The 251,566-nt window shown below is 33.9% G+C and overlaps 19 protein-coding genes and 2 long non-coding RNA genes across 30 annotated transcripts; 14 read left to right on the top strand and 7 right to left on the bottom strand.

Annotated features, from left to right (window-relative positions):
* Positions 1–285: 285 nt before the first annotated feature.
* LOC140043359 (uncharacterized) lies at positions 286–12,412 on the bottom strand. The gene is made up of 20 exons (XM_072087864.1): positions 12,289–12,412; positions 11,475–11,717; positions 10,861–11,043; positions 10,479–10,618; positions 9,997–10,225; positions 8,470–8,643; positions 8,064–8,270; positions 7,801–7,956; positions 6,868–7,038; positions 6,476–6,643; positions 6,170–6,343; positions 5,369–5,616; positions 4,985–5,171; positions 4,286–4,423; positions 3,952–4,193; positions 3,483–3,777; positions 3,136–3,284; positions 2,881–3,022; positions 2,263–2,380; positions 286–1,983 (listed from the first exon to the last, which is right to left on the bottom strand). Exons 1-20 carry the CDS (start codon positions 12,350–12,352, stop codon positions 381–383), a joined length of 5,031 nt encoding a protein of 1,676 aa, XP_071943965.1. The 5' UTR covers positions 12,353–12,412; the 3' UTR covers positions 286–380.
* Positions 12,413–12,840: 428 nt separating this feature from the next.
* LOC140063536 (exocyst complex component 7-like) lies at positions 12,841–22,864 on the top strand. The gene is made up of 19 exons (XM_072109908.1): positions 12,841–13,390; positions 13,621–13,686; positions 13,798–13,897; positions 14,387–14,471; positions 14,737–14,842; positions 14,940–15,090; positions 15,441–15,631; positions 16,140–16,192; positions 16,301–16,350; positions 16,529–16,644; positions 17,530–17,634; positions 18,039–18,158; positions 18,820–19,048; positions 19,516–19,578; positions 19,935–20,055; positions 20,336–20,431; positions 20,567–20,681; positions 20,839–20,972; positions 21,333–22,864. The coding sequence occupies exons 1-19, from the start codon at positions 13,289–13,291 to the stop codon at positions 21,433–21,435; spliced, it is 2,106 nt and encodes a 701-aa protein (XP_071966009.1). The 5' UTR covers positions 12,841–13,288; the 3' UTR covers positions 21,436–22,864.
* A 1,175-nt stretch (positions 22,865–24,039) lies between these two features.
* Positions 24,040–29,460, top strand: LOC140063545 (heparan sulfate glucosamine 3-O-sulfotransferase 1-like). Of its 3 annotated transcripts, none has more exons than XM_072109916.1 (2): positions 24,040–24,128; positions 25,968–29,460. In XM_072109916.1, the coding sequence occupies exons 1-2, from the start codon at positions 24,126–24,128 to the stop codon at positions 27,378–27,380; spliced, it is 1,416 nt and encodes a 471-aa protein (XP_071966017.1). In that variant the 5' UTR covers positions 24,040–24,125; the 3' UTR covers positions 27,381–29,460. The 3 variants fall into 3 exon arrangements, with proteins under 3 accessions (XP_071966017.1, XP_071966016.1, XP_071966019.1); XM_072109915.1 differs by lacking the exon at positions 24,040–24,128 and adding an exon at positions 24,911–25,036; XM_072109918.1 differs by lacking the exon at positions 24,040–24,128 and adding an exon at positions 25,515–25,787.
* A 221-nt stretch (positions 29,461–29,681) lies between these two features.
* On the top strand, positions 29,682–40,382 carry LOC140063548 (BUB3-interacting and GLEBS motif-containing protein ZNF207-like). 2 transcript variants are annotated; one of them, XM_072109922.1, is made up of 11 exons: positions 29,682–29,832; positions 31,661–31,787; positions 32,106–32,232; positions 33,087–33,306; positions 33,584–33,794; positions 34,159–34,377; positions 34,649–34,781; positions 35,075–35,134; positions 35,237–35,380; positions 38,009–38,057; positions 39,255–40,382. In XM_072109922.1, the coding sequence occupies exons 1-10, from the start codon at positions 29,792–29,794 to the stop codon at positions 38,029–38,031; spliced, it is 1,305 nt and encodes a 434-aa protein (XP_071966023.1). In that variant the 5' UTR covers positions 29,682–29,791; the 3' UTR covers positions 38,032–38,057; positions 39,255–40,382. The 2 variants fall into 2 exon arrangements, with proteins under 2 accessions (XP_071966023.1, XP_071966022.1); XM_072109921.1 differs by having other exon boundaries at positions 38,009–40,327.
* A 44-nt stretch (positions 40,383–40,426) lies between these two features.
* Positions 40,427–57,882, bottom strand: LOC140063546 (retinoid-inducible serine carboxypeptidase-like). The gene is made up of 14 exons (XM_072109919.1): positions 57,744–57,882; positions 56,193–56,359; positions 52,257–52,346; positions 50,178–50,333; positions 45,214–45,288; positions 44,983–45,055; positions 43,455–43,492; positions 43,146–43,274; positions 42,895–42,991; positions 42,658–42,768; positions 42,424–42,486; positions 41,904–41,981; positions 41,552–41,709; positions 40,427–40,847 (listed from the first exon to the last, which is right to left on the bottom strand). Exons 1-14 carry the CDS (start codon positions 57,823–57,825, stop codon positions 40,785–40,787), a joined length of 1,380 nt encoding a protein of 459 aa, XP_071966020.1. The 5' UTR covers positions 57,826–57,882; the 3' UTR covers positions 40,427–40,784.
* LOC140050532 (galactose-3-O-sulfotransferase 2-like) lies at positions 48,423–49,737 on the top strand. Its single transcript, XM_072095774.1, has one exon. The coding sequence runs from the start codon at positions 48,565–48,567 to the stop codon at positions 49,735–49,737; it is 1,173 nt and encodes a 390-aa protein (XP_071951875.1). The 5' UTR covers positions 48,423–48,564.
* A 2,609-nt stretch (positions 57,883–60,491) lies between the features above and the next one.
* Positions 60,492–66,372, top strand: LOC140043371 (uncharacterized). Its single transcript, XM_072087874.1, has 8 exons — positions 60,492–60,655; positions 62,283–62,540; positions 62,707–62,776; positions 62,996–63,148; positions 64,130–64,207; positions 65,221–65,295; positions 65,527–65,769; positions 66,101–66,372. Exons 1-8 carry the CDS (start codon positions 60,536–60,538, stop codon positions 66,145–66,147), a joined length of 1,044 nt encoding a protein of 347 aa, XP_071943975.1. The 5' UTR covers positions 60,492–60,535; the 3' UTR covers positions 66,148–66,372.
* Positions 66,373–71,252: 4,880 nt separating this feature from the next.
* On the top strand, positions 71,253–77,948 carry LOC140063534 (adhesion G-protein coupled receptor G6-like). 2 transcript variants are annotated; one of them, XM_072109905.1, is made up of 12 exons: positions 71,253–71,472; positions 72,376–72,403; positions 72,789–72,827; positions 73,032–73,232; positions 73,480–73,700; positions 74,025–74,174; positions 74,278–74,790; positions 75,164–75,328; positions 76,115–76,260; positions 76,568–76,830; positions 77,006–77,072; positions 77,453–77,948. In XM_072109905.1, exons 1-12 carry the CDS (start codon positions 71,425–71,427, stop codon positions 77,940–77,942), a joined length of 2,331 nt encoding a protein of 776 aa, XP_071966006.1. In that variant the 5' UTR covers positions 71,253–71,424; the 3' UTR covers positions 77,943–77,948. The 2 variants fall into 2 exon arrangements, with proteins under 2 accessions (XP_071966006.1, XP_071966005.1); XM_072109904.1 differs by having other exon boundaries at positions 72,789–73,232.
* Positions 77,949–79,025: 1,077 nt separating this feature from the next.
* Positions 79,026–118,247, top strand: LOC140063531 (unconventional myosin-VIIb-like). Of its 2 annotated transcripts, none has more exons than XM_072109901.1 (24): positions 79,026–79,150; positions 86,985–87,119; positions 98,353–98,609; positions 98,885–99,057; positions 99,360–99,456; positions 99,704–99,781; positions 100,212–100,371; positions 101,488–101,588; positions 101,879–102,005; positions 102,180–102,298; positions 102,478–102,619; positions 102,993–103,129; positions 103,542–103,639; positions 103,807–103,882; positions 104,111–104,214; positions 104,530–104,729; positions 105,069–105,132; positions 105,256–105,367; positions 105,774–105,873; positions 107,299–107,405; positions 109,266–109,360; positions 109,646–109,840; positions 110,189–110,287; positions 117,432–118,247. In XM_072109901.1, coding segments are annotated over exons 1-24 (2,853 nt in total). In that variant the 5' UTR covers positions 79,026–79,074; the 3' UTR covers positions 117,433–118,247. The 2 variants fall into 2 exon arrangements, with proteins under 2 accessions (XP_071966002.1, XP_071966003.1); XM_072109902.1 differs by lacking the exon at positions 79,026–79,150 and adding an exon at positions 82,219–82,327.
* LOC140063549 (uncharacterized) lies at positions 118,173–122,347 on the bottom strand. 2 transcript variants are annotated; one of them, XM_072109923.1, is made up of 9 exons: positions 122,224–122,347; positions 121,240–121,815; positions 120,713–120,857; positions 120,566–120,595; positions 120,345–120,433; positions 120,180–120,250; positions 119,651–119,747; positions 119,212–119,260; positions 118,173–118,987 (listed from the first exon to the last, which is right to left on the bottom strand). In XM_072109923.1, exons 2-9 carry the CDS (start codon positions 121,788–121,790, stop codon positions 118,835–118,837), a joined length of 1,185 nt encoding a protein of 394 aa, XP_071966024.1. In that variant the 5' UTR covers positions 121,791–121,815; positions 122,224–122,347; the 3' UTR covers positions 118,173–118,834. The 2 variants fall into 2 exon arrangements, with proteins under 2 accessions (XP_071966024.1, XP_071966025.1); XM_072109924.1 differs by having other exon boundaries at positions 121,240–121,796; positions 122,242–122,344.
* Positions 122,348–122,417: 70 nt separating this feature from the next.
* Positions 122,418–135,412, top strand: LOC140063560 (nuclear protein localization protein 4 homolog). The gene is made up of 16 exons (XM_072109937.1): positions 122,418–122,521; positions 122,843–122,923; positions 123,538–123,650; positions 123,781–124,002; positions 124,462–124,510; positions 124,838–124,932; positions 125,355–125,481; positions 125,624–125,803; positions 126,016–126,102; positions 129,389–129,460; positions 129,715–129,841; positions 130,657–130,817; positions 131,112–131,183; positions 131,335–131,553; positions 133,173–133,284; positions 133,772–135,412. The coding sequence occupies exons 1-16, from the start codon at positions 122,507–122,509 to the stop codon at positions 133,921–133,923; spliced, it is 1,884 nt and encodes a 627-aa protein (XP_071966038.1). The 5' UTR covers positions 122,418–122,506; the 3' UTR covers positions 133,924–135,412.
* A 2,816-nt stretch (positions 135,413–138,228) lies between these two features.
* On the top strand, positions 138,229–168,514 carry LOC140063561 (uncharacterized). The gene is made up of 52 exons (XM_072109938.1): positions 138,229–138,402; positions 140,276–140,305; positions 140,408–140,460; positions 142,024–142,116; positions 142,288–142,387; positions 142,692–142,888; positions 143,176–143,223; positions 143,464–143,551; positions 149,585–149,649; positions 149,904–149,982; positions 150,101–150,253; positions 150,363–150,509; positions 150,659–150,796; positions 150,986–151,044; positions 151,248–151,363; positions 152,048–152,144; positions 152,568–152,768; positions 152,959–153,168; positions 154,162–154,182; positions 154,401–154,613; positions 154,805–154,888; positions 155,390–155,596; positions 155,954–156,091; positions 156,492–156,704; positions 156,816–157,352; positions 157,582–157,782; positions 157,875–158,009; positions 158,303–158,378; positions 158,513–158,574; positions 158,811–158,889; positions 158,995–159,144; positions 159,297–159,428; positions 159,811–159,948; positions 160,112–160,170; positions 160,350–160,453; positions 160,614–160,716; positions 161,295–161,372; positions 161,593–161,799; positions 162,016–162,048; positions 162,236–162,457; positions 162,569–162,646; positions 162,866–163,078; positions 163,376–163,522; positions 163,760–163,966; positions 164,180–164,398; positions 164,583–164,792; positions 166,231–166,377; positions 166,826–166,951; positions 167,090–167,171; positions 167,287–167,511; positions 168,033–168,197; positions 168,453–168,514. The coding sequence occupies exons 1-52, from the start codon at positions 138,296–138,298 to the stop codon at positions 168,499–168,501; spliced, it is 7,041 nt and encodes a 2,346-aa protein (XP_071966039.1). The 5' UTR covers positions 138,229–138,295; the 3' UTR covers positions 168,502–168,514.
* A 2,856-nt stretch (positions 168,515–171,370) lies between these two features.
* Positions 171,371–179,567, bottom strand: LOC140063562 (calcium-regulated heat-stable protein 1-like). 2 transcript variants are annotated; one of them, XR_011847636.1, is made up of 5 exons: positions 179,481–179,567; positions 178,545–178,658; positions 177,811–177,936; positions 171,468–174,320; positions 171,379–171,430 (listed from the first exon to the last, which is right to left on the bottom strand). XR_011847636.1 is itself a non-coding variant. In XM_072109940.1 (4 exons), exons 2-4 carry the CDS (start codon positions 178,646–178,648, stop codon positions 174,161–174,163), a joined length of 390 nt encoding a protein of 129 aa, XP_071966041.1. In that variant the 5' UTR covers positions 178,649–178,658; positions 179,481–179,567; the 3' UTR covers positions 171,371–174,160. The 2 variants fall into 2 exon arrangements, 1 of the variants encoding a protein (XP_071966041.1); XM_072109940.1 differs by having other exon boundaries at positions 171,371–174,320.
* A 4,260-nt stretch (positions 179,568–183,827) lies between these two features.
* On the top strand, positions 183,828–189,537 carry LOC140048508 (active regulator of SIRT1-like). The gene is made up of 4 exons (XM_072093241.1): positions 183,828–183,974; positions 187,630–187,725; positions 187,868–187,962; positions 188,353–189,537. The coding sequence occupies exons 1-4, from the start codon at positions 183,899–183,901 to the stop codon at positions 188,473–188,475; spliced, it is 390 nt and encodes a 129-aa protein (XP_071949342.1). The 5' UTR covers positions 183,828–183,898; the 3' UTR covers positions 188,476–189,537.
* A 5,296-nt stretch (positions 189,538–194,833) lies between these two features.
* LOC140063563 (uncharacterized) lies at positions 194,834–218,020 on the bottom strand. Of its 2 annotated transcripts, XM_072109941.1 has the most exons (21): positions 217,978–218,020; positions 217,851–217,897; positions 215,910–216,006; positions 214,881–214,949; positions 213,015–213,086; positions 212,675–212,782; positions 212,320–212,572; positions 211,623–211,793; positions 211,311–211,410; positions 210,741–210,855; positions 208,181–208,315; positions 207,831–207,989; positions 202,536–202,640; positions 199,144–199,362; positions 198,758–198,884; positions 198,038–198,209; positions 197,374–197,509; positions 196,945–197,055; positions 196,592–196,704; positions 196,388–196,496; positions 194,834–195,929 (listed from the first exon to the last, which is right to left on the bottom strand). In XM_072109941.1, exons 1-21 carry the CDS (start codon positions 218,017–218,019, stop codon positions 195,732–195,734), a joined length of 2,658 nt encoding a protein of 885 aa, XP_071966042.1. In that variant the 5' UTR covers position 218,020; the 3' UTR covers positions 194,834–195,731. The 2 variants fall into 2 exon arrangements, with proteins under 2 accessions (XP_071966042.1, XP_071966043.1); XM_072109942.1 differs by lacking the exons at positions 194,834–195,929; positions 196,388–196,496 and having other exon boundaries at positions 196,597–196,704; positions 197,034–197,055.
* A 4,908-nt stretch (positions 218,021–222,928) lies between these two features.
* Positions 222,929–227,232, top strand: LOC140048514 (medium-chain acyl-CoA ligase ACSF2, mitochondrial-like). Its single transcript, XM_072093254.1, has 13 exons — positions 222,929–223,003; positions 223,132–223,179; positions 223,313–223,421; positions 223,584–223,676; positions 224,138–224,286; positions 224,451–224,542; positions 224,715–224,788; positions 224,877–224,978; positions 225,588–225,674; positions 225,859–225,911; positions 226,711–226,768; positions 226,927–226,995; positions 227,107–227,232. Exons 1-13 carry the CDS (start codon positions 222,942–222,944, stop codon positions 227,176–227,178), a joined length of 1,068 nt encoding a protein of 355 aa, XP_071949355.1. The 5' UTR covers positions 222,929–222,941; the 3' UTR covers positions 227,179–227,232.
* A 938-nt stretch (positions 227,233–228,170) lies between these two features.
* LOC140043380 (medium-chain acyl-CoA ligase ACSF2, mitochondrial-like) lies at positions 228,171–231,368 on the top strand. Its single transcript, XM_072087885.1, has 6 exons — positions 228,171–228,341; positions 230,065–230,196; positions 230,336–230,389; positions 230,583–230,695; positions 230,814–230,861; positions 230,969–231,368. Exons 1-6 carry the CDS (start codon positions 228,171–228,173, stop codon positions 231,102–231,104), a joined length of 654 nt encoding a protein of 217 aa, XP_071943986.1. The 3' UTR covers positions 231,105–231,368.
* Positions 231,369–232,627: 1,259 nt separating this feature from the next.
* On the top strand, positions 232,628–233,552 carry LOC140043391 (uncharacterized). Its single transcript, XM_072087896.1, has 5 exons — positions 232,628–232,664; positions 232,781–232,854; positions 232,970–233,071; positions 233,170–233,318; positions 233,462–233,552. The coding sequence occupies exons 2-5, from the start codon at positions 232,825–232,827 to the stop codon at positions 233,550–233,552; spliced, it is 372 nt and encodes a 123-aa protein (XP_071943997.1). The 5' UTR covers positions 232,628–232,664; positions 232,781–232,824.
* Positions 233,553–233,873: 321 nt separating this feature from the next.
* LOC140048523 (uncharacterized) lies at positions 233,874–234,551 on the top strand. Its single transcript, XR_011845081.1, has 3 exons — positions 233,874–233,887; positions 234,214–234,266; positions 234,494–234,551. It is a non-coding gene; the product is annotated as an uncharacterized lncRNA (long non-coding RNA).
* A 1,761-nt stretch (positions 234,552–236,312) lies between these two features.
* On the bottom strand, positions 236,313–237,020 carry LOC140043400 (uncharacterized). Its single transcript, XM_072087904.1, has one exon. It carries the CDS (start codon positions 237,018–237,020, stop codon positions 236,313–236,315), a length of 708 nt encoding a protein of 235 aa, XP_071944005.1.
* Positions 237,021–249,005: 11,985 nt separating this feature from the next.
* Positions 249,006–251,366, bottom strand: LOC140048530 (uncharacterized). 2 transcript variants are annotated; one of them, XR_011845084.1, is made up of 4 exons: positions 251,028–251,366; positions 250,207–250,308; positions 249,831–249,879; positions 249,006–249,559 (listed from the first exon to the last, which is right to left on the bottom strand). It is a non-coding gene; the product is annotated as an uncharacterized lncRNA (long non-coding RNA). The 2 variants fall into 2 exon arrangements; XR_011845086.1 differs by having other exon boundaries at positions 249,831–249,940.
* Between the last annotated feature and the right edge of the window lie 200 nt (positions 251,367–251,566).

The raw sequence follows: 251,566 nt of genomic DNA on the forward strand, positions 1-251,566 counted from the left end.
CAGCACGCGCTGAAATATCATAATAAATCAGAACATGTCATGCGCAGTGGAATTTTTTAGTGAGCAGGAAGCTCACGTTCGGCGCACACTTGAGGAAAATGGCACGCGTGCCAAAAAATATTAAACACGATAGATATTTTCCTCAGCGGCATGCGTGGCCGATTCCTCACGAAATCCCCGGCGCACACTGTGAGGCAAGTCTTTATGGAAACCAGGCTACAGAAGAAAAGAAGCACTTTCATAATTTATGTAAAGGTACGAATAAAAAAAGAACATGAATGCCGTTTCTAAAATTTAATACAATAGCAGTAATACATATTGCAATATTGGATACATTCATGTATACATGTAAAAATTCCTAAGCATTCCGAAATGACAGATTATTCGTGCGTATCAACGTATTCTTCCTCGGTATCTCCGTCGTCATCAGAATCTACAGCATGGGTAGTCAGTTGAGATTCTGTAATAGGTGGGGTTACGCCATTCGCAGACAGAAGATACGCCAATTGCAATGCCCTGCTTTTGAAATGGAATTCAGTGTCGTTTTTAGTGTCACTGCTTCTAGTATTATTTCTTATTTGTATATTTTCTGTACTATTACGTGTTTGGGAAACGTCTGCAATAGGTGGAACTTGGTTGATTTCTTCTGTACTATTTTGTGTATGTCGAGAAACGTCTGCAGTAAGCGGAACTTGATTCATTTCTTCATTACTGTTTTGTGTATGTCGGGAAACGTCTGCAGGAAGCGGAACTTGGTTGACTTCTTCTGTACTATTTTGTGTATGTCGGGAAACGTCTGCAGTAAGCGGAACTTGAGCCATTTCTTCTGTACTGTTGTTTTGTGTATGTCGAGAAACGTCTGCAATAAGTGGAACTTGAGCCATTTCTTCTGTACTGTTTTGTGTATGCCGGGAAACGTCTGCAGTAAGCGGAACTTGAGACATTTCTTCTGTATTGTTTTTTGTATGTCGGGAAACGTCTTCAGTAAATGGAACTTGAGCCATTTCTTCTGTACTGTGTTGTGTTTGTCGGAAAAAGTCTGCAGTAAGTGGAACTTGAGCTATTTCTTCTGTACTGTTTTGTGTATGTCGGGAAACGTCTGCAGTAAGTGGAACTTGACACATTCCTTCTGTATGAGATTGTTTAGTGTTATTCTCGCATGTTTCTTCAGTTGACAACGCGTTACCAAGTTCCTCACCATGGCATGCAAACGCGTTACCAGTGTCCCTATAACCTGACAACGTTTCAGATATTTTAAAATGATCATGTATGCTTTGTTGAGATATATTTTTTGAAATCTCTTCCAAGAGACTGTCCGTGCTCACTGGATAAGATAGTTGAAATGTAACATCATCGGCATCTTGATTTACACTTTCGGCATAAACATTTTCATACGTCATATACCTGCTGCTTGTGTGATGTATCTGATGATCTTCTTCGCCTGATGAATCGTTTACTATGACATCTTCGACACCTTCGTAATTTATTGGTGATATTTCCTGATGGTGTATCCTACCTGATGCTCCGGAATTGTTACCATTTTCTATCAGGTCGACTGATTCTTCTGGTTCAGAGTTCCCATCTGGTGTTGTGTCCAGATCACCATTATACACATTGGCATAAATCGGCACCATGTATCCTTCCATATCTTCTTCGGTTTCCGAATATGTTACAGTGGTGTACCGTGTACCAGATTGGGACACACGACAATCATCAACACGTTTCCTACCCGTCAGTTGTTTCAACATGAGCTCTTTCTTTTCTCTCAGCTTTCGTCTAAAATTCTTTTGAGATGGTTGTCTTTCATCTTGGTGGGACAATTCAAGCTCTTCATCCAATCGCATCTTCTCGTTTTTTATATCAACTTGTCCATCAAAGTACGTTCTGTCAATTTGTCGAAAATCAGCAAGAGTCATTCGAAGTGGACTGCCAAAACCAAGGTAATCCAGAATAGTGTGTATTACGTTTTTAACGTAGTAGGGTCTAATAATAAAAATAAAAAAAATACATCTTGCCTAAAATAATAAGGTAAATACACCATCGTAGTTTGAAAGAATTACGTCAGGCTCTTTGAAAATATGGTAAGCTTCAGTCTGTGTCAATATTCGTCGATGCGTGTAATTATGAGTTATTAGTTGGGGTGGAGTTTAAGAGTAAACTACTACTGAGTAAGACTACTCTAAGCAACAAACGGCAATGAAGCGTGTGGAAGTGTGGAGGAAGTTATTTAGTTGCATGTATACGTATACGTCTAATAAATACCTTCGACAAAGATACATAATGCAGGATATACTACTCGTCATCACTATGGCGATGACGACAGCGGCGAAAAATACTTCGACGGATATCTTCCATTCCGTCAATGTACGTGCTAGTACGTCTACAAAAAAATATTTCTAGTGATATTATTATTATTATTATTATTATTATTATTATTATTATTGTTAGTGTTATTATTATTATTATAACTGACTATGCCCTAAAAAATATACCAAAACACCATTTAGGTTAAATTGCTAACGATCTTAACAAGATTATGGAATCTCCATAACATTATCCAGTAAAATATATGATACACATTTGCATGTAGTAGCTATTCTTTGACAAATTCAAATTTCGTACACTTGCAAACTTTCCCATTTTATTGTTTGCTTGAGTTTAGTTTTTAGTTTTAGTTTCGACTTCTGCAAACTTGTTTTTCGATAGTTTGCCGAAGTCAACTGTTCTACACTACCAAACTTTGGGAAATTATTTCTTGACAAACTAGGAGTTTGCTCTAGTTTCCAAATTAAAATAGAAACAAACAGTACCTTTTAAATTTGCTATACAAACTTTGACCAAACGTGTGTCAACTAAAGTTGTATTGTAGGCCCTACTCACCATAGGGTTCAGCTATCGATACGGCAAACGCTTGATGGATCTCAGCCCTATTGGAAAACCGAAACTGACAGGCATACAAACCCTGCGCCTCTTCGTCGATGTGATGAAGATGAAGAATGGTTGTGTTTGGTAATATTGGGTTCTACATCAACACAATGCCAAACAAAGCAAAAGATTATTATTTACAGATACGATGTAATAAAACTGGTTAATACTTTAGCACGAAGAAAAAACAAGTACGATAATCTTTCTTACATCATTTTCAAGTCGAATGTGTTCAGCCGCTGGATCGACGAACTGGTTTTCCTTCAGCCAAACTATTTCAACACCGTGTTCGTGTTCTGTATTTCTACACCTTAGTTGAACACTTGCCCCATGGATTACATAATGTTCTTGAAAGTTTGCTGCAAAAAATTACAATGTATTCCCAATTTAACACCAATGTTTCAATACAGTTTTCAGAAAGTGTTTTTTTTTAGTCTCGCTGATGACGGCAACGCATCATGCCATGCGGGGAGACATTTGGAATGTGTTTCTTCACTCGATTCTTCGTTGTATATTCTAGGTCTCTCGCAAATCGATTGAAAACAAGAAATACTCACCAGCTAGTGTGGCCGATGACGAATCAACACTTTTATCGTAAGACTGCTTTAGCATATCTGTCATCAAGTACACTACATCGTTCAGTTTAATTTGATAAATGTGGCCAGTAAATCCTACAATATCGCCTTGTTTTGGATCCGAACTTTCCCATGGTGGTAAGCCCCCGATGTAGATTTTGTTTGACGGAGTAAACCGCAGGTCTTGCCCGGATAGTTGAGACGCAGGCTCTTTGTTGACTCGTAGAGAAACCTGGTTTGGCTCAATTTGTATATCAACGATCATCCATGTTTTAGTCTAAAGAAAGTAAGTGTTAGGATGGCAAGTTGAATATAGATTGTAACATGAAGTGAACAAATGTGAAAAGAGGAATAAAATTTTATACACTTATGAATCAAAGAATAATAAAGAATTATGTTGTTATTCCAAATTTAAAAGCATTGTTACAAATATAATACCAGCGGTCCCTACCTCTTCAAGATCTCTCTCAATTTCCAAATTTCTTTCACCCAGGTTCAAAGAAAGAACGATTTTATTTTTGTTCAATTTCACTGACATAAAAGAGCCGGAAACGGACCCGTTACAATGTATTAGAAGACCATCTGAACCTGGAGCGCTGACGATCGCTTGTATGTTCCGTAAATGTCCGTCATCATTTTGTGTAATTGTTGAAAATTGTTCTCCATTGAATTCAATAGGTGTTGCCATAATGTCTGTGACAAACAATACGTCATCAAATAAGTTAGTTATTGAAGTTAACTATGATTGGTTTGGGAACGATAACTTGGAAGTAATGTGTTCTTACCTATTAGATCTCTGTCACTGTTCAAGCTCGTGTACGGTATGTCTGATGTTCCATGCCAATATATCTTATCCTCAAACAAAGTCATCAACTTATAGTTCATTGTAAATTTGGCGATCTTTCCTACGAACCCCGACCACACTAAACACAATACAAGAAATAAGTGTCATTACTATAACTAACTGCGTAATATTTTTCTCTAATCTATGCTGCTAATACAAATCGAATACAATGTTTCGTTAACACTGTGTGTGTTGAATCAATGTACTTTGCATTTGTTTAAATCTATCTTACAGCTTCTGTTTCAAATTGTGATTGGATGCATCAGTCATCAACTTGTCTAACTTGGTACTTAATAATAATAATAATAATAATAATAATAGGCCCAATAATAATATCCTGGATTTATATAGCGCCTAATGTTGTGAAACCTCTACGCGCTGAACATTATTACCCCAGTCATTTTTTGGGATCAAACACGTATGGAAACATACTCCCATAATGCAGCTAGTAATCAGCGCAAAGTTGTGTCTTGATCTAACCGGGTACCCATTTATACACCTAGGTGGAGAGAGGTAAACGTAAGTAAAGTATCTTGCCTAAGGATACAAGCAATGCAGCGAGAGTTGGATTCGAACCTCGATCTCACGAAACGCTTCAGTTTAAATCTTTGCTGGCTCGTCGTACAAGTTTAAAGTTTACCTGTTGCTTTGCTATCTACATGTGGGTACAGATGAGGCATACAGCCACCAAGGTATACAGGAAGATCGTAGTCAACAAACTCTGTTATCTTTTCAGTAAAATTGTTTGTCTTTGTATATTTGTCATTTAGTCGCACATGTCCCAGGTTCCCGGTAATAGAAACTTGTATTGTGTTCCATTTAAAAAGCTGTATGGTATACGAAATCGATTAAAATATATTTGGAACTTATGTAATTATACAAGTATAGCTTGATGCTGTGATACGATATAAATTAATTATATACTGATAACTTAGTTTAGTGTAAAGGCTGCTTTCTACTACTAGTTTTTAATTATTAAAAAATGGAACACCACGCAGCACTCAATTTTATTTACAGAACTAACCTCCACTGGATGACCAACCACTTTGAGTTCTGCTGATCCAACTTTAGCGTAGAGATAGACACACCCACCCACCAAGCTGACGTAAACCAACTGACGGTTATAGTAATCATGACGTTTCATTACAATCAAACCGTCTGCAGATTCTGGCAGAAGTCGCAGATACATAAGAACTTGTTTTGTTGGATACCCGTACTTTGTGTACATTATGAACGATTTGCCATTAAACAGTCTCATTTCCTCTTGGTGCTCTAAGAAATTCAGACAAAATTGATGCTGAGGTATTAGGCCTACTGACCGTAGTAATAGTTTAGTTTTGTACTAACCAATATCTGTTTGTTCATAATTGTGATAATTGGTTGCGTTGCGCATCACAAATTCATTCATTTCATTTATTCTTTATGTTGTATTCAAAATGTACATATACAGCATTACAGATACCAAGCTCTTAAATTAATATACCTAATTAAATAATAAAACAATAAAATAAAAATACAAAAGCCCATGGACCACAAACTGGTAATACGTGTACATTGAATCTCTCTGAGTAAAAATCGCCAGTATGCATCTATTGCTGAGCCGTAAAAGGCATTTCTCATAATGCACATAACCAGGATTATTAGAGTGGTTGACTCTAAGTACTAAAAAAACATAGATGGAAGTACATACTGTAAGTACGCATGCGCGGTTCACGTGAATGAATTGAACCAGTATCTAATGCTTTAGTCTACAACTAAAGTTGTTCACGGTAAGTTCTGAATACTGTGATTATGATTGAGTTCTTAGCAAATGTTTGACAATTACCTTGTGTGCATGGCTGTTTGTAGCAGTGTCTGGATTCTGTTCCATAACCATCGCATAGGTTTCCATTACCAGTAGGTGCTGGATTCGTACAAGTACGATCTCTTGATGTAATACCTTCACCACACGAGGATTTACATGGTCGCCATGCATTCCAATTTGCCCAATTTCCATCAACTGATTGAATATGTCAAAATCATTGAGAGTTATATAAGAACACCCGTTATATTGATGATGGTGTAACAATCATCAAAGGAACTGGGATTAAATGTGGCTTGCCGAACACAAAAGCAAAGCTCCTTTACTTACCTGGACAAGGGTCAAGACTGCAGACACTAAGTTGTTTATACTCTCCACCACATCTCGCCACACTCACTACATCATCTTGAGCCAAGCACACTCGTCTACGATTGGTAGTTCCACCACCACATGATTTCGTACACTGTGTCCAATTTCCCCATTCAGCCCAAGATATTTCTTTAAAAAATGATTGTAACAATAGTAAACAAAGAGGTTGTAGAAATAATTCGCTAATTAATTGGGTGAGTTATGTTTTAATTTCTTAATTTAAAATCTATAAATAAATCTGAACGTCTTGAAATTTACTGTGAACTAACGTAGGCCTATTTGAAGTCGGATATGAATACTGGGGCTTGTTCGAAATAGCAGGTTATATTGAATTGGTAAGATCTGATATTTACCTGGACAAGGAGAATCTTGGCATTCAATACGTTGTGTACTATTGCCGCTACAAATCGCTCCTCCAAAGGCAGGTCTCGGATTGGTGCACATTCTGTATCTTTCGGCAAAACCAGATTTACACGTTTTCGAACAAACTGTCCACTTCGTCCACTCAGACCAACCCCCGTTAACTGTCAACAAAATAGATCAAATGAATACTACGGTTTTTAACACTGTTATACTACACATTAGAAAACGACAAAATTAATATCGCCACCTTAATAAACAAAATTCTATTTATCAATACATTCTAGTCAATCAACAACAACAAACAAACAACTACAAAGTAAGTGGCAGGAAACACAAAGGGGAACTAAATCCCTATGACAAGAGCCTGTGAATCCTCTTACCAAGTAGCACATAAAGATAAAATATAGCATTTCAATAACAATATCCACACAAGAAATGGCAAAAAACCATTCATAAAAATACAAAAACAAGCAGAAAAGTAAAAACACTTTACTCAGAGTAGAAATTCATTTTAAGTTTGAACAATAATGTAGGAAAATTATCCATTAAAAATGAGTTCTTGACTTCGTCTTGGATTTCTTCCAACAATCACGGGAAAATATGAATTACTGATTGATGCAGGCCGTTAATTCCGTGCATAAAAGTGTCTGAAACTTAATACCTAGACGACGTGTATTGACGCAAATATTTTACGGATACTTTCACAGTCTATGTACCCCATTAGAGTTTTTCGACATTTACCCAAATAGTTGGCCTACACTAAAGCTCGGTTCTCTCTAGAGATGCAACGCAAGGACTTGACGCAAGCACGAGAGTAGACCAATTACAGTTCGAAAATCGCTTGTGATTGGTCAAATCACCTACGTTGCGTTACGTACTTGTGTTGCGTCTCTAGTGTGGGAACTAAGTTTAAGCTTACATACCGACGCATGGAATGTGGCTATTGCACACTGCAACATCGTAAAGCGGACCACTACACGTGGTATTTGTTCCATCGTCAACGCAAGTCCGATGGCGTAACATGGTTCCACCGGCACAAGTTGTTCTGCAAGAGGTCCATCGGCTCCACTTGCTATATTCTAACAATTACACAATGTATACACAAATGTGTGTTTAGAAATTTGTCTTTTATTCTGTAATAAACTGACAACCTAAAATATTTCAAGCAATATAAAAAAACGCTTACCTTGCTGTTTGACTGCATGGGTTTCATTTATAGGACACGATGCTTCCATATGATTACACCTCTCTTTTCCAAACGGTTCCCCTTCACATAAACTGTTTGAACCAACCGGTGTCGGATTTGTACAAGTCCGCACGCGAACTCGTTCACCCCATCCACATATTGATGTACACATACTCCATCGAGACCATTCGCTCCACCCTCCTTGTCCTAGCAATTTAAAAAAATAGAGTTTGGGTCAACACATTCTTGCTTCATAATTCATATGTAACTGTGATAACTGTGAACTGCATTTTACTTACACAGTTTATCAATGACAAGTGTTATAACATAACATTTAGATAATCACATTATCATCTGATTATAGTAAATGACGAAGACGATAATGAAAAGAAAGATAGTGCCTTACGTTGACAACTTGCTATCTGACATGGTACTTCTTTGATGATATTATCTTTTGTCGTGCCATCGCCTAATACGCACGCCCCGTCACCAATGCAACGTCGTATCGATTGTCGGACACCTTCACCACAAGTCATAGAGCAATGGGACCAATGAGACCAAGGTGAAAAGTGTACTCCCACTGTGAAGTCAACAAAACGGTAAAAGAACGTTTTCATAAGTTATAAAACCTAGTCCACACTACGTTTGTAATCTACTCGACTACACTGGCACTGGCACAATTTGCCGAAATTTATCAACAGGTCGACTACACTAGCAAACTTTGCCGAAGTTTGTCAACAGGTCGACTACACTAGCAAACCTTGCCGAAGTTTGTCAACAGGTCGACTACACTAGCAAACCTTGCCAAAGTTTGTCAACAGGTCGACTACACTAGCAAACCTTGCCGAAGTTTGTCAACAGGTCGACTACACTAGCAAACCTTGCCAAAGTTTGTCAACTGGTCGACTACACTAGTCAACCTTGCCGAAGTTTGTCAACAGGTCGACTACACTAGCAAACCTTGCCGAAGTTTATCAACTGGTCGACTACACTATCAGACTTTGCCAAAGTTTATCAACTGGTCGACTACACTAGCAGACTTTGCCCAAGTGTGTAAACTGGTCGACTACACTAGCAGACTTTGCCGAAGTTTATCAACTGGTCGACTACACTAGCAAACTTTGCCAAAGTGTGTAAACTGGTCGACTACACTAGCAAACTTTGCTGAAGTTTATCAACTGGTCGACTACACTAGCAGACTTTTCCGAAATGTCAACTGGTCGATTACAATAGCAAACCTTGCCGAAGTTTGTCAACTGGTCGACTACACTAGCAAACTTTGCCGAAGTTTATCAACTGGTCGACTACACTAGCAAACTTTGCCGAAGTTTATCAACTGGTCGACTACACTAGCAAACTTTGTCAAGGTGTGTAAACTGGTCGACTACACTAGAAAACTTTGCCGAAGTTTATCAACTGGTCGACTACACTAGCAAACCTTGCCGAAGTTTGTCAACTGGTCGACTACACTAGCAAACCTTGCCGAACTTTATCAACTGGTCGACTACACAAGCAAACCTTGCCGAATTTTATCAACTGGTCGACTACATTAGCAAACTTTGCCAAAGTGTGTAAACTGGTCGACTACACTAGCAAACTTTGCCAAAGTGTGTAAACTGGTCGACTACACTAGCAAACTTTGCCGAAGTTTATCAACTGGTCGTATACAGTAGCAGACTTTGCCGAAGTTTGTCAACTGGTCGATTACAATAGCAAACTTTGCCGAAGTTTGTCAACTGGTCGGCTATACTAGCAAACTATTTAATGTTTTTCCATTGTTCATGGTAGAGGAGAAACTCCACGGTTCTCTCTAGCTAATTCGGTCTGACTTTATCTGCAAATCAGCATTTAAACTGAATCCACACACATTATGTCTCTAATCGTTTTAGTTCGTGATTGATAGTGTCGAAATAAAGTTCAATGGTAACATTACCTGTCTCCGTACAGTTGTTTTCAAAACAACGCGATTTTTCAAGTGAGCTTCCTGGACACATTTCTCCAGCATTGAGTGGACGCGGTGAATCACATGAGCGTATATGATACCGATGACCATTACCACAGTTGGATGAACATCTACTCCATTCACTCCATTCTGACCATTTTCCGTCAACCGGACATCCTTCTGAGTGTTTGTAGCAGTTAATGTATGACCAATATTTGTCCTGAAAAGAAAAACGTGACAAAAGAATTGCTTGGAATTTAACCTATTAGACCATTAGATTATTCTGACCATTTCTAGAAATGGTCAGAAATATTCTAATATAAAGTCATACATAACTGATAGAACATACTCCAATGTTTTGATTTCAATACCGTTTTTTTTTACTATGATGAATGGGATACTTCACAAACAATGGCATATTTCAATATCAAATTTGGTAATATTTCAGAAATATGTCCTAATACGTTACGTACCGCTTCTTCCTTTTCTATTATAATGTCTTCAACTTCTTGATAACTGCAATGAGATAACAAACACTTGTTCTTTAGTTGTGGGTTACTTCTGTGTAGCATCTTTAGATAATTTACACTGACTTTCGAGAGAATTGCTGAATCTATAAAATACAATTTCATTAATAAAGATAAGAAACTAGATCTATATTGTCAACGGGTATTCTCGATGAGTGCTCGAGCGGAATACTGTATTAAGACATTTTTATTTGAGAATGCAGTAATAAAAAAATATTAGTGAGCTGGTTTGTAAAACTATAATTGTTCTTCTACAAACTGGAAAGAAGAAAGAATTGTCAACAGATGATAATAGTTATTTTGCAAAGAAAGTTAAATGATACAGTACCATTTTGATGACAAGCGATTTTGATATTGCATTTAGTGATTTGTGTTGTTTGACCACTACACTGTCTGCCTCCATTACTTGGTCGTGGAGAGTCACAAGTCCGAAATCGTGATTTCATACCATCCGGACCACATGTAATGTCACAATGTGCCCATTTACTCCAAATACTCCATCCACCGTCAACTAAAAATATGAATACCAATACTTGTTTATTTAACGTAACTGATTAAATGAGCCAATTGAATCGAAATGACCGCGCAATACAAGTCAAGGCGTAGACGTATACATACGTACGTATGCCTATCATTTGAAACCCGAACGCTTTTTAAAATGGAACTTAGGCCTATAACATTTGCGGTATAGACTTACTACTATTGACACTGCTGCACTAACATGACACTAGTCCGATATAATTCTCTATTTAGTAGGCCTACACCGAAATGTTTATTTTCTGTAATACTAAATAGGCCCTGCCACTACGTAGTATTATCAATGATACCCCTTTCACACCAAAACACCTGGGCGTCAACTCCGGAGAACACCGGGGCGTCAACTCCGGAGAAGTGTCTCCGGAGTTTTGCTTTTGGTGTGAAAAAGGGGTATGAGAAGCGTACCTGGACAGTCATCTTTACGTCCTGTCTTTGTACATCGGTACCAGTTCCAAAAGTTACTAAATTGAAACTGATCTGACTCTTCTAATCCCCACACATAGTGTCTAGCCTCTTGCTGGGAGCACATGTAATGTTTGAGATGTAGGCAGTGTGTGATGAAGCGCGTTCTGTCAGGTGGGTTCAGCAACTGCAACGCATTACTCAATTCTGCGGGAATGCGAAAAGTAGCAGCGCCCGATTGCGGTTCTACACACAAAAGGAAACAAAACAACACTATAGCCTAAATATAAGTTTATTTGGATCAAATGGATAGATAGACTAGGGCGTACTTCAATTTTTATATAGGGCCTAGCCTAGCGTAGGTCTAATAACAAACATTTAATACTGCGGTATGCCAAATTAAATAAGCTAGGCCTACGAGGAACCTGCAAAGAAAGGTAACATTTGTTTCACAGTTTTTTAAAAACAGTAGGAAATAAATTATTATCATCCTTTTAATCAAGTTTCAAGTTTCGGTTTTAATAAACCTCTTATTAGCAGAGCATAATTATTTGTATGATTCGTGTCATAAACATTTGGAACATCGATTCACACATATAACAATTGTGAGAGGGGGCATGCCTTAACGACGTACGATGGTTATAGCAATTAATAGTTAATACTGTAGCCTACCTAGCCTATAGGCGCGGCATGGTCTGCCTACCTCTTAGTTAGTCTTAGGCAGGCCTAGGCCTAGCCTAGGCTACCTAATTCTCTAGTTATTTGCTTAAGTAAACGTAAGTATCATTAAGGCCTTACTAAAAATGACTTTACTTACCACACCAAACTGTATAATTTATGGCCAATATTAATATAAAGAGTTGAAAGAAAATTCGTGGCATTGTAAAATTATGATTTATTTCTCTTTCAACAAACACATGCTGTTAGAGAGTAGACATGGCGGCGACTTTTAAAAAAACAAAACAAAAACTGTAACTGGGCCGACGCACAGTGCGTATATATTCTTCATGGCAACAACAATTACTCTTAAAAGTGCGCACGTATTCTGCGGTTGCTGGGCAGTGGTGCGCGTTGACTCTGGACGAGCAGCAGCTGATTGGTTGAAAGTTTTTCACTTTTATCGACCAAGTGGTCCAACTATTATGATGATTGTACGTGACGCGGAGGCCAAAATAAATATAATTATATGAGACAAAAAATGGATAAATATCATTATAAACGCTTGGTACAAATTGTTATTTATTATTATTTATGTCATATTTAATAATCGTTTGAGATACATTTTAACAAACGCGTTGAACGATGAGTTGACGAGTTGACAAAAAGTAGAAAACAGGAAGTGGATAGGAGCTCTAAAGGATTGAAGCAAGAAAGGAAAGCTGGCCTATTATAGGGCCTAGGCAAGAAGAACTTCCAATTTTCTGTGCTATAATATATTTAATTTGTTTCCTGTTTAAATTATAAAACTATCAGAAGTTTCAATATTATTGAAGTATCGAAGTGAATTAAATATCCTTAAACAGCAATTTTAGTTTCTAGGCTTGCTAACGGGAAGTGCATAGGCCTGGCCCTAGCCAGGAATAGGCCTAGATAGAGACCTACCAAGGCCCGCCTAGTAGTCGATCGTAGAGGCCTAGCCTATTATATAGTGTGTGTGGCGGAAGGGCGATGAGACGCACTTGACAGCCACAACAAATATACTGTGAATGCTGTGATTTTAGAGGCTATTAATTAACCTTGCCCTTGTCTACTACTACTAGACAAATCAGTTAAATAATTAATAAAATAGAATAAAAACTGTACAAAAATATTTCAAGATGAGTGGCAGACAACAAAATTCTACTCCAAATTATCTTATGATTGCGAAGATGGAAGACTCAACACAAAAGATTGTAGAATTAGATGAAAAACTGGAACAAGTAAGGAAAACATGTTATTGTTTTGTATTTATTTTATAGGGAATTTATTAAACTTCATTAATTTGTCTCACATGCTTAGTACAATGGTTTTATTAAAATGATATGCACAAAATTACAAAGTACAGTATAGTATATATAGTACAGTAGGCCTAATATACTGTATGTTTAATTTATACTGTAGTCTGTATCATATTTCATTTAATATCCAGGCATTTTAATTATTGAAATAGGAACAGAAGGATTTGGCATTCATTCGTGAAAACCTTGATAAAAGCAATCACCTTACTAGAAGTATGGTAAGTTTTGTTTAACTTAACATAACTAATTATTTGTTACCTTAGTTACTTAAATTATACATAACATTTACAACAGAAAAAAGTTTACACTTTTTGTGTCTATTTTTGCAGGTTAGTATCTTGTCCTCATTTGAGAGCAGACTTAAGAAACTTGAAGAAACCATCCTCCCTGTTCACATGGAAACGGTTGCCCTCCAACATCTGCAAGCAAGTATGTTAATAATATTTATTAGTATAAAAAAAAAAAACTATATGAAAAGTAAATTTATTCATTATGTATACACCATAATTGTGTTAAGATGATCCAATAGTATGTCCTTTTTAGGGTTTGGATTTAACATTGTTGATGATGTCAAAATGTTGAATCTTAACATCTGGATTATTATGTGTATTGACCTACCTTTTTATCACTTTTCGGGATATATTACTATCAATAATAAGCTAAGCCATGTGGTCATATTATCTCGATTTTGCCTTACGCATTACCTTTTTGTTGTTTGTCCAGGATCCTCACGAGACAAAGGTCCGCCTTCTAGTTTGTTGCCCTATCAACAGTTTATTTTCTTGATTATTCAATTTATGTTAAAGTTATTGATTATTGAAATTTTTGATAAATAAATGTATAGATGAATGAATAAATAACGATGAAAAAAAATATATAAGGCAAGAATAAATATACTGTTCTTAACTAACCTTTTAGATGTAGAGAAGTCTTTAAAGGCGTTTGATGAAGTTCTTACTTATCACAACGTTGTTCGTGATGCTGAACAATTCATTAAAGAGGGGTAGGTATTGTTGACTGTAGTTAATAAGTGTTATTTGTCATAAAAAAGAGTATATGAAGAAGAAAAAAAATGTAATATTAGTATTACTGTAGTTGAATGTTCAATAATATTGGCCTTGTCTTTTGGAATTGCAGGGGTGCAACCAAAACACATCCATGGATGCTGTAGTAGTAATAAAATAAATGTAATATCTCACGCCTGATACTACTGTACTCTACATCCAGCTAGGTTGCATTATCATGTCATTTTTGTTGTTTTAAATTAGGTCAAGTGGAAGAATTGAAGATTACTTGCGTAAAATGGGTGAAATTCAAGAAGCTAGGGATTATTTTAAGGAGAACAATCCAGGGAGTCCTGAACTTGCTAAAGCTGTAAGTTATTTAGTAGTTTATAGCGAAAAAAAAGCATCAAATTTTACTTACTGTTTTAAAAATCTTATTAATGTATATGCTTGATGTTTTATGTTAGGACTCGCAATTTACAATGGGCAAAGAAAGTCTTGAGAATGAATTTCGTGGTCTGTTAAATCGTCATAGTAAGCCAGTACCAGCTATCATGATTCTAGACTTGATTGAAGAAGATGAAGATGAAGGACTACATGCTTTTGAACATCTTCCAGGTCAGCAGCTTCTAAGGTCCCTTTCACACACAAGAATTAATTTAGCTCAGATTTAGCTTTTCTGTATGTACTGTACTATAATGTACTGTAATGTAAACTAGAGGTTGATGTACATAAACCCAAGTCAACAAATGTTCTATCCTGCAATTGACCTTAGAGTATATAATATGAACACCTCGTAAGGTGACCTGGTAGAACCTCTGATTTGATAATTGAGTGAAAGATGTTTTAGGTACACTTCACTCAGGTGTGTGTGTGTGTGCGCACTGAATTTGTTTGTGTGTGCCAAGTTAAACATTGTTTTTTGGTAAAACACAAAATATTTACTCTTAAAAATATTTCTGTTACAGAGAAGACCGTGGATGAGCTGTCATTGATTGCCAAGTGGTTACAAGGTCCAGGAGAATCGTTTGACTTCATTGATGTATACCATTCTATCCGTGCTAGCGCCCTCAAGAGGTCAATTGAAGGCATTAAGGACCATTTAATGAAAAAATCTGGAGGATCAGCTTCATCAGGTCATGCTATGTCATCGCCAATGGTAACAAGCTGATAAAGTCAATAATTATTTTTAATATTCATTTTGTTGAAAATTTCTTAAAATACCAAATGTTGAAAATTATCTTGAAGATTGACATATTATTAACTTATCGTCAATGTTGGTTTAAGAATTCATTAAAGATGTATTGTCCCCCTGAAAAAATAATTCTTAAACAATTTTTGTTGAATATTCCATTTTAATTTAACATAATAGTTATCCACTTTGACCAAAAATTGGATCGAAGAAAAATGTATTTACCTGACAAAAAATGTAATTTAAAGGAAAAATGGTCAAATTGGCTGCCAGTCAATGGATTTTCAGTTGAATTTAACCATTTATTTTGTCATATTATAAGTGAAAACATAATTTTTTTCGTTTTTTTTTCTATGGAAGTGATTAACTTTATTAAAACTACAAAATAACATATTCAAATTCTGATTTAATTAATCTTCATTTTTCATGTTTTTGGGGGACAATACATCTTTAACAATTTTTATTTATTTTACAGAATTTAAAAGGAAAATCAAAAGATCCAACTAAACGTTCATCACTCATTAAGCCGTAAGTTAATTTTCTGTCTATTGTTATCTTTTCTACATTTCTAGATGACAAATTAACCAAAAGTTATATTTTAATTCAATTTTCTTGCTTTCTGTTTTATATTTGCAGGATAATGAAAAAGAGTTCAGCATATTTACTTATTGCCAGTTTTGAATCAGGTTTGTCAATGTTTCACTTTCTAACTAAGTTTACTGCAGTATTTTACTTATTCACTGGGATGTGTACACACAACAACTATTTTGGTATGCATAATAATCTTATTCATGATCGCTGATACAGCAGTTTTCCATTAATATGTACAGAACCCCTTAATGTTGAATGTTGTTAACATTGTAGCAAAGCGGCCAGGTTCGTTGGGTAGTCCTTCAGTGGATATGAGAGAAGAGGCCAGCATGGATATTGAAACTGAACAATTTATAGTCGGTCTTCTAGCTCTTCTGAAACTTATACAAGTAAGTTGCCTTATTTAAATTATCTTTGAAAGATTTAGATTTAAAAGAAAGAAATAAAACAGAGTAGTAAATTCATAAATTTACTTTCCCTAACTAGATTCATTGTGTTGTCTAGTTGTTTACCTTGATTTACCTTGATCTTGGACATCTAAAGCAATGCTTGTGTGTCCCTCCGGTATATTTTATTACATGTTCTATCATATGGGGAAAACTTTAGTGGGTGGTGATTCCAAAATTTTTCTAGTCGGTTTTTAAATTGATTAACATTTGCAGCTTCTATTACATCCTGAGGCAAGTTGTTCCATGTGTCGATAATAGAGTTTGTAAAAAGTTTCTGCCGTATCCTTAAGTGAGTACGAGGTTTGCTAATTTTCAAAAAGTGTCCTCTGGTTCTAGATTCAGTGGTTAACTTAAAAAAAATCCTCATTGTTACATTTAGTGAAACCGTAGAACATTTTGAATACTTGAATCATTGCGGATCTCAATCTTCTGTATTCTAGAGTAGGAAGGTGCATTATGGAAAGTCGTTGACTGTATTTATACTGACGTAAATCTGCTATCATTCTAGTTGTCCTCTAGTTTATTATAAAACTACTATTAAAACCAATTTTAAAGTATTTGGGGTATCTTTGATACCAATCTTCCTTTTTCCTTTTCTTTCATAATTTTTATTTCTAAACAATTGTACATTACCATTATTTTCACATTATGATTTGTGTTGTATGTTATCTCTATAGGTTAAAATAATTAACAAATGTTATTGGTTTGATTTTACAATGTTTTTTTTTTTTAATTTAAACATTTTTATTTAAATGTACTATTAATGATAATGGAAGTCAGTTTGTTTTTACGCATAAATAAAAATTGACATGGTTGTTTATTTAGAGTGAAGCATCTTTAATGAGCTCAATAATACCATATGAACACCATCGTAAGACGTTTGACAAGATCATTGATAGATCAATGGACATGGTTGCACAAGATGGACAAGTAAGGTTATTCTACAAATACAAATATATGCACAGTCAACTCTCTCAATACTGGCCGAAAATGTCTGATGTGTTTTTAATGCTGACGAAAAATTTGAGAAATTTGGACCAACCTCAATAAGTCTGATTTTGGCAATGTTTTTGGTTAATCTGCCATCGTTGCATTGCATTGTAAACTGTATTATTCAGGGTCTCGGAGCCAGTATATTTATTTTGGCAGAGTTTTTGGTTTTCAGAGAATCCAACATTGGTGGAGTATCTGTGCTATTTAAGGTTTATTTTCCAAAGATAGTAAAAACACAGATTGTGAAGGTTTATTTTCTACTTACTACTAAATATTTGATATGTAATTGAAGTATAAATTATACAAAATATTATGAATTCAACAATGTTTTTCTTTACCAGAATATAAATGCAAATGCAAAGCGTGCAATTGGAAAACATGAATTTTCAGCATTGTTGTCAATATTTCCTGTCTTGAAACATCTTAACGCTTGCAAAGCAGAGTTTGATGAACAGCTAACGGTAAGCTGCTATGTTATATGAATTTTATGTTTTAGATATTTCAACATATGTACTTACTGATTTTACATTTTATATATTAGAAAACAGCTGTTTAAGAAACATTTTAAACTTTTTATCTAATCATAATTAATATCATAGGGATTATTGTTTTTGAGAAAAATACTTTTTTCTTTCTTCAATAACGTCAAACTTTATAACTTAAAATTATTAATATTATATTGTATATGTACCTACGTCATTTTGAACTTCTAATTATGATCCCAACCGATAGAATATATGATCAATTTTATACTCATTCATTATTATTATCAATTTTTGTTTATTATATCCTTTATATATCATCTTCAAATGTACATCACATTATTCAAATTGTTTTATTTACTATTGGCTAAATAAATGTTACCAAATCGTAAAATATATGCAACAATGTACAAGGTACAATTTTAATGATTTCTTCCTTATTATGAATGGCAACCACTGTCTTTCCAACAATTTGTTGAGTGAACTTATTTCATTATCACTTATTGAAGAAGAAAAAAACAGCAAACGAATTGTAGCCAAGGGCTAGATTGCAAGTTTCTACATAAGAACAGATTTAACATGCATGCACATTTTGTTGTTCTTTCTATTTACAGTTAGTATACATTTATATTTTTTACAGGGTACAGCGCCATCTACTAGACACAAGTTACCTGATTTGATGCGAACCTTACAACAAACGGGATCCAATGCCCTTGATGAGTTCTTTGAGATTGTGAAGAATGATCCAGACAAGTCTAATATGCCCAAAGATGGTACAGTTCATGAACTTACCAGCAATGCTGTTATATTCCTTGAGAACTTACAGGAGTTTATTGATACAACCTCATCAATGCTATCAACTCAAAAAGGTATTACTCTCAAATTATTGGAAAAATTTGATTAAGTTGATATTATTATATTATTATATGTCATTGTTTGTAACTACTGTGGAGTAGCTTTGCGTCAGATGTTTTACCCTACTCTGACGTAATTTGTACTTTATACTAAGTGCATTGAGAACACACACAAAAAATTAATTAAATTTAGTAAAAATTAAAATTAAGTAATTCTCGGATGGGATTCGAACCCACGGCCTCCAGATCACTAGTGTGCATTCATACCTCTAGACCACCGAGCTTGCGCTGATGGCTAGGGGTTAGATTGAAGCCCAATTACATCAGAGTAGAGCAAAACATTTGATATATGAGATAATAACACTTTTCGTTCGTTTTTATTACTTTTTGCTACCATGTCATCAAGCTTTTATTCCATTTTTTAAATATTTATTAAACCATGGTAATATTATTATACTGTTGATTTTTAATATTTACTTCAGATGCAATATTATCCAGAGGAAATGAAGACACAGCAAAAAAGAAGCTAGTTGCTGCTTACATAGGTGGGTAACAGGGATATGTTGTCAAGGTGGTAAAGATATATTTAAAAAAAATAGATAGTAATTTTTAATATTGAATAATTGAATAAGTGAATTGGTTAGATAGTAACCGCTTCATTTGGGACATACTTTTGCTTATCCAAAATGTTTGATTTTCAAGATGAATAGAATATAGAGAATTTATGACTGTTTATATAATAATCATACAGCTACACTACAATATAAGACTATCTAATATAAGATACAATATACAATATAAGACTATCTAATATAAGATACAATATACAATATAAGACTATCTAATATAAGATACAATATACAATATAAGACTATCTAATTAATATTGTTTTTATCTTCAGCAAAAGTTTTAGGAGCTCTTGGGCTAAACTTGGACCAGAAAGCGAAGACATACAACGACCAGTATCTCGGTGCCATCTTTCTGCTCAACAACTACCATTATCTACTTAAATCATTACAAAGGTATGATCCTATCAAATTAAAAAGGCAGTCTGGTGAAATAAAAATATGTTGATAAACTAGCTTCATATATTCAAGTGAACGTTCATATGGGCTAGTATATAACTAAATTAAATGGTTTAAACATAGGATTCTTTTGATTGTGTTACATGCCGAAAATTGAGGTATGTTGAATTTACTGTGCTGTAAACTTGTTTAAACCATTTAATTTAGCTTCATATAATAATTATGTGATTACGTATGATTAACATTATAATACTATAAATTATGTATTTTCTGCTAGGTCTGGTTTAATTCAACTTGTAATGTGTTCAAATCCAGATGTAGAAAGTCACTATGAACAGATTATCAAAGATCAGAAAGTGGAGTACACAAAAAGGTACGTAAATTACATAATAAGCCGATGAGGGCGCTATCATTATAATTAATGGCGACAAAAAGCTTGCTTAAAATTATATGAATGTGATTGGTTGATTCCACAAATATGAAAATTTATTTATTTGTTTTTCTTTAGTTGGAGTCGAGTGATAACTCAAATACATGAAGCCAATCGGCCGTATGTGCTAGAACGAGACGCCGGAGGGAAACTGAAAGACCGTGAAAGGCAACATATTAAGGATAAATTTAAGGTATGTTATTTATGTTTCTGCCTTGTAGGTAAGTCCCACCAAAGGTGCTCATTAAACTAACTTACCCTAGTAAATAATTAAACCTAAACCAAACCTAAAACAATTGCCTACTAATGTAATATATTATTTAATTTAAATAAACAAATATTTTTTCCAGGGTTTTAATACAGAGTTAGAAGATTTATTTAAAGTACAGAAATGTTATGCTGTACCAGATGAGCAGCTAAGAGCAATGCTGAGAGAGGAAAATAAAGTGACCGTTATCAATGCCTATAGAACGTTTATGGAAAGGCAAGTCAATCAGTTTCAATGTGTTTTTAATAGTCTTATTTTTAGTTAGAAATAGTATTCGGATCCATTGAAAATGTATATTTAATATTGATCTATATCTACTAAAAATGTATTTTTTTTATTCAAGTAAAATTAATTTCACTTTTTTTCCATTTAGTACATATAAATATTAAATAAATAATTGAGAAAACAATAGTATAATAAAATTATTGTATTACGTGAAAAAGGAAATCTCCCTGTTAACAGCGTTAATAAAATAGACAAGGCCTTGTGTTCTACTGTATAAACTCTCTTTTCTTTTTATTGAATATAAATATAATGTAACATATTTTTGGTAAAAAAATATTGTTTTTTTAACAGGTATTCAGGAACAAACTTTACCAAAAATCCAGAAAAATATATAAAATATCAGCCAGAACAAGTTGGTGGTATGATTGATAGATTCTTTGATGTCACTGCATAACAGGTAACCTGTGATTAATTCATAACCAATCTCACAACCATCATGGTATATCAACTGGTTTTCAGGATTTAACACTATCTTTAAACTCAATTGTTATTTTTTATTATGGCGAATCATAATATTAATGGTCTTATATAGCGCCTAATATAATGTTTCTAAGCGCTTTACAATACACATAAAAATAACTAATAAAATATACTAAGATAACCAAAAAAGCCAGATGAAGAAGCAGAGGAAACATTTCACTAAGAGAGCATATGAAAATGTACAGTTATGTGGTGATAAGGCACTTAATTGTGTACAAAATGTCTATAGAGTATCACGGTGCTGACGTCACGACGGTAGGTGGCGCTGCGTTGTTGCTAGCTAGCGCAACCAAAAATGTGGCCAGTCTGCCTGATTGACTCCAAGATCACCAATGATTTGGAATAGGCTTATTGAAGTAGTTATTTTAAAATATAACAATTTTCAATAAAAACTAACTAAAATTTCAAAAGATCACTAAATATTTTTTTTTAATAATCTATTTATTCTTGAACTACAGTTTAAGTTAAAAAAAATCAAGCTAAGATACATAATTTGATAGAAATACAGATCTTTACTGTCTATCGTTGTGACGTCACACCGTGATACTCTATACAATATTGTATTGAACATTTAAAGATTATAAATGTATTTACTTACTAATAATACTGTAATAATTTAAGCTTACTGTACATACAAGATGATTTGAAAAAAAATGTACTAAACTTGTATAGCAGATTATGCTAAAAAATCAATGCATATTTTCTGATCTTTCACATACACATTCATTTTTATTTATCGCCGGTCGGTTACATATAAGTAATAAGCAAGAAACTAGCAAGATGTATTGTCCCTTGAAACACAAAAAATGAAAAAAAAAATATTCTAAATTTAAATTGGCCATATCAAAGTAATATTAGTAATATAAGTCGAAAATTCGAGCCAAAAACAACAGTTCACGTGATTAACAGGTAAATAATTTAGATTACATTTCGTCTGAGAAATCGTCGCAAGCAAAAGTAAACAAAGATTTCAAACCATGCGTATGCATTATGCAAGATGCTAATTAGGATTGTTTACAACTCATCACGGTTGAGAAGGTGTTTTCACACAGGTCGCGAGGAAGTTTTATGATTATGCATACAGAGTAGCCAAACAAGCGCATTGCATTATGGGATATGTTTTGATTGAAAACTTTGACTGGAAGTCAAAGTTATTTTTTGAACAAAAAAACATCTGTATTTCGGTTAAATTATTTTTTTTGGACTAATTTTTGGTGAAAGTTAATAACTATTATGATACTTAAAAATGACCCACTTTTTTTCGAAATTTAAAAAAAAAATTTTGTTAAGAATTAGTCAAAGGGACAATACATCTTTAATTATAATGAAATACATATGAAACAGTGTGCATGTAATGCTCTGTAATAAACTAGATTTTATCAAATTTTAGATGTCAATGTTTGTTTTATCCAGTTTATTGTGTTTGCTTTTCATGATAATGCATTGTTGTAGTATGTATATTGTTCATGTGCTGATTTATCCTGTTTTGACTGTATCAGAAAAAAGATACACTTGAACACACTACACTTCAGTTAAGTTTGTAATTTTAAACTTCAGCCGTCTACAAATCTACAACATTGACTGGTAGTGCGCTAGATATATAACACAAACATTATTTTTCATACTTTTTTGGGGTGGTCAAACAAAAACTACAAATAAAATCTCACAAATGCGTCCTCACAATTCCATCTTAGCCAAACATCTGGGCCTGTTTCTATTTAAAAATCCCAAAACAATGGTTTTCTTCAAATCAGTTTTTTTTTTAAAGTTGCATGGATTTATTGCTCCACATAAACCGTTTTTGAAACCGTTTTTAAAGTTCTTAAAAGTTAGTTGTTTTTATGTGAACCCGTTTCTGTTGGCGAGAAAATACCATTCTTTCAAAATACGGTATTTTAATCCGTATTCTCTTGTTAAGTAGAAGCAGAACAATATTTTTAAAGAAATTCTTACAGTAGTAGACATTGGTTTATATGTAAACAGTTGCATTAGAAGAAATATAAATGTGTGTCTCCTGGTAATCTTGGCACCACAATTATTTGAATAGACCAAGGGGTTACAGATATATGGCCCATTTATACATTTGACCTCTCTAATTTGCATGTTTTGATTTTAAAAAGTAACAACACCCGAAATTAGAAATATTATAAACTAAGGAACACTTTGAGCATAGCCACTAGAGTACAAGACAATACAGTAGATATATACAAATGATGAATGTTTATGAGTGCAATAGTACAGATAATTTCATGAGGTAAAAGGTTATATTTTCACGAGGACGTGACTGATCCCATGCAAAACATTACCAACCCATAAACTATTATTTCTCTATGACAATGTATACATTATGTTTGCCATTTTGAGGTTTAGTGCATCATTGAACTTCCATTAACAGCTTGATGGAATAATTAACTAAATAAATCCTGCAGTTGCTTATCACCAATCCCTTATGACTCTAAATGGTTTTATGATAATCATGTAGCACTTTCTACTAATGCATGTCATGTATATTTAACCGCCGTTTGTATTAATACATAACATCTATTGTTATAAGATTATTTTGCCGAAGTCTTCAAGAACACTATATTCATCGTAATATTGATCATGGTATGTATATAATGACAGTACTTTAGACATAATGAACGTTGGGTGTGAAGAATACGATTATAATAGTAGGCCTAAGCTAGTAATGTAGGCCATATGGAGACGTAAGCTACAAGAGTTTACTATATTGAAGAACAAAACGGGCCACATGCGTTTTAACTAGTAAACTCTGTCTACACTATCAAACTTTATGCGACAAATACAAATTGAGGTGCCCTTATTGACATAAAGATGTCATATCACTACCATATTTGGGCATATCACTACCATATTTGGGCACATCACTACCATATTTGGGCACATCATATTTTTTTGGTCGAACTAGTTTGATAGTGTAGACAGAGCTTGAAATGTCGTGACGTACGGTACAGTAGTCTAATTTCACTTAGAATGTTACGAGAATCGTTTGGTTAAAAATGATATACAAATATAGGACGTAATTATTAGTATAGGCCTAGGCCTAATAGGAATAAGAGAGCCGAGAATCGCAATTTTACAAAAATAAATATTTGATTTAAATTTGAAAAATATCCTGTTTTTTAACAAATTCAGAAAAAAACAAAAAATAAATCAAAAACCATTGTGTTTTGAGCGCGTTGCGGTGATAACAACTATACGATAAAACAATATTTTAGTCGTGTTTTTTAATATTACCTTTTATACAAATGGAACTTTTTAAACTAGTAGGCCTAGATAATAATTGTAAGGAGTAAAATTACATGCTCGGTGTTCCATGACGATAGACACAAACAAACTGAAAATAATAGCTTTACAATTTCAGAAAAGCCATTCCACAATAATAATATTTTCTGTCGGTTGTTCAATCTGTTGTTGCGTTCTTGTTTCTCGTTGACTGTCCATGTCGATTTCCAACCTCTGCCTGTATTTCGTGTCATAAAGTGACTAAGATGGTATGTAGTAGTGCTTGTATATAATATTACCTTTCGTTTGTTTAAAAGGAAAGTTTTTCTTTAATAATATAGGGATATTCCCTGAATAGGCGAACATGTCTCCTAAAAACTAAATAGAGGTTCCCCCGCCCCCGAAAATAATTAAGTTCTACTCTAAATAGTAGGTTTGCGATACACCGTATACTTTTTTTTAAACTTATACTGGTATTTCAAATTTAAATTACATTTAAGGAGAACAAAATGTTGTTATAAGTAGTACCAGTACCACCAGTCATGCCTGCTTGGCGTTTTTCAAGTGAGTAATTCAGTAGTGGAGAGTTCTGAATACAATCGTGTGTATACAATTTGCATTGCTTTTGTTGTTATTGTGTTACGATTGTTGGTGTAACTTTTGTTGAGGCAATTGTATTGAGGTTGATGCCTTTAGCAGATTTATGTATTTTTTAAATAAATAAAGGTCAAAATACGGTAAGTACCTCATATCGTATTGGTAGGCCGCATTTACTACAATGTCGAGCTATTTGAACAAAATAGTGTGAAATACGGCATGAAGACTGAGATCTGATCAGTCTTGTGTGCTCATGCTTATGTTCACACGGAGCACCGTTAATAAATAAGAGATATTATTAGTACGTTTGAAGTATTATTAAGCGATATGTGGTGTCCATCCTTTGTGAACTTAGGCCTTCTTCCAAAGCAGAATTGAATCGCACTGGTGTGTAGATTGTTATTGACCTGCCGAACAAGACAGGTAATTAATTAGGAAAATGTGTTAGACCTACTTTGCTATTTTTCCAAGAAAAAAATCCCTATAAGTTGTAAAATTCAAGAATTAAACAGTTAATTTACAATATGCATCCGAGAATTGATCTACAAGTGGTATTCGTATATTTAATATCTACAGCTTAAAACACGTATTTTTCCATTTCAGATAACTCTAGACTACAACTGCGGCTGGCCAACAATTAAATCGTGTACAATGTCGTTTATTTCAACATTAAAGACAGTAATCGCCTTTTTAATGTTGACAGTATTAACATTTTCAGCTTTTGTGCTTTTATCAAGTACACGTTTTTCATCTATGTCTTCAAAATCTGCAGCGCTAACAAATATTCGTCGGTTAGGCCTACATTCATCAAATTTACATCGAGGTAATGTAAGCCTACAGGAAGATGATATAGTTGAATTTCACTCGAATTTTGCAGGAATTCCTAATTATACATCAACTGTTAATATCCAGACTAATAAATATGTGAATTTGCGCAAAGAAGAAACAAAAGTTGTGGAAAATGTTCAGAACTCATTTTTTAAAAACATTACAACTAAATATCGACGGTTTTCCCCGGGTAAAATGCGAATATCGACTTATATTAAAAATATGAAGGGGGAACTTAAAAGAAAAGTCGATATTATGATTGCAAATTATGACCTGTATAATGACACCCCGTTTTCGTCACTCTCAAGTGGACAGATGTGGTATGTTTTTACACACATTATGAAAAACATTGGTTACAAGCAGAGGCTACCAAAGGTGATTAATATTGGAGTCAAAAAGAGTGGTACGACGGCGTTGGGCTTCTTTATTGGTCAACATCCACAGATATCTCATTCATTCGGAAATGAAGTCCATTTTTTTGACAAACATGACAGGTTTAAATTCGGTTTGAGTTATTACTATGCTAGAATGGGGTTTTCAACCGAATATCAAATACCATTTGAGAAGACACCTAAATATTTCATAACCAAAAATGCTCCAAAAATGATTTTTAATAATCTTCCAAAAGATATTAAATTTTTATTATGCGTACGAGATCCGGTGAAGCGAGCGGTATCTGAATATCATCATGATACGGAGTTAATGCTAAGACATAAAAAACAAGACTTACAAGAAGCAAAGAAACGCACACCCGAAGAACAAGGAAAACTCTTCAAAGAAAACTACATCAGCCCAGAAGGTACTGTTTATAAAAACAAAACTGTCATTTCTACAAGTATATATTCAGTACATTTCAAAAATTGGTTGAAGAAATTCCCGCGTGATCGGTTTTTGATAGTTGACCTGGATAATCTGGCAGTAAACACATTCACAGAATTGAAACGAATTGAAAAGTTTCTTGGACTTGAAACATTTTTCACACGAAGTATGATGTATAAGTCGCGCATGCGTGGATCATGTTTAAAGATAAATGGTGCGATAAAATGTCCAGCTAGAAGTACTCCAGGTTTTACCAACAAGGCTAACTTAGATAGCAATGCAAGCAAGATATTGTATGACTTTTATCGACCGTACAATAAAGAATTTTCTAAATTGATAGACGAACAGTTCGATTGGATGGATCTTTGATGATATAATAATAAAAAATAAATACTGAAGAACAAACTGTAGTATCTTGTCTTTTTACGTGACAGTGGCCATGAAGGGTAAATCAAAACTCTACATTCGTCTTTGGACGTCAAAGAAAATATAACCCTACAATCAATAATCGGCCTTGGTCCCCGAGAGCGAAAACATCATGGCAGATTCAAGAGCCCCGTTCAAAACTTTCAGAGTACTATTCACTTCAATCACATCAACGTTCACCTAACTGATTCCCTAGAACAGTAAATCTCGTCAAGTTATTAACATTCTCAATGACTATGATCTGGTCCAACATACTAATAATCCTACTCATAGGTCTGGGAACCTACTTGATATAATAATTTCTGATTGTAATACTCGCATATTTGATGTTAATAATCTTGGTTTTTTGTTTAGTGATCACTGTGTCGTTGAGTGTAAAGTTAATGTAGACCGAATTATCAAAGAAAAAATGGTCCACCTTCACAGCGCATTAGGCGTCGTGAAATTAGGTCCAGTGATCAGTTATTACATTTCTGTGAACGAGTTAAGGATTTTGAAAATGCTATAGAACAAAACACATCGTTATTATCAGTTAGTCAGCTTAACTCATAATTAATAGCAACGTTATCTGTATTCTTGATTTGTTTGTTCCGGAAAAAGAAATTCGTATCCGAGAAAGAAGTAAAAACAAATCTTGGTATAACAACAATCTCAGAGCATGTAAACAATTATTACGCAAACGTGAACGTCAGTAGCGAAAAACAAAATCTATTTCTGAAAAGGATAAGTTTGCTAATCAACAAAGAATGTTCAATGCTAAATTACGCAATTCTAAATATAAATTCATCTCTTCTCAAATTGATAACTGTAATAGTGATATTAGGAAATTATTTAATATTATTGATAAATTCTTTAAAGGTAGTATTAAACAAGTCTTTCTGAGTAATTCCAATATTTTCCTTCTGGCCGAACAATTTTCTGATTTTTTCCATAACAAGATTGCTACTATTCGCACTAATCTATTCCAAAACCCCACTGACCATGCTGTCGTTAATAGCATAACAACTGCTACTCTCTGCTCATTTGACTGGGTTGACCCTATTCTGGTTGCTAAGCTAATGTCCTCCATCTTTGGCGTCTTGTTCTCTTGACCCCATTCCCACTACACTTTCAAAAAACTTGTAAAGAAGCTTTTGCCACCATACTTACTTCCCTTATTAATTTGTCCTTGTCCACTGGCATTTTTTCCGACCAGCTTAAATCGGCTGTCGTCATCCCCATTTCTACCTTCGCAATATTGCACAAATTCGACGCTTTCTTTCTATACGCTCCACATCCTCTATCATTCATGGTTTTATCTCTTTTCGTCTTGATTATTGTAATTCTCTGTTCTATTGCCTTCCGAATGTTTAAATTAATCGTCTTCAACGACTACAGAACTCGGCTGCTCGAATCACTAACTTCACTAACCGTCGCTCTCACTTTAAACCTGCTCTTCGAGAGAACTTCACTGGCTCCCCATTAACAATCGGATCAAATTAAAAATCTTGCTCCTTACATTTAAAACACTTCTTTTTAACCAACCTGCTTACATCTGTCAATTAATCTCCATTTATGTTCCTGGACGAACTCTTAGATCATCTGATGATTTCTTACTCTCTGATCTACGCACAAATTAAAAACTGCTCTTCTGTTGCCTTATTTAAAACTTATTTTTTCGACCACTAACATACATACCTCGGTCTTTGAATTGACGCTTTATCAATTTTTGATATAATAATAATAATTTCAAAATTCTGAAGGCACCACTAAAAAACTTCATACATTTTGAATTTTGCCAAGAGGCCCAAATTAGTACTTGTTCCAATGCGAACGCTACCTATCCATATCTATGAAAACAGTTGGCGAGAAAATCAAAAGAAATTTGATTAAAATTAAAAAGTCCACAATAATGATTTTTTTTATACAAATAAGATTTCTCTGATGTGAGGGAAAATCTCACCAACAAATTATTTTCTTTTGGTCATAAAGTGGATTTATACCATTTGAGCATTCTTATAGGAACGAGTTCTCATTTGCATATTTCTCATTCGGGTCCTACGCTACCTTATCCAACACATTTTTATTTGTAGTAATGATCTTTATATTTTTTCTACTTTATATAAATAGAGTCAACATGGCTAAAGATTAAACAATCATTGTTTTTCGAAAATTAGATTTCATTTGTTCTATAATTGGGTATAAAATAAATATAATTAACCTGGCAATTTATTATGAATGGCGCCACCATACGTACCACGCTCTCGTTTTTTTTAACGAAGAAAAGACGACGGCAGAGAAAGAAACGGAAAACTAGGGCTAGCTTCTAGCCTTATTTTATCGTATTTTAATAGCTACATGTAATTTTTTTTAATATGGGAAGGAAGAAAAAGAAAATCGTAAAACCATGGTGCTGGTATCCTTTATAAATAGTTCGTAAATATATAGAGGCTAACACTCTTTTTATCTAAATTGCTGGCGTAGCCTAGGCCTAGCAATTTAGGACACGACCCCCGCTCGGCTACTACAGTAGGCCTAGTAAGTTCTAGCTAGCCGCTAGTTATCGTTAGGCCTAGACATATCAGATGAGTCTACTTACCTACGCCCAGCAGCAATAGGAATTTATCAAATAGGCCTTCCTATGTTATTGTTTTTATTAGCTAGGCTAGTAATTACTACTATACTAGCCTAGTAGTAGATCGTACTAGCTAGCTAGGCCTATAACTATATAGTAGGCTTACTATAACTAGCCTAACTACTGTGCCAGCCAACCTTTTCACATTCACAACATAATATTATTGTATTATTTTATGTACAGTAACATGTTTATACGATTCGACCACTTACGAAGTAATTAAAAAAAAAAAAATACCTTTCAAAACATTTTTTACGATACTGAACTCGCTGTCAACACACTGCGAAATGTTCGCCATCGTATATTTAACAAGTTGCCAGAATGTATTCTTCATTTTCCCAAAAAATGTAGAAACTATAGAGGGCAGTGTTAAAAAATCCGATTACACATGTATTTAGTTTTGAAGGGCAAGAAATGTTTTCAGCTGGCGTAATAGAGGTTAAATTAATATTTCATTATTATTATTCATATTAATATCTCTGTCACTAATCAATGCATTAACTAAAACAAAAACAAATCATTTTCTATTTTTCAATACAGTGAGATAACAATATTTGCTATGATGATGACGATTTTAGATTTGTGTTTTACATATTGAAATTGAAACATGGTTTATGATTTTTAAAACTGTGAATTGTTTAAAAAAAAATAAAATGTTATATGTACGGACTCATATCGTCGCCGTTTTGATATGTACAGCAGGTTCTTTATAAAACCACACTCTGCAGTTAAAAAATAAAAACATAAAATAAAACATTTATATTGATTTCTGGCACTTTTCTGATTCTAAAATGGCCACAGTTCGATCTATTTTGAAAGGCATTTTTTTATTGTGATAAATGTAAGTTAACGGTGGCTAAATCATGGGAACTACATAAGTGCCAAAAATTGTATGATGTGGGTGTGAGAAAAAATGTAGGTGAGAAATCGAAGATATAACAATGTGGTGTGAAACTGCAGTAGCGCTAGCTAGCTAGGACTACTAACTTACTAGTTAGGCCTACTTTTAGTTTTAGTAGTAAGTAGGCCTATGCCTATTAATTATTGTTTAATACAATTTCATTATATAATTATGCCAATTTTTTCAATTAATATTTAATAAATGTTAATAAATAAATTTATGCAATTTTAAGGAATCAGACTTTATGTTATAAATTATAAAATGTTTTATTTATTTATGCTCTTATAATGTTAAATTTAATTTATATATTTTTCTACCAGAAAAAAATCTAAAATCTGTCATTTATTATCAATAACGTGTTACAAATAGCATCAGTTGACATGGACAGTCTTACATTTTAAAATGAACCTAACCGCTCTTCAGCATTTTTTTTCATAAAATGAACAATTAAATATATAAAAAAGGAAATACTGATAAAACTGATTGTGCAAGTAGAGAGGAATTAAATAAAGGAAGTTTAATTGTCAAATTCTGATGTTAAATTAAACTTATTTACGCCCAGATTCAAACATTTTAATACCAAAAATATACTGTACATACCATTTTTGTATTAGGTCAAAGAAGATCACATTTTCATCATTTTACTGTAAAATATTTATAGTGTCTTGGATAAAAACAGTGTTTGAACTTTAACCTTCGTAATACCAGGTATTGTAACAGAGACTTTGATGATGAGAAGATTCTTATACAGCACCAAAAAGCCAAACATTTTAAATGTCATATATGTCATAAAAAACTATACACAGGCCCCGGTTTACAAATCCATTGTATGCAGGTAAGATAAACACTTCATGTTCGCCATATTTAGCTTTGCTTTCAGCTTGCTATAAAAAGGAATCCTATGAAAACCAGTTATTGATTCACTTTAACCATTTTTTTGGTGCAACAAAATACAATAGACAGTGCAATAGATGCAAAATGCAATTGAATACTGTAAGACTCATTTAAGCATAAATATTTCATTTTTGTAATTTCAAAACCTACATGTGCTATTTATTCTTATGCATAATACAAACATAAATGATAAAGGCATATTGTTTGGTTTCCTCGTTATATGGGACACTTACCTTGATAAATTTGTGGTCTTTGATAGGTTCATAAAGAGAATATTGATAAAGTTCCAAATGCAGTACCAGGAAGACATGATATTGAAATTGAAATCTATGGAATGGAAGGAATACCTGAGGCAGATTTAAAAAGTCATCAGGAAAAAGTTGCAGGTACAGTAGCATGGCATCATGAGCATGGCATCATGGGCATAATAGAATTAAATCTGTCTGTCTCCAAACGGCAGTGTCCAGTTTAAAAGCACATGCTTGCCTGACTATAGTTGCTATACTACAAAAGATATTACAGTATACTTAAATTTGTTTTTAGGCTATCGCTCTCTGTATATTTTTCTGCTAATTTTTGTGCCCTGCAGACGAAACGGCGAAAGCAGTTCAGCTGTAACTCGGCCACTATGTGCACGTATATGTAGTTGTGCACCTTGAATTGACTATATAAATTCATTTTAAATTCTTTTTAAATGAAACTTGGGACACATGTATGCTTCATGTCAAGGGTCATCTTCCTGTATCATCAGCAACATTTTGAAGATTAGGTTTTTTTCGCATACAGTACGCGTTTTTTGAAAGTTAAAAATGCCCAAAATCAATTTCTACACGTTTCAGGACATTTTAAGCATTTCACATTTGTCAAAAAATTGTGCACTGCGAGCACGCTTTTGTAAAATAAAAACTAACCGTCTACTAAACCGGTTACAATGCCAATACCGTCAACTGAACGGTTTTGATCAATACTATGCTGTTCGTACTAAATCTAATAAATACAATAGCATGTGTATGTTACGATGCGTTGTGCGATAGCCAACTCATCAAAGTGACGAGTTCAAATCTAGTTTTGTTCCCTTTTGTTTGTTTTGGCTACCAACATTTTGCTTTCTTGGCGATGCCACCATTATTTGGAACTAAATATTATATGATAAACGTTCGACCACCCTATCTAAATTTCTTGTGTCTTCTCCCTACACATGCCTATAAATCAGACTGTTATATCTATTATATTTTGTTAGCTGGAGGGGATGATAAGAAAAAGGATGACGATAAGAAGAATGCTCAAGATGCTGGTACCTCACAAATGGGCATGCCAGTGTCGAGCATGCCAGGAATGATGCCAGGAATGATGCCAGGAGCACCAATGATGGGTGGCATGATGCCTGGACAGATGCCAATGCCGCCTATGCCTCCTATTCCTGGATTACCTGGAATGCCTCCGTTCGGAATGATGCCTGGGTAAATTGTGTTTCTTTAAAAATGTATACATACTCAACAGTTATAGGATGGATAAACTATATTGTTATTCACCCACTAGGTCAAGATTAGCCTTTGGATTGGAAGGCAAGTTACCCACTAATCTAAAGCTCTACAATTTTGTTGAAGAAAATTACTTTTTTTTTTCCAAAATGTCAAGTATAATATAAAGAAACCTTCTATGGCTTGGATTGTAGTTAGTTATTAGAAAACAGAGATTGCCATATTGTATTAAGTGGAACCCTTGATACAATTGCAGAATGAGCATGCCAATGCTTGGACCAATGCCTCCAATGATGCGTAACATGGGACCAGGAATGATGCCCGACATGATGAGACCACCCATTATGAGACCACCAGTACCAACAACATCATCAGTTAATATATCGGCTCCTAACAATGTCAATTTACCTTCAACTGTACCATCTCCATCCAGTCAGGCTAAACCACTGTTTCCAAGTGCGGCAGCTGTAAGTTTACTCGTTTTAAGTTAGCATCATCTGTGACTAAAGGAGGCTAAACACATTAGTCTGTAACTTTCTCAATTGCCAATCATCGAAAGTTACAGAATTTTGTTACAATTTTGGTCCTGTCATTGTGAATAATTAATTTCCATAATGTTGCAAGAAAATTCCTGTCATATTTTTAGATTTAAGCTTGTTTAATCAATACAGTAGATTAAGTTAAGTTACAACACCCACCAAAGAGCCCCCCTTGCTAATGTTATCCCCTGTATATTGTTCCTCGTTCGTTTTATGGCACAATGTTTGTTGTAATAGGGAGGTTTATGTATTTCAGATTCCCTCCATAATAATTGTGGAATTTCTATTTCAGACTACTACTAGTGACCCTTCCATGATAGGTCCTAAGATAACCCAGTCAAGTGGACCAGTAATGAAGGCACCACCACAAGTCAGTACTCCTCAGCAGCAGTCATCTAGTGCTGCTATCACATCGGCTCCCACTACCGTCAAAGCGGCTCCAACCATTGGCAAAGTGTCAAGCTCAAGTGCTACCAGTAAAATTATGCATCCTGACGAAGACATCTCATTAGTGCGTTTATGTCTCTCTTGTTACATACGTTAAGCTCTGTCTAGGCTATCAAACTTTATGCGAAAAAAATGTGATGACGTTACATCATCCTATTTTCATCCAAATTTTTTGGTCATATAAAGTTTGAAAGTGTAGATAGAGCTTTATAACTGTAATTGACACCTCATAATTTTATTCATCATCAAAATTATAATACATAATCCAAAAAATGGAATCGTCTTAGAATATAATTTTTTATTTATTTTACTTATATAATGATTCTTGTATGTAGGAAGAAATAAGGTCAAACTTATCGAAGTATGCCAGGCTTAAATCAGACTCACAGTTAATGATGGGGCAACGAACACCACAAGGAATGGCAGGTTTGATGGGGCATTCCCCAATCACTAGACCATCACCACCAGGTAATGCTGACTTAGTTTATTATTTAAAAACAAAAAAAAACTGAGAAGAGATTAAGGTAAAGCTTTATAAATATATGTGGCACTTCTGACGTTAATAACTCAATTAATTACTTTCCCAAAACCAGACATCATTGGACCTGATGAAAGCAGACATCATTGGATTTGCCCAAAATGGCTGGTTTTATGCAAAGTTTACTTTTCAGAATATATTTCAAATAGTCTGGAGCCAGTTTGAGAACTTAGGAAAAGCTGGAATCAACTTTGCATCTAATTATAAATGTGTTTTGTTTTAGGGAATGCACCTGTTAGTATGGGTATGGGAGTACATCAGATGTCAATGCAGTCCCCAACAGGTAAGACTGTGTACAGTTTATTTAAGTTTAATGAAATATTTACTTTATTACAACTGGGGATTCTGTAATAATTCTGTAATGCAATGTCTCGTACACCTTTAGGCATGCCAAGAGGAGTTCAGATGGGCCAGTCAAGGCCTATGTACCAATCACCAGGCATGATGCAACAACCACAGCAGAGGATGCAATCTGGGCCTAGACCAGCACATATTCAACAACTACCACACATGATGCGGCCTGGCAATGGTAGGTTCTGAATTACAGAACATTCTAAAATCCCATAAACTCAACAATATTGTTCAAACAACATCTGTGAAACTTCTATTCAGTGTCAAATATACTGGAATTATTGTGCAGAAAAATTTCCACTAGTATTGAAAAAGATTTTAATACAGGTGTCCCCTTTATTCCTTTATGAACTGAATATATGTTTTATACACCTGTATGTAAATATGTCATGTGCCATTATTGACCTTCTATGTTGATTTCTTGTATCGTTTTAAAGTTTGATGATTGGTCAGTTATCATTTCAGGGTAAGTTACCGACCATAGAGACTGGCTATTTTAAACTTTTATAGGAAAATAAATATTTTGAAAATTTACTTGATTGATAACTACATGATTTAATAAAGTGCTTATTTATTAAAATGTTTACAAATCTCATGAATGGATATAATCTTAACATATTTCTGAGGTTTGAGAGTTCCAAGTTCTTTCGAAAAATTTCTGAAAAAGGTATGTTTAAAACGTTTAAAAATAAACTGAATTCAATTAATGCTTGAATTGTCATGCATAATCATCTTTCTACTATAATTGCAAGATAAGTTTTGTTAGTCAGTTGTGCTGTAAAGGTTAGTAAAATCATAATATGTTGGGTATCATCACAAACTATATGGTTAATGACATGTCGCTCTTGTCATTGGATGCCCAAAATGAGGCTGTTGCAACTGTATACAATTGTTACTTTTACATTATAATAAATATCAAATCAGATGTGATTTAAAATACAAACTCAACAATTATAATTTGCTCTGGGATATGTTTTGGTCTTACTCTACAATAGAACCCCTACTTTTGGACACCATTCAAAGTACACTGTGAGAGGCAATATATGGTGAACCCCTATTTAGGGGATACTTTGTTGGTCATCACAGTGTCCCCTTAAAAGGGGTTTCTGCTGTAGTCATTTTGTGATGAGACCTCTCATTATGCCTCACATTCTTAATTATCATAATATATTATGTAACTGTAATGTAATTTACATTATTTTATTTGAATGTGGATTTGGCGATTATGTACTACTAATTTTATTGTATGGTAGGTGTATAATAGTAAGTGAGGTTTAGCATTCAACAATTTCTTTTATTATAAGGTAAGGCAAAATTAATGTGCCAGTCTATTGTATTCTTGTAAAAGAAAAAAAAACATTAAAATCAATTTTGTAATTCCAAGTATTCTTTTATTACATCTTGGTTGAATTGGATTGAAATGGCTTTTTGACATTTTAATGTTCAATTAACAATCAAAAATAAACAACTGTTAACAGCATTCTGACTGATAGAATAATAAAATTATATATTTTCAACAAATTTTCATTTCTGAAAAACATTATTAAACATTTAATATATTAACACACAGAAAAAGTAAAAAAATTGTTAAACTTTACAGATTTTTCACACTGCCCTTAATGTAAACACAACACTAAACAATATGTTCTGGTTTTTCAGTCATATGTTACAGAACTGTTTATTTAATATTCAATTGGCATATTAATTTGTGTGTATAAGCCCTTTGTGTTTATGATGTATATTTGAAATTTATTTGAGAACCAATATTGAAAGGTAGGTTTAATTACTAGCTCATCTGCATCAATATGTTGTATCTATTAATTAATAGACCTAAAATTAATCTATTATGTACATTTGTCAAGCAGGTATGCGATTCAATTAGCATAGAACTTTTAGAAATTTAGTAGTGAAATAACTTTCAATCTTTCTTGTTTTGGAATTGTTGTTTACTTTTTTAGATTCGTCTTCAGGAATTGATAAGGTACGATGTATTACAATGTTAGATGATAAGAATGTACAATAAACCAATTAAGATCACTTGTTTTTGTCTCTTATATTCAATTCACAGCTTCTGCTGTTGGGCTTCTTTTAAACTATGACTCTACATTTATTTCTAGTCAGGAATTTGAATTTAACATGCTATAAGCATTTACTAATTTATATTCGTTATCTTCTGGGCCTCAAGTCCAGAGGTAGGAGTGTGGTGGGTGCAGTTGGCCTATCAGAGGCAGGAGAGTGGGATGGATTGCAGTTAACAACTTATTCAGATTACTTTATAATTAAGTTTGGAGTCATAGTTTAATTTCAAGTCCCCAACAAATTGTTGGTGAATTGATTGTGTCATAATCTGCATTCAACATTACAATATAACTAATCCTTGGGGACACTTCCCATGATATGTACAAGGGCAATATATCTTCACACTACAGCCAAGCCATTCAAGGTACACTTCCCGTGAAACAAACATTTGAAATAAAATTAAGGAGAAACTTGTGGGTCCTGAAAGTGGCTATTTGTGTATTACTTTATTTGCATACATTACAAATGGTTATTAAGTAACAATGTGAAACACAATTAATAGGAACTGTTTTCTGACAAAACAGGTGTATAATTCCATCCCCCATCAACTTTGAGAAACTGACTTCTCCACCTGTGTTCTGTTAATACAAATTTTAATCTGCGTTTCTTTAGGAAATTTTGTTAGTAACATGTGAAGTAAAGCAAAAATATCAAGACATCTGCCAACACATTTGAAGTATTAGTATAAAATGTAAAACAAAGTATTCTTTCTGCACTTTTTCCTTAGAATCTGAAGCCATACTCAGCTGATTTTAAGTTGAACTCTTCCCTCAAAGGCAAGTTTAAACTATTTAACTCATCTTCACAGCAAATTTTAAATGCTGTTGGACTTTACGTCCCCAACTTAGGTTGGCGAAGATTTCAAATTGGCTGTTTTTTTAGTATTAGTGTATTGTGTACAATAATCTAACCACGATCTCTGCAAAATGCTTTTTGTTTCATTTTTTTTTGTTTCGGTTTCCAATCGGTTTACTTTCACAGCAAAACAATTTGTTGTTGAACTCTTTTGTTGAGTTGGTAAAAATGATGTCCTTAACATACAGTACACACACAAACAATTGTTTTCATTTATATTGACATTACAAAATAACTTCATTGACATTAAACAACTATTCAATTGACAGCAGTGTTTTAGGGAGGGACTTGTACATTGCAATATTCATATTTGGTCATTTAGATGATGAATGGTAGAACCCGTCCTTTAAAGCATAGGCTTTCTAATCATACTTAGAGGCACCCATAGTATGGCAAACCTTGGTGGGTCATGAAGGTATTGTAGTGTGGGCTTCTATGGTATCATACACTTAAATCCGCACATTATCTATGTGGTTTGGGAGTTGTAGTCATACCTTGGTGATTTCCTGCCATTTTATCTTTTTTTTCAGCATGTTTTACCAAACCAAAGCACTGTACAATACTAATGCAAATGATAAAACCATAAACACCTAGTTAATTATTTGCCCATGCTTTTAATATAACCTGTAATTTTAACAACTGAGCACAAAGCAAGTTAGTGCTTCAGAGACAATCCCATTAAACATTGTGAAAAGGGAAATTTTAAGATGCATTTTAGATAGTGAGAGTTAAAGATCAAAAACTTTGAGCACTGACTATGTTTTGTTCTAAAATAAACATTTGGTTTGTCAAAATTCCATACATTTAAAAAAAAAACCAAAACAAGTGTCAGCTTGGTAAATAAATGACCCTATGTATATATTTTATATCTTGATTATTAAAAAATGAAATACTACTAAATAGGAAATAAACAATGTTTGTCTTTGGTGCTCAAAGAGTTGCTGCATGTGGCCTGGTACCATATAGTAAGTACTGCTCAACATTAGAACCAGAAAGGTTTAGTTTTGCATAAAAAAACAACCAAAATGCTACAACAAACTTAAAACTATAAAGTCAATCTGTATTGGATTTGATCTTAAAGTAAGCATGAATTACCTTCTTTCAAACATTTTAAACAGTAACATTGGCTGCTGACATGACTAGGAGGTTTACGTGTTGGGGGAACTGAAATGATAAATACTGTGTCTTGCTATGAATGGACCTCTTTGCATGGATTATACCCGCCGCGTTCAGTAGTGCTTGTTCATGTGAGTGCCCAGTTAACTGATAACCATCATAGTCTGTTTTTCAGATACAATGACCGGTTGATTTGTAATTGTATAAAGCAGGCAAGTGAATTAGTAATTGTCTTGTTATTGTTATTCACAGTACATTTTTTGGTTAGTACTGTTGGACTGTTTGTCCCCAACATGATCACATCGACATGTTCGGCGAATTTTTATGTCATTGAAATGTATGCATGTTGACAGTATTTTCCAAATATACTATCATTCGTGATGGACTGTTAATGTTAAACTATCTTTTGCATTGTCAAGAACACAACTACTGTAGTGTCAACTACCAAAATGTTGTGTAAAAGTATAACAAGTTTATTTTTCTTCTGATGCTCAACAACTGATGAACTGTGGCATGTGTGTTCAGGTCAGTTAAAATTTACATAACAATTGCATTTGTTTTTCCCTGAATGCAAATGGATGTTGACAAAGAAAAATGTGGTCTTTTACCACAGAATATAAGGAAGTGCATCGTTGTAGACTTTGGAATTATTAATTGCAAAAAACAATACTTGCCTAGCAACTTGAATAAAGGAAGTGATAAATAAAAACTGAATTATGAACAATCTGGGATCATGTGTGTAGGTATACACTGTATAAAAGAGGTAGCACTCTGATGCAGAAATGTTGAACAAAGTGTATTCATTTACGCCAGTATGACCAAGAGTGCCACACGTGATGGTTTTTATACATCTAAGTTTAAACGTAATAATGAATCTATTTGACCAAAGTTCACCTTGTGGTATACCAAAATAATTTGTGGTTTTTGTTGCATAAAAGGCCAATTTACATAGCGGAAAACAAAAATATAGAATGTATGTTATTTCTTATGACCATTTACACAAAACGCAGAACAGACGGGCTGTTAAGTGGAAACCTGCTCATGATAGATACAGGCTCTACATGGGACAAGCTACGCGGTTACTGTTACCACTCGTCTTTGTAAATTAGCCTTTAAATTGTTGGAAATGACTAGGCAAAATAAATGGAAATACGGTACAAGTAATTGCTTGTTTTGTACTTTATTGAGTGCAGTGTGTGTCTATATAACATTCTACCATTTAGAAGAGGTTCTTTGGTTTAAAATGGCTCATCAGTCATTATTTGCTAAAAATAGTACTGTACATTTTTCAATTATTAACAAAAATAAAGATTAAAATTCAAATATTGCTTTAGAGTAACAAATGGAAGAATTAAAAGCTATAAAAATAATATATATTAATATCTTTATGCTGATACCAGTGCAAGGTGGCTAGACTCTTGCAGCTTCTAAAATGTTACATATGCTGGATGTTTCCTTGAGCTAAAGAATGCTTTAAACCAAAGAGTCTTTCCTGAATCCAACCACTGATTCTAATACTTGCACCTTTTTGTCTACTCATCTTTCACTACCATCTTCAACATCTTCAGAGCCATATCTGGGGCATCAGATGGAACCTTTTGAAATAAAAGGGATTTAATTGATCTTTAACTTTTCTTCATATATTGCAGATAAATAATAGTAATGCCCAATTTAATATTATTAAGTGCAAAATGCAGGGCGCCTGCAAGCGCTGAACAGAAAATGTAAAGCACAACATTGAATCATTTCCACTGTCAAGGGTGAAGAGAGTAGGGAGCCTTGGATTTGAGATGACTGATGACCTATTAGGTCAATCGATGTGTCATCAGTCATCATCTAGAACTAGAAACCATCTAAATTGTACCAAGGTCCCAATATCTTCACATGTGCACAATCAATGACGTAATTTCTACCTAGTTCGAGCCATGTGGTTATAGCGCTTTAGAGAACATTTAATTTGCTTTAGTGCTATACATTATTGATGAATTAACATTATTTGTTCCAAATCGAAAGCTCCCTAATAGCTGCTAAACCATACTCCAGCATCCCATGAAAGCCCATTGTTGTTTTTTGTAAAGTTCTGCAAATCAAGCATAACCTTAAGCTCTGTCTACACTATCAAACTAGTTTGAAAAAGTGTGATGTTCCCAAATATGGGGTGTTCTATGCCCAAATATGGTATTATGACTTCATCATATCCATATATGGGCACCTCACATAAAGTTTGATGTAGACAGGGCTTTAGTCTTGGCAACTCTACAATATTCTTAAAAGGTACACACACATTACAGATACCCACCATATGTCCTGCATTCATGATCCAGTAAAAACTGAAATTCTTGAATGTTTTGACAAAAGCCTTTGTTTGAGTGCCAGTTGTGTACAACGGTGTCCACTTCAATGCATCAAAGCTAGACAGGCCAGGCCACGTAAGTTTTTCCACCCATAATTCAGTACCTAGGAATAGAGTAGTTTATTAGTAGGCCCTAGTATTATCAGAGACAATTGTTGTACAGGTATTATACCACTTTCACATCGCCTAACAATATTATACTTGTGGCATGACTTTAATAAATTGATTTCATCATTTTATTACTCAGTTTCACAAGAAAGCAAAATCTATATTTACATTTTTATGTATCTATTGTTACCTGGAGTGTCGCATATAAGGTCCAGTTGTCCATTGTACACCACAACTTTAACGGTAGAGTTAGTCAGAAGGTCATCAACTATATAATGTTAATAATATTTGTTAAATAGTGCCATTAAATATAAGAAATTTTTCAATAACTATTTTATTTTAGGGGTGTGCCCTTTCTAAATCTGCCTGATGCCCCAGTACACAATTTGTAAAATTGTATGTATCTTAGCCTAGGTCAAGGGTTATATAATAAGGTGGGGTAATTCCCATGTGTATTCTGAATGTAGAGGGATGAGCTGTTAGGAGCTCATTGTACTAAGCCTCCGCATTAGGTGGTAGGTTGGCCAGTTCCTTTCCATGCTGCCTTATCCTCCACTGGTACTCGTTTTACAGATCAGTGGACTGGGAGTTGTTGGGAAATGAACCCGAGTCTCTCTGTACGACAATCGAGTGTCCTAGCCACTCGGCTACCCAAATCCATACATAATAAAGAAACCTATAAAATATGAAATCAAGAACCTATACTGTACCTATGTCAATGACTGGTTTCATGAAGTCTCCTGCTTGCTTTGCAAACACTGCATTTGCCTGAGCTGTAAACAGTAAACATTTGCATTGAAAGACCAATGGTAAGTAATTAACATATGTATACCTTAATTTGAATTTCTTAGTGATTATTTAAATATTAATAGACCTACTATAAAAGTTGCCTTGCATTTTTACCATATACTCAACACAGAATATCAATAAATTGTATAACATACCACCCCATGTGACATTGTCAGGAATGCCTAGCTTCTTTTTGATTGGTCCATTCATAAGTTCCGTTAGTGGGTCACTTTCAAACCGTGACACGTGTCTCAAATACAAATGTTCTGTAATTGGAAAGGAATATTTTAGAAATGTTTTTATTTATTATCAGTGACTTTGTGTTTTAACAAACTACAAATAGGTAAACTCAAAATGATGAACACTTTAAATGCCGCGTTTGTTGCACTTACTCAATTCTGGTGGTAAATGAGAAGCCTTCTTCATTGAAAATAGATTATTAGTGTTGTCATGTAAAAGAATGTTGTAGAAATCTACATTATCTGTGTTCTATAAAAATAATCATTCATAATTCATAAATTGTATATTTGATAAAAGTCATCTTCATAGTAAAACTGAATTGTGATCAATTTGTACATAGTCATTTCCAACAATGATTTTAAAAAGGGGTTTGGCTGAACCATAAAAATCCTAAAAAATATACCTCAGCAATGACTGTTTCTGTTGCACCCCACAGCTGGGTTGCCTTCTCATAGTCGCCATCATTGTAAGCATTTTCTGTGGCATTGGCAGATTTTTTAACCAAGGCTAGTCCTCTCTTGTCCAGAAGTGACTAAAATAGAGAAGAAACAAAGTAAGTTAAATTGACAATAATTAAAACTTATATTTTTATGCATATGTTATTTAGTTTGTTTGTTTCCCAACTACATGCCTCCCCTTTTATTATATTGAGAAATAAATTCATTTGTTTAATGAAATTGAGTCTGAAAATATGTTATTTATCAATACTTACAGTTTGATACAAGTAAGGTCCCCATGTGTTTACATAATCTGTTTAAAAAAAAAATGAAGAAAAACACTTTAATAAATTAAAATAAACATAAAAATATCAAATTAATATAATAAAGAATAATGTATTAAATCAAATTAGAAATTGTTCCAAATATTATTTAATAATTTTTAATAAAAAAAAAAGAAATATAATTAAATAAACCTTTGCAAATTATTTTTCTCAATGATGGAATAAAACTATTTATCCAAACACAAATAGTTACATTGCAATAGGAGCTGTTGACAACTACATAATACAGTAAGTACTTTAATTTAACACACTATTGTTCCCTAAGGGTATTGCTAAACACCGCAAACCCCACAAACCTCCAAAAAAACATAGCAAACCCCATCGAACCAACATAAAAGTGATTGAATCATGTAGTGTACAACCCACTGGGTATATAAATTATTAAATTTCTACTGTTAACTACTTATTTTTGGGGATAAAACATAATTTTTTGGTTAAAAATTAGCAATCATTTTTGACCAAAAAATGATGTTTTACCCCAAAAATAAGTAGTTAACAGTAGAAATTTAATTTTTTTTTTTCATGGATATACCCAGTGGGTTGTACACTACATGATTCAATCACTTTTATGTTGGTTCGATGGGGTTTGCTATATTTTTTTTTAGGTTTGCAGGGTTTAGCAATCATTTTTGACCAAAAAATGATGTTTTACCCCAAAAATAATTAGTTAACAGTAAAAATGCATTATTTTTTTTACAGGGATATACCCAGTGGGTTGTACACTACATGATTCAATCACTTTTATGTTGGTTCGATGGGGTTTGCTATGTTTTTTTGGAGGTTTGCGGGGGTTTGCGGTGTTTAGCAATACCCTTCCCTTATTCCAGGTGGTCTAATTTACATGTTACTCAACAGTTGGTGCATACAAACAACAGCTCTGGGTTTCTTTTGTTCTCCTCAGTAGAAGGCAAGCAGTCATGTAGGAAAGACCATGTTATTTTATCAGTAGTTTTACAGCTTTATTCTAGGCATACATGCTGTACAAACTCTGTGACTTATAGTTTCTGTACTGTAGGCACTATTAACTTTAATATACGTTATATAGATTTGATTTATTGTATATACTCAGCAGAAGAAAGCAGTAATGAAGAAAGGACCGTTTATATTACTGAACAAATGCAGTGTATTACCTTTATTCTACAGTAGGCATACATGTTGTACAATGTTCTATCAGTGATTATTATTTAACTATGGAATATTCACTTTGCTTAAATATTTGGAATTATAATACCAATTTGCCTATGTACCTGTATTTATGTTACGGGATTTGCCATTAAAAGAATGTAAGTATTGTACTTTTAATTTGTAAATGATAAAATGATGGTTGGTGAGAGCTTTAGGTGAGGAGATAATATTACACACCTACCATAGTTAGGTTGGTTTTTAGTCAATGAAAAGAATAAAAAATGTCTAATTTTGGAGGTCATCCCTTGGCAGAGGTATGTTTAGTGATAGTTACCTATTGGTGATATCCATGAGTCTCCTAAAGCTAAGCCTCTGAAGTCAACAGAAAGTCTTCCTTCTTTCATTTCCTACCAAAAAAAAAACAGTTGCTGTATATCAAACATTCATTTTCTTGACTTTCCTTCTCTGTACCAACTGGCTACACCCCTGTAAAGATGGATTGGAATTATCTAAGCCTATATAATTATAAGACATTCTTGAAATCCACTCTTAGTTTGTCTAATACCTTTAAAATGGCCTGGCTGAACGCAGCTGTCATTTTGCCTCCGTAAGATTCACAGAAAATATACAATGGAATAGTCTGAAAGAATGAAACAGGTTAATAAAGATTTCTTCAATACAGTGTTGAATGATTCTGCCATCCAAGACCAAAGGTGATGCCATTTTGAATGTTTAAAGGGGTCTTCCGTCAAGATGATGCCATATTGGATGTTTAAAGGGGTCTTCCATCAAAGATTATGCCATTTTGGATGTTTAAAGGGGTCTTCCATCAATGATGGTGCCATATTGGATGTTTAAAAGGGCCTTCCATCAAAGATTATGCCATATTGGATGTTTAAAGGGGCCTTCCATCAAAGATGATGCCATATTGAATGTTTTAAAGGGCCTTCCATCAAAGATGATGCCATATTGGATGTTTTAAAGGGCCTTCCATCAAAGATTATGCCATATTGGATGTTTAAAGGGGTCTTCCACCAAAGATTATGCCATTTTGGATGTTTAAAGGGGTCTTCAATCAAAGATGATGCCATATTGGATGTTTAAAGGGGCCTTCCATCAAAGATGATGCCATATTGGATGTTTTAAAGGGCCTTCCATCAAAGATGATGCCATATTGGATGTTTAAAGGGGCCTTTCAACAAAGATGATGCCATATTGGATGTTTAAAAGGGCCTTTTATCAAAGATGATGCCATTTTGGATGTTTTGAAGGGGCCTTTTATCAAAGATATGCCATATTGGATGTTTTAATGGGCCTTCCATCAATGATGATGCCATATTTGGTGTTTAAAGGGGCCTTCACTCCAAGATGATGTTATATTTAGTGTTTAAAGGGGCCTTCCATCAACGATGGTGCCATATTCGATGTTTTAAAGGGGCCTGTTGAACCCACAAATGTGAAAACGCCCAAAAATATGAAAACAACCACAAATGTGAAAACGCATCACTCACAAATGTGAAAACGCATCACCCACAAATTTAATAAACAGAACCCACAAATTTAAAAACGACCATCGCCCACAAATGTGATAACGCCCACAAATGTAAAAAAAAAGAATTTAGTGCTAGACTCGAACAATTTTGATCGAGTTAATGCATTATATCATGATTGTATTGAGTTCACGATAATTGTGTGTTCACGATACGTCTGTTAGGGTCGTCATTAACGATTATTACCATTTGCTGCTCGTACGTGCGATATTTGCATGTTAACTCGTTGGTTTAATAGTTCAAGACGATATTTGTTATTTGCTAACATGCAAATATTGCGTGCACGAGCAGCAAATGGTAATAATTCAACGCGTTAATGACGAACCTAACAGACGTATCGTGAATACACAATTATTGAAACAACTCAATACAATGTATAAAATAAATACATTAACATTAACTCGATAAAAATTGTTTGGGCCTGGTACTAAATTTGATTTGTATTTTTTTTTACATTTGTGGGCGAAAAGGTCTCTCCCTTTTTCACATTTGTGGGCGCTGTTTTCACATTTGTGGGTGATGCGTTTTTACATTTGTGGTTGTTTTCACATTTGTGGGCTTTTTCACATTTGTGGGTTCAACAGGGCCTTTTTTTTATCAAAGATGATGCCATATTGGATGTTTAAAGGGGTCTTCCGTCAAAGATGATACCATATTGGATGTTTTAAAGGGCCTTCCATCAAAGATCATGCCATATTGGATGTTTAAAGGGGCCTTCCATCAATGATGATGCCAGATTGGTTGTTGAAGGGGCCTTCGGTCAAAGATGGTGTGATATTAGATGTTTAAAAGGGCTTTCCATCAAAGATGATGTGATATTTGTTGTTTAAAGGGGCCTTCCGTCAATGATGATGCCATGTTTTAAAGGGTTATGATATATAACAGTTAATATTGAAAACCTATAATGGCCTGTTAACTGAAGTACTTTTCAGTTTATGTACTGTAATGATAATTTAAATAGCTTTTCAGCAGGGAGCTAAGTTAATTGGTCGGATGTTTTTCAGTACTCTAATGTAATTGTACTGGATACTTTGACCAATTAACTTTATAATACTGTAATCCATATTGTCTTTTTTGTCTTTCTCTCTGTCAATTGTCAATGGGATACACTGGTGTGTAAATGACCTTCACCATTTGAGACAATCTATAATGACACAAAGGTGCCAATTCAAAAAAACTATTTGATATATTGATCTATTATTATAACTTTCACCATGCTGTAGGGTTTAGCATTAACTAAATTCAGATTGTCACTAGTTTAGTGAAAATGTCAGGAATGGTCAAACAGCACATTTAATAGTATGTTAGTGCTGGAGTCTGTGTGTGTGTCTCTCTCCCAGAAATGTTACCTACAACTTGAGAACACAGTGCATAAGGTGTTATTACAGTAAATGTCAGTACGTTGAGTACAGCTACCTCCAATTTTATTTCTGAATAATGGCAATAATAAAATTTGACAAAGGTAAGCATATTTTTGTAAAACGGTTTGCAAATTTAGATTTAACAACGATTATTCTTCTTGGGCATGGAGAAATTAGTTGAATAATTTAAAAGTTGAGTATTTAAAGCCATCTACAGTATTTTAGCATCTTATCTTAACATTCGTTGTTACAGTATTTTCAAGAAGTAAATTACTTATACTTCACAAAATATGATTTGCTATAATTTTATTGTAAAAGTATACTGTAAGGCCTAACAGAGTATATATACAGTAGGACTAGCTAGACTGACACGTTAACCTCAAGTTGATAGTGTGTTTCATTTGCACATGCCAAAATCCTGCACCAAGAGAACCATATATTTTTCCCGGCCTAACTAAGAAAAACTTGCTCTTTTATGATTATTTATGTTTAGGCTTGAACACCAGGTGCATATTGGTGCTCTTAAGTATTGGAATACTGTATTTATTATATTTGTATGTATGTTACAGTAGACAAATGTGAGTATATTTTTAATTTCTTTTTGATTTTAAGAAATGTTAGGTTGAGAACTATAAAGAATGAATAGAATGGACTACACTGTATGATTGTCCCACCCCTACATTCAGTTATTTGCTCCAATACTTTACATAACAATGTTGGTATACAGAATACAGTATTACATCTTAACAATACTATGCATAGCTTACTGTGCACCTAGATTGTTTATTGTCTCTCGCTGGACTCACAATTTGGAATAATCTGCTTAACAACCACATACTCAACATTACCCAATACAGAAGTTATCTACAATCCGTTTAAAAACAAAAGACCCTTTATTTGATGTAAAGGATCAATGACTATGATGGCATTCATGCTATTTACAAGTTTTAATGTTTTCCAATTGTAATGTTTTACAGGATTGCTATAAAACATTTTCTACCAATAATGCGACACGATAATACTACGGTGAAATCTGCAGTTTCTCATCTGTTACATTTGAACAATCAGGAAACGTGTAAACCGCATAATATGTTTGTATTTTTGAAAACTCACAAGACGGGAAGTTCAACACTAACAACAACAATACAGAGATACGGGTACATTAGAAACCTAACGATTGCAATACCTAAACATGATTCGCATGTAATAAGCTCCGGTAAATTTAAACCTTCGCAGGTATATCCTGGTAAATATGACATGTTAGTCAATCATGTTCGTTTTGATAAGAAGAAAATGCAAAAAGTCATGAAAAATGGAACAAAATACTTCACAATAATCAGAGATCCCCGCACCCAAATTGAGTCCGTTTTTGGTTACTTTACGTTATTTAAACCTCTTCACCTTTCACCAATATCTGGCTTTGAAAACTTTATTTCTAAACCCCGCTTCTTTTTAAACAAATATCGCCATTTTAGAATGAGAAATTACCTAAAAAACCCAAACCTGTTTGATCTTGGATTTGCTCCTAAAAAAATGGAAAAGCAAGATCTGGTAGATGCTGCTGTTAAGAAGATTTCTAAAGAACTTGATCTTGTTTTAATATATGAATATTATAATGAATCTTTGCTACTATTAAGAAAACTTTTGTGTTTTAGTTTTGAAGATATTCTCTACGTTCCAAAAGGGATGCGAAGTGATAAACGACGCTATACCGTTTCTGATAACTTACGTGAATCAATTAACAAATGGAGTTGGGCCGACGCTAAGCTTTATGAAGAATTTAACAAAACCTTTTGGAGAAAAATAGAGGAATATGGACCAACGTTTGAGACCGATTTAAAATATTTTGAATCTTTACTTGAAGAAAAGTTAAAGAACTGTACCTTCACAGGTAAAAGCACAGATGATAACAGAACAGTTTATCTTGTTTTTAATGACAATACAAACGACACAAGCTGTGAATTAATGAAGTATTCTGATGCAGAAATGACTAGTTTAATACGAATAAAACAATATAATACTACAAGGCACACAGAATCAAAGAATCGACTGTGTATCCTCCTACTACCACCACTGCTACTACTACTACTATTATTACTGTGTTGCAAATACGCACCAAGTCAAAAGACAGCAGCGTCACAGACTCGCTTAATAATAATAGCACACAATTCAACATAATCATCGGCTGAATGTTAAGTACATCTTAATTCCAGTACAAGTGCATCAAAAGTGTCAACTGAATAGGGGTGTCCCCTTAAAGGGATGACAAATGAATAGGGGTGTCCCCTTAACGGGACAACTGAATAGGGGTGACAACTGAATAGGGGTGTCACCTTAAAGGGATGACAACTGAATAGGGGTGTCCCCTTAAATAGGGATGACAACTGAATAGGGATGTCCCCTTAAAGGGATGACAACTGAATTGGGGTGTCCCCTGAATAGAGGTGTTCCAAAGGAGGGGTTCTGCTGTATCTTTATTTACAAACTAATTAGTTAGGAATGTACAAACAATGAATGTTTTAAAAAAAAATACTGAATGAACAAAATGAGATAAATAAATGAGGATGATTTATTTCACTTGTTAGATACAAATTTGATTGTATGAATAAGCTTCTCACCTTAAACTCGGAATGTTTTACATAAAACTGTTTTAGCAGGGTAACAAGGTCTACAGCAATTTCATCAACATTTGTAGTGTAGGCATTATCATTTGTTACATAGCTATAACCAGTTCCAACCGGATTGTCAATGAATAAAATATTTGCAGCTTGTACCTAAAAATGATGGAATGAAGATGTAATGTGGTGTGAAATGCATCTGCAATGAATGCTTGTTTGACTAATAGCGTTGGAAGAATACCATGAACCATAGTACAAAATACAGGACTAGGGCTAGGCTCAGGGACATCACAATTGATTAACTGGCCGAGGGACGGAGACTACTTCTTAGTAGTCAAAAACGCCGGTATTTTTTCGTTGGTGTAGTCAAACAAGCATTCCACAGAAAATAATCATGAACTCTTTTAAACTGATTACCTTAAAGTCGCAATAATAATAAAAGAAATTTTTCAACACTTGTATAAGATCTGTTGCAATCTCAGTTACGTTAGTTGTGTAGGCCGACTCATCTGTTACGTAGCTATAACCTGTTCCAACCGGATTATCAATAAATAATAGGTTGGCTGCAGACAACTATTAAATATTAATAATTTAAGTTAAGAATCATCACTGAGTGATTAAACAAATGTCTTATACAATTTTAATATCTGTATTTTAATATTAAATCATATTTAAACCTAACACTGGATTAATATCATACTTGTATTACTCGGACATTGTTATGTCCTTTTGGTACAACACTGTATTGAATGTGTACCTTCATCACTTGGACATTGCTGTCCTTGGTGCAACACTATATTGTTAAATGTATACTTTCACAAGCTGTTGGACATTGCTATGTCCTTGGTCCAGTGTTTTTCCGGATTTAGGGTATGTTCAGACCTACGGAGTTATGCTTTCGTATCACAGCCAAGGTCATATTTTAATGAGCGTCGTAAGAGCAAAGTGTTCAGATTCATTGCAACGAAGTTGCGTTACAAACGGATATGATGTCACTCGCTGGCGATTAACCAAACTCCAACGCACGCATAGACCTACCTTTGTTGTTATTAAAAGTAATAGTGGTTGGTTTGGGAGTTACAGGCCTAGACCGAACACTTGGGCTCGGCATTATCGATTGGTTGTCAGGCATACCAACCAGCCGATCGTTTTGGGGTTTGGGTTTATATTTGGTCTATGACCTAAAATATCATTTATGGCAGAAAAATTTTTTCAAATCCCGTACTTGCACCGGCTCCAGATTTATTTAATCGGTCTTTCGCCGCTTTAATACGACGACCCCTTCAAATTTGTTTGGATATTAAATCCTTCTTTATGAGGATGGCCCGTCTGCTAACGTGTCCGCCATGTCGTTGAACACAGACAGACATCTTGTTGCCGGTGCTTTTACGCCAGTTTTTCACTTCCAACCGATCTCTGAACTCATGGCTTCCCCACAATGAAATAAGGTATTTTACTTCGGTTTCTCGCCAATGCGCACGCTTTGATGACATTTTAAATTAATTAATATAATAATAATAATACTGTATAGTGTAACAACAAAAGGTAAGATTTTTCGCACGTTCACCGATCACAACAAATGGATGCTTGGCTATACGATGAGCACATGTCACGATGTGATGTGGCGAATATGGTAATTTGATTGGCTAGATATCTAACCTAGGTCATATTCATCGATGCGTGACTTTCGTATTGTAAGCGACGTCCACTAAACTCATACCTTGAGCTTTCGTAGCGTACGAAATATCAGTGTCGTACGAGGTGGCTTCCACTAATCTTTTCCTGGTTCAGACCTATGGATTTGTACGCCGCGTACAATACGAAAGCATAACTCCGTAGGTCTGAACAGGCCCTTAATTTGATTTTACCTAGATGGATTATTATTCATAACTTTATGTAAATAAATAATATTTTTAACATGTAGCCAAGATTTTTATTGGGTTTCGTTTCTTTCACAAAAAGGGAAGTATGCTTAACTAGCCTACCTCCCTTTACCATCACTTCCATTGCTGGTTTCTAGATTCAAAGGGGAACATAAACAGGGTTTGTTCAGACCAGCAACTTATCTATCTATCTTACCCATGTGGAATTTCTTGGGTTAAGATTCACATCCAATGGTCCTATCTCTTCAAAGTTTCCAAATCCTGTAGATGATCCACCAGGTCCTCCCTAGTGCAGCAAAAGTATGAAGTGGAAATCAGAATTAATTTCAGTATCATACAGTCTGCTCGATATATAAGCAACATAGATAAATAAATAAATGATTAAAAGTGGTTTTTTTTCTCTGGCTTCAAATGTCTCTTCAATCATCATTTTAATATAAATTTAATTGAAACATGTAAGATTTTTATTGGTTTATTTATATTGAAATGAAGAGAGATTTTTTTTCCCTTCATGAAGTTGTCTGTAGTGTACAATATAATCTATATATAAATTTACGTAAGGGCAAAATTCGGTAAATCGCGCGTTATTTCTAGAATGTTTACTCGATGGTATATAAAGTTGGTTCGTACTTTTGGTACTGATTTTAACCACCTGATGTAACCATGTTTACTAATTAAATTGAGTTCGATAATTAGTTATTGACGATTAAAACGAATTTAGGTCCAACGATTTGCCCCAAATAGGGGTGTTTTTCGATGGTGGTATACACTGTCTAATGGATGTCCGTCTTGAAAAATACCCGCAGACAATAATACGAGGATGCTTCGCATTTTCCTATCTCCTCCTACGATAATTGTTTTTAATGGCTGAAAACCGGTTGAACAGCTCGAGTATAGCATCATAATGTTGAAGACTATTTTGATAGATTTAATATACGTTTATACAAATGTATTGATTTGCGATGAATGGAACATTCCAATCTCTGTTCCACAAGTGTCTATTCCCTCAGGCGTCGTAACGGCAAGTACAGGTACTGTATACTCATAACAGAAATTCGATCCATTTTTTTTTCAATCTGTGCTGCAGAGGTTGGATATAAATTTTTTTTAAACGGATAATGATCTAGCGTTTTCACTCGCCGTATATTATGTACACATCTTTATTATTGCAGTTAAACCACCCATATCATCACCCTTCCCTCACTGGCATGAGTAGCGTTGTAAAACCAGTAGAGGATAGGCCTACGGTACATCACATGCCCTAAACGCAGAACAACTTTGGTGGGTAGGGGGTGGGTAGGGTAGGAACCAACTTAAGTATGAATTTGCTCTAAGAAACAATTGAAAACCTTTAGGCCTACTAATTAAGTTGAGTTAGATAATTTAAAGACCCCTTCCCTGCAATTTTGGACGTTTTTTGGAAAATAATACATATATATCACTTTAAAAACATTAAACCATGTCATTCCTTGTCTTAAATGTACGTTTTATGGTAAATTATGATAAAAAGTGAGAAACAATGCACTACCTAAGTAGCTCGCGGCGATCGACCTCTCGTGGACGGTCTTAGGCCTAGCCTAGCTAGGCTTAGTTTTGTAGGCCTAGCTGGTAAACATCGGTAACGTACGAACATCGTACGCGAGCTATATACCTAGCCTGACGTTGTATAGTTGCTGCATTAATTGTCTTTCTATTTTTGCCAGACTCCGTTGATACAAATTGGGGAAAACCCGGTATTTTCGCTGAAAAGTTAGGAGTCTTCCATTTGTTTTGGCCTCACGATCGATCGAAAAGTGGGCGAATTACAGGTGAAAAACAAAAATATCAATCCGCGCGCAATGCGTTTTGGGATTTATAGCGGGCCGCTATAATTATTAGAATCGGCTTATTTTTCACATTTTTAACCGTTTAAAGACGAAAAAAGTTATCGCAATAGGACCATATAGTATTATTTTTACATTAAATATAGTTTGTGATCTTAAATTAGATCTAAAAAACGTAGGGAATGGGGCTTTAATATTTATTGACGATTAAATCGAATTTATGATTTTCGCCGAATAGAGGTGGTTTTCACAAATTGTTTTACATTATATAAACATATATACGTCGTAGTGATGTATCGTTACATGTACTGTACTATTTCAATCGACTATGACGGTGATAGTTTCAACAAAGTATTAAATCGCAATGTTTTACTGTGTTTAGTGGTATATTATTTGTAAAACATGAAAACAATTAATATTTCGTTAATAAATGGGTAAAGAATATATTTAAAAATTGTTCCTCTTTGCACCCATCCTCTTCCCCATCCCTCAACCCAAATGTTACATACAAAACACAATTTAAGTTTGTTTAAATTTGACTTAAACAATTGGTCTCATTTTGTGACAAGTTTCTCTTTCGGAAGTAATTCCCAGGGTACTAATTTTACAGTACATAAATCACAGTGTTTATTTATTCGTTCCTGTAAACGACATGTATTATTATCCTGCGGTACGTATACATTTGAAATCGCCAGTTTTTTTAACGCTGAAATTATTATGTATTCGAGAACCATCTGTGGGCACGACCTAGATGGTACGCGAGCGAAGCGAGCGTACCATCTAGTGTTCATAATTTAACTTGAGTCATTTATTTATTTATCTACTGTATCTATGTAAGTGAGAGAGTTTGTCTGTTTGTTTGTTTGTTCGTTATACAAATTTTTGTTACTGCACGTAACCTTATTACATATGGGTATAAAAATGACCGCAATTGTACCGGGAATGTTCTAAACTATATTTGAACATCATCCGCCATCTGGGATCCAAGTTAAGCCTGGTTTCCATTAAAATTGCTACAGCGTTTCCATTGAAATCTCTACACGCGCAGATGTCGCCGACGCAATCGGGAAGGCTCCCTGATTCATCGCAGTCAAATCGACAAAGTTCAACCATGTTCAACTTTGCCGATTTTGTCGACGATGAATCGTATACGCGTACCAAAGAATATTTAGCGCTCGCGTACTAGATCCCCGATAAATTCTAGCGTTTCCATAGAATCGCTACGCTCTGTCGTGTAGCGATTTTATGGAAACCAGGCTTTAGGGGCCAAAATGTGGTCAAAATGGCCCACTTTTCCCACTTTCGATGTTTGTTCGTTATACAAATTTCTGTTTCTGCATGTTACCATACATATGGGGTATCAATATGATTACAATTGTACCGGGAAGGTTTTAAACTACATTTCACAAATTCCGGGGATTTATTGGGAGAGAGGGGTTGGGAGATAGGGTGTGAGAGTTGGGGTTCAGGGGATAGTGGGGATTTTGCTTACGCTAGGGGTGGTAGGCTCTCAAATTGTGGTAGGAAAATTGTTAAAAGTATTTTAATTATCACTGGGAAGGGGCTGGGAGTTTGGGGTGGGGATGTAGGCCTATCACCATGACTGAAACTGTACTGGGAATGTTTTAAACTACATTTGAAAACTGCCACTGAGGGATTATGGGTTGGGAGTGATGGCTAACATTATTAGTACTCGAACACATCACCCAGTATCTGGGGTGTGTTGAGGGAGGAGGGGGGAGAAGAGGGAGCGGAAATACTGGCGTTATGAAGTATATGATTGGAATTGTACTAGGAAAAGTTATTACATTTGAACTGTCCTCTGGTAGAGTTAAGGTTAGGTAATTGTTGCTGGGATGGTTAGAGGAAGAATTCATTTACACAGTTTACAACGTACTTAAACCATAGGCCTATCATAGCTATGTATACCACTCTCATTTTGAAGCTGAAGTTGTCCTGGGAAGAATTTGTTTTTAAAAAAAGAGTGTGGTGTGTTATTGAAGAGGGGTGGAGGTTGGTGAGTATAGGTATACAGTTATGTACTGAGAAGGCTTTAAACTAATGTTGAAACCCGCCCTGGGGCGGGTATAATTGCTAGTGTGTTATAATTATGAGTTTGTCCTTTTGTTTGATATCATGATATTTTACAGTGTTCATATGCTTGGACATGACATGCTTAAACAGTATTCTCAACCTGAAGAAAAAAAATGTTAAATTATAAAAAGAATATTTCACTTTATGTTTAAAGTTGGAATACGCATGGAACGGTTACAAAGGCAAAATATTGATAAACTCTTAGCAGTATGTACCTGTAGCCATATTACTAATGGTGCTGATGAATAGTAGGGCTTGATAGTAGAGAAATACAGCCACCAAAACATGTACGCATCTGGACGTACGTTTACGTATCCCCAGTCTTGATCTGGTTCAGTCAACTTTTTGTCACCATTGGACCTGCATTTACTTCGATTTTTTCCTATAAAATAAAAATTAAATAAAACAGGCTGGGTTTGCTATGATAAACAAAGTAGGTTAAAATCAGAAAATAATGTATTTTGTAGCGCTTTGTTTTCTTTGGTTCCTGGCTCCATGTTTGTCAACTCACGAGGAACAATACGGTACCATTGAACAATGAATGCGGTTACTTAGAAACAGTAGATAAAAACAATAAGCAGAGCTGCTCCGTATAATGTTTACATCAGATTTAACCGAAGAGATACACTAGCGCATATTAACGCACGAGCGTAAGGTATTATAGTATATAAAGTATTTAACAATAATAACGTATATTGATTTTTTATATCTGGTTTATTATTTATACCTGGATCCGCCCCTGTAAAGTTCTCTGGAGCTTATTTGATTTCTCCAGATACAACACAGCATCACGTAAATTATTTGCTTCAATTTAATCATATTTTGTTATCATATTTTGAATTTTGCTTTGTGTAAATAAATGAATGCATGGTTGGCTGGGGCTAGGCTTAGACAAGGAAGGTAATTTACTAATTAATTATATTAGGACATTTGTGACTAGCTAGTTGACTAGGCCAGATGATGTAGGCTAGCTAGGTGGTACAGATACAGAGTAGTACTCTTCCTAGTAGTAGTAATGTATTATGTAATGGCTAGTAGTGTAGTGTTTTATGTAGGGGCCTCCTACTCTACCTACCTAGGGCCTAGTATAGTAGGGCCCTCTGTCTGGCGCTACTGCAGTTTCGCACCACACTTCATTTCATTTCATTTCATAATAATAACATTTATTTCCTTCATAATATACAAAATAAATAATATAATACACAAAATTCATGACGAGAAGAAAGATAGTTAAAACAATACAATTTTTTTTTTTCTCATCTTTAACATGAATAAAACAATATTATGAAGGAGGCACAATTTCAAAAAAGCAAAAGCTTGTGTTGAAAGTGCCTGAACAAAACAAAAAGTAACTAAAATCAAATTAGTAAATAATAGTAAATGGTATATAGGAATAAAGTAATTACCATAACGGAATATGAAAACAATAAAAAACTGATACCTAGAATATAACTAGGGCCTAGGCCTAGTTAATTAATTTACTTTTGTATTAGATATTGTTTAGTGTTTCGATTTCTCCCCTACATTTTTTCTCACACTCACATCATACAATTTTGGCCCATTATGTAACATGTTCCCATCCCCTCTCTCTAGGTAGTAGGCCTAGTACTAGTAGGCCTAGCCTAGGCCTAGGGCTAGGCTACCTAGGCCTAGACTAGGCCCCTACTAGCCTAGGCTAGTAGAGTAGAGGTTAGAGAGTAGATAGGCCAACAGAATTGCAATAGGCCTAGCCTAGGCCTGTTACATCAATAACTTTACCAAATTACCTTCATCCAGCACCGCTTCTGTATAATAGGAAATGTTTATTATTGAGAGCAAAAAGATAAGTTTACTCAATTTTAAAAACATGTTGTGATTTGTTTTGAAAATGTTGTATATTGACCGTGTCCGTCATGTGACTTGCTGGTGACTAGCAGAGAATACCGCCCTCTGAACTGAACTAAACTGTTATTGTATCAGAGGCACAGTCTCAATGACATGTGCAACAAGTTTACAGTGAAAAATAATACACACACAAACAAAAATTTGACATAAGAACAAATGACCAAAAAAATTAAGTAAACTGAGAAAGATTAAAAACTAAGAAAACATATAAATTAAGTTTTAGAAGGAATTGTATTATAATATATATCATTTCGTGTGTTCCATGCCATGGTCAGAAATATTTTACAAGGTTTGTCGAAAATATTACTTGCTAATTCGTATTCATCATGGGTCAATTGAGTTGGTGTAATTTTAAATTCATTATAAATGTCAAGGTCATCGAAGAATAAGTGGTATTCAAGATCTAGAGAGCTAGTAGTAATTAAACAATTCCCAGAACATGGATAGATTATTGTTGTTTAGATCATCTTTAAGGTTCTGAGTATTGGTTGTCTTACGTACTCAAGTCTTTTGCATTCAAATACGAAATGATATACAGTTTCCTTTTCATTACAATTACACAATAAACATATACCTGCATTCTGAGGTGACCATGCTTCTTTTCTACCTTCAAGTGGTAGTGAATTGGAGCGAATTTTAAATTTTAGGTTTGCCCTAATTTTAGATAATACGAACAATTATTCTTGTGGGGTAGAAGCATGAATAATGAGATTACTCATTTTCTATTTTAAAGAATTACCCCTATTTTATATATTTAACTGATCCCAACCCTCTAAATAATCTCTTAAATTATTAAAACAAAGTATGCAAGATGTCAATGGGTCATGAAAAAGTTTAAATTGAAACCTATTATCGTCTTATCAACGGTGATCCGATTCAACCACTTATATTGTTCATGTTATTCCATTGGATCTAGGTGACGAGTTAGAATATAAAGCGGCAATATACATATCTTTGTGTATCAGAGCCAACACACTGGTCAGAAAATTTAGCATGTGTTCTGTCGATGTAAAATGTGTTTCATTTAGAACATGGGTATTGTGCTACATGCAACTATAATATTTATAAACGACATCTCTGATTCAGTAAAACATTCGAAAATTAAAATGTTCGCAGATGACACAAAAATGTATTGTAGCATCAGTAATATAGAAGATAAGATTAAATTTCAGAATTAATATTGATTTATTGTATAAAAGGTCCACTATATGGCAGGTGCTCTTAACTGGAAGCAGTAAGTGAGATGAAAGACTTAGGTGTTATAATTGACGATAAGCTGTGTTTCAGATCTCATGTGTCCATGTAATTTCTTCTGCTAACAGGAAGTTAGGCATTATTTACCGAGCGTTTACATTTTTGGACCCTGAGAGTTTTTTTGTTGTTATACAAGTCACTTATACGTCCAACCCTGGAATACTGTAATAATGTCTGGGTTCCTAAGTTTTTAGTGGATGTGGATAGGTTGGAGAAGCTACAACGAAGGCCACCCGATTCATTCAGGAACTAAGGGGTACAGAGTATGTAATGTTAGGCTAAAAATACTTGATCTTCCTACGTTAACTTATAGAAGAAGAGAGAGCGTCTCTGATTCAAGTATTTAAAATACTAAAGGATTTTTGATAAACTGGACATTGAAACCTTTTTTAATATGTCAAATATTCATTACAATTTGCTTTAGCCTTAATTTCAAGGTAATTCAAGGAAATAATCGGGATACCTGGCGATCTTTCCAGGTATGCTACAATAATGGTTTAAGAATGTTGTTGCAAGCTCGACATTGTAGAGCCAGCCTAATGTTTACGGAATTTAATGAAAATAGTAGGCTACAGTTTTGTTTTTTTTTTAAATTAATTTATACGTAATTTTACTTTCTATGGACTAGAGATTTCGAATTAAAAGATTGAAAGGTGGCTGATCTGATATTAATATTTTTTGTCAAGACTCATTGCCGGAAGTTTGACAGTAATGAAATACTAAAGCAGTTTACCAGACACAAGCAACCCATTATGTAAATATGCTTTTATTTGATAGTGCTCAAGTGTAACATTTTATGATAATACGACCTAGGTCTATTGTGTTTTTTACTGTTATCCTTTTAAAACCTAGTCTAACGTCATAGGCTACATTCCAATGGCTAGTATATAATGGTATTAGTTGTTTAAAATCTAAAATGGAGTCGACAACCTTTTTTGTGAATAATTAAATTTCTGTTTGGATTTCAAAGAAAGTTAATTGTACAGTACAGTATCCTACACACAGTGTAAATGAGGTTAGTATATTTATATAGATATCGCGCAAAAACAGTCAGTTGTGACGCCCAGACTTAAAACCGTTTTAAAATTCTTGTTGACGACGTGGACCCGTTTCTGCTGACAAGAAAAAATTTAAATCCGTATTCTCTTGATCAGCAGAAACAGGCAAATATAGAGGGATAAATAACATTTCTTTTTAAAAAGTAAGGCTTTCGACCACTCATTCCTTTATCCTAATCAATCTTTTCCACTAGTAAAAAATGACATGTTTTTAGGCCCTATAGGCTAATGTCAAATTAGCTTTAAATAAAGGCCTAATCGTGAATATTCATCTTCATAGGCTACGGTACACCTATATACTAATTGATGTGTGCTTAGTAGGTTGACTTAAAACCAACTTCAACACAGAGGTAAGAAGAAAGATGACTTTGCCTAAAATATGTAGGCCTATATGCCTATCGTGTGTAGTCTTGTTGGTGTCTTTATCGCCAGTCTTTACAGCGCTACCTGGAACATGGTTTGGACAAAATCAAGTCTTTATGGTTAGTTTATACAATTCGCCAGATGTTTCAACTCAAAGCTCGGACATGAATTTCAGATAATACTTGTACACAAATAAAAAATGTGTCATAGAAATTATGACGTAAAACATAAATTTCTCGTAAAATACGAATTTAGCAAAACAATTTTGTTAGTTAATGATACTACACATTTGGTGAGGCTCCAGAAAAGAAAGAAACAACTCACCAAAAACGCCACGAGTTTTTTTAAGAATAAGAATATGGATTAATTGTAATTAGAATTTTAAAAAATCGTTTAAAAAAATCCCAAAACTAGAGGGTACTCCGAGAGTACAAACCTCCGCCTACTGTAAAATTCCCCTACATAAAATGGCCCCTGAATATTTTTTTTTAATATTTTTTTTTATTAGTTCTAAGTGTAAATATGTTAACTGCACACTACAAAGTTGTGGATGACAGTGTGGTGTAATGGTTATGTGTCCAGCCTCTCACAGTTGAGATCGGTGGTTTAAGTCCCACTGAGGTTTTTATTTTTTTATTATTTTTTTATTTCTTTTTTTTTAGTTTTTTGTGGACCTTGAACTTTGACCCTGACCCTTCAAAATTTAACCACAATTATATGATGTGTCATTGATCATTGTGGCTAAGTTTTGTGAGAATCGGGTAAAAACTGTGGTCTCTAGGCAGTAAAATAGTTTTTTGTTAGTTGTGACCTTGACCTATGACCTTTCCCCCTCAAATTCGAACTCGTCCGAGCTTTTGGGGCATAGATCATTGTGGCCAAATTTGGTGAGAATCGGATAAAAACTGTGGCCTCCAGGCTGTTCACAAACACACACACACACACACACAAACATACAGGGGTGAAAACATAACCTCCTTGGCGGAGGTAATTATGAAGCATGGACTCTTGAAAATAATCATAACTAGAGGGTACTCCGAGAGTAGGACTACAAACCTCCGCCTACATAAAATGTCCCTGGAATATATATATATTTTTAATATTTTTTCAATTAGTTCTAAGTGTAAATAGGCTAACTGCACACTACAAAGTTGTGGATGAGAGTTTGGTGCAATGGTTACCGGTATGTATCCAGCCTCTCACAGTTGAGATCGCTGGTTCAAATCCCGCTGAGGTTTTTTTTTTTTATTTATTTATTTTTTTTGTGGACCTTGATCTTTGACCCTGACCCTTCAAAATTTAACCACAATTATATGATGAGTCATTGATCATTGTGGCTAAGTTTGGTGGTGGGAATCGGATAAAAACTGTGGTCTGTAGGCAGTATAATAGTTTTTTGTTAGTTGTGACCTTGACCTATGACTTTTTCCCCTCAAAATCGAACTCGTCCGAGCTTTTGGGGCATAGATCATTGTAGCCAAATTTGGCCAGATTCGGATGAAAACTGTGGCCTCCAGGCTGTTCACAGAAACACACACAAACACCCACACACAAACATACAGGCTTGAAAATATAACCTCCTTGGCGGAGGTAATTATAAATAGGCCTACCTAATGGGAATACCTATGGCAATCTACGGAGGTCTAATTATAGAGCCAAATTTTTGATATGAAATCATTGCCGCCCCAATAACCTGAAATGAAATGCTAAATGGTGATATTTAATGATACATATACTTTTTTTTAGTTTTCAGAGAAAATTCAAGGCTTCAAATCGACTTGTATATGCTACCAAGTAGAACCTGGAAGCTCCCACGAACACATGAAGTTCCAATTGACGCCCAATGGGGTAAAATATGATTTATGCCTTAAAGGGTATTATTTAGCGAATATCACGTCCAGATACATGTCTGTCTGTAAACCGTGTCCAGAGGAAACATACAGTCCCTATAATAACGCCTGTCCATATTGTCTGGTTTGTCGAACATGCGCTGAAAATGAACAAGTAAGTAAAAGGAAAGTGACACTTTACACACCGTAGTACTTATGTCCATGGGTGAAAGAGAAGGTGCCACATTTTATTTGCTGACACAGGGTTGATTTTCAACGTAATAGTCTTTTGTCTAGTCCAATTCCATTTCAACAGGTTTATAGTGATGTTTTGTTTCCAGGAAGTGTCTACGTGTAAACGCACAGAAGATCGAACATGCATGTGTGCACTTGGTCAAGTATGTGACCCAGGTTAGTATTATCAATATATTAGTTTTACATTTAGGCTACCTTCTTTTTTTAAGCCATATAAAACCATAATGTAAACGTTACAGTATTATTTTGACGTAATACTTACTACAGTATAACGATTTTTTGCTATTTACGTCTCTTATTTTTAAAATTAAAATATGATTTTGTATTTAAACATGTATAGGGCCTAACTTAATATTTTAAAATATTGTTTTATAGCTTCTACCACTGTTGGTCAACAGAGTACTACTACACCTACAATAACCACAAGTCGTAAAATAACTGCACCAGCTACAGTTAAGTTCAGTTCAACACTGCGGCCTCCAGAAGACCAGTACAGTGCATGTGATAAATGTGATACTTGTCACAATAGTTAGTTACCCTAACATACTTTGTGCGTGTATGCCGCTTGATATTTTTTTCTGCACAAGCACGAAATAATTATGGTTCCATTTTTCTTAAATAACTTGGGATCATTTAACTTACCCGCTAAAAATAATAATCATTTGTAGGATACAGTACATATATATGCCGTAGTGAGTGCACCGGAGATTCGTGATGGCAACATCGTTTTAGATGAGTTTAGTGTTTGTATAAAGCTACAACATTCACTCACACATTCACACTTCCTCCCTTTCACGGAACGAAATCCGGCGCCGTCATTTTTGTATAAACAGTTGTCGGTCCGGTATCACTATGCGTTTTATCGCTTTCTGACCTTATCTTGATATCAGTTTAATCTAGCTAAGTCAATTTTTCACAGTATATTCCTTATGGCCAGGAATCGATGTGGTTATGTTTTCACGGTGCGCAATAAAAAATTACGCGGTCTACGCACGATTTAACGAAATCACGTTTGTAATCATATCTTCACAACCATGAATCACAATTAAATAAAATTGGTACTCATAAATTTCAGGGCATAAATCATCATATGGCAATACAATTACGTGCGTAGCGCATGTAACGCATGCGTACGCGCGCTTAAAATTTTCAAAATTTATTTTCGATGAAATAAGAGTACGTTTCAGAAAATTTTAAGCGTTTACAAAATTTCCATGAGTGCGCAGATTTTAAATGTTATTGCGCACTCTTTTTGCCAGATTTCTGTTTTCTTGACTTACTTTTCAACTCGAAATTACGTTATACGAGCACGTCAAAAGTGACAGGTTACGCACGTGTAAATTAAAAAAATATAAATGCTTTTAAACATTTCAACATTTTTAAACATGTTCAGTAATTTCGGTCAGTTGGTAGGTTGGTCGGTCGGTCGGTAAACACTAATGTAATGAGCACGCGACTGCAGCCATCTATATGGCCTTGTTTTAATGCATGTTTGTGTTTTTTTTCTAGAAATTATTTGGATTTTGGTTGGTATAGTGTTCCTAATGTTAGTGGTTATAATAGCCATCTTTGTGAAACTAAAACAAAGTAAGGCAACACCTTTGTAATTATTAGTTATCTATAAATTTGTTTAATGTATTATGTAGGCCTAATTGTTAATATGTCCAGGCGATCATTGGTATTTTCGTATGGGTTATGGATTTTTACGCAGCGAAGTGAAACATTTTGACTTTACAGAATTCGTTATTAATTAGCAACAATCTTAAAAAATAAAAATTTTTTTTAGTTTTTCAATATGTAAAAGCAGTTGACCATGAGATGGAGTCGGTGGTCATAAATTGTAATTACAGGCCATACCAGTAGAAATTAGATCGCAATCATTTCTAACATGTCACGTTTCTATTAATTAATTTTCTATTAATAATGCTCAATTCGATTCGAAAAAGATGATTACAATCAAATTGAAACTTCCTTTGTGTAATCATTCTAATTAAGTTGAGAATAAAAATTAAGGCCTATTTATTGAAAGAAAAGTGTCGATTTCTGGATTTAATTTACCAGCGACTTTATTCTGAAAAGCAAGATTTTGAATAATGCATAATATTTATTTTACTATAAATCTATTCATAAATAAAGGAAAGCAACAGCACAATCAAAATGATCATTTTTCTTGTTAAGCCTAATTTTATTTAACTAGATGGTACGTGAGAGTACCATCTAAGTCGTGCCCAAAGTAGCATATAATAATAACGATGTTTATATTTTTTGTAATTATTAATTAATACAAACGTTGAGAAGCAATTGTCAGTAATAAAGATAATTAATTGTATATGTGTTTATCTATCTAACAGTACCCACCTTAGGGCCTACAGTAAAACATTTGCGCTTTAAAAGGCGACCAAAAATGGTTTATGTATTTATTGTCAACATTTGTTAGACACTACTTATAACTTGCTGTTGCAATACTGTATATATCTACTATTAAAATGTAACTACTGAAAGTTTTTTATTTAAATAAATGCCGTAAACAAAATTCCAATAACGTCTACACTTATTGCAATTAATAATGTTGTGGCTAACTCATGTTCTTAATCCTAAAGAATGTTGTTGGAATCCAAGAGTGCCTTGTGAGGTCGGCAACCCTCTCGAAACTATAAGGATACTTCCACGGAATGGTAAGAACCTTGTTAAGCCGTGAAATGTACAAACAACCACATTAGTGCAAAAATGGCACCCGGCAAAACCAATCTGGAAAAAATCATCACCATGTATTAATGTGCAAACATTATATTATTGTCTACATTTTATTGAATTATAGGCCTATTGAATTGTAACTGTTATTAATTAACTTGTTAGGGTTACTTATTTTATTTTGTGTAAATTCTTTTTTCTCTTCGATATTTTAGATGTAGATCGTTTCATCGAACATTTAGTTCAATTGGTAGGACCTAGAGACCTAATGAAAATTGGTGTACAGTTAGGATTTTCACACGATAACATAGAGACTATGCAAAGTAATAGCAGAGACATCGAAGGAGCTTATCGGTCCATGTTCACTGTTACATATAACAATAACCCCACCAACTTTGACCAAACACTTATCGAAGTATTTAGGAAATGTCAACGGGTAGATCTTGCCGAAATGATAGGTAACGTAATTAATATTAACGCACATTGCAATAATTTACTTATTATGAAAACTAAGATTGTATTATAAACAATGAATATGAATTGAATTAAAGTTTTAGAGTTTTATAGAACAGTTTTGCGATTCATGAAAATTCAACAAAAGTATCAAAACACACCACTATTCTAAAGTAAACTTGTAATCAATTATTCCGCTGCCTCCATCTTAAATCGAGTGTCAACATTTGAATATTACAGTATTAAAACTGTGTAATAATACTAGACATATTTCAATTGCAATCAATGGAACGACGGTACTCAATAATGTTTGACATAATACTGTTTTTTCAATAGAAAAATTACACAACGAAACAGATAATGCAGAACCAGAAGAAGAGTAGACAAGAGTAAAAAAAAGAGACCGGGCTCAAAATAATCTGATATGCAACTGGCAACTATAATGCTCATAATGGCGGTAGACGATAACCTGATTGTATCATGATTGTGCAATAATAAACGTTTTGTGGGATCCTCACTTTCATTCGCCAATTACCTTTATATACATATTTTGTTTTTCTACAATTATTTCTAAATTGTTACCGTACGGTAGTTTTTATTTTATTTTAAGCATGTCTAACTATTTAATATACTATTTTTTTTAAATAATCTTCAATTTGCATTCTGTAACGAGATTGGTTTTACTAACTTTATTGTTAGCAAACAGACTATACGTCAAATGGCAATGTCATAATCATTATAAATTAAATTGATTGATTATTAAAACTTAAATGACCCTACCACGACCCTAAATCACTGGCAGGGCGTACTACAATATGCAAGTATCTATATAAAAATTTACGGCGAAGCGAGCGTACCATCTAGTACTAATAATTAGCATACTATTTTTCCTGTCAACATTATTGGCAAGAATCTTTGCTGGATGGTCAGAATGCTTGATGACCTGTATCATAAAATAATATAATATAATTATTATTTGTTGTCGGATAGTTGCAGCTAGTTAAATCAGTGTTACAAATGGAGTCGCACCGGTGTCGATCTACAGTATTTTGTATTGCCTCCATATCGGTAAGTAACGCAATAAGTATTTTTCTAACTCACGAAAATGTACCTGTATCCAGGGGTGGCGCCAGGATCTTCCCGACGCGGGGGCTACATTCCCCGACGAGGGGGCTATGCGAGCAAAGCGAGCATCACAAGGCTGGGGGCCAGGGGGCCGCCAAGGGCCCCCGGTGGGGAAGCAACGCGTTCTAGCGTCATTTGAGGTCATTTTAATCAGATTTAGGGTAGCCATTTTTTCCATTTTTTATAATGCATAAATAAAATGCTGCGTGCAAAATCAATCCATATTTTTCAATTTAAAAAATAAAAGTTCAAAGAAAATTTTGAAAAATAGAGTTGAAGGTCCTGGAAATTGGACTTATTATACTTCAAAACATGAAACAAAATATATAAGTCCCTATCATAGTTGTGACTGAGCTAAGAAATGTTTGAAAAATAGAGATGTTAGGTCCCGGAAAATGCACTTCGAAATATGACCAGCTTTATTGTTGGGGCTGAGCTAAGAAAATGTTTAAAACTAGAGCTGCAGGTCTTCAAAAAATTGCATTTTATACTTTGGAAACATCAGGCCCAGAGGCTTAAAAAACGCAAGCGTAGACTTTTTTCAGTCGGGGAAATAAGTTTATTCCTCCCAAGTGTATGCCTGCGTACCATCTGGACTTCCGGGTGGTGAGAAATTCATGACATACAGGACATTGAAAATTTAATAACTTAGCTATAATAAGATGTTGGCTAAGCGAAAATAGTATGCCATGTTTTTTTGTTTAGTAATGGATGAAATATTTATTTTAGGTGCCCCACGGTACAGAAGGTTACTTGTAAATTAAAAAATTGGTGAATATACGATCGAACAATTAACATAATTCGTTTTTGCTGTAGTGTAGCGTACGTCGACACAGTACACGACGTAACCGTCGGTAAACTTCGCCTGGAAAATAACTACAGTACACATTTTGGTCCCTGGATGGAACATGATATCACGACCCAACGTTGAACGATTCGTACAAAGGGATACCGCCAGACAAGTGCGTACCTATAGCTATTGTTTAGTAGTAAGTTAGATCGCTGGCAATAATGAATGCATATAAAGTGCATAATATCACTCTGACGTACTCTCACGGTCAATGAAACGTCGAGGTTTTCTAGGCGCTGAAGCTACGAAGTGAACGCGAACGAATTATATTCCCCGACAAAAAGTACCCGAACCGTCGGTAAACTTCGCCTGGAAAATAACTACATTACACATTTTGGTCCCTGGATGGAACTTGATATCACGCGTCTCGACCCAACGTTGAACGATTCCACCGCCAGACAAGTGCGTACCTAGCTAATGTTTAGTAGTAAGTTAGATCGCTGGCAATAATGAATGCATATAAATTGCATAATAGCACTCTGACGTACTCTCACGGTCAATGAAACGTCGCGGTTTTCTAGGCGCTGAAGCTACCAAGTGAACGCGAACGTTTTTTACTGTATATTATATTCCCCGACAAAAAGTACCCGTGTTCCCTTCGGTAACCGTCGGTAAACTTCGCCTGGAAAATAACTATATTACACATTTTGGTCTCTGGATGGAACATGATATCACGCGTCTCGACCCAACGGTGAACGATTCGTACAAAGGGATACCGCCAAACAAGTGCGTACTAGCTATTGTTTAGTAGTTAGATCAGCTCTGGCAATAATGAATGCATAAAAGTGCATAATAGCCCTCTGACGTACTCTCACGGTCAATGGAACGTCGTGGTTTTCTAGGCGCTGAAGCTATATGAAGTGAACGCGAACGTTTTTTACTGTATATTATATTCCCCGACAAAAAGTACCCATGTTCCCCGACGGGGGGGCTAGGCTCCCCGACGAGGGGGCTAGAGCCCCCGTAGCCCCCCCGCTGGCGCCACCACTGCCTGTATCTGCTGCCGATTTGCGAATCTCTAAAACCTGCTGGATGGTTTCTGTGGAATGATGATGGTGACGCCGGCGTCGACGACAATGAATTATATAAATGATATAACATAAATGAAACCGTCTAATAATTAATCATTTAGATCTAGACGTCCACTGAAAGTGAACTCCTAGGCTTCATCCCTTTTGTCGAAGCGTGACTTTGCAGACTGTCGATTCGGGCCGATATCTGACATTTTTGTAGGAAGAATATAAGATGTAGATCATGAAAAATAAGCTTAGACGAACAAAATCAAACTTTGAATGGTACATTTTTAGCTTTAATTTTAGAATTTAATTAAATAAAGGTCAGGCAAGGTCTCATAAAACAAATCGTAATGTCTTTTATCCCGTAATCAATTCATGCATTTATTGCCAGTATGAATATTTGTTGATGTTTACTTTGTAATTCTTCACTGAGAGTGAATCATGCAGGCCTACAGCAGTTATTATATAATTAGGTGATCATTTAGAATAAAATGCTCACCTATTGTTATTGTATGACATCTTTATTAGGCCTATTCTTCTTCTTTAATAAGACAATTTTTAAATGAACATTCTTCAGAATACACGATGACCCCAAATTGTTTTAACTTATTCTGAAAGCCATTGAGTTGTAGATATAAATTCATACAAACATTTGACGTAAAAAAATACGAATTTTTATCCTTTTTTGTAGGTTATAACATTCAACAGAGCACATCTCCGTTATTTGAGCCAGATTTTTGCTCAAATCGGATGTTGTGACTTTATGATATGACCAGTTGAAGTTAAAAAGTATTTTTTTTATCTCAAATTTATACAAATTTCAAAGAGCGCGCAGTGCGCTTCTACGTGCCAAATTTTCTTCCAAATCTAAAAATGTTCAATTCATTATCTTCCGAAGTTTCATCTTCAGGTTTTTTTTATAACATCATCATACCATAACATTTGAACATGATGTGGGTAATCTCACTTATACACTGTATATACAATGTACTACAACGCATATTGTATACAGTATAATAGGCACAACTTAGCACTAAGCGTATATGCATCAGCTCATAGGATGGCATACGTCAGCATTTTGTGATTATATTATTTTAACGTACGTGCATGTTTATAAAAATTAAATGTCAGTAAAAATATGAAAATGTTCACCTACAATTCGTCAAAGTGACGAATTAAATTCTAGTTTTTATTTGTATTTGTTTGAGCGATGTCTGACATGAATTGCCGAAAGGACTAATAAATCTGAATCTGTATCATGTGAAAATAAACTACTTATTCAAACCAAAATGTATTATTTTTGTCAAGGGGAATAACTGTTTATTGAAAAATTTTTTTTTTACCTAGGTTGTTGTATTTCAAGTCAGTTATGTATGTATGTAGGCCTATATATAAACACAAGAGATAAAGAACATTAATTCTAAACCGCCCGGTGATATACTGAAATTTAATTAATTAATTTGAAACGATAAAGATGAGGAAATCTGTGAGAATGATATATATATATAAATCCAAAGGCAAATTACTGAAAAAATGACAATGCTGTGGGTATCAGTGGCTGGATCTAATTTTTTTCAGTAATTTATCTTTGGATTTATATATATAGGGTAGGCCTATATATATTTATAGTTTATCCATTTTTAGATCTAAAATTGTAAAAGTTGTTAAATGTTTATTGAATACTTTGTTTTGTTTGATCTCAGGCTGTAAGTGGGGTTTTTTTTATCTGTTGTGAATTGAATAAAATATAATAAAATAAAATATGATTAAACTGTAACAGCCTAGTCACGTTAATTTTTTACACTTTCTCAATTCTAATAATTTGATTTATTTTCACGTAGTATCTACCAACTAAGTTTGTTAGATTAAAAGGTGTTGTTATTTGTATAAAATGTTTAATTATAATCTTATATTTTTGTCAACCATTTGCAATCCACGCAACATCTAATGAAGGTATAGTTCTTGGAAAAGTATAACTGTTCGCTGAGAAGTAGATAGGGTAATTTGTGGAACATCAATCGCGATCAATGCCTATTATAACAACGATTGTCGTAAATTCTATTAATTATATACGAATAATCATCTTGATAAGAATGTGTTTTTGGCATTATTTGGAGGCCAACGGCATCTGGCACAATGCCGCGGCATATTATTTAGCTTTAGCCGTAATTAGCTGAAGTTTTATGAATTAAAATAACGCCATTTTTAAGTTTTAGCACGATTAAGGTTTGTAGATATGGGCGTTCAATGTTAGTCTGGCACACTGTGTCACAATTATCGAACTAAAAATGACCTATTTAATGTATAAAGGATTAAGAAGCTTGAAAAGAAACAATTCACGTGACATTTAAAATGATGGTAATGAGCGGATGTTAAAATGATTTTAACATCCGCTCATTACCATCAAACTATGTTGTGAAGCAGTGGAGCGAGACCAAGGGAAATACTAATACAATAAAGGAAACCAACCACTTGCGTACTCCCTCCCGTACTCAACCGTACACGATTGTGCTAAGGTAAATACGGAAACAATAAGAATAGATCATTATGCTATACGGTATTTATATAGTGACTGAATTTCGAAATTGCTAGACAGTCACGTATACAGTATATGTAGCTAGCAGGACCTACAACAATGATTAACTAGTCTACCGTAATTAGTTACAAGTATGGAATCGTACCGGTGTCGATCGGCAGGGGTTTGTATTGTTATATCGGTAAGTAACGCACGAATTGATCTTTTCTGATTCTAAACTAACAGACAAAGCTAGCCTAGAATACGTTCAGTTCCAATATAAAAACAGCATCGAAGTTCAATAGGTTCGTGTTGAAACGTATCCCACGATTCTTTTACTTAATAAAACACCAACTGAGACTTGTATTGACTAAGTGTTATTGTTTGTTAATATGTTTTAGTATGTGATGTGGTATATGAATTATATACTAACATTTTCGGTAGACCTAGAGTTGCATACTCATCATAACCATATAGGAATTAGAGTTTTTATATACACTGGAATCTTTTCCTCCAAGTCGTACGTTTGAATACATTATTACCGAAGGTAATTAACATGTTAAGCCGAACACAATTATTATTTGTTTTAATATATAAATAAAGTTAGTTTTAAATGTTACAGCAAAATCGAAATGAGGGCAACACAAATAAATAATAATGCTTAAAACGTGTCTAATCTCTACTAGGTGGTTTTAATAGCTATTTAAAGTCATTGGACCATGATAGTCTTATTATCAGTTCACAAACCATGTTTTCATATCCGCCAGATGGTTTGAGTACGGTATCTTACGTAGATTTATCTTAAAAATCTTGCAGTGTTTTTTTGGTCAATTTACATTATGAGTTATTTGTTTACTTTTTTTCTTTTGAGTTATAATATTATTATATATTATTAGTAATTTCCTTTCCGATAAGGTGTGTAGTGCCAATTTATGAGTAATAATAAGCCTAGGTCTATACTCCATGCTTTGTTAAACTAGTGCGCCAAATGTCCTAGAAGAATGATACATAGCATATCATAGGTGTATTACTCACTAAGCTTTTAAAAAGAATTGTTTTTTGTAGCAAAATACGATATATTAATTATTCTTCTTATTTTTACCAGGTCGTCGTATTATTTCAAGTAGCAATTGGTAAGATTATAAATATTAAATACAATATCAGTCCACCTTCAACATTAGTCAAAAAGCTCTAAACATGACATGGAGAGAATAGAGAAAGAAAACAATAAAACATCAATAAAAACATTACATTAAATCCAGTTAAAGACTTGAAGATTATGTTAAGTGATCTCTTTTGGTTATAGTTTGTATGGTATCACATGCTGTGATATTTACATCAATACATAATAGTTCAAGATAGTCACACTTGAATAAAGATAAATGTATACATAATCTTCTTAATACACAATAGTATAAGTAAACAATACACTTAGTAGCAGCAACATTGAGTCACCGTAAAATGAAGATATCTTTATATGTTTCATTTTAAATTAACAATTGACTTAATCATTTGCAGGTGTATCTACTACAAGTTGTGATGGTTTGCAATATCAGGGTTGGTGCATTCAAATTAAGATTACAGATATAAAGTCGTACACAGAATATGCCAGCTGGAATGAGGCAGCCAAAGACTGTACAACAAACGGCCATCGATTAGTTAGCATTGAATCAGAGGACAAACTATCTGAAATACTTAAGCACTTTTCTAAAGAAACGAATAAAAATAATAGATTATATATTGGTTTGTCTCGGCAAACAGGTTTATCCAGGAACACATTGAAAAATTGGAAATGGACCTCGAATTTGTCCTTGAATTACAAAAACTGGGGAACCGGTGACCCTAATTTTGGTAATAGTGAATGTGCTGGAGCATTGTTATCAAATGGCAAGTTTTTGGATCTTGGCTGTGATGAGAAAACTGCACAAATTGGCCTAACGTACATCTACGAATTTCCAATAGGTAAGTTTAATTTGTTTTACTTAATACAATAAATTACAGTAATATCTTCTTCTTTACAAACATAAATAAGCTATTCAATTAAATCAATCAATCTTTATTGCAATTAGATATCAAAGTCTATTTTTTTAATAAAATAAAACGATGTAGAATCGAAAGTCAATGTTGTACTTTTAACGTAATGTACAGTACGGTCTCGTAATGATCTTTCATGTTTCATTATTATTTGTTTGTTTTTTTTTTGTTATAGAAAATGCGATTGTCACAACAGTAGAGTTTTCAACGACCTCATCTGTACCAACAACCACGTATGAAGCAACAACTTATATACCAACACAAGAGTATGGACCAACTGGATATATACCAGTAACAGAGTATGGACCACTAACAATGGAGTATCAACCAACAACTGCTGACTCAACAACATTAGAAGACGGAGAAGCTGAAGACGAGTTAACAATACTCAGAAATGTAAAAAGAATTTAAATAATTAATTCAAGTTCGTGCTATGATTTTGCTAAAAATAGTAACAAATACAAACATTGAATTATTAAAGTCTGTTTGAAAATGTCAATCACGCCTACGACTACAAACATGAAACTATTGTAACCTTGTAGAACAGTACTGATAATATTCTTAATGTGACCAATGACAAGCGATGACTTGAATGTGTTCGGATGAGCCATCACCTGTGGTTGATCAAAAGACCTGCGCTGCGCGCACGTCCTCCCTGCGTTTCCTAAAGAACCAAACCAAGGTAAACATATTAATTGAAAGTTTATTGAATTTTTACAGACACCGGTTACCACTGATAACGTTGAAGATGTATCAAAACAATTGGAAAAAGCTACCGAAACCGCTAGTCCAAGCGATAACGAAAACACAATAACTGCATCTGCATATATACTCGAAGAAATTGTCAGCTTGAATTCTACATCAAGTAAGGTAAAGACAAATTTGCCCTTAAAAACTATCAATCAGACTACGTAATCCTCAACTGTCATATATTTATTAGGAATTTACCATTTCATAAAATTTCCATTTCCAGGTTACGACGGCAGTTGCAGCAACAGTTAACAATCTATTAGAAAGCAGTAATAAAGTGGTAGATGTATCTGACGATTCCCGTTCAGCCTCCTCCACAGTCGTACAGTCGTTAGAGGAACAGCTATCGACAGTTGCTTCTGCTGGCCTCAGTTACAATTTCAGCCGTGAGAACTTAAACATAGAGGTCGTGCAGTTGCAAGACGATTTTGCCTCAAATGGTATTGTATTTTACTCTGATGATTCTTCTGCAGCCGTTGTTCCATTTGAAAAACACTCTACTGGCGATCTCGAAACCTCATTGACATTACCGGCTGAAGTTTATGATGGAGTTCTTGCAAAAAATGAAACAATACAAGGAGTATTTGTTTATTATAAAGAATCCAATCTGTTTCCAGTATCCACTGACAACAGTCAAAGAAACTGGAAAGTTGCAAGTGGGGTCATATCTGCCACTTTACATGGGTTACACTCAAGCGTATTTAATGAACCAGTTGTTGGAGTTTTTACAATAACAGTAAGTGAAAATCATGCCTTGAAATTCAATTAAAACCTTGCTGATGCTGCGCATAAGTGCACTTCACGAAACAATCTTGAGGATTTTACAATGATTTGTTATGCTTTATCCTGCTTTATTTCCATTAAGTCATCTTAAGTAACACTTTTATACGTACATAATGTTTAATCGTATTTGTATGAGGAAGAATCTGTTGATAAATAGAGTTGAATTGAATTGAATTACAACTCATCCGTGCATCCACGTTATGAGCTATGAATGGATTGATCAATTTACTTTTGGTTTATTAGTTCTTGAATCACCTGTTAATTTGATAGTAAAATTTAGCAATTCATAAATAGGTACAAGCACTAAAATTATGTTTGTTTTCTAGGAAAACATTTCAGTATCTGAAGACACAGTAAAATGTGTATATTGGGATTTTGAACTTCAAGACGGTATTGGGGATTGGTCGGATAAAGGTTGTCATTACAATTCAACGAAAAACGGACGTGTCAACTGTCATTGTAACCATCTTACCAACTTTGCTGTTTTAGTGGTAAGACGTGTTAATAGCCTTTTATTATGTAACGTGTGTTATGGTCGTTTTTTCCTGTGGCATGATAGTTTACACGCCAATCATTTTACCCTTCGTACCTTTCTTCCGGTCATACTATTTTCTCATGTCAATTTATTAGCTAATTTACACAATCGGATGCTTGTCATGTTATAGGCCTACTATTACACATGCAATGAATACATACTTAGGGCCTATGCGTAATAAACAAAGTCTACGCGGAAATGGTTGTATACAACAAATTGTCTGTTTGCGGTTACGGAAAAATATGACAAATGAATTGGTAATTAAAGATAATCACATTACAGTATAGGCCTATATTATAGTGTTAACCACGTTTGGAAACAATGAAACTCCAATCCAAATTTATGTAACAATAATGATGTCATGCTGAGAAGATTGAGTGTGGGGACAACAATTGTGAGAGTCATTCTGATTCGTTCATCTTTGAATATTCAATTTTGCATTACAAAAATTGTAGGAGACTCGATTGTAGAAATGAGCCTTCTATTATACCGACTGCCGTGGAGGCAGCAAGCGTCAGGATGGAGTATTTAATCAAATAATGCACACACTGGACATGTTAATTTGCATATTATTTATATTTGCAATACTAAGAATAACCTGAATCTAATTACTAGAATAATAATCTGTTATAATTTTTGTTTATTGAATTGGTTTAAAGACTTATACATGCATCGTTTAGTAAACCATTAGTAAGATCCCATTGTAGCCTTTTTTATAATAAATAATCCATGTTTTTGTTAGGATCATCAGGGACAAACTCCTATTGATAGCACGAAAAGTGACGTGTTAACAATGCTAAGCCTGATTGGTTGCTTTGTGTCACTTATAGCATTGATTTTAACAATATTCACACAGATATATATGCGATGTGTCTTGCCATTTTCAAGGTAAGCCGCTGAGCCTTATTTCAAATTATTAGGTGTGTATTTTCACCCTAATTTATTGCATTTTTATTGCATTTTATTATTATATTTAAAATAAAGACTTTTATTGATTATTGTCTGAACATTAACCTATGACAAAATAATAATGATAAAGATAATAACAAATGGATAGTTGATTTAATATGTTTACGTAACTACAAAACAGGTAATGTGCATCTCGCTTTAAGAACATGCGCAGATGATGTTTACACCCTTCACCCTGTAACACAGTGTTATTTAATTTTGTTCATTTATGTTATTGTTTTTGCAGAGAACAACATTTAGTTCGTCCCAGGTTGATATTGATCAACTTTGCTATATCTCTATTTTTTCTTTACCTTATCTTCGTTGTTGGCATTGACCAGACAGACAACGCTGACATCTGCGTCATAATCTCTGGTCTACTTCACTACTTTACAATTTCATCATTATCATGGATGACAGTGCAAGCAGTCAATATATACGTATCGTTGGTAAGAATATTTCCAACGTACGTAAATAAATTCAAGTTTAAAGCCTACGTCTTTGGATGGGGTATGTATACACTTTTGCTCAACAGTAATTTAAAATGTGTATGTTTTCATCTACCTTTCAATTTGTTAAACAAGTAAACCGTGATATTTTTAAAATATGCAGATCAATCAAAACAATTATGCACCCAAATTAAAGAACTCTTTCAATAAAACCCGATTTTTATTTTACCTTTTAGGGTTTCCTTTAATTCCAGTGGTGACATCATTATGTTTAAGTATAGATAGTTATTCAACTGAACACTAGTAAGTTAAAAATATTGTTATCGCATTATAAGTTCATAATACGTTTATAAACTGGTGATGAATAATTTAAACCCGGAATTGCCCTATAAATCAAACGCAAACTTGTACTGTAAATTAATTATTAAATAATATTAAAGGACAGCTCCATGAATATTGCTTGGTTAGTAACGCAACGACGACGTATGCACAATGCAAGTGAGTTGACCAATCAGAGCGACAATTCGGATTCGGATTTGATGATTGTCAAATTCTTGCGTTATATCTACGTTGTGTGCCGTTGCGTCCAAGCTTTACATTTCAGTACAGTTGACACGTCTTCATGCTCATTTACTTATTGTTTACCTTTATTTATTAAATCTTTACATTTTATTTTCATACAGCTGTTTCTTGAAACCAGGTCCTGTATTATACTTTGGCAATCTTGCGGTAATCGGAGTTTTGTTTCTCAATAACTTCATCATTTTCATTCTCGTCATACGAGTAATTCTCTGTTCAAACAATCACAGAGCAGCAAGAATACAGGATAAGGGAAAGATTACAATTGCCAAAGAACAAGCTGTGACTGCCATCGGCCTCTCCATATTGTTAGGCCTCACCTGGATTTTCGGGTTTGCAGTCATGGCTGGTGGTTCATCCGTCAAGTTTTATTCGCAGCTTTTATTTTGTATATTTAATTCTTTTCAAGGCTTGTTTGTCTTTCTATTTTTCGCTGTTCGTACTGGTGATTTAAAACAGTTTATGTGCTGTTTTCTGAATTGTTTAATTTGTCGCGGACAATCGTATCGTCGTAACAATCGGTACGAGATTGCTGGGTCTCATGATACTGCTGGAGATAATAGCGCGCCAATGACGAACAATACAGACGTTTAGTATAACTGTGATAACTGACGGAACGGTGTTTTTTTAAAAAATTGTGATTCCATAAACAATTTCATATCATAAGTGTGTTAATTTCTTTCTAAGTCTTTTTTTCGCACCTGGGCGCAACTCAACGACGTAGGCCCAAACGCAAATTGAATTGACCAATTACAAGCGACAGTTCGGATTATCCATCTCGTCGTGATTGTTCAAATTACTTGCGGTGTGGTGACGTCCTTGCGTTGCGTCCAAAGTAGACCCAATGGGGACATGACCTCCGTGATGGGAACAAAGCTATAGTTACTTAGTTGGCTTTATTTTCTTTTGTTAGCTATGTATTATATGATATGAAATGATGTTTGATGTTTAATTGTAAAATATAGCTTATGTCAACATCGCATTTGAAGGATGGAGAGGAGTGCGATATTAGTTCTACTTGGTAAATAGTAGTAGGTCTATTTGTACAATAAATTGCTGTAGTTATACTAACTAAATGAATTCATGGTTTGTCGATATGTAATCATAAACAACCCCCTCTATCACAGATAATTGATTCAAGAAAGTTTTTAGACTATTCCATATTACAATGGGTAGTTTTTTTCCGCGTTATTGAGTGTGTGTATGAATTAAGAAAAAGAATGATTCATTTATTATTTTCATTCATATGACAACTTAAATCAAAATTTACATGAATATATACGTTGAATTACAATTATTTTATTTATTCAGATTAGTTATATTTTTGTAAACAAAAATCGTGTAAACTATAAATGGTGTAGCCTGTTTTATCATGCTTGAGTGAGCTGTCTTTGCTTGTGTCTTGTGCTTAGCCATTTATTTGAAGATCTCCTCTGGAAACTTGGAGGCAAGTTTCATCACAATGTAATAATGGACTAAGCCTAATTGATATTTAATGAAAGAAATACTTTTTAATACATTAAACTGGAAAGTTATGACTCCAAAGACGTTTTGCTTCGCCTGATTTTGCTAAAATCAACTCGGACGTGCCTACCACCTGGGCTGGGCCTCAGCCAGCAGAGACAATCACTGTACTGGAAGCCTGGCAAGGTTAGGTAGGCTTTACCCTGCTGACTCGTCCAGGCCTTACAATTGTACAGAAACCTTGATTGACTTATTGTTCGAAATGGCTTCAACAAGAAATTTTATGCTAGATAAATACTTTAAAGAAATGAACCAAGCAAAGGCTCAAGTGGAAGGAGGTACAGTATATGATTCATGCACGATGATTGCAATTCATTATGATTATTTGGGCAATTTATTATAATAATTTTCATATTATTGATATATTTATTATTAATATTGATAATAATTAATATACTGTTGTTAATATTGGTACTGTCTGCACCTGGGTACAGTGTGTGTGTTGCAATGTATTCCACTACTCTGTTTGACTACTGTATGTTAATCATAAATTGTGGTCATTTTATTGCTACCACATTTTATTTGAGTCTATTTAAGACCATTGATTGTAAATAACAGATGTATTAAAGAAAATAAAATTTATTTCATTAATTTATTTTTAATTGGATTTGTAACCTGTAATTTGATTGCACCTTTTTTCACAGTAAGGAATTAAAATTGGTCAAAATGTCTGAGATGATGGCCTTATGGCAATACAAAAATGGGGATGTAAAAGTGAACAAGAGTTGGGTAGAACATCTTTATTCCAAGGACTTAATATTGATACTACTAATTGTTAAGTTACTTACTTTAGGGTTGTTTCATTTATTTTATTTACCATTACAAAATAAGGTCGTTGCTTTAAAACTTTAACTCTAGTTCCAGTTTAAAACATAATTTAAAGAAACCACCTTTTTTTTCTTGACCTCTGATGTGATTTAGTAGCCTAACTGGTAACTGCTTTTTGATTTTTTTCCAAACTACAAAATGTAGCTATAGCAATTTTAAACTGTTTTGATAGTTATTAACTTTGCCATGCAAACATAATTTGTTGTTACATGCAGAAGTCAAACTGTTCCACTTGATTGCTTTTCATTCAACTACCTAAAATCTTTTTATCAGGCAAAGTGATTTTTTCTCGCTTGTTCAGCGTGAATAGTCAATGACAAAACGAAACGTGTTGTTCTTAGAGTTTTTCTTACGCTGTTTACTTTCATTTTCAGTATTAAGTGTATATAAGGCCTGGGCCATAAATTATCGATCAGGTAGTTGTAAAATTTATAAATTCCTGTATATATTAAGAAATTATCATTGCCACAAATTTGCTATAACTAGAATTAGTAATGCCCAGTAAATGAGAAGTGACTCTTGAAGAGTTTGTGTATGAGTTTGTTTTTTTTCTTTTGAGATTAAAACAACATTACTCTTCACTTTTTTCCAACTATTGTAGTATAATTAATCGAAACTTAAGATTCCAGGTTCATATCTAGAATAGGAAACTAAATTTTTTCGCTCATCTTCACTGTTTATTAATTTATTTCCAGTATATCACTGAGTGGTTTATATGCCTGTAGATTTAGATGGCTCTGAAATAAAACAGTTTTTGTGTGCATTTACTCAACAAAATCATCATCATCTTCCTTTATTGTGCATAAACTTCATTGAATATAGTCACTGCAATTTAACCCTTTCATCATATTTATATTGTCATCCAGTGGAGGAGCCAGAAAGATAAAAACATTTAGATAAATAAATGACTCAAGTTAAACTTTCAACATTTTATTTACACACACAACGGATTGTTTCATGAAGGTGATAAAAACCACTCTTCAATCATCAGGTGTTAAATTGTCAAATTGATTGAAATTTTGTTATAATATCGGTAATTCCCAAATTAATTTCTGAACGTAGGGGAATGAGCTGTTAGGAGGTAGGTGGTATGTGGTAGGGTGGCCAGTTCCTTTCCATGCCACCTTATCCTCCTAGTATTTTTAACCAGGTACTCATTTACAGCTGAGTACAGTAGACTGGGAGTTGTCAGGAATTGAACCCTACTAGGTCTTTTTGTATGACAGTCAAGTGTCCTAACCACTCAGCTACCCATGGATGATTTAATAGGGGGTGTGCCGAGGAGCCCATTTCTAAATCTGACAACTGTATATGTTTGCAGAAAAGGTGGAATTTGTAATTAAATGGCCTGTGTTATTAATATTGATTCTTGGTGAATCTCGAATAAACTCTTAAAAAAAGAGCATGCTAAAAACTGTACAAGCAGCACCTAAAGTCATTAACTCATGGGCAATTAAATTACTCAACCAAATTAATCATACATAAACGAAACTCTTTGAATACATTAGTCATTAGTTCAGCCTTGTATACCCGACACAAACAGCTTTAAACCTAGGTTTAAGTTTAACAATAAATTGAGATTAAGGTATTGTGTTGTGTCACAATTGTTTCCTTGATGTTTTGTTTTATAATAGGCTCATGTGTCAGGTTTACAGCTTAGATTTGTGCATGTTATTGTAGAGTCGATCTTACTATTTCAGCTTCACCTTATTGTGTTTCTTCATTAGCAATTGTAGGTGTCAACATGGCCATTTTACACTTTGTGTGTGTTTTTGTAAACAAGTACCTTGCAGGACAAGAAATGTAAAAACACTGGATGATGTAATTGTAAGCTAGTCTGATTCTATACGATGATTACTTTTTTGGTCTGATGGGATCTGGTTCCTTACCCATTAATTAATAATTCCTCAAAAAATATTATAGATTTTCTTCTGTGTCATGCATGTACACTTTTCCCACTTGTTGAGTAAAGTGTGCTCTTAGAGTGCTGTCCTTATTAAAATCTCTGTAGAGAGTATTCATGCAAATACTATGCTGTCACTATACTACACTTGACTTTATAAGAACATACAGTACAGTACTTTAGAACACTCAGAGATAAGAAAACAAGATGGAAAACTTGCATGTTTATCTATGCAAGTCTAATTCTTTATTATGCATGTTGAGGCATGGCCTCTTAAAAGGTTTTTGGTACAATATATGTCTGTGCGCGTACTGTACATGTTCTCTTGTTAAACAAGGCCTTACAAGAATTCTATTTTGACAAAACATGTAGGAAGTACTGTTAGGAACTTGCTTTATACCAAGCTTGAAAAATTGTACTGATTGCACAGAAATGTCTTAATATTCTGCACATAGTTTACTTATCTAAAACTGTTTTGCATAAGCATAAGAGACAGGATGGTATATTATTGACATGAAACTGGAACACAGCATGCCAATATTATATTATCTATCATTTTAATATTACTCAATATAGGCTAGCATTATAACGAACCATAGGTGGGCCATTAAACACATTCCTACTCAGGTAGGAGCTCTCATGAGAATGCACCTTGATGCTCTCAGGTGGTGTGTGTTATCTTGGTAATTCCCACAACAAAATCATTGGCTTGCTCCGTGTACAGGTAGGTAGTAAAATAATGTGATCTGGTAGAAATCATGGTTCGCACGATATTAATCAGTTTAAATAGGAAAAATGTATGAAGTTTTTCAATTAGGATATAAAGTAATTGCTGATAAATAAATGATAAATCATCTAAATAAACTCAAATTTTATAAGTTTAGTTTCATAAAGTAATTTTTTATAAGGAGCTTTTGTAACTATTAGCTGTTGTGATATACCAACATGATAGAATGACAGCTTCAGAGTCAAGTCGCCATTTAAAACCTGAAACACTGAATACGACCCTTTTTTTGGATCCAAATTAAAATTGCCAAATTTAGTATTTAAACAAAATGACAAAATTTGATGAGAGAGGGGACATGAAACTACCATTGTTTAATAATCTATTTATCTAATGTGTACTATAACCCTATCATGGTTTTTACATTGAATACAGTAGGTGCGTATCTGATCAAAGACAGTTGTGCGTGTGTATACAGAAAAGACGAGAGATAAGCAGTTTTCAAAAAATCTATAATAAAGTTTTTTGCAATGTCTGTAACCTTCCTTCTAGCATTGAATTAACCTTAGTGAAAGAACCTTACCTCATGCCTGAAGGCAAGCTTTTATATTGACTCTTGGAGATAAATCCCCCCTGAAGGGGGTTAGGGGTCCCACCTGTGTTGCTCTCTTTATTGACCCTAACACCTGCCTGCCAAATGGGTGTTTGTTTTAATTTAGAGCATCTTCATTAGGACACAACATACTAGATTGGTAGATTCTCCGAAATGACATATTTTAAAATTATTTTATAGAAAAGTATACAGACGTGAAGTACATTTTGAATGAATGATTATTTTAATTGACATTTAAAAAAATGTAAAACATATTTTTATAGGTTTATGATTAATAAAAAAATTTATAATGTGTTATTGATAGCAAGAGGTCCTCGTAAAACATATTTTGACCAACATCATTGTAACTTGTTCTACGTGATATTATTCAATAAAATTTGACAGCTACACAACTTTGAACAGTAATTTATAACATTAAGTGGAAATGAAAACCTACATAATCATTCTAAATCTTTCAATTCCATTTGAAATTGAAGGCAAGAAATATTTGATAAACATTTCATAATAAAAGTAATAACAGGAAACAGGACCATCACAGATTTCCTTATAGTGTATAAATGAATTGATAATTAATTCATGTATAGTATACTGTATGACTAGATGATGGTTTTTCTCTGTCTTATACCTGTCAAATTTATATATACAGTACAGTACATCAATAATGGATTTATAAAGTTTATAAATGAACAATTACTGTAAGGACTGCTAAAATAATATAAATGTTAAAAATGTATTATTACTGGTCCTCAAGTCTAACTGGAAACTGAGGAAATTCGGATTAGGCCCTACATGGACCCACGGCAGCCAGCAGTGCAGTGCCTACCAGATCAGCACACCGAGAGACAATCCCCTAATTTTGTTGAATAGTATACCTTACGGGACCAAGGGATTTACATCCCATCCGAAGGACGGGGCAATGAGAGTAAAGCATCTTGCCTAAGGATGCAATTAGTATGGTACAGATAACTTCGAACCCATGCCTATCACATGCTAGTCCGATATTACCATTACACCACCATCACTCTCTGGTGTAGCCTATATACTGCACCCGCCGCTATTTCCAGACGGTCTCCCATCCAGAACGCAAACGGGCCCAACGTTGCTTAACTTCGGTGATCTGACCAGAACCCGTGTTTCAACGCAGTATGGCCGTATAATAATAATATCTCGTTCACATCGCCTAGGATCTAGGAAAACTGGCCGTCACCACCGGCGTTTTCATGGCCCGGTGTGTGTAAAATTCATAATTTTTCAAGGCAATGTAAAAAAAATTAGTGTAAAACTTAAAAGCGAAATAATAGTCTTATTGTAACTACAGTAGGTATGTACTGTAGTCTACAGGTTCCAGACAGGTTTGACTTAATATTAGTAAATAGATAAATATTTTGGCACATATGGTGTTTCATACTACTACTACCAAAACTACTGCTCATTCAGACAAAAATTAAAATGCCCACCGGTGAACTAACATAAAAAAGACAATAACTACAGACTTTGAGGAAAGTCTATAGGTATGTATGGTGTGGGCTCTTTATCACTTTCTTCATCTTCTTCATGTAGTAACTACTGTATCAGTGACACTTTAATTATGTGACCAGGTGGAAGATGTCACTACTTGATGTGTTCCACTCAAATGACATTATAGCCATGAAAACTATCTTGTTTGCCTTATGCAACCAATAAGTTGCTGTTGGCAATGTTATTATTTAAGTTGAATGACCGCTTAACATTGACCGTTTTAAAATGTGTTGATTGACCCAAATGCAGATCAGCAGCAGCAGAAGTGGAACCAAATGCTGTAAAAATAGTAAAGTTTTAGTACTGTCTGGACAATCGGACAAGAATAGAAATTTAATTTAGTAGTTAACTGACATAATTGATATATAAACATAGGTCACAGATTCATACATTTTGTTTAAAGGGTCTTTCACACCGGTTCTGGTTCGGCGAATCGAATGTCAATGTTTCGTTTTCACATTATAAAAATAAGTTTAATAGCGACTACATTTATGCTAAATGTGTGCTCCCAAATAACCATTTAAAGTCAGCGAGTAGTTGTCGAAAAAAAGGTTTTAGTTGATTGAAGATCAAATAACAATTATTTTCTGTTGCAGCTATAATAACAGGTTAAATGGCATTCTAACACACAATTGATTGGGTTAGCCATTTTTTAGGCTGCCATTTAACCGATTTAATTGAAAATTTGTGGTTTTTTAGAGCAGAAATGGGACCTTAATTCATAATTCAGAAATAATATTGCCAGTTACATAACGTTTTTTTTTATTAAGTGCACATCATCAACCAAACACAATGCATTGCATTTTTGCAAATTATTTGATTATCCCTAGATCTAATCGTTTTAATCTTGTTAGTAACCTAGCAACACCATTAATGATATGATAATATAATTAATATAATTTAATTTGTTTCCATCATAATGTTCACCTAATTCTTAAAGGAAATAGATGGAAAACTGTTTCTGAATGTAAAGATTATTTTAATTGATTAAATGTACAAAAGTAACATTATTAAATATTAGTAAATTTTTTTTGCAAAACACATTGTACTGTAGGCTATGCTAAGAAAAAACGAAAAACACAATATTATTATTATACAAATAATGAATGTTTATGAGTTGGATAATGAGAATATTTCATGAGTTGAAAAATTGACTGCTCTATTTTGAAAGGCAAAGCTGAGTTGAAAATAGAGTAGTCAATTGAAATATTCTCTCCATTCAATGAATACAAAACATTCATTATTTGTTTTATAACACACCTACTTTTATTCAGTTACAGTATATTCACCATAAATCATTGACAAATGGTATGCCGGGGAATCTAGTAAATTACATAGAATACTATGGAACGCCGTTTACGCAACATTTCGATGATATGAATTTTATGACGCGATATGTGAATGAAATGCATTGATATGAATTGAATGGCGCGATATATGAATGAAATGTTTTGAATGTCACATTTCATTCAAAACATTGCATTCAAAACAATTTATTCAAAACATTTCATTCAAAACATTCAATAAAGCATTCAATTCAAAACATTTCATTCATATATCGCACCATTTAATTCATATCGATGCATTTAATTCACATATCGCGTCATAGAATTCATATCATCGAAATGTTGCGTAAACGGCGTTCCATAGAATACACATAAATGTGATTGTACATTTTTTGTACAACACAAGTTATTCGTTTTTTAAATCAATTGGAAAAACATACATTCAATTTGCTGTGTTATCAGGTCTAGACTTACTTGATAGTTTGATTGTTATAATTTAGGAGTTTACAACTATCAAGGGACTCATAAGCAAGTACACAAATGTCATACTGTGTGTATGCTCAAATGTTTACCAGTATTTAATGTCAACAAACCATGTTATTTAGTAGAAAAGGTGCACTGTAAAAAATATGTTTAGGTAAATATATTTATAATTTTAAATTTTAAAGTTTTCAGAAGGAAATGATAATATAATATTTATTTGGCATTTAATTTAAATATAATCTTGCCAGGAGTTTGACATATGTACTGTATATACCAAACCGATAGAACTGCTCATACTCCAACATAACAAAACATGGATATTAAAATAACAAATCATTTAAGAAGATGTACAAACAATACAAATTATAAGAACTAAATGAAATATAAATTGAATATAACACAAGACTTTCCATCCCGCCTTTTCATTAATGAGAATAGGTTGGCCTCTTTAACATTTTAATAGTCCTCTACTTATTCACCTTTTTACTAATTATAATTTACTATTTTACTGTTCATATTGTTATTTTAATCATTAATGATACACTGATGTTAAATATGTACTGTTAATAATAGTGTTTTTTACTTTATACTATATTTTTTAGTCCTTTACTCAACAGCAACTTCATTTCTTGTATTTTTACAAAATCAATAAAGTTTCTGTTTTAAAAGTACAATCCATGGGATATTGAATTATACATAAATATACAAATTCTTATTTGATAATTAATTACCTAATTATCTATTTTATGCTTTTCAGTTGTTTCTGCATCTGAAGTATCACTACTTAGGGAGCAGTTACGTAATCTTAGCACAGAACTTCTATCTTTGAAACAGACACTTCAAGTTGATGCAACTCCAAGATGTCCAATCACTCATGTACACCAAAGTCAAGGTAAGTTTCAAATTTACCATTCTGAAAATGCAGGGGTTGTGTTGAACCCACAAATTTGAAAACGCCCACAAATGTGAAAACAACCACAAATGTGAAAACGTATCAACCAAAAATGTGAAAACAACCAGAAATGTGAAAACGTATCAACCACAAATGTGAAAACAACCACAAATGTGAAAACAACCACAAATGTGAAAACAACCACAAATGTGAAAACAACCACAAATGTGAAAATGCATCACCCACAAATGTAAAAACAACCACAAATGTGAAAACAGCGCCCACAAATTTGAAAACAGCGCCCAAAAATTTGAAAAAAAAGAGAGACCTTTTCGGCCACAAATGTAAAAAAAAATCCAAATCAAATTTATTGCTAGGCCCAAACAATTTTGATCGAGTTAATGTTAATGTATTTATATACATTGTATTGAGTTGTTTCAATAATTGTGTGTTCACGATACGTCTGTTAGAGTCGTCGTCGTTAACGCGTTGGATTTGCTGCTTGTGCGCGATATTTGCATGTTAACTCGTTGATTTAATGTACGTATAGTTCAAGACGATATATGTTATTTGCTGCGCGAATGCACGATACTTCAAGCTCAAGGCCATGTTATATCATTGTTGCTTGTAGTTGTTAACTCGTTGGCTTACTATTATATACGTATAGTTCCAAGTCGGAAAAAAACATCGAACATCGACTTGGAACAATACATACATAATCGTAAGCCAACAACCACACACTACAAGCAACAATGATATAACATGACCTTGATCTTGAAGTATCGTGCACATGCGTGCAGCAAATCACAAATATCGTCTTAAACTATTCATTCATTCATCTTTTATTTCGGAAAAAAAAGTAATTCTCCATAGCTCAAACAAAGTTTCTACATTATTATAAATATAAAAGAAACAAATATATATATATATATATTTGGAATTAATGTTCGTTGCCTGATTTGTTTATATATATATATATATATATAGATATATAAAAAAAAAACATACGCCACAAACTCACGTGGTTAAAACAATAGCTTCATCCATCTACCATGTAGATTGGATGAAGGAAGACTAAATTCATGAATACATTTTGTGACAATATTGCCTGTCCTCCCCAACCTGCTAAACATTGTAGTTCGTAGAACAAGCAGATGTGGTTTTCTACAAACATGGTGCTGGCACTGCATGATCTATGTTTATTAATAGGCGTAAGGCATTGTTGAAGCAGCACACCGCAAGTGCTTCCATAGATTTTACATTAAAATTTGATTTGATTTTTTTGTTTACATTTATGGGCGAAAAGTTCTTTCTTTTTTTCAAATTTGTGGGCGCTGGGTGTTTTCACATTTGTGGGCGCTGGGTGTTTTCACATTTGTGGGCGATAGTCGTTTCCACATTTGTGGGTGGTGCGTTTTCACATTTGTGGTTGTTTTCACATTTGTAGACGTTTTCACATTTGTGGGTGATGCGTTTTCACATTTGTAGGAGTTTTCACATTTGTGGGTGATGTGTTTTCACATTTGTGGGCGTTTTCACATTTGTGGGTTCAACAGGGTACTGTATGTGATTGATTATATCTGTTACAGTACTGTTTTGCAAATGAAATTGTCGTTTTCAACTTAATAATTAAACATTTTAATGTTGCTTCCATTGTGATTATCTACAGCAATTCTACGTGGGTGATATGAAATAATGCATAATTGCACTGGATTATTAATCTCATCTTCTTCCTTATCAATTCTTTTGATAAAATGTCCATCACTACCGAATAGTTGTAGTTTGTGTCTACTTGATACAATGATGTTATCATCCTCATCAACTACAACTCCTTGTGGCCCTATCACCATACCATCTTCTCTACCTTTATTGATAAGTACTTTTAATGACTTGTCTTCATTATCATATAATACAATTTGATCTTTTTCAAAATCTGCTACAACCAATTTCCCAGTTTGTGTAAGTGTTATATCCTGGTATACATATTCTACAACTTCTTGTGCAGTGGTGGCGCCAGGATTTCCCCGACGGGGGGGCCGAATTCCCCGACGGGGGGGCCGAATTCCCCCACGGGGGCCGTACGCGCGAAAGCGGGGGTGGGTTTGGGAGGGTTTGGGAGGGGGTATTCCCCCTCCCGAGTCTCAGAAAATTTTGAAAAAATAGATGCATACACACTGTTTAATAGGCTAGAGCAACTGTTTCCATTACATTTAATAACAATGTCACATAATAATGTAAATTTAAATAAATCTTTCCTAAATACTCTAATACGGACGACGAACTAATAATAAACTTTGATCCGAAAATGCCTCGATAGTGCATGTGTTTAGTGTACGACTGTGCTTTGGTGGTCTGTTAACCTCAGATATATACCCTATAGCCGGGTGAATAACTCAATGTAATTTAGTACCGTATACAATGATGATTGCCGTAATCGCCGTGTCTATAACACAAATCAATAAAATGCCGTTTTTTCGGCCGTGTAGGCCTACATAGAACAAGACATTTCATGTTTATGTTATGCCTATAAAATAATAATAAAAGAACATGTTTATCGTTTTTTTTATCGTTTATACTGCATACCATTATATAAAAAAACCTTCATACGCAAGAAAAAAGTTCACTATATTACACTCTACTCTGTACAGGGGTGTAAATATACAGGTCCACGCTAACGCTTGCACACGGACCAGGGCGGAAAATGGTGTATTTTTGGAGAGTGATGACGTCAGCATTCACACGAGGAGCGAGCTAAGACAACGTGATGCTGGTAGTGGGAGTGCATGTGTTTTAAAAATAACTCAGTTGTGGGTATTTTCCGAAGATTTTAAATTGCGTTTTCTTTTTAAACTCTTGAATTCATAAATAGTTCTTTCACTATGTAGGCCTATTTACACAACTATAGCTCTAGCCTACTCTTCTTAATTAAAAGAGTCAAGTGCGTCGAATCCGGTTGGTGCATCTTTTTTTTTCCTAGACACCCTATTCACCCACCTACCCTAGATCGAGATTTATGCGCGAAAAGAAACGTGACCAGACCCTGTTTTATGGTTCGGGCCAACCGCTTCCTTTTCCCAATCGAACCCCCACCCAAACGCCTTTAATCGACAGCGAACATATATACGCGGTACACCAAGGGTAATTGGTAAATTGAAACAATTCGTAAACTCAACCGTGAGAACATAACTCGTACCTTTATCCCTGTATGAACGTACGTCGATGCGTAGTTGCAAATGAATTTTCGATTTTCGCCTGGAATCTGAAAAATACACATTTTGGTCCCTGGATGTAATATGATACAGCCCAGATATGTCGACGCGTATACCGCAGTGAGCCATGAAAGATTCGTACAAAGAGACACCGCCAGACAAATGCGTACCACGTCATACTGTTTACTTCGCTGTCAGTATATCGTACGTACGTCAAAAATGGAATGCCACAGTTACTTAAAATATATAGTAGTACACTTAATATGGTTTTATTTTTTACCAGAAAAGAAATGATCATATTTTTCTCCCCGACAAATATGGCCAATACTCCCCGACGGGGGGGCCAGCTTTCCCCGACGGGGGGGCCCTGGCCCCCCCGGCCCCCCCGCTGGCGCCACCACTGTTCTTGTGATCCTATCTTTATCAGCTCCTTAACACTATTGATGTCAAACATGAACACACATTCAATGTTATATTCTGCTACATAAATCTATGTGAATTCCACGTGGGTCTTTCATTTCAATACACCCTTACCAATGGATTTGATCACATGACCATTCATATCACATAATTGAATGCAGTCATCATCACTGAATGCTATGTTGTTCATTTTGTGCATTCTGTAAACTCTCACACCTGGTAGTGTAATCTTGCTTTTATGCATTATCCTGATTGTTTGTACTTGTGAATTTCATTTGTGTAAAATGAAATCAGCAAGCAATCAACATCACACTTAGATATTCCTCTGGGTTTTTTATCTACAGTACTTCAAAACCATTTACCAGTCCGTTCTTCTCTATCTTGATAGTAAGTGGCGATTGTTTGATGGGTTTGTCATTGAAATACACATTTAATGTACAAATTCCTGGATTGTCACATACTTTTCTCATAACATACTCATTATTATCTTCTTCAAAAAGACCATTAGTGGTTTCTCCTGTTGGTTGTGTCCATGTTGCTTTCAGTTGCTTGAACCAACTTTATGTGGTATGTTAATTCTGGCAAAAATTGGTTGACCTTGGATCACACATTGAGGACCTTTTAAAATCAGATCATCAGCTGTAATGGGGGTAACATATCCAATATTGCATTGCTCCAATACACCAATTGTGTGTATGTTCGCAATAAAGTTAATTTGTTCATTGTCCTTTTGTTAATGTGATCCTTCAGTGTATTCAATGCAATCTCACTTGACATCATAGCAGTTGCTGGTTCACTCTTTAGTGACTGATTAAGGAAATTCACATCGGTATTTAAATCTGAAGTGATTGTTCTTAACTCATTGAGTTGAATATAATTTATTTCTTTTTCTTTTTTGTATTTTTCTTCCACTTTCATCTTCAGTTTGTCTGTTTTTTCCTGCAGTATTTTTACCATTTCTTTAAACTGCTCACTGATACTTTTCAAACTTGTATTTTTACTTTCTTCTAATTTCATGGCATTTTCGGTTACTACTTTGATTCTATCTTCCAGTTTGCCTAGGCGTTCATTGGCAGTGGTTTCCAATTTGTGAGGCGTTTTTTTAAATATTTGGAATGCTGAGACAATGTCGGTTGGTTCATGGTCTGCTCCCTTTACGTGGTCCAATATTGCACATTGCATGCAAATTGGTACTTTACATTTTGTACAATACTGTACAACTCCAGTGGTTTTTTATTAGTGGAACATGATAGTGGATGTAAAGTTTGTGAAGTTTCTCTGACTTCTGGCTAATTATGTTATCAATTAAAGAGTGTCAAATGTTATTACAGTATATTTACAGTTGGTGCTACTTTAAATAATAACAAATATAGAAATGGATTTAGCTGAGCAAACGTCTTGCCTTGTCCTACCCTCTTCCCATCCCTTTTTAAAGTGAAAATAAAAGAAGCATTGCCAGAACAGGAGTTTCCTTACCTAATATGAAGAAGTATAAATGTCTTTGTTGGTAAATCTCTGTCCCTCTTCTTTAGTGACTCTTGATAGGTGCTGACGTGGCTGTTACCAAATAAAAAGTAAGTTTTTTAGTCATGAGATCATTGTTTGATCAGACATTGAATTAAACATTAATAATTTTATGTTATCAAGCATTTTGTATTTGCTTTTTAAAATGTTTTATATTCACTTTGATACAATGACAAAGCAATTGTTTAACTTTGTTATTACCTATTATTATAATCTCAAGTGTACTTTATCCAATATTGTTGGGATGGGGACGGGGGTATTGGAGAGTGGGGGAGGGGGGAAGGGAAGTGGGGTTAGATTTGGGGACATCTCCGTAATTATAATTTTATAAGCAACCCAAATATACCAAGTAAACCTAGTATTTCAGGTTGTGTCTTGTTTTCAAAGCAATGCATTAAACTGTAATTACACTGAACCTAACATCCCATATAATGATCAAGGTGGTAATTCTTGTAACAAATATACACTGTGTCATATATGACTCAATTTATATGAAGTTAGTATACAAAAGCAAGTCAGAAAAACAAATAAAAGCTTCTCCATAAACAAAAGCTTAAATCATACCAATAACTGCCGGCATAGATATTTGTCACTTTAGCAGAAAAGGAGATCTTTTAGTTCGCATGGGTGACATAATACTAATAGCTTTGAATTGCTTCATTGATTCTATGCACATACATTCACACACTGTCTCTCTTGCCATTTGGTGTAACAAGTTGTCTGGTTGATATGGATTTATGGTGGATCTTTGTTGATTAAGTTTAAAGAAATAAATAATTTATACATTTACAGTAAAAGGACTTGTCACTGACAAGAGTATTGTACTAATAGATAATGCTTAAGTAACTTTGATCTGCTAAGTAACTTTAGTCAGCCTATCCAAAGGAAAAAAGTATCTTTTAAAGCCCTTTTAGCACAAAATTGTAACATTACCCAGGACCATGGGTATTTGACTATAATTGTTCTCACTTGAATTATTCATGGTTACTCACTGTAGTTTTAGCAGCGACATTGGATTTTAAATAGCATGGTTTTTCCTGAGATCATGGTTAAGTTCTAATGGGTAGGCAGTAGTTGTTAAAATTAACAGGAGTGGTTCATTAAATCCCTTCTGTAGATGTAGCCAGTTTTCAGGGTTTGTTGGTCAATTTAGCTGACAAGTTAATTTCCAGTGCAATCATGAATCCTTATACAAATAAAGGACACCTACAAGTATTGAAGAAAGTGTTCATTATTCTTTACTCAATGGTTCATTTAATACCATGGTGTCTGTCTCTGACTGATGGGGATTAGCTAGTCAATTTATTTTAGGCCATCTTTAAGGAGTATGTTTACTTATTTTACATGAAATAATAATATTTATATAATAGTAAATGCACTGTAGAAGTATATTTTTCTCTTGTACTGTGTAACATTACATTATTTTGTAAATTAGAACTTAGAAGTTACTATAATAATAGACCATAATGTTTTCACACTAAATTCTGGCCTTCAAAAAACAGTATTTTCTCTGAGTTAATTATCTTTAATGATGTCATAACAGCTGATTTCTTGCATTAGCATGTTCCTTCTTTGTCATCCAAACAATTCTTCCACATAATATTTATACCATGTTTACAGTCGTTGTAATGGTTTTCCTCTGTATTGTTTTGGCTTTAAAGGGATTAGATGACTAACAATCTCAGTTAAGAAGTCAAATTAATGATGTATTGTGTATTCAATCTGTGTAACTGAGAACCTTTAAATATCAATAGGAACATCTCAGTTCTGCTGACCAACATCTGCACATGGATTATCATATTAACCATGGAGAAATAACTTATTTCTCCATGTATTAACAGACTAATAAAATAATATTTATTCGCTAGCACCAATTTGAATCCCTCTCCACAGATGCACAGCAACCACATAGTCAATCCCTAATAGTCTTTCCAATAGCATAGCGTTCTATTTTTGGCAAATACTACACACAACTCCAATGTAAGTCCTTTACTGTTGTCTTGCTTTATATTTAATCTTCTTGCTTTAAATGTGTTGGTCATATGGTGTTATATTGTGAAAACAAAGATTATTGATTATAAAGTAAGTTGAATTAGTTTAGATTTTCGGAATAATTTCTAACAGTATATTTCCGTCCTTACTTTAAATTTGGATTTGGTTTTCATCCGGTGTTATTGTTATTGTAAATCTTACAATTCAATTATTACGAGTCGCGTGGATAACAAACTTTTAATGTGTTTTTAACTAATAATAAAAGAAACACTTCATGGATCGATGCTTTTTAATTGGTTTGGAAAATGATCATGAAAAAATTGAACAAGATTAAACCTAGATATTGGTGAATTATGAAAGTTTTTGTTTGATTGCTAAAGCGTCTTTCATTTTATTGTATGTTAGGTGATTTAAAGGTTGAAAGCATGGACTGTAATTGTATGTTTGTTTAGGTAAGAATTTTGATGCCCAGTGCTTACATTGTACTTTGGATAGGCATAAAGTTGTACATGTACAAAAGAGTAGGACATTGCCAGGCCTCTCCGTATTCTGATCACAATAGGAGCTACTCTCCTCTCTGGCTGCCATTCGAGTCTGAAGTACAACATCCAGGATACTGCAAAAAATCTATACCATAACATGTTTTTGTAAACATTAAGATTTAATTATACAGGTAGAACAACATTTTTTTATTTTAATTCAAGATTTTCAGAGTAGGTACAAATATTCCAAATTAAAATTGTCCTACAAAGAATAACTTGTTTTCTATGTGGTCTTGTTGTGGATAGGTTAATCCAACTAAATATTTGTACATAGTTCTTTTATTGTGTGTACACATACGTTGACAGATTAACGTGGTGTTTAGGACAATCAATATACTGTTATATGTTGTATGGGACGTTTTGTTTACAGAAGAAACGTTTCAGTGTTTATAATGTCGTTAATGTATGCAGTTAAGTTTTAACAATTTGTTTTTCTTGAATTCTTTAAAAAGAGTGAGAAAAAACAATATTTCTGGAAAGCAAAAAATATTCAGAAATCTAAAAATAAATAAAAAAATATTTGTATTTGTTATATTTTCAGTTTGCCTTTTCTGATCGTTGATGTTCAATAGAACTTGGTTAGGTACACGGAAGTATTACATATCTCTTAGCTTTTCAGTAAAATTGAATTCAAGCTGAATACTAAGCATTTTAATTGAATGAAAACATTTATTATAATTCGGCTATTATTATAAGAAAGTTGATAAAAACTAAGCAAAATAAACCCTATGAGAATATTAAAAATATTACTATATTTACAAAAAATAATACAGGTATAAGAATAAAGTGGTTTAAAGAGGTATATTATAATTTATAAATACTGTCTAAATTAATTGTTTATTATATATTGTAATATCACAGAAATGTTTTGTTGTTTGGCTTAATACAAGAACAATACTTTATTAAAGTAAAACATATAAAAAAATATATTAAAAATGTTAGTATAGTACCATATAAATAAAGAGACTATAAGAGTAGGCCTGTAATATAAATTGAAATATAAATGATTTATTGGAAAATACACAAAGAGCAATTATTAATTTGCTGTTAAGAGCTACATTGTACTTGTAGTGCAGTACGTGTTTGTCAACATCTGATATAGAAGTGTATTGTGCACACACTTAACATTTCATCTGAAGGACAACAAAGTACATAGTACTAATTCTGTTAAGTGTTGACTTATTGTGTTTATGTCCCATTCCAATCAATTTAAGTTCAGTATTATCTGAATATGGTGTTAAAATTACTAAGTTAATTGACAATGCTATAAGGAAAAATTGAATAGAGCAGCTCAACAAATAAGACTGTTTCATATCTCTATTTAACAATCAAATATAGCCTAAAGCTACAGATGTGAATGCTATGATAGGCATTGCATTTCAAACTACAATATTAGTCACATTTTATAAGTGACACACACACAAACACGCTTTTGCTCTATAAGTATTTATAACTGACGGTTGTAATCGGTAGCCTGCTGTTAAATAAATATTGGAGATTGTGAATTTTAAAGAATAGAAATATTTAAGGTATAGTAACCATGTTTGTAGGCCTATTTATAGAATTTCTAAATGTGCCATTGTAATTTGTTTGAATGTATTTAAAATTGTTCAAAATAAAGTATGTATTTGTAGTACAGTAGGTAAATAAAATAAGAGAGAAAGAGATTTTACTTTTTTAATCAATTATTCTTGTGAATTTAAACAAAATTGTAGGCCTACAGAACAGTATGATGGATTTTAAACTAGAGTGAGCTGAGGGTCTAAAAATTGTGAAATGTTGAACTTAATCTATCATTTGCATTGTAATGTCCGGTTGTTGTCCTCCCCCAAGCCTTGGATCCGCCTAATGTATGTGTAGTTATTAATGATACTGTTTTACTTATGGTCAGAGTCTATAATGGACATTAGTAGAATAAATATTGACCATCTGAATCAGAACAGGTCAATGTTGAATATCATTTACATAAATAAAGTCTTTCTAGCTAGCTCACAGCCATGTCTTTTGTAGTCTACGGTAAAGTCAAAAGACTGTAGCAGGCCAAATTTATGAGACTAGAATTGTGAAGACCTAATTAATTGGTGCTTTTGTTTGTATTAACCACCTGCCAGTAAACTGTAAATAATGAAGGCTTAATTGGTCAGTTTTATAAGAAATAAAGCAGCTCATGTTATTATACATAATTCTGTGCATGCATTTAACGCAAAAGGAAAAAAACCAGTTGGAGTGTGTAAATACATTCCTACATTACATAAACGCAGGTCTATGTTCTAGACTGTTTCAACTTAAAATTAGTTAAAAGATATTTTGGCACATGGTGTTTAAACGTACAGTATAATACTTGAGCCTAACAAAAATTTAAATACCAACTGCTGGACTAAGATAAAAAAGACAGTAAATACAGACTTAAATCTTATATCATTTTTAACTGTATAAAACATGAAATTTATTGGATGTAGAAAAATGCAGATAAAATCTAGAATTTAGAAACAAGACTAGGAAATGCCACTATATTAGTGTCCATATTTAAAAAAAAACAATTTATACACTTTTTTTGTCTGGATTTATCCTTTAACAGCATTACCTTGAATCCACTGAGTAGTGTAAGCTGAATATTCAACTATATTGTATAGACAATTTAGTAACAGATATTAATCTACAGTAATTGTGAAACTATTTGGAACCAGCTTAATTATCCAACCAAATTTTCTGCTGTAGTCATGACTACCGGCTGAATCAACAAGATCGCTTACGAGTTTACGAAGGTGATGCCATTTATTTTGACACCTTTATGAAATCTTTTTTGTCTACCCTCAGGCACAGGTTCCCTTGTGAATTCTTTTCAGTTTCAAATCTCTTCTACTGGGAGTTAAAAGCGTTTGATAAATTGTATATAAAATTTCAGAATGCAGCTCAAATAGATATTAGCTATCTGAAAAATCTTTAAACGTTTTAAATGTTTATACTTTAGAGCTAAGTAAATACTTAATCTTGATAGACATCCGGTGGCGTTTACTATGAGATAATCATCTTTGGCTTATTCGGTTTCGATTTCATTCCGTTTAAGATTTTAATTTGAGACTGAAACTCTTTTCACAATGCTTGTAAGATTTTATCATCGTGGTAAGTATTCAAGTTCAAATGGTGGCCACTGCTACTTTTGTTATAGTTTTTTCTCTATTGTATTATATTGTTATACCTTGTATAGACTGTAACTGTATATTGTATGTATTATTATATATTTGCTGTGAACAGCTGAGTATATAGAATTATCCAAAACAGGAAGAAATGTTATTTTTCAAGCTAACCTACAATTGTATAGTAAGTCATAATAACTGAAAAGTCAAAAATCAATTAAAAGAATGTTTATTTTATAAAGCTTCTTAATATTTAGTATTTCCTTATATTGATTTGCACTTATTTAACTATTAATTATATATGTTTATGTTTATGTATTTTTCTACATTTATTTGCTATTGAATCATCCCTCTCTCTGTTTTGCAATGTGAATATCAATGTTGAAAATATCTTAATTTTATCTTCTAGAAAAAGGCTATGAATCCGACACAGAAACCATGTCTTCGTCCGAGCTGAGCGATTCTTGCACATCATGCCCAAGTTGCCAAATAAACAGGACAGAAAACAAAAAGATGGAAAGAAAACGAGGACGAAAAGACAGTAGAAAACGACAATCACAGAAACAACCCCCTCTAGTGAATGATCTTAGTCACATGACCTTACCTCTGACGGAAGATGCTGTCTTGAATATCTTACATGAAAGATGGATAGGTGGCTCATGTATGGTAAGGTTTACATTATGCTAATGAGAATTTATGAATGTTTACTGAGAACTCTTTAGTGTATCCATATATTTTGGCAGCCATAATATATGACAAATTTTTCTATGCACTTAATAGTATTATTAAATGAATTCAATATTAAGGGAAGCCTTCGGGACCCAACAAAATGTCTCTTTGATATGGGTCTCCCCCTGCTGAATATGAGCAAACTGTCCCCTTATTATTCATTGCTTCTACTATATACTTTTTAAATATTATAAAAAAATTTAATTTGACAGACAAAAATTGGATCAATCGCTCTAAGCTTGAACCCATACAGCGGCCCAGCTCTACATGAAGTCTTACAAGAAAAGCCTACATCTTGTACTGTAGGTTCAATGGTTGACAGTATTGCAGAAAAGGTTCTGAATCAATTTGTTGAAACTAATACTTCTCAAAGTATCATCTTCAGGTAAGAAATCTTATTAAATCAATTACAGTGTTCACTGAAGCATATCAACATCTGGAATAATCAATGCTTTGCTATGATTACTTTTGCACACTTTAAAATAGTATTGACATTTTTAATAAATCTAAACTGCTAAAAGTAATAAACATTCACAATATAAAAAATGCTAAATATGCACCAATTTTGTTAATAATTTATTAAAATTAAATGCCAACAGAGTTTTACTGTTTTTTTTGTTTGTTTTTTCCCCCAGTTTCACTAGCATTCATATAAACTCATAGAATTGTTTTTTATTGTTTTGATAGTGGTGATAGTGGTAGTGGAAAAACGCACACAGCTCTTGCAACTTTAAGACAACTGTTTCGATTGGCTGGTGGCGGAACAGAAACTGATTCATTTAAGGTATGTATTGTAATATTCACCACATACCACCATCTTTCAACATTAATTAATTTTGTGCTTTTTACATTTTCTGTTGATTGTTCAGCGCTTAGAGGTGCCCTGCATTAGTGCGCTAATAATTTGAACATTATTATTATTATTATTGTTATTATCTACTACCAAATTCACAAATTCCCAGTGGAATCATATTCCATCCGTATTTTGACAGTTAATAACTTTTATACAATAATTGTCTCTTTTGATATAGCATCTAACTGCAGGATTCACCGTTCTTCGCTCTCTCAGTACAGCTAAAACAAAACACAATTCCAACTCTAGTCGAATGGTAAGCATCTAATCAAAAGTTCACAAGCATTAATAGGTGGACAGAAATGATACTGTAAACATATGTTTGTTTAATTTAAAAGTGGTGTGCACTAAATAGTGTAGGGAAGTAATGTCCCAAAATTTCTATACTGTCATTTCTCATTAATACTGTAATTTGTACATGCCGAGAATGTTAAAGAGTCGCTATCCAATTGAGTTTGAACAATACCATGAAAGCCCCAGTGGTCTAATGGTTAGGACATCTGCATATCAAGCAGGCGGTCCGAGTTCGAGTCTCGGTTTGGGCGTCTTTTTCTCATTCTCACAGATTTCCTCATCTTTATCGTTTCAAATTAATTAATTAAATTTCAGTATATCACCGGGCGGTTTAGAATTAATGACAAAATTCCTATTCACCATACTTACAATAGTAACATGTTTTGATTCAGGGTCATTATATAGAAGTCTTACTGTCTGATTGTGCTATTTATCGCACCAAAATTCACTGTTACTGGACGGACCAATCTCGCATTGTCCAACCACCCGTGACCGGTGACAATTATCATATATTTTATCAAATGTTAGCGGGACTGACAAATGAAGAAAAAGGTAAGTGTATAAAGATTAACAAAAACATTATTAATTATTTGCACTGCTATATGCTTTTTGCATAAACACTCTCCAGATCTACCAACCCTTCCCAGTTAGTTTACACCCCCAGTTGAAGCAATTCTATACCCCCAGTTCAAATAGTTGAAGCAATTTTACACCTACACTTTCTTTTTCATAATTAATGGTCAATATCAATCATGGTATCTGTGATAGACTTAAGTCTGCCCTTTTTCAAATGATTTTGACACTTTATTTAACTTGTTAAAACCATTTTAATCTTTTGATTTGTGTAAATCTTCATTTTGATGTGTTTTATTGTACAGTTTTTATGTTTCACCTAAGGGAGGTGAATAAATTTGAATTTGAATTCAATGGAATCGACCCCATTTCCATTACCTAAAATGGAACCGCATTGGGAATTTTTGTAAAAGAGATACCTCTCTTAAACATAAAAATGTTAATGTTGTTTGAATGTATTTCCAGCTGTAATACCATTCTTGTTAGGATATGGGTAATTTGTCATCACTCATCCATAATCCAGATAATAAACAACCAACTATCTTGTTGTTTTTCTCATTCTCATGTGTAATCAATCAGCTATTCCTAGCTTGCATGTTTTGAAGTCTAAATTCCTGGCTTGGCCTAATTTGACATTAATAATAAATGTTCCATTAGTCCATGTAAACTAAATGTTAGATAAGGTTCATTTGTGTCTCATATGGTTTTCATCACCCATCTCATACATGCTCTTGTTGTCTTGAATATGCATATTCTAGATCTTTGACTTTTAAAGAATTAATTATAAATCACATAACAATGTTGTCTAATAAATGGAATCAATGCCTCATTGTACTATAAATGCAACACAGTCAAACCACAATGTATTTATTATCTTGATGATGTCATCGCTAAATTATGTCTACAAGTTGTTTATTTGTTTTTTTGAAAAAACTGAATACTATTTCAAGTTTATGAAGCAAATATAGTCACATTTTAATGATTTATCTTGATATTCAATAAATTAAAATACTGTATTGTCCCAACTAACTCTTTCTCTGTGCAGGTGCTCTACTTGATAAAAAATAAAAGCATATTAACAACTTCTTCTTCTAGTGAAATTACACCTTCAAGGGTACTCAGCACTTGATGTAAATTATCTTAATGATTTACCACGAGATGAAACTAGTGATGCTGAAAACTTTGCAAATTGGCGGGTAAGTAACGTTACTTTGAACCACACCCCTTTTTACTGTGATATCTGCCACCATTTTACATTACAGTCAACTGTCCCAATACTGGACACCTTTGGGCCGGCCTAATATGTCTGGTTTTCTCAGAAGTCTGGTATTCTGAATGTGTTTTTAATAACAACAATGGGACCTTTTGAACCTCAAGAAAATTCTGGTTTGGGGAGAGTTTCTGGTTGTTAGAGAGTCTGGTATTAGGAGAGTTGACTGCATTATGATTTGATAAAGTGGTTACATTTATTTCTTTGCGTTTTCAGACATCCTTGGCTGTTCTTGGAATCCCTTTCTTTGATGTCATCAGAATCCTAACTACAATACTGTTGCTAGGCAACATAGAGTTTATTGATGATGGTGGTTTTGAGCTAGATATCAAAGGAAACACTGGTAGGTATCAAAAATGAACAAAGTTTGTGATTGTCGACTCAAAATTATTTTGCATGCCCATATTTTCGTTTTTTTTTATTACTGTGAAACATTTATTTAACAATAAATAATATTTAATTTATTTTGACAGTGCTCTATCAACTAATTCTATCTTTTTATATTTTTATAATTTAGAAATCAAAGCGGTTGCTGCGTTGCTTGGGGTATCCGGTGTTGTTCTTTATCGTGGCTTTACAACAAGAACACACAATCTTAAAGGACAAGTGTTTAGATCCTTGTGTGATGCAGACACGGTATATATCATTTAACAACAATATTAAATCAATATATAATAAACAAATTTGATATAGTATATTATAACAGAATAGTTAAATTCTGTTAAAATCTGGTGCATTTTAACATACTAGTTCACAAACAACTTCGTGATACCGTTTCACAAACTAAATTGTCTTTTATACTATTTTACTCGTAGGCCAATGAAACCAGGAACAGACTGTCAAAAGCACTTTATTGCCGTACGGTATCAGCGATTGTTCGTCGCATTAACAGCGTGAGACGCCCTGCTTCTCAGTCAGGTGCATCTACTAGTAGCAGTGATGAAGTGCAGAGTATGGGTATGCATTTATTAACATTTTAGGGTCAAATTAATTAAGTATATTTATTTAAAAATATTTGTTTCTTAATTACAATGGGTGATCTATTCAGTACAAGACTGTTATCCTAGAGAACTCTACATGAAAGAAAAAAAAAATATTAGGCCAATTTCCAACTTTACATTCCATTCAAGGATGAGGCGCAAGCAACAAATGAAATGTATCATGCCCACGAATACAATTATTCATTGTTATCTTTTAGACAAAAAGAATTTCTATTTGAATTTAATTTAATTTAATTATGATACAGTCACGCCTCAAACCCATGCCTCTCACATGGTAGTCTAATTTATGTAACAAATGTAATTTTGTTGTTGATTATTTGTAATTTCAGATTCAGTTTTCAAACCGTTAAGGCAGTCGTCTCCAGCAACTTCTAAAAGCTCTGTCAGTCACTCAAACAGTTCCCATGGATTCCCAGGGGAAGGCTTCATTGGCTTAGTAGACATGCCTTGCTTCCACAATCTCAAAGTAACTACTAATCATTGTTTTCCTCATCTAGAACACTTTCCCAATGTTTGTGGTGGCATCCTAAGAATATGTAACTTTTTTTTTTCAACTCTAAATAGTCCACTAACAATTTAGGGTCTTTATAAACTTTAAAAAAAACCGACATGTTCTGTTATTAGATTTTAATATTAAATTTTTGCATTTTTCAAAGGATAGCATCAGAGTGTATACTCCAAGATGTCTACATCTCAAAATGGCAAAAGGAGCCTGGATTCTTTTTTCGTAGTTCCATCCCCTTTTCAATTCAAATCTCTCCTGAAAACTCACCTATTTCAATAGCTATTCTTTTCTTGTGTGCTGTAAGACTCCGATAAAGAGCGCTTTATAAATGTTTGATATTATATTATTAATAATAAAATAATTTCTTTTACAGTGTAACCAATTGGACCAATTATGCATGAACCTCTGTTCAGAAAGATTACAACAATTTTACATTCAGAATGTTTTTACGGACAGTATAGAAGTGGCAAGGTATGAAATCATTTGATTCCTCAACTTTTAATTTTTCTAATTTTTAGATCTATATTCTGTGTTGAGTTGCTACAGTATTTACCATTTATAACAGAAAGATAATAACAAAGAAAAGTATGAATTATGTTTAAAAATACATTATACAAATCAATGTGATTATCTTTTAGGGCTGAAGGAGTTGAGAATGTGTTAGAAATGGAATACATCGACAACAAACCATGTATAGATCTTTTAACTGCTCCAGTAAGTACTTTTGTCTTTTCATGATAAAAGAGGGTGCATCTCTAACCAACAACAAAAACAGCACAGTTGCTATTAGGAGAATATGGGGGAATACTTAAGCAGACCTGGTCCATAGCATAACAGAAATAAACTGGGCAAAAGTGTTATCTCTTTATAGCTATGTGTGTGTAATTAATTCCATTTTTAACTCGCCGCTATATTAATTAATAATTGCATTTTTTTTTATAGAAAAATGGAATTTTGGCAATTCTTGACAAAGAGACATTTTACCCAAAATGCAGCTGTGAAAATTTCCTTGAATCTCTGCAAGATTGTCACAATAATAACAACAGGTCAGTATGATATTTTCATGAATTGAGAAGTTCTCAGCCAGGCCTACCATGTGAATATTTTTATGATACAATAGGGAGCTTTCAATTTGTGATGACCCAAAACATCTATAACTAGTTATGTCATTTTAAATCATGCATGTGCATGTGGGGACACTGAAACGTGCTTCCTTACTTGGTTTCTCAGATCAGTTGTTGATCCAGAAAACTAATGACACAATACGCTTAGCTCCTATAGGTCTTGGCAAATTGTAAGCTTGTGAAAAATGGTCACTTTATTTTAAATTCCTTCAATTTCTGTCTAAACTGTTATTTCAGGTACTTCACTCCAGCCGTGGACTGTGAAAATTCATTTGGTGTGAAGCATTTCGCTGGTAATGTAGTCTACGATGCTAACGCCCTTCTAGAAGGCAATCGAGATGTTCTCAGTGATGATATTGTCAGCGTGTTCCATAAAAAATCTTGTAACTTTGGTTTTGCAACGCATCTTTTTTCTCATGAGTTAAAAGCACTTGAAGGTATGTGAGATGAATAAGCCAACCATTAGGTTGTAATTATTATGATTATATGTATGCGCTGCTAAAAGGTCTAAGAAATAAAAACTTTGACATCATAAGATGAAGACATTTTACTATTAGCCTGTTCCACCTTGTCAGAAGAGGTTGTGTGTCCTAAATTCTGGTGGTTTATTTTCATATAATTTTCATTTATTTTCAAAATAAAATTAAAATTTGTTCTAATATTGTTAATTTATGATGTATAGTTGATTTTATTAGGAAAACATTTTAATATTTGATTTATTTTGTTGAAGGTATAGTAAAGTAAAAACTAATTTTTATGTGTTGTTTATTTCATAGGTGGCAGTCCAACTGGAACTATATTTAAAGTTTTCTCCAGTTTTCATCCAGAAAACCACTCTAGGTAAATCACATGAACATTTAAAATAAATACTTCACAACCTTATACTTCATCGGTTTTGTTTGTGAATCTACCTCTTTTATGTAAACATCACAATTTGATACTTATTTATTTTCTAAATTGTAGTAAAAGTTATGAGGGTGTGAAAAGTACTCATATGCAAGATTTTCAAATGCGGCTGGACAGTTTAATGAAGACTCTACGCCAGTCAAGTCCACACTTTATACGATGTGTTAGGGTGAGTACGAGTTCTAAGCCTACTACATATTCTGAATACTTAAATGAACAAATTTAAGTCTTTTTGTTTTGTTTTTTTTAATTCAACCTTTTTACACAGAGGCTAAACAAGGTGAAATCATCTTCAAGGCTCCTCAAATTAACAAGAAACCGTTTTACATAATAAAACAATAAAGCATTTTCACGAGTCCAAAAAATTCACTTAAAAATTCAAAATTATACGTTAGGAAAAATCCTTGGCTAAGATATCCTCAATAATTGAGTTAGCATTTACATTTGTTTGTGTGTACTAGGTGTAATATGCCTATTCTTGTTTATATTGTATTACCATCATCCTAAATAATTGTCTCATCGTTATAGTAACCATATTTTTTAACAAACATTATATTTGTGTTATTCTACCATAGCCAAACAACTCCGAGGATTGCAATACCTTTGAACCTGATATCATCAAAGAGCAACTAAGATCACTACAAGTACTTGAAACCACACATCTATTTGCTGGAGGTAACAAGCATTGCAAACAGATTCTAATACAGTCAACTCTCCCAATACCGGACACCCTTGGGCGGGCATATATTTTCCGGTTTTTCGAAAGTCCGGTTTCCTGAAAACATATTTTTAAAGTCATCACGTTGTCACCGAATGCTGCCCGGTACGGTCTCCTAGCGTAGGGAAGGCCTAGGCTAGGCTATGATTGTGTCAATCTAGTTTTAATTAAATAAATACTGATAGGCCTAGGCCTACTTTATTAATATTAAGCTACAGTAATTCAATTTACCTTTTTTAAAAGTTACATTATTTACTGTACCAATAAAACATGTTACAATAGTAAATTATTGTTTCTCAATGTGTTTTTAACGGCAAAAAGGCCTACGTACGTACGTACGGTGAACATAATTTCGGTCTGTTTATTGTTTTTCGTGAGCTAGCTAGCAGCAGCAGCATGGGTGAAGGGCTTTGATTGATGCGCATGTGCAGAGGTGTCATAATAAAATAAAAACGCCCACACCTAGACCACATGTTTTTTAAGCTCCTTTATTTTGACGTAATTTGATAGCAATGATGAAAATTGATTAGGTAAACGAGCCAAGCAATAATGACACAATAATTAATTGGTAACATTTCAAAGTTTATTAACACTAGTTAAGTCAAGTTCATTCCGTTTACGTTTTGCCATAATGATTTCCAAATTTATAATGATGCACATTTTTAGTCCCGTTTTTAGTGAAACATTTAAAGTCCTATTGCAATTGTGAATTTAACAATAATTTAAACAAAACAAAGACACAGGAATGTAAATTTAACTTTATTAAAAAACAATTCATATGCTAAAAAACAGGGAGTTGTTAACAACTCCCTGCTAAATACAATAGAGACATAGCGCTTCGATGTGAAAAAGCCCACCGCAGTTCGATACGCAACAAAGCAATTGCCGCCTCGTGGTGGGTTAACAATGAACTGACCTGTCAATCACAGTGTAGTGCTCCATGGCAACATTATTTGATCGTACCGCGAAACGTCGCGCACTTCATGCATGGTGAGGGTATGGTTAAAAAGCTTTTGTACATTGTGAATGTAGTGAATCCGAGTCAGCGACGACGATGTTGCGTTGTTTTCGTAAATATTTGGAGTTTTTTAACCGTCAGTCCGGTTTTCAGACGCTAATTTTCGTGTTTTGTACTTCATAATTTGTCCGGATTCCGGAATTGGGTATTCCGGTGTTCATAATAAATTACAGTACATTCAGAATAGGGACAAATTGGGCCCTCCAAAAAAGTCCGGTTTTTCGTGAATTCCGGTTTTGGGAGAGTTGACTGTATATGTATAAACCCATTTACTAAAATTGTCAAACTTCATAGCCTTTTGTACACAATACCCAATACGGTATATCATTTTGTTTTCATTATACTTCAATATTCATTTCTTTAGGCTATCCCAATAGACAGACATTTGCAGATTTTAACAAGAAATATGGCTTCTTTGCACCAAGACGAATTCTCAACAAAACCAAAGATAAAGCTTTACAGAATTGCAAGGTAAGATATGTGTTAAAAAGGAAAGAAAATGTATAAAAAATAACCAACCTGGGGCGGATCCAGAGGGGGGGTCTACGGTGTCCGGACCCCCCCTAAATTTTAAGGGTGCCCTTTTTTTAGAGGTTCAATATTTTATTCGTGTGACATATTTGTGTGTATATTAGTATGCACAGAGTAAGCTACACTAACCCCAAAAATAAAAACAGAAATTTATCACAATGAGCGCGATGTTAAGTTACGGCGGCCGATCAAAGAGCATTGTGAGAGGTGGTGATGCGTGATGATCTCTACTTAAACTTCTAAAAATAGATCGTTTCGCATACTACAGAGGGCGCATGTAAACTTTTTACGATTCAACTCCGCGTACGTTACCATGCGCGTTCTGTCATTGACGCGATTATTTGTCCATTGGTAAACACATTTTTATGTATTATTATTCTGAAAATAATTGAACTGTAAACATAATTCTTTTGAGTATTTGTTTATTTACATATCATTCCATCAGATCAACTATTTTTTATTTACATTACATCCAACCAAACATGTAAAAAATGTAGTTAAAATATCGTACTATCTACCGCGTACGACCATACGCGGTAGATTGTTTACTCAAAAATCATCGAACGGTCCTTACACTATACTATTCAACCTTGTTTTTATAGTTGAGCCTCTCATGACCTGGGATTTGTTTGTCTTCCTACGCCAAGATAATATAGTTCTACAAGCCATGTGCTTTTTTCTCTGAGAAATATTTATTATAAGTGCCAAAAAAATGTTTTTTTCTCGATATAAAGCCTTTATTATTCAAATCTTTTAAAGAAAAATCACACATACCATAATCATAAAGAAGGTTCATTTTTTTCATTTTTGAAACAATATTTGTGAAAATTACGTGAGGCTCAACTACAAAACCACCATTTTGTGATATGATGTCATCGTAAGCCAATCATAGCTGAGCTTTCCCGCGATCGGCAGAGCTCACGGTTGAATGATTTTGGATTCTGGCTATTTGATTGGTGGACGCGAATCACCCACAGCGGAATGTTTTCTCTCGCGCGCGTGTACCAAGAAGTCACGTGATCTCTCTGTACTGAACGGTACTCTACACAAATTTAGAGCAATGAATTTGTACGAATTCCGTTAAATAAACAACTCTATATATTTTATAAACATTTAATAATATTTTATTGATATTTCCAATGTTGATAAATAAAAGAAATTACTATAAAACGTAATTATATGTAATTATTTTAGCGAAAAATGGCGCAATTTGTTTACAACGTTCGTGGCTGCTAAAAACGATCATTTTCGGCAATGTTTTAGACCCTATATTTCGAAAACTACAAGTCAGATTTTCGTAATTCTTTCTTTATTGGAATATTGAAACAAAATACCAACAGATAATGTTTAAATTGGTTGAAAAATAACAACTTTTAATTTTGCATCGTTATCCCTGCTAATAAAGTGTCATTTCCGGCGAACTAGAAAGGTGCCATTTATCATGGATTTTGCGTGCGAGAGTGCCATTTCCGGCCATCTAAGTGTGTCCTGTAACAAAATTCGCTTCGCCACAACCCCCACCATGGGGGGGGGGGGGGGGGCTGTGGCTCAAATACTCAATATCTGATGTGCCCTTTTTATCGGCGGACCCCCCCTCTCAAAAATGTCTGGATCCGCCCCAGCCAACATATTTAAAAGGTAGTTATTTTTTATGTTGGTAATTGTTATTATGGTAGCCCAGAGGTGCCTTGCTAACTAAATGATATTTCCAATTCTGTGTGATCATAATTCCTATGATTTGGAGGAATTTCCGGGTAGTAAATCAAATTTTGTTAATCAACTGTTTTTGTTTTTTTAAAGACTATTTTAGATTGTTTCTTACAAACAATGGAAATGAGTTCACTTCCTTACAGCAGTACAACATGGGCTATTGGAACAAAGCATGTCTTTCTAAGGTAAGATGAGGTTTATATATAATACAAATATTGCCTGCGTAGAGGGGAAATATAGCATAGGCTATGTATTTTAGTATTATTATGTAGTAAATTATTATTTTATAACAATATGGCTACACTCAACAAGTTAAGGAAACATTTAAAACATTTTTGAGTTTTTGATATGTGTTGGTATAAGAAACAATGCAGCCTGAAATAAAACAATAGCCCATGGTTATAAATAAATTACATTTATTTATAATAAATAAATCAAATTTGCAATTCAATCATTTTCCAAACCTATAGTGAAGAAGCTGTGCAGTATCTGGAGCTATGTCAGATTGAAAGGCGCCACCAAGCCGCAATCACCATCCAGTCACGTGTCAGAGGTTGGCATTGTCGGAGAAGATGGCCACTGTTGAAACGGCAACTAAAACTGCATCAAATCATGGTGAAGATAAAACGTGATGCACCTCCATGCCGACCAAAGCTGTTTGATGTGTAAGTTGAATTACTTGCAATATATTTGTAACTTCTTTTCATTTTATTTTACCAGTTTTATATGTTTTTAAATGTATATTGTATATTGATAAATAATTCTATGTAGTTAAGTTCTTCCCCAGAGAGGCCCCAGACATATCATGTTATGGTGACTCTGTTGCCTTTGGGGTCCCAGCACTTTTTTTATGTCGAATGAATAAATGGGAAAAGAATGAAACGAAATGTAATGCAACACATGGCGTACAAAAACTTTTGCAATATAAGAAGCAAATGAATTTGTAACATTTGGTACACCCATGTTTCTTGATATGGCTATTCGTGATATATAATGTTTATTTTTCAATTTAGCATGGAACCTCCTCCACCACCCCCTGGTAGACCCCCTCCTGACCCAGATGACCAACAGCACATTATGCAACAAACTAGGCAGATATATGGTGCAAGATGGTAAGTATTATTAGATTCAACGTATTAGATATTGATAAAAAAAAATTATATTGATAATAGTATTTAATTTTTTCAAATTTTAAACCTCAACATTTATATTATAACTGCACAAAAAGTGATGGTTAAAAAGCAGTGAGGTAAAATTTATAGGGTGTCCAGAAGACTAAGATATCTTTTATGTCTTCTTCTAGATGTTTTTTGTTAGACACCCATCGGGTTTAAAAAAAATAAGACTTAAGAGTGCTTGTCACCAAAAATCAGACATATTCGTAATTTAGTGGCAAGGGTCAAAATTTCGAATTGGCTCATATTTTGCACATTGGTAGACCTTGATGTAAGGAAACCTGATGTGTAGTTTGTTTGGTAAAATATCGCTTAGTTTTCGAGAAAATCGAAAAATAACAATTTTCGGCCAATTTTGTTAATTTTTGGTGTATAATTTACATTAAGTTTAACAGCCTCTGGAAGCCAAACGTAGCTACCTAGCGTTTTAATATTTTACACTTATGTTAACTAGCATCTTGAAAATAATTTAGTGAAGTTTCAAAAAATTTGATGAAATTCTAAGATTTTTACTAATTAATTACAAATTAGCATATATAAAACTCATAAAAAGTAGGGTAAAAACAAACGCATTTTTTTTCATGTGCGACGAATTTTTTTAAATAAAAAAATCATCAATCTAAAGTTTAGATACTAATATTTATGAATCAAGTAAAAAAAAATTGGGGAAACTATTTTGCGCTCCGCGCCAGAGCCACAAAGTTGTAAGAAATTCAAAGATTTTATCTGTCGGCAAGATCAATCAGATGTACCTATTGTTTTCTATTTACAGATTTAAGGTAAATTTTACTAAGAGAAACAAACTTTATAGGTAAACTGAAAGGTCCTGAATAATTTGGAATCACGTTTTCATATAAACACAAACTAAAAATATATTTCTAGTAAAATTTAAACGACTAACCCATGATGAAATTAAGCATTTACTATCTGAGCTCAACATTATAACTCGCTTAGCTTCATCAAGCCTGTTATGTTTTCCACAAGGTGAATTTATTCGCGCGAATTGAACATTTTTTGCACTATACGCGCGCATGCGCAGTTTATTTTTTATCAACAAAGTGTTCCATTGGGCGTGCGCGTATATGCGAAAATGTTTGATTTGCGCGAATAATTTTGCCTAGTGGAAAACAGGCTTTACAACATAATGTTCTTATCTTCTCATATAGGGAGTTTTCACACGAGCACGTTAACGCTATTTTCCAAGCTCCGCCCACTTTGTAAACAACTTGATCTGTGCGTGCGCAAGCATTACGAAAAACTTTAGTTACGTGCGTCGATAACCTTATTTCTGAAAAATAGCGTCAATGAAAAACATGATTAAACATGCCTGGCTAGGCTTAGTCTCTAAACCCAAGGTATTCCATGATTTATTTTAATACTTGTTGCGTATGTTGCGTGCGCTACACATGTGTTGCGTTCTACACTTCCCGTCGAAGCGCAAAATCAAAACGAGCAAGTACGTTAATGCAAATGTTCGCTGAACTCTGTTGTTATGCAAATGAGTAGAATGGTGACAACCCGTTCATGTGCTCGTGCGAAATTTTTTAATAATTTGTAGCCTAAACAATAAATTATTGTTTTACCATTGTTACACCCTTCGCTTTATTACAAATTTACAGAACGCGACTTAAAATACTAACAATTTAGATAACAGAATCGTCCCACATATTAAATTGTTATTTTAAAGAATTCTCACAGACACAGTTCTACCTTCGTTGCTACCTTAATCAATCGAGCAACTGCAGGTGGAAACCAGCTTTCCCAACAAATCAATGTATGGCTTCTTGCGCTTTATGGTTATATCTGCGGTATCAAGTTCAAGAGAAGTACACATTTCTTGCAACATTGACAAAGAGAATCTAGAGAGTTTTTCTTGAGCTTTCAGTTCACATATATTATGCCTTTCAAACATTATTGGATGCTGCAAGCCTATTGTGTCCAGTACGGTTTGCGACAAAAGTTGAATTTCTCTTTCTTTTTCCGTTTTTGAATCGTCTCCATTTTCTTCTACTTCGTCACCATCTTCATTACTATCGTAATCATCATCTTCGTCATCATCATCATGAACGGCTGCATCTGTCCTCCTTTTTTTAGCTAAGCGTGAGAAAAAACTTGCAATTATCTGCTGTGCTGTTAAAAATTCACTCTTGCTAAATAGATGTGAACCATCGCTGTGCCTGGCCGATCTCATCTCTCGTGAGACATCACATGGATCAGCTTTCTGTCCTGTCTGCTCTCCAGCGTCAAAAACATCAATAAGGTAGGTTTTCTGTGGAACAGAAAATCGGGTTTTTTTTGCAGAGGACTTTAGCGCCCAGCCCATTTGCAGGTCGGGGCCAATGTCAAACCGTGGCAAATCGTTGGTTCTTGTTGGTTCTGGATTTTTAGAAGTACCCTCTTCTAGTTGTGTTGCGTATAATTTCATTGCCCTGTCATATAGTGTTTCATGTTCTAGTGCGTTCTTGTGATTTTCATAATCTAAGTGTTTCTCTAGGGAAGAGTACCTCTGATATGACCTAATGCAACCTTGTTCGCGACAAAAGAACAGTTTGCTGGGGTTGCCAGGACTTTCTTCACTTTCTATTTGGTCGTCGTCATTTATATCAGCTTGTTCTTCATGAGATGTCTTGGCTTGTATTCTTGGTTTTACTGTAATAAATGATACTTGATTTTGATCAGACGTTGTATCTTTGTTATGAATTAAATTGGGTAGTTTCGAGGGCACACAAAATTTACTCAAAAGTAGATTTTGTCCTGCACCAATACCATACGCCATCCACACCTTCATGGACCTGCTTCCGTACTCTATGTTGTTGATGTGACTCACACCTTTCCATTTCCCTGCTGCACAAATAGTACCAGTAGGTAAAGCACAAACTATGACTTTCACTCCAGGAATGCCTCCAAAGGACTCAATTGCTGCCTTCATCTGCTCTGGATTTTCAATATCTTTTCCTGAATTAAGATATTTATTCATGTGATTTTTGATATGGGCTGCCTTGCGGTCACATGCGCCCTTCCCCCCTTGAGGGTCCGAAAAATCAATACGTCGGATTTTGATCTTCGTTTCTTTCGCTATCTTTGGTAACGAGAGTAATGTTAGGGCAGAGTGGTAGCATCCTGCATTATCTTGACGCAGATACACAGAGTGTATATCGGGTGCAATAGATGGCAGCTGCCTCAACACATCGTCGATGATTGCCACAACAGTAGTACTATCCTGACTGCAAGATTTAAAAATATGCACAAACGTAAGCATCTGTACCTCTCTATCTTTATTCTTTTTCGTCAAGACCGTTATGTGCCACGGAAGTCCACGCTTTCCAAACCAGTCTCTTTGGCTTTCGCGGTATTTACGTGGTAAAAACTTCATCGCCCAGTCTAAAACAATTAGGGCACAACCAGGATTCAAATCTCCTAAGATATCATGTCGTGCAGCGTCTTGGTTAATGGATCTTAAGATATGCGCCTTCCACGTCTCGATGTCTTGGACTGACCGTGTAATTACGTACTCCATGTCATCTTTTTCTTCAGAAGAGCAGCGCACTTCGTTTAAAGCTTCATGAATTATTTCAGACAAAGCTTCTGGAAATATACGACATCTGTCACATCTTGCATTGTGGTCATGATCACAGACAGTCTGGTAATAATTGTCTTCGCAAGAACTAAGAGCATACGCCCTACAATGATCGGCAACTTCAGAATGGTTAGAAATGTGAATCTACAATAATATATAAAAGAAATTGTATAAAAAATGTAATTAGTCTTGAATGTTTCTTACATGCTTTACTGAGCAACATTCAACGGGCTACTTTGCGTTTTTTTATTATATTGTTTTTCTATTTATACTGTAGCAGTTATCAAGATATTTAAACAAGATTGTTATTACCTTATAGTCACCTTTTAGGTAGCGCTTGGCATCTTTAAGTTTCTGGTTTTTTTGTTTGGCCCAAGTCAAACCCATTTCATAGCAATCTCCCAGCTTATCAACGATGTTCTCCAGGTCATCGAAGGCTTTTCCACCATTGGCAGAGATATAATCAAGGCCCTGTAAGGATTTGCGTACAGAAGCAGAACAAACGCTGAGAACTCTACGCAATGTACTGCAGCTCATAGGTTGAAAATTCTTCTCTTGACAGTAACTCTCGTATTGAAGAATACATTGTTCTGGGATAAGATTACGCACAACATTTGGGATTTTTATAACTCTGTCTGTAGAAAGTTTTAGAGTTTTTTCTCCAAATGGCAAGTCTTGTATAACTTGAGAACTTGTTATAAAGGTAACAAAGTGGTCAATTTTCCCTGGCTGTACGCATACTATAGTGTTCTTTAGAGGTTGAATTACAGAACCTCTACCATGTAACAATAAATGGTGTTTGGCCACGTTAAAACGGTATCTAGTCAAGTTAGGTATCCATTTCTGCAGTTCCTTGAAGGTAACCTTATCAACCATGATCGATAAAATCTGACGTCTTGTATTCCAGTGGTTAGTATGAAGATAGCATTCTGATAGAGCATCTAATAGAGAAGAATCGGTTCTTTCGTCAGCTTCTGTGGTTTTATCACTTGATAAGCCTTCAAGTAGAGTAGTCGACTGACCAGGTGCGATTTCTTCCAGGCACATAGAGACAACTTGACGAGCCTTGCGCATGTGGAAACGTTTAGTACGGTCTGAAACTTGCTCCAGCGGTGCAGATAAAGGATATCTAATTGGACTGACGTCCCTTGAATTGAGAAATGCATTTAATTTTTCTCTTGGTGTAGATTGAATTGATTCATCTTCTGAGGTAGTTGAAGCAAAAGTTGGATCACAAAATTGATATAGGCTCATTTGAGTATCCATAACATCACACGCCGGTGCTTGACAAGTTGGAGTGGCTAATGGCATGTAGAACTCATCCTTATTACTTTCCTGAAAATAAGAATAATATTGGTAAAAAATTACTACTGACTTTGATTCAATTATTGACGCACTGATTCGTGATATATATAAAATGATGATGACAATGGCAGGGAATGCAGAAAATATTCCTCCTACCACCAACATACGAAATAAAATGAACAAAGTAACATGAAACACATTATTTACTTAATCTTTCCGCCAATAAATGCCTATTCATAAATGTCATACTGTACGGTATTTTTTAACTTACAGTTGTTAGTGCGCTCATCTGATCGACGAGACTAGGGTTATTTGTTTCAGTGTTCGAGGTTACAGGTAACAATGACTTCAGCATCTTACGGCAAGTTGAACAGATACCTGATAAAAAGCGTAAAAACATTTACTTACAGGTTTTTTGTTTAGCAGTTTACATTAAATATATAAAAATATAAAAATTAAATTATATTTACCTGAACCAACTTGCAGGAAAGTTCCTGTTTTCTTTAATATTAGTTGCGAATCTTCTTTGCTAATACCCCTATCGCACTTGGGTCCCTTTCCCTTGCTTTGGATGTGATTAGAGAGATCAGGCGGCACTCTACATCTGTTGTTATTTCCTCGAGACCAACCTAAGCCAAGTTCCGATCGATGCAAGGGACAAACAGTCCAACTATGTATATCAGCGGGCAAGATAAACATTGCTGCTCAACTAAGAATTAGGTCTACCTCACTATCGATGCCCGTAAACCTAAACATGGATCTGTGTGCAACGATTTCCTTCTGGCATGCTTGTAAAGGTAGAACTTCAGTGCTCTGTTTGCGGTCTTTTCTATCGAATCCACATGCTCCGCCAACAACCGATTTAAAAGAACATGAAATCTCCATCTTGTTTGAACTTAAAGCCATCAGACAATAATTATATATAAAAATTATTTTCAACACGTCTTTACATTGTAAGACATAAACTAAAATGGATAACAAATCAGTTCCGTTGTCAACGCCAATGAAGATATAGTTGTCTATCGAATATATGCAGTGTTTTGTCTACTGTGGTTAATGTTTTGAAACATTCTCGTTGAGTAAGTTCGACCAGGTTCGACAAACAGGAAAACGGTAACAAGTTAAAACAAATGTGTTTTTCACTTTTATCCTATATAAACTATGAGAGGATGGAATAATTTATAATAATATGGTTTGACAAAGCATAAGCGAGTGATTTTTAGTTAATTGCTTAATTTCGTATATTGGTTAGTAATTGAAATTTTACCAGAAACGTATATTTAGTTTGTGTTTAAATTGCAACTTAACTCAAAATTATTCCAGGAACTTTCAGTTTATCTTTCAAGTTTGTTTCGCGTAATAAAAGTTTGGCTCAAAGCGACTTAGATTGCTAAATAGATAACAATAGGTACATCTGATTGATCTTGCCGACAGATAAAATCTTTGAATTTCTTACAACTTTGCTGCTCTGGCGCAGAGCGCAAAATAATTTCCCCAAATTTTTTTTACTTGATTCATAAATATTAGTATCTGAACTTTAGATTCATGATTTTTTTATTTAAAAAAAATTCGTCGCACATGAAAAAAAAACGCGTTTGTTTTTAACCTACTTTTTAAGAGTTTTATTTATGCTAATTAGTAATTAATTAGTAAAAATCTTAAAATTTCATAAAATTTTTTGAAACTTTACTAAATTATTGTCAAGATGCTAGTTAACATAAGTGTAAAATATTAAAACGCTAGGTAGCTACGTTTGGCTTCCAGAGGCTGTTAAACTTAATGTAAATTATACACCAAAAATTAACAAAATTGGCCGAAAATTGTTATTTTTCGATTTTCTCGAAAACTAAGCGATATTTTACCAAACAAACTACACATCAGGTTTACTTACATCAAGGTCTACCAATGTGCAAAATTTGAGCCAATTTGAAATTTTGACCCTTGCCACCTAATGTTTGATTTTTAGTGACTGGCTCTCTTAATATGTCTTTTCTAGATCTAGAAAACTAAGATATCTTAGGTCTTGTTTTTCTAGACACTCGTTTTTGTAGACCAACAGTGATCCCTCCTGAGTAGTTCTTGTGTATAATTATTGGTTAGTGTCCTTTCCCTTGTTAAAGAAACAAAGTATGCACATTACCTATGGCTATCAATGTAGCTTAGTGTAAAATGTTAACTGTATGTTGATGTATTTTTCAGAAAATCCAATCAGCAACCGGAACCAAGACCTGATGTAGCAAAGTTTTTATTGGCCGGGTTTCTGTGAAACGTGCAATGATGTTAAAAAAGAATCTTTAATGTCAACAACTTTTATAATGCAATAACACTTTTTTTTTAGTTTTGGATTTGTTTTTTATATACTAATACTGGTTGAATTTGTGAATTGAGTAAAATGTTCTTGTGAGGAACATTGCATGTGTATCCCTGTATTAGGTAAAAATTATGATAAAGTAATAAAGGTAATTGTCCGAGTACACTTCATAGACACTTTTTGAGAATTAAACCTTTCCAAATGTCCAGTGGGTTTGGTTTCAATATTTTTACTTCGTTCCTTACAAAAAATTATACTCAATTACGTTTTAGTTTATTAAATGTTTTTTATATGTTTTTTATATATCTATGTTCATCACCAACATCCTGTAAGTGTTACATACTTTTAAACTAAATAGAACAGGTTATGTATGTGTATTATTTTACCTTCATATAGCATTACACTTATTACTGAACACTTTAGCACTAATAGACTTATGTTGTCTTATCACTAGCAATTGTCACTATCACTATGAATATTACATTTTATATCTATTTTTATTTTGATCCCACCTTATGAATTTACTTAGAAGAGGGTGTTATCAAAATGACGCATGAAAATAGACCAGCGTTTGAATTTCAGTAAGGAAATTTGTTAAACATTTTTAGTTATTTACCTTTAAAGTTCCATATTTAAAATTAATATAAATGTTTGTATTATTTAAAATATTGTAAAATATTTAAAATTGAAAGTTTTTATTAAAATGAAGTATAATAACAGTTAATTTTTGATTTACAGAGTGGTTTATTTTTCTTTCTCACACAAAGCATACTAATACAATACTAATATATTTCTTATATAAATCTTGCTGTACGTGAAAAACAATTGCGCACACATTGCATATTGTGTAAAGCGCATTACAAATACATTTTTACATACTGTAACATTACACTTAATATTGCACTCCAGAATTTCAGTTTTCTGTGAATTTGATTAAACACTAAAATATTTTCACCATCACAGTCTAACTTTATACCATTTATGTTTAGCATAATTCATTAAAAAAAAAATTAATCTGTCTGTCAAACTTCTGTTTGTAAAACTTATATCTGGAAAAGTCAGACCTGAATTAAAACGAGAATAAAGTGAATATTTGTATTTATATATTAAAGCTACATTCACAATTGTTTTGTTCAGAATGAAAAATGTTAAATCTTAATTTTGTTAACAAAAACTCCTCCATTGTGTGAATGGAAGTGTGAATTTACCTCTACTGTGAACAAAATGCTCATTTGAGAAGGATGACCATTGAAGTTGGCCCTGAGCCAACCTCACGACTGTCAAAATTGAATTATAGGTGTTTATAAGTTCGAACAAGTTCATCTTGAACAGTCATTCCCAGCGATGCTTCCAACTTGCTCAGTTCTTCCATACACGCTTCCCTTCTGGCATTGATTTGAGAGATCACTATGTCATGTTCATCACTCAACTTTTGAAAATCAAACTGACAAAATAAATATTATAATTAAAGTTAAAAATATATAAATGAACTCAAGAAGAAGAATATTTATGTATTTGAAAATATGGTGGTATTTCCTGTTTATCTTTCATTTGGTATGTCAACACTTTGTGAATTGTTTATGTTTTAGTCCATTGAGCCAAGACTGGTTTGAAAATTTATATGGAATTATAATAGTTTTAATTCTCCCACATCCCACTATTGCTTACCAGATCTGGACCAGGAGGACTCTCCTTCAGTCCATGTGCTTCCCGTAACCTGTAATAAAATAAAATGGTTGAACAGTTTAATGCTAGGTATTACTGAAATCATTTTGAAGATAGTTGAGGCCAATGGGCATTGGTTGAACTGGCCAGTGGGCATTGGTTGAACTGGCCAGTGGGTATTGGTTGAACTGGCCAGTGGGCATTGGTTGAACTGGCCAGTGGGCATTGGTTGAACTGGCCAGTGGGCATTGGTTGAACTGGCCAGTGGGCATTGGTTGAACTGGCCAGTGGGCATTGGTTGAACTGGCCAGTGGGCATTGGTTGAACTGGCCAGTGGGCATTGGTTGAACTGGCCAGTGGGTATTGGTTGAACTGGCCAGTGGGCATTGGTTGAACATAGGCTTTGAACATTGTGCATTGAAAAAGGTAATGTAAAACTTACTCGTCACACATTTCAAATGTTTTCTTAATTGATGTCTGTAGAATGTTTATCTCATTTTGATACTGAACAACAGAACATCCATCTTCATTTCCAATACCTGTTTTAACAATAGCAATGTGTTATTTGACCATTTTAAATTTGGATCTTGCATGACCTGTAAATACTAGTCATCTCTAAAATTCATATGCCCAAAATTAGACGTTCATGTACAGTGTTGCTCTTCCTTCATATTTTATACTACAATTTTGGAACAAAATATTATCCCTTTTTTTATACAACCACCCAATCCTATTATTACCTTTGATAACAAAAAAAGTAGTATTCATATGTTTGTTCCAAAATTATCTTATGTTCTTTCTTTCTGTTCATCAAATTTCAAATTGGTGTTTCTACGAAATTCTTCAAATTTGCAAAAAAAAAATAGTATACTTTTCTTTCTTTAAAGCCTGTTGATGAGGGAACCATATTGATTGACACTTAACTGACATATAAGTGCCTATGGTCCTATATTATGGTCTTATTATCTCACCTTTAAGTAATCTCTCTAAATCTTGTATTTCTTTTTGTATTACATTGTAGCTTCGAGAATCACCATAACGACTGGAAAACAACCAGTATTTCATTTGTATATGTTGTATAGAAACATTGTTATTATCTTTATTCATAGTTCATCATCTTTATTAGTTATACCTACCTTGAATCATGCATCAATTTACCATCTTTGCCATATATCTGACCTTTTTTGGCATGAAAACAAACTTGTTCATTTCGTATGTGTTTTGACTGAAAATAAAATAAATTAATATCATTTTGAATTACACTGAAGTGTGTGCACAACAGATAATATTTATGTATATATATATATATCTAATGGATAAATGTGCATTCTTTGCTGCAACAACGTTACCAACTTACCACATCATAATGAAACAGCTCTTTTGGGTCCTAAAACAAAACAAAAAAAACCCCATTTATTACTCACAATATACTTTACAGTGGATAAAGTATTATGTAATAATGAACATCATCCACATCTGAAACCAAAACGTATTGGCTACTCACATACGGCTTAGGTGGGGTTGGTATAAGTTTACATTTGTTTTCATCCAGACAGTCCTGGGGTGGGGGAACTATTGACAATGGCTCCCGTTCTAGTTCATTCAAACATGGAATAAAAATGAGGCAGTCTTCAGCAGTTACTCCACATCTGCAAAAAGAAAGAATTAGATTCTAATCTGCATCTCCTGAATCTGTCAGTCTTCATCATTAGTGGTTCATTATTAATTTTTATTATACAATTTCTATGATGGTTTACTGACTACATCTGTTTGTTTACATTGTTTCAAAAGAATGATACTTTATTGACATGTTTTTTGACTTTTTATGAATTTAACGACTTTTTTATTTGACCAGCAACCTGGTACATATGAATTGTGTCGTCGGTCGTCGCCTGGACTTAGCAACCACCAAACCATGTCAAGGAATAGATCAAGGAAGCATGTACCAACTTGCCTACATTCACACAATGAGCTAACTTGTTCCTAGGTCATCATCATCACAAATTGAAAGCTCCCTATAATTAAACTTACACATCTTCATCCACAATCTCTGTGATCCATTTTGCTAGACTTGCTACCCCAGCTGGAATATTTCTTGGCAAAATACCATTCTTTTTCATGGAAATCAATAGTTTTTGTGTACATTGCTTGGAATCAATGTTTAACTTATATGGGCAATGTTCTGTCTGCTCTTTATGTTCATTGCAGGTCACACCTTTTTCAATTCCAAAACTTTCTGGTTGAAGATTCACTTTATCATCTAGTGTTAAAAACACCTTTTGCGGTGCGCTTGGGGGCCTTTGCACTTTTTTATTTACATTTCTTACAGATTGTTTAGAGAATTTAAGTCGATCGTGACCTGTAATTGCTGATTTTGGTCGTACACTTTCAGTAAATTTCAAGTCATGATAGCTTAGTTTGTCATCTCGTTTTTCATCAAGTGTAGTTGAGATTCTTGGTTTTGCGCTTTGGACTCTCCGTCTCATCATTGGACACTCGTGAAGTGGTGGTCTGTTCTCAGATGGAGGAACTGGTTCGAACATCAGCTGAGCAGTCTTTGGCTTAAGCCTTGGTGTATTCATTTTTTTCTATTTAAGAAGTTAACCTCTGAAAATAATTTATTTTGTGTATGTACTACTCACTAACTTCTGTATAAAAAAAAAATCATCTAGGCCTAGGCCTAATCTTTATTAATGCCCTGGCCTCTGTTGACTATGTCGGTCGATAGATAACAAGGAATTAGACTCACAGTTGACTGTACCCATAGCCTTCACGGCAACATCAACTATAATTGGCAACCTAAAATAATAAAGGCCCTTCCTTCCATTTATTTACTAAGTATAGAGAGGAGGCTAAATCGTAACATATAGGCCTAGGCCTCTCTTTCTTTCTAGTCTCTCTCTCAGCTCTTAACCTTAGCCTACTAGGCCTAGCCTAGTCTAGCTAGAGGCTGCTAGAGAGGCTAGTCATGGACCCTGGTCTAAAACGTACAAAATAAAAATATCAATAATATACACAAATGCATGAGGATACAGTCTGGCAGGCACAATTAAACACATATATCTTCTAATAATCTAAATGATTCTTGATTCATCATTTTTCTCCACCAACGTCGACTAGATTGTTTACAGTCGCGATGACAAATTAAGGTCAAAGGTTGGTGAAGTTTTTTTTTACAAGTTGGACACTGGTGGTGGCGTTATCATTTTTGTGGAAAAAAATGAAAAAGTGCTGAATAACTAAAGTAAAATATACCAAATTACTTTTAATAACAGATTGTCCTTACTGAAAGGGGGTAATGTCGAATTCTATTGTAAGTATTTACACTCATCTGTCTAGCTTAGAAGTTTGTTAAAGAATTTTAACTTCCAAAAATCAAGAAATTTTCTAGGCCTTCTCTGATTCATTCATTACCAACTAGGAATGGGGGCCAGGCGTAGGTGTGCTCCTGTCTTGGTTCATCAGAACAGTTAGGCCTACCTAGTCTAGGCCTAGCCTAGCTAGATAGTAGTTGATATAGAAGCCTTGATGATATTCAATTCGTCAATCATCTTTCATTGGTTATATTATATTATGAGAGTGACAATAGAAATAAAGTAGTAAATGTTTTTAAATGTATGTTTCTGTTTATCAGATTGTTCGAGTTCAATCATCTGAAGGTACAAAACGAGTCAAGGTTTCACCATCACTATCTTTGTCCAAATTTTTACAAAAGGTATTGTTTCAGTAGTTCAACTTGGTCATTCAAAAAACTAATATGTAGTCTGTATCTGTACATAGTAAAGTAAGGTTTTAATTTTATGAAAGTACATGCAAACATCATCATGTTTAATTAATGTTATTTTTGGATATTTAATTGTTCGTTTTATTTTATGTAATTTGATATACATATATATATATTATATTGGTTATTAGGTTTTTTCCAATTCATGTCAACTGATATGTATGTGTAATGCACTTGTCAATTGTATGACCTAATATACGACCCCTGGGAGAGGTGAGTCATTTGTCCGATGTGCGTCATACCTTTGAATACCATGACGCACCCATTTTGACGCACTGTGACCATGTTGTTTATGATATGGTGGGTGGTAAAGTGACAGACATTGACACACCTTGTTCATTGATGTGACGTACCATCTAGGTTTTTTTATGCACCCCTGCGTCAGTAATTATTTGTAAATGACGCACCCATGACGCACCTCTCCTGGGGGTCATATAGTGGATACAATTGACAAGTGCATAACACGGTATTGATTTATGTCACAAGAAAGTGCCACAATATTTCAACTGATTTTAACTATTCACTTACTCAATTAATTTCCACAGGTAGCAGATGAACTTCAAATACCAAGGGATGGATTCAACATATATAGATGTAGAAATAGAACACAAGAAATAACATCAGCATCAAGGCAAACTCTCCATACATTGCATATCAGGTATATACAAATATATAAATTGTTTGAATAGAGTTTAAATGGCAGTTATACTTACAGTTTATAATTCAAAGAAAAGTTTAAAAAAAAATCTACATTTCTAAATTTAAGATATTTTATAATTTTCACTCAGAAATGGAGACATGTTTTATTTGTTCCCAAATGCTCATGGATCAAGTGCAATGGAAACGGAGGATGAAGTGAGTGCTTTTGCTTCAAGCTCCTCCACTGGGGCTGCTGCTTCAAATGTTGTGACACCTTCAAGTGTTGCCGCTATCAAGGTTGACGAGGATGATGTGGATGTATTGTTAGCTAAACAAGATGGCAAGATATATAGGCAGAGAGATCTACAATTGTACGTCATTGAAGTTTGGATTTTTCATTAATAAATTGGCATTATGAACTGTCTATGTTGGACATTGCTTGTCTATGTTGCATTGCTATCAGTCCGGTTATAGAGGGACTCACTTTTATTTATTTATTTATTTATTTATTCTTTCTTTTGACTGGATTGCATTTTCAGTAATGCAGTACTGCTTTCCAAAATGGTCCAGTTACAAGTTTAAAAGTAAATAAAAACATAACATATAAAAATAGAGAAAGATAAAAGCATAGTAGGCCTAATTTAACAAATATATTTTATTGGTATTATCAACATTGTAGGGTCAAACCCTTCTGGGTGAAATAATATATTATGGGTTCCAGACAGTAATTAATCTTGAACTTAAATTTACAAGGCATGAAACTATCAAGGTATTGTTTACAAAAATTGATAATGCATGTTTTTAAATATTTTTACTTTTGTTTGTTTTAGTTGCCATCACAATGAGAACTCAAAATGTGTTCATTGCGTTCCATTAGAGGTAGGTATTCATTCAGGTGACTACAAAATTGAAGGCGCTGATTAAGATTGTCTTGGACGTCGGACTTTGATCAAGAAATCCCGCCGCATTGCTTGTATCCTTACGCAAGATACTTATGTTTGCCTATCTCCACCCATGTGTATAAATAGGTACCCGGTTAGATCAAGACACAACTTTGCGCTGATTACTATCTGCATTATGGGAGTATGTTTCCATACGTGTTTGATCCAAAAAAAAAATAACTGTTAAGAATGTTCAGCGCTTAGAGGTTTCACAACATTAGGCGCTTATCCAGGATATTATTATTATATTTTTTTTTTCACACAGCCTTATGATGAGAAGTACATGATGATGCAGGATCCCCCAATCAAACACATGTCCTTTCACACATACTTAAGAAAGTTGAAAGGAGGTGCAGATAAGTAAGTTTTGATCTCCGTAAATTCCTACCATCTTTCATTTCATAGCATCCTTACTACAGAATAGAAGTGTAGGAATATTGTTACTGTAGAAACTTATTTTTAAAATTTAATGCATTGTTTCTTTGATTGATAATTATTTATTCCAATTCTGATAAAAAATAACAATTATTATCTTATGGTCCAATGCATGGGTTCAATGGATAAGGACTATAAACCGTAGTTTGCCTGTGTGCACTTTAAAGAACCCAGTACATTATTCAAGACAAGTAGGGGGCTACCCTGGTGAACTGGTTCGCAAAATAAACAATGTATCTGGGGGATTACCACGTATCTGATGGGACAGTCATTAATTTGCTATTGAGAATCCTTGTCCATAAGTACCTAAATACATAAAATAAAATAACTAAATTCAACTTTTTTAGAGGAAAATTTGTTAATCTTGAAAACTTATCATGCAAAATAAAGACAAACTGCCCTACAGGACATGCATCATGGCCAGATGGCATCTGTACAAACTGTCAGCCAAGTCCAGTGACCTTAGACAGACAGGTAAGAACCTAAAAATCACAGTTAAATGTTGACAATACAGGGTGCATGTTAAGATTTTGATACCGTATTCAGGATTGTATAGGCTGGTTGCTGGTTTGAAACAAATAAAGCTTAATTACATGTATTTTGTGTCTATGTTCAGGTCTATCGCCATGTGGATAATGTTATGTTTGAGAACTCCAAGGTCATAGACAACTTTCTAGAGTATTGGCGCAAGACTGGTTTCCAGCGGATAGGATATATGTTTGGTCGCTATGACATTCACAAAGACGTTCCTCTTGGTATAAAAGCGATAGTTTCAACTATATATGAACCACCTCAGGTTAGAAATTGTTTATTGTATAACTCTCCCAAAACTAGACATACTCGACCTGGTCCACATTTTCCGATTTTCCTGAAAATCTGGCCACAAAGGTCAAATCCAGTTTTGGGAGATTTTTTTTTTATTTTTCAGAGAGTTGATTAGGTTCTTTAGATGTCAAAATCTTACCTTAGAATTTTCCAAATTAAAGATTTTTTTAAACATTTTCATAGAGAGCAACCGCACACAGTATTGAACTTCTCCCAGATGCAAAAGACAAAACAATAGACAGTATAGCAATGAAACTTGGTTTACGAAAGGTAAGACAATTATGTATGATTTTGAGTTACTGTAAAATCACGATTGTATAGGCATTTGATAAATAGGCAAACTGTTCCTAAAACATGTCAAGACATTTTAAGGCAGTTTGCCTATTTATCAAATGCCTCACAATCATGATTTTAAGACAATTATATTTTTATCATTGTAAAAGCCTTAATCCGGTCAAATTTTAGAGTGAGATCTTACCGAGGTCACGGATAACATTTTCGGTAACTCTTACCGTCGTTCGCACTTGGACTAATTACACTCGGTAAGTCTCCCCGTCAGCTACCGTCAAACATACTGAGCCATGGAAAGTAATTGTTGATGGCGCTAAATAGTGACCCCTACTTCCGCTTTAAGCGAGGGCGCATACACACCATGCAGAAATCGAAAATAAAAAGCGCGAAGTTGACATTTTCACCAAGCAGCTCCTTCCGTGAACACATACATATAATGGCCGAGAAAAAAAAAAGAAAAACAGGAACCGTTAAATGTCTTCATCATCAGGCCTAGCTCTAGCCCTTTGATTTTGACGAGAAGGATGTTGGATTCAATTGTTGTTAGGCATCAACAAGTCGTTCAAAATGTCATACAAATCAGCCATGCTGCACAAAAACAGGCAACCTACAGTAGACACGATGAAAGCAAACAAAATTGTGTAATGATGAGCAGAATAAAAGTAGTATAAACAATCAAATGCCGAAACCCAGAAAGAACAACAAAGCGAAAACGCGCGAATTGTTAGGTCACATTGATTATACGCATGCGTCATTGCCCAGCAGAGCGATAAAGGACCCAATTGCGATCAAGCTTGACTTTCTAGGCCGGTAACTCTCACTCTGTCAGTCTTCCTGAGACAATCTCACTCCGGAGGATTGACCGGCCGCTACGGTAAGTTTCACGGAGTGAGACTTCCTGGGCTGTTTGCACTTGGATTTTTTCTGGTCAAATCGTTTGACTCTCTGTTAGTTTGACCGGATTAAGTCCAGTGCGAATGAGGCTAAAGAGTCTTCCAATACAAATACCTCATCTTATTTCATAAATAATAGCAATTACTGACCGTTTAACCGAATGATTAAACCAAAAAGAAGTAGGTTGTGATTCTATGAAATGTATACTGCATACCACCACTCAGCTTGTTTGAATGCTGATATCAGTCTACTGCCCTCAGTTAACTTAATCTAGTGGAGTGAACAAATCTAAAACAGCACATAAAAAACCAGTTTGAATTAACTGTAGCCTGGATTTATTCCACAATATGCCAAGTTAGTCACCCCACTTGATTTCTGAGACAGCGACATATGTTGCGTGGTTGTTGGGTTCAATTTTCCAGCAGACTATACTTAGAAACAGATCAAACATTGTGACTTCATTTAACCTTATAATATACATAACATCTGATTGTTACCATTCTTTGTCAAGACATATGGAAATAAAATATGAAAGTCAAAGTTGAAAAAGTATAAAATAGAGAATTAATTACATTAAAACGAAAGTTGTTTTGAGGTCGGCAACAGTGCAATCAGTCCCTTTCTAGTATTAAAAGTGTCTCATTATATATATTTAAATTTTTTGGCTTTTCCTAAAATGTGTAATCATCTAATTGAAGCCATTTCACCTTATGTTTGTACAGAGTATGCAATCCAATTTGTGTTTACTATTGATTGTGTGGTCATTATCTATATTTGTTTACTTTTTAACAAATCAAGTACCTGTAACTGCCTGTCTGAGGTCATAATACTAGATAAGGCTATGATAGGGTATCATTATGATCACAAGAACTAGTCTTAGTAGAGATGAAAACACTGCTTTTAATAGCAGTAGAGGGGTACCTGGCTCATTTGAGCAATCCAGTTTACAAATTTCACAGATCAAAATGTTATCAAAGGGGTTTATAGACATCAAATGATGCTATCTTGTGCATGTATGGTTGTTCTTCATTAATGAATCCTTGACGGATGACGGTCTTAGAAAGATTTTATTATCTGTAGTCTATTTTTATATTCAGAATTTCAACTTTGATGCTACAAAAAAAACATCTTTTTTTTTATGACTGATCTTTTCTTCATAAAATGGTTTACTGCTTTACCTTGTAATAAATTAATTGTTGTTTATGGTTTTGATATCTATTTTTATCCATTAGTCAATCATTCTTATAGACTGATTGATAAAGTTTACCAGTTATGTTTTGTATGTAAATAAGATTAAAATCATCTTACGACACGTCTCGTTAGCATGCTAAATGCATGGTTATGACAGCATTTGCAATCACTAATGTCAATAATATCTGGAGTAATGTCAGATTTGACCTTTAAACTTATTGGTTTTTGCTGAACGAAGCATAACTCTACCCCATACCATTTTAATTTCTTTCAATTGGTTTGCTTATATAAATATGGCAGATATCAATGTAAAGTTGCCTTATGACCAGATTGAAATTTCAGTTCTACAGAAATGACTTAAGCCTTAAGTAAATAAAATATATACACTAGTACCTGATGGTGATCATATGAGTTTTGTTTCCTCAGAATCTGAGAACAATTAAATGTTTAATTTATAAAAAGAAATCTGTCTGTACAGCAATTAAAAAAAATAACATGTATGAAATAGATACACCTTGTAATGGCCCATTTACACTAGGACGATCAACGATAAATATATAAGCATGCATTTTCTTTTACATAAAACAAAAGAAAATTAAAGGCTTTCGTTCTAGCTATATGATAATCATTTATTCTGTCTTTGATCAAATTTAAAATTCTAATCAAATAAAGTCATGATAAATAATAATGAACATGAACATGAACAATAAAATCATCACGATATTATTGCTCTTACTAATCATGACGTCATTTGATTGGAAGTTTGAAAATATCATTTTCATCAAAGGAAGCATAGATGGTTATTCTGTAGTTCTAGAATGAAAGTTTTTGTATTTTTTCTGTTTTATGTTTGAAAAATGCATATTTGCATATCGTCCTAGTGTAAATGGGCCTTAATGATTGCATTTTAAGAGTGAGCTAACTTTAAATTAATAGATTTTCTATTAGAATAATAGTTCATCAGTAGTTCTGTCATAGTATAGTGTAAGTTGGTCAAAATTGTTGAAAATCATGGCTAATTACACCCATTTTATTATCTATCAACAAACCATGTTTTAGCTTGATTTTATTCATTTTTTGTCCATTACATTTGTCTAATACAACTACATCTGTCTATAATTGTACACTTATGCTTTCTCATGAGTAAATATATTTTATAACATGTTTTGTTTTTATACAGGTTGGTTGGATTTTCACAGATTTAATACCAGAAGATTTAAATAAAGGAACAGTTAAACATACAAGAAATATGGTATTTAATTTTCTCATGTAAATATATTTGAAATAAATAAATAATTTATAACTTGGTGACAATTCAAATTTCTTAAAATGCTTTAAACAAATTTACAAATGTATTGTGGGTGATGGCAGAGTGGGAAAGAGTGGTTGATGGTGTGGTCATCAATCTGTTTGTAATCTTACATTAATTTTGTTTTGTCTTTATAATGAAGGCTCACTTTGTGAATGTTTTCTAAGACTGTTTTTATTTTGTTTTCCTTCTTGAAGGATGCTCATTTCTTAAGTGCAGAAGAATGTATAATGGCAGCTAGCTTTCAGAATCAACACTGTAATCCATGCAATGAAGCAACTGATAGATACTTTGGCTCAAAATTTGTAACATGTATTATAACAGGTACAGTAGTAACAATTGTGATATCATCACTACACATTAGGGAGCTTTCGATTTGCAACGACCGACAACCTAACTAGGAAATGTATAACACAACACAGTTTGGTCACTGGTTGTCGCAAAGCGAAAGATCCCTTAACTAAACTATAGATGCAAACATCAATTTGTTAATTGTCACATGCTACCATTCTGTAAATTGAATACCTAATATGGTCACATGACTAATGAGCGCGCAAATGTATTTTTTGTATGTACAGTTTTGATATGTGTTTATGTTTTGATCCATCACGCCATTAGTAGTAAGATAGTGATACGTTATTTATCAAACATATCTATGACCAAATCTAGTTTGGATAGAAAATAAACATTATTTTGACATAATAATCAATGTAGTTTAACATACAGATAAGTATATAAATATTGAATGTTGTTTGCTAACCCAATTCATATTGTATATTGTCAGCTATAAGTAAATATTATTAGGTGCTTAATAGGTCATGTATATCATTGGCAAAAGTTTGTTGACTAGATTGTTTGTAGTTGGTGGAACAATGAATATACAGTATGACCGAGTATGGGACAATGTGGTATGATGTTTGGTAAAGCTAGGGGATGTGATTATACTAGGATTGCATTAACAATGGTTAACCGATGTCTTATGTCCAAATTTAACCCAAATTAGGGGTGGGACTATACTTGAGCATGGGATCATATTTGATATATACACTACTTTTCAAAAAAACAATAAACAAGGAAACAAACCATTTCAATTAATAATAATAAAAAATAATAATTTATGTATGATTGAATTTGTTTAGGCGATGTAAATAATCAAATTCATCAAGAGTGCTATCAGGTATCAAATCAGTGTATGGCTCTTGTACGAGATGGTTGCCTTATTCCAACTAAAGATGCCCCAGAATTAGGCTACATACGTGAATCCACACAGGATCAGTATGTTCCTGATGTCTTTTATAATGTAAGTACAATACAGGAACAAGATCAATACGTTTCCGTCAAAGATCTTTCTACTTTGAATCGGACTAAGGAATGTTTATCTAAATACATTATCTATATTTAGTTTTATATACCCAGATTTTATTTTCCCTTGATCTTTTATAGACTTTAAATACTTGGGTCTAAATACAATATAACTTTTTACTTAGCCAGATTTTATTTTTCCATATAAACTTCAAATACATTAGTGTTTATATGTATGTTATGTATAGTGACACTCCAACATATGATTGTGCAATTTTATTTTTATTTTTAGGAAAAAGATAGTTATGGAAATGTTTTGAAGAAATTAGCCAGACCGTTACCTGTAGAGTTCCTGCTATTGGACGCAAGTTCTTACTATTTTCTTTTCTAATTATTAACTGACAAACAAACTTTTTTTAATTACTACTGTTTTTGAAAATCTTGATAGTAACTCTTTTATCCTCAATCATATTTGTTACGTTTTAATATGTTCTCCCATAATTTATTTATTTTAGGTACCAAGTGGTTTTTCAAAGGATCCAATCTATGCATTTAATGGTCGTAACGCAGCTAATCATTTTCCAATAGAGAATAGATCAGAGTTTGGGGAAATCCAAGATTTAACAGCCTTATCCAAATATATGAAACAGTTTCCAAAGTCTGAATTCCTACAAGCTATGTCAGATTTTCACCTTCTTATGTACCTAGCAACATTTGAAATGTTCCCTCTAAAGGTATGCAAATACTAACTTTTCACTCAAGTATGACTTTCTAATTTGTTTGTAAATTGTGAATTTTTTTAATATTATAAATATTCTAAAATTCACAAACAAATTTAATATCAATTGTACTTATCTTTATTTATTTACCTCCGCCAAGGAGGTATATGTAATCGGTAGCGTGTGTTTGTTTGTTTGTTTGTTAGCAGGATTACTCAAAAAGTAATTACAAGATCTTTACCAAATTCTGGACCACTTTTTAGTATACTTTTTTAGACCTGCTAGTGTTAAAAGATAGGACAGAATTTTTCAAAAGCCGGCGAGCAGTCTTAAAGTAACAAGTAAACTGGAATTGCATTTTCTCGAGAACTACTTGTCCAAAAAACTTCATTTTTGAACAAGAGGCAAGAGTTATAATTTGTGATTTGTAATTTTAAAACATAATTTGATTTAATGTGCACGTTGTTTGATGCGAGTAGTTTAAAAAACCTATTTCTTTTCAAATTCACTCGTTTGATTTTCGCGTTGCTGTTCTATTGTTAGTCAACTGAAGCTATTGTTAATTGAAAGGCTTGTTACATAACCATTACACCAAACTCGCATACACATGCTTGTAATGAAATTAGCCTAAATCACAAACAGCATTAAGACACACACAAATATATATATATATATATATATATATATATATATATATATATATATATATATATATATATATATTTACCTGAGAAATCTTATGTAGGAGAATTTTACAGTAGGCGGAGGTATGCCCTCTCGGAGTGGCTTTCTAGTTTATTTATTAGTTAAGTAAATTTGTTTGATATTGTCATAGAGGGCCCCTGGATTAGCCTTCTTGTCTAGCTGGATTGGTAACAAGGTACAAGACACTCACTCTCTGTACTCTCTAGAAATGCAGAAAATAGAATTTCTTATGATCTCATATAAGATAACAGTACAACCTCTTTTAAGGGGACACTATCTGGACTCCACTTAGTAGAGTTGTCCTCTGAATAGGGGTTGGCTGTAGTGTAAAACATACACTTTCTCTTGTTTTATGGAAAGTGTCTTCTTAACAGGAGTGTATCCTGAATAAGGGTGTTTAAAAAAGTGGTTTTACTAGGGAGTTGTCCTGGGTTTTACTGTATTTCATTTTTCAACGATTACAGCATAGCATTTGCCTTCAATTAGCCTTGATGTTAATCACTATATCAATATTATTATATAAAGTAGTTTACCCACAAGGTTCAAATTAAGTATTGTATGATAAGCACATCAGCCTTGATCTCTAGCATGTACTTATCTATTATATAGGTCAACACTAATGGACTGATATATATACTGTATTACATAAATCCAAAGGCAAGGATTTGCCGAACTAAGCATTCTGCAGTTGCAAATAAATTTGTCTAAAAAACACATTTTTTATAACAATTTTGCTCTGCACTGTTTCTATACAAGCAGTTTAATACGCCTTTAAGCATGATATAGTAAGTTTGTCCCATAATGGCGAGAACTTGAAATAAAAAAAATACATTTTTGTATAATCTAAACAATATTTTCCTTGATTTATACTAATAGTTGTGACAGATACTTAGATTTCAAAATAATTTATCAATATGTTTTTTTTACAGGAGCATATGGATTTGCTTTTGGATGCTTTAAAATTACATGATATGAAATTAGCAGAGGAATGGAGTAAAGGAGAACACTGGTCAACGCTACAACACTTTATGGCTGCACAAGGTATGATAACGGTTTTTTAATGTATGATGAACTATGACCTATATATATAGGGTCAAGACCTAGAATGCAGTGAGGAGGCATATCCCAATGACCCTGTATGCACATAATGAATTGACAGAGCATGACTAGTTACTAGATCATCGCAAATTGCACACCTTAACAACTATTCTATTGAATAATTACTTAACTTTAACATTATAGGTCATGTCGGGTTAGACAAATATCACCTTGATATGACCTGTAATGTCACATTAGTAATAACTAAATATTCACTAGACAAGTATCACCTTGATATGACCTGTAATGTCACATTAGTATAACTAAATATTCACTTGACCTGTGATGACATTATAGAGTATGTCAAATAATGGTTACTCAGATCTACTGGACATGTCATAGGTCAATCTCATTATTTATTTCTTTCAAAATTACACTTATATGTTTACTGATGTGCAAGGAAGCTTTCATGAACATTTTTATTCCACAGCACCTAGCCCTACATTCTCATCAGGACCAATTGATATATCAGACGAGGCTTCATCATCATCATCAGCAGCTACATGGGCCTGCAATGCTTGCACATTTATCAACTCTGGTAATCGACAAGCTTGCGAATTATGCGAGAGTTCAAGGCCGTGAGAACACGCCAGATTACAGTTTAAATTTCTCCAATTTTGTTTAAAAAAAACTATAGATAGTATTAAATATAATTCAAAATATCTCATGCACTATACTTTTATACTTTGTTTCTAAGTTGAACCATCCTGATAACCCTTTCTTTTCATAAACACCCCTTCCTTTCTTTTTATTACTGTAACTGTTCCTTCTTTTCTTTACTGTAACTGTTCCTTCTTTTTATTACTGTAACTGTTCCCTCTTTTTATTACTGTAACTGTTCCTTCTTTTCTTTACTGTAACTGTTCCTTCTTTTTATTACTGTAACTGTTCCTTCTTTTCTTTACTGTAACTGTTCCTTCTTTCATTACTGTAACTGTTCCTTCTTTTCATTACTGTAACTGTTCCTTCTTTTCATTACTGTAACTGTTCCTTCTTTTCTTTACTGTAACTGTTCCTTCTTTTCATTACTGTAACTGTTCCTTCTTTTCATTACTGTAACTGTTCCTTCTTTTCATTACTGCGACACATACTCCTCAATGCTATAGAAGGTTCAGTGTTTCTTACATCTCTTTTGATAGTTACAATCACCTATCAATCTCTGTTACCTGTTTATGTTTAAAATTGTATATTTCTTTCTCTTATTTTCTTATAAAATATGTTTGTTATTATCGTTTATTTAATAATTTAATTAATAATGCTCCCTAACGTTTTGTCCACCAATCATCCTCTTGGAAATTTAAATTGAAATTATATGTAAAATGGACAAATTTCAGCTGAAATAAAGTTTATGACCAGTACCAAATACTGTTGTGTATAATAATGTATTGTGTCATTGTAAACAGCTGTTTTTGGAAATTCGTGACACGAGTAAAGGACAAAGGTAGAATTGTGAAACAAAGATTGTATTATATCTGTTCAGTAATTTTAATACCTGTTATTTTTTATAATTAAAATCGTCACATTAAATATAATATTGAACTTCCATTTCAAAAATATTATACACTATTGTCCAACCATCAGTCATTTAAACTTGTAAACTTCCGGATTAAACATTCATGGTTACTAATTGTGTTAAAAAATACATTGAAACATTTTCGCTTTAAAAGAAAAACAAATTAAGAAGGAAATAATGAATTGCAGATATTAAGCAATCATGCCATCACTGATGGCTAACAGCGTCACTTAAATATCAGTATTATGAAAATTACCTGGAAAATTTGGCTGATAAGCAAGCTTCGGCAGACCAAACTCATTCAATAAAACGCATGCAGAAGAAAAGAAAAAGATTGATAAATTCCGGCAGATCAAACCCCTTTACTAAGGTATAAAAACGGTCGGGACAACAAAGGTGTATCGTAACAAGCCCTCCAGTAGAACCAGGGAAGAGTGAAATTATAATTTCACTCTTCCCTGGTAGAGGTTGCATACTAAAAAACGATCGGGACAACAATTATCGTAAATCTTCTAATTGAAACCCTGGGTTATTATTCTTTAATTGTTTTTTTAGGATGGGTTAGGCCTACTATTAAAGTAGTGGGTTACTATTACTAATCTTAAATTAGGCACCTGAAAATAGTAACAACCTTTCCGGTTAGCAACTCATAGCAAAATAATAAAACAGTAGGAATAAATTTGGTTGAACTTTATTTTATAATCTCAAAAACACTCAATCCTCCCCCACTCCCGAGATCAACATGCATTATTTCCTTATTTTCAAAATACGGCTGCATTATAAGTGTCTGTGACCCTAATAGTAATAGGTAGCTATTAGAGTAGTGGGTTATTATTATAGATTGACTTATAAGGTGGGTTACTATTAGAAGGGGGGTTACTATTAGAAAGGGGGTTACTATTAGAAGGGGGATTACTATTAATTAATTAATTAATTTTAAACCAGTAGAAGATCCAGCATTGTGTATAAGAGGGCGCCTACGTCACAAACAATATTTTGTTTAAAATGTTTTCAAGTGAAATGTTATGCGATGCAAACCCAGGTGTCCATTACCGTTCTCGGCGGCTCCTCTAACAATAAAAATAAAATCATAATTGCGCAACCACAATTACTTTATTTTACAGTTTAATCACAATTATTTATTTTTCGGTTCCCCAAAACAATTGTAAAAGCACAAGAAAACATCGTTTTATAAATATTGCAACATATCACTTGCCAAATGCGTGTTTATGTTGAGAACTCCCGGAGCTGCTATTCGATATATTCCATATCGGATGATCTATTTCTTGTAATGACGGAACTGAATATGTTGCGTTTAATAAAGATTTTACATTGTAAAGAAATCACTTTCCTTTGTATGCAAATGCATTGTATTGTAATTATTTTAAATGGGTTTTTACAGGATATTAGATCCGCATCCCGGAGACTGACTGACTTGAACGAAATTACCGGTCATGTTTACAGTTATTCCCATTTTATATAATCTTATACGAGGTAAAGTAAATGTTTACTTTGTAAAAGTTGAGTTTACAATGTGAACAAAACCATATCGAAACAATGAGTTATGTTTGAAATATTATATTTATATATTGTTATCTTATCTAAAGTTTACATTGTAATGTTTTCTTATCAGTCATTGAACCATATTTGTGGGGTTTGGCCATTTCCAAGACGTATGAACTATTACTATGAGCTATGTGTGTGCATACCGTATGAACGCAAGTGACTGTGAGCAACGTGTGTGATACCGTATGAACGCAAGTGACTGAGTTACGTGTATGATACCGTATGAACGAGTATGAGCTACTGTGCGTGTGTGCATACCGTATGAACGCAAGTAACTGCGAGTGCGAGCTATGTGTGTGCATATCGTATGAACACAAGTAACTGTGAGCAACGTATGTGATACCGTATGAACGAGTGTGAGCTACTGCAAGTGTGTACATACCGTATGAATGAAAGTAACTGTGAGTTACGTGTGTGAATTGCATATGAACGAGTGTGAGCTACGTGTGTGCATACCGCATGAACGCAGTAACCGTGAGCTACGTGACGTGTGCATACCGCATGAACGCAGTAACCGTGAGCTACGTGTGTACATATGGTATGAACGCAGTAATTCTGAACTAGGAGCTGGAGGCCTCATGCGTTTTTAGCCTTTTTCTACATAATGTTAATGCCTCTTTTCCTCTGGGCACTGCTCAGGGGCCCCTATGCTGGGTTTAGCCAGTGATCGCTCATAGCCGTTACGCCACTGTACGTGTGTATACCGTATGAACGCAGTAGCTATGATCTACGTGTGTGCATCATAGCGTATGAACGCAGTAACCCTGAGCTACGTGTTTGCATAACGTATGAACGCAGTAGCTCGCTGAGCTACGTGTGTGCATAGCATATGAACGCAGTAGCTCTGAGCTACGTGTTACGTGTGCATACCGTGAACGCAGTAACTCTAAGCTACGCGTGTGCATAGTACCGTATGAACGCAGTAGCTCTGAGCTACGTGTGTGCATACCGTGAACGCAGTAATTTTGAGCTACGCGTGTGCATAGTACCGTATGAACGCAGTAACTCTGAGCTACGTGTGTGCATACCGTATGAACGCACACAGGTTGTGTTCGGAGTTGCCGAATTTCTCATTATTTTACGTTTATATTGTGTTATAATGTTTATATACATTATTTGTTTTTATTTTGCTATAAAGAGAAAATATTATTACAAATTGTTTTGGAGGACAAACACAAACAGCTAGCATTGTATGTAAATCACCAGCAAAAGTTATAATAACAAAATATATTCAGGATATATGCACAATCGAGTAAATTTGTTTTTCCTAATAACATAACTATATATTGCTTGTAATTAATAAAAAGATCGCACGATTCGTTAATATAACAGTAACCAAACCAATATAGATGGTTTATCGCGGACTTTTGGCACGATAATCATGTCTGTTGTATATCACCATTTTCCCACTCCACCCTCCAAAGCCGAAATCCTAATTGATATCCCCATTGAAAAAAAAATCCGGTCTATATGCAACGTCGATAAATTTAAAGTAGGCCTACTAGTCAAATAATAAGCGACCTTTTAGTTTTATTCATGTTCTAATGGCACTTTGGTATTGATTATGCCTACTTTATTATTGGTTTGTATCCTCTTCTCTACCTTATCACAACGACCCACTTTGCAAAACAAATCGAGGTAATCGTGTTCTCGAAAGTACTAACAATAAAAATCAGCTGATATTTTGAGCTGCAATCACTGGCTCCTCTCCAACCCGATCAAGGGTAAGGTAATTATGAATCACGTGATCATTTGGATGGTATATTTTATTGTCGCCTTACCCATGTAGCAAACACAACATCTGGTGAATTCCAGGTGACAACACTTCTAACATTACCTGTGTGAACGCACCATTAGGAGACGGTAGTTTCCAACATGAAGAGTTTTGCAGTCTTAGCTTGCTTGTTTGTTCTCGCTCAATCCCGTACTTTACCAGTTCCTAAAGTTTGGGAAGAATGGGATCACGATGAACCAATCTTTGTGTAAGTATTATTGTCGATGAGATTGTCCAAAAATTATAATTTTAAAATTATTTTTAATTCAGGTATAAATAATTTGGACAATAACGGTTTTGTTGTGGTTATAAAAATTTACGCAAACGTATGTGTTCGCGGGAAGAGTATACTATATATATATTACTCTTCCCTACTGTATTCTTTGCACACGCTAGGGTAAGACACTGCAAAGATAATTATTTTTCGTGTAAGTGAATGTGAATATATTTCAGTCAATCATTGAAAGCATTGATAATAGAAAAATAACAATTTTGAAAGCGATTTTTCCTCAATGCTTTGGTAATTACTTTGACGTAATGTACTGAATTCTTGATAAACCTACATTGACAACTACATCTATATATAAATTTACGTAAGGGCAAAATTCGGTAAATCGCAGTTTATTTCTAGAATTTTTACTCGATGGTATATAAAGTTGGTTCGTACTTTCGGTACTGATTTTAACCATTTGATGTAACCATGTTTACTAATTAAATTGAGTTAGATAATTAGTTATTGACAATTAAAACGAATTTAGGTTCAACGATTTGCCCTAAATAGGGGTGTTTCGTGGTCGTGGTATACACTGTCTAATGGATGTCCAACTTGAAAAATACCCGCAGACAATAATGCGAGGATGCTTCGCATTTTCCTATCTCCTCCTACGATAATTGTTTTTAATAGCTGAAAACCGGTTGAACGGCTCGAGTACAGCATCATAATGTTGAAGACAGGCCGATTTTCTTTAAAAAATACTATTTTTATAGATTTAATATACGTTTATACAAATGTTTTGATCTGCGATAAATGGAACATTCCAATCTCTGTTCCACAAGTGTCTATTCCCTCAGGCGTCATAAAGACAAGTACTGTACAGCCATAACAGAAATTCGATACACTTTTTTCCAATCTGTGGAATCTTTTTTTTAACGCATAATGAGCTAGCCTTTCCAGTCGCCGTCTATTATGTACAATCAAATTTATTATTGCAGCTAAACCACCACCAACACCACCACCCTCCCCTCACTGGCATGAGTAGCGTTGTAAAGCCAGTAGAGGGCAGGCCTACAGTACGAATGATCAGTACATGCCCTAAACGCAGAACAACTTTTCAATACAAGTTGGGTAGTGGGTAGCATAATTGGCTCTATGAAACAATTAACCATTAGGCCTACTAATTAAGTTGAGTTAGATAATTATTTATTGACGATTAAAGCGAATTTACGATTTGCCCCGAATAGAGGTGTTTAATATATTACTGACAGTTCCTTCTGAACGTTTGTAATCATGTAACTTCAAAAAAATATAAACGTCGTATTAGTGATGTATCGTTACATGTACTGTACTATTTCAATCGACTATGACGGTGACAGTTTCAACAAAGTATTAAATCGCAATGTTTTACTGTGTTTACTGGTATATTATTTGTAAAACATGAAAACAATTCATATTTCGTTACTAAATCGATAAAGAATATATTTAAAAATTGTTCGTCTTTGCATCCATCCTCTTCCCCATCCCTCAACCCAAATGTTACATACAAAACACAAATTCAGTTTGTTTCTTATTTTGTGACAAGTTTCTTTTTCGGAAGTAATTCCCGGGGTGCTAATTTTAGTTGAGTACATAAATCACTGTGTCTATTTATTCGTTCCTGTAAACAACATGTATTATTGTCCTGCATGTGCATTTGAAGTCGCCAGTTTTTTAAACGCTGAAATTAGTATGTATTCGAGAACCATCTGTGGGCACGACCTAGATGGTACGCGAGCGAAGCGAGCGTACCATCTAGTTTTAGAAATTAAAGATGGTAGTTAAAAAAAACAACAAACATTAACAGTAGTGTTCTTTTGATTTACAGTAAACGCATTTGCGAAGAGACATTTTTTGGGTAAGTGTTTTGTTTGATAATCCGACATTGAATTATTAAATCAATATAGGCCTAAACTAATAGGCTAATAATGTGATTTTTTTATTTTTTGGGTGATTACAGATTAAAAATTGAAAGATGTTGCGAGGGTTGGCAAGGAGATAGATGCCGAACACGTAAGTAACCAAACGAAGTAATACAATGTAAATCAGGCCTATTACGGTTTCTGTTTGGCCATAAGTCAAATGCACACAAATCCACAAAATAAAATTTAGTAGGCCTATATTGGTGCAGTTTCCAATCTCACATGTTACGATATTTCCATCCTTTGTCAGTTTCTTTGATTACAGATAGAATGGTTATAATTAGGATAAAATGTCACAATTTCAGCATAGTTCATTAATTTGTACAATTGTTATCTTTGTTAATCAGTTTTATTTCTACTGGACGTATTATCTCGCGTACCATCTAGTTCGTGCCCACAGATGGTTCTCGAATACATAGTAATTCCAGCGTAAAAAAACTGGCGATTTCAAATGTACGTACGGCAGGACATTGTCGTTTACAGAAACAAATAAATAGACACAATGATTTATGTAGTCAACCAAAATTAGCACCTAGAAACTTGTCACAAAATGAGTCGAAATTTGTTATTTGGACTCATTTAAACAAACCCAATTTTGTTAAATTATTCTTTATATTTCTTTATTATCCAATCATTAACGAAATATTTTTTTATAGGCCTATAAATAATATACCACTAAATAGAGTAAAACATTTCCGATTTAATAGTTTATTAAAACTGTCACTGCCTCATGGTCGATTGAAATAGTAAAGTACATTTTAAAGACCACTAATACGTTTATATTTTTGTAATTATTAATTAATACAAACGTTGAGAAACAACTGACAGTAATAAAGTATTATATTATTATGTGTTTATAATCTAAAAGTAGGGCTACCCACACTCACAGTGATACAGTTTATTAGTATAATTATTTGTTTATTATATCTAACAGTACCAACACACTTTTGATTCAAATGGCGATCAAAAGTGGTTAATACCTATTTGCAGTATTGTATAGCATTACAATACTATTTCTGTTTATTCTCCAAGGGTCTATAAATTTACCTACTTGTGTTAAACCATGGAGGTATGCAATAATTTGGAATGTTCCATTCATTGCAAATCAATACATTTCTATAAACGTATATTAAATCTATCAAAATAGTATTTTTTAAAGAAAATCGGCCTGTCTTCAACATTATGATGCTTTACTCGAGCTGTTCAACCGGTTTTCAGCTATTAAAAACAATTATCCAAGGAGGAGATAGGAAAATGCGAAACATCCTCGTATTATTGTGTGCGGGTATTTTTCAAGACGGATATCCATTAGACAGTGTATTCCACGATCGGAAAACACCCCTATTTGGGGCAAATCGTTGAACCTAAATTCGTTTTATTCGTCAATAACTAATTATCTAACTCAATTTGATTAGTAATCAGGGTTACATCAGGTGGTTAAAATCAGTAACGAAAGTACGAACCAACTTTATATACCATCGAGTAAACATTCTAGAAATAACGCGTGATTTACCGAATTTTGCCCTTACGTAAATTTATATATAGATACACCGTTCTTCATTTTCGTTAAGGGCCTAACTTCTAGATTCTTTATTCTAGAAGTATAAACTAAATTTATTATGTGAATTGAGGCGTTTATATAATTGTGTTTTAGCTGTGTGCAGTTCACCATGTGTGAACGGAGGATCGTGTATCTCCCCTGACACCTGTGAATGCCCACCTGGACTTTCAGGACCAACATGTTCAGGTAAGAATGTTTAAAAAATGTCAAAATTCGAGATAATAATAGGAAAAAAAGAAGCAATGGGTCTAAAATGTAATATTTTTTCCCTTAAATTTAACACCAATTTTTGTTCATTCTAGTTATTTAAATGCACCTTTGTTTTATGATTTATACATATATTTTATTTGTATGCAGATTTTGATGAAAATGAGTATTGCTGGACGATGTGGAACAATCTTGATGAACCATCGACCGGCCTTGGTGACTTTGAACGCATTATTGAGCACCGTGAACAGTAAGTCCGTTTATCAATTATTATGTTTCAAGCAATTTGTATTCTCTTTCTTTAACAGTTTATATTTTTATTTGTTTTTAAATGTTTTGCCAGCGGAAATCTTTTGTTTTAAATTACTGTACGAACACAAAAGTAATATTGTTTATACGGGCAAAAGGCAACCAGATGAATGAAAGTCCAAGTGAACGTAAAGTTTGGTTCCCACTTGTGTTTACGTCATGCGTGCAAGTGGGAACCAAGCTTTAACTAAATATAATGTAGGCATTAAGCGTAAAGAAAAATTGAAAACGGATTTCTTTTCTAGGAGTAAGATCTGCCAAGGAAGCGAGCCAATTGCCATTGAATGTCGAACAACTGGTGGAATATCATGGTTCGATGTTGCACAGACAGTAACTTGTGATCTTGAGCGTGGGTTCGAATGTGAACACTCTCAGCAAAAGAGCTCCACATGCGAAGATTATGAAGTACGATTCTTGTGTTCTTGCGGAAAAGGCGGAAAAGGTACTCTATAATAAAGTTGTTTAATTTTGAATTTATGTGGTTAACCCAGTCCATTCTAAACGATGCACACAAAACCGATTATTATAAAAATGTAAATAGAAAAATACATACAAAAAAATATGTTATTCAACGTCTGTAAACAATTCTAAAAAAACATTGTTTTTAATCGTTTTAACTATTAAGTAGAGTTACTAAAAGTATTACTATAGACATATGGGTACTCAAACGCGTTTGTTAATACTGATGAAATTAAATTCCAATCTAACCACAATTTTATTTTATTGTAGATAAAGTAGACGACAAGAAGAAGCCAGAAACTACAATTGTTTCAACAGGTGATACAACGTTAATTTTTTTTAATGAATTTAAGAATTTCCTTTGGTCAACTTAACATTGATGGTAGGCCTATTTAGTGAGGATCTTTAAGTCAAAATATAGTACAGTACACAGCTTCTTTTGACCATATTATAAATGCAACAATTAGTATTTATATGCCGAATAGTTTAAATCTACTGGAATTTGGTTTTGTATTTATAAGAATGAATGATATAATATTATTTGGTTTTTGTTTTTAGTATCACCAACAGTTGAAAATAAAACATGTTTTATTGGCAACACATCAATCAACCCAGGAATGACTTTTAATTTCGGTTGTCGCACTTGGTAAGTCGAACATTAATATTTTAAAATAATTAAAGATGTATTGTCTCTTTGACTAATTCAAAAACAAATTTAAAAAAATATTTCGAAAAAAAGTGGGTCATTTTGAAGTATAGTTATTCACTTTCACCAAATATTAGTCGAAATATTGTTCAAAAAATACATTACAAGTAGAGTCACCAGTCAAAATTGCTAAATTATAGCAGGTATCCTGCTATACTTTATTTGCACAAGTAATTAGCAATGTTTACATAATAGATTAATCAACTGATAACATGTGTACTACAAGTTTTTACAACATATCCTAACTTTTTTCAGAAACATATTTTATCACTTTAAACGAGATAAATGTGTTCAGAAGTATTTAAAACATACATATTTCTCTTTGATTTGTAAAAATCAGTCAAATATAACGTATTTTGAAAGTTAGAGATGTATTTAATTTCCTTGGAGCCAAGACCTTAGAAAACAAACGCTGTTCAATCTGTTGTTTTTCCCCCACCTACCAGTACAATGCCATGCCATGCTTTGTATAGAAAATCGTTCAGGCGGAACGATCGACTTCCGGTAAAGTTTAGCAGGCTAACTCTCTCGTGACTCTGGAGAGTTTGCGGACGCAAAGCTCCATTTCCTATTCTCCCAATGTAAAGTTTAGCAGGCTAACTCTCTCGTGACTCTGGAGAGTTTGCGGACGCAAAGCTCCATTTCCTATCCTCCCAATGTAAAGTTTAGCAGGCTAACTCTCTCTCGTGACTCTAGAGAGTTTTCCGACGCAAAGCTCCGTACTTCCCCGATTGTTGATGCGTTAGGATGTGATGATGACGCGTCACGTCAACGACGACTGATGAAAGAAACATTTTAAAGCAGGGGTTCCAGTCGAGTGATCATGCATGTTTTCATGCATGCTGGCAACTAAATTCTACAAAAATACAGTGTTAGGGTGAAGATGGGGATCAAAGTTCAATGATTTTCGGAATAAACAAAACAATCCTTCAAATGACAACAGGCCTAAAGAAAAATAACGTCAACCGCTTGAACAAAGAAAAAGGTACGTATTATTAATATTATTGATTTATAACGATGTGTGCACTCTACTAGGCTAGGCCTAGCTAGTAAGTAGGCTAGGCTAGTAGTAGTAGTAGGCCTGGTTTAGGCCTAGCTAGTACCGCCTAGACTAGAGCCTAGCTAGGCCTAGCTATAGACTGGCCTCTAGACTCTAGCGGCCTCTACTAACTAGCCTAGTCTAGTCACTGGTCTGTGCTTGTGTCTATGGCACACAAGGTACCGAGATCGAGTCTCACCTTGGGAAACGAAATAAGATTTTTTTTATTATCTGTATTGTTTGTTCAATTTATTTTTTAGTGTATAGATTATAATATACACATAATTTATAATGAAATCTATATAAAATGTAAGTAATGTCTTCATTACTTATGTAACAATGTGGTTTATGACATTAGGGATCTTTGATCGGATTGTGATACCGGCTATTGTATTCCCGTTAGCAAGATCCTATAATATATCAAAATAATTAAAGATTATGAGAAAATCAATCAATCAATATATCTTTTAAAAATTATCTTTATTTAAATCAATGCATAAACCTATAATTCGTCATAATGATTTTGATTTGTCATTTCAATGTGCTTTTCTAACCATTGGGCTTTTTGCATATAAAAGTTTATATTTCCCACTTGATTCTGTTAATGATCAATTATTACATTTTTTCCCATGCTTAAATTTGCTGGTACCAAACAGGTTAATTGGTTTAGAAATAAAGAATTCCATTTCTTTTATAATAATTTATAGTTTATTTGTAATACAAAAGAATTAGAATTCATTGTCTTACAGTACAATCAGCTAAAATGTGCAGGTACCAAATGTTAATTTGTTTAGAAATAACGAATTCCATTTTTTTTGTAAATACAAAAGAATTATAATTCATTGTCTTACTCTTACACTGTACAGTACAATCAGCTAAACTTTATTAGAATATAGAGACATTCCACAGTAAATTGCAATCCTATTGCAACATAAGTTGACACATCATAAATTGTTTTACACCAAATTGGAAATTTTCAGATTTTTGAATTGTATAAAAGTTGTTTTATATTATTGAAAATGCAAATTTTATGTCACAGAATTATATCAATTACCTATAATTTGTTTAAATAAACAAATCCTACAATTTTTTAGTTAGATACTGTATGTTTATAGATGTTCACTTTTTTATGATTTGCATGATCCATTTTGACATAAACCATATAGGCATGGTAATAGTATACATTCCGGCATACAGTTCTGTGAGGAAAATCAATTCAAATGGTTTGGAAATCTTTAAAAATGTTAGTGTTATTATTTTAGTATGGTGCTGTCTTTGATACTATAGCAAAATATATTTTATTGAAATAGTTACAGCATAGAGCCTTCTGAACCATTTTCAGTTCCTTTTAAAGTCCCACCCATGCCCTACGTTTTTTAGATCTAATTTAAGGGCAAAAACGACATTTAATGTAAAAACAAATACTATTTATGGTCCTATTGCGATAACTATTTTTGTCTTTACGGTTAAAAATGTGAAAAATAACTTGATTCTAATAATATTAGCGGCCTGCTATAATAAGAAAACAAAATCAAAGTAATTATTTAAATGTATAGTAATAATAAAAATATTTGGTGCATTTGTTAAATTTAATATTAAAACAAAAAGTTACCAGTTTTAAAGTGTCTTGGCTGCAATCAGCAAAAAAAAATGTTATAATGTTTGAATATTTGGAGTGGCCGAGCGGTTAAGACAGTGGACCGTAATTACGTAGCCATAACATCGGCAGGGTTCGAGGCGCACTCACTCCATGTTCCTGGTGGTAGAACGAGTCTTCTCGGATAAGGACTATAAACCGTAGGTCCAGTGTACACATCTAGCTCGTGTGCACTTTAAAGAACCTAGTACATCTTTCGAGACAAGTAGGGGGTATTAGTACATCACAGCCACTGATCATCAACTGGGCCGTCTGGGAGACCAGTCTTTGACTGAAGAGGTTACCCAGTATAAATATAAATTTCAATCAATCAATCAATATTAAATATTTATGTACTGCTGTTTTTCTTGGTTGAATCAATGTAGGAAATTAATTAATGTTACTAGTAGTACTAGTATTTTAATTAATTTTTGTTGTATGTTTTTTGTTTGTTACATTACAACAAGGAATGACCTGGTTTAATGTTTTTAAAGTAATATATGCATTATAAAACGTCAAAAATTGTAGGGAATGGGTCTTTAACTAAGTATGTAATTTATTTAATTTTCTTATTGGCACCAAACACAACAATTCTTTTGTATTGCACAAAAGAAATCTAATTCTTTTGTGTTTGATTAGTGATTGTTCTGAGTGGTTAATGTCTGATTACCAAATTTTAAAAAGTCATTAAACAATGCAATTTAAACAGCATTCTATCTCACTTGAAGACAAAATCAACAGTAATGATAAAAAGATTTGGTACATTTGTTAAATTTAAAATTAAAACAAAAGGTTACCAGTTTTAAAGTGTCTTGGCTGCAATCAGCAAAAAAAAATGTTGTAATGTTTGAATGTTAAATATTTATCATAATATGTACTGCAGTGCTGTTTTTCTTGGTTGAATCAATGTAGGAAATGAATTAAAGTTATAAGTACTTGATATTTTAATTATTACAAGTTATATACAGTACTATAGTTAGTAATTATTATTATATACTGTAATAGCCAGTTGCAAACAGGTGTGAAATAAAATAATTGTTTGTGATTTTTTATCTTTTATTATAGTGAATTAGAAGTTGTGAGGTTATGACTGAATTGCAGACATACTGAACAGGCCTGTGTTTCCAAAATGGTGATGTTTACTCATTTTCTCAATTTTAGAAATTCATGTGCAGTTGATAGCTTTTTAGAATTGGCATTTTTCTGTTTGTTTCATAAACTTGTTACAATTCAAAGAAACCCATTTTTGGATCTTGTGTATAAAACTTGTGTGAATCGAAATCTAAACTGTCAATATGCTGTTCTGAAAGAAGTTTGTGAGCCTGTGTGGAATTGGCTGATCAGTAAAAATAGAAGTTTCTACCCGAAAGGAAGTATCAATACGTCGTTTGAAGAAATATTGGATTATATCTCTATTACTGATGACGAGAGGAAACTGTTTTCATTAGGCATTCAAAAGATTTGTGCTTGCAAAACATCTCATACATTGTCATTATGCCCTATCTATCTTAGTTCACAATTACTCATTGATAACAATCACAATTTACAAGCAGAAGTTGTTGATTTATAAATCAATTACTGCAGTAGTATTAATTTCTGTATAACTGTCATTATATATTTATTAACGGAATATTTCGTTGAATTGTAAAAAAAATGTTTAATTATTGTGTATTTTTATCCTGATATTTACAATCACATGATGAGTTAATTTCAGTGTGTCTATGGGGGCAATACGCTTTACTCCTTGCATAATTTTAATGTGTAACATCAAGTTGTATTACTTATTCAAACAGTTGTATTAGTTTTAGTAATTTGTGATGTTGCTACTGTTGGTAACTTGCTAATCAAAGTCTTTATAAGAGAGTTGACACCACTTCTACAGTCCAAGCAGAAGTTGTTGATTATAAATCAATTACTACAGTAGTATTAATTTCTGTATAACTGTCATAATATATTTATTAACAGAATATTTTGTTGAATTGTAAAAAAAATGTTTAATTATTGTGTATTTTTATCCTGATATTTACAATCACATGATGTGTTAATTTCAGTGTGTCTATGGGGGCAATACTCCTTGCATAATTTTAATGTGTCAAGTTGTATTACTTATTCAAACAGTTGTATTAGTTCTAGTAATTTGTGATGTTGCTGCTGTTGGTAAATAAAATTGATATTCAGTGGAAATAATTTTAATTTCTTTTCATTTTTATTGTTGTTATATATTAGGTATTAATTTTTTAAATTTTATTATTTACTGAATTGTGCCATGGATAAATAATTATCCGTATTGTTATTTCTCCATGGTATAACAGAATATTTTATTCTGTAAACAGGAAATACTATTGGGAAACACAGAAAGATAAGCAGGGGGTTAGTGTGATTATTGGAATAGCTAAAATTAAATTTAGAAAAATACTGCGATACAGAGTAACTTTTTAAGTACTGGGTGGATTTTTTCGCAAAAAAGTATGTAATGATTCTTTTGATTAAATATATTCAAATTAGAATATAGAATATTCATAATATCAATTAAAATAATACGGAAAATATAATCAGCCAAACATTTGTTATCTATCATTTCCCCATACAGGAAGCTGTATGACCTCGAGCGTACTTAATCCTTTTTTTCCACTTTCACTGGTGACTCTACTTGTAATGAACTTTGACTTCCAGTCAAAGTTTTCGATCAAAACATATCTCATAATGCATCGCGCTTGTTTGGTTACTCTGTATGCATCATAATCATGAAACTTCCTCGCGATCTGTGAGAACACCTTCTCAACCGTGACGAGTTGTAAGCAATCCTAATTATTATTATTTATTCAGGCAAAAGATACATTTTACAAATAGAATCATGTATAACCCATACTCGTGGTTTTAAATCTTTTCGCGACGATTTTCCAGACGAAATGTAATTAAATTAATTTACCTGTTAATTACGTAAACTCGAATTTTAGACTTAAAATGAATAACTTTAATATTACTTTGATATGATCAATTTAAATTTAGAATATTTTGACCTTCATTTTGTGTGTTTCAAGGGACAATACATCTTTAAATAGTAAAAATTAAAAACAGTGGAGTAAAAAATGGTACACTTTCTCCACGCAATTGTAGTTGAACATTGGCGGCGGTAACACATTTCTCGACTGAGAACAGGTTGTGCCTGGTCATCGTGTTGGAGTTGTTTCGTAATCGTAGAAATCGCAACGCGCGCAACGACAGTTACAATTTTGAACAAGGAAAAATGCACGTGAATGTTTACAATAAAGTAGTTTTGCTGTTAATTATTTTACAGTAACTGCTCAATTGATGGAACATGGCTTTGCGAGATGAACTCAACCTGCATGGTGAACGAAACATGTAAGAATTATTTATTACCTAGTCCTAGGGCCTAGTAGCACCAGCTGGGCTTAGCCTCTACTCAGATCAGATGGAGGAATTAGCCATGATCAATGGGTCTGCGGTGGTGTAAGACAGTCTATGTCTGAGGCTGACCATGGTATTGTGTTCAAAGCAGAGAGACCCTGACTGATTTTATATATCATTAAAAAAAATACTCCTAAACGATATTATTAATAATGGATAGTTTTTCAAAAATAATTTTTCCATTCTAGTCACACCAGGACTTTGCGAGGTGAACATGACAACAATTATCCGTGAACAAGACATCACCACCATCGATTGTAATGTTTGGTAAGTTCAATGAATGATTTCATTTTAACATGTAATATAACTTGTAGCTCTAGCAAAAACTGTAAAGTGTTTTCCAAGGTTGAACACTGGTTAATCATTTTAATTCATTTGTCTGCAGCGTGTGTACTAACAGCAGCAGTCTTGCATGCACCAAGATGATCTGTCCAGCAAAGAGTGATGCTCTTATGACACCAATGTCTTCCCGCTGTTACGATAACGAGGGGCTACCTTATGAAGAGAATACATTGAGGAAAAAGGATTGTAATGTTTGGTAGGTTAATAAGTTTTAATTAAAAGACCAAATTTCCAGTAGACATTTTTCTATATTTTTCAGTTACTATATTACCATAAAACACACCTTTTTTTCCTAACTTTTGTAGTGTATGTACAAAAGGCAAATGGGATTGTACACGTCTTGATTGTTCTCAAGATATCTTTACAGCTCAGATGCCACAAAATGTCTGTACTGATATCAGTGGTAAAACATACCTTAATGGTGAAACTCTTGTAAAAGACTGCAATGCATGGTAAGTTGATAATCTATAAAATGAGCTAGGGCCTAAAATGAAGTGCTTCAATCTGGTAATGTTCAGTATAGGACCTTGCTTATTGATCTTATTTTTGTCTTAAAGAAAACATCTGTTAAATTTTCAAATTTGTCAATATAAATTTTTAGGACCTGCTCCAAAGGTGAATGGGCCAGTACTCGTCGCTATTGTTCACCAGTCACTTACCCAAACACCACTTGTCTGGACACCAACACCAGCAGTATCTTGACCAATGGAAAGACCATTCGACGTGGATGCAATATCTGGTAGGTTTTTACAGTATATATACTCAAAAGGGTTGTAACATAATTTACATTTTGTTTCGTATTTTTTTTAACCGTGATACTAGACTTACTCATAGGTGACTTGGAATCATTCCAAAGATAATTCAGGACTATTAAGATTAATTAATAATAAAAATTATGATAAATACTGATTTATTTTTTTGTGTGCAGTGTTTGTAATAGTGGAAACTTGACATGTACTTCAGAAGAATGCCCAATGGAAACCTCTGGTAAGTAGTACAGAATTATTAATCATTTTGTTACTGTATTATTTGCTTTGATGTTAAATCCTATAATATGAAAGTATAAATTCCTTTCACATGCCCACAGTTATTCAATATAGCTATTTTGTCTTGTACTTTTCTGATGTGAAAACAGATTTTTTGACCCAAATTCAATTAAAACAAGTTAAATTAAATATATTGTTTTGTAGGAATCTGTTTGCGTAAACTTCAACGTTACCTCATCAACAACATGACTAACACAACAAGAAAGAAGATGTACCCACCTTCTTGTAACACAACAAATGGTCTTTACCAGCCAGTACAGGTTAGTTAATAAAACAATTACATTGAAAAATATTGAAACAACTTTTATTTCATTGATGTTGAATATTTTATATTACATCACATAATTGAAATCGCTGTTTTTCTAGGTCATTACAAAAGAAATATAATATTTTAAGGAAATATAGCATCTGGGTCCTCATAGGTTTAGTCACATGATGCCATATCAATCAATCAATCAATTTTTAATACGGCTTTACCACGTTGAAACACCGGTTCTCGTCAGATCACCGAAGTTAAGCAACGTTGGGCTTGGATGGGAGACCATCTGGGAATAGCGGGTGCTGTATACGGAGCTGGGGTCCCATTAGGCATTTGAAATCAGCACTGCTGACTCTTATGGCAGCCCCTGCATCTAGTATCTGCCTCAGACCTCTGGTCAAGGTGGGCACTGGACGAGAGAAGCCCTTGATCAATATCAGGACCAATCAAGGTGCTTTAAACAGTCCTGGCTTTGTTTGTATCAAACCTGTTAGTGACGGTAATTATCGCTGTTGGTTTCGATTGAATAAAATATTTTTGACACCCTAATGAATAACTGTGCAAAGTTTCAGAATTTTATCACAATTTAAAGGATTGGTTCACTTAACAGGCCTACTAAATCACGTTCTCATATTTACATAGGCTATTATATTATTTGTAATTTATATTTTTATCTTCTTTATAGTGTTATGGAAAGAGATGCTACTGTGTCACACCATATGGAAGTTACATTCCAAGCACCTATTCCTATGGAAAGAAACCAAACTGCTCAGCTTTCATCTGTAAGTGCAGCAGAACCCCTCTTTTGCCACACCCAATACAAAGAAAACCCCACTTAAGGGGACAATTTGTCCCCTCAATAGAGTTCTACTACTGTAATTGTTTTTTGTTTTTTTAAACCATATTTAATGAGGGTGATCCATCCACCTATTGCTGATCATTAGGGACCCTCAGAGGTTCACAAGACAAACATATACACAAGATCATGCTCTACATAAACAAAGTCTTATTACAAGTCTTTGGAAGTGGAGTAATTTGATCCTTAGAAGAAATCCTGACATTTGACAGGACTTGAACCCAGGACCCTTGGAGTGGTAGACAAGCATCATAACCACCAAGCCACAACTCCACTCTGTTACCATAAATATCTGATAACTTGGGTTTAATTTAACTTTAAATGCCTTTCTTATTTCATTTCATTGTAGACAATATTACCATGCCACCAATGACAGAAATTGAGATGATACCTTTGACAGAAATTGAAATGAGGCCAGAAGAAGTAGAAAGGATGCAAGAAGAAATAGAGTCTAGGCCAGAAGAAATAGAGTCTAGGCCAGAAGAAATGAAGAGAAAGTCAGAAAAAATGGAGAAGTCATATCGTAAACCAACATTGATGTATGAGTCTTGTAAGTCTTGTTTCATTATCTCTTTAGCCAATCAAATTGATTTTTAAAAAAATTCAAATTATTCATTAGCTAGTTAGCATAATACTTCTAGTTTGAATGCAGCGAAAACTGTTGTAAATTGTAGCAATATAACTGTGAGCCTTAACCATTATTGGTGTATCTGATCTTTTTATTCTGACGGTTTTTTCAGACAACCTAACCTGTAATCAAAGGATATTGAAGTCTTTAATGTCGCCAATGTCACCACGACCAACATGTCTGCCAGACGGTTCCTACACTCCAACCCAATGCTGTTCAGAGTCTAAGATGTGCTATTGTGTTTACAGTAATGGCACATACATTAACGGTACTCTGACCCACATCAGTAATGGAATCCCTCTCTGCAGGAACTGGAGACCAGGTATACAAACATTGTATTATTTTTAGTTAAAAGAACAATTTTTAAAAATACAAGATTATTATTGAGACTTCCCTATCAAGAAGTGTAAGTAGGCCTACAATATGTATTCCAAGATACATCAATATGTGTCATGAGGAGGGTGACAATGACGCACTCTATGCCGTCCTTCGACCAATATGTGTCATGAGGAGGGTGACAATGACGGACTCTATGCCGTCCTTCGACCAATATGTGTCATGAGGAGGGTGACAATGACGGACTCTATGCCGTCCTTCGACCAATATGTGTCATGAGGAGGGTGACAATGACGGACTCTATGCCGTCCTTCGACCAATATGTGTCATGAGGAGGGTGACAATGACGGACTCTATGCCGTCCTTCCACCAATGTGTGTCATGAGGAGGGTGACAATGACGGACTCTATGCCGTCCTTCCACCAATATTTGTCATGAGGAGGGTGACAATGACGGACTCTATGCCGTCCTTCCACCAATATGTGTCATGAGGAGGGTGACAATGACGGACTCTATGCCGTCCTTCCACCAATATGTGTCATGAGGAGGGTGACAATGACGGACTCTATGCCGTCCTTCGACCAATATGTGTCATGAGGAGGGTGACAATGACAGACTCTATGCCGTCCTTCCACCAATATGTGTCATGAGGAGGGTGACAATGACGGACTCTATGCCGTCCTTCCACCAATATGTGTCATGAGGAGGATGACAATGACGGACTCTATGCCGTCCTTCGACCAATATGTGTCATGAGGAGGGTGACAATGACGGACTCTATGCCGTCCTTCCACCAAATGATACTTTGTTTCTTGTTTGTATACATGTTGATTTTGGTCGAAATAGATGTTGACTTGAATAATATGTAAATTCTGTATGAACTGAGTTTCTCTGAGAACACAGGCTTATCAGCTCTACCTTAATCAAGTTATGTATTTGTATATAAATGGTAAAATGTGTATTTTATTTTTTATTTCAGAGGTTGAATCTTCTTTCCCAGGTTGGTGTATTTTAGTAGCTATTTTATCTGTAACTTTTTAATATTATGTTCACAATAGTACTATATCCTCTAATTAATAAATTTAATTTAATTCTCGTTTATTTAGTCATTCTTTATAATACATAGTATGTAATTGATGGCTAAGCATCTTGTAATACAAGACACTTTTACAAATGCTCAATGTTTAGAGGTAATAAACATTAAACTTTGGTTTTCAGAGTTATCTACCTGCAAGATAAAGGCTAGCATCGCTAAGACTTTAAAGCTACCTTACGTACCAACATGTACTGAAGACGGAAGCTTCTCTCCAATTCAATGCAACATCATTACAGGTGTCTGCTTCTGTGTTGATTACCTTGGAGATATCGTCCCAGAAACTGTCACCACACGTGCTGGTATTACAACACTAACATGTGAAATGTACCACACCGGTAAGGACCATAATTTATCAATTATAAATTTTTTTTTTAATGCTTTTTAATATTTTTTTGGGTAAATATTTGTATAGCTTGTAATAATTTAATTTAATGATGAATACAATGTCTTACAATATTAATTTACATTGCAAAATCATAAAATGTATATTATATGCAAAATTAATCATTTTCGTTATCATTTTCAGAGGAATGGAGACAGCAGAAGAAAGACAGAATCATGCCATCTAAAATCTTCTCACACATCATTGATGTAGACACTTTCCCAGAAAGTAAGTCCTTAAATCATACTTTAAAAACTGACCCAGTGACCTGGGTTGAACAAGTGGTTTATAGTTAAAATAAGATTGCCTGTACCCAACATGAATATTACTGTATTTCAGTATAATCCTCATTCTTCAATTTATTTTTTATTGGTCTAATTTCATATAAAAATAAAATTCAGAAAATTTTTGTTAATACACTCTAGTTTATAATGACATGAACAATGTTTAAAACAATAGAAAATACAGATAATGTTTAAAAGTTCAAAAAAATAATTTGTATATTCAATAAAAAAAATTGGCAACATTTATAAAAACTATAAAACTCCTTAACTAATTTAGGCTAAATTAAGACTTTAATAAATCCAATGTTTATGAAATCCAAGCAAATTCCACCTACAAATTTTTCCCAAATTGTGTACCCTTACCCTCTAGGACTAAAATTGGACTAAAATACTATTTGTGATCTATCTTCTATCTATATGCTGTTTATTAAAACATTTCTTACAGGGATGCCAGCATGCTTAAGACAACAGAAGATTGCTGTTACAATGAAGAACATCTATTCGCCATCATGCCGTGATGATGGTTCTTTCGAACCTCTACAGTGCCCCACTAAAAGCCGTGTGTGCTTCTGTGTTGATATCACAGGAACTGTTGTTGCAAACACCACATCAGGAGAGCTCACCCCACCTAATTGTGACATGTATCATAATGGTAAGGTTGTTCACATATCAGAATGTGGCCATAACATTGTATTCAATTTATTACCACATACATGTACATGGGGAATGCATATTTTAAAATCTGTGCTATGCAGATCACAGATTTTTAACATTAGTTATAATTAGAAATTCATTAGAGGATAGAGGGTTTATATTATGAAGAATGAGGTTATGGCTATACCTACAAAGCTATGTTTTACACCCCTGATTCTTTTTAGAGCAATAATTAAACATTCAAATACAAAATATGGGATATTGTGTAAGCTCATTTTGTTCATGTCTTAGTCTTTTAAATGTATAAACTAAAGTCATCAAGACCTGTACTTAGTATCTTCCTTTATTTCTGCAGTATCACTTTTCAACTTCACTGCCATCAACAACAGCTCCTTCCTTGGATCTCTGCCAACAGAATGTAAAGAGAACTGTACAACCGTTGGAGTACAGACTCTCAGCGAGGAGACTCTACCATCAAACCGCACCAACATCAGTATGTATACTATACCTACAGTTCTTTAGATACATCAGTATGTATTCCATAGGCCTACCTACAGTGTACCTTTGTTTGATTTGATTAATTAAAAAGCTAATCTGGTAGGCACTGCACTACTGGCTACCTGGATCAGTGGAGGGCCTAATCCGAATTTCCTCAGTTTCCAATTAAGCTTGAGGACAAAATATTAATACCAAAATCTAATTTTAAAAGTAGGCCAGCCAAAGAGAAATTTCACACTTTCACAAGTATTCCTAAAAATTATTAAAGGACCTGATATTTACCTGGGTAAGTTGGTTCCCAACCACCAAAGTTAGTGATAAATGTGCCCATGACTAAACCTAAATGGTCCTAAAAGAAAAATTGAAAGGAAAATTTTTTCTATTTATCTGTGTAGCTTTGTCAGCATGTGGCCACCAACAGGTCATCTCCAGCATTGTTCCAGGTGTATTCAGACCAACGTGTAATGCTAATGGTACCTTCTCGCCTCTTCAATGCCAGCCCCAGTCTGGTATCTGCTACTGTGTTGACACTAATGGTGTTCGTATTGAATCCACTGAAGCCAAGATCTACCTAGGAAATCTACCATCTTGCCAACAGTATTGGAATTGTAAGTGGTTAATTGCACTGTAATCGTTGTGCATTTAAGACTATATTTTCATGCACATATTTTTTTGTCCAGTCCTCCTATTTAGTAATTTTTATAAATGTTTGTTTTTAGTTACTATTGAAGTGGTGACCAACATGACATCTGTGTATCCTGAGGAGCTTCAGATGGTCAATGCCTTGACCCCTAACAACATCAACATCTCTTCATTGATGAACTTCACAACAGCCAAATTCAACTTCACCAGTTTGTTCAACCAGACTACTCTCTCCATGCTCAACCAATCAGAATGGAACATGACCCTGCATACTTTGATGTTCAACAGCACCCAGTGGAACACCAGTCTCTTTAATGACACCCTTCTCTCCACGATTATGAACGTCTCCACATGGAATACTACTGTGTTTAACACCGTTTTCAACGAATCCATCTGGAATCAGACAGATTTTAACCGTCTCTTCAACGCATCACAATGGAATAGCACATTATACACAGTCATGTTCAACAGCTCTATGTGGAATACAACATTCTTTGATGTCATGTTTAATGTGACACAGTGGAATGATACAATGGTTTCCTGGCTGTTCAATGTCTCACTGCCTAATGTCACTTGTAATTTCACAAAATACAATAAGAATCCACGCATTAAAGGTAGGGTGCATTTTTTTCTTATGCATTAACTAAATTTTTTACTTAAATAATTTTTTTTAGTTTTTAATTTTTTTTAAATTTTAGTTAGTTTCATAGGTTACTGCCATAAATAAATAAAAAAGCTTACTAAATAATTGCATAAACCGGTAGACACAAGACACTAAATAAAAATCAAGTCTAATTCTATAATTAAACTTTTTTTCTAAATAATTTCTGTTTTGTTTATTAGATTGCTTTAAGATGCAGAAACTCGCCAGCTGGAACCCAGAATTTATGGCTCCGACTTGCAACCCTAACAACACATACACAGCTTTGCAATGCAACCGCAAGACTGGCTATTGCTACTGCTCGTATCTAAATGGAGTTGCCATTCCAGAGACTGTTACACCCATCATTGAAGGAACTCCGTCTTGTTGGCAGTATTCTACTGGTAAGGCTATGTGATATTTCCAGTAAATTAATCAATCAAGTTTCTTATTTATTTTAGCATATGAAATAAACAAGAATGATATTTTTTTCCAGTAAACATTACTAACATGACATTGACTGAGAAGAAAATTGCCAACTTTACCAAAGAGACTTGGACGCTTGCCAACCGAGGTATCATGTGGAATATGACACTTAACTATCTTTACCAAATTAACAGAACATTCACAAGTAAGTCTGGTGTGATACATGCCCTTTGAGAGGTCATGCCTTTTGAGAGGTCATAGGTTAGTTTATGTTGGTGGAAGTTATCTTCTTCATGAATCTGTTTTTAGGCTTTGTTCACATGTAAGCACATACACTACTACGGTACATGTTTTCAACTAGTTGTTTTTATATTGGAGGAACATCTTAAAAACATGATGTAAAAAGAAGTAAACGTAAGATTTGTTTCTGTCAAACTGACTGACCAAATAAATGAATACATTTTAAACACACACATTTTTTGTTTTTATTTGTATTAGTGGTAAATCAGACTTGTTTCATTGGTAACATGTCTATTGCATCAGGAACTAACGCAACCTTTGGCTGCCAAGTGTGGTAAGATATTTCTGCACTTTTTAACTCCAAAATAATTAAGTGAATGTAATCAATATTTGATGATGATAATAGGTCTTAATAAAAATTGTTTTTAGTAGTTTATGAATTTATATAAACGGTTTTTTTTTTTAAAGCAACTGTACCGATGGCATCTGGAAATGTAAAATGAATGACACCTGTATGCTAAATGAAACATGTAAGATTATTACTTATTTATTACAAATGATAACACACATTAGATTAGATGTTACTTACAGGGTCAAAACAAATTGCATGTATGTTTTGCGATTCTTCTGCCGATCTAAAATGGTTCTGGATCTTTATAATCCACCATTGAATCTTTCCCTGAGCTTGTGTGTTGAATTTATAATGTATGAAACATCCATCCTGGGTATCACTGTTTTAAAACATCTGTATTTTTCCCACCTGCAGTCACACCAGGTGTTTGCCAGGTGAATGAAACTACTATTTTGATGGAGCGAGATATCACCACTGTCGACTGCAATGTATGGTAAGTGACCAATTGTAGATTATAATTTGTGCACATTTCATATTAGAACCATAACATATATATTAATAGAGTTGAATTTAATGTGATAAATGTTGTCATTTCTAGTGTTTGTGCTCGCAATAACTCTTTGGTTTGTACCAACATGATGTGTCCTGCCAAGAGAAGCATAGAGGATGTGGCCAAGAAGTGTCTTGATACCCGTAAAAACAAGTGGTATGATGAAGACACTGTTCTCCGTATGAGTTGTAACGTATGGTAAGAAATTTGTCATCAAGTTTATTTTATAACTAACTGAAATTAATAATGTTGGTGTTATTACTACACATGCTGGTATGGTAGATGGAATGCAATGCTCAAAGTTTGCTGCCTAAGGGAACAATTTTCATTTAATTCTGTTTTTCTTTCAGTTTGTGCTCTCAAGGTGAATGGGACTGCACTGATGAGAAGTGTCCTTGGTTCAATGAAGAAAAAGCATGCATTGTTGGTGTAGGTGAATCTTATCCTCATGGAACCACTCTGCTCAAAGACTGCAATGCCTGGTACATGAAATAGCTCTTTTTATAACTTTATCATATTCATGTAAATTTGGTTCTAACAAAGGCAGATACAGACATTGTTGTGGACTTCATGCAACATAATGACGTTCATAAATCGCCAACCTGGTATACGATTTTCTTGATTTTGATACATTAACATGATATTTTATAAACCTTAGCCATGAAATTGTTGGGTGTGCCCTAGTACTCGCTCCCCATTCTGTACCGCTTACATGACCTGGTTACCCACAACTTTAAATGGTTGAAGTCTATTGTTTGATGAATGAACTTATAACCACTTTTATCATTATTCAGTTTATCCAGTAGTCTGTCCATTCTTTCCATAAGAGATACTGATTTACTTTTTGATGCTTTTACTTTGAAGGACTTGTAACAATGCTAAATGGATTGGAACTCAACGATACTGCTCACCACTCACATACCCAGAGAGTAGTTGTCTTGACCACAACACCAGCACTACTTTGACCAATGGTCAAATGGTCAGACGTGGATGCAATGTTTGGTAAATAGAAATGCTTGCAATATCACAATTTTGTAGCATTGTATTGAAATCAAACAAGATTGTTTAGTTGTGATGGGTTAATAGAAAGTATTGTATATGTTACACCCTGTTGAATTAATATACAGTATATATATATATATATATATCAATTGTTTTTTTAAAGTGTGTGCAATAGTGGTAATATGGTGTGTACAGATGTTGAATGCCCTACAAACTCCTCAGGTATGCTATCTCATTGGTAATGTAATGATCTATTCTGACAATCTACTAATCCAAAATGTCTGACAAACTTAAGTTAAGTAAGAGTTCAAAATCAATTGTGATTAGAGAGTTAATTGTCTTATAGTTAATTTATGACACCAAGATGTCAATAATGTGAGTATTATTTGTCTGTTTTATAGGAATATGCTATGATCAACTTAATCGTTTTCTCTATGGCAACTCGTCTGTAATGGCATATAGACCAAGATGCAATGCCACCAACGGCCTCTACCAACCAGTACAGGTGAGTAAACAAAAACAAACCAGCTTATTTTACACATAGAAACATGTATTCTGTATACCAATATAATCACAACAACTGTGTAATAATAGTAACTAACACTTTAAGTAACTTTACAATTGTCTCATTTCATGACGTTTGCATTCTTTTTTTTTTTTTTCAGTGCTGTAACATGAGCAACATGTGTTTCTGTGTAGACCCAGTTGGACAATATTTACCTGGTAGTCTTGTGTACAAAACAATGCCAAACTGCTCAGCTTACATCTGTAAGTTTCTTTAAATAACTAGCTGTACTCTTCCACTAATGGACAAGTATCATCTAGTCACAAAAACATTTTTTGAACATAGCTACATGCAGAATTAAAAGACGCCCCAGCTCAAACAGCAGGAGTATAGGTTTAGGAGGAGATAGAGTAATTTCGGGTTGGTAGAATCATGATCAATGTGCACTGATAAAGCATGTGCTTCACTAAGTTAAAATTGTAAAACTTCCATTTTCCCACCCACTTTTCCATTATAACATTTGGAGTGGAGTTGTGGCTTGGTGGTTATGATGCTTGACTACCACTCCAAGGGTCCTGGGTTCAAGTCTCGTCACATGTCAGGATTTTTTCTATGGGCAAAATTACAACTTCATTCCCAAAGACTTGTAATAAGACTTTGTTTATATAGAGTATTTGTGAACCTATGAGGGTCCCTAATGATCAGCAATTGCTGGATGGATCACCCTCATTAAATATTGTTAAAAAAAACTTGAAAAATAACTTGATAGACTTAATCTACTTTATTAACGTTGTGTCATGATACATACATTTGATTAGATGTTTAATTTTTCTTATTTCAGACAATGTAACCAGACCAAAACTGAACTTTACAGAAATACTGAATACAACACAGTTACAACCAACAGATATCAATTGGGGTAATCTTACAAAATAATTATGTAATAAATTATTTGAAATAGATGAAAAATCAAGTGAAACTCAAGATGCATTTCAGACGAATACAAACATATTTCTATATATTAATTTGTTAATTTAAGATATGTATCTATAAAACAAACAAAAAATAGAAATAATAAATATTTTGTAATTAAATAATTGGTGTTATTTGTAAATCCAAATTTATACTCTTTTTCTTAGCTAACCGTACTTGTCGTCAGTTGTTGTTCATCTCTATAATAAACAAATATGTTGCGCGTCCAACCTGTCTTCCTGATGGATCCTTTGCACCTCTACAATGCACCGTTGAAGGCAACTGCTACTGTGCCTATAGGAATGGCACATACGTCAACGGAACACTCACTCACATCAGCAAGGGTACACCTATGTGCATGACATTCAGAGATAGTGAGTTCAAACTTATTTTGAATTAAATCGTAATGTTCAAGGTAGTGGGTTCAAATCCTACTCACAGTACCAGGATGACTAGGATGTGCAGTTTGAAAGACTTTTGGGCACAATGTTTTGTGTGTTAGAGTATGATTAAAGAGCGCATTTAAATAAAGTGCCTGAAACCAACAAAATATCACATTAAATAATTATGTTTTAAATTTGTGTTCTCAGCATTGGAGTTTGTCACCTCTGAAGTAGTAACAGGTAAATGATTGTGTAATAAACCTCATACTTATCATTTATTACAAAATAAATAATAGAGCTCACTTTGTACCGTGTAGTGTCTATATGGAGGAATCCATACATTACTTGATATACCAACAATACACAACAATGCGTTATTATTATTATTTTTTAAAACTTATGATGTTGTCTTTTATCATAATGTTAGAGACACCAACGCTGACCAGCTGCGTTTTCAAAGCCAAGCTGGCAAAGGAAGTCATGTTGCCACATGTGCCTACTTGTGATTCCCGTGGCATGTACACGCCTCTGCAATGTAACACCATGACTGGTCTCTGCTTCTGTGTTGATATTCAAGGCATGGTAATTAAAGATACCACAGTATTGATGACTGAAAGAACAAGACCTGACTGTATACAGTACAGAACAGGTATGTTAAACATCATGTTAAAATAGCAGTTTTAATGAATGCTATTTTAAGTTTTTTACTTTTAATTTCTGTGATAACAAAGATGAAGGTTTATTTTGTTTTTGTTTATAGAAGAATTAAATAAGAAATTAAGCTATCAGAGAACACCTCTTATCTCAAGCATCATCACAGATGAGAAATTCCCAGATGGTAAGTTTGAATTTGTTGAAACAAAAGGTACAATACTCTACTTAACAATTGTGCTATTTGCATGCATTTATTCACTCAGTACATCAATAATTTAGTCAATATAATAATATTATATATCAACTTATCTATCGTATTCTGTGGTCAGAAAAGTGAAGAAGAAGGAATAAGAATTCAAGACCCATTTCCTTAATTTATAATGTTATCTTATTATTATTGCAGAAATTTCAGCTTGTGAGACACAGAAGATTGTTGCCAGTGACCTGAAGACAGTATTCATGCCAAAGTGTGATTCCACTGGTTCTTATGTACCGTACCAGTGTCCAACCAACACCGATGTGTGCTTCTGCGTTGACAAGACTGGAACCGTTATTGCCAACACCACAACCATGGGCGCCACAAGCTCTCCTGACATGTGTGATAAGTACAGAAATGGTATGTCAAAATCTCAAACATTTAGAGTATATCGATATATAAACTAGAAAATGCTAATTTGGCTAGCATACTCACTGTCCTTTGTAGGCAGATATTCAGTTCTTGTGACTATCGAGCTATACTAACTATATGTTTCATCAAATGTCATACAAATAAGGACCAACCTAGAAGTATATCTGTCTCAGTTGGCCTTTAAACATGGTTTTACAATGTACAGTACTTGGTTCTAGATATCATTTTTGCTTATTTATAGTTATTGCATCATTAACCAATAAACAATCTTACTTATTTTTCCAGTATCATTGCTTCCAAGGATGATGGTAAATGCCACTGTTTACGAGGTATTCCCATATTTCTGTGACACAGACTGTCCAAAGACTGGCCCACAATTCAACAGCAGTTTGAACTACACTCTACCTGTCAACACTACCAGACCTACGCGTCGTAAGTATACTAGAGTAATATCTCAAATAAAAATGGTCCATTATTTAAAATAATATTTATATATATATATTTATAAATATTTATGTAAAAACAGTGAAATACATGTCCTTAGCTAGGAAACTTGACAAAGCTTTGAATTTTGATGGACAAATGTGTGTACAATGACATCCTGTCACTATATGTAACAACTCAAAAAATATATACAAAAAATATATACGTTTGTTTTCTTTTTTTCAGCATCTTGCGTTCGCCAGCTTGTAATCTCTAGCCTTGTACCAGGTGTTTTCAGACCAACTTGTCTGAAGAACGGAACCTTCTCACCACTCCAATGTCAACCACAGTCTGGCATATGCTACTGTGTTGACAGAATGGGTGTGACTATTCAGGGAACTGCCCAAAAGGTGTCTCAAGAAGGACTTCCAAATTGCTCAATGTACTGGAATAGTAAGTTTTTTTATAAGCATTATGGCTTTTCGTTTTTCTTAGGTACTCCTCTTGCCGTGTTGATTGCTCATTTTATATGATGCACCTTCTGACTGTACTCCTTCCATAGTGCCTGCATATTTTTCCTCCGCTTCTGACATTGTGTCTATATTGTTGAAATGTCCCAAATCTGCCATTTTTTCTGGTTTAATTTGTAATTCTTTTTATTTGCAGCTACTCTGCCTGTCAATATGAATCGCACTTCCTTCATGATTGAAGAGATGCAGGCAATGAATGAGATGAACCTGGAGACTGTTAACGTGACGGAGTTATTCAACCTCACCAACATCTTTAATGCATCCATGCCATTCAATATCTCTCAATTTAATGCCACTTTGTGGAACATCACTGGTGTCAATACAACACAACTTGGCACAGAAAGACAAGCTTGGTGTAAGTATAACATTTACAAAAATGATAGCTTGTAATAGTAAGTAAAGCAAAATGTCTTATTGCTTATTGGTATATCACAATTTCAACATCAATAATTCGTTTACACATACGTATGTTATGTTAACCATTATCGACTTACTATGTCTTTTATAATGAATTAATAATTTTCTATTATTGTTACCAGCTGTGAAAACTGACTGCTTTAAGAGGCAGCTGTATGCCAGTAGACGAGGCATGTTTGTTCCAAGTTGTAACCGTGACAACACTTACACAGCTCTGCAATGCAACAGAGAGACTGGCATGTGTTATTGCTCATTACCTAATGGTTATGCCCTCACTGGAACGGTTACACCAATTACTGAAGGTACCCCATCATGTTGGCAGTACCCACAAGGTATGTATTGCACACTCTAATTACATTTTATCTTCAGGTCCGCATCAATTTAGGATGATCTTTCTGACAAGACAAAAGCATCTTTACCAGGGATGTCACCACTATGGATGGCCCCGTTTCCGACCACCATTTTCATGACGCCGACAACCACTATATTTACGCATGTAGATCGTAGCCTATTGTAACTTACTACTACTAAGATACGATGTATTGTTATTAAAATTATCAACGCGTCGATCGTAGGGTGGTCCGTAGGGTTAATAAACAACATTGTCATCGCCTTTAGAAAACGCATGGAAAATGCAAATTAACAATGTACTGTTCATTAATTAAAATCGGCGCCGCCTAAAAATCCTACCTAAGGCTAGGCCTAGTAGGAGACGACACATTTTGCTAGTTAGCCGGACGAGACGACATCGTGCGCCGAATCGATATATCGGAGTGGAGTCTAGTTTCGGCGACCTAGGCTTACGCTAAATTGTTTAATCCTACCTTGGCTTAGCGAATTATAAATATAATATTCCGACATAAACATAAAAAAATTAATATATTCCATGTTAAGATTTAGGCCTATTCAATTATTACGACATGTCACTGTGTAATGAAAATGGCCCTAGTATTCTGTAGGTAACCCAAACCATAATTAATTTTGAGTAAAAAAAAAACATGTGCTACATGTGATGGTGGGAACAGTTAATTTAGAGTAGAGAGTATCGCGTTTCATGTCATGTGACACAAAATATAGGTACACGATCTTCGTCACGTTTCCAGGCCTGCCATATATGAGCCAAAAAATAAATCTAGGTCTGTGCGCACGATTGACACTATATTTAGAATGTTAACGATCTTTTGTTGTCGGCATCGTTTTTGGGTCGGCATCGTTTGTGGATCAACATCGTTTGTGGATCAACTGGACGTTTTAAGTTGGCCAAAGCCTATACTACTACTAGTTCATTGTGGTTCACCGTGTGGTGTCATCATGCCTCTACCGTGGGAAATTTCTATTATATTTGCCGTCGAGTTGAATAGATAAAAAAACACCACGAAAAAACGATTACGATTAATATTATTTATTAATAAATGCTTCCGAGTAATTTACAACTTGGTCCTCCGTCAGTCAAAATTGAGTCATTAATTTAATTGTGCACACCTTGTTACCTCACAAAAAACATCGTAATGCATTTTTTCCGACCTTATTATGGAATGCGTGGGTTTGGCGGAGTAGCTGGACCCCCCTCTCCCAATTTTTTTTTTGGGTGGGGGGGGGGGGGCCGGATCGCCGACCACCACTCATGACATGCTGGTGACATCCCTGTTTACTACAGTATGATGACAATGACCTAGTATTTGATTTGAATAAGAATTTCAGAGCTACAGTACATGTGAACATTATGTAGCATTTTGTTAACAGATTTATACTAATATCATTGTATTCTAGCTTTCAACATGACCATGCTAAACAATTGGAGGTTGTCGACGATAAGAAGAGCATATTCTAACTGGACTGATACTTTGAACTCAACAAGTTCTGTTGTAAAACCTTCTATGGAGCCTACTGCAGAACCAATCCCACCAAGACGACTTTGTAAGTTTTTTCAAAATACAGTTAAGGCTAGCTAGGTAGCTAGTTTTAAGAGTTTTTGCTATTATAAGTGAAACCCACAAAATCAGACCACCTAATACTTTTCAATTGATACATAGAGTATAGAGCTGTAGCTTTGGTGGTTAACATCCAATCCCAAGTATGGGGTTCAATCCTGACCTACACTAGTGCCAGAGTTTTAACTCTTGCGCAACTCCATTCCCTGGAGACTTGGTTTATAAGCACGATAAATTATTAAATAGTTTATCCATACTGTAATTGGCAAGCTACTCACTGTTGGATGAGTATTAAATAAAAAAAATTTAAAAAAACTATGTTTTATTTTTGTGATTATTAGAGTTTTATACAGTATTGTTTTTTTTAAATAGAATTTTTAACACTGTAAAAAGTAGCTGAGTATAATATCTTTTGATTTGTATTATTTATACAGATGATCCACTATCATGTAAAAAGATTGGTAACTTTGTTGTTTACTGTTATTGTACCAGACCATCTGGTGCTGAGGTTGACGGCACTCGACAATATTTCTCCATTCCAGACTGCCGCAGTTATCCAGGTATGAACCAGTAACCTCTTAGATCTAAGAAGGATTGAAGGGAGTAAGGGTGCATGGAGGAAAGGTGTAGGGAGAGAGGGCCAGTGTATACATATTTTTATTTAAGTTGTTTCATTCAGTGATATATTTTTTTTCTAGATATGTGTGAAGCCCGTGGTCAATTCTACAATCCAGGAGAGAAGGTGATTAAGAAACCAACGCAAAATGGATGCCAATCATGGTATGAATTATTTAATTACTTATGTATGTGAAGTATGCAAGAAAAACATGAATGTACATTTTACCGAATTAGTAGGCCTACCACACCACCATTGTTTTGTACTTTTTCCCATTAGCACATGTACCTCTGGAAGTTGGATGTGTGAGTACACCATGGAGTGTGAAGAAGAAGGCCAAATAACTACCACCACTGAGCCACTACCAACACAAACTGTGACACCAAGCAAAGAGATGCCATCATCCCAGAATATGCCACGAACCACCCTAGAACCACATGTATGTCAACATGAAGGCATTTCCTACAACAGTGGACAAGTTCACTCGTGGGATTGCAGAACATGGTAAATTTATGTGATTTTGTGTAGTACACTGTGGTGCAATGCAGAGGCCCCTAGTGGCCCTTTTAGCATTTTTCGACATGTTTTAATGCCTGTTTTTTCCTCTGGGTGTTACTCTGTAGTTTCTGGATTTAGAGTGCTCATAGCTGTTACACCACTGGTAGTAAGCCTGCTGTATAATTACTGAATTTCAAAGAGGCCATATCAGAGTAATAATAATAATTACCACATTTCTATAGAACACTTTTTCATGGATAATCATGCTCTTACATTATTACTCGGGTCATTTTTTGGGAAACATATACTCCCATAATGCAGCTAGTAAGTAATCATTTTATACAATTAGGTGGAGAAAGGCAAATGTAAGTAAAGTGTCTACCCGAAGGATACAAGCAATGCGATGAGAGCTGGATTCGAACCACGATCTCATAATCAGTAATCCAACATGCAACACACTGCGCCACATGCCCTAATAAGTAATTTAATATATTACGGTATAACAAATTTCTTCATCTTTTTTTCAGTACTTGTATCAATTACCAATGGGTATGCTCAACAAGGAACTGTGATACCACAACCATCGCAACAACTAATGTACCAGTAGTAACAACCATCGGTTACAGAGATTGTACTATCGGCGATATGGTGTTTGATCATTTATCCACCTTCAATATTGGTTGCACCGAATGGTAATTACAATATTTTTTCATGTCCTATTCATACATATATAGGTTATCTAGTAATCTTTACGCAAGTAAGCCTTTACAAAAATTCTCACCATTTGATAGAGAAAATGTCAAATTGTTTGGCCTGATCAATTTTTAGACCAAAAATGAACCAATAAAAATTAATCGATAAACTGACCAAAATATGATAAATAAAAAACCAGTTTACTGAGCCACAATAGCTGCCATATTAATTTGTCTTTACTTCTTCTCTTTCAGCACTTGTACCGATGGGGAAGCTATCTGCTCATCCAGGAATTGTCAGTAAACAATTCAAAATAGTAAGAATCCGAACACCCCTTTATAACACTAAGGTCGTGTTTATACAACACCCTAAATTTGAACACGGCTTTAATTTTTAGCATGTTGTTCGGACCGAGGTCAACCCACCTTAACGTTTGCTGTTATACTAGAAATCACGATACCGTGTTGTACCGGAAGTTTCATCAACATGCAGTGCATGCTAGGATAAAAGGTCAAATCGTTGATCGCGCTTGAATTGGCTGAGTTGTCAACAATCATCGTCGCCTCCTCGCTGTCCGATGTATTCGCGCGGTTTTTACCATTTTCATTATTGTATTTGTTCACGTTTGCATTGTTGCTTATTTTGTTCTCGGTTCATTTAAATTAATAAAAGTTATTTTAAGGGTTTCATTGTTTCATCTATACACTATGGAAGAAGATGCCATTTTTGCGATGTTATTTTTTATTCTGTTTGGAGTGGGAAACGATAGAGAGGCCTACTACCACTACGAGTTGGCCCCACTAGGCTAGGCGTAAGACGTGGTAGGAGGATGATTGCTGGCAGCGAAGCAGCAATAAATGGGCCCAATCTTGTTAGCAATGTCGCATGACATGATTGATATTACGACCTGTTTTAACGAGAGGTCAAAATATACCCTGAGGACACTTCCAACACGGTAACGGCGACCGGGAATCCACCAAATTTTAGGATTCAGCCAAGTAGCCTTTTTTGCAATTAAAATCTCATTACACGGAATCTCTTTGTTGTTATACAACACACTTTTCGTAGGCGTGTAGAATATGCGTGTAATAGCGTGTTGTATAAACGCGCCCTAAGACTAAGCCTAAGCAATCAGTGGTTGGTGTTATGGTTTGGTGTAGTATTATTTCCAAAGCTGTGTTCACACTAAGCACAAATTCTTGTTCAAAATGTGTGTAATGTGTCTCTGTCTACACTATCAAACATTATGTGACAAAAAAAAATGTTATGTGCCCATATATGGACATGGTGATGTTATACCTGTATATTAGTTCCATTCTTGAGTACATCACTGTTTTTTGGGGGAAAATAGTTTGATAGTGTAGACAGAGCTTAGAAAAGAACTGTCCACACTAACTAATTCAGAATTTCATACAAGATGTATGTAGTGAAGTGGAAAGTCTCCCTAAGTTTTCTCTGGCTCAGTGTGAACAGAGAGATACATACCAACACTAACATTCGTGTTTTTTCCAGTTCATTAACATTTATTTTTATTCTTAAATTTTCAGAAAATGGAAATTGTCTGCTAATACGTCAGTACTACTATTCTGTATCTGTTGACCTCTGACATGCACTTTGACATATATTTAGCTTAGGTTTTTGTTCTAGTTTCTTTTATTGAACTCAACAACTGAGATTGGCTGTAGTACTCAGTAGTTATCATTACTTAAGAATTGTTAATACTTTTCACTATGCTGTTTAATTTGTACTAATAATTGTCTGAAATTGTAAAGTACATAATGATAATAAAAAGAAAATGCAATGGACATAAAGATGGTTGTTACTTTGATGTTGGCTATACTTTATATAATATAATGGTGATACAGATGATGGTGTTATGGGCGGAATAACAGATTTATTAATTATTGTCCGATTGTTGCGTTTCCTCGAGTCATACTATAGACACAAGCTGTTTGTACCCTTTTATAACATGGCAAAACACACACTGCATACATACTATAGTAGTCTGGGTTCCAGACGGAGTTTTGTCTTAATATTAGTAAAAAGATTAATATTTTGGCACATATGGCGTTTCATACGTATACTACTTGATTTTGGATACTCCGTCTGGGGAAACACGCACAAGTCACGTGGTTTGACACCAAGAATTCTTGGTGCATACGATTATCCGGTTGACTAGTTTCAGCTGCATGCGATTGGCTACTCACTCGTATACCGTTTTAATATTCATATTTCAGAATTTCAAAGACTCAACAACTAAGATGATGCGCATGCGCTATGTTACGTTTAGACAACGTGTACTTGGGTACATTTATGAAAGTTTCTGAAGGCTAGACATAATTTTATATGCCTAGTAGTCTGGTAAACATTAGATGGGATTTTTCCCAAGAACATGAAAACTCGTGATATGATAGGCTAGCTTCTCCGCAAATCAAACATTGAATGGATCATTTATTACGCGGAGATAATTTTGATTTAATTCCCACCCAGACCCTGTCCTGTTCTGTGTGGTGGTGTAGCCCTGTTGTTGTGTGCCGCCGGTGGTGGTATGTAGGCCTACTTTATTGGCGTTTTATTTGGCAGGTCATACGTGCGAATTGAGTAGGACCTACGAAAGAGGCCTAGGCCAAGGACTAAACAATTAATAAACAAAACAACTTGGCATTACGATTTTATATTTCAACAGTCTCGATCGTACATTCAGCACTGTACGTACTCGATCTTTTTCATTTTGAAACAAAATGATCATTGGTTGATTCGAAATCCATATTTACATACCGCCCGCCCCATATAGCCAAATACGGTATGATCAACTACGTCATTTTTATCGGATGTTTGCGGTCTGCAAATCGATTTCTATACGTGTTTCACAAGTCTGTATTTTCAGACAAAAATCGCGGTCGAAATAAAAACAAATAAATAAAAAAAAAAAGATAATACAGACTTGGGGCAAGTCTAATACTATAGTTGTGCATGGCTTGAAATTTCATATACTGTACCAGTATCTTTTTAGCTGATGGGTTGGATTTGCATTACGGTACACTTTTTTACACAACTAATAATGAAGCAGCACATATATTTATATTAACTTTATCATACATACCGGTATGTACACTTCTAGTAATGACTTGTAAAAAGTGTCCAAGGAACAACAGAAAAAAAACCTCAATAAACATTCATTGTTGCAGTTATTTTTATTTCAAGTAAATTCATAAATCAGATGTTAATATACCTGATCTTTAGTCTGTAAATTCAGATTGTAGCGTTACCTAAAATAATAAATTCCCTTATTGCAAATTAATAATAAAATAAATTGATATGTAGTAGTATCATAATTAGAACACAGATTGGATCGGCAAATTTAAATGGCAGTAGTAAATTCTAACATATTAATGTGATTACTCCATTTCTTTAATGTGTGGGTCTGTACCAGGAAACGATGACATGCTACATTATTTCATAATTAACAGCATTAAAAATAAACCATATTCTTTCATAAGCTCAAATTCATTATTTGGTAAATTGATTAAAATCCAGCACATTCATAAACAAACTAATTACAAAACAGTTTACAAAAACTACCTTACATTACAAGCACATTGATTATACAGTACAAATTATTAAGTCCCGATATTTCAAAATCAATTTAAGCGGTAAATCATTTATAAAATACATCAAAGGAAATTACTTTTTGGTTATTGAATCATCTACTCATCATATTGTAAAGTGATCAATTAAGTCCTCCTGCACTTAACATTAAAGTTTTAGTGCAGTAATTACTTCAATAAAGTGTTTATTTTACTGTTGCACTTATTGATGTTGTTGGTTATCAAGTTGGCAATCTTTTCAGTACTTGCACAAATATATACCGTATTTATTCAAATAAATGCCACCCCGCATCAAATAAACATCCCGGGGACGAATTTTTTTCTCTCAAATAAACGCCCCACCACATGCACACAGTATTGTATTGTAACACATTTATATTTGTAGTAGAATTCATTGACTTAATACATGATCTACAATTGACCAAGGTATTTTGATATTCTGTTTCTATTTTTTCATATTTAGGGAGAATTTATTTGATTATACATACTACCATAGTAATAAAAATAAACGCCTCCCTCCAATAAATGCCCTATGGTGTTTATTTGAATAATTATGGTACTCTTATTAGTGGTTTATAAAATAAACGCAATGCGATTAGGATTTGTTTCCACATCAAAGTTCACATATAAGTATGCGCCGCACTGCTTACATATTTTTTTATAACCTCCTGCGCCCCCAACTTATTGATTCCTAAATTCTAGCTTCTTAGCACACCATCTTGCTTTTCATAGCACATTGCAACCTAATCATGAGTTTTTTAAATAATTATTTAGCTCTGTATAAATGGTCCTGACCTTTTCAATGGCTTTAAAATTTTAATTTCTTAAAGATGTATTGTCCCCCTGAAAAAATAATTCTTACAAATTTTTGGTTCAATTCCATTTTAATGTAACAAATGGTTATCCACTTTGACCAAAAATTGGATGGGAAAAAAAATGTATTTTCCTGAAAAAATGTAATTTAAAGCAAAAAATGGTCAAATTGGCTGCCAGCCAATGGATTTTTGGTTGAATTTAACCATTTATTTTGTCATTTTATTAGTGAAAACATTATTTTTTATGGAAGTGATTAACTTTATTAAAACTACAAAATAACATATTCATTCAAGTCTGATTTAATTAATCTTCATTTTTGGGGGACAATACATCTTTAATTCCAAGGGTGTATAAGATAGTTTTTGCATTATTAAAATAATTTCCTTGGATATATAAAATCTAAACCAGTTTGAAATTGAATTAGAAATTCAGCAAGCAATATTTTTGTGCGGCAGCCATTTAGTCAAACTTATAAAATCATTTATAATAATATAGTGAAGGAAACTTAATAAAATGGAAAACATTTAGAACTAGAAAGCCACTTCGAGAGTGCATACCTCCGCCTAGTGTAAAATTCTCCTACATAAGATTTCTCCGGGAAAATATAATATTTGTGTGTGTTTTAATGCTGTTTGTTATTTAGGCTAATTTCACTACAAGCATGTGTATGGTGTAATGGTATGTAACAAGCCTTTCAATTAACAATAGCTTTATTGACTAACAATAGAACAGCAACACAAAAATCAAACGAGGGAATTTGAAAGTAAATAGGATTTTTAAACTACTCGTATAAAAAAAGGTGCACATTAAATCAAATTATGTTTTAAAATTAGAAATCACAAATTATAACTTTTGTCTCTTGTACAAAAATGAATTTTTTTGGATAAGTAGTTCTCGAGAAAATGCAATTTCAGTTTACATGTTACTTTAAGACTGCTCGCCGGCTTTTAAAAAATTCTGTCCTATCTTTTAACACTAGCAGGTCTGAAAAGTATACTAAAAAGTGGTCCAGAATTGGGACCATGGTCCCAAAATTTAATGGAATGGTCCTTGACCACATATCTATCTGTATGTTCATTTTGGTGAAGATCTTGTAATTACTTTTTGAGTAATCCTGCTAAAAAACAAACAAACAAATGCTACTGTATACCGATTACATATACCTCCTTGGCGGAGGTAAACAATTTGTATCACATTTACAGATATTTGAGTAAGGCTGGCAGAGCTACAATGGCTTGGAAAGTCATGCCTATATCAAACCTCACATGGTATAGTAGAGGTCTTCATCCAATCAAAAACCACATTTTCCACAATGGTTAGTTCCCTTTTATTTATTTCGTTTTTGCATACCCTCTTGAGTATAAAGAATGAGGGGCCAGTATACAAAGTTAATTGAATCTAAGAAGACTTAGAATCCATTTGAGTAGTTTTGTTTTTCCTAATTAGAATCACTTTGATTAGGAAAGTTGTTCATTCAGGCCGTAGGTATTTGGAAGATCAAGACCTTCTATAATTAGATCCCCTAAAGGGATTAAAGTCTAATCATCTTCTGGATCCTCCCAACGATGATGCTTAAGCCCTGGTGCTAAGTGGGTAATTATTACCTCTACTGCTTGAATTTTAATCTTTTTTGGTGGAACTAGACATTCCTTGTAAGTTACATGGTCACCGGTACATGGTACATATTCTCCCTCGACACTGTAAAAGAAAAATAAATATTGTATAATAATACCATAATGGTAATAAAATGGAAATTTGTGGTTGCACAGTACTGTATAATGAAATGGTATTTAGATTTGTGGTTGCACCAGTACTGTATAATGAAATGGTATTTAGATTTGTGGTTACACAGTACTGTATAATGAAATGGTATTTAGATTTGTGGTTGCACAGTACTGTATAATGAAATGGTATTTAGATTTGTGGTTGCACCAGTACTGTATAATGAAATGGTATTTAGATTTGTGGTTACACCAGTACTGTATAATGAAATGGTATTTAGATTTGTGGTTACACAGTACTGTATAATAAAATGGTATTTAGATTTGTGGTTGCACCAGTACTGTATAATGAAATGGTATTTAGATTTGTGGTTGCACCAGTACTGTATAATGATATGGTATTTAGATTTGTGGTTACACAGTACTGTATAATGAAATGATATTTAGATTTGTGGTTACACCAGTACTGTATAATGAAATGGTATTTAGATTTGTGGTTGCACCAGTACTGTATAATGAAATGGTATTTAGATTTGTGGTTGCACCAGTACTGTATAATGAAATGGTATTTAGATTTGTGGTTACACCAGTACTGTATAATGAAATGGTATTTAGATTTGTGGTTACACAGTACTGTATAATGAAATGGTATTTAGATTTGTGGTTACACCAGTACTGTATAATGAAATGGTATTTAGATTTGTGGTTACACCAGTACTGTATAATGAAATGGTATTTAGATTTGTGGTAATACACCAGTACTGTATAATGAAATGGTATTTAGATTTGTGGTTGCACCAGTGCTGTATAATGAAATGATATTTAGATTTGTGGTTGCACAGTACTGTATAATGAAATGGTATTTAGATTTGTGGTTACACCAGTACTGTATAATGAAATGGTATTTAGATTTGTGGTTACACCAGTACTGTATAATGAAATGGTATTTAGATTTGTGGTTACACCAGTACTGTATAATGAAATAATATTTAGATTTGTGGTTGCACCAGTACTGTATAATGAAATGGTATTTAGATTTGTGGTTACACAGTACTGTATAATGAAATGGTATTTAGATTTGTGGTTGCACCAGTACTGTATAATGAAATGGTATTAGATTTGTGGTTGCACCAGTACTGTATAATGAAATGGTATTAGATTTGTGGTTGCACCAGTACTGTATAATGAAATGGTATTTAGATTTGTGGTTACACCAGTACTGTATAATGAAATGGTATTTAGATTTGTGTGTATTTAACATGCACTGTAGCATTAACAGTTTATGTATTATCAATAGGAGAAGAATCCAAACACACGATAAAAAAAAGAAACATAGGTCTTGGATTATTAAGTTTTTAAATCCTAAGTATTATCTAATATTTATTAACCTATTGACCTCTTGTTTACAATACATTCTAAACCTCTGCAACACCTATAACCAACCACTGTAACCAACCACTGTAACCAACCACTGTAACCAACCACTGTAACCAACCACTGTAACCAACCACTGTAACCAACCACTGTAACCAACCACTGTAACCAACCACTGTAACCAACCACTGTAACCAACCACTGTAAACAACCACTGTAAACAACCACTGTAACCAACCACTGTAACCAACCACTGTAAACAACCACTGTAACCAACCACTGTAACCAACCACTGTAACCAACCACTGTAAACAACCACTGTAACCAACCACTGTAACCAACCACTGTAAACAACCACTGTAACCAACCACTGTAACCAACCACTGTAAACAACCACTGTAACCAACCACTGTAACCAACCACTGTAAACAACCACTGTAACCAACCACTGTAACCAACCACTGTAACCAACCACTGTAAACAACCACTGTAACCAACCACTGTAACCAACCACTGTAACCAACCACTGTAACCAACCACTGTAACCAACCACTGTAACCAACCACTGTAACCAACCACTGTAACCAACCACTGTAAACAACCACTGTAAACAACCACTGTAAACAACCACTGTAACCAACCACTGTAACCAACCACTGTAACCAACCACTGTAAACAACCACTGTAACCAACCACTGTAACCAACCACTGTAACCAACCACTGTAAACAACCACTGTAACCAACCACTGTAACCAACCACTGTAAACAACCACTGTAACCAACCACTGTAACCAACCACTGTAAACAATTAATTGTTGTAATGTGTTGCACTGCAGCAGCTGTGAGCAGTCTTCCAAATATAATGTGATGTATTGTAACTACTAATGTTTGTTAAGTAGTACAAATACAAAAAGAGTATATTGAAAGAACTGTCCTAAATTGTTTTAAAGTAAATTTGTATTCAATTTAATCAGACGCTTCCATTTGAATTTAATATAAAAGGTACTTGGCCTTATGCCTGTATTCTTAAACCAGACTTTATATTAGTCGTAGTTCGAGGTAAAACTTTTAAAATGACGTCATTTTAATTCATAAACCGAACTTCAACTAAAACGCCAACTAAATCAGGCCAACCTCCACTAAATCGAGACGGATTTTGATTGATTTTTTTAGTCCTCGAGGGGGCAGGCTAAATGGTATTTAAACAAGGTTTATAAAAAATGTCATTGAGTTGTAATATTGGCCAGATATTGAAGAATGAAATATCTACTTTTATATAAGCTTAATTAAATATACATTGGTATATGTTATAATAATAAAAATCATTTTTATTTACAACCGTATACAAATTACATTATTTTTTTTCGTGCAAGTCCGACTTCAACTACGTTATGCCATAGCGACAATGGGAGATACGGAAATTCACCACGCGATGGGATGTTTAGGGGGCCTAGCGGTTTCTTGTTACGCTATGAAGTGTGTGGTTCGTTGCGATCATACTTTTTTTGAGGCCCAGAAAATATGCAAGTTACCGTACCGCCATGGTTCCTAAATAGATTTTGAACATTTTGTTTGTTGTTAATCAAAAGTACTTAAATTAATACTGATCTTGTTCTAATAATTAACAATTAAAATAATTTTTCATGTATATAGTCCTAATGCATAAAAAGTTTTGTAAGAAAATGAAAAGTGCACAAAATTTGTCTGCCCTTCAAATACTCTCTTGTCATTGGCCAATGTATAGCCTTTGTTACCCAGCCGTGTGTAACTCAACTAAAAACTGTAAACTTTTACTACTTCGTTTATGAATCAAATTTGAAGTAATAGCTCAAACTACGACTTTTTGAAGTCGAACTTCGAACTACGACTAAAGTCTGGTTTAAGAATACGGGCGTTAGAGTCAAGCACTTATAGATGTCGCACATTACAGGTTGGTTTTTCTACCACGCAGCGGCATTATTCCCTTCCGTGACGAACAATATTGTTTACAAAAGGCTAATCGTGCAATACTACCTGTCAATTGTAGAAATGGGAGAAAATAACGCATATGATAATATGAAATCAACCAATCAAATGACAAGGATTCACTTACTCAGATACATGTACAAATAACGTTGTACTGCTATCTCCATCTGGAATGATAAATCCGTGACCTTTGTGCTTGCAGAATTCTTTGATAACTCCCGTCTTCACCGGATTATTTGATGCTGCTCGTGATCTTCAATTACAAAAATTACAAACAATTTTTTTTATAATTTAACAACCTTGTGCAATGTCTGGTTGATCTTTATTGTCAAACAAGAACTTTATTCATTCGAATGAATTTTGTTTTTGGACTGCTTACCAATCGATTAATGATATCTCTAGGGATTTTGTAATATAATTTGAATTTCTCTAATGTGTTGGACTGGCATAGTTTCCTCTTGTTGATAGAAATTAATTTGAATACGGCTTTACCACGTTGAAACACCGGTTCTCGCATGATCACCGAAGTTAAGCAATGTTGGGCCTGGTTAGAGGGAATGGGAATACCGGGTGCTGTATATGGAGATGGGGTCCCGTTAGGCATTTGAAATCAGCATTGCTGACTCTTATGGCAGCTTCTGCATCTAGTATCTGCCTCGTATTGGCCTATGCCTTCCCCCTGGTCAAGGTGGCACTGGACGAGAGAAGCACATGATCAATGTTAGGACCAATCAAGGTGCTATAAACAGTCCTGGCTTTGTTTAACCTGTTAGTTTTCGATTGAATAAAATAAAAAAATTTTTTTTAAAGACAACTTATTTTTTATTGTGATGTCTTGTCATACATCATTAAATAACTTACGTGGAATGAGTTCTTGTGCGTCTTGTAATGATTGGACTTGGCATCAGGAATTGCACTGGACTTCTTAAGACTTTATTAGGAGATTTTGATGGTGATTCTGCCATGATTAATCAACTACAGTATAAAAAGTAGGTTTATAAATTTGTATTTTTTAATTCAATTAATTAAAGATGTATAAATGAAGGTCAAAATATTCTAAATTTAAATTGGCCATATCAAAGTAATATTAAAGTTTTTCACCTTAAGTCGAAAATTCGAGCCAAAACAACAATTTTACGTAATTAACAGCTAAATTAATTTGATTACATTTCGTCTGGATAATCGTCCCGAGCGAAAGTAAACAAAGATTCAAACCATGAGTATACATTAGTCATTATGCATGATGCTAGGATTGTTTACAACTCGTCACGGATGAGGTGGTGTTTCCAAACAGATCGCAAGGACGTTTTATGATTATGCCTACAGAGTAGCCAAATAAGCGCGTTGCATTATGAGAAATGTTTTTGACTGGAAGTCAAAGTTATTTTTTGAACCTAAAAACGTCTGTATTTCAGTTATATGATTTTTTTTCCAACTCATTTTTAATTAATTTTAATAATTAATACAAATAGGCCCTAGCTTAGCTAAGTAGAATGGTGCTGAGCTGCTTCTGGGCATTTTTGTCCGATCATGGATCAAATACTAGTATACAGCCTAGGCCCTAGAACGAAACTAACTAGATCTAGGCCTAGTAGGCTAGTAATAGAGCGCACTAGGCCTAGCTAGACTAAACAGGGGGAACAGACGATCGTACGTATCTCGTACGTAGCACATATATGCTAGGCCTAGCCTAAACATATTTAAATTCATGTAAATTGCTTTTTCATCACGTACCAAATGAGTTATTTAGTAGCTTTTAAACGCATGTATACACAGTACAACACAGATTCAACATACCTTTATAAATGAAGCGTTTTGTAGACTATTTCAACAGCCTCAGTTTTTGTTTTTCGTTTAATACAAAAATAATCATCTACTTCGTACATTTGGAAAAGCAGTTCCAAATAGTGCGAGACTCGTTTAGGAAGGCATTTGCCTTAAAGGGGGATTCTGGGTTTAAAATTGTTTTTAAATATCGTTTATTTATTAAATAAAAAATATTATAACAATATAGACATGTCAGAATGAAGAAGTAATAACGAGAAATTAAAAAAATTAAATTTCATATACATTTTAGGATAAATTCATGGAAAGTCTGTTTTTCAGCAGCTTAGGGAAGCTCATTAATATTCATGAGATATTCACAAAATCACGTCACCAGTGGATTCCAAACTCGCGACGTGATGTACGTTGTGTTTGTCAACTAATTTACATCTCTCTCCCTTGTCAAACGACGACCACCCGATCATTGTGAAATACATTTTTTGTAGATTTTCTAAGCTAGGCCTAAAGTGTAATAATCACAGTAGTAGCATATATTTATTTGACATTTAGTGAAATACAAAAATTTAGTACAGATACGGAGTCATAAATTATACTATTTTTATACCTCTATAGTACAGGGATTATGACCGGTTGGGCCGCCGACAAGTTGAGCCGCCGGTGATTTCTATGAAACGCCCAGTGCAGCGCATGCGTCTTTTACGACATTTCGCGTAGTGATTAGGATGGTGTCCTAGTACATAAGTTCATGGTCTTGGTTTATTGTGTCATGAAAATAAATAATATATAATTACATATTATAATTAACAACACAGCAAAGGAAAGTAGTAATATTTAATAATGTAATTGTTTTTAATCTTCGGCGAGGAAAAAATTTAGTGCACTCATAATTTTTCTCGCCACGTGTAGGCCTACCACGTAAAGTCACGTTGTCCTCTCTCAGGACTAATTAATAGAGTATTAACATTCTTCGAATGAGGTTAAATAACTATTATTTTTTATTTAATAATCTTTTAATATCATATTTTATTGAATTTTACAATGTTAATACACAAAATATTTGACTAAAAAACGTGATTTTATGTAATTATTTTACCGAAAAATGGAGTAAGCCTAGTTCATACAACTGCCGACTGAGGGGCAACATGTTTACGTCATTTTTGGCTAAAAACGATCACTTTCGGTGATGTTTTATATTTTGGAATCTACAAGCCAGATTTTCATAATTATTTCTTTAATTATAATATTTAATAATATATATACTAAAAACCATGATATATAAACTTTTGAATGTACATCGATCCCTAATAATATAAATAGAACGAGCACCGGCGAAAGTTAGCATTTGGCGTTCCATAAAAAATAACGTTTTTCTGGTGGCGGCTCAACTTGTCGGCGGCTCAACTTGGCCTAATCCCCCTATAGTACAGATCGTATTATCGGCTTCGTACAATACTACTCTAGGCCTAGCCTAATAATAATATGGGCGAGAGCCATTCTGACTAGGGATTCCATGCCACGATGGCTACGTTAAAACAATGGGGCCCATGGGCCTAGCTAGCCTACTACTACAGTAGACGATTGGCCCATAAATAACAAAACAAAATCGGCTGTAAATATTGGATCGCCGTCCACACGTATGGTGTCCCAATCGCGATTTTTTTTTTCGTACATAAGTTGGGGACCCCCCTCATGAAACGTCACAAAATAAACATGAATAATTCATCAGTTAAATGTGTTGTTCCGTGTGCACCCAAGCGTATAGCAACAAGAAGCGATTACACAACTGCGATACGATACTTTCTACAGTAGGCCTAGGATTCTAAGTCAATTCACGCGATTGCCTTCGCGCACTCTTCTTCACACAACAGCTAGGCAAGACATTAAACTAAGTAGTAATTCATTGGACATAGCCCAAAGAAAGCTTAGACCCACAAGAATAAAGAATGTGTATAATTTGTGTACTGTATTTTTTTTAATTCTGCTATTTTATTATCAAACAATGCATGTACTCAAAGGAACTTTAAATATGCGCGTATATGAACACATGAGATGGGAAGATTAGACCCACGAGAATAAAAAATGTATTTTTGTGTAATGTTTATTGTTTAATTTTGCTGACGTATTACTCGGATTGTGTCATACCTATAACACACACACACACAGCTACTACTAGAATAGACATGGGTTTAGAGACTAGTAATTAGGCCTAATAGTATCAATAGAAACTATAATTTTAACACGTAATTCTTTAGTAATAAATTATATTAAAAACACCATAAACTAAAGGCTGATTATTTCGACAATCCACACAAAACGCCGCTATTCTATTATGAAATCGCACGCGGCAACCACACAGCAGAGATAGGCCTAGAATCGTACCGCACTTGTGTAAACTGTAATCACTTCTTGTTGCTATACGCTTCTTGGGTGCACACGGAACAAGAAAATTTAACTGATGAATTATTCATGTTTATTTTGTGACGTTTCATGAGGGGGGTCCCCAACTTATGTACGAAAAAAAAAATCGCGTCCCGATCGTCTAAGTAGGCCTAAAATAAAATAGGCTAGTTTACTCTCCAAAAAAGCGGATACTCATGCATCAAGCAAGTAGACCAGGTAGTAGGAAGGAGACCTAGCCGATCCGGCCCAGTTAAAAATTGAGCTAGCTAGTGTAGTAGACCCTATGCGAATTGATACTACCAGGCCTTAGGCTGCACTACACAAATATTCCAACTCTCTCATTCGAGCTATATTATCTATACCATTCCGGTAGGTCAAGTCGACCTTCAATCAAATACTGTACATCGTTCATGTTGTGATTATAGACGGGGTATACTCGACCCGACCAGTTTGGTATTGTTGTATCTGCTTATCACGTGACGATGCCAGGCATGGGCAGCAGAGAGAGCACGTGTGTATCGTCGTCTCGCTCGATCCTCAGCAGGAATGTACAGTATACGTTACGCTTCATTGATTTTGATTTTTCCCTAAGTCGGTGCGAAAATCGGCAAACGTAAAGTGCAAACATATCTAATTTTTCACTGTTTTGATGAATTTTCATAAAAAATTGACTTTATAAATGGGAAGACCGACTAAAATTACATCAGATAAGTATAATTTTACAAAAGTAATTGATATGGTTTATGATAACGAGTCGTCGGAAGATGGATCATTTCACGAATTTCCTATTTTGTAACCACAGTGTGATTTTGCCGTAGCTGCACTTGTAATCTGGCCTGATTTCACAGCCTTCGTTCTGCTTCACTGGGCGCTTATATAAATTGAAACTTTTACCGTTCAAGAGACAAACAAATATATTTTACATTTTTTACTATTCATTTTAAACCCGGATCCCCCCTTTAAGTTAGTCCATGAGTGGTCAGGTCTTTTAAAGTTGTTGATGCTGTTATGCGCGATTTAAACGATTTGCGCAATTTAAAATTGCGCAAAGAATTCTTGCGCAATTTGAAATTGCGCAAGGATTTTCTTGCGCAATATTAAATTGCGCAAGAAACTTGCGCAATTTCAAATTGCGCAAGAAAATCCTTGCGCAATTTCAAATTGCGCTGCACAATTTGTAAATTGCAATATGACACCTTTGCGCAATTTGAAAACGAACTGTTTGTTATTTTTATTATTGTTGAGAATGGTACCGAAAGGTCAATCTTTTTTGTCATTAAATTTAATTTTTAAGTTAAATAGTAAACGTCTAATAATTCGTAATAATTATTGTTTCTCAAAAAAATCCAATCGTTATTAGTCTTATTAATCGTCATTAGTACTGATATTTCAATTGAAATTATTATATTACTATTGGTATTTATTTATGCCTTCTCCTCATATTATGTGTGAATATGGTATTTTATAGAACCATTGGGAATTCGAGATTTTTTTTATTCGGAAAAAAAAAATTTGGGAGGGAGGCTCCCGGGAGGGTAAGGAAATGCGATATTATCTTTAATTTTGAATCATTCTTAGAAATTACTAAAAAAATATGGGTGTGCATGATTTCACAATCTGTCGAAAAACCTTGCGCAATTTGCAGATTACTTGCGAAATTTAATACGTTGCTTGCGCAATTTGAAACACATGTTTCAATTCAAATTGCGCAAGAAATTTTTTGCACAATTTTAAATTGCGCAAGAAAATCCTTGCGCAATTTCAAATTGCGCAAATCGTTCAAATCGCGCATAAAAATGCCACTACTATACTATCGTACTCTTGGTTTAAATGCGTGACGTAGCTAGACCACGTATACTCTCTGTGGATGACGGCCTGGTAGTTTTTCAATTCCGTGTTTGTTGTATATCCGGCTGCCGGGTAGATAATTATTAAAACATCCACCACATGTGCCCCCAACATGTAAATTGTCAGCATTGTTGTTTTATTAGCGCCCTAAAAGCAGCAAACTGAAGCCAACTAGCTAGGCTATGACCTCCTCACTTATTAGAAAAGGTCTTGATTTATTCAGAGAAGATTTATATCCAGAAGAATCTACTGAAAAAAGTAAATAAATTGTGTTTTGTTGTGTTTTTAGCTATTAAATTTGCCTTCTATTAAGCTAGCTAAGCCCGGTGGACAGACGATATTGGAATCAAGGACGATCAGGCCCACGGGCGATTAGTGCTATCATAGAGACGATCGGGCCCATTTTTGTATGTGCCCGATCGTCTTAGGCGTTGCGCCCGATAGTCTTAATCGTTGGGCCCGATACTATAGCCAAGTGTATCGTGTTCCGTTTACAATTGAGTTCTCGACAATATTTATAATAATATTAGAATCTGACTCAATCAACCAGTTCAATTCAAGGCTGGAAAAACACTTGTCTACTTCTTTCTGCAAGTTTGCCCCCTATAGTAGACAAGATAATATATAGAAACACGTCGAGGGACACACAAGCTTCGGCTTTATAAGTCTCAACATCAAGTAAATCAAGTAAAATTAATGGTAGCCATTCATTGGCATTTATTTATGTGCGATTAGGACAACTACTCCCTGGACGCGATTTTTTTTTTCGTACATAAGTTGGGGACCCCTCATGAAACGTCACAAAATAAACATGAATAATTCATCAGTTAAATTTGTTGTTCCGTGTGCACCCAAGCGTATAGCAACAAGAAGTGATTACACAACTGCGATACGATATTTCTACAATAGGCCTAGTATAGGATTCTAGGTCAATTCACGTGATTGCCTTCGCGCACTCTTTTTCACACACACGTCCACTATGCAAAATGTGTCGAGGCTAATCGACAGCTAGACAAGACATTAAACTAAGTAGTAATTGGACATAGCCCAAAGAAAGCTTAGACCCACAAGAATAAAGAATGTGTATAATTTGTGTACTGTAATTTTTTAATTCTGCTATTTTATTATCAAACAATATGCATGTACTCAAAGAAACTTTACAAATGCGCGTATATGAACACATGAGATGGGAAGATTAGACCCACGAGAATAAAAAATGTATTTTTGTGTAATGTTTATTGTTTAATTTTGCTGACTCATTACTCGGACTGTAATCATACCTAACTAACACACACGTCACACACACCAACACAGCTCCTACTAGAATAGACATGGGTTTAGAGACTAGTAATTAGGCCTAATAGTATCAATAGAAACTATAATTTTAACACGTAATTCTTTAGTAATAAATTATATTAAAAACACAATAAACTAAAGGCTGATTATTTCGACAATCCACACAAAACGCCGCTATTCTATTATGAAATCGCACGCGGCAACCACAGCGGAGGTAGGAGGTAGGCCTAGAATTAATCGTACCGCACTTGTGTAAACTGTAATCACTTCTTGTTGGTATACGCTTGGGTGCACACGGAACAAGAAAATTTAACTGATGAATTATTCATGTTTATTTTGTGACGTTTCATGAGGGGGTCCCCAACTTATGTACGAAAAAAAAAATCGCTCCCTGGACAACGGGGTTCTATCCTGGACAACTACCACCCGGACAACTACCACCCGAACAATTATATGACCGGTTGGGCCACCGACAAGTTTAGCCGCCGTCATTTCTATAAAATTCCCAGTGCATCAACATTTCGCTTAGTCTAGTGATTACATAAACTACTACGTGTATGTAGTACATAAGTTCATGGTCTTATATGTTTATTGTGTTATAACCGTATTCTTTATTCCATAGTTATAATAAATATATAATTGCATTCTACAATTTTGTTGATTTGAACCGCCATAACAACACAACAAAGGAAAGTAGTTTAACGTAATATTTAATAATTTAATTGTTTTTAATCTGTCAAGGTAAAAATTCAGTGCACTCCATAATATTTTTCTCGCATGCACCACGTGAAGTCACGTTGTCTCTCAGGGAACTAATAAAGTTTTAATAACTGTTTACGTCATTTTGGGTTAAAAACGATCATTTTTGCATAATATAGTAAAAAACATGATATGAACTTTTTAATATACATTTTTATCCCTAATATAAATAGAACGAGCGCCGGTAAAAATTAGCATTTGACGTTTCATGGAAAATAACATCTTCTGGCAGCTCAAATTTTCTGCGACTCTACATGGGCGGTGTTCCACACTATACATTTTACAATATTTGACTTGAAATTATTATAAACAAAATTATTACAATATTCTACCAGTCTTATATCAACGTATGGAGCTAAGTTGTCCTAAGGAGGTAGTTGTCCTTAAAGGGGGTAGTTGTACTAAGGAGGTAGTTTTCCTAAGGAGGTAGTTTTCCTAAGGAGGTAGTTGTCCTAAGGAGGGTAGTTGTCCTAAGGGGGTAGTTGTCTTAAGGGGGTAGTTGTCTTAAGGAGGTAGTTGTCCTAAGGAGGTAGTTGTCCTAAGGAGGTAGTTGTCCTAAGGGGATAGTTGTCCTAAGGGGATAGTTGTCCTAAGGGGATAGTTGTCCTAAGGGGGTAGTTGTCCTAAGGGGGTAGTTGTTTTAAGGGGGTAGTTGTTTTAAGGGGGTAGTTGTTTTAAGGGGGTAGTTGTTTTAAGGGGGTAGTTGTCCTATTGTGGGTAGTTGTCCTATTGGAAGTAGTTGTCCTATGAGGTAGTTGTCTTAAGGAGGTAGTTGTCCTAAGGGGGTAGTTGTCCTAAGGGAGGTAGTTGTCCTAAGAAGGTAGTTGTCCTAAGGAGGTAGTTGTCTTAAGTGGGTAGTTGTCCTAATGAGGTAGATGTCTTAAGGAGGTAGATGTCTTAAGGAGGTAGATGTCCTAAGGGGTTAGTTGTTCTACGGGGTTAGTTGTTCTACGGAGGTAATTGTCTTAAGGAGGTAGTTGTCCTAAGGAGGTAGTTGTCCTAAGGGCTAGTTGCCCTAAGGAGGTAGTTGTCCTAAGGAGGTAGTTTTTCTAAGGAAGTAGTTGTCCTAAGGAGGTAGTTGTCCTTAAGGAGGTAGTTGTCCTTAAGGAGGTAGTTATCCTAAGGGGGTAGTTTGTCCTAAGGAGGTAGTTGTCCTAAGGAGGTAGTTGTCTTAATGAGGTAGTTGTCCTAAGGAGGTAGTTGTCCTAAGGAGGTAGTTGTCTTAAGGAGGTAGTTGTCCTAAGGAGGTAGTTGTCCTAAGGGGGTAGTTGTCCTAAGGGGGTAGTTGTTTTAAGGGGGTAGTTGTTTTAAGGGGTAGTTGTCCTAAGGGGGTAGTTGTCCTATTGGAAGTAGTTGTCCTAAGGAGGTAGTTGTTCTAAAGGGGTAGTTGTCCTAAGGGGATAGTTGTCTAGGGATAGTTGTCCTAAGGGGGTAGTTGTCCTAAAGGGTAGTTGTCCTATAGGGTAGTTGTCCTATGGAGTAATTGTCCTAGGGAGTAATTGTCCTAGGGAGTAATTGTCCGGGTGGTAGTTGTCATAGGAGGTTTGTTGTCCGGGTGGTAATTGTCCAGGAGGTGGTTGTCTGGATACGTGGTAGGTTTACTAGTAGTAATAGTAGATTAGGCCTGCCTAGTTGAATCTTCAGTCGAATTATTAATATTATTAGAATTAGGCGAATTAGACTATAGACATAGCGGTGTCTATGTCTAGTCTATACTATAGTAGTATGCAAATAATTATTAACTATGCTTTTAGGCTTATCCTGTCTAGTTATTAATATTAGTATCATCATTGTTATTATTTAATTTGATTGATTTCCATATCTATATGACATATTGTGTATATTTTTGTATCTATAGACAAGGTTCAATCACAAAAGAAAGTCAGAGTTAAAAAAAAAAAAGATGAAAAAAAGTTGAAATTGAAGAAAAAGAAAAAAATGATGTCTGCAGTAGGTAAGTTATACTACAGTGATCCTCCAGTGTGTCCATAGTTATGAAAATATGAGTCCTCCTAAAATACCAATTATACTGTACTGTCCTACAGTAGTGTGAATCAATTATCCTTCTTTAACATATGTTTGCTTTTTCTTTCTAGAAATGTATGTGAAAAACCAAGCTGATGACCAGACAGAGAATAACTTAGCATACTATTTATCAACAAGTCAGTACAGTCAACCAAACTATGATATGGTAAATAGAATTTGACAATTTAACATGTTCACATTTACACTGCGAGAATAAAAAGATACAAAACCAGTTTCTTTGGAAACTAATAAAAAGAGTTTTTATGGTTAAAATTAGCTCTTATTTTTTATTATTGGAAACCCAGATATTCTGAACAACAAGCAGAAAATTGTTCCAAACATTTTTCTGTAGTATAATGTGGCATAATATGTAAATACAGTATGTACAGTAGAGGACTGTTAGTAATTGGTAAATCTATTCCTCTCTGAAAACCGGAATTTCCTTGCATTTGTAAATAGCTAAAATTGTTACTTTTTCAAATTCATTAACTTTTACAGGCATCATAATGCTATTTGTGAGAGTTAAATGCATTGCAATTATTCAAACTTTTTATAGATAATGAAACAATTAAAAGGCAGAATGTCAAAAGATCAAAATCAACAAGATGATGAAGACACAGAAGATGCTTCTGGATTTACAGAAGAGGACTTTGCAAAATTTGAAAAGGAATATAGGTGATATTTGCTGGCACTGATGCAATTGTGTGTTCATGGTTTGGTGTACATTGGATATAAAAGCATGATGAGTATGGAATGCAAGAAATGTCAACCTCTCCCTATCATCAACTGATGCCAAATAGGTCATGTTTTCTTGTATGTAAATATACATTTTAAGTAGAATGAGTGGTTTCTATTATCTTCTACTTTAAAGGAGAGAAAGTAAAACTCTATTTGTATTCCCTTTGTTTGTTATTCTATTGTTTGAGTATTGAAGATGTAGCTGTGGAATGAACATTGTTGACGTCTCATATACTACATTTTTCACTTGGAACCATGATCTTACTTGTTTGAAAGACTCAGCCAAAATAAGATAATGTCACTTGCTCTTTTTTTTTATTTTTTTTTTATTCAGTATATTACACAGAGGCGCCTTACAAGGTGGAACCACCTTAGCTTCAAGGCGACTCAGATTAACAAATACAACATTTTAAAACAAAAAACTAACAGAAACATCAATCAAATCTTTCAGAATTAACAAGAAATTGCTCTGATTTGGCTCTCTTGAAAAATTCATGTACGATGTTCTATTTTCATTTTATTGTGAAATGTATCATAAATTGCATTGTGTTTCATTATATTTATTTTGTTGAAAAAAATAAAAATAAGACATTTTCTCATTACTAATTAATTAATTTACTGACAATGCACCAATATGTAATCAATATAACTGTTTAGTTTGTGTAGGTGGTACATGCCATATGTTGACACCTTATTATTAAAAATTGCACTTTCTGCTGTTTTTAAAACAAAAGAAATGAAAACTATTTTGTCAATCCTAATAATATAATTTATTGCAAAAAGTAGTGTAGAGTACAAAATATTGAAATAAACACAGGCTTTTATATAATTAAAACAGTTAAATTGAAGGAACTGACTTAAAAATACAAAACCATTATCAAAATGAAAAAAAAAGTAATTTTATACAATCCTGTTTTATGCTTATCTCATCAAATACGTATTACTATGATTTCTTAATCTATAATAATCTGTATACTATTTGTTTCTTTTTCTGTCCTGACATTAGGCATATACTTATTTGTAATCTCTCAAAAAACAATTTTGTTTCAAAACCTATAGTATTTGTATTATATTCATCATAAAATCGATGCACAGTGACACAACAGCGTGTATCATGTATTGTTTAGTTTGATATATTTACAGCTTAGTTTCCTCTGTAATTGTTTGATATATGCTTTCATTCACATTGTCTTCAGTGATACCTTCATACTGATTCTCTTCTGCATTTTCAACTTTATACTCCATGTAGTAATCTTCATCTTCGATATTGTGTTCTAGTTCTGGTTGGTTAATTGGTCGAGCCACTCGCTTTTTCAGGTTTACCCTGTGCCTTTTACATACACAACAGTTTACAACAATGATGACAACCATCACAGACATGTTTCCTATTAGTATGTACACAGTCGTGGAATTGTCTTTAAGGAAATTAATATATGAAAGAATGTTATGGTCAGTATTAAGTTGAAGAGAAACATTAAACTCTTGTCTTCCTTCTGATAAAATGGCGCAAATAATAAAATCGCCAATTAGCTCCTTTCTCAAATGGTTTATCACAATTATTTCTTTGTTATTTTCTGATATGATGACATCAAAGTCCACTTTATTTATTGTTCCAATGTACCAAGTGAAGTCAACCTTGTAAGGATATGTTGATGCATCACATGTAAACATCACCGTTTTACCTTCTGCAACAACTCCTGCAGGATATTGTTGGCTTGATTTGTAATGGCACAATCTTACAAGATCTCTGATATTCATTGAAGTTCGCAGTGCATCTGAACTTGGCAAAGTTGTCTTCTTTCAAGTTTAACGGCAATATTATATTTTCTTCACCTGCTGTGGGTTGTAGGACATCATTTCTGTAAAACCGTAAAGAGTCTTCTAGAAGTGAAGAACAACTCACCGAAAGTCCAATAGAGGTTCCATTTGTCGTGCAGATAGGATCAGGAAGCTCGGTAACGGGGAAAACGTTCAGATAAGTATGCACGTCATGAGGAAAAAAGTCATAAGTTCCGCCTAAAAATTGTGTGAAATAATATTCACATTCCTTTCCGAAATATTTTAAATGGTAGCGATAGTATTTATCATTTAAACATAAGCCTATGTTTTGCATAGAAGAGCAACGGTAGTGTCCAGAGTGGTTCAAGGACACATTTGGAATGTAAATCGATGCATTAACAAACTCACTATTTCCTGAATTAGACAGTACTTTATATCTCTCGGATTCATAATACTCTTGATATTTATCCAAACATATGGTGTTGAAACCAAAAACATTACCGATTGTTACAAGTATGCGCGGTTCGAAGTGTCTCGTACTAGGACTACAAATCTGACAATTTATTGTCACATTTGACCCTTCAAAGACTGTATTACCTGGTAAAACTTTAATATAACTTCGACTAGTAGAAAAATCAAAGTAGCAGAACAATATACATACAAATACCAAAACATTCACAGAACAAGAGGCACTCATATCTGATTTTGCACAAAATCAATAAAATACTGTGTATTGGTACCGTAGGTTACAACAATAAATATTGAAGACTTCACAAAGCGACTACTAACTGAGTATCAGTTTTGTTCAAAACGATTGAAACGATGCATACAATTTAAAAAAGTAAATCAACGATGAGCAAACAATATACATGATTGAAACATAAACCGTATGTAAAATTATTTTGAGTGACAGTACATACGTTAGGCCTGTTAGTTTTAAAATAAGCTTTTGATTAGTGTAAAACGGTAGGAACATATCTAGCATCTACATGCACCTTTTGGTTGTAATCATCTAGAATCTCAAACACAATTGGAATAAAATGTTATATTGGTTGTTATTTGCAGTGGGAGGGGCTCCAAAAAAACCCAATTTCTTTTTTTTTTTTTTACAATTGGAATCAGTTTAGAATTATGTTTTATCCATGGGCGAAAGTGAAATAAGTCTGTCAATCAAGTCATTTTTTTAGTGCTGAGTGCAATGGTAGGTCGACATTATTTCCTGCCTACATGCACTCTTGTCGGTGAATTTGAAGTTTTTGAGATTCTTGTATGTTGTATCATTTAATTATACCCACCTTGATTATATGCATGTTATTGTTATATTTCCATATCAATGCATTTCTAGAATAATATAAATAACTAAATAATAAACATATATAGAAGCTAAAGTAAAAACTTTTTTTCACACACGTCTTTTAAAAATACATTTGACATGGTAAATATACATTTTCCAATATGTATCAATACAGTATGTATCAATACAGTATGTATCAATACAGTATGTATCAATATGTATCAATACAGTATGTATCAATATGTATCAATACAGTATGTATCAATACAGTATGTATCAATATGTATCAATACAGTATGTATCAATACAGTATGTATCAATATGTATCAATACAGTATGTATCAATATGTATCAATACAGTATGTATCAATATGTATCAATACAGTATGTATCAATATGTATCAATACAGTATGTATCAATATGTATCAATACAGTACAGTATCACTATTTAAAAAAACATAAGCACAACACAAGTATTGGATTATCTAAATCAAATCTAAACTGTTCAAATGTATTCATAAGCAATCGTAGCCATTGTAGGACTTGTTACAAGGTTATTTTGTTTGAATTATTGGCTCTCATTTACCACTTGGCAGATAAATATAAATAAAGTTTACAATAGAAACAAATGAAGGAATTTGACTTTAGCAAGTACTACTTGCGGCATAATAACCGCACAGTGCACTCTTATAGCAAACAGATATTGGATATTTGGTATGTTTTCCTAACCAAGATTAAACTATGATTTATTTTAAATAAATCAAATCTAAAATATTAAACTGTTCATCAACCTTATTTTAAACTAAAACATAACGAACACAAAAGAAGAAATAATTAGAATATGGTACTGTTTTGTTTACATCTTACTTTCTTTTGTATTTGTGTGGTGGATCTTTAGCGATACTTTGATACTGATGCTCATCTACATTCTGAACTGTATACTCCATATAATTATCTTCATCCATCTTCTGTCCTGGTTGGTAACTTCCCTTCTGGTTCTGCCTTGCTCTGTACACTTTACATAAACAGCAGTTTACGACAACGATAGTAATGAGGATCAAAACGTTTCCTGATATTATGTACACAATCGTGGAATTCTCTTTCAGAAAAGTAATATATTTATTATTGGATGGTTTGATTTTTAATAGCACAATCTCGCAAGATCTCTGATATCCATTGAAGTCTGCAGTGCATCTGAACTTGGCAAATGTGTCTTCTTTAATATTTAAAGGAAGGATTATGTTGCCGTCACCTGCCGTGGGTTGTAGGACGTCATTTCTGTAAAACCGTAAAGAGTCTTCTGGAAGTGAAGAACAGCTCACTAAAAGTCCAATAGAGGTTTCATCGGTTGTGCAGATAGGATGAGGAAGTTCGGTAACAGAGAAAACGTTCAAGTAGGCGTATTCGTCGAGAAAGCATGAGACAAATTTTCTTATGTAGTAATCATAACTTGTAACGGAGCAACCGTACCTTCCAGAATGATTCAGTGACACATTGTGAATGTAGAGTGTTGCATTTAAAAACTCACCATGTCTTGAATATGTTAGGCTGTATCTCTCAGATGACCCATACCGTACTTCATCATTTTTGACATATATATTGTGAAAGCCAAACACATTTTCAATTGTTATGTATGCTCTACGTCTAAACCATGTTTTGCAAATTTGACAATTTATTGTGACATTTGATCCTTCATATACTGTGTCAGCTGGTAAAACTTCAATATAACCTGTTGAAAAATCAACAAAGCAACAGAACAATGCAATGAATACTGCCAAATTCAAAGAACAAGAAGCACTCATTTTAAACAGTCTCACACAGAGAACGATTCAAATGCCATCTGTTCTGGTGATAAGTTCCAAGTGATCTTCACGAAACAGAAAATAATTGTAACTGGTTACATGAAAATGATCCAAATGATGATCGTGGTGAATTTTAAATAATACTGTGGTCAAACTATCTATACACGATTGAAACAAAAACCTAATGTAAATAGTGACAGTAATTGTTTATCTAGTCAAACAATTATTTTTGATTTGAAGCATATTAATTAAATTGTTAGTAATTTAGTATGGATCAGTATTACAGACGTTTGTTGGTGCCAAGCAAAAAAAGGTTTCCTAACTAGTGTATTCATGGTGTATTAATTCTAACTGTCAATGACATTTATCTTCTTGCCATTCTTGAATAATCATATCATTTTTATAAACACAATGATTATAAGTATATCCTCATTATTGTTATTCGTATGCACGTATTATCTTCTCACAAGTATTAGTACAAGTATAGATTTATTCCACCATTTTATTTTTAAATATCAATGTCATATTTTATCAACACAAATGTTTGTAAAATCGAAACTTGGCATGCATGGTTTAGGATACAAATTGTATTCATAAACCATTTTAGCATATTATATATACAAAGTTATATTGTGTTGTCGTTTATTTTGAAAGCAGTTTCGAATTGTAGATAAATATTGATATGCTGTTGAAGTTTCATTATTGGAAAAACTTAATATAAAACTTCATAGACTGTTTTCATACAAAACCAAGTAAGTAATATGTAATGTAATCTATACGCGTTTACACACGCAAGAAAGTATCGATAAGACTTGTAGTAAATTCCATCAATGCACCACCACTACTGATTATTTTAGAGAATGTGTTTGGTGGGGAGCAGCTACCAATAACGGACATGTGGACTAAAAGTATTAAATGAAAACACGAGTGACATAAATAAAAGGTGTAGCCTCACAGTCAAATTATTTTATCTTAAAAATTATCTTCAACAACACCATACATCTATATATGGTATGACATAACATGCCTATACCCAATATGTAAAGCATGCGACCTGTAACCCATGATAAAGTATTTACGTTTTTTTTTTTCCGTTTATTACCGAACTAATTATGGATAATAATGTGTTTCTCGTAAAATTTGAATAGAACTGCAGAGACTGAAAGAAACATCCAAGCATCTTAATAAAGCACTATGACTGTAAAAACACCTCATCATTGTCCTGATGTTTTAGTTTCTCTCGTAGAAATGCAATTTCAATTTGGTGCTGCAAAGATCACACTCTTATCATAATTTATAAAGTAATTTTAATTGTATAAAAACAAAACCAATATTTTTTTGTTACAAAAATAACCTGATTCGCTAATAATCTTATTTTTTTTTCAAAAAAAAATACAGGTTTTGTTTTTATACAATTAAAATTAGTTTAGAAATTATGATTTTCGACGAAAGTGAAATAAATTATGACAACTAAGATGACAATAACGCATGTGCACATTTAAGCATAACAACTAAATTTATGGCCATTTTTCGCAAATTTTTCTGTACTTTAGTACAGGAATTTTTTTTAAAATAGCCGAAATAAAAATTTTAAAAATTATTATGCAATAATATTGCCATATAATACGCAGATATTGTGTTATCATCATCTTATAGTCACAGTAACCAGTTATGTCAAAAAATAAAAGGGTAGAAATTTAGACATTTTTCGACATTTAGGCATAACAACTACATATATGGCAATTTTTCGAAAATTTGCCTGTACTTTAGTACAGATATTTTTTTTTTAAATAGCCAAAATATCGACTTTTTAAAATTAACTTATTATGCAATAATATTGCCATTTATGTGCATATATTGAATTATCATCAGCTCATAGAGTCACAGTAACCAGTAATGTCAAAAAATAAAAGGGTATAAATTTAGCAATTTTTCCACATTTAGGCATAACAACTTCATATATGGCAATTTTTCAAAAATTGCCACAATATCGACTTTATAAAATTAACTTATTATGCAATAATATTGCCATTTATGTGCATATATTGAATTATCATCAGCTTAGAGTCACAGTAACCAGTTATGTCAAATAAAAGGGTTGAAATTTGGCAATTTAAAAAGAAATGTATTTGGCCATTGAGCTACATGAGTATTTATCTCATTTTTCACAATCAATAAATTACCTGTGTTTATATATACATTCTTGATCCAAAATAAAAAAAACTATTATTCGTTTTCTACTTACGAATATGACTGTCGATATTCTTATAAAGATGATAGAAATATGACATAATCTGTTTAGGTATTTGTAAGGTTCTTTTCTATGAATTTTGTGCAAAATAATGATTGACAGCTCTGTTGACGTCATAGTCTGCAGCAATTGCAAGAACCACAAGATCTTTATGTGCAATATCTGTACCAATGATATCACGTAGCTGAGCTATACATGATTCCAATTCAGCCCTGTGTTCTTCTTCTTCACTTTCAGATGTTGAATCGGATCCTGGTCTATTGAAGGTCTTAACAAAAATTTTAAAAAAATATTTATAAAATACAGAAATATATAAAACTATTTTGGGTCAACATTGAGACCCAATGAAGTGTCCCCTTAAGGTGTGTATCCAAATTATTATATTGTATATATGGTTTAAGCACTTTACAGTTTGTTATAGTAAAAAATATTTTGCCAACAACCAACCAATTGAACAGTACTACCATATATTTACAGCATTTGTCTCTCTAAAGCATTGTTTACACTATCAAACAAACGTGTGATATGCCCAAACATGCTAGTTATATGACATTTTTTTTTTTTACAAATTTTGATTATGTAGACAGGGCTTAAATTATAAAACACTATATGCTACACATTCACCTAATCCAATTCATAGCTTTAACCAACTGATATTCTTTTTTGATATTTATTTATTCATTTTTAACAATTTTTCTTATTTATTACACGGGTTGTGTGTCTTACCCTTTCATTGTATTTGAGTGGAAGAATTGTGTTTGTAAACCCAGTGGAATCATCCGAATCAGAATCAAAACCTGCTGCTAGGTGTCTCCACTTATTTACAGGTGAATCACTGTGAAAGAATATTCAAAGGTTTGTGAAAAAAGCTTCTATCATTTGTGAAGTTTCTTATACTCGGATATAATGGTATTGATTATAAATACTTACGTTCTCCAGGTCACAAGGCTGTTGACCTCATCCTGCAGATGGTCTGGTAGATCTTCAAACACATCAGACTCTAGTATACTTGGATGAATCATAATATACCGCAATGAAGCTTCCTAAGGTTAACGGTTAAAGGACAAATTTATATATTTTTTACAATCAGTGAAATTAACACATTTTTCACTTCTAAAGCTTAGTTCCCAGTTGACACAATGACATAAGCTATAAATAATTTGACCAATCAAGAGCCATTGGAACATACGAACTGTCACTTGTGACTGGTCAAACTCACTTGTGTTATGCCTCTGTAGTTAAAGTATGAACCAAGTTTAAAGTATAAAACCAGTGGCTCTTACACGAAGATGTTTGGCATGAAGTTGATCAGCCAGACTCAAAAGAAAGAGGACGCTGTCATCATCGATACGTTCTCGTAGTACATACTCACATGTTGTCTTTAAGTCATCTACCTACAAAATACAAAAAAAGCGTTATATTTTATTAGTAATTTCTATAACATTTAACACATCTACTCTATAATGACAGTCGTCACATCTCTGTAATGCTTGAGAAATTTAAAGTAAAACTTGAAACTTCTACACACCCAACATATCTACTATTCTTTTCTTGAGGTCCAAAAGGTTCCAAATTCTAAAAACACATTCAAAATACGAGACTTTTCAGAAAACCAGACCTATTGGACCAGCCTAAGGTTGCCCAATATTCTGAGAGTTGAATGTATATAAAATATTGCTATCAACAACTCTTTCTGGTAAAGTATAACTCACCTCAAATCTGTCGCAGAGTGACAGCATGTCGGCTAGTTGATTGATTGACAGGGTGTTTGTCTGTAACTGACCGGTGTAAAGGTACGCTAAAAACTGCTTAAACAAATCTGCATCAGCATCGTGTACAGATATCTTTCTGTGGTTAAAAAAAAACACTCATAAAAGAGTTAATACTTTGATCATAAAAAATAAATATAGAGTGGAATGCCTTCTTGCATCGACTATTATTTTTTTTCTGTAATATTGTACAACCTTAACTTTTTTAAGAACAAAGATACAGATGTATATTACAAATTAATATAATAACGAGATTCTGTTTTTTTTTTCAAACATTCCTTTTACAGTGAGCACTAATATTACTTGTTATGACTATGCAAATTTGTATTTAAAATTGCTTGCTTTTTTTAAACAATATAGACACTGAAATATAAAGAAGGGTCAACGCTTGCGGACGCACCATATTAATTGTTTTATGCTACAATTTACCCGATAAATATAGGCATATTTTGCATTTATTTGCCATCGTGCATCGTTTTTTTTGCATGCATGCAGTATTTTATTATGCGCCTCAAATGACACTAGAACGCGTCAATGTAGCCCCCGGGTCGGGAAGATCCTGGCACCACCTCTGTTCCCCTGCCTGAACTCCATTATATTACCATACCTGTCTATACTTTCTTTCATACCGCTAAGCAGAGCTCTTCTAAACCAATCACACCTTGACGCAATCACCACCCGATGGGCTGGTATCAGTTGTCTGTGCTCTTCTAGTTCTGTACTGTGTCTTTCAAGAGATCGACCTTTGGAATGTTCAACTACTACATCTGATGGCTCCTCTAGAAAACCAATGCAATATAATAATACATAACTGTAATAATATTTATCTTTTTTCTATTCTCAAACATCTAAACCCTGTCTAAACAAGGGGCAAAACACACGTGACTAAAAAAATAGGATATGAAAATTTTTTGCGTTCACTGCAAACGTCAAGGGAAGTCCCAGATGAAGGTACTTCAGGTACGCTAATAAATTCTAATTCTAATCAATTAATGCAAATAAAGTATTATCAATTAATAATAAAAGTTTGACAAAAACGAAGCTGCTTCTATAAATACACTCTTATTTCAAAGTTCTACGGAAATAACATTATTCATTATCATCAAATCTAATTTTTTTTACATGAGTTCCTTATCTTTTTTTAAAGAGGATCAAACAAATTGGTTATTAAATCTTTCAATGCCCAAGGCTTATTTGAGAAATACTTGTACTTAATTTTTATCTCCAAAGTTATAATAATGAACAGAAAACTAATGGTGATGATGATGGTGAAAATAATAATGACAAATGACAATGATAAAATGATTATGGAATAGACATCTGTTACCTTTGATACAAACTACTTCAAAGTGCATATCTGTGTCTGTGTGATTGTCCAGTAATTTGGCCATACACTTTGCTAGGTGACTTTTACTGGACTTAGGTGACCTGCACAAGGCATCCAACATCCTGGACTAGATTATCAAAGCAAATATTAACCCTTCTACAAATGGATTATTTTAGCTTTAATGTAATTTTATAATGTATAAGTAAATGTAAAAGACGGTTTATACTAATTGATTATTTATGGATATTTTTGTGCATTCTAAGTCTACATTTTACTAGGCCTTCTTTAAAACTTTTGATTCTTTTTTTATTTATATATCTTTTGTGAAATGTCACTAATGAAATAACTTTGCATTTAATAAACATAATTCAATACCATGTGTATACCTGCTCTATTGATCTCAGTGGTGACCTTACATGGCTATTTAAAGCAGTAGCCTCACTAGTACTGGCCTCAATTCCTGTAACTTCTCTTGTAACATCTTCAAGTAGGCCTAGCGTAACCAAGCCTGCTTTGAATGCTTTTCTGTCCACTAATTGACACATGTGATCCAGCACTGGTTTTAACCCTTGCTTATTCATTGCTGCACGTTGTAATGCCCAAGACTAACAGTAAAAAAGACAACATCACAAATCAATTATTACAAACTTTTAACAGGTCAATGCATAGTTTAACAGGTCAATGTACAGTTAAACAGGTCAATGCACAGTTAAACAGGTCAATGCACAGTTTAACTGGTCAATGCACAGTTTAACAGGTAAATGCACAGTTAAACAGGTCAATGCACAGTTAACTGTTCAATGCACAGTTTTTTTGTTTTTTGTATTGTATTAATATTTGTCCTCAGTGAGGAAATTCGGATTAGGCCCTCCACGGACCCACGGCAGCCAGCAGTGCAGCGCCTACCAGATTAGGCAATGAGAGTAAAGCATCTTGCCTAAGGATGCAATTAGTATGGTACAGATAACCTCGAACCCATGCCTATCACATGCTAGTCCGATATTACCATTACACCATCACTCTCCAGTATATACAGCACCCGCCACGATTTCTAGACGGTCTCCCATCCAGAACGCAACCGGGCCCAATGTTGCTTAACTTTGGTGATCTGACGAGAACCGGTGTTTCAACGCAGTATGGCCGTATCTAACAGTTTAACAGGTCAATGCATTAACTGGCAAATGGACGTTTTTTCCAATTTTATTTATTATTATACTGGGTGACCTCTTCAGTCAAAGACTGATCTTCCAAATGGCCCAGATATGATCAGTGGCTGTGAATGACAGTGCCTGTATGTGTATTATATAGCACCTAAATAAATGACATTTGATTGGATAATTGTGGGTCACATGGCATGCAATAATATGCACTATTGAAAGATTGTTCAATAGTACTTTTTAGCGTACGGAAAAAAAAATGTTTGCGAAAAAAAAATACAAACATTACTGTGACAGCGCCACCTATATGATCAACAATACAAACATTGACACATTGAACTCTAGTTTTGCGACGGAATTTTTGAAAAGATATACATACTAATTTAGGCTAAAAAAGCATTTAAATTAGCTTCAGATCGTTTGTATGATTTTGAACAATTGATGGACAACAACTCTCTACAAGACGTGGAATCGTTGGAAACACAAAATTAGCCTAGAACAGTTTCAATTTCCTGACGAAATTTCGTATTGGTATTTATTTATTTGCCTAGCTAGGCCTAGGATTGTTTTTTGGGAGTTTGTTGGTATAATTAGAACACTAGAGTTGGTGTGATTATAAAATCCAAATAATATATCATAAAAAACCAAACATATATAATTGTTTTGCAATGTAAAGTATGTTACAAAAGTTCAATGTGACTTAATTGTAGGCCTATCTTTTATTGTGATTCAATCAATCTGATTCAAATGAATATATTTAAATGTTATATACAAAAAAATAATGAATATATTATTTTCGTGTAATGGTACAAATAATGGCATTTGGTGAATAATGAAAGGTTATATTTCAACGAGTTGAAATATAACCTTTCATCATTAACCAAATGCCAAACGGAGCATTATTCCCACCTCTGTGCGTAATATATATTTAAGAAAAACATGATATTTCAATACTAAAAAAAACATACTAAAAAAAAATACTAATTGAGATAATTGTGTAATTATTTTTGTGGCGTGTGATGGGCAAAGGGTTAGTCTACAGTTAGGTATAAAAAAAATGTAATTTGCATATTGATGACGTCATGTGACGTCATTATAGGTATTTTGGATTTTGTGTTTTTTATCGAATGATAATGATAAAAACTATATTTTCTATAAGAAATTCTTATGGAATATGTTTTTCCAACTGGATATTGATGAAGATACGTATAACAAATAAAAATATTTAAAAAAAATGAATTATTTTTATTGTTTATAAAAATTATGCACAAATCAAAGTTTTGTGGCAAAATCGTGAAAATAATGACAGTTTCCAAAAATTCACTATAGTACAAAAACTAACTATTGTTTCAAAATGTTTTTTTTTTGCGTGTTGTAATAAACACGATGTTGTCCTATTGGGGCTGGTAAATTTTTGTTATTTTCAAAATGGCCGCCACTACGCTACTCAAAACAACTTTCCAAGATAGAAATACTATTATTTATACTATACTATTACTATATATAATTAATTAACTATTATAGTCATAAATTTTAATGACTTGCAAAAATATTCAAAGAAATATTATAGGCAAATACGATTAAATCATTGTTTTGCCCATACTTGGTATTACTGTGTATACGTATTTCAACGACGTCTGTTTATACCCGGTAGTACCGGGTATACGCAGTCAAAGGGTTAAGCAGTTATAACTTTCTTTCTTTTATTCTATTTTTCACACTTCAAAAATAATAAAAGTTATGTGAAACAATGATAACAGGTATCATCATAGTAATAAACATTAAGGTAATCAAACTAATTTAAACCAAATATATAGAGATACTTGTACTTTAAAAAAACAAAACAAAGAAGTGTGAAAGGAGGTCAAGCAAGTATGATACTTTAAGCTTGACCCCCTAACTTAATGACATCATAGCTACATCATATAAGAATTTAAATATGCTAATTAGAATGTTTAATATCAAATCTATATCTAAATCCAACTGTTATGGCGACATGGGGCTTTAAAATAGCAAATGGTGGCCATTATGAATTTATGCTAATTAACCCACTTCCCGATGTCCGATTTTGGTAAACTTTGAAAATGATGTTCATTTGGACCATATCAACCAGATAAAACAAACAAAAATTCTGTTGCAATTTGGTTCAATCATACTTTCACTGGACTATTACCATTGTTTAGGTTGATCATGAAAATTTGTTACCTAGCATTTTTTGTATCCTTTCACAATAATAAAGTGAAATCAAGTGAAATCTCACTTTGGGCATTAAAATCCTATGGAAATCCATATTTTCATACATGAATATATCAGTTTAACCAGTCAACCAATCAAACCACAGTTTAACCAGTCAACCCACAGTTTAACCAGTCAACCCAGAGTTTAATCAGTCAAACCACAGTTTAACCAATCAAACCACAGTTCAACCAGTCAACCCACAGTTTAACCAGTCAAACCACAGTTTAACCAATCAAACCACAGTTTAACCAATCAAACCACAGTTTAACCAGTCAAACCACAGTTTAACCAATCAAACCACAGTTTAACCAATCAAACCACAGTTTAACTTATCAAAATTTGTGAATGTTTTGAGATTGGCTTCTAATTACTCATTAACTTACTACTTTTGATGCTGCCATTTTGAACATGAACTTCCATGTTTTCAAATTAATGTCATTGCTAACTTTCTTTGCAAGTCTCTCAGTTCTATAGAGAGCGAGTGGAAACTGTAATTAAAATGGGTAAAGAGAAGTAAGTGAAAATGTGAACATTAGGAAAAAAAACTGTATGCTCAAAGATTTGAAAAAATATATAAGTATCATAAATTTATATTACAAAAAAAAGTTTAAGATGTATTGTCCCCCAAAAACATGAAAAATAAAGATTAATTAAATCAGACTTTGAATATGTTATTTTGTAGTTTTAATAAAGTTAATCACTTCCATAGAAAAAAAACGGAAAAAAAATTTTTCACTTGTAAAAGGACAAATAAATGGTAAAATTCAACCAAAAATCCATTGGCTGGCAGCCAATTTGACAATTTTTTGCTTTAAATTACATTTTTTTCGGGTAAATACACTTTTTTTCGATCTAATTTTTGGTCAAAGTGGATAAAAATTATGTTACAATACATTAAAATGGAATATTCAACAAAAATTTTTGTAAGAATTATTTTTTCAGAGGGACAATACATCTTTAAGGATGTAAGCATTTTTTTCTGAAATGTTTTATTTTTGGTTTATTTATCACTTCCAATGTTTCAACATTATATATTGTCCATTAGCTAACAGATCAATTAGTCTGAAAGGTACGCAATTAGATAATAGACTACTTAAACCCACGCAATCAACATGTTCAATTAAGACCATTTTAACAAAAGTTTGTGCAAATTCTCGGTAGGTCGGTAGGAAGTAGCCAATCGATAGGCAAACTGATAAAAAAAAAAAGTTAATTTCATTTTTCTAGGCTACTGTTTTGCTTGGGCCGTAAAATAGGTATGAATTCAAATTTCAAATCTAACCAATCAAAACATTGGAATGTTTTTTAATTTTGTCTGAAAAAGAAAACATGTTAACACAATAAAAGAAAACCCAGACTTTATTTTATAACATCAATATATATTTATGCAAATATTTAAAATGGTTATTATTGTATTTACAAGATCATGTAATACTTTCAATTAAAATTGTTGTGTAATTACATATATGTTGTGAACAACTCAATATTAACTTTAAATAATAGTTCAGTAGAGGAAAGTCACAAAACCAATGTTGTTTGATTACAAAACTTTATATTGTCATCAACCACAATGTTTCCACTGATTACTTTTCTAGAGAAACACATTGTTGTCTTTGTCGTTGAACGACGTCAAACTTTACTTAAACTCTTACTTCACTTCCTACAGGTAACTGTCTCCCGTTTTTTTATTGGTTTTTTTTTGTCAATAGGAAAAAAGCGATGTTATACTAACAACAAACCTTTTTACTATCTACTACCACAAAGTTTGTTATATCACTTCTTCTAAGATGCCGTTTATGATTATGATTTAAAATATTTGTTTCAATGTTAAACAATCAATGTATTTCCAGTTCTTCAGGTATTATTAATTTTTAATTTAAGCCAAAGTCAATATAAGTGTCAAGTTACAATACTGTACAGGAAAAAACGACCATGAAGCCTGCTGATACAGAAATGAACTTTATCCTGTCAGGTAAAAGTTTATAGTGTAGTGGCATGGTCATTCAGGAAGTAGAGAGTACATTTTCATGGCAAAGATGTCAAGAACATATGTTCATAACTTTCTCAAATGAGTCTTCAAACCTCAATGACCTTTAAGTTTGTGTCAGTTGTTATGGTACTAACAGATTTAACTGGAGAAATTCTGTAAACACCAAACGTCAAACATTTTAATAACTCGGTGCGAAACTGCTTTAAGGAAAGTGTGTAAATAAAAGGATTCACAACAAAATTAAAAACCGAAAAGTCTGAAGTTATCATCCAAATGTATGTGCCGAGATCTATTCCAAAGACATACATTAATGTCAATACAAGTATTGGTAAAAAACATAGGATATAAGCAGTACTTACAGCTAAAAATACTTTAAGAGTTTTAACATGGATTGATGGTTGTGAAGGTGATGTCGTACTTATCGGTAAAACTACCCGCCGTTTAAGAAGAAGTTCACGAATAATACTACCATACACGAAAGCCATTGTTAGTAGAGTTGATAAAAACAACAATAGGAAGATGGCACCTGACATAGAATATAAGATTATCAAATCTGTTATGCCACATATGACTTCATACTCTATCTGAATTGGGACATACACCACAACCTGTGGGTTCAACAGGAAACCAATAATCCATGCAGACACTATCATTATCAATGTTCGTTTTGGTGTGTAATTAATCTCAAACCAAAATGGCTTCATAATAGCAAAGTACCTCTCTATTGTAATAAAAATTAAATTAACAGTAGAAGCTGCTGATATACTCCAGTTAATGGCAAATAATGTACAATAAACTTTCAAGCCAAGTGGATCGATTAAGACAATATGCAGTAAGAAAACTAAACATCCAATTGAGTCGATAAGTGATTGGTTGAAAATAAACCAGCGAGTACTCCACCGCATTGATGAAATTCTGTTGATGACTACAAGAACAAGAATGTTCAGAATGAATCCAGTTACAGAAAAGGTACATCCAACTTTGACAGCCACCCAGCTTTCTTCTGTGAAATTTAAATCCATCTTCTATGCGTGTAAATGCAAAGCACAGGAACCTTTTCTCTATTTTGTGAAATTTGATTTGACAATGTTGATGAGTTTCACAATGCTGTAGATTGTTGAAAACAGCCAATGTGCTATTATGCCTTCAACTATAAGGTTTACCAACTGGTCTAGTTTGTTGAGAGATATCACTTTTAATTGAGAAATGTTTTGTTGTTACTGCATCACATGTCTACTGTACATTGGACGATTATCATGTTAAGAGAAATGTTTGTCTAAGTCCATAAAGACAGTCAGATTAATGAACCATTTTGTTTACCCAAAGTTTGCAGTCCCTTATAAAGATACCATCATTTCTTGATTGTAATGATCTAAAAGTATTTGTTTCAATGTTGAACAATCAATGTAATTGTATTAATCCAGATAGACATCTGCTGGTATTACTGATTTCTTATTTAAAGCCAAAGTTAAAATAGCCAAAGCATCAAGTTACTGAGAAAAACTGACCATGAAGCCTGCTGATATATAGAAGCGAACTTAACTAAAGTTAAGTTTCAGTTTCTAGCAAATGTTGTATCAATCTTGAATAGTTATAGTGTTCATCATCAATCAATACATTTACAGTTCTACTGGTATTATTCAATAAAGCCAAAGCATCAAGTTACAACACAGAGATCAAAATGACCATGCAGCCTGCTCTTCAGAACTTTTTCCGGTTAGGTTCAAATTCTGTTTGATAGTCCAAGTCCTTCTAAAAACATTTGATGAACATGGTTCTCCACAAAACTATCTTTGGCTGGTCTCACTTTTGGAGATAGTCATTATCTTCTTTTTAATTCTTTTTACAAGAAAACTTATGAATCAAAAACAAGATTGATCAGTGTGTAATTTCTCATTGAACTAAATCTGTCATACAGATTTTGTTACCGTTTAATGGATAACGCCAGCAAAAACGTAGGACAGACAGTGTATATACTAACTTTGCCAAAATCTCAAAAATCAATGCATACAGCGATTGCTAATATTAGTAAGTGCTGGTTTGGCTTGTTCCAACAATGTTAATCAAGGTCATTTTGACAAAGAATAATTAAATTGCCACCTTCAACAAATTAATTAGGATAATGGACATAAATTAGTAAAAAGCAACAGGAATAATAAGTGATTAACTTGAAAGGTTGTTGAAACTGTTGTCATTTTTTAAGTAATTTTCAATGCTAAATTGAATTACTTCATAAACAAACTAGCTTCTTTAATAAGCCTGTGGCTATCATATCGTCTTATATAGAACATAACAAGTGTCATTTGAAGCTGTCTATCCATTAATCAAGCTAATTGTTGTTGAAGAAGTGTACACAAGTTGGTTTTTTTTCTACCACTTCACTCCTTAAAGATGTATTGTCCCCCAAAAACTTAAAAAATGAAGATTAATAAAATCAGACTTTGAATAGGCCATTTTGTAGTTTTAATAAAGTTAATCACTTCCGTAGAAAAAAAACCCCGATAAAATAATATTTTAATTTATAATATGACAAAAAAAACGGTTAAATTCAACCAAAAACCCCATTGGCTGGCAGCAAATTTGACTTTTTTTTCTTTAAATTACAGTTTTTTCAGGTAAATAATTTTTTTTTCCATCCAATTTTTGGTCAAAGTGAATAACTATAGTGACATTAAAATTGCGTAATTGAACAAAAAAATTGAAAAAATCATTTTTCAGGGGGACAATACATCTTTAATCTTATGATATTTATTTTGTACATAGGTTGTGCACACAAAAGTTTCAATTTAGAAAAATTGAAAATACATCAAACAATCTTATTTATATAAAAATGTTAAATTCATTTTTAATCCAAAGCCCAATGGTTTCTGCTTGTTGGACTCACTGCTCTAATTACAACTGAATGTTGTTTAATAAATAGACATAAAATAAAAAAACTTTTAATTCATTTTAAATCCAACTTTTATCAAGCTCAATGCTTTCTCTTTGTTGCCATTGCAGTTCTACTAATATAATCTGAATGTTGTTTAATAAATAGACACTAAATAAAGACTTTAAATTCATTTTAATCCAACTTTCATCAAGCTCAATGGTTTCTACTTGTTGGCCTTACTGTTCTAATTTAATGTGAATGTTGTTTAATGAATATACACCAAATAAAGACTTTAAATTCATTTTTAATCCAACTTTCACCAAGCTCAATGCTATTTTGCCCTTGCTGTTCTAATTACAATTTGAATGTTGTTTAATAAATATACATAAAATAAAAACACTGTAATCAATTTTAATTCATCTTTTATCAAGCTCAAAGTTTTCTGCTTGTTGGTCTTACTGTTATAATTTAAATGTTGTTTAATGAATATATATATAAAATAAAAACTCTTTAATCAATATTTAATCCATCTTTATCAAGCTCAATGCTTTCTGCTTTTTGCCATCGCTGTTTCCAATTTTTTAAATGTTTGTTTATATATTATTTGTTTATAACAAAATAATAAAGAAACTTTATGAAACAAAATACAAGTGATTAGTAATGTTTCAATCAGTAATAATAATAAATAAATAGTACAGTATTGTTGACAAGTCCTATTTGTACCATAGATAAAAATATTTTATTACACTCTTTTGAAGTGCTATTTTATTGTTTTAAACAACCAGAATTTATTTGAATTGAAAATAATTGACTTACTTTGTCTATAACTTGCTCCATTTTCTGAATGATGGTATGGTTTTTTCCATCTTGTTGTAACCTATCAAATTGTTGTTTCTTCATTTTTAAACTGTGGAAATATTCTGCCAGCCAATCACGTACCGACTTCATTTTCATTAGCTCTTTCACATGTATTGCCTTCAATAAAAACAATGTTATGTTCAGTTTTTACCAAATTTAATTCATCATACTCACGATAAAGAAAGTGAAGCACTTACTCAGTAATAATAAAATTAGAAAATGTAGAAAAATAATTTCTCTCTATAAAAAAAAAAGATTTAAAGATATAATGAGTATTAAATTAAAAAAACATAATATTAGCACCTTACCTTTTTAACAGAACGACTTAGGAAATCTCCTTTTTTTTGGCGTGGCATCTGCTGAGCGGATGCTTTACAGATGCCGTCAAGAGCTCTCTGTATGTCTGTCACAAATTTAGTAACATGTTGCAGAACATCATCAATCTAATATACAAACAATTTATTACATACATCTGGTTACTTGATAGTAGATAATTTTTTTTTAAAGATGACCGTTAATGTCAACAGCAAATATGTATAAAGTTTATGGTTATTTTAGAAAAAATTCATTGCTTATTGCGAGTTGTTTTATATTTAAAATTAGAAACAACCCTTCGGATAGGATATAAAGCTGTGTGAGCACAAAATTACATAATAAAGAACTACACTGTTTGAAAATAGGATTGTCTGTTGAACCCACAAATGTGAAAATGCTTCATGTAATTGTTTACTAATACTATTAATTAGCAGTAAAACGTCCAACAATATCTCCTGTCTTGTCATCCAAAAACTCATTATCTGATAGGCTACTATCCGTATCCGGATATTCACCCCCTGGACATTTACCCCCCGGACAACTACCCCCCGGACAACCACCACCTGGACCACTACCCCCTTAGGACAACTACCCCTTTAGGACAACTACCCCCGGACAACTACCCCCTTAGGACAACAACCCCCTTAGGACAACAACCCCCTTAGGACAACTACCCCCTGGACAACTACCCCCCGGACAACTACCCCCTAGGAACAATTACCCCCTAGGAACAATTACCCCCTAGGAACAATTACCCCCTAGGAACAATTACCCCCCGGACAATTACCTCCCGGACAATTACCCCCCGGACAATTACCCCCCGGACAATTACCACCCAGAAAACTATCCCGTTAGAACACCCTAACCACCCAGACCATTCAACAACCTGACTCTGCAACTATTAATTAATAACTATATTTTAATTCGTTACTTTGACGAATTACTATTCATTATTGTAAACAAAAGTAAAAGATTGAACATAAATATAGCCTGGTGGTATAAACTGAAGATTGTCACACATGATCATAGGATAGTCGAACGTATTATATAGTACTCCATGTATTTACTGTAAAGACTGGGTTCGCTAATAATAATAATAATTTTTGCGTCAGGACAATGCTTCGATAACCACTGGTCTTAAAAGAATTAATTTTTGTCTCAAATTTGTCATATATGTATTTTTGTACACTTGAAGAATAATATCACTTTTGATATTTGACCTCAATGTTCACTCACCGAATAAACGTCGATCTTTAAATAAATTCCCCTCAAATAAACGGTGACCATGTCACTCCCATGAAACATCATATGGAATAATCGGCGTCTATTTCCATTAGATTATACCCCCTCCCATTGAATAAACAACTTTCTTCCAATAAATGTCCACCTAAAAACCACATAAACAATAAACAGCCCAGGCCGTTTTTTCAATAAATACGGTACTTTAAATCTAGCACATCTAGGGTCTAGCGTGCTGTTAAACAGAATAATCGGTTAAAAACGGGTGTTTCGAAACTAGAGACCCGAGACCAGAGACCCGAGACCCAATACGAAAAGGGAGACCTAAATATACGAAAAGGGAGACCCACGTACGAAAAGGGAGACCCCACTATACGAAAAGGGAGACCCCACTATACGAAAAGGGAGACCCTAATATACGAAAAGGGAGACCTAAATACTGTATACGAAAAGGGAGACCAAATATACGAAAAGGGAGACCCAAATATACGAAATGGGAGACCTAAATATACGAAAAGGGAGACCCACTATAAGAAAAGGGAGACCCCACTATACGAAAAGAGAGACCACACTATACGAAAAGGGAGACCCTAATATACGAAAAGGGAGACCCAAATATAGATCTCCCTTTTCGTATTGGGTCTCGTGTCAGGTCTCTGGTCTCCGGTCTCTAGTTTCGAAACACCCGTTAAAAACAGATGATTTCATTTTTACAGAAACCGGTCCTATATATTTGTCTACTTTTGGATTGGGGGGGGGGGGGTAGTTGACCGGGGGGTAGTAGTTGACCGGGGGGTAGTAGTTGACCGGGGGGTAGTTATCCTAAGGGGGTAGTTGTCCTAAGGGGGTGGTTGTTATCCTAAGGAGGTAGTTGTCCTAAGGGGGTAGTTGTCCTAAGGGGGTAGTTGTCCTAAGGGGGTAGTTGTCCGGGTGGTAAACAGCCGGGGGGTAACTGTCTAGGGGGTAGGTGTCCTAGAACCGCTACTATCATCATCACCTCTTAATTCAAGAACCCTACTTGTGGCTGGCCTGCAGTCAACATTGCAACCTTCAGCATGTAAACATTGCTGTTGGACCTTTGATTATGTCACGTGTTGTAGAGTCCTCTATCAGTCAAATTTTTAATTTGTTAATTAGTGAAAATAAAAATGTGGTTGCATAACGATAGTCAATATGTCCAACATGATGCGTACTTATTCAGGAAAGCAACAATTCTGCTAGATCTATATAGTGTGAACGTTACGTGCCACAAACTGTATGACAACAACTGACCATTAAGGGAGTATAAGATGACATTCATAAAACAAAACTTACCTCGGGCACAAGGTAGAGCGCTATTTCTTGTCGTTGCATTGGTGTCAATTTGTGATAAAACTGTGCTTGTAGGACTTGTACCAATTTTTGTAATTGTTTTATAAAATCTGGTAATCTATGGCAAATTAAAAAATAAAAAACAAGTAACAGTAATCTTTTGGAAAGATTTGGGAAAAAAAAACCAACTGAAACTTGAAAGGAGCAGAATTTGTTTTCTCTACTCTTATCACATCATTTTGGTGAACTACAGTACAGCTAAAAATCACTGCAATGTAACCCACTTTCCAGCTTCGTGGCTACAAGGTATTATTTTTTATCGCGATCCTACGAACCGTAAATGAAACATGAAAAAAAAACAATACTTATCGTGGGAGCGCGATCAAAAGACAAAACTTTGAGGTTTGCGATCATAGAACAATGCCCCATGCGTAGGCTACGAAAGGTTACGCGTGGGAACGAAGCAATAATTAATAGCTGTACTGTAATATTGCTGCAAAAAAACTGAATTAAAATTCTCTGCTACTACTTCACTACCTACTAACATACAGTAACAAATGTAATCAACCTTACCTTGATCTTGTGTATGTAAATATTACTTGACGTTCCTCTTTTGATAATTCACTTTGTCTTCGACAAAATAAATCGCACACTAGTAAATAATGCACTCCCCCTACAATCAATGGCAGATGTTAAGTGTTTAGTATAATTAATTTATTCACTGTTTTGATTAAAATTTCAAAAACAGTCCTTTCATCATTTCTTAATTTTCCTAAGAACAATTATGATATCAACAGCAGACAAGCATCATAAACCCCCGACCCATTCAATGATGGTGGGGTTTCTGTGGTCCAAAAAATAGGCAAAATACTGAATATTTAATACCTAACATAGCTTCGCGTATAGCCTGCTTAAAGACGTAGCAGAATTTGGATGGATCAGAGAGGGGATTACTGCTGCTGCCAGTCTCCCTCTCAGCGCTAACTTCCTGCCCTTCAAATATGCTGATAATTCTTTGTGAACATTCATAGATTTCATTTATGTGGGATATGATATCTGTAAATAAAAAAAGAAGCAATGTGTAACCCCTAGACTTACTTCATGGTGTAACATACTTTAGCTAACTGATTGGATTGATCACTTTATTTCAGAATAACAAAATTCCTTATACAGTATGCAACACACAATACAGCAAATAACACTAAAATAGGATTTTCTCTTTTTTAGTGAAGAGATTTGAAGATCGTAACAGATAGTTTGTAGTGCACATAAGATCATTTTCACTATTCAAAACTCTTATTCTAAAACTATAGATGCACTTGCACTTGCACTTGCGGACTCATAAAAATGATTCTGAATGAGATATTATAGCACACCTCTAGAGATTTAGTACAATGTTTACAGTACGATTACACCATAATATACAGCAGTACAAACAGATCTGAATAAATTACATCTCAATTACAAATCAAGTCATCTGTGTCATTACATTTACTGTCTACTGTTTGCAAACATCATGTTTATGTATTTTATTGTATTATAGCATGAATTGAACAAATTATTTTGTAATAAACTAACTCACCATTTTTAACCGCCATGTTTTGCAGTAGAATCTCACAATGACTGATGAACCGTTCAAATCCTTCAATCTTAGATATTGCAGCCTGACAAGCTTTTGTAGCCTCGACTTCCAGACCAGCTGGAAGGCACTCTGTGTACACATAGTGAAGAATGACCCGTATTACCTCCTCAGACAGGCCACATATTGGCCCTGGGGTTTTCCTCCAATTCTGCTGAGGACATACTGCTTCTAGAATGACTAGATGAGCAGGGAACTACAAAGAATGTAAAAGAAAAAAAAGTGAAAGATACATTTTTTTATTTTTTAACAACTTTATGAGAATGTTCCTAAGGACAAATAAAAGTTTTGAGCAAACCTTTTTACCATTACTTGCTACAATATTGACATCTGTGAAGAATCCTTCTCTGAGAGCTGGTAGTAAAGACAACGGTTCATCATTAAAATCATCTTCATTGCCCAGCATCTGCAGAATAAACATTCAATGTAAAATGTTACAAACATACAGATCATATATAGTTAAGTGGCTGTGTTCACATTTAAAGGTTGGTTCTCACTTGGATATTCTCACACAATATTAAGATTTCTGGATTTTTTTCACAACAAGTAGATTGTGGCCAGTGCTAATAGGAGAAGTTTAACATTTAGATATTTCCCTACTAATTTTAAGTTACATTTAAGAAGAGAAAAAATCTTACCCTTTCACAATATAGTTTAAAGTCACCCTCAAATGTCAAAATCAACAGATTTGTTTTTTTATGTAACCTTGCCTACAAGAATCAAATTTTAGGGTAATGAAAGACAAAATAGTCGATTGAGGATCAATTTGATTGGGAATAACTATGGTTCAATTAGGTAGGCATTTGGATTGAGGAGCTGGTTTGATATGAATGGGGAGTTGATGTGAAATGTGGAGAGCTGATAATACGATTGGAGAGGTGGTTCAATTAGGTAGGCATTTGGATTGAAGAGCTAGTTTGATATGAATGGGGAGTTGATGTGAAATGTGGAGAGCTGATATTATGATTGAAGAGGTGGTTAAATTGGGTAGGCATTTGGATTGAAGAGCTGGTTTGATATGAATGGGGAGTCGGTTTGAAATGTGGATAGCTGATAATATGATTGGAGAGGTGGTTTAATTGGGTAGGCATTTGGATTGAGGAGCTGGTTTGATATGAATAGGGAGTCGGTTTGAAATGTGGAGAGCTGACGATTGAAGAGGTGGTTCAATTAGGTAGGTATTTGGAATGAAGAGCTGGTTTGATATGAATGAGGAGTCGGTTTGAAATGTGGATAGCTGATAATATGATTGGAGAGGTGGTTTAATTGGGTAGGCATTTGGATTGAGGAGCTGGTTTGATATGAATGGGGAGTCGGTTTGAAATGTGGAGAGCTGATAATATGATTGGAGAGGTGGTTTAATTGAGTTGGCATTTGGATTGAGGAGCTGGTTCGATATGAATGGGGAGTCGGTTTGAAATGTGGAGAGCTGATAATATGATTGGAGAGGTGGTTTAATTGAGTTGGCATTTGGATTGAGGAGCTGGTTTGATATGAATGGGGAGTCGGTTTGAAATGTGGAGGGCTGACAATATGATTGGAGAGGTGGTTTAATTGAGTAGGCATTTGGATTGAGGAGCTGGTTCGATATGAATGGGAAGTCGGTTTGAAATGTGGAGAGCTGATAATATGATTGGGTAGGCAGTTAAGTATAGTATGTGGCACCTCAATGGAAATAAATAAGCTTTTTGGGCTTGTCACAAGATAAATTAAATTTACGTTTTCAGTTACGTTACAATCTTTTTACAATAAAATAGAAGTTAATTAGTAAGGCGAAATGCAGAACACTCTTTATCTCTATATATGTAACAAGTGACAGTCTCTGATTGGATGCTCACTTGCACGAACGGTATCACTTGTTATGTAAATTAAAAGAATAGAATGTTATACCACGGGTTTAGATTAGTATACTTTGCACAGTACTGGTCGTATAGAATAGATGTAGGCTAAGAGAGTGTTGCTGTACACCTTAGCTAAGGCACATTACTCAGAGTACGTAAATAAAAGGTAGCTTATGCTACAGGTATTAAAGTTGTGCACTCAAATAAGCCCAAGTGGGGATATAACGACCATGGTCGCAGGAGAAGCTTATCTCCGTATAAAGGTATTTGTAATAAGTTCTGTAGAGGCACGTTGAAGATAAAGTCTTCTAGTGATCATTGCAGTACTGGAACACTGTGGAAAAAGTCATTGTGAGTGCCGAAGTACACAGACATAGTCACATGGACTGTTATTGTGCATTGAATACAGTATATCTGTTTGAAACGAACTGTATTTGTTGGACTATTAAACCATTTATACATATTATTACTAGTTTGTGTTTGTGTCGGGCAGTAATATTGTGACGGGCTATCTTGGAAAATGTATTTCTCTGTATTCATTAATGTACTTTGTGTCTATTTATTATGTTTTTCCAAATAAATTCAAATCAAATAAAGGCAAATCTAAGGAGACACAATTGAAGGCATGATGCATTATTTGGGTATAAAGGCAAATGAACTTACACTGAATTCTAGCCTATAACCTGTGACACTTCCAATCCATTCTATGCTCTGAAACTTTTTACCAGACACCTAGAGATATGATAAATAAGAATTAATTTGTAAATAAAACATTACTATTTTGTACAGTACTGCCATATAATTTCATATTCCAATTATTTATAAGGATATGTACACAAAAATACATGGTAAAATAATAAATAATAAAAAAAGTGTAAACAAATCAGTGTTTATCTTAGAAACTATGGATCTCATGGAGGGCTGCTCACTGGAATGGAATGTTCAGTAGCACGATAGGATATTACCATTATAAAATCGTGGCTGGCTAATTTTGTTGGGTACGTAAATGATGTCCATGTTCAATTCAAAATAACATTTATTTCTTTTTCAAGGTAACAAAATCAATATTAAAATATAAATAATATAGAGGCAAAACACAGGCAGTTTTTACAGTAGGTAAAAAAAGTTGTAATCAAATTGATGTTTAATTTAACATGCAGAAACAAAACAGGATAGACAATTCAAACAAGCAAAGCACAGAAAGCCAATAATAATACCATGGAAGAACAGAAACCAAAATAATTGTGTTTCTTTTTTATTGTTGGAGTAGGATTTGTTTAAAAGAGGGGGGGGGGGGGAAATTTCAATTTTGTAGGGGAGATCATTATATAATTTGTAGGGGAGACCATTATATAATTTGGAGCAGATAACATTTATATATGTGGCATTAATGTTGATTTGGTAAGTGGAGAGTACAAGAGGATCTAGTGCTATGGATATAAATATTATTGGTTTTTTTTTATGAAGCTGCAAGAAAGTTTAGTTGGAAGTAGACAATCGTCATTAGTGGTGTAATGGCTATGAACACTCACTGGCTAAACCCATAGGCCCCAGAGCTTAAGGGACCCCAAGATATGAACAGCCCACTGTAACTGCCTAGCATTGGAAGGCCCCTTGTGGAGTGTACAGTAAACCAGACAAAACTGCATTGTTGGAGAATATATTGCTGTTTTGGACAGTAAACATGTTTACCTCGTATAAGTCAAAGTTAGCTGCCAGATATGGCGTGTCCTGTCCAGTAGGAACACTCCATAATAGATCACCAGAGTCAGTCATTTGAAATACACATCTGAAAAATGAAACAGGATGAATTGACAAAACACACTGATTTGTTTATCCTACAGTTAGTACACTTGGCATATAGTAGAGGCTTTGCCCTAAAATAGGGGATCTAACTATTAGAGCAGGCAGCCTATACAAGTTTCTTCCTTATTTCACTTAAGGTAAGCGTCATAATTACATTGACAAATAAAACAAACAAATAATATATAACGTTTAGAGTTATAGGCTACAGTATATATAAATATATAAGTTAGGCCACTTAGTTTAGTTTAGCCTAGCAATACTTTATATACTATATAAGTCCTAATAGGCCACAAACCTGTTTACTATTAGGCTAATTCTGTAAGCCCTACTACTTACTATACCTCTACTAACGGGTGAAGTCAGCCCTAAACCGTCTCGGCCAAAGTCAAGTTTGCCCCACGTAAATAATCGGCCCAAATCAAGTCGGCCCCCAAGTCAACTCAGCCTAAAGTCAACTCGACCAAAAATTAATCGGTCAACTCGGCCTCTAATAAAGTATGGAACGCAAAAAGTGCTAATAGTTAAAGTAAAAAATGGCAGGATTCAGGCTTAGGTAGACCTAAATTAAAACAAAAAGGGGCAGTCATATTTAATTACCTGAAAAATGTAATTTAAAGAGAAAAAAAAAAGTCTAATTGGCTGCCAGATAATGGGTTTTTTTTTTGGGTTGAATTTAGCCATTTATTTGTCATTTTATACTGTGAAAACATTTGTTTAGTTGTTTTTTCTACGGAAGTGATTAATTTTTATTAAAACTACAAAATAACCTATTCAAAGTCTGATTCATATTTTTGAGGGACAATATCTTTAATAAAGCGAATAGTTATTTTTGTTGTTAAAAGTATTCCTGGCCTATTGTCATTTGTCTAAATATTATTCCTAAAAAGTCTTCTTAGACATTCATATATTTCTGTGTAAAAAATGTGAAGAAAATATTTATTCTTATCCATATATCCAAAAATCGCGCCTTACTTCTAGAAGTTGGTTCGTACTTTCGGTACTGATTTCAACCACCTGATGTAAATTGTAACCCTGTTTACTAATTAAATTGAGTTAGATAATTAGTTATTGACAATTAAACAAATTTAGGTTCAACGATTTGCCCCCAATAGGGGTGTTTTCCGATCGTGGCATACACTGTCTAATAGATGTCCATCTTGAATATACCCGCACACAATAATACGAGGATGTTTCGCATTTTCCTATCTCCTCCTACAAAACAACTTTGGTGGGTAGGAACCAATTTAAGTATGAATTGGCTCTAAGAAACAATTGAAAACCATTAGGCCTACTAATTCAGTTGAGTTAGATAATTTAATATTATTGACGATTAAAGCAAATTTATGATCTGCCCCGAATAGAGGTGTTTTTCACAAATTGTTTTACATTTTAATATAAACATATACAAATAAACTTTACTACTGACAGTTGCTTCTTAACATTTGTAACATTAATTAATACTGTAATTACAACAAAAATTAAACGTCGTAGCTAGGTTAGGTAGTGATGTATCGTTACATACATACATGTACTGTACTATTATTAAATAAATAGGCCCGATCGTCTCTATTTATTATGATGGCCCAGATCGTCTCTATTAATATTATGATGTCCCCGATCATCCTTCGACTCGATCATCTTTTAACCACTAGGCCTAGCTTCCTATAGTTGCTAGCCTACTACTACTAGGCCTAACTAGGTCTTAGGATAGGCCAACTAGAGGTAGGCCTAGGCTACACCTGGCCTAGGCTAGCCTAGCTAGTAGGCCAGGGCCCTAGGCGCGCCTAGAGAGACAAGCAAAATGCAAAGCGTTTATTTTATTATTACCCTTGGTGTTCACTTGCGTCCTCTCCGCTCGCCTCAACTTTTACAACCTACAAAAATCAGAGAATAATTAACGACATTATAAAAGCAAAACCTTTGAAAACTAAAGACTAAACACTAAAAAGTTTACCTTCCATAACCCAACAAACTGCAGATCTCCAAATTCAGCCATTTTCTTCTGTAGCCCGACAGGTTACGTTTACGCAAGCGCATAACATAAAATCAGTCATGCATGTAATCAAAACAAATTGATCAGCTGTTTCAAAATATTATAAATAAGAAATTGTTTTCCATAACAAACAGTAAAACCAAAACGCCAAAATATCCATTGATTAATTTTTAAATCACAAAATCATTTCATCATCATTGATTATACGTCATTCCATCCCTTATTAGACAATTTTCAAGATGATGAAAAGACGAAAAAGAAATTAATATTCGAACCTCTTGTCTACAATTACACAATTAATTAAAATTCTCTGTTAAATGCCAAGCTTTATAAAAAAAAAATTAAAGAAAAACTTAAATATCTAACCCTATAATTCTTACTATATTTAACAACATTTTTATAAGTAGGCCTATAAATGTTGCTGTGTAACAAATGTTATTGCGATAAATATTATAGGCCTATTTAAGTTAGGAAAGGAAAAATATAAATGTATACTGCATATAACTATAATATATAATAATATAATTAAGTCCAAAAGGTTTGTGGTTTTAAGTATTAATTCCCAGTGGTTTTCTTTGTCTTTCGAATTTTGTCGCTCAATTTAACATCGTGGTCTCAATTGCAATAACTCTGAAATTTGCAATCAAGTGACCAGCTGAATTAAAATGTTCGGCTACAGGTTGATCAAGCTTTAATGTTTTGATCTGTGTTGTTGTGTCATTCTCATACCGAGAGTGTTTTTTGTTTCTCCGACGTACCATTTACCACAAATTACAGTATATGAGATAAATGCCGTTTTTGGTTAGACAATAATGGTTGTCTTATCCGGAAAATGCGGCCAGTTGGTTACTTTTTAGTAGAGTCAACCGATGAACAAGTTTTGCAAGACTGTGGACTGTAGAATGGACATTATGTTTCTCAATAATAGCCCGTAATGGAGGCAACCTAGGGTGACTAAGTTTGTGATCAATTGCACTCTGGTCGAATTTGGCTGACGTGGTTTTTACGTCAGTGTCTGTGATATCGGGAATATCTTTTGATTTCTTTATAGCAGTTTCAATTCCTTGTAATTTCTATTCCGGAGATGTCCGTTTAGTTCATTTGTACGATTCTGAAAATCTAAATCTGAAGAACAGATACGTCTGATACGTAGCCTATGGCCTAATTATGCTTGACTGTACGGTGTGTTTTTAATACAGTGTCGGGGATGACAACTGCTAGGTAGCAGGTACATATTTTATCCATGGGTTTACGGAATAAGTCAGTTTTGAGTGTACCATTTTCTATTGTCACTTTAGTTTAGTAGCTGTAAATTTGATAGTATGGGTGGGCTGAGTTAATATTCAGAAGAAATGAATCCAGATTATCTTCACCAACATGTCGTCATCTAAACCAAACAAGTGGTTTATTAGGTTGGAGGGACAGAAAATTGGCCTCAAATTGTCCCATAAAAATTTTGCAAAAGATGGCGCCATTTTTGTGCCCACATTGTCAAAAATAAAATTGTTGGTTTAAATCAACATGACCAATTCTCGTAAATAGGCTTTAGTAGGCGTTTTGACTGGAATTTGTTTGTAATTTAAAATGCATGCGTCGGCTCCTTCTTTGTGAGGGATATTAGTATACAACGATGAAACATCTAATGTAGTCAGAACAGAATTATTAGGTAAATCTTGAATTTTGCGGATAAAGTCCGTGGAGTTCTGAATGTACGACGGGAGATCAGTCACATGGTCTAAGTAAATCCACATATTCAGAAATGTTCTCTGTAGCAGTGCCATTGCTCGAAATAATGGGTCTACCAGGATTGTCTGCTTTGTGGATTTTAGGTAAGAAGTAAAATCTGCCTGGAACTGAATTAACCTGTGCCAAATGGGGTCCAAACTTAGGATCGATGGAGTGTTATTTACCATCACAGAAATAGATTTTGCCACCTTATCCGCAATTTCCGTGGTGGGACCATTACGATAATGAAGAGGATTTTTTAGCTGTCTTAAGGACTCCTCTTAATAACATTTTATGTTCATAGCGCCGACAGTGGCAGAACCTTTATCAGCGGTTTTAATGATGATATCACTACGCTGACGCAATTTGACAATGGCATGCCTCTCTTGTTTAGAGATTGTCACGTTGATCTGGACCAGGGATGTAGTTTTGTAAATCCTTCTCAATAGCCTGAATAAATGTTTCTAAAGCTGGACAACGATGTTTAGGTGTATTCCAGGAACTTTTTGGTTTAAATTTATTAAAGTTGCCATCGTTTTGCGTGGTGTTGCTGTCGATTTGTGATGTCCCCTCTGGGACATTACCTTGATTTCTTACGGAAATCTTTGGTGCTAATCCTGAGTTTGTTTTGAAACGCGGATGCAGGATGTTCTCTTTTTAACTTCTTAGTTCTAGAGTGAATTTCAACGTCAAACTCTTTGAGGATTTTGCGGCAATTGCCAATTTGGATCTCATTAAGTTGACAGGTATTTTTGTAAAGGACAGCGTTTCAACGAGAACGCATGACATCTTTTGCGAATGGAATACCAGATGTGACATGGAATTTAAGTCCTTTAGGGACCAAATGTTTATAACGATGTTTAAGAAAAGTACATAAATTGTCGATACCTGGCACGTTTCTCGGACAGGCGACGTAGAATTGAAAAATTAGCCAAAGTGCCCTCCAGGATTACAGCAAAGTCGGATCAAAATTGATACAAACAGTAGAAAATATATATAAATCCAAAGGCAAAATACTAAAAAATGAAAATGCTGTGGGTATCAGTGGCTGGATCTCAATGGAGATACCAAAAAAAAAATCGAAAAGCTAAATCAAAACGATAAAGTAAAACAGCCATAAAAGTTAGCAGAGCTTTCGGGCAACACTAGCGAAGGTACTTGGAAAAAGATAGATAGACTTATCAGGCAAACGCTGCCTGAATGAACATGAATAAATGAAATAAAACATAAGAGGCACAAGGCTGATGAATATAATGTGGAGATAGTAATGGGTAGTATTTGGTATTTATATCGTTTCAAATTAATTTATTAATTTTAATTTCAGTATATCAGTGGAGGCCCAACTAGTCAGAAGGCTCCACTGATTGTGAGACCTTTTTACAATTTACAATAATTATTCATTTGTATTGAAGAAGCAGATGATGAATTAATAACAAACTGTTAATGAGTGAGGTCTTCACAACCGGTTCAACTCCGTTTTCTGTCTTACGCCCCTGTATTACGGTTTGCATTTGTCTGGTCAAACCATCTATACAATTTGTCGTGTCAAAACCCTTCGATAACCTCGACGTTTTAATCAATGATTTGCCTTTATATTTACCCCGAGGTAAATAATTGAAATGGCCGTCACGACAATAACTAACTCTTTCAACCATGACAATGTAGTCGGTAGTTCGAAACACACGAGATCTTAGTACAGGAGGATTACGTATTACACTGTCAATTTTAGAATCAATACTCTGCAGTTGTCCAGAATGGCTTTGTCGCGGAAAAAGAGTTACATCCACATCCCCAGTCTAAAGCCATTTATTGGGCTGACGATACACGAAATGTTGGAAGAGAGAGTGAAGAAAAATCCGGACAGAGAAATGCTTGTTTTTGTCGGCGATAATGAACGAGTTACTTTTGCTGAATTTAAGAAAAGGGTAAGCAACTGTTTAATGTACATTGGGCTACTAAGATCTACGGATTGTTAACAAACAACAATTTCTACTTTTTGTTTTAAAACAGTGCAGTATCATTTATGTCGTATTCGATTGGGAACTTTCGTTGTCAACATAAAGATTCATTGAGTACTTTTTGTATTCGAATTGTAAAACAGATTGTGCTCAAATAGAAAATCATTCGAATAGAAAACGTTAACAACGCAAGCTTTTTCGTTAATAACAATCTCAACCAAAAAAACTCCGTTAAATAAGTACTCAACGGAACAAGGCAATATACATGGCTGCAGTCGCGTGCTTAGGTTAGTGTTTACCGACCAACCGACCGACATAGTGCGCTGTAGAGTCGCGTTGCACGCGACTAAAAAGTGTAGGCCTACTCAGCGGTAAAGAGTCCCAATCAAATACGACAATTGTATGATAGATGTGCCTAAAATTAAATCAAATTAACAAGTGGTGGCCAATGAATAAGCACTGCAGCGTTTCAATGGAGCGCATAGAGCGTGACTCGTCATTTCCGTTTAGTGAAGTGCATAGGTCGACTAAATCTGAAATATTTCTATTTCTTTCATTCTTATTTCAGGTAGTAGACTTAGCAGCCGGGTTCCTACTCAAACTTGGTCTTCGTCGTGGTGATCGTATAGCTGTTATAGGTGCTAACCACGTAGAATGGCCACTTATAACGGGTGCAGCGAGAGCTATAGGCGTATGTGTGGTAGGTACCATAGCTATGGTATATAGACTAACGATAAATTTACTATGGGCCTAATTTTAAACCGTGAAATATTTATTCTTAAAATAAAATGTATCTATTTTTTTCTTCAGGTTAATCTGCTAATTGGTCATACTCCTCAAATTTTTAAGAATATAATGACACAGGTATGTCATAAGTACCATCGTATCTTATTATTCTCTTTTTTAAAACAATATAATAATGAATCAAATTTACACTTTGCTAACAAGTTATGGAATAGGCAAGGAGCGCCCAATGTAGAACACAAAAACCCGTATTATATATTTTAGAATAGGAGGATGCATACATCTTCATTAAAACTATATTGCAGTCGGTGTCAAAAGCTTGTTGGCACAAACAAGGTAGATAATTGTAATGTAATAGTACAACATGATGACTAAATATGTTCTGATATAATTCCTTTCATCTATTATGGTTATATAAATATCCACCAACATGTATTATATTAACAGGTATCTTGCAAAGCGCTGTTCATAACTCGTAGCCCGGACACACTTTACCCGATGGTTTGTGAAATGATTCCAGAGTTAAGTGAAAGTAATCCAGGTGACCTGAATTCAAAACAGTGAGTATAATAACAAAATAATGTAAATATTATGTAAATAGCTTCTACATTAGACTACAAACCACAAATGTTCATATGCCTATATACCGTACATACTCTTAAATATACTTGTATACTGGTCTCTATAGGTTCTCCAACTTAAAGAAGATCATAGCCGCTGGTTCAAATTGTAAAAGGTAAACAATATTTATTTACGTACTATATTACATTCCTAACACCCGAGTAAATAAAATATATATATATAGTGTATATATATATATATTGTCAATAAAATATATCTATAGAGCCTCATTATATTTTTTTTTTCAGTGGAACGTTGAATCTCGATGATATATCTGTTTCTGGATGTGAGGAAGAAGTAGCAAAAGCGGCCAAGAAAGTCACAATTGATGACGTCAGCCATTTCAATATGACATCGGTACAGTCATATTATGATGGATTCAACCAAACGCTTCGAAATTTCTTAAGATTCACAAAGTCTTAAGACAAAAATAACTAATTTGAGAATCTTAAGTTGAGGTTGAACAAAGTTTTAACCGATAATCTGATTTTATGATCTATATGTTTTTTTTAACAACAGGGCACAACTGGATCACCAAAGTTAGCAACGTTTACGCATTTCCTGACACTCAATGACAATATATTTGTACCAGATCAATTTGACGAGAAACAAGTAAGTTAACATTTGTCGTATTCGATTGGGAACTTTCGTTTTCAACGTAAAGATTCGTTGAGTACTTTTTGTATTCGAATTGTAAATTTGTGCTCAACAGAAAGTCATTCGAATAGAAAACGTTGACAACGAAAGCTTTTTCGTTAAGAACAATCTCAACGCTCAAAATACTCCGTTAAAGAAGTACTCAACGGAAAAACTGTACTCAACGGTGAAAGTCTAAATCGAATACGACAATTGATATATCTACACGTGAGTACGATACTGCGATTGTCACGTGACCAACTGTGCGAAGAAAAAGTTTATGGTTTTATATGTTGCTGTATACTGTAGGGATCTATGAGTAACATGGATGGAGGAGAAGAAAAAAAGAGGATGATGATGATGATAAAAACTAAAATATTGATTATTACAACTAAAGCATTAATGATGATTATTGAGTAAGATTATTTTTATACTAGATAAATAAATTTGCATGCATCAGCAACATGGCATACGTTGGAGCAACGCAATTTAGTCAAGTAGCACCACTTCTGTTCGGTACAACTTCAGTGTTTCCTTCACCAACCTACACATTTGAAAAGTTTCTTCAGGCCGTCGAAGCAGAAAGGTAAATTTAGTCCCCAATGTAAATCTACGCACAAGTGAAAAAGACCGTACAGACAATTTTTTAATCTGAAGTTGCCCCGTGCGCGTGCCCATGGGTGTCACGAATAGTCTGCTTCTACGAATTCTTAAAAAAAAAAAAAATTATGATGTGATATTCTTTATCAGATGCAACTCATTCTTGTTGATGATTGATGGTGCGGTCAATCTTGCCTATAATCCTATTTGTGACAAGTACGACCTGTCTTCATTAAAATCAGGTAGGCCTAAATAATATACAGCATAACTACGTACATCTGTAAAATATTAATGAATAAAAATCGTTCGATTGGTGGTTTCGCACACCAAAACGCAATCTGCACGGCTGGTGGCTCAAACACGCACACACTCGCTTACAGTTGACCAAATATCTTATTATTTTTTAAACTAAAGGTATAACAGGTGGTTCGCCCATTCCACCAGGTGTAGTTTTCGAGTTGAACAGAAAGCGTGGAATTCGTCTGTTGGTACGTACTTTATATGCTGCTATGAACGTCACTGATGACTTGAAAGCAAGCGTTGCATAACAAAAGTCTGTTTTTCTTTTGACACCAGAATGCTTATGGGGCTACAGAAGCAACCACAGTCAGCTCGACGATAGTCGAGGATGGTCCAGATGTTTGGAATACAACAGGCCGCCCTGTACCAAACACCGAAGTAAGGCCAAGTCTTGATCTTATATTTTTCCGAACAGAGTGGTTCGTCCCATTACTGTAATGTACGCCGACAATATTTTTAAAAAATCTATTTTTTGCAGCTTCAAATAGTTGATGAAGAAGGATGTCCCGTAGAAGTGGGGGAAACAGGAGAGGTTTGGGTACGAAGTCCGGTTGCGTTCGGGGGTTACTATGGTGATATTGAGAAAACAAAGCAGGCAATCACTGAAAACGGATGGATTAAAATGGGGTACTATCACAACTTGTAAATTTACTTAATATTGAATAAATTATAAATCAATTAAAATTTGACCGAATGTAGTCTAATATGTGAATACTTAGGTAGCACATTTTTCTAAATTATATTTTTTAGAGATGTTGGTAAGCTAAGTGCAGATGGCTATCTGACAATAGTTGGTCGAATTAAGGTAATCGAATTAAATAACTGCAAACAAGGTACTATACTGGAAATGGATTATCACTCTCAGTTTAAGCGAATTTTGTAATTGATCTCAGACAGTACCTTGTAGAACCCATTGGAAAAAGTGTTTAAACGTTGTTTTACTTTTTGATCGAATAAAGTCAATCACTCAATGCACTTTATTTTTAGGACATAATTATCAGAAAAGGTTTTAATATCCATCCATCAGAAGTGGAGAGTTTAGTAATAACTCATTCAGCCGTAAACAGGGCGCAGGTACAGTATATTTCATAAACTTTTCTATTTGTACTGTACTATGCCTTTTGCACATACGCAGTTTGGCGAATAAAGACGTTTAATTAAATTTCGCAAAAAGCACTGAATAGTTTTATTACATTAACCGAATTCAGAAAAAAACCTCCACGCTCAAATACATTGAAGACAAATGTCAATCTTTCAGGTTTTATCAATTCCAGATTACAGAGTCGGTGAAGATGTATGTGTATGTGTTACGTAAGTATTATTTTCATATACCAAAATTAAAATTATTTTATACAATAAAGAATCTCAATAAGCGTTTTCAATAAATCATTAATTCATCATCATTATCTTAAATCGCCACTGTACGTTTTTCAGCAAGCATGTGTATAGGTCCAAATGTGAAAAGTAATGTTCCCTTATTCATGTTTGCCATCCATGTTGTTTTTAAGTTCGCTTTTGGTCTTTCGCTGAGCGATCTTAGCTAGTGAGTTTCATTAATCGGACCATATGACCAAACCATGTCCGCCTTCTTTTCTTTACATCCTTAACCCACTCAACATGTGAAAAGTTATGTTCTCTTATTAATGTTTGCCATCCATGTTGTTTTCGCTTTTGGTTTTTCGCTGAACGATCTTAGCTGGTAAGTTAAGTTTTCATTTAATCGGAGCATATGACCAAACCATGTCGGCCTTCTTTTCTCTACATCCTTAACCCACTCAACATGTGAAAAGTAATGTTCTCTTATTCATGTTTGCCATCCATGTTGTTTTCGCTTTCGGTCTTTCGCTGAGCGATCTTAGCTGGTAAGTTTTCATTTAATCGGAGCATTATGACCAAACCATGTCAGCCTTCATTTCTTTACATCCTTAACCCACTCAATCTCTCCTGTTCATTTATACAAATCGTCATTTTTTATTTTCACAGAATATTCAAAAGTCTTCTGAATAAAAGACAAGATTAAATTTGTATATTATATGTGATAACATAATTTCATTTACCGTTTGTATTTTATTAAACTTTTTAATAACTAAACTACGTTGTATTATTTCAGTTTAAATGAAGGTTGCAATGTCAGAGAAGAAGAATTGAAAACGTTCTTTGAGGAAAAGGTAATCATCCTATGTTGTCACATAACAAGCAAAATACATGATGGCTCAGATTCTTGGAACATCCCATCATCCTTATTAAAATCCATCTTAAGTGTATAAAAAAACCAACGATATTTTCCATTGTACAATTGTTCACGATATTGGTTTTTTTTTTTCAGATGTCGGATTTAATCCAGCCGTCTTACTTTCTAATTTTCGACTCCTTCCCATCTGGCGCTACTGGAAAGGTATGTTATTATTAGACCACAATCAGCCCATTGTTTTATCATTACTACAGTTATTGGCCTACTGTATGTAGAAGGAAAATGTAATTTTAAATCTATACGTATCATTTACAGGTGGATCGTAAGAAGCTCCAAGAGATGGCTATTGGTCGAATTAAATTACCAGAAACTCCTTATGCTGAATAAAGTAAATGTAAAGTTGCATGATGATCAAAACAACCATAGTAATTTATTATAGCATTATCAAACATACAATTAACTTTAAAAACTTTATTTAGTAGTGTAGATTAAGTCTTATGTAGTATCCAAGCATACGGTAATTTCAGTCAAAGTGTATGCTGGTATTTTAATTTAGATTACCTTGGCACAACCAAGCTTCGAAAAATAATAGACAACTATCAGTTACCCGTCCAATTTATGGGCACCATCTTATATTGATTGTAAGGTTCGGAAATCAAAAAGATAGTACAGTAATTATAGCACAATCAGGTTAACTGTTCCCTAGTAGGATGCAGAATATACAAATTAATCTGTAAACGGATGTATAGCATTATACAGCATTTATATTAGAAAGATCAATAGACATACTGTGTTCTTTATATTTCAGTGTCTCTTTTCACGAACGCATACATTAAAAGAAATTGGCCTAAAAAACACGTTTTTTGTACAAATTCCCCGTTCTAACTAATTGGTATAGGGGAATACAAAGGTGCCCCAGCTCGAACTACGCTAGTATCGAACTTGCGGTTTAAGAGGAGATAGAGGAATGATTGGTAATGATTATGGGTAACAGAAACAAAATATTGAAAAAAATAGTGATCATATCAATAAATTATTACGTCATATGCAGACAAAATATTTTTCACTATTTTGACGTCATCAAACCTTTCACAGCCTAGTTCCACATAATGTCCGAAAAACAAAACAATATCGATGTCATTGCATTTCAATTCTAAAACAGAAATGATATAAAACGATTTATTATGCTATTTTGGGCGAATGCATATATAGTAATAAATGTTTATGGGAAAAAAAATGTGACCAAACACATCGATGATTATTTATTAATACAATATATGCTGGTTTTCAATTACCGTATATCGTATTGTAAAATTGTGTATAGTTCTATTAGTTTAGTTTAGTGAAATTAAACGTTCGTAAGCTGCCTAGACTCTACAATGGCCTTGTCGCAAAATAAGAGCTACGTCCACATCCCAAGTCTGAAGCCCTTTATTGGGCTGACGATGCACGAAATGTTGGAAGAGAGAGTGAAGAAAAATCCGGACAGAGAAATGCTTGTTTTTGTCAGCGATAATGAAAGAGCTACGTTTGCTGAATACAAGAAAAGGGTGAGCAACTGTTTCTAAAACTTACTTTAAACGCAAACACAACAACGTAGGCACAATAGAAGTAAGCTGGCCAATTACAAGCGACAGTTCTGATGATATTTATTTTATTTATTTTTGTATTTCTTCAAAACCAACAGCAACGAAAGTTGCCACTTAAAGGTATGAAACATAAAACAGATACATTAAATACTCTAAATGAAGCAAACTAAATAAATAAGTCAATAGAAAAAAATAGCCTATTACGCGTCGTGCTTCAATTGCGTCGCGCTAAACGCCCTTACCAAGCTGCATAATGTACATTAATGAAAATAGTATTATCTCCAATAATACCGAATATTAGACTAAGAAAACAAATGAAAAAATAAAATGTTGTAGGTATTTCGTGTTAAAAGCGAATAAACATGTGTTTTAGGGTAATTTTGGGGTGCTGAATTCAAATTTGCTTTTTACCCGGTTCAATTTTTAGATCTTCACCCTTAAAATGTGAAAAACAAAAATGGCCGCCATTTCAGATTGTTTTGGCTTATAACTTGACTTGGTGTCTATACCTATGTTTGTGATTTTGATTCCAAATATATTGTTATTAAAGTTGCAAATATTCTATTTCAGCCGCCTTGTTGAAATCTAAGATGGCCGCCATTTAACTTGACTTTTAAGTAACATAGCAAGTTAAAAATGGTTTCTATACCTATAGTCCAGTAAAAGTATGGTTGATAATAGAACAAATTGCAACAGAATTTTTTTTGTTTTGTCTGGTTGATATGGTCCAAATTAACATCATATCCAAAGTTTACCAAAATCGGACATCGGGAAGTAAGTTAATTAGCATAAATTAAAAATGGCCGCTATTTACCATTTTGAAGCCCTGTATATAATCTCCTTAACGGTTGGTTTTACGTATAGACCACCTACTGTAAGTGCATTACTAGTAGTTATGAATGTGATTGTAAGTGCATTACTAGTAGTTATAAATGTGATATTAAACTTCCCAATTAGGATATTTTAATTGTCATATGACGTAACTGTGACGCCATAAAGTAGTTGTGACGTAATATATTATATTATAAATGCTTAAATGACATTATCCTATTCTAAAAAATGTAGAAACATTTTTCTGTTGAAATGAACATCATATCCAAAGTTTACCAAAATCGGACATCAAGAAGGGCGTTATTTAGCATAAATTCAAAATGGCTGCTATTTACTGAGTACCATTTTGAAGCTCCTATCTCCTTAACAAATCCACAGTACATAGATAAAAATTGTAGTCGTTGGCGCCGTCAAAATACTTATGGAAACTTTCAAAGCTAAAATGTTTTTCTTTGCCAGGAATTAAAGCTATTCAAAAGTTTCACCGTATAGGCACAGCAAATCTACTTCACTGGCTTTTCTGATGTTTTGTTAATGTTGGACAGAACAGAAGATGCATGTTTTGAATTCATTCTTAATTCACCCTTTGTTTCTTGCAAGTACAGATCGTTTCTCATTCGAAATGCCATTGAAGATGTTGCAATTTGCTCCCCAATGTTTTCTTTAACTACAGATTTGTCCACTATATTATCATTATTGAAATGTTTGTAATTTTGACCGCCAAAGGCACACGTTAAAGACAACGTGTTGAATGTCTGCCTCTTCAATCTAACAGATTAATTCATATCTCATTTTGGAAAGATAGAAAGAGTCGTTTAAAATTATAATCTGATAATATGAACACTTCTTTTAGGTAGTAGACTTAGCAGCCGGGTTCTTGCTCAAACTTGGTCTTCGTCGTGGTGATCGTATAGCTGTTATAGGTGCTAACCACATAGAATGGCCACTTATAGCAGGTGCAGCGAAAGCTATAGGCGTCGGTGTGGTAGGTATACCCTTCACATATTTTAATGAATCAAATGATCAATTTTGATACTGATATTAATTTAGTATCTGTTTTCACAATTCCGTGACAATCCGATATATTTCTGTATAATACATTATTATTTTTTAATTTTTTTCAGGCTTACCTACTAATTGGTCATACTCTTCAAACTTTAACGAAAGTAATGTCACAGGTATAACATTTATAATGTTCCATTCATTTACCAATTTACGTATGTTCACCATACCCGTAATACACATCCATAAACTATTTTACTAACATATTCACTTGTAAGGTGCCTCTATTTCGTTTTCCGTTTTGTTTTCAGTGGATTTTTATATGGAAATTATTTTCTGAAATAATGTTGATGATCATATTATTTACAGGTATCGTGCAAAGCGCTGTTCATAACACGTAGCCCGGACACACTTTACTCAATGGCTTGTGAAATGATTCCAGAGTTAAGTGAAAGCATTCCAGGTGACCTGAATTCAAAACAGTGAGTAATACAATTGGAATATATTTGTATACACACTGTATTTCGAACCATTAATTATTACTATATTTAGACTAGTTTCACAGTATTGTTTATATACTGTTTCATATGATTTCTCTAGGTTCCCTTACTTGAAAAAAGTAATAGGTGCCGGTTCAAATTATAAAAGGTAAGTACTTCATAGGCCTTTTGTAACAAAAAGTAAGTGAACCTTTGGTTGTTTAGGCCTAATTTGAAATTAATTAAAGTCATTTTGCTCTTCTGTTTTATTTTCAGTGGAATGTTGAATTTCGATGATTTATCTGTTTCTGGATGTGAGGAAGAAGTAGCAAAAGTGGCTAAGAAAGTTACAATTAATGACGTCAGCCATTTTACCATGACAACGGTACAAAATATAGGCCTGATTACATAATTTAAAAAAAATTTAATATATTGCACATCTAGGTTAATGTGTGATAGTATACAGATATTGCCTGCTTATAAGTTAAATATAAGATTTGACATCCCCGGCGGAGGAAATTTCATTCTCCGAGGGATGTCAAATCTTATATCTTACCGATATAAAAGGCGATATCTGTTATATTATATAGCCAACAACAAGTTGAATATCTACTGGGTCGGGTAGCTACTAGTACTAGGCCTCATTTATGTAATAAGCCTGCCTAGTTAGGCGTTGCATTCACCTTACCTTGCGAAGAATAATATACATATAATTACTAATTAATGATTCCTTGGCAATAAAATATTCACTTAGGCCTAGGTCGTTTAAATTAACAGAACATTTTCCATCAATAAGCCTACATTGATATATAATAATAATATTATTATCAGGTAGGTCGAATAAATAATAATTCGTCTTCTTCGAGGAGCCTAATCGTCGGATTTTCAGCGCACCGTGCGTACCAGGTTACGAGAGTGTTGACACACGAAAATTACACAGTCAATATCATCGTACTCGAAAATTTACTGGATTTTATATCATGTTGAATGACAGAGGGACGCGAAAATTACCCAGTAAATATCATCGTACTCGAGGATATATACGCAGCGGTATTCATGTGATGCAGTTTCAACCAATCACGTTCACGTATTTACATAAGCTAGGTAATATAATAGATTAGTACACCGTCCATTCTATTAAGTTTAGTAAGCTATGGTCTTTCCACAATTTTTCTACAACAGGGCACAACTGGATCACCGAAATTGGTACCGTACACTCATTTCCTGGCACTCAATGGGAATTTCTTTCTACGAGATCAATTTGATGAAATGCAAGTAGGTTAAAACGTTTTATTTATTTAGCTTTCTAGAGAGATTGAGAGAGGGGCGGAGATGGTAGAGAAAAAGTTAAATAATTATGTATTTATATCTTCATTCTTTATTCATTAAAAACATTTAGAATTAACAAAGGATGTCATGTTCCAGGTCATCGCCTGTCTTTCAGGCAAATGCAGAAATAATAAGATACTCAATTAAACACAAACCACACTACGATAATAATAATAAACAAAAATGATTATAATACTGTTATTAGTAGCATAAAGATAATTTGTTTTCTTCTAAAGATCAACAAGATAGCATTGGTCGGTAACATGGCCTACATTATGACAACTCAACTGAGTCAAGTAGGGCCACTTCTATTCGGTACAACTTCTGTATTTTGTTCACCAACTTACAACTTTGAAAAGTTTATTCAAGCTGTCGAAGCAGAGAGGTAAGGTAGTCTAAACTCCGGAACGGGACGGGTGATAATCGGCTTAACGGCGCATGTGCAGCTTATTTTTCAAAAATTGTGGGCGTTTCTTGCGTATATATTCTGAATCATGTACTGTATTTCAATAAACGCTATTTTCAGAAGATGCACATTTTGTTCTTTTTAGATGCACCTTTTTGTCGTTGAGTATTGATGGTGTTATTAATCTTGTGTATAATCCTATTTGTGATAAGTACGACCTGTCTTCATTGAAATCAGGTAACGTTCAGTCACCATGAAAGGCAAATCTTATATATTTTGTTTATAGGCCTATTTATTTAAAATAAGTTTGGGGAATAAGCCGCATTTTAAAAAAAATATTTTTTTTATAAAAGGTTTTGCCGGTGGATCGCCGATTCCACCAGCTGTTATTTTCAAAATGAACGAAAAGCTTGGAATTCGCTTGTTGGTATGTACGACGTATTGAAATCGGGCGCTTGCTTAGCGTAACGAACGTCTGCGCATGCTTATACACCATTTGAAATTTTGTGACAATACAAAAACGTTTTTTCGTTTCTCGCCAGAATTGTTATGGATCAACAGAAACAACGACCATCAGTTCATTGACACACACAGACAGTCGGAATGTTTGGAATACAACAGGACGTACCGTACCCAATACTGAAGTAAAGGCCCTACTTTTTTCAGATTATTTCATCCCCTATATTATATTTCTAATTCACTGTAATATACACTGAAGCTATTTTAAATCCTACATGTTTAGATTCAAATAGTTGACGAAGAAGGACGTCCCGTAGAAGTGGGAGAAAAAGGAGAGATATGGTTACGAAGTCCGGTTGCGTTCAGAGGTTACTATGGTGATATTGAGAAAACAAAAGAGAAAATCACCGAAAACGGATGGATTAAAACGGGGTACTATCACAACTTTATATTTACTAAATTAGTATAAGAATGTACATACAAAGTCAAATAAAGTTAATATAATATAATTTGGGTCTAATAAATAAATGACCAATTAAAGTAGTGAAGTTAAATGTAAATGGTGCTTTTTTCAGAGATCTTGGTAAGCTAAATGCAGATGGATACTTGACAATGGTTGGTCGAATTCAGGTATTGTTATCAACTTTATATGAAGCACTAATATAGCCTACAGTATTCAGTATAGGTGGATCAGAGACTCTTCCATTTATTTATTTATTCTGGATCTGCCTCTGTTTGTCAAGTATAATTTCCTAAAAATCTGCCGACAACAAGTAAAGGTTCTGACCTCAAAAGTAATATTTTTTATATCTTCATCCCTGACACTGAAATACAGATAAATATTTATGTATATACGATTACTTAAGCATGTTTCACTCGATCGCGATTAACATATTAAACTTACTGTTTTGCAGGACACAATTTTTAGATGTGGTTCCAATATCCATCCATCAGAAGTGGAAAATGTATTAATGTCTCATCCTGCCATAAAAAGTGCTCAGGTAAGTGCATAACATCATTGTGTTTCTTCCAATCTGTCTTCATTAGACTTGGTTCGCCACTAGCGACGCAACGCAAGCACGTAACGTATAAGTGATTATTCGAAAAGTGGCTTGGCATTGGTCAACTCGCCTGTGTTCCGTCTCTAGTGGGAACCACGCTTTAATTACGAGATTATTAATACAGCTCTTTGGAGAAAACGAACAAGTTCTATTTTCCCAACGAAATATCATTTAAATGCATTGCATTTTCCTAACGTTGAAAGAAAATAGCGAGCATTTGAATAAGAATACTGTAATTAAAAATGCGTTTTTCATAATTCCGACAGGTTCTACCAATACCAGATTACAGGATCGGTGAAGATGTTTCTGCATGTGTTACGTAAGTTTGTTTTCATTTCTCCCAAAACTAAAAATAACGTATAAAACATTATTTTCTTTCTCTCAAAAACAACATAAGGACTATTTGTGAATAGTAACAATAATAATGATGATATTTAAAGCAAAATGAAATAAAATAACTACCAGAAAATTACATAAATGTTAATAACAAAATGTATTGATAATTTTATTGTTTTGAGAATTGTATATATTGATATGTTATTTTAGAATAAATGAAGGGTACACTGTCACCGAAGGAGAACTGAAAACTTTCTTTGAGGGAAAGGTAACAAACTTCAACTTATAAATAAACGTCGATTATTTTGTGAAAATACACCCGAGTGTATCCTTGCCATTTCATTGGTTAACTGCGAATCATGTACCGTTTATTATTTTGCACTAATTAACGTTTAACCTTACTATTAAATGTTTAGCTTTTTACTACTAGATGCTTTTTATTCGATGAATGGTGATAATAATTCAGCATTGACTGCTCTATTTAACTCAGCTCCGCCTCGTTAAAATAGACACCCAGAGCAGCAACATTATTATTTTTTCGACAATCGTTTCTATCTATCTATTGCAGATGTCGGATTTAATCCAGCCGTCTTACTTCCTGATTTTTGACTCTTTTCCATTTGGAGCTACAGGAAAGGTACTGCATTGTTTGGTGCGACCAGACCCTTAAATGTTTTTTTAATATTTGCTTGTCATTCTAAAACTAGGCCTATACAACCGATATTACGAATGTATTTTTGCGATATGTATGTCGTATTCATTATACCAGGGGAATTAAGCTTTTAATATTTATTCTCTTTTCGTTATAAAAGATGATGCAATATATGATAGAATGATTCAATTTTGCTCTCTTTTTACTGTAACTTTTATTTACAGGTGGATCGTAAGAAGTTACAAGAGATGGCTATTGTTCGAATTAAATTACCAGACACGCCTTATGAAGAATAAGGTTAAATAAAATATAACTTCTTATAAAGCGACCTGTTGAATTTCTGACTGACCCCTATCAGCTGCTGTTACGTAATTAAATGAAAATAGCCTACAATGGTAATGGTGACGATGGTAATAAAAGTAGGCCTATTCAATTTGATACAGCTTGTAGCTGATTTCATGTTGATGATGAGATTGCACAACCAAATTGTTCCAAAATAAAAATTTGCATTATCAATTCAACCTCACGAAAATCTCACATTATTCATTAATAACCAAGGAAAATATTCTTTGCTTGTCCTGTTGAGATAAATAATCATCGCAGAAACACCACCAGCATGCATATATATCGCCCTCCATAATCCTATATTAAATTATTACCCAGTGAAACGAAGTCATAGCTATAGTAAATATGTACATGTAGTACAGGCTATATGTGACATTTATCCTATGTAACCTTGAAAAAATTCTAATAAAAGGTCTTTTGGTATTTTCTTGTAGCTTTAGGTGTGAATAAATACCAAAAAATTTTTGCAGCCTTCTAGTTGCTGCGTTAGTGAGATATTTAGGGTCAAAGGTCAGTCACCTTTTTGTGGCATTTGATGGCTCATAACTCCTCAATTCCTGGGTTTAAAAAGACAACTGTGGTGTCTACATCTATGTTTTAGTGGTCAAGCAACAAAATAAAGTTTTTGCAAATTTCGGGTTACTTGTGCCATTGGTCAGATAGTCGGGTCAAAGGTCATTGACCTTTATTCATTAATAACTACTACTAGTTTAGGACCTCGGTAAGATTTGTATGCATTCAATTTAGGAGAGAATATCTCAACTGTTATAGGATAATTAGACCCCAAGGAACAACATGGGATATGTGCCAAATTCGTTATCGGGGGCGAACATGCCCAAAATCGGGGTCAAAGGTTAGAAATGTGTGGTTCTTATATCTCGACAACCAAATCATACAGATTTGCTTTTGGTGTCAAATTGTTCAGAAAATACATATTTATATTCAGTCTAACACAACGTTTACCCCAAAAAATGACCGGAAATGCTTTTACTGACCTTTGACCAAACTTACTTACTTAATGTCATCCCACTATTAAGTGGGTGCCATGATAATTTGTCTCCACACATCTCTATCAAGCATGCTCTTTCTCAGTTCACTCAGGTCTAGTTTGGTATCTTTCAACAGAATGTCGAGCGAAGTCAGTTGAGGTCTTCCCACTTTCCTTTTCTCTTCTGGTTCCCAAAGGAGAACTCTTGAGGCAGGCTCAGAGCTTCTCATAACATGACCGGCAAGGCCCATGCGACGTCTTTGAATGATGGTCGTAAGACGGGGAAGGTTGGCATATAGTGTCTTGTTGGTGGCGTGTGAGGACCATGGGATGTTTTGGACTTTCCTCAGCATGCGGGTGTATGCTCCATCCAATGATTTTGAGAGCGATGAAGTAAGACTCCATGTCTCACAGCCGTAAAGAAGAATGGCTTCAACTGTTGACCTAAAGAGGCGGATTTTTGTGGACTTGTTGATACGAGATGCCCATATTTTTGAAAGACTGTTCAGCGCACCCCATGCTTGACTAAGTCTTGCTTCGACATCATGGTTAGTGGATGAACAGTAGCTTCCGAGGTACTTGAAATCCTCTACTTGTTCTATTGCTGAGCCATCCAGTGCGAGAGTTATAGAAGGTGATGAGGGGTTTAAATGTATGAATTGGGTCTTCTTGATGTTTAAGTATAAACCTATAGCTTGTTCCCCAAGGAACAACATGGGATATGTGTCAAATTCGTTATCTGGGGCGAACATGCCCAAAATCGGGGTCAAAGGTTAGAAATGTGTGGTTCTTATATCTCGAAAACCACTTGTCATACAGATTTGCTTTTGGTGTCAAATTGTTCAGAATATACATATTTATATTCGGTCTAACACAACTTTTACCCAAAAAAATGACCGGAAATGCTTTTACTGACCTTTGACCAAAAAAACACATTTTCAGGTTAAATATTAAAAATGTCAATGGACACACTGTATGGTATCAAATGAAAGCATATACAATATGCTACCCATTGCTACCCAACTTGTATTTAATTATGTGATGTTATTTTTGGAAAATATGCATATTTTATTAAATTTAGACAAAAATGAGTATAAATTAATGTAAGTTTATTTTAGGTGAAATAATTCTAGCGTTGTAATGAAATATTTGGTATAAAAAAGAAAAGACTTAGTTGTAGTTTATTAAGTTCTTTATTTGGTAGACCAAACAAAATGGCATTGCAGTAGTCTAACCGTGATGTTATTAGTGCATGGACAAGTTTAATAAGCGAGGAGTGTGTTTGCGAATTGATCTTATGTTACGAAGGTGGTAGGTATCAGATTTACTAATGTTGTTGATATGTCTGGACATAATCGTTGCTGAGTCAAATACAACTCCGATATATCTAACCTCCAACGATGATGTGATTGATGTTTCTAGCAATGGCCAATTTCTTGAAGTGTTTTGAATGAAGAAATAAGATTTCTGTTTTACCAGGTTTAAAAAGAGCATGTTTTTAGTTAGGCAATCCTGAACATCAACAACACAAGCTTCGAAAACCGATTTCGCCTCATTAAACTCTGCTGGATTAAAGCTGATGTACAGTTGTGTATCATCTGCGTACACATGATATTGGACACAATGTCTCTTAATGATATCACTCATGGGCGAGATGTAAACTAAAAACAATACTGGACCCAGTATTGATCCTTGAGGAACACCGCATTTCAGGTCGATAGAGGTGGATTTGACATTACCAATCCGGACCTGCTGCTTCCTAGAAGACAAATATGACTTGAACCAATTTAGAGCAGATCCACATATACCCATAGACGAGAGTCTTGCAATAAGAATGGAATAGTCCATGGTATCAGAAGCTGCCGACAGGTCGAGGTACACAGAAAAAAGACAATTACCTTTATTCAGAGTTAAAATAATATCATTATGCACCTTGAGAATGGCTGACTCTGTACTGTGGTGCTTTCTATATGCTGATTGAAGAGGGTCGAACAGATTATTGTCGTCAAAAAAATGTATGAGATCTAAAGCAACGCATTTCTCAAGGATCAATTAGATAAAAAAGCGACATTAGAAATAGATCAAAAATTTGCCATGCAAGTATGATCCAGTGAAGGTTTCTTTAAAATAAATGTAACTAGACCCAACTTCAAATCATCAGGAAAGGTCGTACCAGTTGATAAAGATAAATTAATAATAATTCTAAATACTGAAGTCAATTATGCACATTTTCCATAAAGTTATATTCCTAATTAAAAATTTCAATACAAGTTGGGTAGCAATGGGTAGCATGTTGTATATGCTTCCATTTTATACCATACAGTGTGTCCATTGACATTTTAAAGAATAATTTAACCAGAAAATGTGTTTTTTTGGTCATTTTTTTTCGATCAACCAGCATCGGCCAACAGCTTAAGATCTGCATGGCAACTTGTCAAACAACTCTCAGGGAAGAGATCTCAAAGTGCCTGCATCATGGGAGAGGATCGTCTTCTAGCATGGAAAACTCACTTCCACAAACTACTATCGGTGGAGACTTCCGTGGTAGATGACATGGATATCGTCAAAATCTTCAACTTAACCACCAGATAAGCTCCGAGAGGTTCTCCGAGGCTGAGGTGTCAATTGCCTGCAAACAGATGAAATCTGGCAAAGCACCTGGTCTTGACGGTCTTCCCATCGAAATATGGAAATTACCTGGCACCCAGAAAGCTCTCACTTCTTTCTGCAATCAAATTCTTGATGGAAACAGGCCATCAGAATGGGGAATTTCGTTCATATCCCGAAAAAAGGTGATCTTTCAAAACCAGATAACGACAGGGGTATTTCATTATCACAATTGGCTGCAAAGATCTACAATCGCCTGATTTTAAATAGGATACGTCCTGTGATTAATGAAGTTTTACGCCCCAACCAGAATGGCTTTCGTCAGGCACGATCAACAACTACGCACATTCTTGCACTGAGGAGAATTGTTGAAGAGGTTAAGAACCATCACAAAGAGGCAGTCATTATCTTTATTGACTTTCGCAAAGCCTCCGATTCCATCAATCGCAACATCATGATGAAGATCCTCTTAGCATACGGCATCCCTCATAAAATTGTAGAAGCCATCAGAGTAATGTATATCAATACATCAGCAGTTGTCCTGACTCCAGATGGTGAGACTGATTGCTTCAACATCGACTCTGGCGTAGTTCAAGGAGACCCTCTTGCTCCATTCTATTGTCTGCCTTGACTATGTAGTGCGATCAGCAACTACATCATCAGACGGTCTCACCCTCCGCAGTAGTAGAAGACATCCAGCTGAAGTACTACCAGACCTGGACTTTGCCGATGACATCGCCATTCTTGAAGATTCCATACATGCTGCCGAAAATCTACTGCACAGAATTCAACAAGCCACACAAGCTATAGGTTTATACTTAAACATCAAGAAGACCCAATTCATACATTTAAACCCCTCATCACCTTCTATAACTCTCGCACTGGATGGCTCAGCAATAGATCAAGTAGAGGATTTCAAGTACCTCGGAAGCTACTGTTCATCCACTAACCATGATGTCGAAGCAAGACTTAGTCAAGCATGGGGTGCGCTGAACAGTCTTTCAAAAATATGGGCATCTCGTATCAACAAGTCCACAAAAATCCGCCTCTTTAGGTCAACAGTTGAAGCCATTCTTCTTTACGGCTGTGAGACATGGAGTCTTACTTCATCGCTCTCAAAATCATTGGATGGAGCATACACCCGCATGCTGAGGAAAGTCCAAAACATCCCATGGTCCTCACACGCCACCAACAAGACACTATATGCCAACCTTCCCCGTCTTACGACCATCATTCAAAGACGTCGCATGGGCCTTGCCGGTCATGTTATGAGAAGCTCTGAGCCTGCCTCAAGAGTTCTCCTTTGGGAACCAGAAGAGAAAAGGAAAGTGGGAAGACCTCAACTGACTTCGCTCGACATTCTGTTGAAAGATACCAAACTAGACCTGAGTGAACTGAGAAAGAGCATGCTTGATAGAGATGTGTGGAGACAAATTATCATGGCACCCACTTAATAGTGGGATGACATTAAGTAAGTAAGTTTGGTCAAAGGTCAGTAAAAGCATTTCCGGTCATTTTTTGGGGTAAACGTTGTGTTAGACTGAATATAAATATGTATTTTCTGAACAATTTGACACCAAAAGCAAATCTGTATGATTTGGTTGTCGAGATATAAGAACCACACATTTCTAACCTTTGACCCCGATTTTGGGCATGTTCGCCCCCGATAACGAATTTGGCACATATCCCATGTTGTTCCTTGGGGTCTAATTATCCTATAACAGTTGAGATATTCTCTCCTAAATTGAATGCATACAAATCTTACCGAGGTCCTAAACTAGTAGTAGTTATTAATGAATAAAGGTCAATGACCTTTGACCCGACTATCTGACCAATGGCACAAGTAACCCGAAATTTGCAAAAACTTTATTTTGTTGCTTGACCACTAAAACATAGATGTAGACACCACAGTTGTCTTTTTAAACCCAGGAATTGAGGAGTTATGAGCCATCAAATGCCACAAAAAGGTGACTGACCTTTGACCCTCAATATCTCACTAACGCAGCAACTAGAAGGCTGCAAAAATTTTTTGGTAATTATTGACACCTAAAGCTACAAGAAAATACCAAAAGACCTTTTATTAGAATTTTTTCAAGGTCAAACCATATATAGCCTCTACTAATAGTTTACTTGTTACCTGTAAAGCTCTGTCTACACTATCAAACTTTAAAGAAAGGGTCGATCGTTTATCTGTTATTGTTGGTGTCATCTACAAGGTCCTCTCTAGATGCAAATCATTTTATTGAATCTTTTGTCCCTTTATGAAACAACTTTTCCAGTGAAAACAAACATATTTATTAGGAGATTTTAACATTGACATTTTAAAACATCAGTCCAATAATCAGTCAAGACACTTTTTTTTTTCTCTTTTGTGGCGTGAACCACTACCTTTATTCTTTCATATCATAATTAAATACATTACAAATAAATCAGTAATATCTGTCTTCATATGTTCTTTCTTTAATTATATTGTTTTCCGTTAATATTCTACATTTTTCTTTATATTTTTCTGCTCAAAAAAAATATCAGTAATTTTTGTAAATTTTAGTTTTTCACATATTGTTTCCAATATTATCCTCCTGCTTTCATGGTTTGTTATATTTATTCACATTGTACACAGACAATATACATACCGTATTGTTTCATACCCTGTTAATTCATACCATTTATATACATCTTATAGACATTATATACAAAGATATAAAACAACGTTTAATAAATTTATTAGGTACCGGTAACTCTTTTAACATTATATGAGCGTTAGTTTGTTCAGATCCTTAACAATAGACTTAAATACAATCCAAGAGTTTTTACACACTGGTTTGTTTAATTCAGTTAAAATCTTAATGTTATATATTGAGAAGACAGCAATTGAATATAAGTCATTTTTGTATTCACAATCAGACCCTAAAAGAAGTTCTCTAAAAGAGCTTCTGCCATTGTCAATATTTAAAAAAATGTTATCTATGTTTGTCCATAAAGTTTTATTTCGTATGCATTCAAAAAACATAAGTCACATACATTATTCATTTTCACATTCCACTTATGAAGCCTTTGATTAGTCGGAACAATTTTGTTCAACAGCTTGTAATTTAGTTGTGCATATTTTTTGGTTTTTTTTTCATTTTTCACTTTTTTTACTCCAATTTATTTTCTGAGTGTTAAAGGCCATATTCCATTTGCCCATTACATGCGGATAAATACATTTTTCTTTAATAAAGCACGAATATATAAGTTTTGTTTCCAGCATATAGGCGTCATTAGTTATGATGCACTCATCTTTTATATTTGTAGGCACGTTCTTGTTGTAATTTTTAATTATATTAATCCAATCTTTTGGAATAGCATCAACTAAGGAAGCATATTCCATGAGCCAGTTTATTTTATTACGTAGTGTTTCAAGGATTTCATTAGATGTTTTCAAACGGTTAAAATTAATTATATCAAATATTTTTTTAAATCCTGAATCAAACCAATTTTTATAAAACAAAGACTTTTTTTTGTACACAATATATTTGTTTCCCCATAAACTTTGATTAACAACTTCTTCATAAGTATTGATTTCATGGCAGCAGTTTTCGTTAAATTCAGTACAACATTGTATCACTTTTAAATAAAAAGAAGGAATGTTTTTCAAAGTAATGCAATTTACCAGGTTAATATTTGACATACTAAAGAACAATCTTTCATTTCCAAACTTATTTATATAATATGTTGGTAATAGCTTCCATCTCACATGCTTTCTACATATTAATTTTCTCGCCCATGCAACCTTGAGCGCTTTGACCTGTAATGCAAAATCCGGCATATTAATACCTCCATCTTTTAGCTTGCCAATTAATGTCTTTCTTTTAATTTTTTCCCCTTTTCCATTCCATAGGAAATCGTATGTCAGTTTATTCACCTGTAAAACAACATAATTTGGTACATCAATTATAGAGGCGTTATAAATTAGTTTAGATAAACCGAGACTCTTTAAAATTGTAACTTTTCCAAAATATGTAAGGTTTCTTTCTACCTTTCCACCTGTTGAGTAGTCTTTCTAAACTTAACAATTTATTAGCCCAGTTTAGTTCTTGACATTCATCTTTTTTATAACCTACATATATTCCTAAAATTTTAATTGGTTTTTTAACCCAATTTAAGTTACATGGTTTTTCGATTTTATTTATATTTCTACCAATCCACATGGCATTCGTTTTTCTTTTCTTAAGGCTCATACCTGATACTTTACAAAAGTTGGTAAGAATATTTAAACCTATCTCAATACTATCCTCATTCCCAGTAAAGATAACTGTGTCGTCCGCTAATTGAGCGATGCGTATTTCTTCATTTTGCACCGGGTCAGGGACAGCTATGCCTACAAAATTCACATCATTTCTTATATTACAGGCCATGATTTCTACAGTTAAAATAAACAATAAAATAAACAAAGGACAACCCTGTCTTATACCACTATTCATTTGAAAACTTTCAGAAATCCATCCATTATTTACAATTACACATTCGGTATTATTATAAATTGTTGATACCCATTTACGAAAAGAATCTCCAAAATTAAACTTCTTTAATACTTTGAACATGAATTCCCTATTCACAGAATCAAAAGCTTTACTAAAGTCAAGTGATAACATTGCACCATCAATATCTTCATCTTTGGTATAAAATAGAATGTCATTAATTAATCTTATATTTTCACCCGCAAAACGCCCTTTAATATATCCTTTTTGATCATTGTCAATTATATTTGCAATAATCTTTTTTAATCTTGTGCATAATATATGAGTTAACATCTTATAATCAGTGTTTAATAGAGTTATAGGCCGCCAGTTTTCTAAAATTTGTTTGTCACCTTTTTTATAAAGTAAATAGATCACTCCGCGTTTCTGCGTGTGACTCATTTCATTTTTGTTATAACATTCGTTTATGGCATTACAAGCAATATGTTTGATATCATTCCAAAATAATTTATAGAATTCCACTGGCAATCCATCACATCCGGAGCCTTGTTTAGCTTCATTTTTTTAATAGCTTGTTCGCATTCAGCTATTGTTATTGGGCCTTCACATACATTGTACTCATCTTCTGATAAAATATATACATTTGAATTATTTAAGTATTTGTTTATGTCCGCTGAGGGAATATCCTTATTACTATATAATTGTTTAAAGAAATTTACTTCTTCACTAAGGATTTTCTGAGGTTTTGTTAATATTGTCCCATTTTCTTTTTTTATACTTTTTATGTTTTTTTGTACCGTTATTTTTCTCTAGCCAAGAAAATACTTAGTACTCCGTTCACCTTCTTCCATCCATTGTAGTCGTGAACGTATATATGCACCCTTCGCCTCCTTTTCATAAATTTTTTCTAGAACTTTTGTTTTTTCTTCAATTTCAGTCAGAATACATTCATTTTCACGGGTGCAAGTCTGGTCAATAGCTTCATTTAGTCAAGACACTTTGTCAACTTACTATTTAGTAATTTCTTCCTTCCTTTAATCCACAAACCCACCCGTATTACACAAACCTCCTCAACGTTAATTGATAACATAATTACCAACAATATTGAATTCCCTAATATGAATGGACTGATCTACAGCGACCATAAACATAAACTGTACTCTACATCTCTAAAATTCCCAACTAAAAGAAATATAATTGAATACAAAAAAACCTAAATAAACTAAATTATGTAATAAAAAAAAAGCCTAAAAGGATTATTATCAAAATAATTTTACCAAAAAAGAGATGACATTAAGGTACCTGGAAAGTTATAAACACCTTAATTTAAAAACGCGTAGTGAGTGATCACGGTGAATCTGTAATTGACTGTGGGGGTTATCTTACAAATGACCCTACTACCATTTCCAACCACTTTACTTCGTAAATATTGGGCCTAACCTATAGCATCAAACATTAATACTTCTAATTTAAACTACAAAACTTATCTTCCCTCTCCCATCCTAAATTATACATTTCTTAGTCCTGTTATCAGCGATTAACAACACTAAAATTAACAATCCATATCCGATCTCCAACCCACTACATGCGGAGTCCCCCAAGGACCTGTTAGGCCCTCTACTGTTTTTGCTATATATAAATTATATTTACCTATCCTCAAATTTACTTTCATTCCTTTTATATGCAGACGATACCACCATCCTCTATACTGACACAAATGAATGTAGATTCACTCCTTAAAGTTACCATTGATATCATACCCAGCATCCTTGATTACTTTTCTGCTAACAAGCTCTCCGTAAATTTTAAGAAGTGAAATATTATGATCTTTCGGAATTTACCCAAACCACCAATAGGACGTCCCAACCAACTCCAGTTGGGCACTTACCAAATACCATTAGTGAATAAAACAAAATGTCTTGGGGTCTATTTAGATAGTAGATTGACATGGAAAGCCCATATTAACGAAATCGAAAACAACATATCTAAAAGTTCTGGTATTATTTTTAGACTTCCAGCCTTTATTCTTCAAAACATCCTTCGTACTATCTACTGCTCCCTTATTCTTCCTTACTGCAATATTGTCTGGGGCACTTATCTGTTGTACCTAAACAAACTTTTATTTACAAAAAAATTGTATTAGAAACATTTCGAACTCACCTCCAAGAGCCCACTCAGATCCGTTGTTTTCATAAAAAAAATGGTCAAATTGGCTGCCAGCCAATGGATTTTTGGTTGAATTTAACCATTTATTTTGTCATTTAATAAGTGAAAACATTTTTTTCTTTTCGTTTTTTTTTCTATGGAAGTGATTAACTAAACTACAAAATAGCATATTCAAAGTCTGATTTAATTAATCTTCATTTTCATGTTTTTGGGGGACAATGCATATTTAAGCTAAAAAGGCATCTATTATCCATATACAATCACTGAATCTTAATAATATTAATTCAAATTTCATTTTCAATCGGTTTAATTTTGTTTACTTTGGCTATTTTTTTGTTTTGGTTTAAAAAAAATTAAATTGTACCTTATTTTCTAATTTTTGGCAGCCCTGGGTTTCACCGTTCTTATTTATAATTTTTTATCACAAACTCTGTAGGCCTACATAGAAAAGAAAAGAGAAATAAATGTTCTGAAATTACAAAAACTAGTTCGACAAAAAAGTGTGATGTGCCCAAATATGGTAGTGATATGCTTAAATATGGTAGTGATATGACATCATCATGGCACATTACATTTTTTCTCACATAACGTTTGATAGTGTATACAGAGCTTTCCCGTGCCCTTCACATCTATTAATCTTTAATGGAAATCAAATAAATACTCAACACTACTATTATGGCAAACATTTGTTGACCTTTGTATCTGACCTTCCAAATGCTTTATATTCGTTGAATAGTGATATTGACTGCTCCTATATGCTCGTGTGCATTGTATTATTTTTCCTTATTCCACTGTAAAATTTAGTAGTAGAATCGATCGTGCGTAAGTTAATAGTAGAATGGCTTTTTCGCGAAGTAAGAGTTACGTTCATACCCCCAGTCTCAGTCCCTTTATGGGGCTGACGATGAATGAAATGTTGGAAGAGAGAGTGAAGAAAAATCCAGACAGAGAAATGCTTGTTTTTGTTGCCGATAATGAACGAGTTACTTTTGCTGAATTTAAGAAATTGGTGAGATATTGTTTGAATGTTTATTATTATGTAATATCTACTACTGATATTAGGCCTGATACTTCATTTTATTTCAAGCGTTTTACATCATTGAATCTGAACTAATTATCTTTTTCAGGTGATAGACAGCAGCCGGGTTCTTACTCAAACTTAGTCTTCGTCGTGGTGATCGTATAGCTGTTATAGGCGCTAACCACATAGAATGGCCACTTATTACAAGTGCAGCGAGAGCAATAGGCGTCGGTGTGGTAGGATACTCATCCTTAGTTATATATTACATTATTTAGTCGTTGTATATCGACTGATATATCGGGAAAAAATAGTGTAGGCCTAACTTTAAAATGTTAAAGAGTAAAGCATGGTCCCCACTACCGACGTAACCTACGCAGCGTAAGCAAATGCCCTTCCAATAATTTTTCCCTCGCTTGCGTGAAATCGTTGCGCTACGCTGTGTCGCTAGTGGGAACCGTGACGCTTTAGCCTTTAAAATAAAGTCAGCAACTCCGTTTTTATTTTTCTTCAGGCTAATCTGCTAATTGGTCATACTCCTCATAGTTTTCAGAAAATAATATTACAAGTAAGTCATCTATTTTCTTGTTCAACTTTCCTGTCGTTATTAGATGCCTTGTATTGACAACATTGATTAACCAGAAAAATATGGAATATTTTTCAACGTCCTCAACCAGCTTTTTTCCGACAAAATATTTTAATTGTAGGGCTTACTCTTGTGTTTTGTACGAATTCACATTAAAATTAAAAATACATGTATTGTAATGTATGATAATTCTTATAGAAAATTATTAATACCTTAATAATATGCAAATTTACAACGAGACCTCTTTGTTAATTATATATTAACATATTGGCATTTAGATTTGGTTTTTAGTACAATCAAAATTGTTTTAAAAAGGCAGTATAATTTTAATTTATGTGTGGTTTATAATAAATATACAGTAATTTCATATTTGTTAGGATAATATCTTTTTAAAAAAACTAGAAAAACTAATAATATTTCCTCAGATCATGCCAATATTAAAGAATCCACAACTAGAGTTCCGTAATAATGCCTTATCGCGATCGTGAGCTTCTAACAATTCACCCTACAGTATTAGGCTATAACAACTTTTATCAATTTACATATTGCCAGGTGTCGTGCAAAGCGTTGTTCATAACTCGTAGCCCTGACACACTTTACCAAATGGCTTGTGAAATGATTCCAGAGTTAAGTGAAAGTATTCCAGGTGACTTAAATTCAAAACAGTGAGTATATTATTATTAAGTTATTAAGTTCACATGGATAATATCACTGATATTATGGACAAAATAACTAGTTATTTTGTCCATGCTAATACCTAACATTATAAGCTTTTCATTTGTGTTTTAGGTTCCCCGACTTGAAGAAGGTCATTGCCGCTGGTTCCAATTGCAAAAGGTACAATAAGTAGGCCTACTATCAATAAAACGATAATGCATATTAAAGTTTATTTAGTTGTTTGCAACGTTAACTTTTTTCTTCATTTTTTTCAGTGGAACGTTGAATCTCGATGATATATCTGTTTCTGGATGTGAGGAAGAAGTAGCAAAAGCGGCTAAGAAAGTCACAATTGATGACGTCAGCCATTTTAGTATGACATCGGTAAGAAATAATAATATGATTAAACTTCTATCATCAATTAAAGCTAAAAAATGCATTAAAATAATAAAAAATGGCTGATTTTTTACTGATTCAATAGATAAATCTGCGACATTCACGTTTAAAAAAAGATTTAATCAGGGAAGAGTAAACTTCATTCATTAATTGTGATATTCCTATCATTCTTACTGTGATCCCAAATGAAACTATACTAATGTATTTGTATTTATTTTTTCGAGATTTTAAAATAATTGAACTATTGTATTACCACAGGGCACAACTGGATCACCGAAATTAGTGCCGTTTACCCATTTCAAAACACTCAACGACAACATATTTGTACCGGATCAATTTGACGAGGAACAAGTAAGTCATAGGTCTATTACCCTTCAGTGTTGTTCGATGCTAATATAATTAGGAGCGCTGGAATTTGTGAGATGACGAACATTACCGAGAAAACGTATAAATGTGTGAAGATAATTTTCGAGCCAGAGTGGTTGACGAAATAAAATAATTGAATTGAAGCTAGAAAATTAAAATACGAAGATGGTATGATGACGTCACGCGATAACAAGATACTGATGAAGATTATCTGACGGTGGTGATGGGGAGAAGGAGGAGGATGGCGTTGATGATGTTGATAACGTCTAGTAATAGTAACGATTCCTTTTCTAAACTAAGGTCAATATATTTGCATGCGTCGGTAACATGGCCCATGTTGGAGCAACGCAACTGGGTCAAGTAGCGCCACTTCTGTTCGGTACAACTTCAGTGTTTCCTTCACCAACCTACACATTTGAAAAGTTTGTTCAGGCCGTCGAAGCAGAAAGGTGAAGTAAATATGCGTTTAATTACTCTCTTAAATTGGTCGACTGAATATTCAATCGATACGGTTGATTTTTCAACTTTTGGCCGACTGTGAGTAGGGACAAATCGGATTGATTGAAATAACGATTGAAGATTTTCAATCGATTCAAAGATTGAAAAATTTCAAACTAAGAAGATTGGAAAAATTATTTTTTCAACCAAAATCGATTGACTTTTTTGTTTAAATACGATGCTTAAAAAAGATACGTTTCTTATATATATTCCATTTTGATTTTATTGAAAACATAACAACAGTATATTACAATAGTCAAGACACTGCTGTAGTCTTTGTCTTTCAGTAGTATAATTATAAATTCAAAAACTATCTTATATGCCTTGGTGATATACCCTAATTCTTGGGAGGGCATCTACAAAGTCCACAAATATCATTCAGGAAAATATAGTGCAGCCTAAATAAAAGCCCAACCATGGCTTCTACAATGTGTCTGAATGAAAGTACATGTTGAGTTATGATGACCGTCCAATTGACAATAAATATGGCTGTGCAAATTTTTGTCCTGCATACTCTTTTCTAACATCTGTTGCATCCTGTAAGAATAACAAAAAGCATAACAAACTGTTATTTATCATAAAATATTTGATAAATGTACGCATCTTTAGTAGTAGTACTGTACTATCTTTATCATTGATAATTTTTTATTTTCAATATGGTCTTAAAAAGCAACGGTGAATAGTTTTGCTATTCAATATTATCAGAAAAGAGTATCATATAAAACTCTTTTCTCTAATTTAAGTAAATTTTGACATTCGTAATTTTTAAAATGAAAATAAAAACTGTACTATTAATTAATATGCTTACATGGATATGTTGAATGAACAAATTCACAGCTTCTGATTTGGTTCATGCTCTGTATAAGATTGAGACATATAGTATGCTTCATATAAATCAACATAACAAGACCATTAGGCCTAGTGCACAAAATAAATTATAAAACATTAATAACAGTAACACAAATAGTAAAAATAATAGGCTAGTTCAGATTCAGTCAAGCCACCAATAATTAGGCAATCTTTTTCTAGCATCAGGTCGGTATGTCGAGTAGTTTCTTCTAGGTTGGAAATATTTTTTAATCCAGTCCCTGTTTTAAAGCTTAAAAAACACGAATTTATACACAATTGACATGTATAAATACAGTGATTTAAATACAGATATACAACATATTATTATTACTTACTATCAAAAAATAAATATAAATCGTTCAAGATGATGTCCATGTTGTTATTGTGAATGATTGCAGCCCGAAACATCATTGACATTGTGTAGTCAAGCATTTTTCCTGTGCAATAGATAGAAATAATATGTTTCTACTAAATGTTATAGTTTAGTACTGTACAGTATACACAGTATAGCCTATCGTCATTATTTATTAATATTATAATTATTAATTATATCATAATTTATTCGTAGGACGCCTAGGCTAGGCCCTACTAGAGGCTCTAGCTATAGGCCTAGGCCCCTAGGGCCTAGTCTAGGAAATAGTATTAAAGTAGGGCCTAGGCTTAGTAACTAGGCCTAGCCTAGCCTATTTATTAGACCTAGCTCTTCTCCAGCTAGACCTACTAGTTAGGCCTAGCCTACTAGGCTAGTACTAGCCTATGCTAGCTAGTAGTAGTAGGGTAGGCCTAGCTAGAGAACGTCATCAAGAATTACAAAGTAACGTTTTTTTAGTATTCATTAAAATTGTTTATACAATGGAAATGCCTATTCAACTAGGCTAGGCCTAGCCTAGATAGAATAATATTCAAGGCATAACACATTTGATTTAGTAAATTTAACCTAGGCTACTCACTAACTAGGTCTATAGCCTAACTCGGTAACCGGCAAAAATAAACTCGAGCCGTACCGTACACCACACTCGCTGCTGTCACGTCAACTAGCCTACTAACTAGATCTGTGCATGCTGTGGCCAGAAAATGTGCGCGGTGGTGGTGGTGTGAATGTAGGCCTCAATGTAGCGTATGCCTTAGATTCAATTTAAAATAAATGATTACCAACCTTCTAAAATAGATATTGATTCAATTGGTATATGTTACGAATACGGTAGCTCGTAAATTGTCGGCAAAGAATCTAAAATGCGATCGAAGAGCATGAAGACACTGACTCTGAAGATCAGGCGGGCGGGAAGCGAGGAGAGGGCCGGAAGACAAACTTTTGTTGTCCGCGCGCTTTCACGTCACAATATATTAGGCGCTGATTGGATGTTGTAATCAAACTTTCTATCAGTTGAAACTTTATTTTCAACTGGAGCGTATTTCACGTTCATGAATACCATATTCAGTCTAAAAAGTTTGGTTTTAATCATCAAACGTAAATACGATCGAAATTTCCAATCGATGAATTTAAGAGAGTAACAATGATTTAAAAACGTGCAATGATTATCAATGTTTAAGGCTTGCGTCGATATTAAACATGCGTCTTTTTGCACGGTTTTCAATGTTATTATTTAGGCCTAATTGATCTTCTTTATTAGATGCAACTCATTCTTGCTGATGATAGATGGTGTAGTCAATCTTGCCTATAATCCTATTTGTGAC

Source organism: Antedon mediterranea, chromosome 1 (assembly GCF_964355755.1).
Source record: "Antedon mediterranea chromosome 1, ecAntMedi1.1, whole genome shotgun sequence".
Taxonomy (NCBI): domain Eukaryota; kingdom Metazoa; phylum Echinodermata; class Crinoidea; order Comatulida; family Antedonidae; genus Antedon; species Antedon mediterranea.

Bases quoted from the DNA above. Each gene is read 5' to 3' on its own strand.
- LOC140043359 (XM_072087864.1), bottom strand. From the start codon at position 12,352: ATGCCACGAATTTTCTTTCAACTCTTTATATTAATATTGGCCATAAAT. The intron at 8,644-9,996 runs GTAATGTTACCA...TTGACTTCACAG, and splicing joins AAACAACTGTACGGAGACAG to TGGGAGTACACTTTTCACCT. The intron at 6,344-6,475 runs GTAAGTAAAGGA...ATATTCAATCAG, and splicing joins CAGTCTTGACCCTTGTCCAG to TTGATGGAAATTGGGCAAAT.
- LOC140063536 (XM_072109908.1), top strand. From the start codon at position 13,289: ATGAGTGGCAGACAACAAAATTCTACTCCAAATTATCTTATGATTGCG. The intron at 17,635-18,038 runs GTAAGGTTATTC...TTTCTTTACCAG, and splicing joins TGGTTGCACAAGATGGACAA to AATATAAATGCAAATGCAAA. The intron at 20,056-20,335 runs GTATGATCCTAT...ATTTTCTGCTAG, and splicing joins CTACTTAAATCATTACAAAG to GTCTGGTTTAATTCAACTTG.
- LOC140063548 (XM_072109922.1), top strand. From the start codon at position 29,792: ATGGGAAGGAAGAAAAAGAAAATCGTAAAACCATGGTGCTG. The intron at 34,782-35,074 runs GTAATGCTGACT...GTTTTGTTTTAG, and splicing joins CACTAGACCATCACCACCAG to GGAATGCACCTGTTAGTATG. The intron at 35,135-35,236 runs GTAAGACTGTGT...GTACACCTTTAG, and splicing joins GTCAATGCAGTCCCCAACAG to GCATGCCAAGAGGAGTTCAG.
- LOC140050532 (XM_072095774.1), top strand. From the start codon at position 48,565: ATGCGACACGATAATACTACGGTGAAATCTGCAGTTTCTCATCTGTTA.
- LOC140063546 (XM_072109919.1), bottom strand. From the start codon at position 57,825: ATGTTTTTAAAATTGAGTAAACTTATCTTTTTGCTCTCAATAATAAAC. The intron at 42,992-43,145 runs GTATATTTTTTA...TTATTTTTATAG, and splicing joins CAGAAACAGTCATTGCTGAG to AACACAGATAATGTAGATTT. The intron at 42,487-42,657 runs GTATGTTATACA...TACTGTTTACAG, and splicing joins TGACAATGTCACATGGGGTG to CTCAGGCAAATGCAGTGTTT.
- LOC140043371 (XM_072087874.1), top strand. From the start codon at position 60,536: ATGACTTTGCCTAAAATATGTAGGCCTATATGCCTATCGTGTGTAGTC. The intron at 62,541-62,706 runs GTAAGTAAAAGG...TTTTGTTTCCAG, and splicing joins CATGCGCTGAAAATGAACAA to GAAGTGTCTACGTGTAAACG. The intron at 64,208-65,220 runs GTAAGGCAACAC...TTAATCCTAAAG, and splicing joins CTTTGTGAAACTAAAACAAA to AATGTTGTTGGAATCCAAGA.
- LOC140063534 (XM_072109904.1), top strand. From the start codon at position 71,425: ATGGAATCGTACCGGTGTCGATCGGCAGGGGTTTGTATTGTTATATCG. The intron at 71,473-72,375 runs GTAAGTAACGCA...TATTTTTACCAG, and splicing joins GGGTTTGTATTGTTATATCG to GTCGTCGTATTATTTCAAGT. The intron at 76,261-76,567 runs GTAAGCCGCTGA...TTGTTTTTGCAG, and splicing joins TGTGTCTTGCCATTTTCAAG to AGAACAACATTTAGTTCGTC.
- LOC140063531 (XM_072109901.1), top strand. From the start codon at position 79,075: ATGGCTTCAACAAGAAATTTTATGCTAGATAAATACTTTAAAGAAATG. The intron at 98,610-98,884 runs GTAAGGTTTACA...TTAATTTGACAG, and splicing joins GGATAGGTGGCTCATGTATG to ACAAAAATTGGATCAATCGC. The intron at 102,299-102,477 runs GTATATATCATT...TTTTACTCGTAG, and splicing joins CCTTGTGTGATGCAGACACG to GCCAATGAAACCAGGAACAG.
- LOC140063549 (XM_072109923.1), bottom strand. From the start codon at position 121,790: ATGAATACACCAAGGCTTAAGCCAAAGACTGCTCAGCTGATGTTCGAA. The intron at 120,596-120,712 runs GTGAGTAGCCAA...GTTTTGTTTTAG, and splicing joins CAACCCCACCTAAGCCGTAT to GACCCAAAAGAGCTGTTTCA. The intron at 119,748-120,179 runs GTGAGATAATAA...TTGTTAAAACAG, and splicing joins TTTAGAGAGATTACTTAAAG to GTATTGGAAATGAAGATGGA.
- LOC140063560 (XM_072109937.1), top strand. The intron at 124,003-124,461 runs GTACGTCATTGA...TGTTTGTTTTAG, and splicing joins AGGCAGAGAGATCTACAATT to TTGCCATCACAATGAGAACT. The intron at 129,461-129,714 runs GTATTTAATTTT...TCCTTCTTGAAG, and splicing joins TTAAACATACAAGAAATATG to GATGCTCATTTCTTAAGTGC.
- LOC140063561 (XM_072109938.1), top strand. From the start codon at position 138,296: ATGAAGAGTTTTGCAGTCTTAGCTTGCTTGTTTGTTCTCGCTCAATCC. The intron at 154,183-154,400 runs GTTGGTGTATTT...TTTGGTTTTCAG, and splicing joins GGTTGAATCTTCTTTCCCAG to AGTTATCTACCTGCAAGATA. The intron at 164,399-164,582 runs GTAAGTATAACA...TATTGTTACCAG, and splicing joins CACAGAAAGACAAGCTTGGT to CTGTGAAAACTGACTGCTTT.
- LOC140063562 (XM_072109940.1), bottom strand. From the start codon at position 178,648: ATGGCAGAATCACCATCAAAATCTCCTAATAAAGTCTTAAGAAGTCCA. The intron at 177,937-178,544 runs GTAAGTTATTTA...TTGTAATTGAAG, and splicing joins CGCACAAGAACTCATTCCAC to ATCACGAGCAGCATCAAATA. The intron at 174,321-177,810 runs GTAAGTGAATCC...TTTCTTTTACAG, and splicing joins TTATTTGTACATGTATCTGA to TGTCGAGGGAGAATATGTAC.
- LOC140048508 (XM_072093241.1), top strand. From the start codon at position 183,899: ATGACCTCCTCACTTATTAGAAAAGGTCTTGATTTATTCAGAGAAGAT. The intron at 183,975-187,629 runs GTAAATAAATTG...TTGTATCTATAG, and splicing joins AGAAGAATCTACTGAAAAAA to ACAAGGTTCAATCACAAAAG. The intron at 187,963-188,352 runs GTAAATAGAATT...AACTTTTTATAG, and splicing joins GTCAACCAAACTATGATATG to ATAATGAAACAATTAAAAGG.
- LOC140063563 (XM_072109941.1), bottom strand. From the start codon at position 218,019: ATGGCTGAATTTGGAGATCTGCAGTTTGTTGGGTTATGGAAG. The intron at 196,705-196,944 runs GTAAGAGCCACT...CGTTAACCTTAG, and splicing joins TTCATGCCAAACATCTTCGT to GAAGCTTCATTGCGGTATAT. The intron at 195,930-196,387 runs GTAAGACACACA...ATTTTTGTTAAG, and splicing joins CACTCAAATACAATGAAAGG to ACCTTCAATAGACCAGGATC.
- LOC140048514 (XM_072093254.1), top strand. From the start codon at position 222,942: ATGGTTTGTGAAATGATTCCAGAGTTAAGTGAAAGTAATCCAGGTGAC. The intron at 223,422-223,583 runs GTACAGTCATAT...TTTTAACAACAG, and splicing joins GCCATTTCAATATGACATCG to GGCACAACTGGATCACCAAA. The intron at 225,675-225,858 runs GTACAGTATATT...TCAATCTTTCAG, and splicing joins CAGCCGTAAACAGGGCGCAG to GTTTTATCAATTCCAGATTA.
- LOC140043380 (XM_072087885.1), top strand. From the start codon at position 228,171: ATGGCCTTGTCGCAAAATAAGAGCTACGTCCACATCCCAAGTCTGAAG. The intron at 230,197-230,335 runs GTAGGTATACCC...AATTTTTTTCAG, and splicing joins AAGCTATAGGCGTCGGTGTG to GCTTACCTACTAATTGGTCA. The intron at 230,862-230,968 runs GTAAGTACTTCA...TTTTATTTTCAG, and splicing joins GCCGGTTCAAATTATAAAAG to TGGAATGTTGAATTTCGATG.
- LOC140043391 (XM_072087896.1), top strand. From the start codon at position 232,825: ATGAACGAAAAGCTTGGAATTCGCTTGTTG. The intron at 232,855-232,969 runs GTATGTACGACG...GTTTCTCGCCAG, and splicing joins AGCTTGGAATTCGCTTGTTG to AATTGTTATGGATCAACAGA. The intron at 233,319-233,461 runs GTACTATCACAA...TGCTTTTTTCAG, and splicing joins AACGGATGGATTAAAACGGG to AGATCTTGGTAAGCTAAATG.
- LOC140043400 (XM_072087904.1), bottom strand. From the start codon at position 237,020: ATGTTCGCCCCAGATAACGAATTTGACACATATCCCATGTTGTTCCTT.